The following is a 288,358-nucleotide window of genomic DNA, read 5'->3' as shown; positions in this document are numbered from 1 at the left end:
CGTTGCATGCAACCGATGCCCAAAACAAACGCCCCAGCACATATCCACACACTCGCATGCCGTTACATATACATATGTATGTATGTAGGCAGCATTAAAATCCCGCCCCAGCTTCACACAGTGGCTTAACATTTTGCCACTTGGCAGCGCGACGCCCGGACTAAGCGAAATACGAGAGAGAAACAAGTAAGAAGGCTCCAGTCGAGACTGCTCGACTAGGAGATACCCTGAACCCTCCAAGCTGATATTCTAATCAGTCTGGACTTCTTTTATGCACACATACATACACATGCACTTATAAGCACGTGCTCTGCTGACTGCGCAGTTAGCAGCGACTGCGCTTGGGCTGCGCTGCAATGTGGGCAATAATATGAGAATTTATTTGTTGAATAATTTCTTTTGTAGACATACGATCTTAATGAAACTTTCAGAGCGTAATCATATGGTTAAAATATGTGTACATTCCAAAGCACAAGTCTCTAGTACTTGAAAAGTACTAGTACTAGTACTTTTACAAATTGGGGGAGAAGGGGGCGTGGTATCCAAAATCTGCAAATTACAAAATCTTTGTATCCACTAACTTTATATACAACCCAAATATGAAGTCTCCAGGTCTAAAAGTGTTAAAATTATGCTGAAAAAACCAAGTCGATTTTTCGATTATTCTCGATAAAAAAGTTATCGGACGAGTTATCGAAAAAATAAAGCAAACTTGTACTGCCTATGGTATACACGAGTATGCATGCCAAATTTCAGCTCTCTAGCTCTTATATCTTCTGAGATTCTTTTGCTCATACGGACGGACGGACGGACGGACAGACGGACAGGGCTATATCGACTCAGCTCGTCGTGCTGATCAAGAATATATATACTTTATGGGGTCTGCGATGATTCCTTCTGCCTGTTACATACTTTTCACAAAACCATTATACCCTGATTTCCCATTTTCAATGGGTTCAGGGTATAAAAAGCGAATGGAAATAAAATACAATGACAACACATTCACATTCACATGCACACATACACACACACACACACACACACACACACACACACACCCACACACATACATACATGTGTGGAACACGACACGAGCGCCTTGTAACCCCAACAACATGTTTTCTGCACTGAGAGAAAAAGAGAATGAGAGAATGTAATATATCAAAATAGTAATATATATTAAGTCAAGCATAAGAGACTCTTAATAAAAAATGAAAATGTAATAGTAAAAATAATAGTAAAAATTTAATAGTTTGACTGAACACATTTTTTTTTTTCTTGCTTAAGTGAAAAAACATTCATTTTCATTTTAAGAACTTGTTTAAAACGTGCTTGTAACCTGTATTTCGAATATATGCAAATTATCTGAATTCAATAAGTTAAAAAAAAAAATTTATTTTAGACGAGAAGGGCTTTGGAATTGAATTGAGTTGATATTAAATGAATGAGTTCATAAAACTGTATTTAAATCGATGCAATATATTTAACATTTGAAAGTTGTTTCTAAACTATGAATCTGTTATAAACTTAAGGATGATATATTTACTTGATTCCATTTATATTGTGGCTAACATATTTATCCATTCTTTTCGTTTTACGTTTTTGGTATAAACAAAATAGTTCGTCGAAACTCAGCAATTGATTTGAATACGAAATCTCTTTGCTCAGTGTAATCCTCGCGAGCTTTACAATAAACACGAAAATATAATTTGCAACATTTCCAGGCAGGCAGCAGGCGACGCGTTTCCGCAGCTACGTTGCAAGGTAGCAGGGGGGGTGGCAGGAGACTTAGATGGGGCCGGTGGACAGGAATGTAGTAACTGAAGTTAGTATAAGCCCGAGATGGGGCTTTTGGCTATGGCTATGGCTATGGCTATGGCTGCAAGTAACACTAATTACCTGGAACTAAATATGGCGCCGGATTTGGTGGCGGCAGCCAATACGTTGCCGTTATCGCCGGATACGACTGATGGCCATTTGTGGCCATGTTTGTGGGCTGCTGCGGGGGTGGCGAGTGCGGCGACATGCCGGAGCCACACAATTTGTTGTTGCTGTTGCTGTTGCTAGTGGGCTGGGCTGTTGCACATGTTGTTAGCGCTGTTTTGGCCGACAGAGGGCGCAGCTGCAGCTCACTAGCATTGCCATTTCCGTTTCCGTTGATATTGGACGCTGAGAGGTTGCTGCTGCTGCTGTTGTTGTTGTTGTTGCTACTCTTGGTATTGTTGTTGTTGTTGTTGGTGTTGTTGTTATTGTTTAAGCCATTGCTGCATTCCATGATATTTGTATTTGGATTTTTCATATTTATGGGCCGCTAGATGGCGCCGCACTCAAATGCACACACACTCACACACACACACACCCACGGCGAGGGCAACTTGTTTTTATGAGCCTCTTGGGCTATATTAAAATGCAATGCTCTATTATATTGAAATTTATTTATATATTTGCATGTAATTTAAATGAACATGTTTTCTCTACAATTAAAAAGATCAACAAAAAATACCACAATTATTCACTGGTGTATAATTTGAGTTTCATTTGAAGTGAACCAAAACAAAAACGGTCTATTCCATTTGGGTTTGGTTTTGTTTTGTTTTTGTTTTTCTTTTTTTTTCACATTTTTTTAATACGCAGCGCGTGTTGCAGCCTTATTATAATCATCATTATTATTATGGCTGTTTGTTGTTATTGTCACACACTCAAGCATACATACATACATATATATTATTTTTTATTTTATGGTTTGCCATTTTTGTATAACCAATTAATTTGCCATATTGCACCGTTTGCTTTTGTAATATTGTATTTTATTTTTTTCTGCTCTTTCTTGGCGATTGTTGTTATTTTTATTTATTTCTTTATTTTTTTTTTTTTATTTACTTTCAATTTGCTGCATATCATCGCATCATATCGAGCGTTAATGTGCCAGGCATGTCATATGCCTGCATATAAACAGACACACACACACACACACGCGCACACACAGTCACAATATTTGCTATTGTTATTAAGCTTATTATGGCGATCACATAGCGTAGTTATTTGATTTTGCACTTAATGCCAGTTAGGATTCAGGTAATGAAATGATTTTCAGTCGCCCTTTCGCCGCAACAATTTTTATGTGCACTTTTTTCGTGCTGTTGCAATTCTCAAAATAGCAAAGCAGCTCATAAAATTTCAAATTGGAAATTGAATATAAAAACCTATTTAACGAAACGCAGCGCAGCGCCTAAGCAAATTGAACTCAACGGACCAAAGCGAATTTCACAAATGTCACAATTTATCCAGAGACCACGCCTATTACCCCTCTCTCTCTCACTCTCTCTCTCTCTCTCTCTCTCTCTCTCTCTCTCTCTGTCTCTCTCTTTATACTATTGCTAGGTGACACCTGGTTGAAACTCTAATCAGCTTCAAATATAGCTGCTAAAAAATAAACGTCTGTGTTTATATAACACAGGCCTCGTTTATATTTACTATGTACCCTACGCTCTATCAGCCGAAGGGGGCGTCTTTGGCTAAGGGGCGTGCCTACGGAACCTGAAACCTAAACTAAACAACTGTCGACATAACAAAAAAAATGAGCTGTGAAATTTTAAGCTTATTTATTTACAGCAATAAATACAAGTGAAATCTCAGTTGATTTATGACCATGTGAAATTCTGTTTTAAGAAAAGAAAGCTGAATCGAACATAATATGCGATTTTAACAGTTCATAAAACTCAGCTTAGCAATAATATTTATTCTTCAGAATATAAAAGCTACGCTTAAAAGGAATTATTTTTTAGGGATTTTTTTTTTACTAGATTTATTTGCTTAGCTCATTTGATGTCGATGTTGAGTGGGAGAATCTATAGAGAATAATATATTTTTGAGATTAAAAAAAATACGTGCGAAAATTTGTATTAAATTAAGTATTTTTCAAAGTAATAAAGTAAATTTGACAAATCTTTAAAGTAAATATATTTCTCGCCAATGGAAATCTGCTGAAAGACTTAAAAGATGAAATTATAAGATATATGGACATTTTATATATTGATCTCGGCATTAGCAATTCTCGAGCTTCAACTCTTTCCTCAGCTCTCCCTTACTCCACTTGTAGCATCTCACAAGTACAACTACTCAAAGGTCACATAGGGTTAATAAACCCAAAAGACTTTCATCAGAGTTCCCTAAAACCTCAAACATTTCGAACTGCTTTGATGACAATCGATTGTTATTGTTTGCCTTAAAAATAGCTAGATGCGTTCATTTCGAATTGCTTGTGGAAAATGAAACAAAGTATATATTCATGTCAACTATATTTTCTATTGATTTTCGCTCATCTTCTCGAGACTTTCCACAACTTGTCGAGCTTGTCTGTTTTCAATTTCTGGCGGCCCAGCTAAATTGACGTTTGCCTGCCTGTCTATTGACAGACTGCTCTTTCTCTATATATATTGTGTTGCTGTTGTTGTTGTTGTTGTTGTTGTTGCTGCTGATGGACTATGCTGTTTGTACTTGGTCAACATGTAGACATAAATATGCGTAAATATACGAAACTTATATGCTTACATATATGCATAGATACGTATATGTGTATATAGTGGGGCATAGGTACAGGTACTATATAGCATGGAGCACTGAGAAGAAAGCACAAATATTGATGGAAATATTTGACAATTTTTGTGGCCTGAGCCTTGTTAGACGTGAAGTGCATTGCGACACAGCGTTGCAACATGCAAATGCAATTGATTTGCTGCTGCTGCTGCTGCTGTTGCAGTCATGCACTTTTATAATAGCATATAATGTATGGCACATTGCAACACTGCTGTCTATCGACTGGCTTGTAATAATTTTTTATTTTTTTTTGTTACGCTTCGCTGACAACTACCAATTTGTCAACTCGGTCAACACATGCGGTTCTAACTCTTATTTAGTTTTTTTTTTTCCACTGACAATTGCTTGATTGCAACTAGAACTGATTAGCCCAATTAGTTAAGAACTTTGACCTTAACCAGCCCCATCTGGATATCACATGTGCTTAGTGCTCTTTGTACTTTATCTTGACTTTTGCTATCTGCTTAGCTACATATTTTTCGCTTCATGCAGCTCATTTGAATAAGCACCACAATTATCGCATAAGCTTCATAAACTTCACATTTACACTCTGAACCTTTTGGTTAATGTGCGGGTATCTCAAAGTTTTTAGAGCGTAAAGTAACGCATTTTCATTTTAAACTGACGTATCTGAAGCATGTTAAAAATAATAATAAAAGTAATAATAAAGAAATAGATTACGTTGGCAATCTAATTTGATGTCTATAGCCAAAGTTGTCGCGTAGAGAGTGAGAGAGCCATAGAGAGAGATATAGTGAGAGAGTGGGTAAGCGTGAGAGTGAGAGCAAGAGAGGAGAGAGTCTTAAAATGGAGATACTAATGTGATATACATATATGTATAATTTTTTAATTATGACTATATATTTATATATATACTGTATATAACTAAGCATTTTTCTATTGAGGAACAAATATATTTCTAATATGTATACCAGTCATTAAATATCTAAACTGTATAATCAATCATAAAGAATGCATATGAGAGTAGTACAAAAGAATTCAGTATCTAGAAAACTTTAGACTGGATAGCAAGACTCGATATGCCAAAACTTTGGGCTGTAAATGATATATAGCTAATGAAATTGCTATTTATAAATATAAAGTTAAGCCATGCATATCTTTTTAATCCCAATATACGATATATATACTTTTTATATCTCTATCGTCTTTATCTATAGTTTGGCCAACTCTTATTTTTTATATAAATAAATATATTTTTTAAATATTATTAACAAGGAAAAAAAGAAGATATTTCTTGCATTCCTTTTGCAGTGTTTTCAGCCAAATATTTGATGCCCTTAATTCTGCTTAAAGTGCAGTGTCATAGCTGTTCTTTTATGTTGGGATATACATAGATATACTAGGAACATATATGTATGTAAAGCATGTATATATGCATTTGTTTTTGGGTTGACATGCTGTTGACATTTTGTATTTAATATGCCGCACACCTTTGTTGTAGTTGTTCTTGTTCGTGTTGTTGCTGTTTGAGAATTGACAACTGACAATTTCCGTTTGTTGCCGGGCAATACGCACTTGTTCCCCTCCCGGGCTACGACGTCAACTAACCCAACTGATTATTTTCAATTGGAATTTACTTTGCTTACGGCCAAGTGATTCATTTTCATGCTGACGCCAAGAAATCCATTACGTGATGTATTTATTTTTCTCCCCTCGCTCTCTCTCTCTCTTTCTCTCTCTCTTTCGCTTGCTCTTTGAATTTCTACAAAATTATACATGCTTAAGAAAACGCATATATGTATAAGACTGAGCGCTATTGCGTGGTTTGTATCTAGATGTTTTCAATTTAATGACACTTGTGCTAGTTGTTTGCCTGCGGCATCTTTTAATATTTGCACAAATGCGGCATTCGAGGCAGAGTCAACAAATTTTCTCCTATTGTACTCAAGTACATAGATATGTAGCCTATATATATATATATGTATATATGAATGTATGCAAAGGGTTCAGCTGACCTTGAGCTAGACTTTACGCACGTACGCTCAGGTACCAGATCGAACTCTCAGATCGTGAAGATGCCAGCACATCTGAGACCATTTATGATGACAGTTGTTCATCTATGTGTGAGGGTGTGTGTGTGGGTGCGAGTGTTTGGGGCACACCTCGAATAAACTGAAGCATTCAAGCGTTACGCCAACTGTATCGGAAATCGGTTTAACTTTTATACAATAATGTGGCATATATATCTATATATATCTATAGAACTATGTTTGTATAGTTGGCTGGCTATTGTTCAGTGTAACGAATCAGCTGTTGTTGTGCCTGTATAGCAAATTTATGTAAATACATTCGACACGTTTCCCAATGCACATACAGTCCAAGTAAATAGGGTTTATCAGCGACTACAGTAATGACTGCCTATGTGCTTGGATTCACCAAAAGTCAACTTTATATGCGCGGGGAGTTCAGCTTCAGTGTTAACTGCCTAAATGGATGGAAAAGTGGAAGTAACTACAAATAAGTGGCTGTTACAGTCGTAACTGCTTACGTAAGCTGCAGTCACAGTCGATTTAATAGAATTTTAAAAACCAGCGAACAAATTATTTATGACAAGGGCGGGCATAGTACAGTGTTCACTGTGTAAATGAAGCTCAAAGTAAATAATTTTTGGAGTACAATAATTGACAATAAGTATTGCGTAAGAAAAACTAGACAGAGGCACATCTCGATTTTGTTAGCTAAGCTTCACTCTAGTTATTTAAGATCCGATTGAGTCCTTCACTGTACCATAAGTATTTCCGTAGCAAACTAACGAGCACTTGCCCAATTGGGCAACACTGTATTGCCTGATGTGGGATGCCAAGCTTTACTGTGTTGTAGAATCGCAGTTCTTCACGTTTATTTGGAGAAACAACAACAGCAACTAAAACTGCTGCATAGCTGATATTGCAATTCATTTGGTTAACAAATTGTATCTTTCAGATACGTTGCTAGAGATAGATACATTTTGACACTCTCGGCTGAGGCAGACGCGCGTGCGCAACTTGAGGCGAACTGCAGCGCAGCTTGAGCTATCTGCAAATGTATCTATGAGATACAGATATGCTGTGCAGCACTCTATGCCGAAGACCGGAGACCGAAGACCGAACACCGAAGAAACGTAAACGAAAACGAAAAGCGCAAAGCGAAAAGCAAAGAAAAACGCGACTGATTGCTGGGCGATTGAGTGACAAACTGCTTGCGTCGCTTATTTTGTCGCTGCTGTTTTGCGCTGTCGTGCGGTTTTTTTTACTTTACTTGATTTTTTCCACATTTTTATTTATTTATTTATTTTGTTGTTTTTTTGTTTCTTTAGCTTTTTTGTTTTGTCTCAGTCGTAGTTGTAGCACATGCGAGCGTATGTGTGTGTGTGTGTTTGTACTTTAGCCATTGTGTACTCAGTTCACGATGTGCCCAACCGCATGGCGAGGCATTCGAATACGAATACGAAATTATCATTATTATCGTTGGCTTTTAGTTTTTGGCATTTTTCGTTTCAGTTAAATGGCATTTGCGACTAAATGAAAAACCCAAACACACAACCCAGAAATCACACTAAACACACAGACACACAACACACCCATACACACTATAAATGCCACTACCATTGAATTTTGCAATACTCTAGAGATAAAAGACTCAGCTATTAACAAAAACTAAATGAAATTGATCTGAAATTAGATTTCAATTGAATAAATATTAATTCAATTTAAAATCGGAGTATAGATAAAACCAATATCATTTTCAGTCAAATTCAAATTTTTCATTGAACTTGAAATGTTATATATATAAATATATAATATATTAATAACTTTTTTACCTTACATACAAATTTAACTTGGAAAAGTTTTTCCATGACTTTTCTAAAACTTTTTTGCTCTTGTTTTTTTCCATGTAAATAAATAGTTTTTATTAGTTTAAGCAACGTGACATAGCTTTTAATTTTAGTTTAATGCTCGCTTTGTCGTCAAGTGTATCTAAGCCATAAATTGGGGGACTCATCAAGAGGCGCGTGCTAAGCAGCGCTGATCATAGCCGCCACCTGATCACGAGTATCTCATAGATACACACAAATACACAGGCAAACACAGAGTGTCGATTCGAGTAATTTTGTTATACTACGGCTTTGGATGAAAATCGTTGACAGAGTGGGTATTTGGGTTTTTCTGGAAATTTGACTGATTATATTATGTAGGTATATAGAGCTATCTGTTCTGGTACAACATCTACAGTTTAGGTGCTTAAGAGACACCAAGTTTCAACAGTAGTTTCTTCTAATATGAGTAATAAAATCAAATTCACTTTAGTGCCATTACAGGGTATCTGCTACATCATCAGCGCCGTCTACAGAACATCGTCGTGCTTTTTGTTTCGGAGTTTTGCACTGTGTCTGTGCGTTTGCCAATGCATTTGCATTGACGGTTGCTTGCCACTCGACTAAACTGATAAAAATCAGTCATATATACAATATAATATTCGCTATATATACAGCTTTATGTATCTAAGTTGGCTTATATACTTGTGCCGGGACTACCTGACTTTGGATGTTGGCATTGCGAGCGCCGGTCTCTGGTCTCGCACATTATGTTTGTTTATTTATTATTGTTTCGCGTTTCAGAGCCGGCGACAGTTGTTTAATTTATCAGTTAACAGCTTTGTGGCTTTGCAGTCATACGCTAAAAGCTTCAGTTGCTTCCACTCTCGATCGTATTTCAGCGGATTTATTTTTATTTTTTTCACAGTTTTCTGTATATGAGCTTAAAAAAAATAAACCCAATTGTGAGTACCTAAAAAGTACTCATTGCCCTTACTGCTGGAATTAGAAACGAAAGAAAAAAGACCCGAAAGGAAATACTAGAAGAGCCTAAAACCGTAGTGAGAGACCAGCTGTGGTTGTGGCTGTGTCTGGGGCTGTGGCTGGGGCTGTGGTTGAGGTTCAGGTTTTGGGTACGCTCGCAGCGCTTATCTCGACAAGAAATTTAATTAAAATAAAACCATATGCCGCAATTGAAACGCCCCCTAATTACCAGGGACGCCTCAGCGATAGACGCAGATACAAATACAGATACAGATACAGATACACAAAGTCTATGGGCTACTGGGGATAAAAATGCAAACAGACGCCCGCAACAGAGCACTTGAAAAGGCATGGATGAGATAGAGTGAGAGAGAGAGAGAGAGAGGGGGGGAGAGGGTGGCTTCCCAGAAGGGGGTGTATAACACAAAAAATAATAATATGCGGCATATTGAAACAGACGCAAAACCATTTTCGATAATTGAAAATAATAATTAAAATTCTCTGATTGAGGCGCATTCGCTTTTTGTTGTGCACCACAACAACTGACGTCCACAATTGGAGTGAAAGAAGCTATAAAAAGCAACAAAAGCAACAACAACAACAACGACAACAATCGACTTGCAGCTAACATACACAACAATTTGTTATTCAATGTTGGACTTTCAATACCGCGTAACTGATTTGAGTATTTCAGGAAATGAGGTATATTGCAGTTGATAGACTGTGAACTGGGTAACTCAGACAATTCTTAGCTCGAGTTTCGTTAAGCTTAATTTGTCTATACGATATTACAGTAAACAGTTTTAAGCAGCTGTCTATGCAGATCTAGTTCCAGGAATACTAGTTGTAAAGCATTCAAGAGAATAACTTCAAATTGATTGATATAGATTATTATTATTTGGAAATTGGAAAAATCTCAGCTTTCTATATATATAAAGATAATAAATTGTATATTAATAATATTTAGTATTACATAATATATTATATATTTTTATTTTATAAATCTTCTTCATTATTAAATTACTATAGTGTTAGCTTTATATGTTTGGCATATCTATATTATAGGCCGTATATGCATATATATCTCAGATGTAAGTATTTCACATTTCATATATTTTCTGCGACAACTTTGAGTGCCAAATTTCTTGTCAGATCTCAAATTTGACATAACTCGAACAGAAAATTATTATTTTAAAAATATTTTTTGCTATTACATACATTTTCAAAGCCCATGAAAACTAATATAAACTTAAATTAATATAAAAAAAATATATGTATATATATATATATAAAATCTTAGCAGCCTCAAACGAAGAACGGCTTACAGGGTAACTGCAATTCGAGCAAGCTCGTCTGAAGCTACCATTTTTTCTCCTCATTTTAATATGCAAAACTTGTCGCCAGCCTGGAGAATTGTAATGCTGTTGTTGCTGCTTCTTCTATCAGTCAGTTTTTTCTTCGCTTTTCCCAATTCTTTTTGCTTTCGTCTCTTTGTCTTTCGTAGAGGCAAAGCCCGTTAGCCGTATTTGTGTCTTGTGTCCAGGCCATAGAAGTCATCGTTATGGTGTCCCCAAAGTGCGCCTGGCTTTGTTCTGTCTCCACCCCACCCCAACCTTTGCCTTTGCCGCCGCCTCTGCCTAGCTCCCGCTCGTTGACTTTTTAGAATTTATGAGCGTTCTGCATTTGGGATTCCAAGTGCGTGATTTCTTCAATTAAATGCCCCAAAGTCTTTGGCTCTCATTGCAAGCAGCCGGCGGCAGTCAGAGTCGCAGCACTTGTTGAATGGCATTGCACAATCATGTGGCAATGTCTTTGACTCTGCGTAGCCCTTCCCCCCCAGTGGCCCCCTCTAGAAAATGATGTATGTTAAGCATGCTCGTTTGGGGAGGGCGACAGTTCACAGCATTGTCTGCGCCATTCTAAGACTCTTTTGGACAATACTTGTGGTTCAAGCATAGCATTTAGCATAATTCTCAAACAATGACAATGGTTCAGTCAATAGCATAGATGTGAATGGGAGAGAATATAATAGAATAGCATGGCATTCAGTTGTTTGCAATTATGGTTAAGAAATTAATTTGCCAACTTGTGCAATAGCAAATTATTCACAATTGAAGTTGAAGTTGAAGTTGGGCACGTAAAACGGAAATGGGAAAATTTCACTAATTAGCCAAAGATAATTCTCTTATCTGTATTTAGATTTGGGCTTTAGGCAGGAAAATGCACTCGATAACTTGGGCACTTAACGACGCAAGAGACGGAAACGCCAGCAGATAAAAGAGTATTTAAAAACGATTTTAAATTGCTGAAAAGGTTTTCACTTATAGATGAACCATTCTACTTCTACTTCTCAGCTAAGAGATTTCATTTTCCGATAAATGTAATTTTTATAGTTTTCTTTTTCAGCTTTGTCTTCAAGCGATATTTCATTAGCTTTTGCTACGCACGGCTATTATGCGCATATTTCAATATAGGCGCAACTCAAGCGTGTTGCATGTGAGTGTGTTTATGTGTGTGCCTTGTGCCACATGACAAACTGCAGCTGCAACAAGACGAAAACGCACTTGCAACACGCAATGCAGCGTTAAAAAACAATTTCTCCATTTGGTGGCATTCCACAAATGCTTTTAGCAATGGCTCGATGCGGGCCACGCAAGCGCAACTAGAATCACACATAGATACAGATACATATCGAGCGAGAGCTGCAGAGACAGCTAAAGTATCTGAGCTATTTGAGATACATATACATAAAGATCAATCATTGTGGCTGCTGATAGATGCTTGTGGATTAAAGAGTAGAATTGGCGATGAAGACGGAATTATAGATAATGTATTGGTAATATTGATAGACATATACATAAAAGATACATATTGGTTCTTGAGCAACTTGAGCATGCAAAAGTATCTGAAGAAAAGCGTGTCAGATACAAGATATTATAATAATTATAGGCATTAAATAATGCAGAATTAGAAATTTCCTATGAAATATGTAACCAAAGATATACAGATACATTTCAAGCAACTGCAAAAGATACAGATAATGTATGCCCATGCAGACTATAGATATACATAAGTACAGAGTTTAATAAAAAGTATCTATAAAAGAAAAAGATTATTAGGTAATATATAAAGATACAGATTTAATATGTAACTACATATATAGATGTATCTACATATATATTATTCAATAATTTCCCTCATCTATAATACTTCTTGTACAAACAATATTGTAATATTGTAATATTACTTTGTTGCATTGCTTAAGATAAAACACATATTGATTGAGATACATATCGAGCAACAGCTTGAGATAAAATAACTGTGAATGTGCGCAGTTCACTTGAATCAAAACAAAAAGACAAAAACAGAAAACAGCTGAGTTAATAACGGCTCAATTGCTGGCTAATAACATGTATATCAATCTATATACATATAAATATATATATGAAGTATATAAGCAAAAGCGAAATTGAATGGAAATTGAAATTGAAATGAAAAACTGGTTGCGGTCGTTGCGATCCACAAAGTCAGCGAGCGGGTGCGCGGGTGCACAATAATAATTAACCAGCTGTAGGAGCCGATATATTGGGAAGCCGGCTCGAACGAGTGAGTCAAGCAGCGGCGGATGCTGCGCTGCTGCTGCATTTGCTCAGATTTATTAAATTTTTTATTTAATTTTAAAGTGTTTTTTTTTTTTTTTTTTTTTTTTTTTTTTTTTTTTGTTATTTGTTTTGCTTTGTCTCAAAAGCATTCGGTCAATACATATTGGCAATTTGCATATTGTTGTTGGCATTTATGAGCGTTGTTTACATTTTGGCAATTGGCAAAAGCCAAAAAAGATGTGCACAGATTTTAAGTGAGCATAAAACTAACTATATGTATGTATGTATGTATGTATGTATGTATGTATATATTACTTTATGTGCTGTTGCTGTAAACACTTGATATTTGTAAATATATTTCTTTTGAACTTTCGAGCAATTTCAAAATAATTGTTGATTAATTAAAGTTAAGTGCGCGACATTTTCAATAAAATTGATTTTGATTACTTTTCAAATTTAGTTTCAATTCACTTCAATTGAGCGTGCACAGTTATTTAATTTAAAGAATTTCCTTTATTGTTTACTTTGCGGGCAGCAAATTGAAAAACGTGCGCGATCGATCGACTGACGGCTGCGGCGAACTGCGGCAAACTGCGGCGACAAAATATTCTATTGGAATACACGCTCACGTTTGACAAATTGCGCGCGTGAGGAGCTATCGATGCGACCAACCGACCCGTCCGACCATCCGTCTACACTGAACAACCAACTGTGTGTAACAGCAACAGCAACAGCAAAAGCAACAGCAAAAGCAGCGGCAGCGGCATCGGCTGGGGGCTTTTGGCTTTGGGCCGATCGTCAATTGCGCTGCACTTTGAATTTCATTTGCTGCCTGGCGCCTGGCAATGCTTATGCCGGCTTGCGCTCTCTGACGGCTAGCCCACCCGCTCTCTCGCACGCTATCTCTATTTCGCTCGTGCGCTCTCTCTTCGCGCACAGCTGTTGCTGGCGAGCGCGCTCTCTTCGCCACTTGTGGCTTAGTCAAAGTCAATTAGTTACGCTCTTTGCTTGCGTTTTGTCTTGTTTGTTTATGTTTGTTTCGCGCATTTCTCGCTGCCGGCTGACTAAGCGCTTTTATGTTGTTGTTGCTTGGTTTGTTTTAGAGTTCAAAGAAGATGATTGACGGACATCTGTCTCGCTCTAGCACAAGCGCTGCACAGTCTTGTCTTGTTTTAGTACTGCTAATGGCGACGTCTTGTAAAGTAACGGCTTGTAATTCAATTCAAAGCTTGCAGCGCCAGTAAAACGACTTTGGCGCCCAATCTAACCTCAGTTGACAGTGCTGGAAATTTTAAGTGCATAGAGATGTAGCTAAACGAGGAATGTGGAATATAAAAAAAAAAGTTATGCAGGCATTGAAGATCCTAAAGAAAGCCATCAGAAGGCCTTGCCACCTTCAGGTAACTTGTGATATGCTTTTAAATAAATGAAAATCATTTGCCAAAACGAATTTATGGCATTGGAAGTAGGCAACACTTCGAGTGCCAAGCCCTGTATAAGAAGTTGTTGTCGAGCAGAGGCTTCACTGTGTTTGCAGCTCAAGCATTTCAAACAATACTTTATGTTAGCTCAGCCTGTTTTTCTGTTATTCACCGAATTTCACAATATTTAACACATTTAACGGCGAGTTAAACGAAACGCTGCTCACAATTAGCAACTCGGGCATAGCCCTAACGAACTGCGGCTATTTAGGTTTGTAAATGTATCTGTTGGATACACAAGTATCTACAAGCGCATGTATCTAAAGAGGCGATCACGTCAGTTGCTAAACGAGCAACAAATGTGCGAAAATCAATTGATGAGGCCATGTCTCGGCAGCATAGGAAAGCGCTTTGTATAGCCCGTAGAATGCCGTAATTGAATTGAAAACTGTGCTAATGTGACCAGCAGCAAAAGTATCTAATAGATGCACAGATGCAGACACAGATACAGAGACAGACACAGCCACAGATGCAACAAATTGCACGAGCATGAAAGCATGCATTTGACTCAATCGCAGATCTGAAGATACCGCTGCATGAGTTGCCACATCGCCATGGAACTGCCGGAGTAGCGCATTGTAGGGTGTCCACCCTACAAGTTGTCAGCGCCTGACAACTTCACAAATTAATATGCTCATTAATTAGAAAGCCACGGCGGCGTAAATAAAAGTGTGCGTAAAAGTGCAGACGCTGCACAGCATACATAATTAATTTGCCATGATTGCTCAGGCAGCCCCGGCCTGAGCGACAGAGATAGACAAGCGAGAGCGAGACAAAAGAATGCTCGAGCAATGAGCAAGTATTCAAAGCAGCTAACAGCAAAAGGGCACCGACGAAACGGCTAAAAGTGTTTAGAATTTCTGGCATCTTGTCAAGTGTCGCAAAAACATTTGGCAAAGCATCCAAGGGGCATGATCGGATGCAGAAGGGAGCGGGCGGCAGTTGAAGGGTAAGAGAGTGTAAGGCAAAGTTTGCACTTGTTGCATTTGCGTACTTTGTGTGGCATTTGAAATTGTGAGGCATTTATGCATCTTGCCTCGTCTTGTTGCCAATATGCCCTACTACATTAGGGGTAGTCCGCTACTTGAGTGGGATGCGAAAATGCTAAATATATAATTAGGTTAATGTGGAGTTGAAGCTTGCAAGAGATTATTCAAATAATATTTATTTTTTATTTTTATTTATATATTTTGCTACAAAAAATACATTTTTGCACTAGAATATGTAAGAGCATAGCGAATTCTGTCATTTTATATTTAACAATTTTTGTGTGCAATTTTTAATAGCTCTTTTATGGCCACGCCTTGTTATCATTAATTTTCTTGGCACCCAAATAAAATTATAAATCGTCTTAGATAATGTTTAGCCATGCACTTCCAACTAGAAAACTTTTCCTCTGGTTTTATGTTCTTAATTTACTATAAAATTTGTGCGTTACGTATTTTTAAGTTTGTGATTTATTTTTGTCACGCGTACAGCATGACGCACACGACAACAAAAACAACCAATAGAATTATCTATATTATGTGCTCGTTGAACACCTTAATGGACGTTGAGAAGAGCCGAAAATTGTGCAGATTTGTGAGTGAATGAGAAAATACATTAAATATGAATATGTTTAAAAATCTTAATACAAATTTACATTTAATGAAAAACAAGAGCAGCAGATAATTATTTGTAAATTAGGTAAATGCGAAGGTAGATGTTATAGAGAAGAAGTAGAAAGAGGGCTACACTTGATAGGGAATAAAGAAAATTGGGAATAGAAGTAATGGAAGATATACCTTCATATGTGAATAAATGTAATAGAGATAAAATGTAAGAAATCACACTTGTTAAGTAATGAGAGAAATATATAAGAAGAGAATTAGAATAAAAAAAGGGAATAAAATAAAATATAATTGGAAGATATATAGAAATAAATATAGTTAAAAATCTATATAACTATAACTATAACTAATATTCAATTAATGTCAAAGGATGTATTTGAAAACCAAGCACATTTTGCGATGTATGCCAAATTAAAGGTGTACTTTTATATTCTGATAACATTAAAAAAAAAAAAAAAAAAAAAAAAAATTGAAATAATCAATTCGAAAACTGTGAAGATCATAAAAGATCAAATTCATAAAAAACATGCTTCATATAAGAGAATTTTTGTATTACTAGAAAATATATATCATAACCTAACAAGCCACAGCCACGAAAACGGAAACGGAAAATGGCGTAGTGTTATGGAAAGGTTCAATGAGGATTTCATTTTTACTTTTGATTGCTTGGCAATGATGAACAGGGTTGCCACCAAGTCAACAAATAGTGGCAGGCCTTGATACGCAACAGAAAGGGGCGCACACTGACGGCTGTTAGTGTGCGTGTGTGGCTAACAGTTGCGAGCTTGTTGAAATTTTATTCAAAGAGCTTAAGTTTTCAATGCCAGAGCCAAAGACAGAGACAGAGACAGCAATAGAAACAGAAAAACAGAGACAAAGACATCGAATCTAATCGATTTAGTGGGCCGCCGCAAGGCCTGCCCATAGCTAGCATATGCCACCCGGGCCATTACTCATGCATATGGTAGGCGCATGTCTCCGATACAAGCTGCGATTAAGACCACAAGGCAGAGCCATAAAAACTGGCCAACATTCTCAGCAATCAGCCAGACAAAGGACTTTAAAAAAATAAAATGGGGTTTTTCTTTTTATTTCTCTGTTGGAAAAACTTACCATTTCTGTTCTCACTGTCTGCCGGCTTCATTTGAATGGGATGATGCATCTGCAAAAGGCAAAAGAAAGAGAGAGATGGTTAAGTCAGAGCAAGATAGCATTAGCAGAGCAAAGAGCATGGAGCTCTGCTCGGGTTTCCCATTTTAACCGTTGCCAACAGCTGCTGAATTGCAATTCAGACTCAGGTTCTATGGAAGACACATGAGTTCTGTTCCTCCTTTACACTCACATACACCCACTTCCATACATACACACACAAACACGGAGACAGCCATCCTGCTGATAAGTTTTTCAGTTACCTTTCCATTTGCTATGCTTTGAAGATTTCATTACTTTGATACGAACTAAAGTGCAACAAGAATATTGCCACAAAAGGCAAGTGCAAAGGCCAACAAATGTCCCTAAAGGCAAAGGACGGAGGAGCTGGATCCTGCTATCCTGGGCAGGGGCCCTAATGTAAAAATCAAGAGTCCATTTCATTAACGTGGCCATTAGCACTTCTGCAATTGAACGCGCAGCCTTTAACAATTTTTAATTTATTTTACATTCATTGAGCAAACCGATAAGGCTCGCTCTTTGTTCATCTCCTGTTCTCGGCTGTCCTCTAGGCTAGGACTTGACAGGATAGACGGGACAGGAGGGGCAGTGGCAGCACTTGGCAATTCCCGCTGCCATTACTTTGATTTCAATTAACTTTTCATTCAGCTAAGAGGCGCCAACAGCGGCAAATGATAATAATAATACTTACAATCATATTAGACTCGCGTCAATTGATAGTCTTCTACTACTACTTTTTAACTTTGGCGAGAATTCAGTGAGAAAACAAATAGAATATGGTCGAATAGAAGATACCCTAAATCTTAAATGAGAATCATTTAAATTTAAAAAATATATATAAAGATAATATAATTTAAGACATAAGATGCGATAGTTACCCAATTTTTTTAATTTAAAAATATATAAAAAAAAAAAAAAAAAAATTATATACTTATACTTAATAGTCTAATGAATGTTATAGTCTAATGAATGAATTAGGATTAACTTGATTTTATCGTCAACACGTGTATATTCAATTTCTACCTAGTTTGCATAAATATTTTATTAATCGATACTTATCGATTTACAAAAATATATAGACTAGAGAACATTATGATGGAAAATTTGGTAATTGAAGGCATATTACCACCTCACATTCGCAGAAAAGTTAACAAATTTTTAAAAGAGACAGCAAAGGAAAATAGGGCTATAGAGTATATAAACTCTGTATCAATATACGTTTTTCTCTTTTACGCAGACACACTCACACTTACATAACTCTTCTGTATACCCTTTTTTCTAATGGGCTCCGCGGAAAGAAAAACTTGACCGTGTGACGACAAAGAGCTGCGCTAAGTGAATGAATGAATGAGTGACTGACTGATTGAACGAGTGAGTGAGTGAGTGAGTGAGTGAGTGAGTGACTGAGTGAGTGACTGTTGTGTTGAAGTTGAAATTGAAATGAAATGCTCAAGAACTCGACAAGTTGTGCTTGATGTCTAGCCTAGCCGGCCTAGCTACACAGCTGGTTGGCTAGCCTGTCTGTCTGTCTATCTGTCTGGTCAAAAGGTTTTGCACAAATTACGAGAAAATGTCATTGCTTCAGCTACTGCTGGTGCTGCTGCTGGCAGTGCCACAAATTGCCTTCCACTCTCTCACATTGTTGCGTCATTTTGCTGCTCTATTATTCAAAATTGACAGTTGAATGAGTTAAGTGGCCTGTCCAGGATATCGCTCCGGCTTGTACTCTTTTCCCAGCCCACGGAGCGCCAAGCCCCCGCTCTGCTGAGCCCGCTCCCAAATTAGCTGTCCGTTTGTGTAAGCCTTTGCTCCGGATAAGTATTGAACCCGTGTACACAAATCGCTACCCTTTTCACTCCAATGACAATTGGCTTAGCAAAACGATTAGCTCCGAGCTGTTCATTTAGTTGCATTTCTTTGGCAGTTCTTAATCTATTTTTTTTTTTTTTTTCGATATTTCATGTGTGATTGCCGTTCAAATTGTCAATTAGCTATCAAAATATGCCGAACTGTTTACTTTTAGCTAGGTCGCGAAAGACAGGGAAGGGTAAAGAAGAACACTGCAAGAATGCTAACGGAATCTATATAAATTATAAGGAACAATTCAATAATAAATTAAAATAAAAATAGATATGAAAGCACCCAAATTATTTATTTAACTTTTTCTTGAAATAATCTCAAATTTTGTAAAGTGCTAGCTGAGATAAAGGGAAAGCGAGAGAGAGAGAGGCCGATAGAGAGAGACAGAAGTGAAAAGCCGCAGAAAAAAATCTATTTACATATAAAAAAAAAAAAATAAATAAATAAAATAAAAATAAATAAATAAATAAAATAAAATAAAATAAAAATAAAAAATTTATATCTTTTTAAATTCACATAAAAATTTCATTCAATTATACACTTATTAAAATTTCTGAACATTATAATTATACGAATATTAAAACATTTATTAAATCTCTCACCAAAAATATATTTATTTTAACTTTCATTATTACATTCATAAAGCTTTATTTCCCAACTATGTTTGTCCCTCTCGCTCACATGCTTCAAAGCAAACACATGTAAAGCCAATACAAAAAATTATTGCATACTTTTGGGCTGGGACAAAAATAAATCGCATTTGTCGAGTTTTACAGTGTAATCACTTTTCCGGGCAATCCAAGTGCGTCACAACTGCGTCTTTTCACACGTGCCACACAACAAGGACAAAAACAGAAAAAGCCCGACCAAAAGGGCCACTTAACTCACTCACACACGGGCATAGACTTATACACATGTACGTATATGGTCTATATATAGATCGAATTGGTCAGTTCAAAACAAAATATTTATTGAAGCCGTTGACAAGTTGGGCCCACACAAACATGCAGATGCCTGTGTGAGTGTGTTTGTGTGTGTTGCGTCCGTGTGCATGTATGTGAAAATACCGACGTTTTAACGTCTGTTTACCTATCGATTATTTCAGGTAAATTAAGTAGCTCTTGCAGAGCAGCAGACATTGGGAGGGCTTGGTGGTTGTTCAGGCAGCCTGCCAAATGCATTAAGGGATCAGACATCCCCACCCACACACTTACACACACACATGCATAGCTGGGCACTTACTTATACAAACAAAGTGCTTGTATATATAACTATATACATACACACATACGCATATACATATATACCTGGGCATTGATCATTATTTTGACAATTACACATGTGGCGTCATTTGCCACGTCCTTTCTCCCCCTCTATCCCTCCCAATCATCTCACTCTTCCTCTCTCGCTTACTTGCTTTAGTGCCATTGGATTTTCCATTAACAATTTGAATATGTAAATGAAGTAGCTGACTGCGAGCTGGCTACAAAGGCTAGCTAGTCGTACATACCTAGAGAGCGATATGTGAGTATGTATTTTGAGTAAGGGTAGTCCCTTTACAGTGTTTGCCTGTGCGTGAACGCTTCATTTAATACGTTAACAATGAGATTGTCCTCAATAATTGAATCCACTAATTGACTGATGATTACATTTGCGTTGGTCACACAACAACAGACCGACGGCCACGCCCCCACGGCCATGGGTGTAGCTCTCTCTGCGTGTGTGTGTGTGTGTGTGTACATATCGAATGACTAGCTATTAGAAATTTTAGGTACATTGTGGTAAACTATGTCATTCGATCGATCGATGAGCGCCAGTGGTTGACTTTCTCAAGCTGCATTATTTAGAAAGCGAAACATATCAAATTTGACGAAAGTGAAATACGGAGGAAAAGTAGAAAGAGAAATAACGCACACTTTTACAAATTACATACAGAAGTAATACATACGAAACACATACATACACATACAGAACGTAAAACGAGCAAGTCAAAGCGCTAGCTACATATATGTAAAATGATAGAATATTATTGATTGGGGGTATTCCCTTTGTTGTACTTACCCCATCCAAAGTTTTGATGTTGTGCAGCGCATCCTGGGCCCGCAGAGCCGCCTTGCGCGTATAGTAGGTGACAAAACAGCACCCTGCAAACGAAACAGAACGAAACAATCGATACAAATCGATACAAGAAATAGGCAAGTCGATAACAAAGTTCAACAATCGATAGACAATTGCACAAACATATGATACAAGGACGTCAAAAGTAAACTATTCATCGGGACTGTAAACATTGCACACTTCTCTATAGATCTCTATAGATATCGCGATATACATATATAGTATATATCATGCATGGAACAAACTTTTTGTTTATGTAAATACAATTTAACTTGGGCATGCAACAGCTTTTGTACGTTAAATGTTTTTTGTGGGACGAGAGACGAGCGCATCATGCGAGCCATGCAGAGATAATGATGGAAAAATTGAATGTGTAGGTGGTATATATAGAGATATATATTTGAGTATATACATTTATGGCGTATGGCGGCTGCTGCCTAAAAGTTTTATGCGCGCGAGCTTTGTCATGATTAAACGAACACCACATTCAATATATGCAGCGACTATATTAGACTGTTTTATTACGACTATTAAAGGACAAAAGTTGATAAAAATACACTCTTTGTATGTATGGACAAATGGTTAACCTAAAGCTGCTAAAAAAATCATTATACACCTAATTCAGTTGGAATGCAATACAGTCACATATACTATACTAAGGATATATCGATAACATGTCGACCATAATCAATAATACATTATGTATGATAATTCGACCTATTAATGTGAGTAGATAAAGGAAGATGTAGTCACTTTAAAATTAAAAGACAAAGAATGATAAATATTTGTTTTGTTGTACATTTATCGATTAATTTCCAAATGTCACATAAATGTATTGCACATAATGTGTGGTCATCAGATTTAAATTTATCGATAAACGCATCCGGTCTTAAGTATAGATTGATGTGTTGGTATTTCAATTTAGTAAGAACAAAATCGATTGTACTACTATTTGTAACTACTTTGAAAAATAAAAAAATAAATAAATAAAATAAAATAAATAAATAAAATATATTTAATGCAAAAATTATTCATATCGAAATCGGATAACAACACATTAGATAAAAGCTTCTACCATAAAGCATTCATCAATTTTGTATTTATCGAAATTTCCTGAAAGCTGTATAAATCGATATACGATTGCTTATTTATTAATGGCTTTGCTGCACGCTTCAAGCCTTAACATCTCAGCGTCGACGGTAATCGCCTTACACTACCTTCACTCATACTCAACGTGTATTAAGCCTGGCCACAAACAACTCTTATGCTGCCATAAGCCTAATCTGCTCATGTGAAGAAGGTGGAGATGGAGAAGGAGAATGAGAAGGAGAAGGAGAGGTGGCGGAGCCGCAACTATAAGTATATCCGATCATTGAGAGGCAACAGCACGCCTGGCCATAAATATGCATAATACAATTTCAACATTTCATAAAAGTTTGCAAGCAAATGCCCAAATTATTCAAATACCCAATAGAATTAATCCAGCTCGATGTGTGTGCGTGCGTGTGTGTGTCTATGTGTGTGTGGCAATTATGGCCAATTACCATCGAGGCTGGCAGAGAGAAAGAGAGAGAGAGAGAGAGAGAGAGAGGAAAAAAAAGTTGCGAGTCAACACCTGGTCTGAAGCGTGGAAGGTGTTAGCCCTAATGTTGTTGTGTGTGCTCGCCATAATCATATTACTTGATGTTAAGTAAGGCCCCGCACCTGGCTTAAAAGGGTGCGCCTCGGAATTTACGGGCGTTGTTAAAAACCATTGAGAGGGGGCCAGAGAAAGAGAAGGAAAAGGAGTAGGGCTGAGCTGGAGAGAGGAGGAGAGATGTAGCGAGGAGCAGAGATGGTCTCCCCTAGGGCCCCGTTCGCCAATTAATCCGCACATTTATATGCGTGCACTCACCTCGGCTAATCGATGTGACCTTATCTCGCAGCACATTCAGCGTGTGGACCCGTCCGAACTGCTCGAACAGGCGTCGCAATTTGAGCTCATCCCATGTCTTGGGTATCTGCCCCACAAACATTTTAATGTTGTCCGCATCCGGCTGATCCTTGGCCAGTTCCGTATCGCCAGCCGTTGTAGTCTCCATGGCATCCGTTGCCTCGCACTTAATGGCGGGCAGAGAGTCCGGCTGCTGCGTCTCCGTCTCAGCGCCATTCGAGTCGCTGCAAAAGCCACAAAAATAAAGTCATTATAAATCAGGCAATTTTCACACACACACTCACGCACACAGACATTCATATCTATAGAAGTTGCTGGCCAAAAAAAGTTTCCATTGAACTTTTATGGCCAACATATTGAACATGGCTAAAACAAAGCTTTGCTTCTACCCACTCGTTCGCTCTCTGTTTGCTAACTTCATTTGCTAATGACAATAAAAAACAACAAGCTGGACAACAATGCTTGGTGAGGCGTGAATGAGAGCTCGATATGTGTGGGCGTATCAAAAGAGAAAGAGCGAGGGACAGAGAGAAAGAGAGAGAGAGAGAGAGAGAGATGGCGAAGCTGCGCAGTGCATAAAATACAAATACTAATTGTTATTAGCAAACTAATCTAATCTAAAAAGTTGTAAGCGTTTTTACTTTGTTTCTCTGTGGTTGACCACCACCCGCGCCTTAATGTGTATGTGTGTGTGTGTGTGTGACTTGTGTGTGTGTGCATTGAATGGTCCATTTGTGGCTTCACTTGGTTACTTCAGTTCGAGTTTTTGTATGTTTCGCTCTTTCTATATTTTGGGATTTTATTGGGTGTTGTTGATGGCCACACGAAATTGACTTTTGCTTGATGTCAACAGCAACGGCCACAATAACAATACCAACAACAATAACAACAACACAATTAGCCACAACAAACAAACAAACAAGCTGCTTTAGCAAATAAGCTCAAATTGTCAAGCAGTCGAAGCAATAAATTTGAAATCTAATTGGTTTTCATTTTATTGAAGAGAATTCCAAGTGAATTGGATATTTAGGGAAACCCATTCTAATTAGAGATTCAGAAAAAGGGGTTTATTAATAAAATAAGTCACTTTTAATAAGGAGTTTGGTAAAATTATATTGGCTCAAGTTGAGGTTAATGTAATAAATATTTGATTAAAATTGAAAAAAAAACTATATATTTAATTAAGTTGAGGTATCAAGTCAACACAATCAAAAAATGTTTATGCTAAAAATGTATTTATATTATAAATTAATTTAAGCAATTTTTTCGCGTGAATCAAAATTTATATAAATTTATTTTAAATATGAAATATCTTTTAAATTTTATATTCATATATTTTTAAAAATATTTTTAAAAATGAATTATTAACATATATTTGATCGTAGTTACACATATTTATCAATTCATTTTAATCATACAAGAAATTTATATGTACTTTGTATTTACATTTGCTTTCATTCACTTATCTTTTATAACGTCTATCTCAGAGTTAAGCTAACTTAATGCTTATTCAACTAAAGCTCTCACTTATTTGCAATTCTAATATTTGGTCTATCTAGGAAATTTAAAAGTCTTACGTCTGACCTTCCCTTCTCCGACAATCCTCCGCAACTGCTAAATGAATTAAGCTATTCGCCATTCCGGATATTATCCAATTCAGATGCTATCTAGCTTAATTTTGCTTTCAGGCGCGCAGCATTTATGAACCTGGTGCCAGCGGAATTTACGAGCTGAATGAGGCTCTCCAAGGATGTCAACGGGCACGCCTACTTTCTTATATTTATTGAGCGCGACAATGCCCGAGGGCGGCAAAGGACAAAACGAACATAATCTATTAGAGGCGGAGCGTGTCGCTGCCAAATAGTCCAGTGTCAAGGTGATAAATATTGCCCACAAGTCAAATGCAAAGTAGGCCAATGGGCGGGCCAGGCAGCAGTGGCAGCGCAGCCAACTGGGTATCAAAGCTGGCCCGGCCTGGCAGGCATAAATCAAAATCTGCGCCCAGCACGCAATTTTCTGTTGCCTACTTTTCGGGGCGCGCGCTTTAAATAAAAACGTTCAACGAGCCGGAGGGGCGGATGGGGCGGGAGGGGGCCTACAGGTGCGCGACAGGTGTCGCTGTTGCCCCGCAGGCAATTATTTCGCTTTCAAAGTCGCACTGCCGCCTGGGAAATCCATCAGAGAGTCAGCGGCGCGCAATGGCTGCTCTCATGGGAGCTGCGATGCGACGAGGGCAACCAGCACCGGCAGCAACTGCTCAAGCCGGCAACAGTTGCTGCCTGCTGCCTGCTGGCAGCTGGGAGCGACTTGCGTCTTCGGCTCGCTGGTTTTCTTCGCATTACTAATTCAGTTTCATTTAAATGCGCCGCAGCTTAATGAGAAAATTGCCTGCGGCGGGCGCGCACTGGGATTTGCTTGAGCTTAGGCCGGGCAGGTGTTGGATTGCTGTGGCTCGATTTGTGGCTCGGCATTGCGCGGTAAAATGTTTTCTGCTGCAGGCTGCTGCCACATGCGCTGCCATTCAAGTGGATGCGGCGGCTGCTTCTGCTGCTCCTTCTCGTGCTCTTGCTATCTATGCAGCGCCCTTTTTGGCCACGCCCACGCCACGTCAATGCTGGCGCCGACAAAGCCGTGACGCGGCACTTAATTTATGATGGCAGTTTGTTATGTCGCGCCTGTCACAACAAAAACAAACAGTTCACGGCGCAAGATAGAGGACGCTAGTGACACAGAGAGAGTCGCCGAGACAGCAGGATAACAGCCAAGTAGCAGGAGTGGGCGATTGCAGCAAGGCGCATAAAAATGACCCAACATAAATTTAATATTCTTGCTTTATTATTTAATGGCAGCGCAACACGCTGTAGCAAAAATGACAACAGAGAAGCAGATAGAGAGAGAGAGAGAGGGAAATGAGAATGAGTGAGAGAGAGTGGGGCAAATAACTGTTGCCCATCGGGGGGCTGCAGCTATGCTCTATCTGCATTACAGCTTGTCACGTTGTCTTATCAACCACAACATCATCATCATCATCGTAATCAGCATCATCATCATTATCATCATAGGCGGTGCAGATAATGTAATGTTTTCATTAGCAGCGGCTGTCAATGATCATTAGCCGTGATGACGCTGCGACCTGCCCCCATTTGCCAATTAATAAACTTAATGCAATGCCAATTATCGTTAGTCAGCAGCGACCAAAGACTCGGCACTCGGCACGTTGTCACTTATTTTAATTGAATCGATTCCATTCGATTCGCTTCGCTCTGTGGGCCACCCGCTCAAAAATGCCTGCCAACCAAATGGACAGTTCACTTGAGCTGCTGCCACGGCTGCCTCCTGCTTCTGGTTTCCTCTATTTTTTTTTTCTTCTTCTTATAATTTCCGGGCAAAGGAACTTGTCGTAATGGGAAATGATGCAGCGGGCCATGGCATAACAATTTGAAATTCGATAGCGTCGAGGGTTTTGGATATTTCGCGGAAAGGAAATTGAAATTTATATCTATCTAGCTAATATGCAAATTGATAAGAAATTAGCTAAATTATTGAAGTTTCTGAATGCAGCGAAATGGACCAGAGCTGGAGTGTGCGGGGATGCAACTATTTTTAGCCCTTAACATAATTGGGTAAGAGAAGAGCTCTTAATATTTGATGAGTGCTAATGGCAACACTCGATACGTTGTGCAAATACCGAGTGGAGGCTTTATAGATATACCGAGTCAGCACTCTATAGATAATGGCAAAACTTATGGCTTGATTTATAGCAATCAGAAGTGCATTATCAAATCAATCAAATATCAAATATTAAATATCAATTGTCAAGGAACTGGCGAGCTGTGAGATTTAAAATGATTTCCGGTATTCCATCATATATTTATAGGTAACTATATATTCAAGTTTTGAGCAACATAAGTTAACTTTTTAACATGTTTTTGTATTTTATTGGAATGATAAATTTCGTATTGAAGGATTTTGATAGAAGAAATAGTTATGGGGCTCAACTATCATAGATAAATTATAAGGAGATATTTAATAGTTTGTAAAGCATTTCCACTATAGTAGATCTGGTGTTGGTGGCGCCTGAGTCATCTACGATGTGGCTAGTCAATCTTTGCATTTGTATTTTATTTTGTATCATCTCTTGATCCTAGGCCCAGAGGCCCCAAACTTTTATATATGGAAAGGAAACAGAAATGTTGACTATATACTGTCGACTATATACTGTTGACTATATACCACTTCAGGGATTACAAGCTCTAGGCTAAATTTCACAAAGTACATGCCAATACTTTTGCATTAATATCCCACATTCTAGCTCTACAATTTCCTGCTTTAACTCCAGATAATAAAGCTCTATTTTACTTTTATACAGTTCGCTTCACGCCAACATAAAATATAAATTTCTATAGCCTACTTTAAAGAACTCGTCGACTAAATAGATAAAGTTCGCGTTAAGCCAGGCGAGGAGACCAAAACAAACAAATCATTCGAATGCAATTTGCAGTCATTAGGCGAAAAAAAAGTTAAGTAACGCAACCGAATGGAGGCGGTGCTGGGTAGGCGTGACTCACCAATTTGTGGTGCCGCTGGCGCTCTGCTCGGCTAATGAAGTTCTGGAATTAATGCTGGAATTTAGCAGCGTCGATGTTGCAGTCGCTGATGCTGCTGTTGCTGTTGGTGCTGCTGCGGTTGCAGCTGCTGCCGCTTGCGTTGGCTCCGCTGCTGCTGCTGCTGCTGCTGCTGTTGCAGTTGATGTTGCTGCTGCTGCTGCTGCGGCTGGTAGGAGGGCGGCTGCATTTGCATTGGAATTTATTTGGTTGTGCAAAAGTGTTTCGAACAATGTTGTCGACATGCCGACGCCAACGCCGCCAGCAGTTTTGGTCATTGTCGTTGCTGCTGCTGCTGTTGTTGCTGCTGTTGGTATGCTGCTGTTGGGCCGCAAATATGGATGAAAACTTTTCGCAGCACCTGTAAAAGTTGTTGCCGTCGCAATGGCGCCCGTGGCAGGCGTTAGATTTTCTAAATACTTTACTGGTTGCTGTTGTTGCTGTTGTTGTTGCTGTTGCAAATTGTTGTTGCTGCCGTTATAGAGACTGCTGCCATTGGCCATACCATTAGCGACAAGTGCAACAGGTGCTGTTGTTAGCATTGTTGTTGCTGTTGTTGTTGCTGCTGTTGTCGATGTGGTTGTTGTTGTTGTTCCTGTTGTTGTTGTTGTTGTTCCTGTTGTTGTTGTTGTGTCTGTTGCTGTCACAGCAGTTGCCACTGTGCCGCTGGTTGCTGTTGTTGCTGGAATGCCGCTGAGTTTGTCCGTGCGTTGTTTCAAGGATTGCAACATCATTTGTTTTATTTCACCTTTTTATTATTATTGCTTCTCCTTCTCTCACTTATACACACACACACACGCACACACTTTGTAGTTCGGTCTTCCTCTGCAGTTGTTGCTGTCGCTAATTACTTTTAGTGCTGCTGCAACTGTTGCTGTTGCTGTTGCTAGTTAGCGATGCTCCCCTTTTAATTTGCTGCGGCTTTTATTTTTATTAAAATTGTATATTATCTCGCATTTAATTGCTCCGCTGCGCGTTTCGTTTATCACAGTTTTATCCCCTACTAAAAAGTTATTCACATCTCTCCGACTCGCTTTCTGTTAATTTTTTATACACTTTTGTTTGTTTGTTTATTTTGATTTATTCTTGTTTTCATTTGAGCAACACTTTGCACTGGTCAAGGCTTAGGGGCAACTGTAATTAAATTATAAAGAAAAAAAGATTAGTTAATTATTTGTTTATCCACATTGTAAATAGCTATTATAAAAAACTGGTAATTGTAGAGCAGTTTATGATATTCTTCAGATCAAATAAAATAAATGTGTGGAGAACTTTAAGGTTCCCGGTTTTGTTAATTTATAGTATGAATAGAAGAAATAATAACAAGAAAATTGAAAAAGATATTGGCGAAAATAATTAAAAAATAAAAACTATTAATATAAATAATATTAATTATAATAATATAATGTTAATATAATAATAATAAATAATATATATATTAATAATATTGATTATAATTATTTATATTATTTTTCATACTTTTGTACGCAAGTAAGTCAGAAATTATTATTTCAGACTCATTAAATTCAATTGAATGCAGATAAAAATTACTTTAATTTACTTTAAAGTTTCATACATTTATTTATGTTTTCTCAGCAAGCTAATTGAAATAAATTTGTATTTACTTAAAAAAAAAAATAAATAAAAACACTGCCATTTATTGACATATTACAAAACAATATTAAAATGCTTGCATTAAGTGCATGTCATAGATAATTTAATTAAAATTTGAGTTAAGCACTTGATGCAAAAAACGAGAAGAGCAACCACATAGTTAAACAAAACTGATGTGTTTTTTATAATTAGATTTTTATTAGTTATTTGGTTGCAGCCACAGTCGAAATGGCAGACAGATTGAGTCGTCCTTTCGCTTAGCTGGAGCAGCAGCTGCATAGCTAAGCGCATTGCAATGGACGCATATTGACAGACTGACCGCAGTGGCTGGCCACTTGACTGTCTGCATTGAAGTGCTTGGCTTTGATAAAGCGCCAGCACACACACACACACACACGGACACACACACACGGACATACGCACATACATGTATACTCACACACACATGTACGATGTGGAGTGGCTTGTAAACTGAACATGTTTGTAGCTGCCGCTAAGCAGATAAGCATTTGAGTGCTTCAAAGCACAAACATACACACACACACACACACAAACCACACACTCACAACTATATACATATATAGATTTATATATATTTTACCGCTGGCGTTCAGACCGTGCGCTCAGCCATTCGCATTATGTTGAAGGCCCCAGCTAATTAGTTAAATTGAAATCAAATTATTTGTTGTCGCACTTGACTGACCACTGGCATGGGCGCCTTAATTAATACACACATTCACACACACTGGCATGGTCGGTTCTGGCTTTGCAAGATTACCCTTATTATGCTATGTTTGTGTGCCCCTTGAAAATTTCACAGCCTTTCACATGGCGTATGCGCAACGCCGCAGTTTGCCCAAATCTGGAGCTTAAACTTTTTGGGGTCCTTAAGCTGGTGCTTCTGAAATTTTCGTCTCGAATTTTTCTATTATTTTTTAATAAATTGCAACGCTCGCATATTTTCGCGCTTTTCTATTTTCGTCTCTTTTTTTTTTTTTTTTGGCGTCCGCTTCACTTGGCCAGACGCTGGCAACTGGCGACGTGTCGTGAAACGCTTGTTGCACCCCACCAACAAAAGATTCTCGATGTCGATGCTGTTGTTGTTGTTGGGCTGGCAGCTTCGGTTTGCCAGCGGCATTGGGGCTGCCACGTTGCCACACGCTTATCCAGCGTCATCAAACGATGTCGACAATAACGGCGACGCCAATGCCTTTTGTATATATATAAATATGTATATGTATATATATAAATATATAGTATATTTATTTTCCATAGAGCATATTAGATAAAGTAACTTTCTAACAGAGCTTGCAACATTATGGAATAAAACAGTGACTAATAAAAATTAATTAAAATATTCTTTTATGCGGAGGTAAGAATATTCAATATATTTAACAGAATTAGGTAACGTATATTTGTTACAAGAAATAATGTGTGTTTCTTCAGATTATAGTCTGGCAATATAGTACTTTAATATACTACAAATATTTAATAATCATAGAGTAAAAATAATAAAAATATAAAAAAACTTTAAAACTTTATAATATAAATATATGTTAATAATAATAAACGATAATAATATAATAAAAAAATATTTGAGTTTAACTTAAAGATCAAAATATTTGACTTTTATGTATAAATATTTTATTGCAAAACCATTCACAATCATTTGCTGTCCTTGACTAGCATGTATTCTATTTAGCTGTCTTTGAACGAAGTCAATCAGTGAGAGCATTTGCAATTCGGCGTGTTATGCGTAAACACTCATTTGTTTGCGCTGCTGCATTATGAGCAGCTAACGTAGCCAGGGTGCTGCTGTTGGTGCTCCTGCAGCTTGAACAGGCAACAAGCGGACGCCCAGCAGTGGCAGCTGTGTCATCCTCCTGGCTGCTGCTGCTGTTGCTGTTGCTGTCACCTTGTAATTTTATTTATCTATTGATTATTGAGTATCTCTTTTCTATTTATTTGCCTTTGTTTGCACACGCAGCGTGCTGACAGGCAGGGGCCATGAGAGACAGAGAGAGAGAGAGAGAGCGACAGTCAACCCCCTTGCAGTCAACTCCCCCGCACTTGTACTAAATATTGCGCCTGGCATTTTTATTAAAGCTATTAGGGGTTGGGTTTCTTCTGCTATGGCTGTCATGTGTGTCCGTGTGTGTGTGTGTGTGTCTGTAAATATTTGGTGCCACTGGCTGTTTTTTAATTAACTTTAGTGACAATATTTTGCACAGTTCGTAAGCCTCCCATGCTTGGCCTAATCTGCCCCTGCAGCAGCAGCAGCAGCAACTACAACAACAACAACAACAGCAGCAGCAGAGATAATCAAACTGTGTGCCCAAAGTATGCAAATGTAGGCAAGTGATTCTTAGGCCTGACCCAAATTCCAGTAGCTGTCTGTCTTGCACACACACCCTGTCCCCCTCTCCAGCTATCGCTCTGGCAGTCTCTGGGTCTCTGTTTTGTGACAGTGACACTGCCGTTGACATCTCACAACTTGCACTCTATATAAGAATCACATGTCAGCAGGCGATGCAAGGAAATATCCATGGGGTGTATGGGCACAGCTGCACAGCACTGCACTACACGAGACTACACTGCGCTACGTACAGGCGTTTCTGTTTGTGTGTTTGTGTGTGTGAGCCTTTGGCTTGTGTCAGCTTCATTCACTTGTTGAGCGAGTTTTTCTTATCTTATCTAGTCTGGTTTATGTGTTTGTATAGTGGGTTTTTATTGAGGTTGTTTTCGCTCAATTTATTTCGTTTTTTTTTTTTTTGGATAACAGCGTACTTTATATATGTATATATGTACATGATCAAAAAGCAAACAGCACTCTACCTGCAACTGTAAGTTTAGTTAGTTAATCAGCTGTTATCTCAGAACATTGAAATCATTTTATCCTATCTTCCAGCTGCCTCGAAAATAAGCAGAGCATCAACATCTAAATTCGTCTATGACACCGTTAATAATAGATTATGTGAGTATAATAGGAAGTGCACTAATCGGCAATCGAAATTTTTTCAGCGTATATAACAGATAGCACACAAGTATAACACTCGTATAACAGTATCGAGTAATTAGTTTCTATTCAGCTTGTACGAATCTACTTACATATATAGATTGCCGTAGCTTACGCAACTACCTTATAGATACAAATGTATCTCAAACAGTTTGGATGCGTTCTCATTAAAAAGAACTTTGATTTTTGGTTAACATATGCTACGCACTGGCTTCGCTTCAATATCTAGCTGCACAAACGAAAACTTTATGAACACAGAGCGATACAGTTACTCAGAAACGGGCACTTCATCAGAGATTAGATAATGCACTCGCGAGTTGTATGTTCGAGCCGCACGACTAGGCCAGCGAAAGGCAACTAGCAGGCCGCCCAAAAATCAACTACAAGGTACCCCTTGATTTCATAATTATTTTCACACACTCACATAGGCTCCTCTATGTGTGTGTGTGTGTGTGTGTGTGTGTGTTATCTGTAACTGATAAGAGTGCTTATCGCGTTTATCGTAATTGTTCGCTGATTGTTGTCAGCCCAGGCAGGTAAACTACGATGGCAAGTCGTACTCTCTCTCTCTTACTCTCGCTTTCTCTGTCACTCACTGGGTCTCTCCTCTATCTTGTATAAATATTAGCTCTGTCCGCTTGCCTAAATAGGTCTCTCAATATAGTCTTTACCTTATCTCACCCTCCTTCTCTTTCTCTCTCTGTTTCTGCGCTACCGTTGCCTCGTCGAGTTTGACTGTCATTTGTTTATTTTCTCAAGTCTTTATCAGGTCTTTTTTTTTTTTTTTTTTGCCACAAGCCAAATGCACTTTCTGCTGGGTTAAGTTCGAAATCCCGCAGGTGCAGGTTTAATGTGTTTTATGGCTTATCGCTGAGTCAGCGACAACGACAACAACTACACAACACTTCTTCACTTATACACAATATGTATTTATTATTATTATTATTAATATTATTATTATTTTTTAGTTTGCAGCTTAAAGCTATATGGCAATCTGTCATAAGTATTCGCACTGTGGTGCGTCCAAGCGCTTTTTATGGCCATTCACAATTTCTTATCAGCGCGTGACGAAACGACAAGCCGAAACGCCGACACATGGCCCAGAACTGAAATCGAAGTCGAATTCCCACTGCAATTGCGCGGCTCGTAACTCGCGCGTCGATATATCCGTACTATAATGCTCATAAATATAAACTAAACTCATGCACGGTCCGCAATATGTGTGGGAGTTGCTTTATATATACACCACACTCACACTCACACACACACGCTGAAGGCTACTGTGCTGTGGGCAGGCGGAAAAACAAAAAAAATAAAAAGAGACCAATGGCCAGGCCACGTCGCGTAGTATCCAAAGTATCGATGAGTTTGAAGTGCTCAAAGGAGCAGGGGCGGGAACGGTGGGGTGGAGGGCTCGTGTGACCGCACAGCAGTTCACGCGCTGGCCATAACAGACAAGGGTTAGCTTTAGCTCTATATACCTGAATACCCAACCGGTCGTGTAAGGCGGAACATAGCCTCCACACACACTTAGACATAGACACACACACACACACACACACACACACACACACACACACGCACATTAAGTCTTTGTCTTTGGATGTGGCCACACGGTTGTTGCTAACAGTGCCATCAAATTATAATGCCTCCGACTATTTAGTAGTAAATGTGTGTTACTTTCCATATATAATGGCAGTGCCTCCCTTTCCGGACATAATTATATAGCAGACGATTAGAACAAATGTAGAAACTATGTGAAAAACGTATATTTAATTATGCATTTCACATAGTCCTGTTATTAGCCTATATACTTGTATTCCAATAGTATAACAGTTTATGAAATTTTAAATGTAGTATAACAAGTCGGAACATTCAGACATTAGCACCATTTAAAATCTATTTTATTTTATTTTCGTATCTCCTAACATTATGTATACAGTTTAGTATAACAGCTTACAAAAATGTGAGTCAATAATATTATATATAAATGCCTTCATATATACACTTATCTATTTCAATTTATTTAATGTGTTATATTCCCCTAACTTAGCTGGTAATAAAGCTATAAAAAATAAAGTGCATAGTTTTATTTGTCTACTATATATATATATATATCTTATAGGTATACATATTTATCTGTTACTGTCTCTGTGTTCAACTCATTGCACTTGGCGCTAGTTTTAACCCTTTCGAATCGTATCCATGTTTGAGCCACATTTCGATTTTTCTTGTCCTTTTCATTTGCTGTCCGGCAATCAATATTGAATTGGATTTGAGCAATTGTTACAAGCTGGGTCACTCAAGGTAGGTCTGTGTGCATGTGTGTGTGTGTGTGTGAGTGCTTTGGTGGTAAACGTGTTAGTTAGGCAAAAGAAATTAATAATTTATACGCACGAGCTGCAAGAAAAAGGTGAATTGTGGCCAAAAGAGCAATAAATCGACAAAAGATATGTTTTTTATTAGAGCGCTTGATCGAACTTGCCTCAGCAGATGTGTGTGTGTATGTGTGCAAAACATTCGGATTGTTTGGCCTGAACCCAACTGCAAATCTGATGAATCAAACATTTTACTTTAAACTGTTATCTCACAACTGAATTCAGAGTGAATTTTGGATGCTGCTGAAATAATATTATGAGGATTCAAACTGGAGAATCGAAGATGTGGCAACCACAAAAATGTGGTGTGTGTAACAAAAGCCAAAAACACAGTTTAGTGGTTGAATAGCAGCAGAGCAACCACACGGACAAATGAGACAGCGCACTGACAGCCGACTGCAGGCAGTAGCAACAACACCAACACCAACAACAACTAATAAAGCTACCTTGGCATTACAGGTAAACAAAATGAGCAGCTACAGAAGGCAGAGCAAAGCACGCAACGAGTGTAACAGAGAGAGAGAGAGAGAGAGAGAGTGAGTGGGAGTGAGAGGGCAAAACTAAAACCAAATGCCAGACAAAAGGAAGCACAAATAATATAAATTAAATGTGTGTGCTTGGGCGTGAGTACTGAGTGAGCCAATATGTGTATGTGTGTGTGTGTGTTCTTTATGGGTCGAACCCAAAGAAAGCCAAGCTGAGTAATTATTTCCGGCAGAGCGAACAGCAAGTCCACCTTACACAGATTGAGTCCTGCGGTTTGACTGCAACACATGGCCGGACAATTCGGCCCACAGCATAGCGAGCCACTGAGCCACTGATCCACCCGGCCCCAGCCAAGCCAAAACGTCCGTCCCCACATCGGAGGTGAATGTATTCGAAAATCTATCCGGGCAATAATTTCGGTTGACATGCTTGCGGTAATTATTGACCGTAATGACAAAACCCCAAAAACCAGAGAATCAGACCAAACAAATTGCTTTAGTTTTGCACTCTTGACTCGACTCTCACTCTGAGTGTGTGTGTGTATCTACGTGTGTGCATTTGTTGTTGTGCCTTTCATTTTAATTGGATTTTGCCAACTGACACAAAAACAGCATTAGAAAAAAGTGAAGAATTTAATTGATTTGTGCCTGAGTTATAGGCGTGCCTGGAAGACGTTCCGAAATTTTATGAGCGCCTCGCATAAATTTCAACAGCAATTTTTGTCAACAAAATTAAGGCCATCAAAATTGAATGCGAGATGAAAAATTTCAATCAAGCAGCGCATAAACCAAACATGAACTCTATAAATATATGAGAATATACACATTTATTTATAGAGATATATATCATTTTTGTAGAAAAGTGGGCGGTAAATACGTAGAATGAGGGCTTCCAGCCATGACGACTTTAAGGAACCAAAATCTCGTTAAAAACAGCTTCACTTTTTAGATGTACTAAAAATTGAAATAAAATAATATTCCATGCCGCGCAACGCCGGGTGCGTATGAATAGTTCATTTATCTATAGCTACCTGTACAGCGCGTATTTGTGTGGTTCGTTTGATATGTGATTTTCGTTTTTTGTGATTTGTCAGCTTTCATAATATACGATCCCACAAACAGTGCCTCCCAAAATATTAACACCAAATCATTTAGCTAATATATAGATGCATATGTTATTGAGTGGCGTGGCCCGGTCTGGCCTGGCTAGCACACGCAGAACATGTCCAAAAACCAATTAATAACTTGTCTATAAGCTATTTTCGGACACACCAAATGCCGGCTGTGCTAATTCTGTTTCAATGTCGACTAATTCGACGCAGATGTTGCAGAAAATTCATAAATTATGGCAATTATTCGTTTCAGTTGGAAATGCTTTATTTCTGGAATCTATCAAGTTACTGCATATTGCTTGATGGGACTAGCTGACTTAAGGAGATGATCATTAATGTCAATGGGGTTGGTTTTAAAGTCAAGAATTGATATGGTACATCATTTATTTATATATGATAAGTTGATAAGACTTCACGCAGACTCAGAGAAGCTCAAATTGTATGGCTGTAGCTGATATTGATTTATTTTTTTTTTATTTTTAGAGGCAACATAAATATGTATATTGTGAGCTGCCCTCTTAAATACCCTTATATACTCATTCGCACTTTAAATTCAAAGATCCACTTGAACTTAAGCTCTGTTTTGCTGAAAAGAAGTACAAAATTCTATTACCTAAACTAATATTTTATAATTAAAGGGTAAAATTTACCTTTTGTATCATAATCCATAAGGTGCGCACAAATATTTGTTCTTCTATCAAATTAAAAAACACTCAAGAATATTTCTAAACGCATTTGGTTTGACTACACCCTTATCTAAATACATCTTCTGCTTCATCTTCATCTGCATCTTTAGTCTCGGGCTCACTTCGAATTCATTTTTAGTGAGTGGCTCACTTGATGGCAATTGGGAATTGGAACTATTATGCGAAAGCTTCCGCAGCACTCGCGACACACAGACGAGTTGAATGATTTCTTTGTATGACAAATTGCTTTATGGGCGTTTGTTTGGCGCTAAGGGGGCGCGCCAGTGAGACGAAGATGTCGACAGAGACGTTGAGGAACTTCTGCGTTCTCTCTCTCTTTTTCTTTCTCCCTCTCTCTCTCTCTTTCCTCGCAGTCGCTGTTAATTCACTTGATGGGTGAAGTGCGAGGTCAAATCTTTCAGTTGACACAAAGCGATCGCTCACAGATGCACACGCAAAGACACAGATACACAGCTACAGATACAGATAGAGCGACGACATTAGTAAATAATATAAATAAACACAGTCGTCTCGATCGCACCGAAACTGCAGCTACTTGAACTGAACTTTATTTCATTTTTTTTATTGACTTTATTATGATTATTTTTTTTTTTCCACCGTTTCTATTTGGCACTCGCTCGGACTTTTATAGCTGTCTTCCATAATTTTTCACTCAGAATTTTCTGCCATCACATTTATATGCACAGTAAACATTTGTTGTTGTTGGCCACTTTGCACTTTTAGCCAAGATTTTTTGCACTGCAGGCGACATGATTTCCAAAAGCAACGCACTGGGCCGTATTAACTATATACTAGACAGATATAGATATATGCCATGTATTATATACTAGATATATATTTGCTGAGTACATGCATATGTGGGCGCTGCCCACGATATAAACAAAAACAAGAACAACCACATGAACACGAAACGCGACAACCGGCTAAGATGCAAACGGAGACGCGAACGATGCGCGGACGCGGCTGTCGAGGCAGAGTTAGCTCTTCGCGAGGAGCAGCGCTGACAACGTCCAAGTGAGCACTGAGCCAATCGACTTGACAGTCGACAGTCCATGGAGCCCACAGAGCACAGCAGCAGCAGCAGCAACAACAACAATGTGGACGCCAGCGCTGCGAAAACTGATTTTTCCGAATATATCAAATAAATATATATATATAATAATCATAAAAAAAAAAAAAAAAAATAGATGGGAAAAATATAAATTATATTGCATGCCGTTGAATTCATTTAGAAACTAATTAATTTTCAGCTTCTGAGGAGGGGTAAACGCAGGTGGCTGGGGCGGGGGTGTTTGGGCTTGCTATGGCAAGACGACGACACTTTTGCATGTTATACATAATTTCAATCAAAACTGAAATTAGCAACAAAATTCAGGCAGTGTTTGTTGCATTTGCTGCTCTGTTTATTTGCCGACTGAAAGAGGCGTCTGTCGTTATCAATTAATGTCCACAGCGGAGATAGAAGAGCTGTGTAACAAAGAGCCAGGAGAAGGGAGGGAGGACAGGGGTGCTTGTGCGTGGAAGAGAAAAAGAGAGAATCTCAGCAAGCAATAATATAGAAATTCTTCTTTAATAACAAATCTCTCACTCTCTCGCAGTCAACCTCTCTCTCTCTCTCGTTCACAACGTAACGCCAAAAACAGATGTTTTTCTTTTATTTTTAATATGTGCTCCCCTCATTTGCTGTTCCGCATTGCGGAGGTGAGTTCTCTAAGTGTTCCCTTGACATTTTGTCAGTCGAATTAAGCGCTCATTAGCTCGACAGCGATCGCGTCTTCCACCCACCTCACTTTTCTTGTGGGGTCGCTGCTGTGAGCGATGCTACGCCCAAGCCATGTATGTGCACACTCTTGTACAAACATATGTGTATGTAAATACATAAATTTTCTTTTATAAATTGTGTATTTGTTAGGAATCTGAAACGTTTCGCTTGATTTGATAAGCTTATTAAGCTGCTGCTGTGGCAAGTGAAGATGGACTGCTTGACTTCTACAAATTAATTTATTTTAAGTTATGTGTATACTATGCTCGACCATGTCAAACATACATATATACATATACTCGTACATATGTAAGAGATTAGCGAGCCAATTGGACAAGTTTTTGATAGTCAGGCAGTCTATCATTATATCTACTGATAAAATTTTTTAACTATTATTATTATTATTAGTATTATTATTATTATTATTATTATTATTATTATTATTATTATTATTATTATTATTATTATTATTATTATTATTATTATTATTATTATTATTATTATTATTATTATTAATTAAACAATTTTAACATAGAATCTATAGTCTTAATAAATCATTATACATATAATATATATATAAAACAAAATTAATCGTTTGTTTGTTTATACAAAATACTTTTTGCTGAAAAGCATTAAAGAATAATCAATTCAGGCAAAACGGTTGCTACGAAAAGGAGGACAAATGTAAAGTAAGGCATGCGTGCTCAGCAGATACCCTGTATATAAAGATGTCCTCCAGGAGGCTGCTTCAAATTTCGATCGATCTGTATTTTAATATAAAATCGTACAGGGTATTAACTCATCAGACACTGCCGAGTGAAAAATCTTGCTACACATTTGTCCACTTTTCACTTTCCCGTAGCGTCGCTCAATTTGCGCACATCCAAAAACAATTTATGATAATCACATGAATCGCAATTGAAAATAAAAGCGCATCAACCACTGAGCGATTACAAGTGTGAGTGGCTGTGTGTGTGTGTGTGTATCACAGGGCTATTATTAACACCACTGTGCAATAATTCAAGTCGAATATTCGTATTATTTTCCTCTCCTTTGGCTGTTGTCAGGCGAATGTCAATGGCTGGCTGCCCGTGCGGGGCTTGGAGCAGAGATCGTAAACCGTTTTAATTGCGACGGGAGAAACAATGCGATTCTGCAGCGACAAAAGAGAGAAATTGCCACTAAATATGCACTGCATAAAATACTAAATAAATATGCCAAAGGCAGACCGAAACAGCCAAAAGACGTCAACAAATGGCAAATCTGTTGCCGCGAACCCCTTTCACTGCTGCCCCCCTCCGCACAACTGCTGAACTTGAGCTAAAAATTATAATAGTAGTAGTATAATTTTGCACGTGTTTCGCATAAGTTGAGAGTAGCGGCGAACTCCATGGAAAAACTTCTTGGGGTTTGGGGGCGTCGAGATAAAACTTTGCCTGCCACGCCCATTCGAGTTTTCGGGTGCGCTTAAAAATGCGCGACCGCATTCATTAGCGCAAATGGCTTAAATACTTGGCCCGCAAATGTTGTGCGGCAGCTTAAGCAGTAGTTGCCCCCACTACCTCAAACCGCCTACAACTGCAACAGCCCATTCTAAACCCTTAAGCAATCGCTTTGGTTTGTTTGTTTGACTTTGAGCTTGGCCCGTTATGCAGCGAAAGGATTAAGTTTTCACAGAGCCCCAAGGCAAGCACACACACACACACACAAACACACACACACACACACGCACGCACAGGCTGAACAGGAGAAGTTTGAGCAGCAGCCAATACACACTTTGGCCACACCTTCCCCTCACCTGCCCCGCCCTGCTCAGCCATACCCTTACCTAACTAAGTAGTTTGCCAATCGTTCGAAGCAGCGAGAAAAGTATTCGCATTTCGCCATAGATTTTCTCTTATCGTTGCGTTCGCATAGTTCTCGCACTGCGTGGGCGAGTGGGGGCGTGGTCGTGGTCGTGGGCATTGCAATGCATTGCACTATGGGGAAAAATCCAAATTATCGGGTATTAATTAATAACTTGAAAACTAAGCCAGATTTTTTGATCCGGTTTTTGTATTATTAATATGTATACCATCAGAAATATATTTTAGAAAAATGGGCGTGTCACCGCCCACCCAAAAAAAAATTAATTAAAATTTTGTATTAAAAAAAATTTTTTTTTTAAGAATTTTGCTTGTTTATACTTTAAAATAATAATTTTAATTGAAAACAGTCGAATTTTCATAAAATCGAAATTAGTTTTCTTCAGTTTCGAGTTCCAGATCAGCCAGAAATATTGATCCGCTGAAAAAATTCGGGTTCTTCAACTGATTTTATTGTGCCTTCAACTTTACATAATACAAGACGTACAACTTCATTAGACAGCGACCTATATGCTTTCAAACTCGTTTCTAAAGATTTGCTGAAGAAATAATCTGATCAGATGTATCCATTGCTTTATCAACCATCAGCGATATTATGGATTCTGCTATCCTTCTATGCGTGATGAAATTAGTCTGATTTATAGACCTGGTTGTGCAAATTAAAAGCTGCCTTGCCAAAAATGCCTACAGGATGAACAGTATTTTCCATAATTTGCCTCAAATGAACAATTATTTTATAAACATTTGCTATCATAGGCAGTCATTCATAGTTCTCAGCTAGTTTTTGTTCCTGCTGCATTTCTTCCATTTGGCATTTATATTTTGGCAAAAAAGCGGCTTTTGCTTTTTTAATATCATTAATAAGTTGAATCAATATTAGTCTTATTTAGTTTCGCCTAAAAAAAATCTAAATTACTATTTCTTGGTTATAGTTGCCTTTTTCATTGAGCCAAATATCACACAGGTCAGCTCATAGTCACCTGCTAAAAATTGATTTGCGCCGGTTGTGCGCAAAAGTGCACATTGAGACAAAGGCACTAAGATCCCAATTGATTACTCTATAACATGCAATTGGAATTACACTGGTGCGCCCTTGTGGCTGTTTTATATGTCTTTGCAAAGTTTAATTTTATTTACAAGAAATGAAATTTGACAACATTTGCTAATTATACAATAAATGATTAAAATAAGTTCAAACATCAATTGGTTTTTAAGCCAACGCATAGTAGAAGCCCTAAAAATTCATATCCTTTTTAAATTTCTCAAAAATAATGTCTGGTCATTGAATAACGATGATTTGAAAATCGGCTACCACAAATTGTAAGCTGAAGGCAAATGCTTTTCGAAGATAACAGCTGACTTTAACAGCTGTTAGGCTTAACAGTGGACTGTTATTCAACATTTTGGGTACAGTACCTTAAAGTTTGGAGTTTTATTAAGATGTTAACATAAAAAAATTATAAATTTTCATACTTCGCAAAAATGACTAAATACCCGAAAAACGGCAAAATTCCCCATAGTGCATTGGTGTGGAGCAGCAGTTGCATTTCTTATTATCGCTGCATACTTTCAGGCACAGGGCGTAAATTCTTTGTGCGCATATTTTGCATTTTCCCCAACAAATTGCCACAAATTATCGCCCAATCCCATCCAATGCATTTACAATTTCACATATTTCGTTGTAGTTTCGCCCTGTTGCGGTCAGCCAGGCGTTGCGTCATTTTCCGTTTGTCTAAGTGGTGCGAGTTGCGAATGGTGCAATGACCCGTGACACCTGTCTTGTATTCGATAGAAATTTCCAAGCTTTGATGTGGCCGAATTTCATTAAATAAATTGCATTAAATATTTAAAGTTGATAATGGAAAAGTATAGGCGTTATAATTGAGATCGATAATTCTGAGTATTTTTAAAATTTAAATAATTATTTGGATATATAATATATATTCAAGTATAATATAATTTTGGATCGTGCTGTGTATAATGCGTATTCTAATATCAGCCATTGCACTTAAAGCATAAATAGTTAGATATTAGTTTGTATATATATTTTTATATTTATGTATAGCTGCAATATTCTCTGACCCATCTATTACAAATATTTCCCAGCAATTAAATTAGTTGAAAATATATATACACCTATATCTTTCTAGAATGTATAATCATTTATAAATATAATTATTTACTTTTATACAATTTATAATTATTAATAGTATATATAAAATTTTCAGTTGTTATATGTAATTTAATTAGAATAAATAATTTATAGCTACCAACTGCCTTAGCTCCATTCCCGATTATTGTCATTATTCTTAACATTGCCTGATTTACATCTACCTCTTGCATCTGTGCGGTGTGTTTTAATTGTTCCTACCTCAAGTTTTATTTTTTATTTTATTTTTATTTTTTATTTTGTTGAGCTGCGCTATCAAACAGCTTTCAGGTGTAACAACTCAAATCTCCTTTTCAGTCTCAAATTATGCAATTAAACAGTGCATTTTGGCAAAGTTTCCGTTGATGTTGACGTCGACAGCGACAGCGAAGTCGTCGCTCAACGCTCACTTAGCAACATGAATAAAATTAAACTCACAGCCGAAGTTTTTCTTTTGGCAGCAGCAGCGGGCGGAACTTGAGCATATTTCAAATACTGAATGAATTTTGCACATATTTCAAACTTAACTTACTTTTCTTTCTTTCCCCTCCTCTATAGCTATATATATATATATATATATGTATATAGTTTTATTCTTTTTTTTTTTTTTTTGGTTTTCTCGACTCAAAAAGTTTGCCAGCAGCGAGCGGGTAAGAAGCCCCCGCAAGGCAAGTTTTCACCAAACTCTTCTTGATTTTACTTTTAGTTTCAGGCAATAAAATAAAAATAATAATAAGAAAGGTATATATGCATGATGTAAATAAATACTAAAATTGTTTATAGCGCTACTTTGGTGCAAAATGTATGTCAAAATTAATTAATTTCATGATTTATGCGGCGCAAAAGTTTTCAGTTTCAGTTTTTCCACTTTTCGAGTTCGTCTGGTCAAGCTTTTGAATGTTGGTAATGTAAGAGGGACCTACAAAAATAAAAAAAAGTCAAGAGAGAAAGAAATAAAAAGGAAGAGCAAGAAACAGAGCAAACTGTCTCCTAGATTAACCTAAAATATTATTTAATAATATAATAATTCATACTTTATGAATTACAGAATATGCGGAAATAAAAAAATTATTATAATAAATAAGCTACTAAATGTAAAAATAAATAGATAATAATAAAAATTAAATTAAAAAAAAAAAAAACAGTACAAAATAAATATTAACAAATACAAAATAATAACTATAAATAAATTTTTATAAATAAATCAGCTAAAAAAAAAAAACAAAAAATCAATAAATAAAAATACAAAAGTTAGAATAAACTTTTTCTGAGAACAAAATTATTCTTATTATGTATATAAATTATTTATTATATACATTATATATATTATATAAATTATATATATATACACTTCGTATATGCATTGTTTGCTCATTATTTATAGGGTATACATGACAGCCTTATAGATAGTGAAAAACTAAACAAGTCACGTCTTTGGGCCATAAAGTAGCCCCAAACTGGACCGCGCTCGGGACCTGCTAACCTCGGCAAACTTTGCGTTTAGTTTTGCCAAAGTTCAAGTGCCCAAAAACTGGACAAGCAGCAGCTGTTGTTGCCGTTGCTTTTGCTGTTGCTTTGTAGGTGTGAACATTTGTTTCAACACCCGCTTTTTTGATTAGTACTTCTGCGAGAACTGGCTTTAACAACTGCCCCATTCTCGACCCGTTTCCATTTCCATTTCCCTGCGGCCTGCTCTTTTATCTTGATTGGCAAAGTTGCCGAGCTGAGCTGCTCGTCGGTGGGGCTGTTCTTGCAGCGTGGGTTGTTGGGTGGTTGGGTTGGGTGGTGCCACACTCGACTTTTTGGCCCGAAATCCTTTGGCTGCTTATCGTTTTTGCATTCATTTGTTTTCAATTGTAATTAATCTTGCAAAGTTCCCTTTTGACATTTTGTGGCTGAATGTGCCCAGAACTCCGAGCTCTGGCCGTGGCTTTTGTTTTCTATCAAGTTGTCGCCTCAGAAAGTTGGCCAAAACTTGTTGGTTGCTAGCTCCCTTTACCACCTAACCCGACTCTGCCTCTTCTCTCCTCTCCTCTTCCTCTATTTTATGTCGCTAGCTGGCAACGCCAGCGTGTTACTGTCACAATTAAAATAAAGTTTGGCGCACTAATTGAAAAGTGTCAAGTGTAATTTCTTTAAATTTGGCCAAAGACTTCGGCGTCAGAAAATTGTTTGACTTTTTACTCAGCCAGCGGATCAGTTGTGGTACAGCTCGTTGGCTGGCGGTTGATGGTGCTGCTCGGTGCTGATGTTAAAAAAAGCTCTCAGCACTAATGGCCATTCTCATTAATTGTGCGATGACCATTGTTTCCATTCGAACTTCAGACTGAATGAAAAACTTTAATTCATTTTATTAGTTTAAGGTTTTGATTTTGGAAGACGTGAAGCTTATATTAGGTTGTTGTGTGAAAATATAATGGAAATATAATGAAGAATAAGTGAATTTAAGATAATCGTCCAACACAAAATCGGATCAGTTGATTTATAGGCACAGCTTACCGCTAATAGCTTACTCAATGTCTGCAAATAAATTTCTTTTAATCACATTTTGAGAAAAACGTACCGAGCAGTCGACTGCGTCGGTTCTTTAAGGAGTTCGTGAATGAGCAGGCCGATCGGATTTAGTCTTTCGATTATATACTCACTTACTGCGTCTTATAACGCGAACGTCTATCGTATCGCTCTCTAATCGATATTCTTTAAAAGATCAACGCAAAGTGCTCAGTGAAAAGAACTGAATGCTCTTGTTTAGATCGAGAGCTATTATATATGTTTTTTCTTTCGTCTTTTTTTCGGGAAAAGAGCGGAATGAAATGGTCAAGCTTTGCATTACAAACGTCAACCAGCCATCCCCTAAATGAGACGATATATCAACATCGATCTATCGCACATATTCACAGTCATTAATGCTATCGATGCTGCCCAGGATATCCTTAATTTAAAATCAACTAGCCATCCATGAAACCCTTTTAAACCGAAATCTGTTAACTCTAAAAGCAAAAAAAAAAAAAAAAAAAAAAAAATATATATATATATAGAAAAGATAAAATAAAATAAAAATAAAGGCCTGCATAAAATTCTGTTAACTTTGAGACTCTAAAACTCTTTTCATATAAATATTTATATGTATTCTTTCAATTGGTTACTTCAACTTTTGCAGTGCCAACTGCAACTGAATATTATAATAACTTTAAGATAGCTTTAGAAATATCCGCAAGTTCGGCTCAGGCAATTAAGCAAATGCAGCGAATGGGTTTCTTGCAGTTTCAGGCAGTCGAGCAGTCGAGCTGGGAATGAAAATGGCATTGAGAGCCCGAACTGTAAGAGAACTGGGAGTCAGACGCATAAAATGCAAACATAAAAGCCAACTGTGAATGCAAGTTGCAATGCAAAGAAAGCGGCAACTGTGACAATGTAAACAACATAGCGGAAGAGCGAGTGGAGTGGGCCAGCGAAGGGTAACTTGGCTAAAAGTGCATACAAAATTGCCAAGCAGCAAACAAAAGAAGCAGCAGCAGCAGCAGCAGCAGCAGCTGCAGCTGCAACAACCCCCAAAACCCAAAAAAGAAAAGCCCCAGCTAGAGTCAGCGCAGCCCAAAATGGTAATGGCCTTTCAATGGGAATTGGATGGGGGCAGTGGGCGGGGGCTGGTAAGTTAATGCGAAAATCTTGTTGCAATGGCTGCAAAAGGCATAGGCAGGGGCAGCTGCGGGGCAGCTGGCAGGTGGCGGGGGCAACAGGCAATGCCATGATGCATAAAAGTCTATTGTTTTTGGATCATAATTCTCTTGTAAGCTGTGCAGCATCAAATGAGAGCTAGCGGCGGCAGGGGGCAAGCGGCAGGCGGCAGGCGGTGGGTGTCATGGGTGCAGGAAATGAACGTCATTAATTTTGCCATTTTGCATTTGCATTGAAATGGCATTTCGATAGGGTTAAGATTGCGCTAGCAGCAGCAGGAGCAGCAGGAGTAGCACCGGCTCCGGACTTCTCTCAGCTGCTGGGCGCGATTGGCGCGACGTGACTTAATTTGGATTTCTCACAACTAAATATTTGTTTCCAGCTGCTGGGCAGGGACAGCAGCGGGCTAGCATTTATCAAATATGACCAAGAGACCGAGAGAGGGAGAGATAGAGAAAGAGAGAGACAGAGACAGGGGCAGTTGATAACGTCACACGCTGAATTGCGGCACGTAGTAGTGGGCCAGACACCAAATGTTCAAAGTGTTGAAAAAGCGGCTCAGCAACTAACACGTACGCAGCAGCGTCTAAAGGCGCACACTTCCAACTAACACTAAAGAGAGGCGGGGCCGGACGAGGCGAGGGATGAGTGAATGCCACTGTGCCCAGGCAAAAATCAAAGCTAAGCGCTTTCAATTGGATTTATGCGTTTGCTATGTGAGAACCTCGACGCCAAAGCGAAAGCCAAAGCCGAGGCCAAAGCCAAGGCCTGCATAGCTGGCTAATGTCTCTATAGACAGCTCTCAATTCCCATATCCAGCTGCTAATAGTTGTTGTTGTTGTTGTCTTTACTGTCTTCATCTTCTTCTTATTAATCAGCACAAAGTTTGTGCGTCGTCTGTGGCACAAATTGCAATTTACCGATAAGCAAATAGCCAAAGAAGCTGTTTACACACACACACACGCATGCACAGCCAATTATGCTGTGTGTGGGTGTGTGCCTTTGGCTATTAACTTTTATGATCAGTTTGTGTTTTGCGTTGAAACGATTTATTTAGCTAAGCGCAATTAATTGGAGTTTTACGTGTTGATTTTGTATTTTGGCTGAAGCGAATCGGCAGACGTTGCCAGGGAATGGATTTTAAGTAGCAAAATAAATAGCTTAAGCAGCACGCAGGCATTTAGCTGACAGCCATAATCTATTTTCAAAGTTTACAAATAAATCTTCTACAAGAATCAATAAAACTAGTTTTATGACTGTCTATCGATAGCCTTGGCTAAAGTTCTGAACTAAAGAATTGAATTGAACTGAATTATCACATATGTACGCACATTGGTATATATATCTTCTGATCAATAGATTAGCAAGGGATCTCATTTTCTATGATTTACTGATTTTTGAATAAAATGGTGTGTATACAATCCTAATAATTTGTCATCCTTCTGTTTTTATGTTATCCTCTGAACTGAGCGTTAAATTTTTTTTTGTGTTTTATGTACACGCTGTTGTTTCATGTTCTATATAATTCATCCTGAATCTATTATGAAATTATAATGTTGTAGCATATATTTTATATCTTTGTAAAAGCTTTTTTGTTAAATTTTTGTTTTCAATATTTATATGATATTTTTATTTATTTTTTATTATATATATTAAAGTCCCATTATATTTATAAATAATTTTTCTCTGCTTTACCTACAAATACAAAAATTTCAGCTAATTATTATTATTCATAACTACATAAAAAAAATCTGCCCCTGCTCCTTTCATTATCTACCATGGAAATTAATATACCATTGCTTGGCCAATCCTTCACAGCCGATAAATATCATTCGATAGCCATTCGAAGTGTAAATTGTTCCATCTCAAAAAACCATTCGAAAGTTGTGTGCTCACAGCACTGTGAAAATTTATGACAGCACGTGTCCACTTCAAAGGCTCCGAGGCCGCACTTAATGCCCGACAACAATGAGTGTGACGGAGAGAGATAGAGAGAGAGAGAGAGAGAGAGCGAAAGAGGCGAGCAACTTAAGATCCGCTTATCCCGTTGCTCCAAGCGAACCGAAACGCTTAGCAAACAATAGAAATTTGTGCCGTCCGTCGCTCTTCGCCCGTCACCCGTCACCCGTCGCCTACCGTCAGTGCAGGCCGCCCGCCTGACCACACATCACATGCGATCCCACAGCCGGGCCGCGGCAGCATAAAATGCTTTATGAGATTATTTGCTGAAATGTAGCGAACGGCTTTTCTTATTTATTTGCTTTAAGGCCGGGTCGTGTACACTTTTATGGCGCCTCAAGGTATGCAGCGAAACGGAACGAAACGAAACGAAACGGGCTCGAAAAAGGGAAATTGTTGCGGTCCGGCCCAATGGCAGGCATTAAGCAACATTCCAGTGGCCAAAACATTGCGGCATATTTCATGTTCGCCTCAAGGATCTATCCCTTTCCTACCCCACGCTCTACCTCTCAATTTTCCCTTTCCCATTCCCTTGAGCTGTTGTCCGTTGCGTTGGATCAAATGCGCTCAAGTGTTAAAATTGTTGAGCAAAGATTTGCATGGCAGGGTTTAGGTTTTCTTATTTGTTATACCTTTATTGAAATATAATACGCTTTACATACGCATTTCCATTTCGTTGGGTCATTCTAAAAATCTGCTGCGACAGCTTTTCAAATTTGTTTGCCAACTACCGATGAAAAAGATTTCATTCGACTTCGAGCCGTGGCAAAACGCAACGTATGCCAGCTTTGTATTTACGCTATTGCTAATCCTCAACTCGCAAGCCCTGACACACCTTTTAGGCCTATGTAGTGATGCTCGCAGAGATGATTCGCTCTGTCGAGAGCTGTCTGCCGCTGAGTGTTAAGCCTGCTCTTGAACGCATTTGGCCTTTGAGTGTTGCTGTCACAAACGTGGACTCTGCAGCCCACATCACAAATGGCCAGGGTGACGTCATAGCTCGCCCATGTACAGGTGGGATGAGGTGAGCAGGACAACAAAAAATGGATTCGATGTGTAGATCGTTTACTTCATTTAATGAATTCCATTAATGGATGCAATGCAATTAATGCTTGCGACTGACAGCAGTAATGATCTATAAATACAGACAGCTCAAGCAGAGACATGTTGTATTCGCTAGGATTTTTATACAGTGAGAATAAAAAAGGGAGAAGAGTAAATGCAGTAATGTTACAGTGCCTGCCATTCATATGCTGAAAGTTGTTTAAAAGCTAAGCCGCTTATGCCACTGGCCAGCGCCAGTCCAGTGTCCAGCCAGCCATCCCGTCTGGCAGTCCATCTGCCTGTCCAGGCCGTCAGTAAGTGCCAGGTACACGTTGCCCATATCGATGGAGAGACTGAAATCCTAAAGCCAGCAGCTGGACGCAAACAGCAACGACAACAACAACAACAATCGAATAAAAAGACGAAAAAACGCGTCATGTGTGGGTTCATTTGTAGCGGAAATAACTTTTTGATGCACAGCTTCCACAGGCTGATTCACCTGGCCACAACAGTTCCAAGCATGAGCCCAATGCGCTTAAACTGTAAAACATTTGGGCCAGCAACTGAAAAGGACAACAACAACAATAGCAACAACAGCAGCAGCGGCAGCTGTAAAGAGAAAAGAAAAAATGTTTTTGGTAAAGTCCATTACTATTAAAAAAGTTTCAGCTGGGAACAACCGGAGCTGGAGCTGGAGCGGGAGTTGGAGCTGGAGCAGGAGCAGGAGCGGGAGCGGGGGCAACAAACTTTATTGAACGCCTGGGCACAAAGATGACATCAAAGTTGTGCGCTTAATGTAATGGCAAAGGGCGGGAAGGGAAAGCGTGCCAGCTCCACTACTATATAGGGTATATCGGAGCACGGCATGCTCGTGCATGTTCATCTTCGCTGTCGCTGTTGCTGTGGTTGCTGAAAGTTAACTCTTTGTGCCGCCGCCTGCTCGCTGCTGCAGCTCCTCCTGCTCCTGTTCCTTTGGCAACTTTGTTTCACAATCGAGTACAAAATTCACTCGACTGGATTAAAAGATTAGTGTAGAGATTATGAATCATGTGGCGCATGGTGGCGTGGGAGTGGAGTGTGCTCGTTCGCCTTCTGTTTAACTGAAAAAGTTTGCATGTCGGCCCAGCCGAGGCTTTTGCGGCATGAGGCTCCAGTTCCGCCATAAGTTTAAAGCTCACATTGTTTACGCTTCACTTGAGGTACACTCGGTAATCTCTCAAATATTGACAAACTTAACCAGGCAGCTGGGCAGATGAGCAGGTGGGCAGGTGGGTCGAACCGACTGTCAATTGCAGGCCCGTTGACCCTTTTTAGCTTCTGTCAAACCCATTTGATTTCAATTTGACTGAAGTTCGGCCAACTTCAGCGGCCTCTCCACTCTCCCTCTCTCTCTCTCACTCCTCATCTATCTATTTTACCTGTGACCCTAATTTAACGCCTTGACAATTTTTAATTTTTATTTGAAAACTTTGCGCCTCATTCAACCTTCAACTCAATTCAAATTTTTAACGCCAGCCAAACAAAGCAAAAAAGTTGCCACTCATTACGAATTCTAAAAGTATTTTCCTCTCGCTTTTTCGTTGTCAGCAACTGAGCGCAGGTAAAGGTAAACTTTTTGCATTAATTTTATTGCAGCGACATCTTGAGAGACAAACCCCAAAGCCCACTCGTCCTAGAGCTCTGTCTCTCGGTCGTTTGCGAGTCCTCAACATTTTTATCAGCTGGCAAAGCTGTCGATTGAGTTTTGTCCTCCTTCAAATTGGGCGCTTGCTTTTCTTTTCTATATATTTTTCATACTCTAGCTGCGAGCTGTAGAAGTTAGTCAAGTAATTTGTAATAGACTGAAGCAAATGTTAAGAGATTGAGTGATTTTCAAAAAGTATTATAAGGCTAAGTAAATGAAAATGTTTGTGTGAACGTCTATTTATTTATTTTATATTCTAAATATGATCAAATTTAGTCTAACCCTTACAGGAAATATTTGATAGTTTAAAAAAAACATGTATTTAAAATTATATTAAGCTTAATAGGTATTTCAAAAACCCAATTTGAAACGCTAAAAAAATTCCATGCATTTTACAGAGTGTTTAAACTTCAACTTCTGTAATATTTAAAAACTCCTTTGCTTTTTTTTCTTCCTTTTTTTTTTTAATTTTGTAGTTGTTATTGTAGGGTCAGGAAATGCGCTGTAAGTTGAGGCACTTGGCCAGCTGGGGGCAAATGAAGTGCGCAGATTTGTTTACTTAGCCAGGAAAGGGTTGAAGGTAAAGGCCCTAATGGGACGAGCGTCAGTTTAATGAATTAGGCATAATGTGTAAAGGAAATTTAATTAAAAAGGGCAGCAGATCTAGCCGACGGTGTAATTAAAGACAGTAAATGCAATCCGAACGCCACTCAAGCAGCTTAGCTGACCTATTACATTACGCATACGCAACGTTTAACAAGGACTTATTTCCAATTCGGGCAGCGCCTCGCCTGAAATTCCATGTCATGCACATTAGGAATGCTTTAACAGCTCTCCAAACACACAAATGCAGAGCTGACAACAAAAATGACAAACTAAAGCTCTGAGGAAAAAAGAAAACAAACATGCAGAGAAAAGAGCAACTATGCGCTGGGTTGCTGGGGTGCTGGGCTAAGCCCTTGGCAACTTTGGCAGTGTATAACTATGCTCTAATGCGCAGCTAAGGATACAAATTACGAAACAATGACGTCAACGTGCCTGTCAACAACTTGGCCAGACAATAGTTTTGCAACAGACAAAATAGGGCGGTCGAATGGGGCGTGGCAGGTGCGGAGGGTCTGACCCAGGCCAGCCGCCAGGTGCAACGGACATTTCTGTCGCATACACACAAATTACGTGCGAGATTATGCCCAGCCCGAGTTCCACTTGGAGTCGCTCCCAGTCAGCTGGAAAATGAATGTAGGACGGCTTGAGGGGGGTTAGGGGCGGGACGACATTTGCGATTATTTTGCAATGCGCACGTAGCAAGAGCAACAGACGATACACAACTAATATGAGTGATGCGATGGGGAGTGGGCGACGAGATGGTACCCTGTAAACAAGTAAATATATTTATATGTTCTTTAAATGCAGCTAAGGTTAAGTTTGAATTCAAATTTATGTGTCCTGAATGTCTCAAATCTATAGGATTAGTCTAAGTCCTACTAAATATGATGTAAATGCAAATATATTCATTCAAACCATGCATATAACAATATAATAAAAAATATAATAAAAAAATTATATCAGTAATATTAAAAAATTTTTATATAATATTTCTTGTTCAATTAAAGGTATTTTTTCAAACAACTTTTACTTTTAAATTTATAAAATTATTTTAAAATTGATTTTTGTTGGATGAATTAATCTATTTGTATTTTTATGTTTATTAAAAATATTTATAATTATATTTTAATCGCAATGAAATAATTATAATTAAATAGACAAATAGGATCGTTTGACTCATTTAAATCTTTTGTATTTCCATATTATATTTTTCTCACACCTGCAGCTATGTCAAGTCCTGCTCGTAGAGCTCCAGCATGCCAGGCCCCTGTAATTTATGCTAGGTATAGACGCTATGAATGCTTAGTTCAAGTTCAAATCAAATTTAATGACAAGGGCTGCCGCTGACCAGGCTGGCGCAAGAGGAGCTGAGCTGAGCTGAGCTTGAGGCAGCCAAACATGCATTTAAATGCAACCTGATTTGATTACAAAGCCGTAGCAGGAGTGGAGTGGCGAGTGCAAGTGCGCTGAGCGCTGACAGCTACAACAATCGTGCTTTGTTATCCATATGTCAGGAGGTGTGAAAATTAATATTTGCGTTAAAAAGGAAAGAAAACAAGCCAATGCCAGAGCTGAAGAAGATGAACAGCAGCAGCAGCAGCAGCAGCAGCAGCAGCAGCAGCTGCTGGCATTGTCTGCCACGTGACTCGTAATTAATTTCCTGGGCTCTGCTCAGCCCCACCTCCGAGTGCCCTCGCTGCCATTTGCGTTGCTTTTAGATCAAATGCATTATCTTAGCTGTAGTGCTTAGCTCCTTTCACGCTTGTTGCTTAGCAGTCAGCCAAAGGTGCTGCATTGTTGCTGTTGCTTTTGTTGCTGCTGCTGCTGCCGTTGTTGTTGGCCTGCGGCCATTTCATTGTCTAGCTGCAACGCGCTCGAATACGCATGTTTCTGGTAGCCGCTTTGAATTACGTTGCATTTGCTTTAAGGTGCTCCAGCTCTAGCAATAGTCAACTACTGCTTGGCCACGTTGAGTGGCAAGTGCCAAGAGCTTGTTTAGCTAGAGCTGCGTGTTTTTGGCGGTTGTCTAGATTGGCTTTCTGCTGAGCATGAGTCAGCCGAATAAACGTCATTAGCTATAAGCTTTACCAGTGTTAATTAATTTAAAAGTTTTTGGCCCACGGCATTCGTCAATCAACTAAATGCGCTTGTCAAACAGAGAGGAAATTGCGAAGGATTTCTTTGGCTGATGTGCCTGGCTTTGGATGAAAACTTACGTGGCGTATGCTGAATATACACAATTTAATAAAAGAGATGGAAAAATGTCTATTCCAATTTTTAAAATATTTTTTGTCTCTGTATATCGTAAAATAATAAACTTAGCATAGATTTTTGAATTCATTAATACAAGAATAACAAAAATGTATGCATCTTAAACATTAATTCTTAAAGCCAGTTTTCAAGCACTTCCTGGACACATCTGTTTCAGACAGTTTATGGCCTGGTATTGACATTGCTGGTCTGCTTTTGCTTGAAATTTATTTCATTCATTATTTCATTTATTTGCACATTGCAAAAGCTTTTCGTTTGCCTCCTTTCGGCCATTATTAGCCATTAAGTGGCCAGTGTTGAGGGCCTAAATCATTCGCCATAGCTGAAAGTCATGCAACATAAAATCCGTTAGCGTCAGGTATTAAGGTAAATCAGATTTTTGTTAGCCTGTGGCATATGCCGTCTGCACGTGCCCATAATGTGGTCGCACAATTAAACTTTGCCACAAGCCGCAGTTGCGCTGCACTTTGGACCATAAATTAGAGCCAACCGCTCCAAATACAAAATAAATGGCCAAGCAACAGCCACACACACACACACACACACACATAAATATATGCCATTGCTGAAGATACAAATGCAAGAGCCGAAGACGACACAATTTAACTGCTGTGCAGTCGCGCATGAATTGCGCACTAACTGCGAATACCTCACAGCTCGGCCCCCCCCGAGTCAATTATATGGGCCTTGGACATTAAATGTCATTACGCAGCAACAATCAAAAGGAGCTCGGCGCTCTACACAGCCGGCGAGGGCGTGGCCGAAGAGGGAGGCAGCCGCACACAGCCGCGCCAAGCCAAGCTGAGCATGAAATTAAAATGCGCCTAAGATGTATTGTCGTCTGTCATGCGTTCGACGCTCTAGACAAAGATGATGCCATACTTTGGGATAACTTGCCAGGCAGGCAGGCGGCCATGGCAATACACGGCTAGAATTTGAAGAGCTTCTGCTCTGAATGCTATATATACATGTATTTATGGTTGAAGTCAAGTTTTGGGCTGTTGATTATTTTTTTATATATATTTTTTTTTATTTAAATATGTATATAAATATATTATAGGGAAACTCGCCCAGACGCTGATAGAAATTAAAGAACTTCTGTTGCCAATGTATATAAGTTGGAGTTGATTTGTTAAATATATTTTTCTAAATTTATGAAAACATATTTTAAGTATTTTTCGTGCCACAGTTGTTTTCAAATTCTCTTTTGCATTAAATCTTTTTCCATAAATATTATTTATACATATAATTTTTTTTTTTTTTTTTTAATCTCTTAAGTTTTTGCGTGTACAATATAATTTTTTTCAGTGTTTCGTCATATCGCTGCCAGCATGTCGTTTTGCTTATAATTTCATTTTTCACACCGTTGTCTTAACTGCCACAAGTTGGCAGCCAACTTGCCACCCATTCAGCTCGCCCTCCGCAATGCCCTTTGCTTGCCCCAAGTAAAGGTTGTGCCTCATTCTCAGGCCTCTGCCTCAGTAAGCCTGCTGCTCGCCTTGGCTCATTTTGACTTCACTTTGACTTCGATGCCGCATTTGGGAATTATGCCAAAGCGATAATAAAAATAAAATGAAAATGCCTTTAAAGGCAGACAGAGAGAGCGCGAGTGACAGAGAGAGAGAGAGAGAGAGAGAGAGAGAGGGTGAGAGAGAGAGAACATCATCTACAGGCGTTGCAGCGTATGGACAAACAATTTCAATACAGTTTTCAATTGCCTGTTGCATTGGGCTTTAAATTACATTTGAAAATTCAATTAATACACGAAAAGTGTAAAGTGAATTTGATTGTTGTTTCGTTTTGCTTGATTTGAAATGCAAAATCAAAAGCGGCTGCTCGCAGCGCGCAGCTGGCGACTGGCGAGCGAGTCAATTAAATGAATGTCAAAGAGCAGTGGCTGGCGCTCGCTTACAATGGCTTCTCCTGGCTCAACAATTCCTTTGACACACACTCACACACACACACACACACTCAGAGACAGACAGACAACAGTGGCTGACAATGAGTGTGTATATGTTGTTGCTGCTCCTCTTTTCTATAGCCGTTGCTGCATCCAGCTTCTGGTTCCTGTTTTCCTTTTTGTTGTCTTTATGGCAGTCGCCTCCTGTGGCCTGTCGCGCTCTCGCCCTCTCGCCCTGTGTTATTGTAGCTATGGAAATGAATATTAATGCCGCCTGAATTGTGCAGGCAGTGCCATGCCCCATGCCTACGCCCAGGGGCGCAAGGACTTGCCCATGGCAGACCGGACTTGGACAGTTCGACAAAGTCCTTTGGCCGCAGTGCGGCTCAGTGAACACTTTGCTTGGCATTAATATTTATCAGCGGTATCAAAAGTTGATATTGTTGCTGTTGTTGCTGTTGTCGCTTCCCTCTCGGTTAAGTAACACATTTTGCATACTCTTTGTTTGCCTGGCAATGTTTATCATATTTCAATAAACCAATTTAATTGGGCACACGAATATGCCTTGAGCTGACTATTGTATAAATATATTTACTTAATTATGACATTAAGCCTGTGGAATTACGAAATCAATTCAAGTGAATATTTATATGCAATTATTCTGAACAATAGACAATTAGTTGAATGCTTTGTCAAGTCTTCAAAATGATAGAAAGTATTAGTAAGCAAAGCTGCTTTAATTAATTAGCAATATCTCAACGTATTTTGTACTGAATTTATGGTCAAAGCACGTTCATTATAATAATTGAAAATTTTACTTTTTAAACAAAATAAATAAATACATTCGTATAAAACCAGACAAACAACATTTAAAGCATTTATTTTTTGTTTTTTTAATTTTCTCATTTACAGCATTCGCTGTACCTTAATTATTTCAAAAAATTCTTCCTTTGTAAATGTTAATGAACCCGTATCTCATAATATTTAAACAACAACAATGATTTTATTAACTGATATTTTTGCGAATTTTCAGTGATTTTTGCAATTGATGAAAAGGTGAATTAAATACCCTTAAATGCAGCTTTCGAGTCTCGATAATGTTATATGCTTGAAACACAACACCCTCGAACATGATTAAACCTTATCATTTAACCACACACTCGCAGCAGCCACTCACACACCTGCACACACACACGCACACACAACCAGACACACTCTTTGAGGGTGTGTTGTGCCATTGTCAACAGTAATGAAATTTTCCTGTACACGAAACGAAATTAAATCATTAACACCTGAAGCGTGCGCAGCCAGTGACAACGACATTCAAGTTGCAGTCCAGCAATGGACCAAATCGAACATGACAGTATACATGTCAATATACCCTGTAAAAAAAAAAAGCAAATGTGGAAGTTGAAACGGGAGAGAGAGATGAAGAAAAAATGGATTCAGTGCCTAGAAGACATGACAATGCCAAAGGCAAAAAAAAAAAAAAAAAAATAACAAATAGATGGGTAAAATATGGTATATACAAATATTACATATTTTATCTATGTATTACCTATATATTTACATATTAAAAACATAGATTATATATTAATAGCAACCTCTTTCAGTCTCATGTCTCTGGCCAATTATCAATGCTCTTGCCTTACAGCCCTTGTCCTGCACCAGCTCTCACTTTGAAGTCGTATTCATTGCCATAAGAATCAGCTCTAAAGGCTCGCAGGGTATATACATATATTTACACTGTCGGCCGGGGCGACTTTCAATAACATTTAAAATACGCGCGCACTTCAGAGGGTTGCTTGCCAGTGTTTGTTCTCAATACTACGCATGTATGCGTTTGTGTGTGTGGGTGTGTGTCTGTGGGTGTCTCGCTTTTATTGCGCCAATAATGCAATTTGTTGACATTGGCCAGGCCGTGTTAATAAGTCGCGCAACGCAACGGTAATGCAATTTCCAGCTGCCAGCAGCTAGCAGCAAAGAGGAAAATGCCTTTTCACGACCATTGAACTTGGCCCCAAAAGGCAATTGCAAAAGAACTTAATTAATTAGCTGCCAAAAACTTTGCTTTGCAAGTTTTTTGCCCACAATCTGATACACTTGCCACAGCAGCAGCAACAGAAGCAGCAGCAGCTGCACTACGTTCTCAATCTAGGATAAATGAAAAACCCCAATGCCCAGCCAAGGCTAAAGAACTTTGCGTGTATTTACTGTTTTTCTTTGGGATTTTCGATTCGGGCTGCCGTTGCCGTTTTCTCTTTTTTTTTGTGCTTTTTGCCATTGTTGCTGCTTTTAAGTGCAGGACAAGGACAACAAGGACCTGCTGTAGGAAGCTTTTGTGTTTTAGTTACGCTGCCAACCGGAAACGGATGCGGCAGCCGCAGCGGCAGCGGCCCAAGTCCAGGCCCAGGCCAAGCCAGACGAAGCCAAAGGCAAAGGGCGGCTCAACATTCGAGTTGAGCCTTGTCCAGCTCTGACCGCAATCGCATTGTGGCATTGTCCACATCAATGTTGTCGCCTTCTATTTTCTGGTGCCGATTCCGGATTAATGGTCCGGCCCATGTCCATCTCTGCTGCTGCGAAGGGCACAAGAATTGAATTTACTTTTTTGATTCATTGCAGCAGAGCAGGATCGACACCTTTTTTACTTAGCCAGCAACAGCTGCTGCTGCTGCTCCTACTTCTGCTGCAAGCTCCAACTTCAATAATTGCATTGACAAATCTTTGGCTTTTGGCACTTGCACAGTTTAGAAACTTAGCACAAACCAAGCCAAATGAAAACCAAAACTCGCAAAACTTTTAAGCACGCAACTCTAAAGAACTTCGAGCACACACACACACACACACACTGAGATGGCTCTCAAATTAAATTAAAGTTATTAAATCATCAATTCAATCAGACAATTAAGAAAGTTGGCAGTTGGCAAGTTTTCGGCCACATAAACTTGACGACACATGTGGCAAACCAACAGCTAACCAACTCTTCATTTCACTCGCTCTCTCTCTCTCTCTCTATCTCTCTCTCTCTCTGTCTATCTCACTCTGTCAACATTTAGTGCCATTCAGCTAAAAATTTGTTTCAACTCAAATTTAATTTAGTCGCAAAATTCAATTTGTGGCTGACAGCGAATAAAGCCAAAATTTCAACACTTCATTACGCTGCATTCATATGGATTTTTAAAACATCAGAATATAAGTGCTTAAAATGAATGTTTTGAGACTACTAGATATCCTGTAAATAATATTTGACTATTTTATGTACAGATTTTTTAATGAAAAGCAAATTTTATAATAAATAGCTAGTGACATATAGAAATATCACTTCAGATTAGATCATATTTTGCATAACATTTAGTTTCATTTTAAGTATAAACTGCCCGCTCCTTACTATCTATACAGGGTATATATAAAAATACGCGCAGTGGCCAGCAGTTTACTAAAGCTTCTGTCAAATTCCAGTCGCTCATTGGCTCGCTTTGATGTGCGTCTGTGTGTATGCATAGATATGTATATATAAACATGAGTATGTGTGTTTGTATATGTATGTGTGTATATATATTTTGTGTGCCTCACTTGTTATTGATTTCAATTTTATTAACGCTTTGACTTTTGTTTCCTTCGCTTCTGCTTCGGCCCTGAGCTCAATTGTCCAGCTGACAGTTTCGTCCATTTGTCCGGCTGTCCGGCTGTCAGCCGCTGCAGTTGTCAGGACAATTACCTCTGGGGCATATGCATTACAACATGTAATGAGAGTTAACAGCAAGCAATGCACTATTCAAGTAATGTAAATGCAGTTTAAGGTTGCGAGATGAGACGCACCTGAACAGGTAGCCAATTCAATATTTATACCAATTTCGAATTAAATTCTAAAGGAAGATAATTTGTGCTAGAAGTGCAGCTTCACCTTTAATCAAACTGCCTAGTCAATAAAAAGTTCTCATACAAATTCTTGGAATTGTTTGGCTAATCGTGAATTTAGTTCTAGCTCTTATATACTACACAGACCACGTGTGTGTGCCTGTCTATGTGTGGGTGCTGCGCTTTTCGATTAGCTTAATTCGAAAATTCCAAAGTTCAGGCATTGATTGAACTTGTCTTGCGCCTGGCACTAATGAAAATAACGCAAATGTTTAGTGTCTTCCCTCTTCTTTATTTTATTTTATTTTGCCCTCTTTCTTTGTTGGCTTCCATTTGCCAGCCTGGCTTCGGGATGGGGCAGGCCAGCTGACAGCAGCTGCCAACAGAAGCGTGTCCTGTCGGCGCCTGGCATGATTTTCAATTTGTGATCTTAATCAGCAGGTGTCCTGCATGGCTTGCGCTCTCTTTCATTGCTTTCCTTTGGCATTGCCATTCTTCTCGATTCTCGTTTCATTATTTTTTTCGTTTTCTTTTTTTTTTTTTCATTTTTGGTTTCCTATCAACATGAACGTCAGCATCATCGTCATCGTCATTGCCTTTTTATTATTATTTTTCATTCGGGTTTTGGCTGGCTGCCTACTAATAGCAGTTGTTGCTTCTGTTGCTGTTGCTGCTGCTGCTGCTGTATCTGGCCTTTGTTCGCTCTCAACGTTCGACGTTGCTAGGCATTAACTTTTGTCATTTTGAGCACCCCTCAGTCAGTGAACAATGCATTGTGAATGGCCAGGACCTGGCCGAGGACCTAAGGCCTCCGCTTGACCCCCTCCAGCCCCATCACACACTGAAGTCTAGACTGTCTGTTGGGCTGGCAGAGGCTGCCCGCTGCTTTTGGTCTGCTGCTGTGTTCATTTAATTAAATTACACCAAATTGTTCGGGTCGTCCTTTCATTCAGCACACAGCAGCAGCAACAACAAATCGCATAAAATGTGTAGAAAATTACAAAATATGTTGGGCTGCAAAAATATTTGCTCAATGCCTGTTGCCAGTTGTCCTTAAAGTGTTCGTAATTGTTTTGCCTATACTGCTCGCCCCCCTCCACCTATCTCTCTCTTGGCCTCCTCTCCTACCCGTCAATTGGAAAACAATTTGGTTTTTAAATTATGTGAAAGACATGCAGACAAAAATGAGCATAAGAAATGCCGCATAAATAATACGAAAATATTTATATTTTTGGCTAACATATTCGAAAGATATGCGTAACAGCTGTGCCAAATGTGTTTGTGTTTGTATTCGAAGTCAAATTGGAATCTCTGAATGCGTGTGTGTGTGTATGTGAGTGTGCTGTATCTCTGTTAGTGTTTGCGAGAATTGCCGTCAATTTGCCGTTATCAAAATGCAATAGACATTTCAATTGCGCTGCGCAAATAAACACAAAACGTTTTCTCCGGAATTTCGCCAATGTAAACCTTTAAAAAAGATTAATTTATTATTTAACTTTGCATTACATCTGCACTCTCTTATACAGAATAAACATTTTTCTAATGAAATTTTATTATATATTCTTTTAATGTGTCTCTACTTCACCTTCACTCTTTGCATTGGCGATTAGCTGTGGCTAAAGATTTTTGGAATATTTGTTTATTACAGGCTGTTCCACTGCCAACTCATACGCACACAAATTCGCACGCCAAAGCTGGCGAAACTTTTATAACAGGCCCGACGCAAATACTTTTCCCTGCACTGTGGTCGCGATTTAATAAAATGCGAGCATAATTCTTAACATTTAAAGGCGAAGTTTATTATTGTATATAAAACATGGTATTTATATTTTAATCTTCCATAGAGAGCATTCTATGTCAAATGCAGAGAATTCTTATTATATTTTAATTTTTAATTTTTTTTTTTTAATTTATTGATTTTTTTTAATTTTATTTTTTTTATTTATTTATTTATTTATTTTTTTTTTTTTTTGAATGAGTATAGCTCATTTTAAAAATTTGGAATTACTATATTTTCATATATATCGTCTCTTATGTTTATTATTATAAGTAAAAAAACAAAGTCAAGTCATGTCGAATCATGTGTAACTAATTATTACCAATTTATAAATTTCAGCCCAACATCTTGAATAAAAGATTTCCAACCCACAGTGCGTAGAGGAAGTACAGCTGGGCGAACGTTTTACATTTTTCGTTGCCTACTTTTTGGGGCTGGTGTTTTGGGCACTCCGCAATGCTCGCAATCAAAATCATAAAATATAAGTTTGCACTGCGTAAATTTCGAGTGTTTGCCGCAGCTGCCTAAATATTTTTTAATTTGCTTTGTTGTTGTTGCTGTTGTTATTTTGGCGTTGGCATTTGGTAACTGTGCGCGTTAAAGCTCAAGTTATATTATTTGGCAAAAGTTCTTCATCTGCCAACTGTTGCCCCAGCAGGCGGCACATAGTGATTAATCATAAACAAAAATCACTTGAAACGCAGCTGCAGACGTAGCCCACAACCAACTGACACACACACACACACATACCCATACTCACCTATATAAAGTTCTGTCATTCGAACAAGAGTTGACAAAAAAAATAAAAAATAACTTAAAATAGATATAAAAGAGATAAAGGCAGGTAACTGACGGTTTGGTAGCTGCGGCTCTCATATTGATCAATCAATGTCAGTTGGCTCCTGTTGCAAAATCTATAAGCAATATGATAACCATTTGGCAATAAACTCCAACGTCTGACTGTCTGGCTGGGTGGCTGGGTGGCTGGCTGCCTGGGCATCTGTTCTATTGTCTGGCGTTGTCTTTGCAACACTTTGAGTGATTTGATATGGCGCATAACTGTAGACAGACACAAATACACACACACACACACACACACACACACCTCCGCTAACGCCCATTTGCTGCTATACCTTTGATTGAAACAAATTTCCAATATAACCGAATGACAGATGCGACGAAAAGCGACATTTTGTTTTCGCCGACTCTTCCGGCTGCCTTTACCCTTCACTCGCTTACACCCCTTGCCCTCTCTTTTTTTTTGCGTTACTTTGTCTACCTTTGGCTGCTGCGCCAAAATGTGTCACTTTTTATGAGCGATCATTTGTATTTGTCGCCCTACTCTCCCTCCCTCCCTCTCTATGCCAATTGCGTTGCACCCCTTTGTGGCACTTGTATTTGTTGTCGCTTGTTGCTCTCTCCCTTTTAGCCTCTGTTCCTCTGCTTGTACTCTGTAATGTTATGCTTTTGACAAATTTATGTTTAAGTGTATTACTTTTTATTGCTGCACATCCCCAGAGAAGCGATTGTACTTAATGCTCTTCTCTTGTTGCTGGTGATTAATTAATTATTTGTTTTTTTTTTTTTTTTTTTCTGCTACTTGTTCGTATCTGATTTGCTTTCCTTTGTTGAGACGCAGTTAATTGCCAATTGAATGTTTTTCTGTTCAGACTAATATATAATTTATTCAATCACAATATTTTTTACTTATTTATAGCTGCGTGTCGAAACTGCTCATAGATCTTGTCCTTGATCCATTCCCTGCCGTAGGGCGAATAGCTGTCCGTGCTCTTCTGATACACCAGACAGCAGATATCCACGAAGGAGTCAATGAAGTCAAACAGTTGCTTTACGTCATACGTTATGGTTGGCATATTGGGGTATTTACGCTTCAGGTGCTCCTCATAGATATTGCAGACAGCCTCCAAGCAATCATCCAGCGTCTTAAATTCGCTGTAGGTGCGCGTCTGTGGACTTTTCTTCGGATGCACCAATAAAACGGTATGCGACATGGCAATCGATTTCTAAATAATCTAGGAGTTATGTATTACTTGAATTATTTTATAGAGCTATCAAAATACGCGTACCTTTTCAATAGCTGATTATAGCACAATATGATTCGCTGGGGATTTCAATTGAAACAAAATTGTCATTCAAATTATGGCCTACTCTGATTCCTTAGCAAATTTCATAGCGATGCTATGACAATTAGACAGAAAATATATCGAATTGCAATAATGTAAAGACATGTTATCGAGAAAGTCTTCATACATTTTACTAGTGCTGATAAATTTTGGCGAGATTGGCTCCTACTATTGCAGCATTTTTAGTGTTTAAGTGCGTGAAAAAGAGAGGCAAATATATATGCTGCTGCATATAGTAAATTGAACTGTTGGATGAGAGCGATATATATTATTGTTGGGCTCTTTACTATGGGGAGTTTTGATTTCATCAGACGAGCTGCCGGAAAAAGCGCTTGAGTGCACACAGTACACTGTGAATTCGTTTTGGAAAGCAGTCTTTTCATTGGATAATAATGGAAGGCGCTCACGTCAAATATATACAAAAAAAAAAAAAAAAAAAAAAAAAAAAAAAAAAACAAAAAAAACAAAAAAAAAAGAAAAAAAAAAACAAAGATATTTATGATATAACTATATAATCATGTAAATGTTTCAAACTAAAATAAGAAATACATCTAAATGAGTACAATCAATTTTAACAAGTTATGAGAGCTTATGCATATCAACTCTTTTAATATCAAATTTTCACAATATATATCATAGTTTATACTATCAAGTTTTGCACTCATACACATACATAAAGCTAAGGAATTACTCAGAATAAAATTGGTTTATAAAAAGTCCTCATTAGATTCATCCATTTGCAGCGAAACTCTCGAGGCCCAATGAATCGAATACCTCGTTATTGAATTGCATAACAATAGTTGGATTATATTCCGATCAATCGGACATCAAAAGCTAAATAATTCCACACTTAACTGTACTTGACTTGATTTTATTGGATGGGCGGAGCGAAGCGGTCTGTGTCGTGCCTTACATTTCGGCTGGAAATTGTCCCAGGCGGACAATTAGAGGAAAGGGTTTTAACGTCTTAAACACGTGCGTGCGCTTTCAATTTCATTTCCGCTCTGCTCGACGCTGTCCCTCTGCCCACGCTCTCGTCGCTACGTTTTAGTCCGTAATATACTTAAGTATGGAGCTCATAAAAGATTTAAGCGTCGCTGCCATTACAAATGCAATTTGCAAAAACTTTTGATTTCGCCAGGAGACCCAGGCACAGGCACAGGCACTGACTGCGGCACAGTGGCTGAGGATCTGGGTCTCAGCTCAGAGGCTTTTATTGGTCTCATTAAACGAAAATGTTTGCGACCAAAGCGCGCTCAACTTGGGCTTGTCCCCATGCCGAGTTAACCGAGTTCTTCTCCAAAGTTCGCCAAGTTCTACGGGCTCTCTCAAATTGTAGACGAGCTCTCAGTGTCGCTTTCGATTTCTCGCTGTCTGTCATTGGCAAGTCCACTCACGTTTCGCTACCTTTTCAAAAAGGTGCGCGGCGTTGATTTAGAAAAACTTTTTTTCTTTTTCTTTTTCTTTCGTTTTTCATTTCATTGCGACTTGAGTGCGGCCAAAGATTTGAATGGTTTTTCACTTGACATTTTGTTGAAGTGCTTGTTGGTTGTGTTGCGGCCGACAACGTGATTCGATTTCAATTCGTTTTGGTTACTTGGCCACCGCCGTCGCTGCCAAAGACTTTGATATACAACTTTGCAATTAAGCTGCCAATGAAGCGCAAACGAGACCCGAAATTTTGCGACTCTCAACTTTCGACGTGGGTCTGGAGCCAACTTCAAATCAAATTAAATTTTACCAAATTATTTGCAATTTGTGCCACAGCTCGATTTGTCAAGAGCTCGAGCTGGTTGCAACCATATTCATATTCATTGAGATTCAATTCAATTTTCACAAATTATGTGCTTGGTTAGTTTTGTGGCTTCCACAAAATTATTTGGCTCCGAGAATACACAGAAATATATATATATGTATATGTATGTGTGTGTGTGCGTGTGTGTATCTGAGTGAGAGACTGTGCCTGAGGCTTCCTCTTCATTATCTGTGAAGCATTCGGGTAACCATAAAATGGTTTGCCTCTGTTAAGAGACGCTCGTCGAAACTATGCCCAGGCTACAATGCTCGAGCTCTGCTATTGAATTTCCTTTATGACAGCCCATAGCAGTGTAATTGAATTGTTGAGCCCGAAATGGCGATGACAATTTGGTTGCAGCAAAGAATCAACTGTGATATCTATCACTTCAATTTGCTTTGCATTAGGCCTAACAATTTAAGGACAATTAACTTGGCCCAATCAGTATAAAAACTATGCATAAAATTAAATTTTATGTTCAATTACATTTATGCTCAATTAAATTGGTTTCAATAAAATGAAAGCTTTGTCCAAATTATTCAATTAATAAAGGAGTTTTTTGATTTCTCTCTGCATATTTATTATAAATTAAATTTAGCTAGGTGCAGAGACCAATTGAGCAGAAATTCGGATTCAATTTGCAATAATTATTTCGCTGAATATTTGTCTGTTAAATCTTGCCTCAAAGCTGACACAAATTCGCAAATTCTGCTGAGCAGCTTTCGGGCGTATGTCACATTCTTTAAATCGCCAAATCGATTGTCAGTTGTGGGCTTTGTGGCAAATGTTGAGCGCTTTCGGAGCGATTAGGCGCCACATGAGCAGCAAAAATTTGTGGCGTGTGTGTCGATGTCGATAAGAACATGATAATGATGTCTAAGTCGCGCAATCCAATAATGAAAATTAATTTCACACACACCGACAGAGTGAAAGAGAGAGACAGAGAGAGAGAGACAGAAACAGAGAGGGGAGGAGCTGTAAACCGCAAGGCCCTAAAGCAATTTATGCCAATTTTCACACACGCACACACATCTACACACACTAATACACAGAGTTAGACACAGGCATGCCTGAAATATTTTTGACACCTGCAGAATTCCTATTGACAGCTGCGCCGCAGCGGCGGCGGCTGCGAAATACGCGTTTCAATTCGAAGCGTTTAGCATTTTGTTGGCTTACAACGTGGTGTGTGAGTGTGTGTGAGTGAGTGTGTCCATGTATGTGCTCGTCTGTTCATGTGAGCCGCAGGCTTAGCGACTCTGTGTGCGAGTGTCTGGCATACGTGAAATTTTTGACAGTTATTTTAATGAAATTATGCAAGCGCACTTTCACACATTCAACACCAAACGATCTGCCATCTGAGCGCCATGAGCAAAAAGCTTCAAGTTGTTGTTGTTGTCGTTACGCTATGTACTTTGGCCTCACGTATGTGGGTTAATTATATGCACTGACATTCAAAATTTTCGGTATTTAATTAGCTTTATTGCAGCTTGGAATAGGTAAATAGGTTTCAATTATAATATTGCTAATTTGGTAAAGCATGAAAAAAAAGCTGAAATTTGAATACTCTATGCAATTTGATATCATATTATTTAATTACAACATATGAGGTTGATCTAAGAGATATATAAATGATTGTAGCAGCTCAAAGTACAGAAAGACGGAGAAATTCAAATTATCTGAGGTCTATCTAGTTTATCATATAAGTACTTTGATTTATCTGTTTTGAAAATGGAAACTTTGGACATGCTCTTACAAAAATGATTGCATAATAAATATTATATGATGATAAAATGATTTAACAATTGGAAAATCAGCTCTGTGTGGGACTCAAGCGATCTCCCAGTCAGGCACTCCCCTAAAATTTAAAACTTATGGCTGCACCTGACATTTTCATTTTATGATATGCTCCAACTCCTCCCCTTTAGATCCAAGAATTCCTATCGTTTTGAAGCTTTCACCTCTCTAATATTACACTCCATACACTCCCGTAAATATATATAAAATTAAATGAAAATTTCCTGAAATTTGTAGAATGAAATCTCTTTACACATTATTTGCACTAGTAAATAGAATTTTCATTGTTAAAGTGCTTCAAAACAGTAGTGTGACTGTTATCATCTATTTATTCTAGCGAATTGTAGTGCCAGCGCTCTTTGTTCAAATCTCAAATTGTGAGTGTGTGTGTGTGTGTGTGCCCGTTGTGTCATCGTCGCCTCGTCAGCGTCTCGAACTTCAACTCGAAACTCCCAAGTGGCTAAGCAGCAGCAGCAGCACTCGAAAAATGTCGCATTCGCTGGAGCTGGACATGGAACTGCTGACAGCAGCAGTAACAGCACAGCACATCAGCTGTACATACTCATCACATTCACATGGGCAGCCAACTCGGGGCGGGAATGGGAGCTAGAGCAGGAGGACAGCTGGGCACGTGTTGAGTGCGCACAAAAGTATGCTATGGAGCACACGAGCAATCTTTTATTTGATACGTTTTTGATTTGAGAACTAAAAGTCGCCGCAGCAGACAATGTCAATGTGTGCACCCGCATAGCCGACTCCTGCTCCTGCTCCTGCTCCTGCTCACCCCTCTCCCTAGCCCATTCGCAGCACACCCCAACAAATCCAAATTGCTGTCGAAAACAATGACAGCAGCCCAGCGGCGCAGAGAGCAAAAGAGATAGCGAGAGTGAGAAAGAGTGAGAGATGAGCAGACAGTTGACTGCGCCCAGTCTCAAGTGCAGCATGACACGTGGATTTTTGTTCGTTTCTTTTTATTTTTCTTGTCGCAGCCCCGGCAGCCAGCACTCCTGTGGGAGGTGTATGTTTTTGGTAATTTGATTTTCAGATTTTCTCTGATTTGTCAGAGACGCCAAGTTAACGCTACATTTGACGCCATTGGCCAACAAAACAAAAGAAAAAACCAAACACGAAAAAAACTGAAAATCGACAGCGGAAAACGTGTGCTGAATTTTTAAATTCAAATTTTACTCCAACCGCCCCCTGCACCACCCCCTTTCACTTTGTTGTTTAGCATGTTGTTTGCTCTCTAATAGAAAATCTTTTTGCAATTTGATTTTCACCATAATTGAGCAGGCTGGCAAAAGAACGCGACAATTTGTTACATCAGCTTTGGGCAGAGTCAAAAAATTGCAAAAAAAGAGACAGAGGGGAGCTGCCAACTGCCACGCCCCCCGCTATATGGCGCGGTGTTGATGAGGCACTTTCCGTTAAATTTACTGTCGCACAAATTTTTGTTTTGCCTCGCAGCTGCTGTAGTTGTTGTTGTTGTTGCAGCTGCGCACGTATTTGCCGTTTCTATTACAGTTTGTGCTGATTTTGATTTGCTGCCAGCTACATAGATCTAACCGGCCCCACCCACCCGTACATAGCCAGCATACCCACCCTCCGTCCGCCTTTGCCTGTCATTCAATCTCAAATTCACTCAATCAGTCAGTGCGTCTGTCTGTCTGTCTGTTCGTCCGTTCGTCCGTCCGTTTCGCCAGCCTGGCTGTTTCAGTTAGTCATTGCGTCAACACTTTGACGGTGTAAAGGGCGTGTCACACACACACACCCACCCACACACCCACACATATTTTGGCCATACATATGCCGCTGGAGTCACGTTTATTGTTGGCAATTTTTTGCGCCGCTGCTGCTGCTGCTGCTGCCGCTGCCTTTTCCACTGCCGACTTATGACTTTTGTGCGCGCATAGGCAATTTCTATGCAGCCCCTGCCACTGTCCCCGCCCCTGTGCCCCACGCCCCCTGTACTGACTACTCCTGTGCAGGTTAGCACGTGTGCGTGGAACGCATTTGTCATACTCAAATTTAAAATTCAATTTACTTACGTCATAAATTTAATAGTCTAGCTGGCACAAATCAGTACACTTGATTTAGGCCATGAGCCCGCAGCTGGCTAGCAACAACGAAAGGGTTTTGAAAATGTCGGCCTATATATATATATTTATATATACACATATATTGATTGGCAGCTGCTGGATATAAATATGCTTTAATACGAATTAGCTGGGTTGGAATTATGGTATTTAAATAAAAATATATTGTTGATGGTTGTCAGAGAGAGGGAGAGAGAGAGAGATAGAGAGAGAGAGACAGAGGGAGATATAGAGAAAGAAAGAGGGGGTGTAAGGCACAAAGAGAAAGAGAGAGAGACAGAGATAAAGAAAGATAAGTGCAGAAAGAAAGAGAAGAAGAGAGGGAGAATAACAGAGATATAAATAAATTGAGATGGACTCACTTAATTTAAGCTTGCGAAATTCAGTTATCAACCTGAAAAGGATTTTTGTTTAATTCATAGATTTTCCAAATCTCTTTAAGATTTGCCTTCAACAACTAATTCATATTTATATATCTTTGGAAACTCGTCCTCAAGAAAAAAAATGTCCCTAACTCTTTTAATTTAATAAGTCAGGCCACATATTCATTTGTATTTTCATTTTTGTCCAGCATTTGGTAAATTTAAAGGGACAGTTGCAAAGCTAATTGCTGAGCTTGTTAGACATATGAAAGACTTTTGTGCCGGGACAAATTTTCAATGTGTGAGTATGTGTATGTGTATGAGTTTTGTGCTAAACAAAAGTGCGCCAATTAGTAGCAAAATTTAGTTTTTAAGCTCTCACAATTCCACACACACACACACACATACGCTCGCACACTCAGACGACAGCCAAATGTGCGCCCAGCCGCAAAAGCCAGCAAAGTTGATTTCTTAACAACTCTGAGAAAGGAGACCACAGAACCGCAAAAATGTCAGAACGTCAGGCAAACAGGCGCTGAGAATATGGGCAACATTTTAAGCTCAACTCTGGGATGCCCAAAAAGTGTTCGGTACGAGGACCACAGTTTTGAGCTCAAATACGTTGAAGGTGTGTGTGAGTGTGTACATGTGTGTGTTGTTAGTAAGTTGTCTGTTAGTTGTCTCTATTTTGTGGCACATTTGGCCAGGACGCTCATCTGTAAATTCATGCACTCACAGACACACACACATATGTATACATACGTTTTGATATGGCTATGAAAAAGATAAATGCATTTAATATAAAGGCAGAGACAGCTCGAAGAAGCCGCTTCAAGCGGGTAGCATAGCTATGTGATAGATTATGGGACTGTAAATTAACTCTTAATTTTACTGCCATAAAACATAAAATATTTATATAATATGCATTTTTTTAAATAATAAAACAATTTTAGAAATATGTTAAAAATTATTTATGATACTTAAATAATGATAATATTAAGTTAATTTTAAATAAAATATGTGAAATTAATATTTCCAGTAATTTTACTTTAATTTTAATATTTCTTCATTTTTACACAAGAAATTTATTTTTGAAGTGTATTAAAACTTCGGTTTGCCACTATCCTTTCTCCATTTGCATTTCTCTAAATGTTTTTTAATCAAAAGGAGTCCGTATGAGTGTGCTGCTTGATTTGAGCAAGTGTACAATTTTTTGATTTGCGCTTGGCATTTTGCAAAATTAAACTAAGTCCATTTTAATTGAGTTTTTCAGCATGTGTCGGCCAGGCTGGCATAATAAAATGCAATTTTTAGTTGTATTTGTGACATGGATTTGATTTGATCTCCCATTCACAATTTACAATTCGTTATGCTGGCAATTTGGCAACATTGTCGTCAATGAATTGTGAATGAAATGCAAATTTTTGTGGTGCCATTTAATGGCTGCACGCCAAATCGAATGAAACACAATGACAAATTAAATTCCACACTTGTTTTTCCCAATTTGTTTTCCACCCTCCCCACTCACCCAGCTGCGAAAACAAGAAAAGACAATAAAATTCGAAATGAGATACTTGAAATTGGGACAAAGTTTTCGGCGTTATCAGAGGCAAGTATTTACCGCAAGACTTTTCCGCTGCGTGACGGCTGCTCGTAATGTCTTTGTTTTCCTTTTTCCACATTATTTTTCTCAACGTTCTACCTTATTTTTCTGTTTTGCTGTTTTTCTGTTACTTTTTATTTGCGCGTAATCGGCAATATGGCCAACAAAATAAGTTTAGCCGCAAAAAGTAAATAAAATTTGTGTTTGAAAATTTTAAACAGGAAATGCGGGCAACAGGCAACCAGTATTGGAAAACACCAAAGGGCTTTGGCCAAAGCCAGAAGGGAAAAATGAACGGCGGAGAGGGGAGAGAGCTGCTGTGGTCCTCACTTAATTTAAATTTGATGCGCCCGGCCTGGACGGATGCGATTCAGTTGAACGTAATTTGCGCCCAGCGCCGGAGCTTGGAAAATACTTATAAAAGCTTCCGTCTTGATTGGCTATCCTAGGTGTTATCTCAGGTGGATGCAGAAGTTGAAAGTGGCTGATAGACTTTTGTCTATATAAATGAAGGTCGAATAACAAATAATTCTTGAACTGCTTTTAGCACCAGCGTACGCCTAGCAATCTAAAGATAACGAGTCAGAATTAATTGCCTTTCAAAGCATGGATCGCCTATCTAGCCTGAAGCCTAAAGAAATCTTTGTAACCTATGAAAATAAAATTTTAAAATTCTTTATAAGCTTCAAGTCAATTTCTCTTGGCTTAATTACACTTTTCTTTTTACTATATAAAATTTCAATAAATACTTAAATATTTTTAGCCGGTGGTTTAGCCAAGCGGACAGCTTTTTTTCTGACAGCGGCGCCCAAGTGCATTTATCCGAATCAATATGCAATATTAACAATATTTGCCGTAGCCACAGGTAACAGATTTCAAAAACTGGCAACACGAAATGCCACTCATAAGAGCAGCACGGAAGCCACATAACAATTTTGTGTGTTTGTCTCTCACTGTAGGAAGCAGCTCAACCGTAAAAAGCGCAAAACTGGGTTAGCTGTCGAGATTTGCCCAACACTGCGCCAACAACAACAACAACCGCCAGTTGAGGTATATACAGAAACGGGGATATTGACAGTCCATACCCATCACAGAATGAAGCATTTGGGATTGGCAATGCATTTGGAATTGAGCGGGCCAGCAACGGCAACAAAAAGAAAGCTGAAAAAAAAGAAAAGACAAGCTAAAAACTCACGAACTGCAGCTGAACGCTGGCAGCGAAGCGAACATGGCGGGCAATGCGAGCCGATGCTGCCACGCCCTGGCCAGGCCCCCGCCCAGCCGAACCTGCTGCTGCATATATGTCAAGTGAACTGGAAGTGATATGGCAGCATAGCGCAGCAGGACGAGCCCAAAAGCGAAGGACGAGCGTGTTCACGTGCAAAATTGCAGCTATTCCCAAACGGTTTGCATCCTTTTCATTTTTTTTTTTACCCCCATCTTCTGCTGCTCTCTTTGTGCTCAGCTGCCGCTCAAAATCAAATTCACTTTGTGCATATGTGTGTGGGTGTGCGTGAATGTGTGTGTGCGGGTGTGGGTTATTTGAGCGTCATTTTGAGTGTGATCGATGGCTGCGCTGGCTGGCAGGACATGCAGCCAATGGGCCTCGATTTTAATCAGCAACTGAAAGCCGATCGGCAGCCGAGCTGAGCGGAGCCCCGCACTGCCGACAATGACAACGACTGATATCCTTGCGGCTTTGCATTGCGCCGTGGCAGGCATTTATCTCACGCACACACACACACACACACACACACACACACATACAAACACTCGTATAGCCATGCAGCTGGTCATGCACTTCCGCTTCCGCTTGGCGGGCAAAGAAACACCACAGTGGACACTGGCCCCATCTTCAACCTCAGCCAATGGGTGGCAAGTGTGCCTCAGACGTAGCGCTGATTGTTTGCCCACGTTGCAATGCCACTAAATTGTTTGTCTTGTGTGTGTGTATATATCTATCTCAGTATGTATGTGCGTGTGTGTGTGTGTTTGCATGCAATGCCATTAACAATACGCCCAATGCCAAAACTGGCAAACGCGCCAAAGCCATTGTTATTTCGGCGGTCGATTGTTGTTCTTCCGGCTTGCGTGAGCTTACCCCAAGCCCAGAGCCCCACCTCTCCCCCTCCTCTCCAGCCACAAATTGTGCAAACAAGCGTGGGAACGAGTCAGAGCGAGTGAGGGAGTGACAGAGAGGGAGAGCTGACTAAGAGCTCAGCGCGAGGCAACATCGTGCGGGATGCTCCATGCAAAACTTGTGCCACAAATCGCTTCGAATTTTGTTGCGTGTTCGGTTTTTGGGCTTGTTGCTATTGTTGTTGTTGTTATCGTTGTTGCTCTATTTGATTGGGAGTCTGTTCTGGGCTGAAGTTGTTTTTTCAGCTCGGTTTGCTCTCGACTGCAATAATCTTATTAGCAGTTTGTTGTTCGAACCTAATCAATTACCAACGTAATTACAAACTTTGCTAATCTGCTTAGCGCTCAGCACATGCACGGCGTACAGAGCACCGAGAGAATGAGCCAGGGCATGTTAACATTTAGAGTAGTGAGGGTATAGAGGTGAAAGCGATAGATGGGGCCACGTTGAGTGGCATCAAGACCTATTGAACCCTATGCCGCGAGTATACGTTTAGGACCACGATTGGCTACAGATGCCCGAGCTCTGCTGCTGCTGATAGCCAAATGGCTATTAAGCGAGCTGCCTAATTGAAAGAATTTGAAAATTCAATTGGACTTTTAGCACAGTGTGGAATGTGAAATGTGATTGAATATGCAGTTCAATTTCATATAAATTGGAGTATGATATTAGAGGTTTCTCTCTCTTAGGCATAAGTATGCTTAAATCATTGCATACTGTTATTATACCCTGAACCCATTGAAAATGGAATATCAGAGTATAATGGTTTTGTGAAAAAGTAAAACGGGCAGAAGGAGTCATCGCAGACCCCATAAAGTATATATATTTTTGCTCAGCACGACGAACTGAGTCGATATAGCCCTGTCCGTCTGTCCGTCCGTCCGTTTGAAATCGTCGATCTCAGAAGTTATAAGAGCTAGAGAGCTGAAATTTGGCATGCACACTCGCATGTACCATACGCAGTACAAGTTCATCATTTTTGTTCGATAACTCATCCAATAACTTTTTTATCGCGATTAATCGAAAATTTGATTTTGTTTTTTCAGTCTAATTTAAACGTTTTTAGGCCTAGAGACTTCAGATTTACTGTGATCGATACGAAGATTTTGTTATTTACAGATTTTGGATACCACGCCCCATTCGCCCCCAAATTGTAAAAAAAATTCAAGTACTAGAGACTTGTGCTTTGGAATGTACACACATTTTAGCCATATGATCACGCTCTGAAAGCTTCATTAAGATTGTATGTCTACAAAAATAATTATTCAACAAATAAATTCTCATAATATTGCCCACACTGCAGCGCAGCCAAAGCGCAGTCGCTGCTAACTGCGCAGTCAGCAGAGCAAATGTTTATAGGTGCGTGTGGATGCGTGTGTATGCATAAAGGAAATACAGAATGAGTAGAATATCAACTTAGAGGGTTCAGGGTATATCCTAGTCGAGCAGTCTCGACTAGAGCCTTCTTACATATTATATATGTAGTTTTGGGTATTTTAATATAGATTTAATTATACATATATGATAATTACCGAAGTGGGGAATCCACCACCCATACGTCTTACATGACAGCTTAAGCTCCTGTAATGGCAGGAATTGCTCTCTCTTTGTGTTCACTCACTGTGAACAGAGCAAAGGTATTGTTAAATTAAAATCAAACCCCATCAGTTGTACTGTAATTGGTTATTCTACGAATGAAGAAGTCACAAGTTGTAAATTCTTGATACATATACATATTGTCTTAAATTCTTGTAGGACATTATGTTTTACCATTCGAGCAACTTAAATTATGCGAACCCAAATCCCAAAAATTCCCATAAAATCTTACTCACCAGCAGCATATAAAATTAATTTCTATCAATAAATAAAATACCAGCCACGCCCGTCACTTACAATTTTCGATTATTCGATATACAGCGATTGGCATACAGACACCAGCAAGGGTTTTTCGGCTTTGGTCGGAGGCAAAAAATCAACTTGAATTTTTGTCTGCTCACCATGATTTAATAGTTCTGCTTCTTCATCGGTTTTATCTTGTGTGCATTTAACGCTTATCTGAAGCCGAAAAAATAATTCATTTGACAGGATAAGAGCTAGTCCTTCGGGTACCTCTGTTGTTGTTGTTGTTGTCGAACTAAGCATGGCAAAAATGCCAAAAACTTTTGTCGTAATCAAAAGCCAAAATATTTGAATATGCCAAGACAAAATTAATACCGTGTGCTGTGCCTCTATGCCCCCCTTGCTGCAATCCTATCTGTGAGTGGCAACTCCCAAGGCCCTCATACGTTAGATTTTTGCCTTTTGCTGCCAACAACAGCAGCAGCAGCAGCAAACTTTTCCACGCATGATTTAAATGGAAATAAATCTTGCGTTAAGATTCGACTTTGGATTTGGATTATGCAACGACGGTGGATACGTCTGGCTCACACACACACACACACACACACACACACACACACATCCAACCAGAGCTGTAGACGGCAAGTGAATGGATGGATGCTGTATGCAGATGGATCTCAATTCGTTGGCATTTCTTGGGGCACTGCTGCGTCACGTAGTTGGTAAATTTGTTTACATGTTGCCGTCGTCGGGCAATATACGCCTCGTAGCTCCCACTGCATATAGACACCTTCTCCCTCGCCTACGTCTACAATTGGCATAAACTTTTTCATATGCAAATCGCAAGTTTAGCAAAATATTTCGTTTATTGTTGAAGTTTTCCTTAGTTGCTCGTCAACATTATGTAGACACACACACATACAAAATACGTGTATGTTTTTTGGCAGTGCAAAAGTTAGCTAAAAAGTTTCTCAACTAACCAAAGAATTTGATAAATTGCGCTAGACTAGCGTAAGCAGCTGCCAAATCTAGATTTATCTGGCAGCAAACCGATTCAGCTAGAAAATAATTCGTTTTTTTTTTTTTTTTTTTTGGTATTTAATATAAAAAATTCATGACACCTTTTTATTGATTTTAGTTGTTGTGAGATGATGTGTGTGTGTGTGTGTGTGTGTGAGTTTGATTTATACATCAATATACAATAATGCATATATACATCTATATATATATATATTTATCCACTTAACTAACTGCGTTTTATCACTAGATTTTTACGTTCTCGCTTTCGATTTACATCGCTTAAATCGAAGTCAGCAAATTATTATTATAATTATTTGTTTTTGTTGTTTTATTTTGCGCACATACTTTTATATAGACTTACATTTAATCAATTAGAACACACACAGCCTTGCTTTGTTTCTCTAAAAAATTACACTTACAATTTCTAGTTAATTACAATTAATTACACAACGACAAAAACGCTTAATCTTTAACTACAATTTATATGCGTTTCAAATGCCACTGAAAAAAAAAGCATTTTGCTTTTTCCTTTTTAAATTTAAAGCCACATTCAGATAGTTACACAAAATGCACACAGTTAGAGTTACACCTATAGCTTTTTATATAATATATATAATTAACTAATTACTACAATGCTTGATGAAATAAATTAGCTAAATAAATATTGCAGCCATATATGTAAATATACGTCATAGAAATAATAGTATGCTACCTAAGAAGCCCGAATATTATTTCAGTGACTCAATTGGCTTTAAAGCTTGCCAGGTGATTAGGTGGCAGCTCTAATGCGAATGGTATGGCAACTCACTTCAATTGGTATTCCAAAACTTTGATTTGTCAATGCTTTTTTGTATTGCTACAAAATTGTAAACAAATCATAACACATAATTTATGCTAGATTTATATTATTTTTCACGTCACGTCTTCTCAGTATTTCTTATTTTGTTTGTTTCTTTTTCTTCATGTTATTTTTTTTTTTTTTTTTTTTTTTGTATTTTTTTCTCTTTTTTGTTTATTTTAATATATATATATAATAAAAGTTTTTGCTTTGCAAGCTTTATTAAAATGGCATAATGCTGCGCTATCTTACAATTATCCTCTATATAAGGTGTTGTCTGATGTGTTTTTCATGCTCATTGTTCAACTTTTTTTTTTTCGTTTTTGTGTGTGTGTGTGTGGTACTTTTTGTTTTTTTGTTTTGTTTTTTTTTTTTTTTTTTACAAACGGTTTTTGTGTACAAGGCTATAAAAATTTACACTTGTTGCGAATTTCTATGTATGACAGCAATTTGATGGGCAGCATAGTATGTACAATATAAATGGGACTAAAGTGCTATACAGAACGACGGCAAACAACTGAAAGAAAAGAAATATATATAAAATTTGAATTGAATATATACATTTATTTTATTTTTTTTTTGGCGCTCACCTTTTGACTCGTTAGCAGCATCACTTTACTTGGCCTTCGAAATAATTTGGTTTAAATTAGTCATATTCTAGGGCAACTCGAAGAAACGTTTACTTAGATTCTAAATAGGACAGAGAATAAAATACAATCATTAATACGAACAATAAATATTTATGTGATTTACATCAGATTAACAAATAAAGACACTAAATTGCGTTCATGTGCATTTTGAAACAGAAAACAAAACTTTATTTGTATATTTAAATAAGCATGTATTATGTGTATATGTGTGTGTATAGTGTAAGTGTGTAAATATTTTACATAAACAAAACTATGCTCTACATAAACTAATGCAAAATATATAAATTTACTCAATTCAACTACAAAATGTTTAATGCATGAAAAAAATCTAAACATGATGAAAATGGAAACATTTTGAAATGAGTACAGAAAAAATACACTGATCGAAAGAGGAGTGGGTTTGCTTTAATAATAATAAGTGAATAAAAATAAAATAATTCTAAAAAAAAAAAATTTAGTCGCTGAAATTATAAAAAAAATATATATATTGTATTTTTTATTCTCTCACATTAACACTAAACAATTTTGTAGCTCAGTAAATAAAAATTAAAGCTAAACGAAATATATAATAATAATGTTTGAGTAAGGATAATTAAGTATAACAAAAACATTGTATTTTTCCATTCAGTACAAATAAAAAATGTTGGATAATTTTCTTTGTTTTAACAATTCAGTTTGGCATTAAAAACTAAAATATTCATATACGCATTTGCATATAAAAAGATAATCCATTTAACAAAACAAAGTAACCAATATATAATTATATATTTTTTATAGTATATATATATAATAATGTTTAGTTGAGAACTTCAGATATTCAACAAACATTCAAAACAACTTGTGACTTGCAACATCATGAGATGAACAAATGAAACAGAGACAAGTGTGAATTGTTCAAAATTGATTTAAATTTAAAGTTATTTTTTTTTTTTTTTGAAAGATTTTTTGTTTTGTTTTTTCTTTGTTGTGAAACTTAAAAGCTAACAGTTGAAACAGATTAAATATATATATTTATGTGTGTCATATTTTCGAAATAGAAAAAAAAGAGAGTGTACAAAAAAATGAATTGTTAAAATATGTTTTAACTGTGCGACAACAGCTTAAAAAATATCGGTTTTGAAATGTGTCGTTAAATTTGTTGCGAAAATAACTTCAAAGCGTAACAAACAGAAAGTGTATCGACAGAACTAAACGCTAAGGTAAGGCACTAAAATTATAGGGTATCTCTAGGTGTAGGAGGTTTTTTTTATTTTTTTTTTTGTTCGACTTCAACATTTAACGAGCAAAATATATATTTGCTGTCTCTTTTTTTTGGCACAAATTCATGTCTTTTTAATTGATTTTTTTTTTAATTTTTTTTTTTTTTTTTTATAATTTTTCGTTTAGATTTTTCATAGGGTATACGTACAACGTAGGGTTCTTGACTTTTTGGTTTACTTTAAACGCGCGCGCTCCACACGGGTAACTCTTCATTGGACTACTCCATTTGACAATTTAGTTCGAGTTGGTATATTTGTTCAAGGGTAAACATTTCTTATTGTTGCTCTTTTAGCTATAGTTGTTGTTGTTAATATAAGTTTGTTAAGTTTGTTCTTGCAGCTGGATTCTTCTCCATTCTAGGTTTTCTCTGACTCTCCCACACTCTCTTTTTTAAATCTTCTCCTCTGTTCATATTGAAGCGCTCACGCTTTTCTTTTTCCTAGTACGGTTTGGATGCATCCTTGGGCTTCTTCAGTTGGACCTTCAAACGCTTCGTGCCCACCTGAAAGCCGTTCATTGACTTAATGGCCATCTGTGCCGACTCCGGATTATCGAAGGAAACGAAACCGAAACATTTCGAGAGACTCGTCTGCTTATCAATGAACACCTTTGCCGAGATAACGTTCCCAAATGGCAAGAAAGTTGAAGCCAAATCGGTGTCGGTAAACTCCTGTGGCAAGTGATAGATAAACAGATTGCAGCCTTCAGGACCTGGAAGAAATATAAAGTATAAAGGCAATGAGCAAATGACTATTTGAATATTTTATAACTTTTGTCTTTAAACATAATAAATATTATCCTCCTTTTTTATCCCATTCAAAATTCTATATATTTTAATATCTTCTCATTACAAGTTTTCTGCAAAGCAAACTCTTAATACACCTGAGTAAGCACACACAAATATATGGAATGCAATAACTGTCAGCCTCAGGCACGTCTAATTTGGCACTTTATCTAGTCCCAACTTAAGGCCATTTCATCTCTTGTCCACTGGCCCAATCAACAGTCGTTTTTAGGGGTCTTCATCTCAGGGTCTTATCTTTGCAATGAGCAATTAATTTACCTTACACACGTCTGACTGTCCACACACACACATGCCAGTCCCCTCCCTTTACACATACACACACAAACGTAAAGTTCTGGCATAATGACAGATGCTCAAATGAGCTGAAATTTGAGCAGACAAAAGCTAAAATTATATGTACTCAGTGGGCAAGACGAGGCCAGCACGAAGGGCAGCGGGCGGAGAGGCTGATTGCCAAAGCGGATGCGGAAATGATGCGCCCAAGTGCTCGGCTGTGTGAGAGTGAGTATGTGAGGGTGTATGTGTGTGTGTGTGTGGAGGCGTGTCACATTTTGTTTAGCAGCACGTGCCGCCAACTGTCGCTGGCATCGCATATTAACAGCTGCGCTCTCGTCAACGGCTTCGTCCTGCTGCGGTTTGCACTTTTCGTGCAAATTACTGTCAATGTCCGCAGCAGCCAGCCAGCCAAACAGCAGCCAGTAGTTGCAGTAGCAGTAGCAGTAGAAAGTCTCCTTGTTGCTGTTTTTGTTGTTGTTGTAGGTGCTGCCATTAGGTTTTCACTTTCGAGCTGCTTTTAATGACGCTTTAAGTAGCAGTTGGCAGCTGACATTTTGAGGTCTGTCAATTTGCCAGGGCACATTACTTCCGCTAATAGCCAAACAATTTGTTAAGAAGCTGCAGTTAAGATCGGCAATGACTTTTGAAAATATATAAGCATATATATTATTCTGCTAACCAACTTGATATTACAACTTGGGATAACATTAAAACTTTTCATATATAGAAAAACTAAGATTAGCTAAATTTCAGTGGAATTATATTTCTCTTGCTTCTGTGCTCTAATCATAAAAATTTTACTTCAGCTTTCCTAAAATTTCCAATATTAATTAAGTAACGAAAAATAGATATAATCGATATATGTATGTATGTGTATACTTTCATAGGATAGAAATTCTTAATGAAGCTGTAAACTAAAATAAAACAGAACCTTCGCTTCTGCAATATATGCCTAGCTAATATAAATGAATCCTCATTCCATAAAATATAAAGTATAAGTATTATAAATTTTGGTAATTTTCTGAAGCTTTGTACAACTGAAAAAATCATTAACAAAATTAAATTTGATTTGCTTTCGCGTCTACCTATTAATATAATGGACATGCCATCTATAAATAATCTTTCACTATCCTAACATTTCAGTATTAAATTTTAGCCATAATCTCCTCATTTAACATGTTTTGTCAAAATTTCAATTTACAAAAAAAAAAAAAAAAAAAAAAAAAATCAAGTCTTTGCTCTTGTGGATTGCTTTCAATAATATAAATTCGTAATTATTATATGTTATACCTATCATTTAATTATTAAAGTATTACCAAAGGCTTCTCGTTTACCATCTATCCATCTCTATCAATTAAGGTAATCGTCTTAATTTAAATCTTTAAACAATAGCTATTGAAAATTTCTTTAGCTGGCTTTGTGCTATTGTAGAGTTTGGATGCACTGCCCCCACCACGTTCGGCACCCGTGTCGTATACGTAATTAATCTGCAAAGCCTGCACATCAACGCTATCATAAATGCATGGCCAAGGATAATAACAACAGCTACAGCAACAACAACAACAACAACAATTTGCAATTTATGTACATGCCGACTTGATGCATGTGCCACGCCCACAATGCCCATAGAGAATGGCGCATTGTAATCAAATAACTTTGTATGCCTCCTCCATATCCTAGCTGCTCTTGTTGTCGTTGGTATTGTTGTTGCTGTTATTGTTGTTGCTGTTGCTGTTGAGCTTGTCAACTTCATCATCGTTTGCCAGCAGCACTATTAATAACATAGATACATCTTTTGTCATCTTTGTCGCGAGTAGCAGTGCATCATGCACATGCCAAGCCCTACGTGCCACACCCCAAACGCCCGAATGCCTACTCCGTTTAGTTTGATTGAATTTCCAGGCACAAATCAAAGGACTTCGCTTTCGGCCGCCCATTGACGAGCCACAGCTCAAGTGAGTGACTGATGCGATTATAAAATGAACGCACAAATTAAGAGGCGTTCGCACCCGCCCCAACCCCAGCTGGGCATAGGTGTGGGCCAGGGTTTGCTCATTGTTCCCATTATATGGCCTGCAGATATGCCCATGCAAATGCTGCTCTACATGCATTAATTGACTTCGCTTGTCTGTAAACGTGTGCATGCGTGTGTGTGTGTGTGTGTGTACGCTGTTGCTTTGCTATTTTGCACACACTCTGCAATTAATTTGATACACACTGACTTGGCTTTTGTTGTTAGTTAATTAAAGAGTGCTAAGTAACGCTTAAAAATGTTCCGCTTGCTCCTCATTGAATTAAGCGACTAATGAGCGACACGTGTGAGCCTCAAGTGGAATGATACAAAAAAAGAAAATTCACTGCTCCGAAAACAGAGCAGAAATACATAATTAGCAAAAGCTTCAATTTGTCGCTAGGGCGACGATGGCGACGACGACAAAAGTTAGAGCTTGGCTACTGTCAATATACCGAGAAAGATATAAAATTAACTTTTTATAGCATACTTTTGTGAGCGCGGAATCCAAAGGAATTTAAATTTTATGGGGAATTTGTGGACCAATATTAAGGTTTTAATGTTATTTAACTGAAATTGTCGAACTTGGCATCTATTGAATTTATAAATCAGCTTAAATTCGATTTAATTTTAGATATCAAGTGCATCAGCATATAGTTTCTTAAGTACTATATATTTGCTCGCATCTAACTGCCTGTTGCAACAACCTAACCCTAATGCATTTGAACGCTTTCTTTTGCAGCTCTGGCAACAACGATATCAACAAGATTTTTCCAACATTTTTCATAGTTGGAAAAATCTGAAATCGAAGTTAAGGCTAGACAAGAAAAAAAAAAAGTACATAAATAAATGCTGCAGATTTGTGCAATCTGTGTGTGGAGACGGCAAATGCAGCTGCGGGTGGCACAACAATGTCTGGGGGCAGATAAATTCTCAGCATGTGGAATTTATCAAATGACGACATGAGCATAAGCAGCAGAAGCAGCAGCAGTAGCACGAGTAGCGGCAACAAAAAAGAATAGCAGAAGGGGAAGCAGCACGGGCAGAAGAAGCAACAGTAACGGAGTAACAACAACAGGAAACAAGTTATAAGCATGTAGACAGGCGCAGACGACAGGCGCAAAATTAAGCAGGAAGCGTGCAAAAGGATGTGAGAGAAATAAAAATAAGAAAAATACAAAATAAAATAAAATGCTGCAACTAACCGGCTAAAGCAGTGGGTAGTGAGTACAGCTAGTTCATGTAGTAAATAAATATGCTTTAAATGCGAGGCCGTTGCAAAAGACAGCCGAATATGACACTGGCAGAGGAGGGCGCCAAGCGGGGGTGGTGGGTTGCCCCGAGAGGGCGTAAAAGATGGCAACAGCAAGACAAACCCCCAAACGGATGCAGCCGGCTTAAAGTCATGTGCATAAGCCGGAAGTTGGAATATAAAATAAGCAAGTACAGGCATCCACGGCACACACACACACACCACATAAACTGTGAGAGGAAGCAGGAGAGAGAGAAAGATTTGCTACAAGCTTGAGTTTAACTGCGGATTGTCCAGTCGAATGCCACACAGTGAGTGATTATGAGCATAGGCATAGGACATAGTGAGCAAGCTAAAATATACACTGAGAGAAATATACACAGAAATACTAATAAAAAATTTTTAAATAAAACATATAAATTTAACCAAGAGCAAGCAACATTTTTTTGGTTTCTTTTGCAAGAATTCTTCTTTTTTGATTTTCTCAAGAACAACAAGGCAAACTCTCTCTTTAGCTATTCATATTTTCACATTTCACATAAGAATGCATAAATATTTATAAGTATTTCTTAAAGATAAATTTAGTTATAATTATCTAAGTGACAATATTTGAAAAGACATTGAATTCCACTTGAATCTTCTAGGATCTGGAGCAACATTTCTCAACCAGTGCAAGCGTTAGTGTATATGTGTATCTGTGTGTGTGCATGGCAATAAAATCAATAAAACTGTATGCAGCCAGATGTTATGCTGCCATATAAATTCCATTTGGCTGGGCCATGCCCTTGAGAACCGAATTGAAACGCGGGCAAAAAATAAAAAAATTTGCAAAAAAAAAAGAGAAAATGGAAAAAAATGCTTGGCCTTCTGCTTGTTAGCAAACATGTTAGCAGTAGAAAGCGGGGGCATAAGGATATATATACTCCATATATATACACATATATCTAGTGTGTGACTGTGTGTGCATCAATAGGAAGCACAAGCTGGAGTAGACATGGAGACAAGAACTCGAAACGGATGCGGCATCTTTGCTCAGCGGAAGAGGAAAATGCAATATAGGAAATCGTTTTTCGCACACACATAAAACTACCGCCACACACTAGCACACACACACACATTCACACCCAACACAACACAACACAACAAAAACAAAACAGGATGTTTATTCGTATATGTGGGTAAAAAGGAGAAGAAGAAAAACTGCTGTGGCGAAATTTGTTACATATATAAAGGTTTTTTTTATTCTATATTTTGTAGCGGGTTTTTCTGCGGCTTGCAGCGAGTTGCATTGGGGAATAATGCGCCCAACGTAATGATAATGATACCGAGTCGACTACATTTTTAAGCCAAAGACTCGACGTTATAATGCATGCAGCAGTTAACAAGCTGCTTAACTTTATAGAGAATCAGGCGAGCGTAAATAATTCAAGAGATACAAATTAGAAGCATGCAAACGATAAAGTAAACATAGCAAAGCAGAAGCAGAGAAACAATCATAACGTAGCATACGTAAGAAGCTGGATGAACCAGTTAAGTAATGAAAATATGCTTGAGCTAATGACAGGCGATTTGCGCAAGATAAACTTTAATAAAATATATATATTAATTTTATTATTTAATGCAGGCCAATGGAGAAAATGATCAGTTCAGTGTAAATTTATAAATTTGTTACCTCACGTTAATGAATCGTATGCAAAAAAAAAAAAAAACAACAACTCAGTTTTAATATCCTTTTAAAGTCGGTAAATTTTTATTTAAGCTAAGCTAAAACGCTCTCTGGACTCACCAGAAAGAAATTTGAAATACATGAATTATAGCATATACTCGTAAGTATTGAATACACGAGGAGCATGATTACAAAAATCTTAAGAGCACAAATTTTAGTAAAAGATTTTCTTTGAAATATCAAGAATTCTGAGTGTCCTTCATCAATTGAAGCTTCGCCTACATACTAAATATATTTACGATAATCTACAACAATTTCTTTGCATAATCTCTTTCTAAATGCCATAATTTGAAACTTTATGTACATAATAAAGATATTAATGACAATATGCAAACATAAAACCTAAAAGTTTTCCCATATCTAATCTATAATAGATAATGCTAAATCAATAGCCCAAAACTAAACTCTAACTCAATTAATTTCCGCTTTGTGATACGCACACACACACATGCGCATACCGACAACGCTTTCCCACCTGCTGAAAAACTAATATGAGACTAATTATCCCCGCAAGTCCAACTTTTTGCCCACTTTATGGGATCAGGGGCAAAAAAAAAAAAAAAAAGTATATATACATAGATATAATGCTCGAGTAGTTTAGTCCAAAATGCAGTCAAGTGTATAGAGAGCATAGAGGGGGGTCATATGAGGCATGAGGTGGGCAGCATGTGCAGGGGGCGTAAACATGGCAGCTCGCATGTCGCATAACATGCGCAATTTGTTTGAATGTGGACGACTGATGCTCCAGTCATGTCTCTCTGTATGTGTGCTGCGCTTGTTGTGTATTTTTGTTGGCCACGAGGGAATTTTTCGGGCAACATCATGAGTCAGCAAAGCAAACAAGTCACACAGACGCGTACACAAACAGAGAAAGAGAGATGAAGACGCAGCAGCAGCAGCAGCAGCAGCAGCGGCGGCGGCATCCACAAAAGTCAGTCAACTGCAAAAATATATACATATACATATAGCTCACATACATATACATATCAATATAACATATACATACATATGTATATGTATATTCATCGTATATATTTTATTTGGCATGGTGAATGCCGCCAGACGCCAAGCCAAGCGACCTCTGCCCCTCGTGCACTCACTCAGTCTGTCTCTCTCTCAACTTTCCTGTCTCTTTCACTCACGTCTCACATTCTGACGACTGTTGCTTATGTAACCGGAAATATGGCAAAAAGTGCAACGCCAAAACATTTTCCGTTGCATTTTCCCCGAGCAGCAGCAGTGGCATTAGCAGCGGCATCAGCATCAGCATCAGCGTCGTCATCGTCTTCGTCTTCGTTTTTGCTATCTGCTTAGCAGTGACTGCCCTTACCCCGTCTATCCACTCTCACATACCTACCCTAGCAGCGCAGCTCCACCCCCCCTTTTCCGCATATCACATGCAACTTTAATGTTATGTGTGCCAAAGCGCAATTCGCTGTTGCCGCTGCAGTTGATCTGTGTGTGGGTGTCAGAGAGCGTGTATGTGTGTGTGTGTGAGTGTGTGTGTGTGTGTACGTGTGCTTAGAGGGTGGTGTCGAACACATTGCAATATTTTCTGATATCGACATTCACGTCTGACTAATGGAATTGTGTGTCAAGTGTGTAATATTTACACTGTGTCAAAAGCTGATAAAAATTTAAGCTGCAGCAAAATGCCGTTCATATAAATTCGCATTACTTAATGTGTGTGTGTGTATGTGTTGGAAAATGTCTAAGTTGATTGATCCTATTGATTTTTCCTATCTTCTCCAACACTTTGGAGTTGAAAAGCGAATAAGGATTTGTATCAGCAAACAGCCTTAAATCTGCTTTTGCCAATCGAAAATGTGAATTGAAAAGGAGACGATGTTCTGTTATATAGGGCTTTTCGCTCTCTCTTTCTTTCTCTCTCTCCTTTTGTTCTAGTTGCTTTCGATGGGAAGTTCATTTTTGGATTTTGTGCAATTGAAAGTTATTTGCTCGTGCATATGCAAGCAGCCTATCCAGACAGCTTTGATTTTTGCAGAGTTGTATGGAATTGCTTGCTTCGGCCTCAATATTCATGTAGGATGACCAAATCTCTGGGCTCATTTGTAAGAGAATTTTTTCATTTTGACTGTGAGACAAAGACAATGAAGCAAATCTATTCCATACGTATTCAAAATTGAAAAAAGGATTACAGCCTGATATGCTTATAGCATGAATACAGAATTGTATAGCTTTTTTTCGATTATATCATTTGATAGGGAGCAACTTATATATTTTAACCATTCAATATTTGTAATTTGATACAATTATACTAATATAAGAATGCTTTTCTGCTACTAAAGTGATCTAATCTGAGTTCCTTAACTTTCATAAAGTTGTTTTTAACCTCTCTTTACTCCACACTTCAATAACTGCTGTCAAAGCACATAAGAATCTGCGTTACGTGCTTGCTTTGCATTCAGAGAAACACAAGTTGCATAACAGCTGCCTTTTCACCCACCGCAACACAGAAAGTACACCCAGTAGTTCACACACATTTATCCACATCGACATCCACATCCACATCCACTCACCCACACCCACATCCACCCACATACAGACTAATGAAAGATTAATCCAGCAGCAAATAACTAAGTAGATTGACAACCAAACGGGCTGCATGACAGGCACAAAGGCAGCGAGCGAAACCGCAAAATAGATGCGAATGCGAATGACGCTGACAGCGATGAGCGGGTTAATGCATTTGATGTTGCAACACCAGCAGCAGCAGCAGCAGCAGTAGCAGGAATAGTAGCATCAGCGGCAAATATGGCAGCAAAAACGGCAACATTTAGTTTTATGTAATGCCAGAGGGAGCGACTGACTGTCCGTCATGACTGACTGACTGACTGACTGACTGACAGAACCGCAGTCGGACATTTTAGAGCATTTATCAAAATGCCTGGCATTTAGACATTTCTATTTGTGTGCAGCGAGAGCTTCAAACCAAACTCCCCAATGAACCCAATTCATATTCCCCAAATGCAACTCTCTCCTCTCCCCTTCTACCACGAGCCCCTACCCGCCACCTTCCCCTTTCCCACCCCGTTCCCCCCAATTACTCACCTTCAATCTGCTTGCCCGCAGCAGCGGCCGCAGCGGCGCTCAGCGCAACGCTGGCCAACGGTGAGGTGGACAGTGCGGTGGTGTTTCCAAATTGCGGTAAACCAGCGGCTGTTGACATATACGCCGATGCCAATGGATTTGGATCAGACCCTGCAATAAAAAAAGACACATACACATATAAATATATGTAGATACACAGACATCAGTATCAGTTGCGTGTTGAGCTGCTGCAGCCCAAAGTAAATTACATTTTGGAAAACCAAAAATTATATAACGAAATTAAAATCGCGCTGCTTCCAAATTTTGTGCGTCGAGTGAGATGTGTGTGTGTGTTTGGGTTTGAGTGTGCATGAGCCAGATTTAGCTGGCGGTTTCCAATAAAACGTTTATATCAAAGTGTCAGTCAGCCTGTTGGACTTGTATATTAAGCTGCTATAAAAGTCATTCATTCATTTCATTTAAAGGATCTGATACGTTTAAGGAGTGGATGGGCAAGGATGGGCAAGTTCCTCACTTATCTCTATGGTTCTCTATTTAAAAATCCTGTGCATTCAACATCAAGTTGACAAATTTAAATCTAAATAAATTAATTATTTATATTTAGTTATATTTACAAATATATTGCACTCAATCAGCTCTATCCTATTCACTTTACTTCTAGCTGCCTTCCTCTACACTATTCACTTTTCCAATTCTTCTCTACCTTTATATGTCAGCTAAGTAGTTAATCATATTATTATTATTATTACTATTATCATATCTAGTTTTGCCCTGCAGTAGTTGTTCATTCAACCTCTCTCCGCTGCCAGACGTAATTAATCATTGAGCATGACACGCCGCGAGGGCAACATTTGATTATATTTAACACAAAACACAATAATATTTACAATTAGTTGTATGTATGTTTGTGTGTGTATGCTGCATTTTCTATATAAATCTAAATTTAATTTGTTGTTCATACGCCATGTGTGGCATGCACATTCACGTGTGTGTGTGTGTGAGGCTGTGGCTGTGGCTGTGTATGTGTGTGTGCAATGTCTGGTTTGTGTTTTGTGTAATTTGACGCCTGTTGTTTGTTATTTAGTTGTTTTGCGTCGCCCGCCGTCATGCAATGCAATTTTGCGGTTTTCAGCTGCGCGAATACTTCTCTTTCCCAGCTTCTCTCTCTCTCTCTCTCTCTCTCTCCCTGCAGGTTGTTATTAATGAGTTTTGCAACTGCGCGTGTGTATATATGTGTGTGTGTGGCTGGTCGTTGCATGTTGACAATGAGCGTCTAGTGCATTTGATAACTAATTTGGCTAATAACAAAATATGATGTCAGTTCGTCATGGCGACTATCGAGTTATAGCCAGACCAAAAACAGTATGAGATAGCGAGAGAGAGAGAGAGAGAGTGAGAGAGCGGGAGAAATGGCCAGCGACAGAGGGCAAAAACTTTGCATTTTCAGTCAAGTTAAAATTATTTCTGTGCCATATAAAATTATACGAAAACTTCTTCAAAGAACTGAACTGCTACAAACACACTCACACACACACACACACACACATACGCGCACTACCAAACTTTTGTGAGATTTTACAGATTTAATTTCAAAAGTTTTTACCCATGTGCTGCAGGAGTAGCAACATAACCTCCCAGAAATCAGCCCACGTCGCTCAATTGTCACGCCCACCTTATGCACTCCCCCTTAGGTGTTGCAATCAATTGTCCAAGGGGGTTGGGACGAGGCAGCTAGCCCATTTTTAATTTAACAGCTTGAAATGTGAAGAGCAAAGTCTTGGCAACTTTTCTCTGTGTGTGAGTGCGTGTGTGTGTGTGGCATAAACAATACACAGGTAATAATGTTGCTGAGCAAAAAAAAAAAAAAAAGAATCGACTGCTAAATACTCTGGCTGAGACCGAGATTGCATTTATATTCAGTGAGTGTTTGATTTATATATCTTAACTAAAAGTAGAATTCTCAAATATGTCTTCTTAAAATGAGATATTGAAACTGAGGTTCAAACAGTAACTGGGTTGAAGCTGTCACTTTAAAAGTATATGAAATGCCTGTAAAGCTTAAGTTATTTACCTTGAAACATATATAAATATAAATATAAATAAGTATACTTTTAATTCTACATTTTCGTTGATTAAATATAAATTGTTATATTCATGTAGAATTTATATATTTATAGTAACATTTTTCTACACATAGAAATAATAAACAGAAACAAATACCCAAACAAGGATAGATGGTAAACCTATGCGACTATAAGCTCCATTCGACTAGTTTTCGACATGAATTTTTTTAAAATTATATATAATGCCTAAGTCAATATTCCGCCTTCATCCTATTAAAAACAGAGTATTAAACTAACAAAAAAATAAATAAAATACAGGCATATGTAGAGGCAAAAGCTCTCTAATTTCAAAGAAGTTTTGCATATTTGCCAAGAAATTGAAGAAATTGTTTTAATTGTTTGTTGTTGCGACGATTCTCCCTCCCCTCCTGCAAACAGTAGGCTAAATATTGTATGCAACATGTTATGGCTAAGGGCTAATGCCAAAGCTCTTGACCAGGCCAATAATAACAAAGCAGGCATAACAAATTCACACACACGCGCACACAGATGAAGGCAACAACTATTTGGTATTTTTGTTTGCCTGCTTGGCCCCCTCCTCCGCCCTATGCATGTTAGACTTTTTAGCTGGCAAATTTGTGCAAAATTTGAGGCAAGTTTTTGTATATTTTTCTGGAACTTTATCTTTTTTTTTTGCATTTATTTGTTATTTGTGTTATTTCTGTTGTTGGCCAAAGACTTTGCCACTTGCAGGCACTTCAAGACTTTTGGCAGCTGCTGTTGTTGTTGTTGTTGCTGCTGCTGCTGCTTTTGATTTTGAAGTGCAAAGAGCGAAAAAGCGTATAAACAAACGTAATGGAGAGCCATGTTGAGAACAGAGCTGAAAACGTGTTTGTTAGCAGAGGGAGGCACGGGAGTGGGCAGGAAACGGAACTCTCCCCCAAATGAAAAAAAGAGGAAGAAAAATGAAACTGTATGCAGCAGCTGAGGGTTTATAAACTACATAGTTTACAGCACTTTACAAAACTTTGATTAAGATTTTCGATTGTTGCTTTTCCCTTTTGATTTTGTTTTCTCTTTTCAACTTTTTGTTTCTATTTCGTTTGCCAAAAAAAAAAAAAATAATAAAAAAAGAAAAACTTTGAATTGGTTGCGCTTGAGATTGTAGCGGGATTTTGTTAGATTCCATTGTTTTGATGGGGTTTCTTTGGTGGGGTTAGGATAATGGTTAATAAAGACCAACGATGGCGCGTGTTGAAAATGTTGCTGTTGCACCGAAAAACGGATTAAGCTCACGGTTAAAACTTGAATACAACGTGAAAGGGTTGAAGAAGGGGCAAGGTAAACCAGCTGAATAGTTAATTTTTGATTCGTCAAATATGCTGCATACTTAAGTTATTTAGTATTAATTATATACTTTAGTGATATTAGAGTTTGTTTTCAATTTAAATATATATTTTGATATCCCTTAACGTGACGTGAAGTTGATTTTCGCTTTTGAATTTGTCGTTGTCATTTACCTTCAATGACCTCTGTTTGCCTTTCAGTCCGTTCGAAATCGAATATGAAATTCACACTTTATTTCATGTAGCCAGTCAATTGCTTAACGCTGAGTTGGTAACTATTGTTCTGACGGCAATACAATATTGTAATTCGTTTTTATCGCTTTCCTCTTTAGGAACAGTAGACATTATATATCCAATATGTACCCACATATATCTCTATCAACAACATTACACTTGTTTCCGTATATCCCCTCTCTCTCTCTCTACATATTCCTATTTTCAGCTGCAAAAATATCTATAGACTTTCATTCTAAAATCAATATTGCAAGCGTTATCAATATTTTCGGCTATCTACCAATTACACAAACTTCAATTGTCAATCTACACACACACAAACACAAATTTTCACCCATTTATCGATGCTATCGCAATGTGCGCCTAAAACTGTACAATACCAATTTGCACACAGCCAAACAAGCACACTTACACATACACATGGTACACAGACGCACACATACACACAGTACGAGAGCTGGCAACAATTATGAGCCAATCTGTGCGCACATATTGATATTTTGCAACGAGTTTTGCGTTGCGTTTGCGTTTGCCATAAACAATTTGCAGCAAACAAAAGCCTCGGGCACAATTTGTTTGGCCACTTTATTACAACAACAAAACAATTTTATACAGACACACATCGAAACAACAACAACAACAACGCCAGTCTCATATAAAGACTAGAGCAGCAACAGAAAAATGTGATTTTCATGTCGAGTTTATGTTGCAGTTGGTTGCAAAGGAAAAAAAAAAAAATCTACCAAATTTTCTTGTACATTACATTACTTGCCTCATTTATGGCAAAGCAGAAGTTGAGTTGATGCTGCGCATAAGATTGTGGAGAAGTAGTGGAGCAACTCTCCAAGGCGCGTAGGCGCATCCCAAGAACTAGAAACTTAAGATTTTGCTGCCTTCTCGACCGACGCTCGACAAGAATTTTTAATATTTCATTAAATTAAGTGCCTTGGAAATCGTTCAAGTGGCACACAATGAGCACGCACAAGTGCACAGCAGCGCAAGGGGCGTGGCTGAGCAAACAGAACTGTATTTGTAGTTTAGGCAGACACGAAAAATCCGCTTAAATATCCCTCCGTTTGTGTGAGTGTGTGTGTGTGTGTGTATGTGTTGTTTTGTTGGCATTTCTCTGGTTAAGTCAGGCACTTTTTTCCTTTCACGGTTCGTAGCTGCTCATGAAATTAACTTGGTAATGCGCAGCTTAGCCAGCTAAATTCGGTTGGCCAGCATTGCCAAGTGGAAGTGGGTAAGGGATTGGAATTGGGCTGGGATTTCCTCTTTCGGGGTTTTCTTGTTTCGTATTAAAAAATTTAACAATAGCTGCGTCAGGCAGCTTCTCAAGCCAAAAGCAAATGCGATAAGCGAACGAAATTGTGGAGAGCAAGCGAATGGCTAATGACATTTTTGTGTTCAAAGAGGTTTAAAGTACTACAAATACAATTCAAGGGAGGTACGGAACAAGTACAGCTTGTTATCGATATTCAATTGTTATCAAAAGATTGAGAGCAGCAAAGGTCTATAGAAAATTATTTGCTAATTAGGGCTAAAGATTTTTCAGTGTTATTATCGATAAATATCGATAATGTTAGCATTTAGCTTGAGATAATTTTTAGCTCCTTAATTTAGAACTATATTTCAGGTGTTTTACATTTTTCAGTTATAGTTCGAGTATTCTATATATATGATTTAATTGTCTCACATTTAGAGGTTTAGTTTACTGCTAATTACTAATCTTTTAAATTGAACGTTTAGAACCTAGCATGATAGTAAGACAACTATGCAATTGGTATTATTATTTTTATGAATACAGCCGTCTATCGTATCGATTTTAGTTTTATCTGTCTAGCAATCAATCGAACCATGGAATGCTTACAGCCGAATATTAAACATTCATTTATAATTTTAATATATTTTCTGCCCTTCCTCTCACATTCTACACTTGTATGATAAATGATCCACAAACAATAATATTCCATATTCTATATTCTTTATATCAACTTTCTATATTCATTTATACACCTGTAGTGAAGCTACACAATAAATTTTAAAATGCCTGTCAGCTCTTACAATTGCAACAATTCTTAATTGGTTTTATAACTGTCTAGGCCAGCATTTTCTTAAGAGCCATATTTTCATGGCTGTCCATTGAAAAATGCAGGCCCAGTTGTTGGCCATAATTCTTTCTGCAGCTTGTAGTGCAGCCACATTCGTTTTTATTGCGCTGCCGTGTTGAGGGAGCTGTTACTGCTGCTTTATACTGTCGGTCTGTCTCTGTTTGGTGGAGTCTGTTCTGGTCTGGTCTGGTCTATAAGCCTGCGCCACGTGACAGATAGCAAATTCTTAACTGGGGAGTTGCACAAGTGATGCTGAAGCATTGCAATTTGCTCTAAAGCGAAACGCGGCTAAAAGTCAATAAGGCCAAAGTTCTTGATGCGCCCCACTACCCGCTCAAGTCCTGCTGCTGCTGCTACTCTGTTGCAATAAGTTCCGTGTTGTTAATTTCTGAAGAGAGTGTAACTTGTAATTTTGTACGCTCCACGTTCTACGGCTTCTCGCTTGGCTGTTGCAGCAACTGCTGCTGCTGCTGCTGCTGCTGCTGCTGTTTTACAGCCATCAACTACAGCGCGTGACGTAAACGACGACGTAAAACAGCAGCCACGTGAGCGCTGCAGAGCGTAAGTGACGCTTCGTTTGCTTTAAATGTCAAGTAAAATAACCATTATTAATATGATTCTTTTTCATTTCGCATAACGATAAAAACGTAAAAAAAATAAGAAAAAGAAAATCTAAAAGTTCACAACCGAAAATGGCAAGCGAAAAGCGTAACTGAAGTATGTCAAAATCAGGCAACAGAAAAACGTTTTCATGATAAACAGCTCTCTCACCTGTTGTTTTAGCAGCCGCCTTTTTTCGTATCAGAGCTGCTGTATATATGTTCATACATATATCCCACATAAATTTGTTAGCGTGTTAAGATAAGAATAAGTGAATAAAATATTAGTTGTAATGGTATTTTTTTTTTAAGTCTAAGGTGCTTTAGCTTGCAGCACAACAAATTAATTAATCGGCTTCACTCAACTGAAATAATTATGGGAATATTCGAAGCTGTTCAAACCAGAAGAAGAAGAAATAATAATCTTTCCAATTCAAATTCCATAATTAAAAGCAAAATAAGCTTATTTATCTGAGGTCGGAGGGAAAAGTAAATTAATGTTCTGTAATTCCAAGAAATCAATTTATATATAGATGTATCAAAAATTCAAGAACCCATTAACTCTTTATAAAAATAAACCATGAAACCATGAAAACACCAATATCAACTGTCAACAAAATAAAATAGGAAGCGCTGAATGTAATCAGCCCAGTCATTAAAACCGATTACCAAGAAACCAAAAAACGGAACTCAACAAATTAGGGGAGTAGAAACATAAATAATTGGTAATCGAAAAAGAAACAGTGTTGGAAAGGGCTTCAAAGCGAAGCGCGCAAGAATTGAGCCTCAAGTGGAAATATTTCCACGGAAATTTTTACTTGGCAGCTGTCAAAAGTCGGACACAAATCCATTCTCTGAGTGGGGTGCAATTAGAGGAGCTCAATTCCGTTTAAAAATAACGAATTCAGCTGATTAGTGAAGGGTTTCTTCCAAGTGTGTGTGTGTGTGAGTGTTTATATATGTGTGTGTTAGTAGACTACTTACATAAAAGTGCCGCTGTGTTTGTCAACTGTGCGCTGCCTGGCGAAGTTGCCGCATTGGTCAGGCTCGGTTGCGTCATGGCGGCAATGGCTGCCAAGTTCTGTACAGAAAGCGGATTCAATAGACCAGCAGCAGCGTTCGTTGTGTCCTGCGACGAGTTATTCTGCTGAGCGGCACCCAGGCCTGTCAGTGCTGCAAAGGATTAAAAGATATATATGCGTTAGCCATTAAATTATATATATAATTGTATTAATATAAATTATATATTATTATGAAAATATTTCTTATCTTAGAAGAAGCTAAAATTGAACAATATTTCTGCATTACATTTAAATACTTTTTAGCTTATAGCATAGATTTTAAGTCTAAAAAATTAAAAATTTTGTCTTTTTACTAGTTATACTTATACTTACTATATAGTAAGTATACTATACTTTTACTATATAGCTCAGTGTTTAGAGGCAGTAAAAACTTAGCTTCGGTATTCTTATTTTTCTAGTTCTGGTTATGACTGTTTGACAAAAAGATTTAGCACAGATAGAACTTGTAATCTCGAATCTAATAAACCCCATACACAGCCCTTATCACGTGGCAAAGAAACGCCTTGAACAACAACTAGCTTCTACTCCCAAGCCAAAGCTAAACTATAATATGCAGTAGTGTGCATAAACTTATATTTTAGAGATATTCACCTTGCAGCAGCTGTTGCTGCAGTCCAACTGTTTGCAGCTGCTGTAGCAACTGAATGCTGGCGGGCGTCAGAGCATCGGCGCCCATTACCGGCGACGGTTGTTGCGGTGGGTTTGGCAGTATCGGTGTGGAAACTGTGGTTGGCGTCTGGCCGAGTGGTATATTAATATTGGTCGCCAAATTCCACAGATTCGCCTGTATTTGCTGTATCTTCTTCTGTTCCTTCTCCTTTTGGGTATCGGCAAATTTAACAACCAGCGGCGATGTGCAGCCCTCCATGATTTTGTTCTGACTCAAGGTCTGCAAAGAAGGTAGTGTATATTATTATGTATATACTACTAGTTTATAAATCTTAGACTTACCACTTTAATGGCTGAAATGGCAGCGTGTTTGGTCGCAAATGTGACAAAGGCACAACCCTTGCTCTGGCCGTTCTGATCGCGCAGCACTGTGCACTCTTCAATGGCGCCGTGAACTTCAAATAACTTACGCACGTCGTTTTCGTTCAGCTTCTTATTTAGCATGCCAACAAACAGTTTGCGTTCTGCAAGAATTATAAAATAGATAAAAATGCGTGAATTATCAGTGAATGGCAGATAATGTTTTAGCAAAATTACATCAATATTTAGAGTGGGAGCAAGAGTAATTTGTAATGAGAAAAACAATATAATTATGTTTGAAAAGATGATAAACAATTTAACTTTCATATTTGGAAAAAAAAAAGAGTAAACAAAATCTGTATAGAATTTAAGCCATGAGTAAACATAATAATTTAATTTAAAATGTAAGTTAAATTAAGTTCGGAAAGATAACTAGATCGAGACTAGAAAACAAAATCATATTCGTAAATAGTTTAAATGAAGGCAACAAGGTAGAGGAGTACGAGAAATATGCATCTTAAATTCCAACTGAGTGCATTTATTATCATTATTATTATTACTATCATAATTGTGTTAACCTCGACCTTGGTAACATAATCGCAGCATGAAACGGAATGCATGCGGAAGCGCTAACCACAGCCTTCAGATAGAACATACACACACACACACACACACGCACACCCACACCCACAGTCACACACATGCATTACCCGACACACACTCAAGGTGTAATTGGAAACCTCAGTTCAAGTCTGTGTCTGAAGACCGCGAAGCTATCAAATGACAAGGTTTGGGGTTTGTGATATTGTCAGCGTCATGCGCAGAGCAGTTGACCAGTTGACCGTCAGTTGGTTAACCCAGTTTCAGCTTCCATCTCAGATCAACGATGCAGAGCAGCGTGGACAGCGGCTCTCGCATTCACGCAAATTTAACAATGCTCAATTAATTTGGCATAAATTAAAATTCGCTGTGCTGCTGATAAAACTAATTGCTGCACATTTAACATGCAGCCAAATATTTGCTAAGGACACACAATGTGGGCGTGTCCGCGCGCCCCTGCACCGTAAAATTGTCAGCTAATTTATTTGCACAAATACAAAAGAGCGCAACTGGCCAAATTAATTGTTATCAAATATGCAATTGGCTGGGACAATTGCAATTGCAGTTGCAGTTGCAGATGCAGCAACAATTGCTACTGCTGCTGCTGGTACTCCTCCTGCTGCTGCTAAATAATGAATTTAGCCTAAATGCAGTTCATTAAAATGCAATTTTTTCACGCTCTACAATCGGCATTAAAGTTAACAAATTAGCTGTTGGCTAAAATCGACTGAACTTATTGTAAGGGCAGAGATAAAAGTCTATTAGGCATTGCTGTGCTGTATTTAGAGTAGAGAATTAAATAGAATTTATATATATGTACATACACTAGAATCTAGTATAGTATATGGCATTTGTATGTTAATTATATGGATGTATCATGAGTAGATTTAAAATTCTTCAAAAACTCGAGTTTGATTTATTGCTCAATGTGTTAATAAGGATTATTGGTATATTATTTAAATGTTATTGCATAAAGCATTTAACAGCACTTAACAATTCCATTTTCAATTTAGTAAATCTTTTTCTATTGCACTAGAAAATTTTACGCAAAAACGCTTCAACCGTATAATACTTAAGCAAATACCCTCTTTATAATATTTAAAAATTAACAGAGGAATTAATTATTCAACTTTCCATAGATAGCAGCTCTCTATCGCTCTAAACATATTTCATATTTAATGATGAAACTCTAAGCACCCTTATGTGGTAAGCCCATAAATATTTATTCCATCAACTATTTCTCAATATTCACTGTAAGCCCTATTTATGTACGATCTAAAATTTTGCAATTATTTTTGCACGTTGCCAGCAAATTTTCAATTGTTCTGAATTATAATTGTTTTATCGCTTGAACGGCACAATGCAATTTTTGGGCAACCGAAATTCCAATTTGATTGTTTATAATTGCCGCAACCAAAAACCAAAAACTAATAAAAACAAAAACAAAAAAAAAATACCCGAAATTATGAATATTATAATAATTATGCACATTTATTGTGACCGAAATCTGTTTTGGCAAATCAATTAAAATTTTAAATTTCTGTTGATTATTTGCTCACAAATTATAGTGGGAAAAACATTATCATTTTTCCTGCATTTAAACATCTCATCAGCACTAGATGTTCAGTTAACAATCTAAGCACCACAATAGTTATGCAATGGTGCATTACATTTGTACTTCAATGTTATGGCACAATTATAATGAGGTGAGCTACAATTATGTATCTGAAAATAGGGGCTGCTACACCTCCTAGAACTTGCCACACACTTTTCTCGTAGTACGTGCTGCAATGCAGCAGCCGTAATTGCAGCATCATCATCTATATAGGGACGGTCTCCCTATCAGCGCTGCCCAACAGCCATTCCTTTCGGCACTTGCTACTCGTATTGCCATTCCGAGAGCTGCTGCATCATCATCGTTATCAAATGCAAACCGCCGACTTTGCGCCCCCAACCAGCAGCAGCAGCAGCATCAGCAACACCACTTGCATTATTATTATGATTATTGCAGCTGCAACAGCGAAAGCTAACTGCACTTCAGCTATATTATCATAATCCCAGTTGTAGCCAACAACAGCAGCAACAGCATCAAGTGCACGCTTAGAAAAAATTTCAAATTCATTGAATTTGATGCGTTTCGATGTTTTGTGGGAGGGGGATGGAATGGGATGGGATGCGGCATAAGCTGTAACTGCCAGCAGTTGGCTTAAAAGTAGAGCTCCACCACAGACCCTTATGCCACATTTTGTTGCAATCGAAATAAAATTTGCTGCGGCAATGACTTTTGCGCTTGTTACACCATAAGTAAAAGCAACCAGAAAAACAGCAAAGCTATACAACTGTAGCTGAGAACATTGAAATACTTTTATGATATGGTCCCATATATCACGATATATACTTTATAGCACATTTCATAAACATGGTGAACAAAGAGTCTACATAATTAGAATCTTATTCCACTCAATGAGAACTTTGAAAATATCTTTATGATTTAATCTATCTAATATACATCTATAACATATATCCTCCCATGCACATCTGCATTCAATCATAATTCTCTCTCTCTCTCTCTCTCTCTCTCTCTCTTTCCATTCAATTTGACCAACTCCTTTAGTAATTTTGCTATCTAAAGCCAACTTTACAAACTCCAATTTAATTTCATATTCAATACTTAGAAAATAGTTTATCCCAACTTTAAGCCGTGTGTCCGGCTGCATACGACCACCCACGTGCCACCCAACGCCCGTCCTACCTTTTGCAACGTGCTGCTGGCATCTTTGGCGCTTCTATTTTAAATATTAATATTGCCATGGGCTATGGCCGATGCCGTTGCCTCGTCTGGCTGCAAGACTCCGCCAGCGCACCTTAATGCAACTAATCTGCTTCTAGTGGCGCACATTAAGTGTTGCCACGCTTTCGACTTTAATTTGAAAACATAAAGCATGACGCTGCAGCTGCACCTGCACTAGAGCCAGTGGCAGCAGCTAAAGTGCGACCACTTGTGCACATACACACACACACACACATGCCATCCCATACACACACACTCACATAGTCAACCATACTTTTTTTTTCCTTGCAGCCATTTTGCATGCAACTCAACTAACCGAGCGACCACTCAAACCAAACAAAACCCAACCGAACCGTAGAAAAACCAAAAGCATTGCACGCCATGACATCGACTGAGATGATGCTGCTGGATGACGATGCAGGAGTATTTTAGAGGATATTACAAAATTTTGTAAAATCAATCCAAAATGCAATATACAGAACTTTTGCTTCATTAGCAATTTTAGTTAAATTATAAGAAAATCAACTTAAAAAAATTATATTAGAAATTATATTAATTTCAATTCCAAGAGAAGATTAGATAGAAATATTTACTTCGATATGATTAAAAAAAAAAAAATTAATAAATAAATAAAAAAAATAATAGTTTAAAAAAAAAATAAATTAAAATAATATAAATATAAATTTTAGAAATGCATTTCATTTTGTATTTCTAAGTTATGGACTTTGTTTTTTGTATTTATATATATGATTTTTATAATTTATATTTTAAAATTAGCACTTTAAATTGATTTTAGGCATATTCCAATTCTACTTTTTTTTTTTTTTTTTTTTTTTTTTTTTTTTAATTGAACAATAATTATAAATTTATATGTTAAAAATAAATCATTTGGAATATAGTCATTTTAATTTAATCTGAGTTTATACTTTTCATTTTTAATTTAGTATAGTTCAGAATCTAGACAAGCTTTTTTTTTTTTTTTAAATATTTAACATTAACAAATAAATCCCTACTTTATAATTTTTAGCAATACTTTCCCCACCAATTCGCGCAAAATTTATGCGCATGAAAATGGAAAATGTTGCCACTGTGCGGCAGGTGCGACTCTATTCGCAATTGTTGATTCCGTATGTAAGCGGGTCATATTTGCCTGCTGTCGAGGCAAGAGGGTGCATGGCTGGATGGGTGGGGAATGAGTAGGTTCCGGAACCGGGGCTTAGCTTATTTATGTCACAAATATGAGCAGCGAGCTGCAAAGCGAGCGAGTGAGCGCGTCGTACGCAATGCCACGGCTGGTTAGCCTCGGCCTGGCTGCGTTTTTGCCACTGGTTGGATGGTTCCGGGCTGGATGCTGGGGGGAGCTTCAAATGAAAAACTTAAGGGAGAAATGAGGGCGAGCGAGCGAGCGAGAGAGAGAGAGAGATGAAGGTTGAATGGTTGGCCTGGCTGGTTGGCCACTTTGCATGCATCGCTGCGTGTTTGGCATATTTAACAAATTTTCACAAAAATAATGTAACGCCCGATGCCGCCACGCCCACATGCCCACTACTTGTTGTCGTTGTGGCTCTTGCTGTTGTTGTTGTTGTTTGGGCTGTGGTTTTCATTTCTCACATATGGAGTGCAGCAGCAGAGCAACAACGTAGAATTGGTTAGCTGGCTAAAATCTAATCAAGCGCTGCGGGCAGCAACCAGCAAACTTATCAATAAACCACACACACACACTCAGCACACATACATACACACACAGTTAGCAGTAGCCCCCAGCCATCCCCGATAACTTTTGCTTGCAATTTTGGACTGGGCGACCAAAAAAAAAATATATATATATGTATATATATATCACCTTGTTTCCTAATGAAATTTCAGCGTTTCGGTTTGCATTATTAAATTTAATTTTGAAACAAGCGCGAATGAGCGCGATTGCCATAGAAATTATGGCAATATTCTTATTCACTCATTTCATTTCAACTTTTGCTTCGTCTCTACGTTCGTCGTATATAAAATTTAAATTTTAATCGCAAGCAACATTTTTTTTTTTATTGGATTTAACTTGTGTGTGCGTGAGTGTGTGTGTATGTGCACATGTTAAGTACGGGTCGTAGAATCTGAAGTGCGAGGGATAGGCTCTCTGTGAAGTGGGTCGAGCGGTGAGCCAGCCTTTTGATGGAGGGTTCTGAAAATTCGCTGGGATAACAAGCCAGGCGCAAGTGCTTGAAAAACAAGGAACAGCTGCTGTAAGAAAACTTGAACCACAACAGATGGAGGAAGCTTCTGGTCACGAAATCAATTCTTGAAATTTCATATAGTTTAGGAAGTTTAAATAGACTGTAGATGTTTACTAGTTTATGCTGTGGTGGTAACTATAGTTGCCATAATCTAAACGTTTACATTGTATGAAGTTCCAAGTACGATAACTGCTTAGAACTCTATGAGCAGACGGGCACACACACTCTAATCACTCTAGAGTTATTAAAATGTAAGAAAACTTTGCATAAATAGTACCAGAGTCTTTGTTAAGCTACGCAAAGCCACACAAATTGCTGTTCAATGCAAAATTTCTATCTAAAGGCGAGCAAAAAGAAGATATACTAAAAATAATATTCGCGCGCTATCTAATGCGAATTTCCTCAATATATATGTACATATGCATATATACATACGATTCGCGCAGCTTACGCCAATTCCTAACCCAGTCCTCTACTGTTCTATACTCATTCACCCCTCGGGCTCTACAACAGTTTTGCCAATGCCATCTTTTGTGTAAATTTCTATTTTTTCAAGCGTTTTGGCTGCCGCTCGACACTCGATTTGGCTACACAGCGCACGATGGCAGGGGACGAGGTTAAAAGAAAGCATCCTTAGCATATCCTTTGGCCATGGTTTCGTTACGCTGTTCGCTCTGTTCCTCCATTTCTCTCGATTGCATAAACTTTGGAGCGGCAAAATTTACATTTTAATTGCATTGAAATTTGTTTTTTGTCTCTGCATTTAATCTATTTCCCAAATATTGAATATCAAGTGGTGCAAAAGGTTTGCTTGCTTCACTACACACACACGCACACACACACACACATACACTTCACCAATATATATCCAATATAATTGCAAGGGTTGCAAGTTTTGGCATAAATTTCCATTATGCCATAACTGCCAACACTTCGGGGCGTCGTCTCCGAAGGACATCATATCACACACCAGAAGAAAAGAAATAAATTCAAACACTAAACCGAAAACGAGCAATTTCAAGGAACTAAAACACATTTATCACTGGCTGAAAGTCCCAAACGAATCAGAGAGAGAGCCGAGAGACAGAGACAGAGAGTGAGGCAGATAGAGGGAGTTACTATAATAGAAACCAGACAATAGTTCACACAGGTTAATAAATCGATATGACATTTTGAGCCCTTCAGCTACCAAAATTGTATATATACGGCATGCGTGTGTGTGTGTTTGGGTGGATGTCCTTCTGCAACTACAGCTAATACAAGCAACAACAAGCCAATAAAATGAGCCATTCTTTTTCCTTCAACATGCACAAAAAACCATTCCATGCTCATGTAGAAATATACACAACTACATACATAAATTTCCATGTAAAGGCAATAAAAAGGACATGTTTTCATACTTTACTTGCCTTCATATAAGGCAGTGCACACACTCACACACTCACACACACAGAGAAAGACAACAACAACATAATCAAGAGCATAACAATAACGAGGCGAGTCCAAAAATTATTTGCATTTTTACACATTTTGAGGGTCAGCCAAAGGACAACACAAACACATCCGAGTAAGACGGGGGCAAAAAAAAAAAAAAAAAGAAGAGAAATGAATGTCCTGCACGCTGTCCATTATGTGAGGGGTTAAAAGTTTTGCCCAATGATCGGACAATGCGTATGCGTATGTCCGTGTGTGTAACTGTGATAATGGGTTTCTGTGTCGGAACTTTCAACTTCCTTTTATTGCATTTTATGGGCTCTGCTCATGGTGGTGGGGTTAGTCTTTTTGTGGACTTCGTTTAAGGATATTAGGATGTAGGATGTAGCCTGGACGACTGCTGTAGTCCTGCCTGCCAGCCTGCCTCCCCGGCTCTACGTTATGATTATGACATCGACTGACGATAAGGTCGAACTTTTTTTTATTATACCAAAAAATTGAATTATGCGACGCATTCTCAATGCGTAAACATGTGACATTTATGCAAATAGAGTTTGCTTTATGGCCAATGTGAGGGTTCCGCATGCCAATGGGTATGTTGGATAAAAAAGACTTCAATTTTTTATTAAAATTGATGTTATGTGAAAATATTTCAGTAGTTCCGTTGAGTGGCAGTTGAACTAATATAAAAGAATTGCTAAGGACCTTAAATGATTTACTATAAATGTTAAATGGATGAATTGTGTGGAAGAGAGAGCGAGAGAGGTAAAAGGGGAGAATAAGGGAATGTAAGAATGAGAGCAATATAGAGGCTAACTTATAAGGAACAAGTTTTGAAGCTAGGCAGTGCAAGATAGATCAAGCTATAATTGAAACACGGGTGAAAGATCCTGATAGAGAAAAGATTTTTAAAGAGAGAGCAACTGCATAAAAAAGACAAAAGTTGAAAGGAAATAAATGAATTGAGATTGATTATTATCAAGAATTGAGAAATATAAAACAGAGATGACAGCTATAAAGAGTAAGTTTGCTTGACTTAAAAATGAATGTCAAAAGGCCTTGAAAAAGAGTAACCACTTGACAAAAGAGCGAGCATTAAAGAATATTTCAGGCTATGTAAGTTGGCTAAATTTTTAAAACATATCAATAAACTTCTGCAATAGACTTCGAATAAAAGCAGCAGCTTGAAGTAGAACACTAACTGCATATAAAATAATAATAAAACGTAAACATTTTAGAATAAATTTCCAAGGCCAATTATTTAACATAGAGAAATGAATATATAACATTTAATTTAACAAAACTATAGAAGACTTCAAATTTCCATGGCTCTTCTGGTTATTCCACAATTTGTTTTCTCTGCACAACACAAAACCTAAACATTTGCTGACTGGTCACACTGCAAACAAAGCTGACAGACAGGCCAAAGATAACTGCGAGTGGAACCATGTGGCAGCAAACAGACCCCAGTCAGTCAGTGAGTGAGTCAGTCAGTCAGTCAGTTGGGCAAACGTCAGTCAGGCTGTGGGGCTGTGGGTGAGTCATCCAGTGTTTCGGTGAGTGCCACAATCATTCACTCAGACTTGCGCCGTCTGCCACTCAAAGCCAGATGCCAGGCGTTCAGTTGCCGCTTCTGTGGTCTCTTCTAGTGTCACACTGTAGCCTGCGGGCCAGCAGCTAGCCAGCTGGGGTGAAGAAGTGCATGCGGAAGGGGCATGGCTAAGGCGAGGCAAGTCGCGCACCGACTGGCGACTCAGTTCGCGCTGGCTGCACGCTTTGGGCCAAACAAAGTGTGAAGTATTTCCAGTGTAAAAACCAATTCATTTGCATAAAATGGCAACTAGCCGGGACTGGAAATGCAAACGGAACCAGGAGCACTGTCCGCGTCGTCGTGAATTAGAAATGGGACATGGCAGGCGCCACACAACTATCTAAGCTACTACTACACACACACACACACACACACACATAGCTAGTTGTATGTGGGTAAATGGCACACGCGCGCGTCCAATGTGAATGTGAATGTGAAAGTGCATTAGGCAACTGCAACAACAATAACAACAACAACAACAAGAACAAACACTATTAAAGCGACGAGTTGTGTTTTTGGGGTTAAAAACTTTATGCAGACCATAGGCATTGTGGCTTTTGTGGCCAGGCCCTGCTGCATGGCCCATAACCCAGAATCAGGCAACCAGATCCAATGAATGCCATGCCCCTCCAACTGCAGCAGCAGCAGCACCCATGTCGCCCGCCTGCTGCGTTTTTGGGTCAAAGCAATTAAAGGTTATAAATTTGTGTGTGTGCGAAAAATTACATTTTTTATATGCCACACAAACAGCAAGAGGGAGAGAGAGAGAGAGAGAGACGGCAGCGAGCTCGTTTAAATAGCACGAGAGATCGGCTCTTGGTAATAGTTTGGGCATATACAAATATATGTATATATATATATATAGTAGGGATGCCTGTCACGTGCTGGCTACGTGGCCAGTTCATTTGCCGTTTAATTTAGCAGAAAATTAAAGCCCAGTTAAAAATTTGCATGCCAGTTTGCCAGCTAAATTTATGAAGTGCATGCGCGCCAGTTGCAGTTGAGGAAAATGAGTAACTATATAATGTTATAATAAATACAGCCTGCCACCCGTCAACTGATTAATTGGCAAATTTATGGGTGCAAAATGGTAAGCAGTGCGATAACAAGTAAAAGCAGAAGAAATAGATGAACTAAAATGGACTAGAAATAGCAAAGGAGGAGAAAAGAGAAACTAACATTAGAAATAAGCGCAAGCGTGTGAGGGAATATCACTGATGTAATCATAATACGATTTCCTAATAAATGGGCTTTAGATAATGGACTGATGGAGAGTTCAATTAACACAGTGATTAAAACAATTATCATCTTGAATTAATGCTATCCATAGTATTGCTAAGTTAGTTTCAAGGTGTTATAGTAATATGTTATGGAGTTTGTCGTCTAGGGATTGCTTAAAAGTGAAATGAAAAAATCAATTATACGGGAGGCGAGAAGATTCGAGAACTCTATATCTTGAATTTCATGAATTTTACTATGGACCTTATATACATTTTTTTCTAATTTAATCATCGATTATTTCTGCCATAATAAAACACTGTGCTAATTTAACTTATAATTATAACTTCAACTCATTTGGTATACAGTCAATTTCACATCAGAATCATATAGCTATATACCACACACAAATGCAATAACTTATAAAAGACTTGAGTTGACTTCACTTCAGCCGGCACGCACTTTACCTTAACCTGCCTTATTATAACATTTTCATGCACTTATCTCCTGCATGGCCATTGTGTCAACATGCTTCCGGCTCAGTTTAAAATTTTAATGTCAATTACCCGGGAGCGTTTTTTTATGTACTATACGAGTTGATGACATACTTTTACCAAATGACCCTCGCACAGTACACGTGTGACTCTTGCGCAACCTCTGCCTGCTTCCTCGCCAACTGTTCTCTTGCAATGTTTATCAGTTTTTCACCTTTCCGCATTTAAAGACAAAAGAAACAGATGCCAAACATATTAAAAACCATGTCAATGGTATTCGCTTGCGCGCACCTGACATGACGGTACACGCAACGTGCCACACCCACAATTTACACTTGACTTTAACGTCATTAACACACACACACACCCACATATACACACTTATCAGACTGCTGCAGTTGTATTTTATCGCCCTTTTTGTTGGTTTATGTTAACAGAAAAAACAATCTGTGTGCGAGCGAGAATGAAATAGTGAATAGTGTGTGTGTATGTGTGTGTGTGTGTGTGCATTGACATGTGCGTGTGGCTGGCATGACACTTTGGCTGTTTGAAATACTCAGAATCAGGATCAGGCAGTAAACAGCTCAGATTCCTTACTCAGGCTAAAGCTCAAAAATTAAACTCAGTTTTCAACTCCTGTCAGTGTCAACATCCTTGCCGTTTGCTGTTGCTGCTAGCATATTTTACTCTTAATGTTGTGTGAAACAATGCGTGAAATTTTCATTCAAGTGGCATACCACACTCGATCAACCTCTCTGTGTATGTGTGTGTGAAGGTGGCAGAGTTAAGAAGCAAATGAAACGAAGTTAAGGCGTGAGAAGTGTTCGTGTTCCATAAAAGAACAAAGAGAGAGAGAGAGAGAGAGAGAGAGAGAGAGAGAGAGAGAGAGAGAGAGAGAGAGAGAGAGAGAGAGAGAGCGAGAGAGAGAGAGAGAAAGAGAGAAAGAGAGAGAGAGGGAGAGATAGACAATCATTATATGTATAAAGAGACTTCAATGTGAAAAGGAAAAATATTTGAGTAAAATATAAATATCAGACAAAAATATATATTCACGATATACAGTTAGCTTTTCAACGATATTCCTCAGCCTGTCGAGAGGCTTTCCCATTTTTCCAATTCATTCGACTATTTAAATGCCAATGCCATGACATATACCTGAGCAATCATTTAGCCTAGCCAAATACCCATCCGACAGTCCATTTGCAACTTATTTGGCAAGAGAGCTCAACTCAACGCTGCTCGCAGTTTTGGCCAATTTACTTAATGACAACTGCTTGGCAATTTTGGAGGCCAATAAATTGCTTTAATTACCCCATTTTAAAGACCAATTCAATGAGAGGGCAGAGGCAGCAATAACAGAGGCAGACGAGGCCAAGGAGGAGGCACAGCAGGAGGAAGTGTTGGGATTGTAATGTGCATGTAAGTTGGCGCCAGAGCAATTTGGACAGATGCTGCTTGCTGGGCACTGACACACGGTAGATAACACTCAACATCAACAGACCATCAATAAGAGGGAGGTATGCTGGGGGGTGTAAGGGGACACTGATGGACGGACAGAAGAGAAGAGTTGAATGAAGATGGACAGCAGCTGTATAAGGCTTAAATATAGAGTCGGAGAAAGGAGGAGAACAAGCAGGAGGAGGTGTAGGCAGCTGCTGTTGCCGCTTGCTGCCTTGCTGCTGGCAATTGAGCGACTGTTGCATACCTGGCACTGTGTACGGTGATGGATGCGACGATGGCAGCCAATATGCTGAATTTATTGGCGGATAGGATTTATGCGTGGCATGCAACCTGGAGTTGGTTGCCAGCAACGATGACGAGAACGAGAACGACGACGGTGACGGTGACGATGACGATAACGATGTCGCAGCCGATGCTGATGCCGATGCCAATGATGTGGAGGACAATGCCGCGATGTCGCTATTATTGGATAAATTCTCAATTATTGACGATAATTGACTGCTGCTGCTGGCGTTGATGTTGCTGGTGTGAGTGTTGTTGTTGTTGTTATTGCTGCTGCTGTTGCTGTTGCTGGCAATGCCATTCTCTGTAGCGCCGCCTTCGCTATTTACGAAACCAATTGCAGTTGAATTATTTATCATGTCAGTTGGCGGATGGCAACGGCGAAGAAGAGAAAATTCTTGAAAATACTTTACACTTATTTACACACACACACACACACACACATACACACAGATATAGAGAAAGAATGAGAACACACACACACAGTGACAGAGGAGAGCGTTAAAAAAAGAAACACAACAATTGTAGTGCTCGAAATGTCTTTTGTGCAGTAAGAAAAATAAGTGTGTATAAAAGTATCTCGAGCGAGTGAAAAATTCGTTAAGTAAATATCATAAATATTAAAGACGACTGCGTTGACTCTCAAACAATTAGCGTCAGGTTAACACTTCTTGATGTTTATTGGTTTTTCCTTCGATTCGATTCTTGATTATTATTTATTTATATATATTTGTTTGATTAAAAACACGCAACGTTTTTGCTTTTGATCAGTTTTTAGCCACGCACAATAACAACTTTTTGGTTCGACTTGTTCATTCGAATATGACGTTTAACGTTTAACAATTAAAAAGCAACAAATAATATTTTGCAACTTTTTGGTTTGCTATTTAATAACAATTAACATTTAGTTTTTTTTTTTTGCTTTGTCAGAATTGCACTGCGCTCGCACTTTTTGCGTGTGTTGTTCTTTCTTTTTTGTAGCTTTTTGCTCTTGCTGTCTGTGATTCTAGACAGGCGCTGGCATCGAGTTTTCCTTCGGTTTGCAGGCCATTCGCTTGTCATGGGCTGCTTTTATAGATCGAATAGATCGATTTGACTTGCAGCTATATATAGGTAGATACGCAGACAGCCAGAAAGACAGCAGGCCGGCTGGCAGTCAGGCAGATAGATGTCAAAGCAGGCGACAAAAGGCGCTCAAAGAATTAAAAGAATTGATTTGTAAACTGAATAAAATAAAATCAAATGAGATATTCGGCATTTAATTGCAGAGAGCCAGAGTGAGAAAGAGCGAGAATTTTAGAGATTTTTGGCTATGTTTTTAACTGTATAGGGTGGGTCATGGTTTCAGTTTACAGCCAAAGGCTCAATTGCCAAAGTTCGGAGAGAGAGAATAGGAAACAGCCACGTGAAAATAAAACACATATAAAAAGTAAAAAAAAAAATATATATATATATATCTCAGAAATGTTTCGAATAAAAACTAAAAATATACTTTCTGTTGATTAAATTTTGCTTTAAATTAATAATATAATGGCAAATCTCTTACACTTAGACTTCAAATAGCTAATTGAAAACATGGAAGGAAGCAATAATAACCAATTAGATGTCGCCTTTGCATATAAAACGATAATTTTTATTTGAAATGAATTTATAATCAATAATTAATTTTTTTTTTTTTTTTTTTTTTTTTTTTTTTTTTTTTAAATATAAAGTAAACTCAGATTTAAAATGTTTTCCATAATGAACGTTTCTAGAAAAAATTTAAAAAAATTTGCAAATGCAAGTTTCCAAGTAATTTTATCATAAATAAAATACTACAGAATTAAATAAAAAAATTATATATAGCTAAAGTACATAAAGTACACCAGATGAAATAACATATTGTATATGTACATAAAAGTACAGCTATTTTGCAGCTCATTCATTTTCCAAGTTCATTCCAATCATAAACTGAAATCTTAATTGGGTTGCTAGGTCTAAAGTCTGCTAGAGCCCATAGACTTTGTGCAATTAGTGTAGCATAGTCATCGACTCAGCAATCAATTGTTAGTTTCAACTATCCATATAAATATTAATAGTCTCTAGAATATCAACTCACATGGCTCAGCTCTTCCAATCACGCAAACGCTTAATTGCTTTTGCATTCAAAGTTCTTTGCACGAGTCACCCTGTTGATTGGGTTTGCTTTTGTTGTTGGCTTCACTTTTGTGGCATGCGTCGTTGCACAGCGATTAAAATTTAATTTCAGACTAAATCGATTTATTTTTGATTTCTCTTTTTTTTTTTTATCAACGTATACATATATCTACATATACTATATACAGCACATTGTTTTGCACTTTTCCCCAGCGGCCAGCGGCGACGTCGACGAGCACACAACAATGAAGCCGATGAGCATAAAAAACGCGTAGTATTGGCAAAAATCAAATGGCTAAAAATAAATTGACATCAATCAGCGGCACGAAGGGCTTGAGCGGGGCGAGCAGGGCGGGCGAGCATTGGCAGCAATGCAACTAATTAAGCGACGTCACATGCAACACAAACAGCAACAAGAGCGAGAACGACAATTGAAACATCGGATGGATGCCGTCGCGTATTTTTGGTATTTAAATATCAAACAAACCCGGCGTAAAAAAACAAATGTGAAAAAGCAATATTGGAATTTATTGCGGGATGCGGCGATTCGGACCGTTCGACGTTTTGGCTGCAACTAACAAGGCGGAGCGTTTTATCATCGACTTTGCTCAGCTGAAATGCAAACGCAAACAAAACAGCTCATCTTGGCTCAAAGCTCAACTCATCTCAATATGAACATTATTTGTTGTTGCTGCTAGATGTCAAAAAGGTTCTGGGCGGACATAACTGGAAAAACTTGATTTACAACCTGTTGTCTCTAGTGTTGCTTGATGCTGCTACTGTTGCTGTTGTTGTTGTTGTTGTTATTGTTGTGAAATTGTTGCGCTCTTTTTTAAATGACTTTTAATGTTAGTTTCTTGCTATGATGTATTCTTTTTTGTTCATTTGCAAGTCTCTCACTTGTTGTTGTTGTTGTTCGTAGTGCTATTGTTGTTATTGCTGTAGTTGCTGTTGTTGCTGCTGCTGCTGCTAATGAGTTAATTAACACATTTGGCTCGACGATTTTTTAAGGTGAACTTCGTAACAGTGTTGCGTTGCGTGTGCGCTAATTATGATTAGAATCAAAATGCGAGAATGCGCACAAGAAAGATTGAGCTCAATATGATATATATTGTGTATATAATAGAAAATAGTTTAAGCTTAAGAAAGTTTGGGGTGTTACCTTATATTTAATTGGTAAAAGAATTTTTGCAGGTTTAGATAGAAGTCTGTTCGTTAGCAAATGAAGTCCAAATAATGTGAGAGTATAGCAAAGATAAAGTAGACTAGGTGATCGAGACTAAGAAAAATGACCTTTAAACTGACTATAATGGCAGAGTAAACACACTCCCTTATAGAGAATTTAAATCAAAGAAACCAGCAGAGCTTTGGAAATATGGGTAAAATTCGATACACTTTTTGCTAAAGCTGACAGAAAATACATCGGGTAGATGATAGTACTGAACCAATTTTCTATCATCTTTTAGGCTATAGGAATATAATTTTAATTTATTTCTATTTTTAATCCAGTTTTGTTAATAAACATTTTTTTTTTAAATATATATAAAGATTTTATATAAAGATATATGTATATGAAGATTGTCAAGCTCATTTAGAAATGCTTCAACTCTGCATATATACATATATATGGAGCTGTTTATGTATCATCAATTAATCAACATCTCTATCATTAGAAAGTCAGCCTTCAATCTATATCGTCTACTTAATCTACTCTCATATCAATCATCAACCATTGTCATCAGCATTCGCTTTAATTTAACCTTTGTTATTAACTTTAGACCTCTCCCTCTCACCACCTCCCCTAAATTTTTCATTGATTTCCGTAGAATATTAAAAAAGTGGAAGTAAAACAACCAAGTAAAACTGGCAATGAAATATGCAAATATAAATTTTATACAAAGTTGGCTCAAGGTTTCTGAAACGATGACGTCTTCTTTTCCTTCCTTTTCATCCTCTTCACAATTGCCTTCCGGTAATTTCTAGCCACATTTTACATTTCAACGCGACAACACACTCACACACTCACACTCGCTCATTTATATGTACTTGACTTGCCATAATGGCTAATTTGAATTTTTATCATGTTTACAAGCAAACAATACGTGCATCATCATCGCAGAGGAAGTCAGGAGACGTTCCTCGCTCTATCGTCACCGCCTCTACCACCCAACCTCTCCTTGTGTGGTACTGCTATTCAGTTTCACTACTCGACAACATTTGCATATCGATTTCATATGCGGCAATATTCCCCACTCTACGTCAAATGCAAATACAATCCATTTTGAATATTTTCTTGGGAACGCGCGAGCAACAGAGATAGAGATAGAGATAGAGACAGAGACAGAGAGCGAGAGCGCCTTCTCAAATTGTCTGGAAAAACCATGAAAATGTTAACATGTCTGCCTTTTTGCCCGTTTTCCAGTTGCTTACTGCATTTCTGGCGCGCCCTCAAGTATGCAGCGCCAAAATTCAACAAGACCAAACAAAAAAGCACATTTGACATTACGTATTTGCAAATTTAATAACACCCTGCCAAAATGAATGGATGCTCAGAAAAGTGGGCAAGGGAAATGGAACTGACTAAGATAATACGCATTTCAGAATGGTTTTAGAGAGTGATATTGAGTGAAGGTTTTTTTTAAGGACTCCTAGTGAATTTAGTCGTTGTAGTCCATGGGTTTCAGCCTTAGCATGAGAGATTAATTATATATATAAATATTAATATCTAAGACGAAATATGTATACTTTGAAAAAATTGTTAAATATGAATAAGTTACATGTATAATATAGTTATTTATTATATAATATATAATGAATAAAAAGAAAAACGAAATTCAAGTACATCAAGGTAATTTAATTTAATATATGTATATATTTATATACATCAACTTTATATGCATAAAAACCCGTTAACCAAAGAAATGAAGAATTAATATTCAAATAATGAAAAATGACAAAGAATAATAAACTAGTTTAAATTGTACTTAACAATTCTTAAAAACTTTCTGAATAACCTAAATTTTCTTCAGACAACTACTTATCTCTATATACCACAAAATCAATCCACCCTCTGTCACAGCCCGAACAGCGTATACAAGAACTGACGCCAGCAACTTGACATCGTCTCTCTGGTGGCGCTTCGTCGTTGTCTGTTTCAAGTTTGCTCGCATGCAAATTGCACTGATTACCACCGCGTTGCACTTTTCTTCTGTTCCCTCTTTACTATGTTTCCTCCCATTTCCCCATTTCTCTGCCGTTCTTTGCTTACACATTTGATTTGGTTGCATTTTGTCTGGCACTTTTCATGTTTTCTACTTAAGTAAACCAAACGCAAATCGCCTTCATTGCAGACACTTTTTCTTCACTCTACTGTTCAGCTCTGTTTTTCTTTCACCCTCCCCCAGCTATTATACTTTGGCCAGTCCGCGCTTTTAACACTTGATGTATTTATGTTACCCTGTCCCTCGCTATAATCGACCATGCTTTGTTTTGGCTTGCACTTTATGGGGCAGGGTCAGCGTCATAAAATTTAACTGCATTTACTGCAATTCAAGTGGAAATGAGGCGTCATTTGTTGGGCCCCATAGAATACTAACAGAAATTTGTAATAGCGTGTTGGCGCTGCGTCTTATTACAAGAGGGTGCTTCGCATTGTACTTAAGTATAATAGTTTTCACATGGAGGGCGGTTGATAATGATCTACAAATTCTGATAGCTTTATGGCCCACAGTGAAAATAGAATGTTTTAAGTATAGGGAGTGCGAATTAAAAATGGAAATGAAATATAAATATATACTTCTATTTAGTAATTGAAGTACATAAAAGTTGTATAAATTTCGGTATAGAATTACTTAGATATATTATCTGTTATAAGTTGTCATTTAACAGAAATATATCTTTAAATGTTTTTTTTTTTTTTTTTTTTTTTTTTTTTTTTTTTTAGGTATTTCAATCGTTACGCAGCACTACTAATCTGCAGACTAAGCTCAAGACGCTGCAGTTCATTGCCACACTCAATCGAGGTAGCTTGAACTTTTGCCTTGCCTCGTGGTTTACATATACATACATATATATATATATATATATATATATATATATATATATTTATATCCACTTTTCAAACTGCAAAGCTCTTCAATGGAGCCCTTAGCCCGTGCCCAAACTGAAAATAACAACAAGCATTGCATACAAAGCCCAAAAACCAATCAAAGGTTGCTGCTGCTGCTGCCTTGCCGCCTGCTGCTTTTGCGACGACTGCCAAAAAGTATGCTACACTTTCTACGACAGCAGCAGCGGCAGGAGCAGGACTATGAGCAGCACCAGCAGCAGCAGCAGCAGCAGCAGGATCCACAGCAGGAAACAAAACTCGGCGACTCACTCAAGCATTTTATTAAATTGCCACCTTCCGTTTGTTGTTACGTTGGCTCCAACAACTGTTGTCTGCAACTGTCTTTTATTTTCGATTTCTAGGCATAAACCAACACACAGTTACCCGCCTTCCTTGGCCCACTCCGATTGTAACATCAAAAAACAGGAAAAAAAAATCAAGGGAGGAAATACCAGAGGAATATTTCTGCCATCTTTTTCTATTATATCGTTTCCGCTGTTTGGCATAAATTTCTGCGCGGCGGCGGCCAAAGTAAAACTTTTTTTTTGTTATTTTGTATGCTTATTGCAAGTTTCCCTTCACTTCTTACTTTTCATTTCCATCTATCTGTTATTTTTGAGGTTGAAGTGCCAAAGCACACGAATACCAAATACAAAATACTAAAAACAATAAAAAATCAACTACAAGGCAAGCGGAAAAAATATAAATAAAAACGAAAATTGTCTAGTTTTTGGCTTTGCGGCGATATTGAAATGCGATTGCGGCAGAGACTTAGTATATACATATATACACAAATACATATACACCAATAGATAGCTATGTATAACTGTATATACACATACATATACATGTCTATAATGCGGCAATTGTTGGAGTTAGTCCAAAATGCATTTGCATTGCCATCGCTTTAGGCGCATTGCGGGCGTTTCGCCTTTTAAGCTTATCTAAAATTGAAATTCAAACACGACCAAGCAATCAGAAAAAAAACTTTTAGTTCTGTTAATTATATAGCCGCAGGAAGTCAAGCCTAAATCGAATCACTCAGAAATGCATGAGCTGAAAACTATTTATTTAATATATACTTGCTTTCGGTATCAAAATAATTCTATTTAATCATCTTTCCTATATATATGAGAAAAATAACTCTAGAACTCATTTTGCCAATTGGCATCAGCTCTGTAAATGATTCTAAATCTAATTAGCAAAACTTTTCGCGCTTATATTCATTAAAAATGGGAACATTCTAGTATCAAAAGCAGCCATATATAACGATATTTCGGGACGAAAGAATTAAGCATACGCCATGTTGAGCAAGCGTAATTACACGCATAGCAGCAGCGTGAGGTAGGGAGAAAAAGAGGGTGGGTGAAGGGCAAAGCGGATGCAGCTGGCAGAAGCCGCATGTCAAAAAGTTTCTTTGCGCTTTTCATTTTGTTGTTGTTGGTTTCACTCTCTCATTCAGCCTGGCAGCAAACACTACAACTTGTTAACAATACGCGCTGCTAGAGGTCGCCAATTAAAAAATTTCCAAGCGCCCATTACATGCAACATGCTTGACTGTATGTGTGCGTGGGAGTGCGACTGTGATGGTGAGTATATATGTATATGGGTGTGTATGTGTATGTGTCGAAAAGTCAACATTTTTGTGGTCACTTAAGCAGATTAATTTCATGGGTATAATTAAAAGAAGAAGCCACTGCAAGCGAGATGAATGGAGAGCGAAAGAGAGAGAGAGACAGTGCGGGAGATATATATATATATATAAGGAGAGAGCGCGGTTAAGCTGGCAACGAAAAAAATTAACATATATTAAATTTTTGTGCACAAAACTTCTTTTTTTTTTTTACCATGTTAAACAATTTTGCAACGCGGCGCACATAATTGATGGTTTTTAATTAACTGCCAAGTGACCGACACGCAACTGACAGAAAGCCAAAAAAAAAGAGACTAAAGTGGCATTCAAAAAAAAAAAAAAAAAAAAAAAAAAAAAAAATCCGCTGAAATGTTTAAACTGTGGCCTGTCCATCGAGCGAGACACATGAGTGGGGAGTGGGGTCAGGATACTCGTGCCATGCCCCAATACATTGAAGCTGCAAACAAAAGCTGTCAAATACAGCTGCAGCTGCTGTTGCAGTCACAGTCGCTTTTAGGCCGAGGCAAGCATCTGACATACAGTTTTGGAGCAACTGCAGACGCACAATTTGTATAATTATATATGAAACATATTCAAATATTAATTCAACTCTGACAGCTGAAACAAACAGATGAAGTTCGCATTGAAATGCCAGTTTCAAAGTTCAAAGTTGCCGTCAAAGTTAAAATGTGTTGACAGTCGCACACAAGCTGAGCGTCAAATTATTGAAATAATACTGAAAACACTTTGACGTCAATTAGAAGTTATGAACATTGTCTGTAAACTAATTTAGCTCGCGATTTAGGTATACAGCATTTTTTTTTCTCTGACTAGAACATTGAACTTTCAGTCAAAGTTGTTAAATATAAATAAAATTTAAATTTTGGGGTTGGTAATACCTTTGATTAAAAGTAGAATGTAGATTATCAGAATCTACAATAAGCAATCTACAAGAAGCAATAAAAGACACCCAACACATGATAATAAAAATCTCTTCTTTTTACGGCCCCCTCATATGATTTTATTTGATAAAAAATTTCATAAGCTTACCATTTCGATTTTCACTATCGGCGGGTTTCATCTGTATGGGATGGTACATCTGTAAATAAAGAGAGAAAGCATAAGAACATAAGTATATACAAATAATAAAACTACAAAAAATGTAAAATAAACTTTAAGTAATTCTTTATTTTTAGCATATTTAAATTACTTTTCTTCATATCTAAGCTCTTCTGACGTATTCCCTTTCTAAGCTCACACATTGCTTATTTCGACTTCATTTATATTTGATTTTTCTTTTGTGCCATCCTTTTTACGCTTTGGCGAGCTGCTAACAAAATTCCAAGGATTTGGGCAACCTAATTTGCCGTGTTAATCACATTTGATATATTGTGGCGCTATATAAACGACGCAGTCTGCGATTAATTTGGCCGGCTCTTTGGCGCAGTGCAACCAGCCAAAATTGGACAACTTAGTCCCAGCGGACGCGCGCTCTATGCTGTATACACACATACACGCATACATACATACATATACATGTATATAAGTTTGTGTGCGTGTAAGTAACGTCCATTTAGTTGGCGCTGCAGCAGCGTATGCCCCTCGCTGCGCGCTTTTCCTTTTTCCTTTTTTTTTTTTTGCTTTTGATAGGCGCTTAAGCTGCATAATGAATGAATGCAGTAAAGAGCCGACAAGCTGCTTCTAACTGGCCACCAAATCCTCGACTAAAGCCAAACACATTTATTCAGCGGTCGCCGAGAAGCAACAGCAACAACAACTTTTACTCCTTTTAGCATTCTCTCGCTCTCTCTCTCTCTCTCTCTCTCTCTCTCTTTGTTGCTCTCCTCTATCTATCTCAGCTGTTGCCGTGAAAATCCTAAAATATGCGTTCGCATTTCCCTATTTTACGCCAAGTTGCAGCAACGTTTTAAATGTAATTTTTCGCACAGCGTCTTCTAATTAAAACAAGCTTAAAGCGCCCGCAAAACGTGCCGCAGCACGAGGTCAGGGGTCAAGGAGTATGGTCGAGGGAGCCCAAACGAGGCCGCATGCCCGAGCACTTCCGTCGCCAAGTCTGTGCGGCTAATGGCCCGTGATTTATTGGCAACGACAACAGTTCACGTTTATAGGGCGCGCCGCGCGTCCTTGTACGCAACACCCTTTCTCGCATTTCTCTCTACCTCTCTGTCTCTCCCTGTCCTCCTCTCTTTCACTCTGTTACCTACTCCTAGACGCTCGTAAATAATACACGCAACGCGACTTCTTACAAATTGCAGTCCAAGTCAACCTGTTTCCAGCCATGCTGCTTCGGCTCCTGCTTTTGCTTGCCCCTTTTACCATTTTTTTTATGTCCATGCCACGCCCCCTTTTATTTTCATTCAGGAAATACCAATTACCAGGCCAAGTCAAACGCAGTCCCTCTGAATACTCCCTTCGGTATTAGACTTCAGGCGCAGTGCAATTTTGGCTAATTACCTCAAGTATTAATTGTAGTTGCCATTTTTTTTTTTTTTTTTTTTTGATTTTCAACACTGGTAACAGTTGACGATATCAATTAGAGATTATACAAATATTGCATAGTGTCCGTAATTACAAAGAGAATACAACATTTGACAACTTATCTAGGCTAGACTATAAGATATTGCGAGTATTACTATCGTACACTCGCAGTGTTGAAAAACCGTTTGGTTGTCTGTGTTTGTTTAACTGTCAATGTTGTATAACTCCGTTCTTGAAATATTTTCTCTCGCAGTTATTGAAACAAAATATTATGTAATAGACCGTAGACATAACTCAATGTTATGCAATACAATGAATATATTCTCTATTTATCCTAATAAACAATTTAGCTTTAAGCTACTGAAAGTAGATGCAACAGTGTTGTAAAATGACAACAGATACTTAAAATTTGACGTAATTTATAAGGAAGCCAAACGAAAAATAATTACTTATCTAATCGAAGTAAAATATGCTGATAATTATCTTGCATAGAATAAAGCAAGCAGTGCAGTGTTGTAAAATATGAAAAAAAAAAACCTTTACCTTATTAATTCTACATGCAAAAAGCTATTTAAAAGCTTAGTGAGAAATTTTTGAAACTAGTTTGAACAGCTGTCAATTTAAGAAATTTCCATGGGGAAAAATTGTCAATTTGCTGCACATGCACATGCAGAAATGCTCACAAACCAAATCATAGCCTCTGCCAATTTCTGTGCAGTTGTTTAGCTTCCTGCAACCCGTATAATCCTTTAACCTTTTCGTCTTTTGAGAATGGTAGCTGTGCCTTTCAATAACAATTTTGTAAAATAAATATCGTCGCGCAGCTGCACAATTTCTTTTGCTTCTTCTTTTTTTTTTTTTTTTTTTTTTTTTTTGGCAGCGCCAACGACATGCACAAGTTACGTCAGATTTTGAGCGCCTGACACAAAGCATTGTTATGTGTAGCTTTGCATAACCTAGCGCACCATACGTAGCCCATTTTTCTTCTTGCCACCCCTTTGCTTCTTGGAGCTGCTACATGACATACCAAATAATAATATTCATGCTGATTTGATGGCGCAATAGAAAATGCGAAAGAAAAAAACGCAGCAACTCGAAATGTTGTACGTTTTTCGCTGACGTTGTCTATTCTAGCCCGTTATGCACAAGCCTCTACCCACTACCTTTGCCCGCACCCTTTGCCTATCCCTATTGTTGCTTTAGCTTGCAGCTCCCAAGCGCAAATTGACATTTTTGTGCCTGTGGTTTTGGTTTCTTTCCCTAGCATATTTGGTTCTTTTTATTTTTTTTTTCAACCCTTTTTTTGCAATTTTTTGTTGCATACTTTTAAGCAGCTAGGACATAGGGCTAAACTTGGATATTACTTGCATTTTATAATGATAGACAGCGGAGCTGAAGGGGGCTCGAAACTTAGATAGTACTGCAAAAGAAAAAAAATGTATTGGAAAATTGCAAAATAAGTGCAATGATTTGGTTATGCCCTGTAAGGGATACAAGGGGTATAAGCGGAGCGTGGTTTCGTTAGAATGTAGGTTTAATATTCAGGTATAAAAAGAGCATATCTCTCGCGATTATGTCTCTAAATAAGTGAAGCTATTTAATTTCCTTAGTTCATAAATCAAAATATCTTATTTCTGTTCTGCCTCATTTTTTTCGACTTTATTTGGCAAAAATAATTTAGAGTCAAATTAGCAGGGTATTACGTCAGTTCTACCTTTCCATTAACAGTTTATTTTGTATTTATTTTTTTTTTTCTATTTTTGCTTCAAATTTTTTTGTGCCGCGTCATGACTGTGTTTCACTCTGAGCGCCAGTCAATCTGTCAGTCACGCAGTCTGTCAGCCATAATGAAGGCAATGCGATGCTGAAATACCAGCCAGTTTTATTCCACAGTTGTTGCCGTTGTTGTGTTGCTATCGCTGTCGCTGTTGTTGCTGTTGTTGCTGTGTTGCATGAATGCGTTTATGATAAGTTGATGTGGCAGCCGATTTTTCGCGTTGCAGCGTCAGCAAAAAAAAAAAATAATAAAAATGTTTTCCAATTAAAACCGAAAATGCCGTCTAAAATATAAAAATAGCTCTCGGACTCCCTTTTGCCCTGCTTCTACTCTTCTTCTTGCTCCAACTAATCGCTAGCAATAAATGTCGCAAAATGTACAAAATATGCTAAAAAATAAAGCTGGGAAACACATTCAACTTACCCCACTCAGCGTTTTCACATTGTGCAGTGCGTCCTGAGCTTTCAGTGCGGCGCGACGCGTATAAAATGTCACAAAGCAGCAGCCTGCAAGAGAAAGAAAGAGAGTGAGTGAGCGAAATATTGAGATTAGCATAAGGGTTAAATTGGAGTTTATTTTCAACGACGTCAGAAAAAGGTGGCGAAGAAATTATGAAAATTATTATTATTAGCAGGCAGGCAAAATGGCAGCAAGCGAACAGGAAGCAGCTGAAGGAGGTCGGTGAGAGGTGCGGGGGGCAGAGGGCGGACGGTTGGCACAAATGTGGCAACATGGCAACACTAAATTAAACATTATGACCAAAGCCTCGACCGTACCGCCCTCCCTCGCTCACCCAGCAACAAATCTGTAGCGGTGGAAGCGCCTGGTTTGGGGTGTGTGTGTGCGTTTGGATGGTGGGAGGGGGATTGAGGTTTGGGGCGAGTGTTTTAGGTGTTGAAGTTTATGTGGGGTTCGTTCCGGAATGCAAGCATATTTGAGCAGCCATGCGATACCTACTAGCCAAGCCACAATTTCTAACGCTAACAAACGCAACAATTAAAATATTTTTAGGGCTACAAAAAAAAAAAAAAAAAAAAAAAAAATTTGTTTTTATTGGCCCTAAAAACTCATGTATTTTTAAACTTTAAACAAATGCACACATAATTTTAATGGAAATTAATTTTTAATTTACAATTTAATTTAAAAAGCATTTTTAAATAAATTTCCTTTTACTAGGGGGAGCTTTAAATTTTAATATATTAATATATTCCCTTTTTTATTTTAAAAGCATTCTTTAATACATTTAGGTCATTAAGGCAAGTTATAAAAAAAAAAAGAAAAAAAAAAAGTTAAATAAATAAATAAATATATACATATATAAAACAATTTTATGTATTTCAAATTCTGTTAAATTTATTAAGGCTCGTTTTAAAAGCAGGCAACAAATTTTAATTAATTGTTGTTTATTTTTTAATTAAAGCCCGTTTTTCCATTGCCTTTTTATATGACACATTCACTATTCAGCTATAATTGAAAGTCAGTTAAAACTATGTCCACTTTTGTTTTCATTATTATTATTATTATTTTTTTTTTTTTTTTTTGCAATTCCCACCAAAATCTGTGGCCCAGACTATAGCAAAGTAAAATAAAACCCTAAGCGTCAGTTGAATTTCATTTCCGGCTCGCGCTTTCTCACACATACACATATTCCATTTTACGTAGCTTGTTTTCCAGCCACGCCCATAGCAGGCAACCTCCCAGCCAGCCCCTTTGTAATGGAGTCCATTTGAAATTCTGGCCGTCGGATTCTGGGATTTTGGCCTGGCCGCCAAACTGTGAATGGAAAACTTAATATGGCAATAGTTGCATAATGCAATTACCGGCCATATCGACTCGACGTTCGGCTTTACCCAAGCGTAATGCGTTGTGGTGGACATGGCTCGCACAGCCCTAACTCACTCTCTTTCTCTCTCTCTCTCTCACTCTCTATTTGCATGTGGGTGGGTATTTGTTGCAGCACACATTCACACACACACACATAGACACCTGCACCAACACTTCGGTAATTCAATCTGTCGCAGTTTTTATGCCGTCGCCGTCCTCGTTGTCGGCGCACACACGGCCGTTTTTCAGAATTTTTCACATATTCGCAAATATTTTCATTTCTCGTTTTGCGTTTTTTATATCCGGTGTAGGTTTAGAGAATGAGAAACAGAGAGAGGCAGAGCAAATGCCGACGCCAACGGCGCCGCAACGGATGTGTGAGAATTATGTGTTTTTTTTTTTCTTTTTCTTTTAACTGCACTGAAAGTTTAAAGCTTTTAAAGTGTGTGTAATGCAAATGCGAATTTCGTATTACAGCGATCTATTAAGCTTATGTATGAAAGCTTTTAAGAGCGCTTTACGAGATGCTGAAAATCTCTATCGTGCTATGTCATTAGTGATCTGCTTTGAAGCTTTATAAAACTTCAGACATGCTTATATACATATGTATGTATGTCAGCCCATCTTAGGAACTATAGCAAAGAAATATGCTCGAAGAAATGTAGTTTCGCAAAAGCTTTGTGAAAGCTTTTTTAAATACTGAATTATCAGGCCTTCTAAGATTTAGTTATAAATTCTATTTGTGTATTAAAAGTCAATACTAACAATAGAAGCCATCTAAATGAATGCTTGAAGAGCTTTTTACTTATTGTATTATCCGTCTTACTAGAATTTTGTTCTGTACATAACAAATGTATTTAAAGATTCAGTAGATCCTATCATTTCATTCAAGTCCACAAAACTTAAAGCTTAAAAGCTCACTTGATGATTAAATTGCCGGAAAAGCAACAAAACTAATTAAAAGTAAACTAACTCAAATAAACGCTTGGTATTTCTTCTGCTTTTTAATCTTTCAAGTTTTCTGCGCTAAATCAAACAAATATCGCATTTCACTTAGCTCCAAACGAAATGAAATCAAAGGCAACAGAAAAGTAGAGAGGTAAAAGAGGGAAAGAGAGAGAGATAGAGAGAGACGAAGAAATGTAACTTGTGCAATCGCAGATTAAATATCACTTAAAATTAAACTAGCGTTAAATGTAACAAATGAAAGAAAATCGAAACGATTTCCAAATGCAATAAAATATTGTGCAAGCGAAACCAAAGACGAAAACCAATCGCGCGATAACGAAGAAGCAGAGAAGACGAGGAAGACGACCGGCTGGCTACGCAAGTCAGCTAGAGCAGAGCAGAGAAGAGAGAAGAGAAGCGAAATCTCTCAATTCCCATTATGTGCATGTCAACTGCAGTTAGCATCAAAGCGCCAAAACAAGACGCAGGCAGTGCGAGGGAGAGCAGACGACGAAGAACCAGAAGAGGCAGAGAACAGTTGAGCTTTCGCTTGCTTGAGGGAACAATGCGATAAAGTAACAACAAAACCGGCGGCAGAAGCTGAAAACGACATCCAGTCACGTTTTTGGACAAAAACTTAATCCAGGGCCGAGTGTTAAGGGGGTGAGAAGTGGCAGGAGAAAAGGGAAGCGGGCGGGACGTGCGTGTGTATGTGAAAGTGGGTTGGATTGGATTTTAAGATGTGAAATCGAGAGCCGTCGCTGCCGCTTGGCCCAGACACACAACGTGCCAAAGTCCAGAAAAGGGGATATAGCAGGGATGGATATATACATAAAGGATGTGCCGGTCGCACACACGTAGACACCGAGAGACAGAGACAGAGCGAGACAGAGACTGGGACATGGACAGAGCCAACAGGAAACGAATTAATCGAAGTTAAATAAATCAATGTCATTAAACTTTGGTGCAGAGATTTACTAGCTGAGTTGGCATGCTCACTAAACAGAAAGAGAAGGAAGGCAACACACCCAACCAGCTGCACAATACACAACAACGACAACAACAGCAGCACCAAAAGGAGTAAAAGCTGCATCCAACTGCAATTGCAATCGAATTTAGTTTATGGGTCTCCTCTCTATGCTCTATGGTCTCTCTCCTGCTCTCGCCTTTCTCTCACTTCTTCTTCTTCTTCATACAGATAAAGCTCGACGTAGCGAAAGTGACAAACGTTTAGCAATAGTTCAGTGGGCGCCAAAAGTCATGACCAAAAACCACAAAAAGGCTGGAAGGATAAGTAACAGTGTATGGTATAGGGTGAGTAGTCGACTAGCAAATACCCTGTATATTCAAAAAAAAAAAAACATTTAAAGAAATATAGATACCAGCTTTATTCCTTAACTAATTATATATGTATATATATATATATATAATTTTACTTTTCCGATTTTTGCTTACTGTTCCATCACAGTCTACATTCCAAAAATTGACAGGGTATCCAAACACAAAACGGCTCTTTGAAATTGAAATGCTCTTTGAAAATTAAGTGAAATTTTATGCATTTTTCACGCTCCGCAAGCCGCTAAATAAAAATGTCAAGCACACAAAGTGGACGAGCATTAGGGGGGAGAGAGAGACAGAGAGAATTGAGAGGAAGACAGACACAAGACACAGCAAGGCGGATGAAGTCGGCAGATAAGTAAGTGCGTTTCTTTTTCTATTTTAGGTGACAGCGGACAGCTGGCCAAGCACAGTTAGACGCAGAGCTTGACACTGGCAGCCGCGTGAGTGTGAGGGTGAGTGAGATGGCGAGCTTTACAAAATGAAGTTCTCAAGCACAGTAGGCGGAATCGAAAAAAAAAGTTATCAAATGGCCAAGAAGCAGAGCATATTTTCTCACTGCGGCTGAATTATATTATTTCCTGCTTTTTTGTGTGATTTGGTCAGCATTATGGCCATAAATCAAATTTATAGAAAAAGATATTCAAGGACTGAATGTAGAGAGAGATAGTAAAAATCGCTTTAAAGGCTCAAGTGAAAAAAAAAAATTTGAGAATTTAATGTTGAAATAGTTTAAATATTTGATGTTACATAACAACCTATTTATATAATTTAATTTTACATTACATTACATTTACATTATTTATATAATTTAATTTATCACATTAAATATATATCCATCAATTAAAAGTCTTCCAAAATACATTAATTAATTACTGTAATTTCCTTTCGGCTTTCTAATTGAGTTAAATTCCCCAAAAAATTAAAGTTTAATTTATTTCCAATGTGCATAGTTTGTCATACATTGACTAATTTATGGCAGACCCTTTTTCAAAACGCCTCTCGACCCACTCGAGAAACTTTGCCTAAAAATCCACAACTTGTGAAGGTAGGCTCAAAGTAGAGAGAGAAAAGGCCCATCAAATTAAACGCTTTGGCCAAACAAAGCTGTAAAAGCGCTTTACACCTGAGCAAACAGTCAAGAGTGGCACATAGCAGTTAGTCTATCTCTTGCTCTCTCACTCTTCCAATAGCTGCGTTTACCGCAAGCGTTAATAAATTATGAGTGGAGAGCTTAAACCTTTGCCCAAGCGCACCCTTCGCGTTCGCTATCTCTCTCTAACGCACAGCGAGTGGAGAGGAACCACAGCATAACCGCAATAACAACACCCGCAAACAACATAGAAAATCCACTCGAAAAGTAACTGGCCGCTAACGAAATTTAGTGTGAAAGAAAAACAAGTTTTTAGCCAAAAGGCATTAGCCCAGAAATAATAAAAGCGGAGTCCAAACTTTTGCCCAAACGAAAAGGAAATTTCCTTTTTTTCCCCAGTTTGTTGTTGCTTTTTTTTTTTATTCTTTAGCGGGTGAGGTTATTTACGACTTTCTGGTTCAGAGGTCATCGTCGCGCTTAAAAGTGTCATTTCCCATTTTTGGTAGCTGCAGCACGGCCAAGTCCTCTGTCCTGGCTTTTTGGCTAAGCGTTTCGCCATCAAAATGCAACGGCAAAATCCAAATTTGAAGCCATTGGCAGCAGAGCAGGACTGAGAATGGATGGGGGGTCGGCGCATGGGAGGATGGGATAGGGGAACTGCACTGCCAACTTTTTGTCGCAGCACAAAGGACCAAGGTACGAAACTAAAACTGGCCAAAACTAGGTTACAAGTCAGGCTAAATGGAAATGTTGTAGCAGGAAGTTGAAGCCAAAATAAAACTGCACATGAAAAAAAGGAAACGACTAAACAACGAAACTTCTGCAAGCGGCAAAGAAATTACAAAAAACTGGTCCCCTTGGCTTACATAGATACCCTACTATAAACCAGCAGGAGGTATATTGATTATGATTTGGCTTAAATTGTTAAGGTCTTCAAATTAACTAGAAGAGGGTATATTGGTTATGATATAATGAATGCTAAGCTTGCTACGCCTATCTCATTAAAAATATAAATTAGGGCATCTCTAATTGGGAAATTGGCTTATTTCAAATAATCGAATTTTACTTTTATTTATTCTAAATTAATTGGGCATATCTGACTGGAAGTTGTTATAACTTAAATCTGAATTTTAAATTCCTTTTCGTTTTAAATATTTGTAAATAATACAGTCCGTTTTATCAACATCCATAAGATATTTTAACTAATTCTAATTTTTTATTTACTTATTTTTTTTTAATTTCCTAAAGTCTAATTATACAAATCCCAATTAGAATATACAGAGCATTTCATCTTCGTTGTAGCCGTTTCAATTTTCTCTCTTGCCTTTTTTCTTTTGGGTCAGCGCACGCCCCTTTCTCTAGTTTTGTTTGCTAGCATTTGACAGTTGCCTGGCATAAATAATAACTTTCAAATGCAATTTGTGTCGATTTGTGTTTGTGGCATGGCGCGCTGCTTTTAAGCTCAAGTGATAAACAGCAGGACATACACACACAGACAGACATACACACATATGTATGTAGGCAGGCACTTAGTCGAAAGCTTCTACTTCCATTCACACTCTCAATTCCAGTCGCTCTCGCGCTGTCTCATTGTCATAAATCATCAACACAACGCGCCACTTAAGTGCGTCCTAAAACTGTTTGCGCTTTTACTTTGTCACACACACACACACACACATACACATACAGACAAACACGATAGCCACGCCCATCGTTGACAAGCTGACCATGCACACGCCCACATTTCCAAGCAGCGGACGCCTGTCAAATGCAGCCCTAACAAAATGATATAGAGAGCTGGCATGTAAGAGAGAGAGAAAGAGAGAGAGAGAGAGAGTGGAACAGCTATAGAGGGAGAGAGAGAGAGAGAGAAGGCCGTCGAAGATATGATACAAAAGCAAATAAAAAGGACACAATAGGCGGTGTCTAAATAAACAAATGTATTTTATATATATATACATATATATATAAATAAAAATATATTTATATATAAATAGAAAAAGAAATGAACATAAAAATATGACTTGACAAAAGGCTTTCACAATTGGAAGTGCCGCTGTGAATGAGGAGAAGCCGCACTGTGGCGCATCAATAGAAATGTGTTTGGCTGCAGTTGAGAGGCTTTTAAAATGCCTGCAAATGACAAAAGCGACAATAGAGAGCAAAGTGAGCAATCTACTAATCATCAAGAGAGTTAAATCAAACTCTTCAATTTGAGAACTGCTGCTTTTATGCAAAAATAAACTCCAGATCACACATGGATTTCTTTTCATTTCTCTTCATATCTTCCTTCGTTGACTATTCAAAGTTTCCGTCTCGAATGGCAGCTTCAAGGCAAATGGCGAACAAAAAGCAATTTGCTGATGAAATGAAATGGCAAGCGCTTGACATGCAATTAAAATACACGCACACACACACACACACACACACGCACGCAAAGCACACAATATGCTAAAGCGATGTAGATTGAGAGAATATCTGATATTTCTGTGTGTGTGTTTGTGTGCGTTGAATGGCTAATTTTATCTTATTTACTTTAAGCAGCTATTCGTGCAGAGTGAGCGAGAGAGCGTCTGTGTGTGCGTTAACTGCAGAATTTACCGTTGAGTGTAGGGTATTTAGTTTTTAAAAGGGCATTATGCAATTGTCATACATTTTGTAATTTTAGAGATTGTAATTAATAATATATTTATTTTCTTCCCTTTCGCACTTACCTTTGCTTATGCCTGTGGCCTTGTCACGCAGCACATTTATCGAGTGCACTGGGCCATATTCCTCAAACATTTCGCGTAACTGCGCCTCGTCCATCGATTTGGGCACCTGGCCCACAAACATCTTAATGTTATCGGGGTCGGGCTCCTTTTCGCCGTAGGTGACAACGGCTGTGTCTGGATCCAGGCGGTAGCATGAATCGTCGTCCATGCTAACAACAACATTGCGATTAGCGCTGCACGAATTGTTGTTGTTGTTCATCAAGCTGCTAGACATGATGTTGTTGTTGTTGTTACTGCTGCCGTTGTTGTTGTTGGTACTGTTGTTGTTATTGCCGTTACCAAAGGGGGTGCCTGCTAGCGAGTTATTGCTGCCCACCAAGTTGGTGTTGTTGTTGCTATTGTTGCTGCTGCTGTTGTTGTTGTTGAGCAGCGACGAATTGTTATTGTTGCTATGTATAGGACTATTCGGTAGACTATTGGTGGCGCTGCTGCTCTTATCGCTCATACCAAATGCACTGTAAAAGACAAAAAAAGGGAGAGAGAGAGAATGAGCATACGATGAAAATGAGTAAAATTACAGTTAAAACAGTTTGCCATTTGCGCAGGTCATAAAGAGGAATTATTTTACAGTTCATTAATAATTTAAGGAAATTTCTTTTAATTTGATTTTTAGCTTCATACTCACTCCAAATACAAATCGGTGCTTTTCTCAGAGAAATCAAAAATCATGCGGCGATTGCCCAAAAACGAAGTGCGACTGCTAAACATTGTATTTCTTTTTATGTAACTTTTTTAATCCAACACTATCGAATCGATTTACAACAAAGAGAATCGTGCACTAGAGGCAAATAGACGCACACGGACAATTGTCAATTGTAAAAAAAATAAACTTGTTAATTGAAATATTTGGAAAATCAACTTTGCTTTTAAAATATTTCCATGTAAACACTGCAAACACTGCGACTACACATGCACTAATTAAAATTTGGGCACAAAATTTATCACGCACAGCGTCCTCCCACTTCCTTTATTGACAATCGTCGAAGAGCAAATGAACGATCCAAATTCGTGTCAACTGCGAGCGACCACAGTGCAAAGCGATGACTCAGGTCATAGGATTAAAGGAGCAATAGACAAGGAAGAGAGTGTAATAGACAAGGAGTAGAGTTTGAGCAATAATATAGCGTGCAAAGTCGAATGAAGTAATAGAAGGAGAGCGCGAGAACAGATCTCAGGCAAATTTGCAATGCACGAAGAGAGCGCGAGGAGAGAGCGCGAGGAGAGAGCGCGAGGAGAGAGCGCAAGCTGAGCTTATGCATATGTATGAAGCGCACAGTCATAGAGTAAAGGAGACATAGAAAGATAAGAGAGCGGGAGCAGAACTTAAGCTCTGTAAAAGAAAAATGGGAGACCGAACGCGAGCAGAACTTTTAAGCTTCACATCAATACAGAGCGCAAGCAGCGCAGCAAGTATAGTGATCCAAGCATGTGAGAGGAGTTGGGCTATATTTAACATCGCCCGCTGCTGCGCACTTCCCCTCTATCTTTCTTGAATACGCCTGATGAGAGGCAATAGAAACAAAAAGTCGAAGCCATACATTTACATATGTACATAACTGTAGTTGCTTATATTTTGGCTGATATTCGTGGTAAAATTCAAGTGAAATTAAATGTATTCTGAATTTTACATTTAATGCTCAACTTTCAATTTAAGCATGCAAATGACTTAAAAGGTTTCCCAACTACGTTGCAAAATAAAGCCTTTAACACGCCCAGTTATCAATTTAACTGCACAGGTGCCCACTAGCTTCAAATCTAGCTGCTTTACCTTAATTGACCCATTTGTCGCTGTCTATTTACGAACGGCCGTTAAACAAATGCCGTTTGTGGTTTGCTCGAGCTGAAAGTTCACTCAACTCCAACTGTTTTTAAATTTCCTCAAAGGTCTCTGCTTAAGCGCATTAGCAGCTTAACAGATGACACCTGAACCGGAATGGCCATAATTAAAGTTAAATAAACCATAACCATAATAAAATATCATGTTCGACTAGTAATTAAACAAAACAAAAGGCGAACCCCATATGCACACCTATTTTGATTTGCATATTCATGTAATGCTATAATTACTCCAACTGTTGTTTGTTCACTCGTATTCCAACGCCTTCCCTCTATCTCTCTCGCACTTTTGTATTGCAAGCGCAATTTTCTGCTCATTTCATTTTGACTTCTAACTTCCTTACAAGTTTCTCTTTTATGTAGCAAATTCTTTGTCTTTATTGTTGTTGCTCCTGCACCCCTCGACTTCTGTGTTGGCTTTCTTTGTTGCATTTCGTAATTTGAACTTTTTTGTTGTTTTTGCTTTCGCATTTTATGCACAATGAGACAAACTTGGCGAAACTTCCTCACGCTCCCTCTCTCTCAAGCTCAAACTGTCTCATTTAACCCGCTCTTAGCTTTTGCACTTTCCTTTGTGCTGTATTTAGTTACGGTTTGGTATTGTTCTCTCTCTCTATTTAAATGTGCTGTTACATTAAGAGAGAGAGAGAGAGAGAGAGAGAGAGAGAGAGAGAGAGTGCCCATTTGACACAATTATTGCATTTCCTTTGACATGTTTCGCCCCAATAAAACATTAAAGTGCAACAATTTTATTAAAAACTTTGAAGCAACTTTTGCAACTGCACCGAAAACAACAAAAACAACTAAGTTGCAAGAGAGTATAGAGAGAAGCAGAAAAAAAAAAAACAAAAACAAAAAAAAACTACACTAAGCATGTTGTGCATTTCTATCAAAGTTCAAACTGCAATTCATCTTCATCATCATCATCAAGAAGAAGAAAATGAAGAACAAGAGCAACAAAATTGAGATCAACAACAGCTAAAACTGTGTGTGTGCACACACAGAAAGTTTTTAGTTCGACTATCGTTTTATAGGAAGACTATCGCATTTATTTCGATACCAGTTACAGTTTACAGGTTTAACACCCTGTAAAAAAAATTTCATTTAAGTGGTGGATAGATTTGAGCAAAAATGGGAATGAATTCTATGAGTGAACGAAAGAAAATTAAGCACGTATGCAACCGTATTATAGTTTTATTTTTATTTATTTACTTCAAAAATTGAATTGAGTGAAAAATTTTTGTTTAAGTAAAACTATAATATTGTCAAAGTTACCTATTTTTTTTTTTATCATTTTTTTTTTTATATATCTTAAAAAAAAGTCCATTTAAATAAATCACAAAAATCAATGTCTTTTTATAATCAAAATTAAAAATGTACGTAATACAATACAAATTTATTTATAAGTCTAAACTACCCCAACTGAAACTTTTCGCCTTTAAATTTCGATAGCTTGTGCATAGGAAATTTTTAAAAACTTTTTGCCTGATGCTGCTCAGTGCACATTTATCTTCATTTGTCTACGCAGCAAAATGGCAAAAAAAAAAAAAAAGGACAGCGGAGGAAAAAAATATATAACTGTAACCCAAAGCTGTCAACAATTTACAGCTCAAATTATCCTGGGAGCCAGCCCAAAGGCCAAGTCAAAAGTTGGCATCCAATTCGGATTTGGGTCTTTGCTCGCGCGCTCTTCCTTCATATTTCCCTTTAACTTTCGCTCTCTCTCTTTCTCTCTCTCTTTGGCTCCATTGCTATTGAGCACTAATTTGCTTGATTACTCTAGAGAGTATAAGAGTGAGATGAGGGCAAAAATTTGAAATCTATTAAAAAAGTTTCAAGTTGTATGGGAAATACGAATTGTGCTATCGGGCAGAGAAATCAGTTGCCACTCGTTGCTCGCCCTCGCCCTCCCCTTCATTCAGTCTCTTTCTTTGTCTTTCAGGCAGACAAAACAGAATTGAACAAAAGTCAAAGTAAGAGACAACCACTAAAAGGTAGTAATAAATGTGGAGTAGGTTGTTTGTGGGTAAAAGTAGTAGAAAATTTGTTACACAACTTTTTTGTCTCTTCCCTCTCCCTCTCTTCTTTTTCATCTTTCATACTTTTTGTTTAGCCAGAAGGTAACTAAAGGTGAATTTGAAGCGTCTGCTACACAAATCAAGTGAAAAACTGCACAAAAAAAAAGTAGTCAAGTAGCAGCTGCATTGTTGCTGCTGCTGCTGCTCGAAAGAACTTGATTCTTCTGATTTTGTTTTGTGTCTGTTTCTACATTTTTTTTGCTCTTTATTATTGGGACGCATGCTTCATAATATCAATTTGTAAGTGAACTTGAAAGCCATGAGCGAAGAGAGGAAGAGGAGCGGAAGGAGAAGAGAGAAATTGCAAATCAATGGAGCAACTTGCTTAAAAGCTTTAAATGTAGATTTGGTGCACTTAAAGAGAGGCAGTGATGAGGTTGCGGTTGATTATCACTCTTTCATGCAATATAAGAGTAATATGGAAATATTATTTGGACAGTCCAAATTGGACTACACGATCTTTTAATCACTCATAAATGGAATATAAGAGCTTTTCAGCATAATTGAAATAATATGCACTTTTTCTCATATTTAAGCAAATGCCCGATAAGTACCTCTTTATTATCCTAGTGCATGACTATGGACATTTACTTTTGTCCAATTAGTTTACCTTTAACACTAATGAGCCCCCCAACCCCCGTCCCGTTCACAGCGACAATTTATTTTGTCTGCCTTTGCTAAATAAGCTTTCGGTAAGCCGCTTAAACTTTGACCCTAACCAACTTCGACTGCGGCGACGACGATGACGATGACAAGGACTTTGATCTCAAGGACCTCTTGAGTAGGCGCAAAAGCGTTTGCCTATAAATTACTCAGCAGTAAGCAGCATTGCGCCGCGCTTATCAAAGATAATTTTAAGCCGCATTTAAAATGATTTCTTTGCCTTCCACTTTTTCCCACATCTGTTTTTTTTTTCTGCAACGAAAATTTACGCTGACTGTGCGTTGTCTGGCAACGCTCGAGCAAAAAGTGCAAGTTGGCAGCGCGGTTGAAGGCGTGGGGGCGGAGAGAGTGAGTGTGGCAGTCGGATCTACGGCGAAAAAGGGCGCCAGCCATGTTGACAGTCAGTGAACCCCGAAAACCAGTTCGCCGCCTCCTGCTTCGCCGCCTGCGCTGCGCTTTTTGTCAATGATAAGCTACGTCCTACGGATGAGCTGCAAAAGGGTAACGGTAAAAGAGAGCGTGCGAGCGAGAGAGGGCGAAGAGAGTTGCTTGGACTTTGTGCAAATATTTGACATGGACACAAAATGGAGACCAGCAAAGAGAGTGGAAGAGAGAAGAGGAGGAGGAGGGGGAAAACGAGGGTCAGCAGGAGCAGCAGTAACGCAGCTCATTTTTTGGCTGGCAAAGTCAAAGCGAGACAGTGAAACGGGAATTTGGGAATTTTTGGCAAGGATTTAGAGGAAGGGCAGGAGGGATGGAGGCTTAGGGCATAGACAGTGCTGCGACTTGTGTGTAATTAAGCAAAAATGTAAAATTGTTTGTTGTTTTCGTTGCTGTTGCTGCTGCTGCTGCTTTTGTTGTTGTTGTTGTGTTAATAATTGCTTGTAAATAGATCAAAGTTGGCATTTGTTTGGTTTTCAGAGCCAGAGGCGGCGGCTGCAGACGACTGCAGGGGGTGCGGCAAAAGAGCTTAGTTGGATTATGTTGACTAATTAGAGGTTGTTTGACATGCTCCATTGACAAAAGTAGTTGAATGTGCGCTCATTTCATAGAGACAGAGAGTGCGAGAGAGAGAGAGAGAGGGGGAGAGTGAGGGTGAGCCCCAATGGGCAACTACTCCAGAGTTATTCGAGTGGAACAAGCGAGTGTTATCTCCTTTTTCGTCTGGCATATTACAACCTAATTAATTATGGGACATGGCCTGTGTTTAGAAGTGGTTTGCTGAGAGGTTACTCGTTTCACTGATGCAGCATTTCATTGCCTTGAATATATCAAACAGAATGAATGGGGTTTTTTTTTTTTAGAGAAAAATTAATGTAATATAAAATTGTAGAAACCTAAAGGCGAATCCTGATAAAAACCAAAGTGGGTTTACATTCAGTTTAGCGCGAGTCAACCGCAATGAAATGAGAATGAATGAAGCACACACACACACACACACACACACACACACACACACACAGACACACACACACACACACACATTCTGTCGCACACACACACATATTTCTGCAGTGAAAGGGACACTGACCACCTTTTTGGTTGTCCTGCATGGTCATTTTGGTCAATAGAGAGTTGCCAGACCTACAAAAAAGTAATGGCATTTTGCATATAGCGCGTGTTGACTGTCGCCAAATATAAAAAAAGCTCGGATTCTGAACAAAGACATAAAAAAAACCATGAAATTTGTACATAGAGAGGAAGAGAAATACCCTTTCTGAAAATATTGACTAATATATACAAATATAGCTTAAAATAAACAAAACCACGCAAAAATTCGAAAAATGCACATTTAAATAGAAAAACAAAAATAAATGTTATACTAGTTTTAAAAAATAAATTTTTTAAGGCAAAACAAAAAATTTAAGACCAAAAATGAAAAAAAAAAATAAATAAAATAAAATAAATAAATAAAAATAGAAAAAAAAAAAATTCAACTTCACCTTTAATAGAATTTTATAAAGTAAAATTTGATATTTAAACAAAATAAATAACAAATACTAATTTTAGTAAAATTTTAAAATAAAACAATAATGTAAACAGTACAGACATAAAACAAAACTCTAACGAATTAATTTCGATATTATAAAAATTTAATTATATTTAAGTAGAAAAGGACAATGTGTCCTGTACTCTTAAATTTAAAAAATGTGAAACACAACACTTTTGTATGCAGTAAATTGTTTAAAAATAAAGTGTCCCATATAAAAAAATAAAAACTAAATGCATATAATAACATAATAATAGTAATTTATCATTTTAAATATTTGTAAAAATAGATACAACATAAATTATGAAAGAGAATTATAAACAAATTATTATACAAAATTTTCTTTTAGTTTTTTTTTTTTACTTACTTAAATGAAAATAGCTGGCAAAAAAAAACGAAGCATTGTATTATATACAATTTAATAATTCGCCTGAATTTGATATATTAAACAATAGCTTAGCCTTAAAATAAACTCAATAAAAGAAACTCCCGAACTTTCAGGGTATTCCCTTAAAAAAAAAGGTCGCCAAATAAGGGAAAAAAAAAAAAAATTGAAAAGAATTTTGGTTAAACTTCTTTTGCAAGGACTAAAGAATTTATTGATTCATTTTGAAAAAAAAAAACGACAAGGACAATGCCGTAGAGTGTGCACAGGACGTCACTTCGTTTGTGTGTATGCATGTGTGTGTGGTGCCCCTGGGTACAAAAAGGAAAAATGATTTGCATGGCTTTTGCAGCTGTGTGCGGAGGAACAGGACCTCCGCTAAAGCCTGCTCCACACACTAGCGCGACTCGGCTCGGCCAACCAGTGTAAAATTGAATCAAATGATTTTCATATATGCAGACACATACATATACACACACACACATACACATGCATACATACATATTTCTTTTTTTAATGTGGCTTTTTCGGGGCATAAGTCTTCCAACTGGCAGACAAAACAGTAAAAAATAAAATAACGGCAAAGATATATGTATATAAAGAAAATTATAAATGAAAATTCCAGAGCGTCGGGCATGCATGAGATTCCGGCGACTCGGCAGAATTGTCGCCACTTTTGCGCAAATTGTTGTTTGCCAAGCGAAATTGAAACAATTCACGCCAGGGTTGCCACCCCGCTTCATTCACACACACACTCAGACATACACAGTGTGAGTCGTTGTGCGAAAACTCTTTCACTATTCGATGCAACTGGCGCATAAATTTTATTGGTTTGATGCGCATTTCGCGTCAAGTGTGGAGTTAAAGCGGAGTCGAAGGAGGTCAGGGGGTTGGCCGAACTGTTAGGGGTAGCACTTTTAAGCCTGCGTAGGGTACACGTAGCTACCCATTTTCGCCTTTTAATTTTAATGAATTTTACTGCAATGCAAAGACTTCGCTTTGCCAATGCTTTTCGTAATACGCATTGACAGTTCCATAAGTTCCGTAATTATTTATTGATTCATTTTAAGATGACTATGAGAGCAGACATGTATTTAAAAAAAAAATATGATACAACCATGTATATACATATGTAAAGTTGCGTGAGAAGCCTTGTGGTTCGATATGGCATCATCCTGGTTACACGATCTTAACAAGGTGGCAACGGGAAGAGTTTGAGTGGAGGATTAATAGATGCAAGACGTATAGGCTGGTGATTAAAATCCGTTTACGTAGTCCATTTCTATATAGAAATCTAGTTATAGTATTTCATTCAGGCAGTAAAAACTGTTCCATTAAAAATATCAAGGGTTTTATTTTCAATTTGCAATTGCATGAAATGCTTTGTTGATAGAGAGAGGGATCTTTTAAAGGTTTACAGCATATGCAAGGAATAAGTGACACGTTTAGAGGTTCCTAGGATTGTTAAGGGTGCCTTAATATTTAATAATACCGTAAAAAATATCTCAAGATTGCTAAGAGTTTCCTAGAGGTTCCTTGATATTTTTAAAATACAATCAAGTCTCACCAATTTCTACGATAATAAAAAAATTTGTTCTCGATAAAAAACGATAATTGAATTATCGACGGTATCTAAAAAATTTCTAAAAATCGTGTTTCTATCAAATTTTTCAATAAACTCGAAAATTCCTCAAAAATGTCTTCAAAATTTATCGCCCAGTTGGCTTTAGGGGCAAAGACGACGACGACAACGTCGTAACGCCATCTTAGATTGTTTTTCAATAAATTGATGTCTTGGCCGCGCGCCTTATCATAATCCTGGCCGCTGGCGTTGCACCTGCCACAAACTGTGGCGTCTTGATACGACAGAAAGGTCGACTGTTGCTCAGTTCTCGGTGTTTTCTGTTTCTGTTTTTGTTTGTCTTGGGCAATTAGATACTGAGACCCGGTATCCCTGCCGGAGGGGCGTGTCCCCAGGGCGTCGTTGGCAAAGGCCCATTATAATGATTATCGTTGCTCGTTTGTGGCTTGTGTGTGTGTGTGTCTGTGTGTGTGTGTTTGTCGCTGTTGTTGTTTGTTATCCTTTTGCTTTCGCAGCTCGTTTGGCCCGTTTGCCGAGTTGACAAAATCATAAAAATGTAGTCGACACAACAAATTATACAAATGTCTCCCGCATGCCAAGCCAAATGCTGAATTTAAACTGAATTTATAATGGGCTTTCCCTCTCACTCTCTATTTCTATCTCGCTCTTGTAACCTTTTTGTCACCATTTTTCGTAATGTGCCCCAAGTGATACGAACTGGAGCTGGGCTCGAGTCGGTAAATGCTTTAAAATATCATTCATTCACAGTGACTTGAGAGGCTGTAGCAATTGTCTCTAGGCAAGAATTTCTTAGAGGCTTTACGGGAATTAAAAACACAAATTAAAAAAAAAAAAAGGTCAAAGGCATAAATTCATTCATTCACTCATTCTGTGCTGTAGAGAGCTCCGAAGAAATACTTAAAAGATCACATGAGTGGCGGATATAAAGCAAAAGAAAAAAAAAAAAAAAAGAATTAACTAAGATAATTGTATACATTTAAGAATCTATATTATAATTATTACAATCAATTATTAATATTATAATTAATTATAATTAAAATATTTGATATTTCACGTATATACTACTCCAACCACAAAAGACTGTCATTCTAGGAAATTGCAAGTATATCAACATTTTACAATATCCTACACCTCACACACACAGCCTCAGAGTCACACACAAAACACAAACAATTTAAAGTGAAGCAGAGTCAAGGAAAAAGCCACGTGTAAGAGACGTTGTCTTAACGCCTCGCTGCAATCGCACACAAAGCGGGACGTGAATCTAAAAGGCAAAGCAACAACAACAATAATAACAGTAACATGGTACATGTATTTAGACAAGTTGGCAGCCTCGTCGCGTAGTTTGCCTTTTGAAAATAAAAAACTCGTAAAAGTCACCCGAAACACACACGAAAGCAAAACTGGCAATAAATATTTAGACAAAATTCGCATGTCAAACACAACACACGACCAAGACGCAAAGAGAGTGCGGAGTTGGAAGAAAAAAAAAAAGGAAAAAAAAGAGGCGAAACCAAAGAGAGGAACGCAGCCAAGTCACGTAAATAATTAAACACGTGACATGCGTGGGGCGTCATTTTTATGGGCTGAGCGCGAGCGACAGCAGCGAGAGCGAGAGCGCCAAAAAAAAAACAGGCCAAAAACCGTCGCGACTTTTAGTTGTGTGCAAAGCGAGTCACAGCTGCGCGCAAGCGAGACAGCAGGTCAAAGTGTGCTGCTGTGGTGGTGTGAGGGTGCGAGCTTTGATGTCTCGGCGACTTTTGTGTTTGCATAAGTGTGCGTGCGTGATTTCGCACAGTAGGTGAAGAGCAACGGTTCCATCGCATTTCTCTTTCTTTTTGTTGCTAAAAATAGAAATTTAGTGCGAGAAATTGCCCAAGCATAAATTGGCGTGAGTGAAGTGTCTCTCTTTAAAGCAGGCAAGCTAATTGGGATGTTTTGTTGTGGCTAGCAATTTGTTGTGTTGCGTAAGGCAGAGTGTTGGCAGAGCTTGTCAGAAAATAACATGACATTATTTATATACGTTCGTTATGTGAATTTATATATTATGTTATGTTATATTTATTAAATTATTAAATAACACACATAGTCAGGTAGTGCTAATTGTGACAGTATGCATATTGCCCTGTCAAGAGCTGCCAACTCGTCAAGAAGGGTGTTGCCATATTAACGTTTTTGGAAATTTTATTGAATTTCAATTTATTTAGCTGTCAATCACATACGAGGTGCAAATGTACATATGCATGCAGTCGGCAATATTTTAATATTGATTAGAAATTGCTTTTCTAATTGCTTCGATTAATAAATAATAAAGAGAAATACGTATATATGTATGTACATGCAACGCATTTTATACCCTAACCACAGGCAATTTACCAACTTGCGCCAAAAGCACAATTGAAAAGCACAAAAGTAAACACAAGCGCAGCCAAAGCGGGTAAGAGAGCGAGGGAGAGAGAGAGAAAACGCAGGCAAATGTCAGGCACACAATTAAAAACACAAGCAAAGTCATTAAAAATTTAAGCAGCTTTTAGGCTTACAAACGAGACACGCTGTCTTTCTCTCTCACACACATACACATACACCCATACATACACACTCATGTGCTGGTTAAAGCAACAGAATCAAATATAAAAACAAATTTGTCTGAGTCGTTTGCCTTTTCCAGGCTTGCCCTACGCCTGATTAACATGCGTAAACATACCAACCCAGTGTGGTGTTAAGTGTGTGTGTGAGAGAGAGAGGTAGGTAGGGTATTAGCCTGGGTAGTCGACTTGATCAAATTTCATAATTTACATGAACACGGGCAGAGTAAAAAGCAAACATTACAACATTTTAATTAATTGAGTGTGATAAAATAAGGGAAAACAAGGAAATTTAATATCAAAAAAATTCCATTAGGTTGGGTTTATTAATACGATTTGGAATTTTGATGTCATTAATATATGTATGTATATTTAAGAGTTTTAAGGTAAGAATTAGAAGAGGGCTTAATATGGAAAAGATGCGTTATATGAATATCGGATATTGTTAAAGCCATATAGCTATTGGTATAGACTATGTTGAGAACTGACTACGCTTTCAGTTCAAATGTCAAGATTGCAGAATATACATGAATAATAAATTATATAAATTTGTAAATAATTTCATTAGATTCTACACAGTCATGTATTCTTATATGACTCATTTTTATTAGTCATAAATAGTAATATATAATAAATATACCCCTCAAAAATATTCTATTCATTTAAAATATATAATTTCCAACCCGCAAACACACAAACTTTTAATTAACATTTCATTTAACTGCACCACATTTCAGCATCGAAAATGTCGTATATCAATAGAATAAACTTCAAAGTTCAATCAAAATTTGTGCACAAAGCGAAATTTTTTTTTACCGGTTTGCTATTGACATTTTAGCTTTAAAACTTTTTCGACCACTTGACATGTGCTTTGGTACGTCGCAAAGCGAAATTTTATTGTTTGGACATGTCAAATGCATATTAAAATTTTGAATATCAAATGATGCGACAAGTCGCTCTCTCTCGACTGTCACTCAACTCAATCTATTTACACGCCCATTTTAATTACAAATCAAAAATAAAAAATAGTAAAAATATTGTTGATGTAAATAAATGTTTTCATTCATATTGTTCGACGAGTGAATGCAATATAAAAACTAGGCGGTGCGCTGCAATCGGGTATGACTGACTGTTTGATACTCGTTAAAGGAAGGAGGAAGAGAATAAGGTATATTTTTTAATTTTCCCAGACTTTGGGCAGAACTTTTAACCAGCAATATAGCAGGGAATTATTGCTCCACTTGGGATTCCATTCCAAATTATCACGAATTTCAGACAAATGCAGCCGCTTGAAGATTGCCAGAAACCAATATACTCTCTTCTCTCTCTTCACACGCATAAAAAATGCAATGCATAAAAAATTCAGTGTAAAAAAATTTTAGTTTGCAAATGAATTTTGTTGTTATTGTTTTTGTTGCTGCTGCTATTGGTCTTAAAATATGCAACGTTTTGCAACACGCAGGACGAAAGCCCCTGTTGTCCTGCATCCTGTGGCATTATGTGGGCTCAAATGCGATTGACATGCTACTAAAAACAACAACAAAAGAGCGCGAATAACCAAAAACACTTTTTTTTTTTTTTTTTTTTTTAATATTTGTTAATATTTTTTCTTAGAATTTTCCTGCCAATGCATAAAAAAGTGACCCACATTTTGTATTAAATCCACATATTTATATTTTACGTTTGCTTAACCCGCGCGATTTGCCAAAGTGAAAACCTCTTTGCATGAATAATACACATTTTTGATTTGCTCTGATACACACACACACACATTTATATTAATATTTTATCCCTTTCTTTTTTGCTCACTTTTACATGCGATTCATCAAATTTAATATGGCTACACTTCTAGCTGGCAATTCAACGTGCATAAATTTATGCAACAATCTATGGGCTACAATGCGATTCGAGTGGCAAATTAGATGCCATTCTTGTGAATACCCTAGCTGGGCATTGAAGAGGTTGACCTTAAGAAATATATATGTTTCAATACAAAGATTCATATCTTCTGATATTTAGTATGATATGATTTTAGTATGAATATATATATTGTATGTTAAATTATTAAATGATATTAGTTATTATCTGATTTTATATCGCGAGTAAGAATTGGAAGATCTTAGATAATAAATACTATAATATATAATATACTCAATAGCAATCGTATCAAAGCTTTAAAATAAACTAAATTCAAATCAAATGTGAGTTGTAACTTTTAGTCGCTTAGGATGTGAAATATAACATATAAGATATTTTATTTCTATATTATATCACATATTTCTCTTCCCATTTAAAGTCATATTAAAATATCTAAATACAGTTTCTTCCCAGTTTTGCCTTAGTTTACACGGTATCTCTAAGTCAGCACACCCTTATTCACTTTTCAGTTTTTTATTACAATATTTGACCGAATTACGTATACGCCAGTTGTGCCGCAGGCTTGGCAAATGGCAAAAACTGGCAACAAGGTGAGCGATAAAAGCTTTCCCACAATATCTGTATCTCACTGCACACACTCTCTCTCTCTCTTCCTCTCTCTCTCTCTCTTTCTCTGTGTAAGTGAGTGTGTGTGAGTGACACACTTATTGATGTAATAACATGTGCATTAAATATTTATTGTATTGGCAGACGACATGGCACTTTCCTTCTTTTTCATGTATATAAAATATATACATATATATGTGTGTGTGTACAGGATGGCGAGCAGCAAGTGCCTGGCGCCTCTGGATTGTCAAGATTGGCTTGGTTCGAGTTTGGAATCGAGCAGAGTTCTACACTTCGGCATTGTGAAAGGCTGTGGGAAACTGTGTCACAGCCAAACGGAAGCAATTGCCTTGGAATTGTCTATGACAGCACACACAAACACACACACACACACACATTCTTTGAGTGGGTAACAAGAGCAGTTGAGTGCGTGTGTGTATGTGTAAATATGAGAAACTAAACTAGAAGCGAAAAGTGATGAAAAAACAGAGAGAGAGAGAGAGAGAGAGAGAGAGGGAGTGAGAGAGAGAGAGAGAGATGGAGAGAGGTTTAAACTACGTTTAACTTTTCAAAACTAAATTAAATTTTAATTTTCTAGTATAATATAGGACATATAAATATGAAATTTAATCAATGGAGAAGCTTAACGATGACGGAGTTTTTAAGGTTTTAAGATATAATATATATACTCCATTATTTAATACTCTGCATATATGAATTTCAAGTCTCTGGGTGAAATCCTTTGAAATCTTTGGCGTTCATATCTCAACCATTATCTAAATAAATCTCAATATCCAAAATTCAATCAGAGATTCCCGAACCACATAAAATAGCTTCAAATCAATCATTCTTTGCAATCAATGATCAATTAAATAGAGAATCAAGGTGAGAATAGATGAAATGAGAGATATTGATAGATATAAGTTAGAGCGAATACAAAGATGATTCTTTCCCACTTAGTGCACACTCTTAACAACCCAGCTACGTGCTTAAAATCATATTAAGGTTAACCACATTGCAAATAAAAAAGAAATAAATAAAAAAAAAAAAGTTAAGTTTTTCCATAAACTATCCGTCTGCTCAATCATAATCCAATCAATTGTTCAACTTACCTAAATATATCGTAGCAGCGCACATGGAAAGAGAAGAAAAACAATAGAAAATGCATTAGGTTCAACTGAATTTTGGAAGAAGTCGTACAAAACTATTAATTCTAAATAACAAAGAAACATTTAAACAAAAATACGAAAAAACAATTTGGATTTGCGAGTCATGCTAAAGTAATTTACAGCTAAGGTTTTAGGGGTAGCTGAAAATGCAGTTTCGACTTGCATAACTCGAGCAATTTCGGTGTAATTAGACTTGCACTTAAATGGTCAACAAGGAGCAATGGCTAAGGATGGTTGGCTAAGGACCTGCTGGCAAAGGCAGCAGCAGCAGCAGCAACAACAGCTGGCAGATTAAACAGGAGTGGAGTACGAGGGGGGTGGGGGTGGCGCTGCCCAACATAAAAAGTACGACAGAACCGCAAATAAAATGGCTGGCAAATTGGTCGACTCTTTGGCTGGACAGAGAGCGAGGCAGAGCTAGGGATGAGAGCGGGAGGGGCAGAATGAGGCAAGCTACTGCTGAGGTAAAGCACAAGTGAAATTATGTGTGTGTGTGTGTGTGTTTGAGTATATGTATGTGTGTAAGTAGACGCCTTTAAACGCCTCTTAACCCAAACAACAACTTCATAACTTTTATGCCACAGCCCAGGCGCAAAATGTTTCATGCTGTTGTTGTTGTTGTTGTTGTTACTGTTTTTTTCTTTGTTGCAACAGCTCGTTTTGACTTTGTTTAAATATTTGTTGCTGGCTGCTGCTGCTGCTGCTGCTGTTGTTTGCCTTGTGAATATATGAGTATTTGCCTTAACGCCGTCGCCTGTCGAATTATATTTTATAAGCGCCTCGCAACAGAAATAAGTATGCATAACTAGGAGCAGTGTGTGAACGACTAACAGATACTCAGTAAGTAATAGAAAAATTATATTGAAAAATTCATTTATATATGAAAAAGAAAACATATTTTTATGGGAAAAATATATAAAAATGTTTAACATATAGATAAACGACTAAGATATACTCAGGGGGTAATAGAAAAATTATATTGGAGAAAAAACCAATTGCATATTAAATGCTTAAGATATTACAATCTGAAAAAAGTATATAAATTTTAAATATAAATGCTCAAGTTGTATCATATTTTATATTCCAGTTCTACTATCTATCAAGCTAGAGTATACACCCTCTACAAGTGTCAACCTTGGCAGGGTATTTAAACGCAGCCAAGCCGTCGCACGCGCTGCAAAACTTTTGTAGCGCAGACATTTTTTATGCGCTCGCCTAAAAGCGCGCCAGGCGCTGCTGCCACACATACATATATATATACATACATATAGGTGTGTGCGTGTGTGCGTGTGTGTGTGTGTGTTGCTTTGCTTGTATGCGGTTTTGGTCGCAGGTGCCACTTATGTGGCTCAAAGACAACAACAAAGGCAACAACGGCGACGTTTGCGCTTTTTGCCAACTTCGCCGCAGCAGTTGGCGTCGCTTATTATAACGGTACTCCCAACGCTTTTTATTACTTTGAGAAAGAGCGAGCGAGCGATTGTGTGAGCGAGATGGCCTGAGAAAATGAAAACTTTTTATGCTGCCCAGACTCTCAGGCGAGTCTGTTCTGCAGGCTCCAAGTGGCAGACGTCGCTGCTTTTAAGCATCTTAAAAAAAGTAACTGCGGCTGGAATATAACTAGAGAGAGAGAGAGAGAGAGAGAGAGAGAGAGAGAGAGAGAGAGAGAGGGGGAGAGAGCGAGCAGACGAATCAGAGGGCGTGCTGGATAAGGGCAGTTGGGTGGTTGTCCTTGTCTGCCGGCGGCTAAATTTATTTTCGTAGCCGCTTTAATAATTCATCTAGCACTATTTATGTGACAGGCGATAGCAGCTGAGGGCCCTGCCCACCGGCCCACCTGCCCACCAGCCCACCTGGACAGAGTCCGGCAAATTCTTGGCTGCTTTGTCTAGACTCGGCGAGTTCAACTGAATAATTGCTGAATTGCTTTTTATATACGTATATATTCGCGTGTATGTGTGTGTGAGCTCCATTTAAGTCCTCTGGAATGACATGGCCCTAAGGCATTTTACTTTTTTTTTTTCGTGCACAGTCGCTTTATAATGTGACAGCTATTTTGACATGTTGAGGTCTCGAATTCATAGTAAAGGATATTTTTCATTCCCTTTTATAACATAAACCTTAGTAAATGCAAAACGTATTTCACTTGAATCAAAGCTAAAGACGGGTTTACTAAAATTATTTAATATAGATAACTATTTTATGTAGATAGATGATGTATTTAAAACAAATACAATAGAGTCCGGTTATAACGACTCTGCCTATAGCATCCGCGTGGTTATTAGGACGAAAATTTGGAGCCTAGAAGACGCTAGTCTTCCGGGTATATCGACGATCGTTAGCGTCGTTATAACCAGATTCTACTGTATTTGAAAACATGCCTTTATTATATTATATAGATGGATAGATATAGCAACAACCAGTGGAAAAGATCTCTACATTAATTCGCTTTTTGATACTTTCCTTATATTACAAATTAAATAAAAACAAAATTAATCACTATGTCTGATTTATAAGGATAACTTCACACTAAAAGTTAAAGCTAGGGGTTCTATTACTCTCTATTCGCCCCAATCTCTATCTAACATCCATGCAGTTGCGCAAGTGTTTAGGCAAATTTGACTGCTAGTAAAACGCCGCTGACATCAATAATGAATTTTAATGATCCATATTTTATCTTTTTTTTTTTTCGTTGTTTTTGGGTGAGATTGGAATGTGCCTGAACTCAATTTTAATACACTTGACTGGGCTCATTTACTTTCTCTTTTTGCGCTGTGGCTTGAATTCGTGCTGCCATTTTTTTCTCATTGAATATTCAAACAGCTCCGCTGCGAACTAACCCAATCAAGTGCTCATTAATTTTTCCTGCCATAAGGCAACGCCCCACACCACGCCACGCCCCTCCGCCCACACAGCCTCTGCCAGCCACGAAAAACTTGATGAAGCACCGCAAAATTTGCTCATATGCAAATTTTTAAGGCTCTGCCCAAGAAGTTAAGCAACCAACCACCCACAGCAGCAATTGTTGTTATTGTTGTTGTGGTTCGTGTTGGGTTTCATTGTGGCTGTGTGAGAGCTGCTGCCTCCCACATTGTTCGACAAACCCACCCCCACTCATTGCCGCTTCATTAGACGCGCTGCCTATCAACAGAAGCTTGCCTCAGAAAAAAAAAGGAAAATTTGTTGCAAGGATATGAGTTGTTAGTTAATGTTATGGTGCCACATTTCCGGCAGCGTTGACGAACATTTCAGCCCGGTTTGCCGTTTTCGGCACGTCCTTGTCCATTCTACGTTCTTTTCTCTTCATTTTTTTTTTTATTTTTTTTTTTTTTTTTTTTTTCTCTTGGCAAACGCTTAAACTGTCGTTTAGTTAATGATGTAGCATGTAGTTGTTGCTTTGGCTGCGATTGTCAAGTCCTCCCCCGTCCCCCGTCCTCCAACCACCAACCACCTAGTATCAGCCTCGCATGCCTCATCTGGCACAATTTCCACTTTCTTTGAGACGTCGACTCAACTTGCCTCTGGCCAACAACAACAACAAACAACAACAGCCAAAATGTTAGCTGCCTGGCAGCGCACAACTTGTCGCCACATGATTTTTGTTTGCTTTCTCACATTTTACTTTTTAATTTTCTCAAGCGTATCAAATTTTTTATATTTATTTATTATTATTATTATTTTTTTTTTAAGTCGGCCTCGTGTATTAAATTCGGCGCAAATATATGTTGTAAACATGTCAGCGTGCTACACATATCAAAATTAGATTTTGAAATATTTTTAGCAATGGAGATTGAACAGAGCTGGAGAAGTGTACCTAGTCAAATCAGAATGGCATGAAAAATGCAAAAAAAAAATTCTTTTATTTATATATATATAGAATGTTTTTTTTTTTTTTTCTTTTTTTAAATCTAAGAAGTATTGATACTTTTTTTTTTTTTTTTTTTTTTTTTATTATAATCGAAAAATTTAAATTATCTAGAATTATTGAGAATGAACTTCTTTCAAGGAGATAGAATTTTATTTAATAAATACATTTAATTATTGTACATTGAAATTTGTGAGCTATTAAAAAATTAAAACTTAATTATCCTGTAAAAACAACCAGTAAAAATCAAATATAAATTTGAACTGCAAATCATTTAAATTCTTCGTCAAATAAAAATCTTAAAGCCAAAGTAGTTCAATAAAATGTGAAATATATAAATGTATGTATTAAATAAAGTATGTATAAAATTTCGATATTACGAGCACAATTTAAGGCCATCAAGAGAGCAACAAAAGTTCATTTGAATAGCTCGATGGCTGCGAAGCATGCAACAGTGTTGCAATTGGCAGCAACAAAATGGGCCAACAGCAAAGCCAACAGAAAACTGGAAATTTTAATTGTCACATTTTAAGAACCGCAAAAGCACATGAGACCATGGAATGTAGAGAGAGAGACAGAGAAGGAGAGATAGATAGAGAAGAAGGGAGAGACACGAAGCGTCGCCTAATTTTGTGCTAGACAATAAAACGAGCAGACAGAAATTATGAAGGCAAGAGCGGGGGGCAAAGGCAATGCCAAGCCAAATGTCTTCAGCCACATTTATTTGCTATTTGTGTGTGTGTGTGTGTGTGTGTGTGTGTGTGTGTGTGTGTGTGTGTGTGAATGTTGTGCCTGGGTTTGTGTATTGTTCCTTGCTGCGCACTTTTATGGTCATTTTAATTGTCGTCTGTGTTTAGAGGCTGCAGCTGTGATAAAATATGCTGGCAGCCTTGCAAATTAGTTTCATTGATGGCCACCTGATACAGACATACATATATATGCAGACATACATGCATACATACACACAAATACATCTACTTCACACAATGAGAAACTAAAGTAGTAAGGCGACTCTCTACCCCTTTGTGGCAGTATCATTAAGAATTATGATTATGACGAGCGGGCAAACAATTAAAAGGCATCAAGTGCAGCTGCACGAAGGACACAGCTGATGATAATTATGTCGAAACAAAGGCGCAAACAACAACAAGAAATGCAAACACACAAAAATGCTTTGCTTTTGCTTCTGTTCTGTGCTTTTCTATTTTTTTTTTTTTTTTTTTTTTTCGTCAATTTGAATGCATGTCCTTGCACAGGCCAGGCTCGGCCCGTCCACAATGAATGGCAAAATAAAGAGGCCACGCCCACAATAGAGCAACGCAGAACAATTAACAAAACGTAGGAAGCACATGATTATGATTATGAGTTCACTCGTCGTCGTCCTTTCGCCTGTCCGTCCCGCTCATTGCAGGACGAACGACTCCTTTCTTTCTTTGCCATTCGCATTCACTTCAAAAATAGCAACTCAGTTGTTTTAATTGTTGTTGTGGCTGCACTTGCCAACTCTACTCGGTTGTGCGAGTGTGTGTGTAGCTGTAATTATGCTTGTATTATTGTTGTTCCTTTGGCTGTTGCTTGTTTTAAGTGTTTGGGTGGTATGAGCGCCTGTTGATTACGTCTGCAATGCGGCGCAGCGCAGCAGTTGAGCATTTACTATTGCCTACTTCTGTGGGCAGGCTCTTTAAATGAGAGCTGAAGTCTAAATGTTGCTGAGGTGAGTCAATTAGAGGTTACGATCTATATATGCCTTTAAAAAACCCCAATTGATTACAGGTACAGCTAGTAAAGGTGTCGAGCTATAGACTATACCTAACACCTATACCCTATTAATAACTGCAAAGAATTTTGATGTATTCAAATCATATTTCAGCAGTTGAAGCTAAGGTTTTTTTAATTTCCTAAATTTTCGAAAACTTATTTTAATGCTGAATATTAAAAAAAAAAAAAATTATAGTAGAACTTTTTATTATTTATTTACTTAATTTTTTGTATTATTATTATTTTTCTATTTATATTATACATGGTATAAACTTCTAAATAAATAATTTATATAATTAAATAAGCAGTTGAAGCTAAAATTTCTTGAGTTAAATAAATTTTTGGAAGCCGCTTTTAATAATGATAATAATATTAATAATAATAATAATCATATTTTTTATTACTTTTTTATTTTTATTATTTTTTAAAGTTATTTCTATTATTACTCCATGTAAACAAGCGAATATTTAAGGCATTAATTGCATTCCCAAAATTTATTTGCTTTTATAATATAAATCGCTTTTCAAACTTAAGCTACATATATGAAAGAGAACAAAATTTCAATTTTGCATAAAGCTGCCTAAAAACTCATTTGCTTAGCGCGCCCAATATAAAGAGAAAAAATAACTGGTTTAATTATCACATCAAGCGGATTATTTAGGTTAGCTGAAACAAAAAGAAAAACAAAAAACAAAAAAAAAGCACACACGCACTCGAACTCCCACCCGTATTGACAGAGTTGGCATGGCTAAATGCATTTGAAAAGGATTCTTTTTTCTCATTTCGGCTTTTTCCGCTGCTTTATGAAAGCAAACTTTTCTCTTTTACTGTTCTGTGAGCCACAAATAATTCTCGCTTTATTCTTTTTGCGTGTAAAATGTAATTAAAGCGCTACATACACTACTTCGCTGGGAAGGCGGGAGGCGTGGCTTGGCCACAAATGATGCTATACAAACAACAAATAAGTACCAGGCCAAGTAATTCCTTTTCGAGAGCCAAGCGGGAGCTGCGGCTGCAAATTTCATGGCTTTTCGTTGGATTAAATAAAATGCGGCTAAAAGTGGTCAGAGTGCCAGGCCAAAAACCTCTTCACCTATCTCTACTAGAGGTGTTACTCAGCTACAGCTACACCTATGTTTGACTTTAACTTTACATGTGTGTGAGTGTGTGTGTTGGCTAAAAACCAACAGAAAAAATATGTCAAGAGAGCGTTTGCACACACACACACGCGCGCGTAATTAGGAAACTTGCCACGCACTTGACTCGCTTCTGCTTATTTAGGGGCGTGTTAGTTGTGGTTTGGGGCGTGGCTTAGATCAACTTAAAAAGTAAAACAGAACTGCGAAAACTCTCCCCTCTTCGGCTGCGGCTAATCTAGTGCAGGTGTTCAGGCATGTGCATAAATGGAAACTGGGTTAATGTAAGTAGAAGCGGGGCGCAGCTGCCAGGATAAGAGGCATAAAAGAGAAGAAGAAATATTTGTATGTATATTTCAATATAGATTTAAGAATTTTTATGCAGATTTACAAAAACATTTACAAATTAAATGAATTTTTTTAAACGAATTTCTTTTTATACCCTGAACCCATTTTCAATGGGAAATCAGGGTATAATGGTTTTGTTGAAATGTATGTAACAGGGAGAAGGAGGCGTGGCAGACCCCACAAAGTATATATATTCTTGATCAGGGTGACGAGCTGAGTCGATTTGGCCCTGTCCGTCTGTCTGTCCGTCTGTCCGTCTGTCCGTCTGTCCGTCTGTCCGTATGTATGAACGCGTCGATTTCAGAAGATATAAGAGCTAGAGACTTCAAATTTTTTTTTAAATGTCCGTAATTACAGCGCGCATATCAAGTTTATCATTAAAATTCGATAACTCATCCCGATCTTTTTTTATCGATAAAAAACCTTATCGAAAACCAGTTATAAAATTATATCTTCTACACCTTTATTGCTAGTCTCCAAATTTTTAATGTATGCTTATATGCAATTTATACAATTTCGGTTTTTGTTAAAATTTACCCCCCACCCTTAAATTCACCCCCTCACCCTCACTTTTGTAAAAAGCGTATTTCAAATACTAGAGACTTGTGCTTTGGCAATTACATGCATGTCCATGTTATAATCATAATCTGAAAGTTTCATGAGGATCGTACGTCCATAAAAAAAGTTATTAAACAATTAAGTTCTCATAGTAAGCGCACACTGCAGCCCATGCGTGTTTATGCGTGGGTGCTTGTGTGTGTATGTGTTTGTGTATGTGTGTGTGTATGTGTATGTGTGTGTGTATGCGTTTGTGTATGTATGCGTGTGTGTGTGTGTATGTGTGTCTGTATGCGTGTGTGTGTATGTATGCCTGTGTGTGTGTGTGCGTGTTTCTTGGGTAAGCAGAAAGACGCGAAAAATTATTGAAATATCTATTGCTCCAAGGGTTCAGGGGATCTCGTAGTCGAGCAGTCTCGACTAGAGCTTTCTTACTTGTTACATTTATATATATATTTAAATATTATATTTATTTGAACATTTATTTTTATTTATTGGACAATTATAAATAAGAATTTTTTTTATATTTTAGTAAATAAAATTTATGAATTCAAAAATTTATTTTATAAATATAAAATTTAAAAAAAAAAAAAAAAAAATGTATATATTAACAAGAAAACCCAGACAATCAGTGAGCTCGCTAGCGTGCCATTATATTTAAATCCTTTTACATTGAGCTGAAGGACCTTTCCCTTGAAAGGGTTGCCGAGAGCGTCGCACTTATTTTCCATTAAACGCTGCTGCTCTCAGCAACAACGGGGCCAAAAAACCCGAACAGCATAATTGATGCCTCTCGGGAGCTGCGATAAAAACAAATCAGCGAAGCACACACACACACAGACAGACACACTAACACCAATACACGCGCGCACACATAAACAGCATTTAATGTGTGTGCGCTGGCTTGGCAGCAGGGGTGTCATTTTAGCTTTTTTCCCGTCAGATCTGGCTTTATTTGAAGTCCCAATGCGGGAAAAATTTGAAAACGGCGGGTTGCGGGAATTCTGGCTTTAAAAAAATTAATTTAGCTCTATTTTAGCTTTATTTAATTTTCACGATTTATTTTGCTTTTTATCTTTCTCAACACTAAAAATCATGAATACAAGTATCGATACATGATTTTATGTCATACAATCTATCGAAATCATTTCGTGGTATGAGCAACAGGTCTTCTTTGTCAACAAAAAAACACTAACGTGCACGAATTGGATGGGCACAGAAAGAAAAAATTGATTTTGGGAAAACTCCAACAAAAACCATAGCAACAACCAACAGCACATTTCCTCTATGTGGCAAATCACACATCATCATCAAAAACCTAGGTACTCTCCGCCAAAAAAAAAATATGCGAGCGTTTAGCGATTTAAACTACGCCGTATTAAATGTACAGTATAATTAAACATTCGTTGGCTCCTCATTTTCTGGAGGATCTTAGAAATAAGATTGGAAGCGTTAAATTTATTTTGGTTTTGGACAAATCAAGTGACAAAGCGGCTCGGTAAATAACAATTATTTATTAAACACCTGATCTCTCTTTAAAAGATTGAATACTTTATAATTTGTATATATGTATATGCATATACATATATCTATAATTTCTACGTTAATGGTTTTAGGTGTCGTTATTAAATACGTCTCTGTTGAGAGTGGAGTGATGATTTCGACGTTCCTGATTTGAATATTTCTCTTGAAAGTGGAGATATAGTTGAAGGAATCAAATAATTAAAAACAAATGAATAATCATAAATGAATTTAATTAAGAAAATAGTGTTTTTTAAACCCAGCTTTTATTTTGGCTTATTTTTTCCTGAATTTAGCTTCTTTTAGCTTCTTTTTTTTGCCAATCTGGCTCTATTTGCTCGAAAAATTATGACAGCACTGCTTGGCAGACATACACACACAGCCACACACACACACATACACACATCAGGCGAGCCATCAGTGCATGCCCCTTAACGCAGCTGTCTCGTCTAACATACACAATCACACTCTCGCTCACTCGCTCACTCACACCACACTGCCTCCTCATTCTCTCTTCCTCACTCTTACACAATTGTTGTTGGCAACGCGTCGCCTAATATAATTCACACCATTAAACCAAGAGCTGCGGCATTTGCCCGGTTAGACATAAATTTTTATAGACAACACCCCTTCTTTTGTGCAGGGCGTAGGAGGGGTCTGGGGGCGGCTTACAGCGCTGCTGTGGGGCAGCAGCAACCCCACCACGAGCAAACGAAATATGTTAAGTGTGTATGTGTGTGTGTTTCTTTTTTGGGAGCAACGCACAGGGCAAGCGAGTGAATCGCTTATCAGCGTTGTTTTGGCATTTTAGACTGTTCATTTTTTTGCCTTTTTTATGCAAGCACTCACACACACGCACACACACACACACCTAGTTAAGCTTTGCCTGCATATGTGTGCGCTCGCTTAGCCTTTTAGCTTATCAACGCGTTATGGCAAGGCAACGTCGGCTCAACTTGAGTTTTAGTTCAGGCATATCCCTAGGTAGGCGCGCCCGAGAGCTTTGCTCAGGGGCTGATTATTGTGGTTCGGGTGTAGTATTTCGTTGCGTCTGAGGGGGGAGGGACTGGCGTTTCGGCATGTGCGGCGCTACTTAGCCTAATGTAAACCATGTGCATGCCTCGCTGCGCAACGCCGGCGTCAGCACCAGCGTCAGCGACAGCCAAAGCAAGAACAAGCTACAGAGATAGGACTAAAATGGAGTAGTTTGATCAGACAGACACCCAGTAAAAGCAGAACTGCCTGAAGTTGGAGTAGAACATAAATATATTAAATTCATCTCAATATTTATGTTGTTTATTTATTTTTGTAAATATTTTTGCATTTAGCTATTGTTTTATTTATATATTGTTTTGTTTCTATTTTTATACGTAATTTTGAAATTATTTGTCATTTTTTATTTATTAAGGTATTAATTTTATTAATTTTTTTTTATTAAATTTCATTTTTAAAATTTATTCTTTTTACATACATATTTCATGTTATTAATTTATTTATTTTAATTTTAATTTTTTTTTCAATTAAGTACCGGAAATTAAGCTTTAAAATCTTGCCTATATATTGAAAAATAAAAAGTTAGAAACCACCATAGCTCTAACCTCTATCTAGCTTTTCTCTACTGCCGTCTGCTACAGGGTATCACAAACAGTTGACTGTGCAGCGATGCTTGGCCTGTGCGGTGGCAACTCTCTCGACATACTTTGACATAGAAATTCTGCGGAGGCTGGCGTGAAGTTAAAGCCATAGCCTTAGACAAAACTTTAACCCTTTTTATACACCTATAAATTCATCAGAAAATGAGCCCAAAGGAAAGACGACTGAAGGGCAGGGCAGCCAAAATAGGTGAAGAAGAAAAGCAGGTGGCTTATTAGTAAAGTGCAATGCCTTTACGTGCCTTCATTTTAAGAGTACATACATATATATATATATATATATATAGGACTGATACTATATATCATCTGGGCTAGCCTCGCCGGGCTTCAGTTGCATATTTTAAACTTGTTGAGCGAAAATTAAATTTTTAATGAATTTTGTGCGCAAAGTTTTCACGTGAGCTCCGAAAACTGTTGCAGCTAGTTTTCAGCTTGAGCTCTGGTACCGAAGGGTTTTCATTTTCTGATTTTTTTTACTCCCTGCTCTTTTTTTTCTCTTTTTTTTGATTTAATTAAAACATTCTTTGAGCTGGGCTAAAAGTGTTGAAAATGCTGTAAGCGCTTGTCCAGGTAGAATTAATGCAACAAAGCTATTAAAAAGTTCAGCTTGATTTTTCGGCAGTTTTATTTTTTGCATAGACAACTATTCAAGCTGCAGCAAGCAGAAGATGGCTTTAAATGTTGCAAGAGGCGCTCAAAAGTAGGCAATAGATTTTTGGCAATGGAGAAACAAAAGCTGCGCCTGCTGGTCCATTTATCAAAGGCGCTGCCAAGCCATTGCCTGCTGTAGAGCGTTCGCTTAAGCACACCCAAAACAAGCACAGAAAGAGAAAGAGAGAGCAGAGAGAAAGGGAGAGAGATGCTGGCTGGCACACAGTTATCGCTGCAGCTGCGACGGCACTTCAGCCCTATTGATTTTCAATTAAAAATGCACAAACTCCCAGCCAATTAGCCCAGTTCTATGTAGGGCCATTGCCGTCGTCAGCGGCGTCGACAGACAACCTGGCAAGCGCCAGCCTAAAATGTTGCAACGGAAATTGCTAACAACAACAATTACCAGCACAACAATGGGCATGGCGCGACCTGACAGGCCAAAAGGATATGCAGAGCGACCAAATGAAAGAAACGTGAAGCGGCAAAACAAGGCAAGCTTTTCAAGTTAATTCAAAGGTGAGTGAAGCAGTAGAAAAGAGAGTGAATGCTGGAATGGTTTAAATAACCTTGATATATAGCATAGATCATTTGATATGTAATATAGGCATATTTTCAGTATTTTAAATATAATTTAATTATTCTCTAGAAATTATTGACAGAAATGATCCAAAAAATGTTTTTTATATTTGCAAATTAAATTAAGTTCAATCTGACATTTTATCGAAAATAGGTGGGGCATGCATTTCTGATCTCTATAAATTTTATACTTAATTATTTACTATTAATAAACGTATTCCTTTATATATCAAACCACGCGTATATACGAAGGTACAGAAAATGCTGTGAAGCTTAACATTTTTCCTAGATAGTTGGACAATACTAAGACTATTCTCCTCATGCTTCATTTAAAGCCAATAAACAATTAGGGATAATTTTGCTATTAAGATGCGCAGAATAATAATAAATAAATATAAACAAATTATTATAATAATATATAGTTGATAAATAGAATATTTATATATTCAACAAACACGAATCGTTAATCTAAAAACTAGGTACTTAAAATTTCTTCCAGTCAGTCCTATAATTTCCAGGGTATTCAACTGTTCATCAACTAGCAGCCACGCTTACTGCCGGCTGCCACCTCCCACACACACAGGCCAAAAACTTTTTTGGCAGCAAAGGTGTTGACATTGTTGACGAGTCAGCAGCGCAGCGCCACTTCAACTGGCCACGCCTCTTAGCCATTGGCTTAAGCCTTAGCCCATAATTGCAAGCAGCTGCTAATTCACACAGACCGACCAGACGACATTTTGACAGGCATACGAGGGGGAGCGTGAGAGGGTGTGCGACGAGAGCGTGTTGGCGTGAGGTGAGCCATTCAAATGAGTCGCTGATTGCTGAGCGCGGGTTGCAGATGTTTGATGGACGGAATGACGCGACTCGACTCTACTCGACTCGACTCGACTGACTGACTCGAGCGACTTAATGGGGAGCGAATGGTGGGGGGCGGGCCAGTAGGTTTGGTTTGCGCCGTCTATTAGCTGCAGCACTCGAAGTTGCAACAGTAGCAGTGGCAGCAGCTGCCATAAATGTTGCTAACGATAATTTGGCTGGGCCCAGACGACGACGCCTGTCAGCGTCTAGGCATGGAATTTCGAATGCAATTTTCGTTTTCAGCGTTCTTGTGTTTGTGCGTGCAGCAAAGAATGACAGCTTTAAGGCTGGGGCACGACCGGGGCATGGGGCTAAATTCTATGTGGCTGACTGTTTATGTCTAGTTTGTACCCCCCGCCTGCCCTCTGCCATTCAACTACAGCCCACACTCAACTGTTGTCAGCCATTTTGCAAACGCATTTGCCCGGAAATGATATACACTGCGTGTTGAGCTCGGCGTTGCTGTTGTTGTTGTTGTCAAGTCGTGGTGTTGCTGCATTTGCCGCTTCGCTGCACCTTCGATTGGCAACTGAGTCTTTGTCTTTAATGCGGCGAACAGGTAAGAGACAACTAATGCTGCGCTTTGTGCAAGTGTCAGCTGTGCGCTGAGTCGAAATTATAACAGACAATAATTGTGAAATAGACAAACATAACATAAGAAGAACTTTCACAATCAATAAAATCATCTCCAGAAAACACCAAGCAATACTTCTTAGCCAGACATACTTTTATATCAACAATAATATAATACGAGTACCCTCTCACATTTCTATTCATATTTCTATCATTGCAGCTGCCAGCCGCAAATGGCCCCTTTTAATTCACATATAACCAAAATGTTAATGTCAACAATTGCTAAGACTTTCGGGCACATTTTACAGGCACTTCACAGACAAGGCAACCGACCCACAAAATAAAAAAGCCAACCAAAATGCCAGGCGCACACGCTGCGTATGCGCAATGTGCACAAATTGCCAGGAAAGGCACATAAAAGCGATTTAGCGCATTAAAAAATAAATTTCAAAAATACAAAATAAAAGGCAGAGCCCCAAAAAAATGAAGGGAAAACCGCTTTTAATTCTTTTTTAAGCAAGCAAATAAAATTATGCAGCCACGGCATAAACACGGCAAATAAATAATATGCACAGCGAACGAAGATGACGACGACGACGAGGGTGAGTGGGAGTGGGAGCGAAATCTTTTCGGGTTGCCATAAACTCCCTCGAGTGCCCTTCAATGACTCGCGAAGAGGAAAACATTTCACATTTCGGTGGAAGGCAATGAAAAGCAGAATACAAATGCCAAAGACACTGCCAGAGAGTTATGTCTGCTGCAGACAAACAGAGCGCGGCAAATGGGGCGGGAGAATTAAAGAGCAAAAAGTTGAGCCGCTGCCTTTTCTTTTTTCTTTCGTTTTCCTTTCATTTTTCTCTGTGTGTTTAATGAGCTAAGCGGAAGGAAGTCAGTCAGCGGGAACACGAAGCAACGTCAAAGACGACGACGTCGTCGTAATATTAAATAAATAAAAACAAGCAAACATTTTTTAAAGTCTTGCATTTACGTCCCCCACACATCTCGCAACCTCCCATTTCTCCATCTGCCTAACTTTACTCTGCGTTTTCATAAAGCAAAGCTGAAAATTAGCGAGCGTCTGTCACTTTTGCTTTCTTTTCTTTTCGGCTTGCCAAAAGTTGAATTTTGATTTAGCTTCAGACAGCAACCAGATGTTGTATGAACTTGTGTAAAAGATTGGGGCAGCATAACAACACAGCACAGGGGGCTGCTGCTCACAAATTTGAAGACTCCAACTCAAACTGTCAGAGGAGACCAAACAGCTGGCTGCTGTCTGGGCCAAATGTTTAACAAGACTTAATTTCTTTAAATTAACATTTCGCCACAGCAAATGTAGAAAAAGCGAAGAAAAACTTCTATTGAGAGCTGATTTCTTTATTTAAAAGACTTTGAAGTAAGATTTGGCTATTGTACAGCAAAAATTTTATAGAATTCAATGAAATGCCTAAATAAATGCAGACAAAGAATATAATGTAATTCATCTTTTTAAATTCAATATAAATGTATTTAAAAAAAAATTAAATTATATTGTAGTTGATTTAAGCAAAAAATAGCTAAGACGAAATCCTAAGGCCCCAAACCCTTCATATTAACAATAGATTTCACCCCAGCTCATAACAGACTCTAATACTATCTACACAATATCTACACGGTATTACAAAATATCCCTCTGCAGCTCAAGATTACCAACAGGCATAAACCACTTTTGGCATATCCGTTTGCGCACAGTGCATTACCCTCGCCAGTTGCGGAAATAAACATTTATATCCGAGCCTGATCTCTAATGTAAAACACGTGCTAAATATGCCACACAATAGTAATAGAAACAACGGCAACTACAAGAGGGAGGATTGCAAAGCAAGAGCACAAACAGGTAATAAAACACCGCCGTTTAGATATTTGACTAAGATTTTCAATAAAAACGCCGTGGCAATCCAACACAATCCACAGTACTAGCCCAAATCTATGCCATAAGCCCAAGACAATCTAATTTTATAGCGTTCAATGCTTAGCCCAGCTGATTTGCCAGTTGCCAACGAGATGGTCGACAAGTGGGTGGGTCGGAACACAGCCCAAATAAATTGCGGCAGTCAAATTGTAAGCCGAACCAGTCAGCTCGGAACGCGGAGGGTCGAGAGGCAGGGTGCGACGGCGGCTGAGACCGTGTAATGCGCTCAATCAAAAGTCAAATGTCTAAAAATATTATGAAAAGCCTTTTTGTGCTGGCTAGTAGTACGCAGTCCCAGCCCAACGAGTCAGCACAGCCAGCTCGCCAGCCAGCACAGCCAGTCGATTCCCTTGGGGTTGACTTTGACTAGAGGTTTTGTTTACGTTCAGCTGCTGGCCAACGCCTGTTTAGCATTCAATTTATGCTGGCCCCACTGGGTGGAAGCTTCTTTTTTTTTGCGCTGCTCTGCTGCTTATCATGCTGCCTACAACTCTAACAAAATACACTGAGCGAAAAAAATTTTATAAAAATGGAATTAGTTTCTTACAAAATTTATCAGAAAGATGCTATAGGTAATATAAAAAAATTATTAATCAATATATGATATGATATTGTATCACTTTATATATTTTATTATTTATATTTAATTTATATTTTGACTTATATTATAATATTATTATTTATTTATTTATTTATTTATTTATTTAATTTTAATTTTAATTTCAATTTTTTTTTTTAACTTATGCATTACTATTTACCATTATTATTGTTATTATTATTTTTTTATTTTATTTTTATTTTTATTTTTTTTTATTATATTATTATTATTCGGTTTTTTATTACTATTTGTATTATTAATTGTTTATATACTTTTAATATTTTCATATACAAGAATTCCTGATACTTTAATCATTTTTATTATATTTATTTATATGAAACTATTATTATTATTATTATTTTTAGTTATTATTATTATTATTTTTTTTTTATTTAAAATAGTTTTCATTTTATTTCTCATATCATAAAATACTTCAACCCTATTTTCTCTCAGTATATATTTTTATAGACGCCTGTGTGTGTGTGTGTCTGTTTATATATTTAGCTACAGCAATCGGTTTCGATTTCTTTTCATTAATACACTTTCCTGTTTGGTCTGCCAACTTGTATTCTGCTCTCACTCCAAACAACCCAAGTCAACTTCTTTCTCTCACCCACCCATTCACCTACTCTATATATATCAGCAATCTTCTTACGTGTGTATGTTTTTTTCTTTCTCTTTCTATTATTGGCTCCATTTACTTTTCGCAGTTGTTGGCTGGCGCTTGGCTCTGTGTTTGTTTATGCTTCATTTTGATTTTCTCAGCTTAAATTGTATTTGTTGTTTCTATTTTCGTTAGTTATCCGAACGGTCAGCGGGTGTTGAAGTAGCAGAGCGAAGAGCGAAGCAACTGAACTGTATTTTACGTTTACATAGCCTCACCTCTCCACCCATCAAGTATACCTATCTCTCTCTTTTACTCACTCACTCACTCTTGCTGCTACTCAGCAGCTTATGGAACTCTTTCTCCATTTTAGTTTTCTCGTTTACCCCTTTTGTTTGTTTTGTTAGTTGAGTCGTCGCCAGTAAGTTTATTTGTATTTTGCTTTATAAAGCGTTTCTTCTCACTCTCAATCTTTTGCTGGCCTTCGTCTCTTCTAACTCTGTGTTTTTTTCGTTCTATAGCTCGTAAGTTCATGTCTAAATTTATGTGGCCGCAATTTATTTAAATTTATGTGGCTTTTGTCAAATTGATTTCAATGCTAAGAAGGGTTGACAGGCTAAACGGAGTGGGTGGTGGAGCAGCGGATGTACGGATATGTGGAAGTTTTTTTTTTACCATTTTGCAACACTGATTGAGTTAGCATAGCGGATAATATGTTGAAATGTCAAATGAAGTGAAAGGCGGATAATAAAAAGCGGATTTGATTTAAGTAAAACGCGGAGTACGAATAAATATATTTTAGAATAAACCAATATGTTTATAGTATATTTTCATTGAAATAAAAAGGAATAATTTAAAAACCGTAGTTCCATTTATGGAATTTACTAAATATATATCACGATTTAATTAATAAAAATAGAATTAAATATCAATTTTTATAATGGACAAAAATTACATTACAATTCATAACTAAAGCTTAAAACTAATTAAAGAATGTGATTGGCTTCTCAAAATATTCCTTACATAAATAAATCTTAATCAGTAAACTAGTGACTTTGCCATAAATTAGACCAGTAAACAAAATTACTTAGCCAAACGAAAATAAAAATGAGAGCATCGATAAACCCTATATAAAAATATACCCAATCAATGGAAATTTCTTACAGTTTCATGTTAATCATTAATGGTAATGCTTAACTATTTATTGCTTGAAGCCCTGTCATTGTCAGCCACTTGATATTGATGAGCCAGGGCACAAAAACAAATCATTAGTTCAGCCTTTTATGACAGGCCAAATAGGCGCACACAAGACCCCCATAAAATGAGTCAATACCTTTCCGTTCGAAATATGAAAAGGGAACCAGCATTGGTGGAGGATTCCTTACATAAAAAAAAAAGAAATAGACGAGAAGGTTTTCATATCAAAATGGCAATAAATAACAAACAATGCTGTCTGCAATTTTCCACTTTATAAAAGAAAAAGCTATAAACAAAAGGCGCAGGGCTACCCACCCATCGAAACGAGCCTGCAAATTATCATCCTGTTCGAGTTTTCTTGTTTATTTATATTTAAATTTTTTGTTTTCTGTTTTGTGCCTGTTGGCGCTTTCATAAATGCAGGCGCAGGAAACGACCGGAAATGACTGACAGAGCTTGTTGGAGCTGTGGAGACTGCTCTCCCTAAACCTTGTAGCATATTTTTGTGCATTGCAATTAATTAATCTCCAAGGTAATAACAAAACAGCCAAAAAGAGGAAAAAGAAAGGGGAAACAACAAACGACGACCTCGGCAATTGTTTTACGTTTCATGTTTTATTGTTTTCTGCGCTTTTTCGAGCTTCTACTCAGCTGGCAATGAAAAACGTAGCAAGGTAATAAAAGGAAAGAGAACAAAATATCAGCAACTCTTTTGACGTTCGTTTGGCAACATATTTTCTGCATTTGCTCCTCTGTTTTCTCGATTTTTATTTTTTTTTTTTTTTTATCACGGCGTTGAAGCGTCGTTTTAATTTATGAAATTGTTGACAGGCGACAGACGAAAGAGTGAGACGTGGATGGGGTAAAAGACGAATGGCATAGCGTGAGTGAATCAGATTTCCCTCTCAGGGCTTTCACATTTCATTCAAATTTAAACTGAAGGCTCAAAATAGCGTTACAAATTTGATTAAAGTACTATTTTAAGGTGATTAATTATAATTTGTTTGCATATGTGTGCATGGAAAGGAAAAACCGAATTAGAAATAGAAATACATAAAACTGAATCCATAAAAGTTTGCTTTTCTGAATGCAGAATAAAAGCGGATTGTTTGGATTATTCTTTGAGCTATGAAGATATTAATATAAAGATTGAAAATATTGAAATAAAGAACCTTAAGAGAAATCACATATAAGAATCCAAACACAAACATGGGGCTACTGACTGCCCCACAGAGCGAAATTTCCACACATTGAACAGCTATTACCTGCCAAAGAGCATTATCATTTAATGTCCGTAGCTAATTGAGGGGCTAATGGCAGCCACATACTAAATTATGCAGTCGCAACAAATAAATAAAGCCAAAAACGTGTGCAAATGTTAATTTGGAATACCTACATCTCTATGTGTGTATGTATAAAACTGAGTCTGGGGCAATCGCATAAATATTGCAATTCGATTTTAATGAGCGGCAATCGCATAAACAAACAACCATCGACGGCGAGAATGGGGCTTCGTTCGAGCCCAGGAAAATACATTTAATTTGTTAAGCACAAAAGTGAAAATCAATGGACAGAGTCGAATGGGCGCCAGTTGCCATTATATATAAATTTATTTATTTTTTATATAAATTCCTTCTTCTTCCTTTTTTTTGTGCTTGTCCGTTTTTTCAAGTGCGGTTTGTGCCCGCAAAATAACTCAGCTCGTTAACTGCACAAATAACATGTCAGCACTTTTGCAATGGAGCTTCAAACAGGGTCGAGAATGCGCCGCAAATTTGTGGGCAGGCGGAGAGCGACGAGGCAGGAAGGGGAGACGCACGGTCTGCTGCTGCTTGGTCTGTTCCATCATTACTCAAGTGTCCTTAAGGCTCGTACAAAATAAAATGAAAGAGCCCGTGCACACACACACACACACACACACATGCATAGAAAATGAAATGGCTCGGCTGTTCAAATAAAACACAGCCCGAGTTTTGGGCTTAATGTCTGACCAAAAGTATTAATCACACACACACACACACATGCACACTTTTGCTGTGGCAGCCCTCGCAGCGGTCTGCAAAGTTTTTTCTTCCATATCGATGAGCCTTCGAGTGTCGAACACAGCAAACCAATAACTAAAACCGTTTCCTGGCCCCAGCTACACGACCCCAAAATTAGTGCACGAAATGCCAAAAAGCAGTCGACATAAAGAGTCGATGCTGCGGTTTTTGAATGGCCAAAAAACCGAAGTAAAAAAACTATAAGAAATAAAAAAGTAAACATTAACTAGAGAAACACGAGACGGCTAGCTAATAGGCTGGCGCATACCCTATAAACTTGGTAGCCAAAAGGAGCTCATCAAAGTTTATGTATCTACAAAATTCAGCGACTGGCATGATATTTTATCGTTAACAGTTTAAATGCACTTAAAGCATTTATCCATTCGAATAAGGCTATGAAAATTCAAGATAATTGAAGGTGAAGTGAATTCTTAAATCAGCTTGGGTTCTATTTATAAGAAAAATATATATATATAGATTTTAAAAATATTAAATTTGGAATTAACATTCAATTATATTAAAAATATATTTTAGTCAATATATCCAAAAAATTGACTTAAAAATATAATTATAATTATGTATATGCCTTACAAAATTCTGATTTGAAAGTCAAATAAAATATGAATAGAATTAAAAAATAAATATTTCAGAATTTAAAATTATATATTCACTCAAAAATACTTATACATAATATGTTCTAGCAATATCAGCAAGTCTGTCCAAAATATTACACTATACTAAATTTCAGGACTTGATCCCTTCATGGATTAGATCTCTTTAAATATAAAAAATATAAAAATAGAATATATCTAAAATACATAATATAAATACAAGTATTTATATACCCATCTCAATTTTTGCACTTTAATGCTGTGGCAAGAAAATTTGACGCCCAACAGTTGGCTGGCCCTGGCAAGCCCTCTGGCCACATAATGTAAATAAAAACACATACACATACATATACAAAATATAAATGTTTGCATTGAGCAATAAAAATGTATATATGTATATAAAAAAAATAAAAGTTTGTGCAAAAAGTGAAAACAGCATGAAGCATTAATAAAATAAGCAGCACCGGCGCCGTTTGCTCTCCTATAGTTTGTCTCCCTCGTTCCTTCCTTCTCATTGTCCATCCACTATCCCTCTCACTGTCTGTCCCATAGCATTTTTTTCTTCAACTCATTTTTTACAATTTCTCTTTTTGGTGTTCTTATTTCTATTTCTATTGCATGCAAGCGCCTCGAAAATTGCGGTTAGTTTTGTTCGGCTACCCTTTAGCTGCTTTTGCAAGTGTTGGGGCTGTGCGCTAGTGTGTGTGTGTGTCTGTGTGTGTGTGTTTTTGTAACTGCGTTGCGGTCTCCTCTCGGCTACAGTTGGCTGACTATAGCAGCCATCAGGAAGGGTCTGCCAGCCCCGAAACCCTTCAGCGCCCACTCCCTTTCTCCCTCTCTTTCATTCACTGACAGCGACCCTCTTTATTCGCCGCAATGGCAAAACAAAAGCTGCAAAGCTGTTACCCATTTTCAGCGGCTCCTACCCCCAGGCTAGACCCACCCCAACAAGCTTTGCCCTGTCTGTGTCTCAGTTGGTTCAGCTGTGTGTATGTGTGTGTGTGTGTGTGCCGCCGCCACCGCTTGGTTCATTGATTTTGGTGTGGAAATGAACTTTGCTAGTTTTTGGTTTCTGTGGCAGCTTTTTTTTTTTTTTGCTTTTTTTTTTCCTATTTTCTTTCCGCTTTTGCTTAACTAGATTTTCGGCACTTTGTAAGCATTATTTGTTTTCGCTTTTATTTATGTTGCGGTCTGTTTTGCTTAGCATGCAATTTTCTACACCCACCACAATCAAATTTAGCCAAGCAAATCAAATATGGAAAATATGAAATTTATAACAAAAGTTCATCTTTACTATTTGCTGGAATAAGAGCTGTTAGATCTATCCAGAACATGTTCTTATATTAAAAGAAAAAATCTACTTGTTAAATAAGAGCTGTTAGATCTGCCCAGAACATGCTCACATGTCATAAAATATCTGTATATAAACATTGATAATAGCCATGCGTATTATACCAGGACGTGCCTATAAATATTTTCATATTTGTACTTTTGCTTTTTAGCAACGGACAAGCTAATATTATATATAACGTTTCATTTTCTTTTTCGAAAAATAACGAACAAATATTATTGTATATATTTGCTAAATAAATGTTGGTTTCAAAAATATTACGTATACGTCAAAGAAGAAAAAACATGTCCCTCATTCGAACTTTGCTCATGCATGTGATTTATATGCAACTGTCGTTAATTTTTTGTTGTTTATTTGCTATTTCTATTCTATTTAAATAACAAATTTTGTAAATAGCGTCGAACAATGAATGCGTATGCAAAATAGACACGCCCCTCATACACATATAAATAGCAAAAAAAAAAAAAATATATGTTGCTGCATTTATGCATATGAAATTTTCCGAATATAATAGAGATGCATAGCACATACATATGTTTAGCTAATATATATGTATATAAATGTGGCGAAAATTTATGCAAAAACTTGACTGAGCTATGTTAGAAATTTTCCTAAAATAATATTATAAATGCATCAGTTTTGCTCAGATAAAAATATGCAGTTGAATATTTTCACGCAAGCAAAACTTAACTTAGCCATGAAAATATGCTCGCTGCTAAATTAGCTTGGGCAAGGGTCAAACAAACTATAACAAAAGCAACTTAAAGCGAAGGTTGCAACTGCAACAATTGAAATTGAAATGCAACGCAGTAGCAGAAGCAGCAGCTGCCACAGTTTCTCAATGTATATGTAGGTTGTATGTACAGGTGTGCGAGAGTATGTGTGTGTGTTTTTGTATGTGTTTGTTAGCAGCACTCAGTGTGCGCTGTGTGGCTGTCGTTCTTGCTGCGTTCGCATGCATAATAGAGAATGCAAAGCCAAAGCCAAAAGGCGCCAAGCACTCAACTAAGCTAAGGGTTGGCATTTCTTTGGATGAGCACAGCAATATTTATATGCAAACGCATCTGACTATTGCTCTAACTCACAAAGGGCATATTGGCTGTTAGTTGAATATGAATCAAAGTTGAATATGAATCAAAGATAATAATATTGAGATGAGCAGGTGGGACAACTGTGGACAGCTGTGAAGCTTTTTGCACTTATAATATTATATATTTATAGCTACTTTTTACATGTAAAATTCTTAAAAAAAAAAAAAAAAATAATAATAATAATAAAATATTTAATAGCTTAAATTATTAAAATACGAAATTTATGATTGTAATTTTTAATTATATACACTCATGATGAAAATAATAAGTACACCCAAAAATTTTTTAAGATTCTGTCATAACTAATTAATTTTTGATATTTTTGAAAAAAAATCGATGGTAACTTTAAGAGAGCAATCTGGCAATATGATGCATGCCAAAAAAAAAATTATATTTCCCCCTAAATTCATAGTAGTCACAATAAACTGAAATGGGCCTGCTGAAAATAATAGGTACACTCCATTACTTCAGCTCGAAAAAAAAAGTTTAGAATAAGAATGATTTCTTTTATTGTTGTAAAATAGTAGGTAACCTTCCTACAGATGTTTGATGTAAAAAAAATTATCAATATCATATGTAGATGGGTCGAAATATGAATTGTTCGAGTCAGGAACACAGAATTGCTAAAAACCTTCGAAGGAATGGAAAATCTTTGCGTTAAATTGCGAAACTGATGAACAGATCTCTTAACGATGTGCAAAATGCTTTAAAGATGCACAATAAAAAGAGAACACGTGGAAGTCCATCGAAAACCACACTAGAACTGGACCGACGCATTATAAGGATTGCAACTTTTCCGACCCTTTCAAATCTTCAAAGGTCATTGTTTCCGTAATAGATAATATTATTAATGCTTCTTCAATTAGGAGATGACTACATATGGCTAAACTATCAGGTCGTATCGAAAAAATGGTTGAAATCGATGCGCACCAAAAATTTTATGATGATGCAAAATTTTGCTAAAGACCACATCACCTGGGAAGGATCTGAAAGTCAAAAAAAGTGGCGTATTATCCTATTTAACGACGAAACCAAAATTTGCCATTATAGAAATGACTATTCCATGCATGTAAGACTCCTTACAGGTAAAGAATTCGATCCTCGCTACACAAAAAAAATAGTGAAGCATGTCGGTGGAAACATTATGGTGTGGGGCTGCTTCTGTATCGTCTGATTTTCCTAATATCTGACGTTATGAGAGTAGCAGACTACAGAGATATTTTCGAAAATATAATGTTACCATATGCTGAGGATAACATGCCTCTGCGCTAGGTTTGACAACAAGATAACGGCCTGAGACACTCGTCTACAATAGAATAAGCTTTTCTCGAGGTTAGTAAGGTGGACACTCTCGCTTGGCCCAGTTATTCTCCTGATCTGAATCCAACTGAAAACGTGTGTAGTGCATTGATAAAGCAGATGGTAAAGAAAAAGTGTGACATTAAACGCCAAATAATGGACTGTGTCCAAGAAACCTGGAGGAAGATTACGAATGGGACCTGCCAAGCTTTAAATAGGAGTATGACCAATCAGATAAAAAATTTGTATGAAAATAAAAGAGGATATACAGGATATTGATCCAAAAATATAATAGCAAAAGATTTTGAATGATTTGAAAATCAAAAAATTAAATACATCTTACGAAAGTAAAGTGTACCTATTATTTTTGTCAAGCACAAAAAGCTCCATTTTTGTTTATTTGTTTGTAACTTTTAAAAAAATAATATTTTTTTTTTCCAAATTTATGTATTTTCATTAATATATACCTAATACCCAAATGTGCATTTAAATTTTCATGTTAAGGGCAGTAGAAAAAATGTTTTGCTAAACTAAACTCAAAAAAGTTTAATTTTAAGGGGTGTACCTATTATTTTCATCATGAGTGTATATATATATATATATTTTTTTTTTTAATACATATATATTTTTTTTCCTATTTTGTCATTTTGTGTATTCTTTATTATTATTTTTTTTTTTCCTATAGCTACCATATTTGTATTTTCCAAACAAAAATCAATTTCACCCTTAGCAAACCGTCATATAGAGCTTTATTTTCATTTGTCTGTAATAAACATATGTAAAAACTCGATTATTATCATGCGAACTCTTAGCTTTAATCTATGATAACTCCAACTAACATTAAGCCTCAGCTTAATGACATCTCTATACATTTACCATACAGATATCAACATGGAATTCATTTCAGCGTGTATTAGTGTATAAATTTAGCTATGGCTAAGTCTCTCGCATGAACACACATACGCTCACATACACACATCATTCACATATGCAAATAAATGCACCCCCAACAATTTCTATTCACAATGTTTGCTCACCTACGTGTCCAACCTCTCCCGCTCCTATCTCCTGTGCCACATTTCTAGCCACTTTAATAAATGAAAAACCATCCACTTTTTTGTTTACCTTCAAGTGTTTGTTCATGTGTGTTTATTGTTGCTGCTTTTTCTATGCATTTGTTGTTATTTTGGTGACGCTTTTGTCACTGCCTGACGAGCTTTCACTTTCCCTAAAAATTCCCCATAGGGCTCTGGACGCCTCTCATTTTGTATCATACTGTGGCGCTTGGCAAATAGAAATTTTACGTAATTATTATGGATAGTCCGTCTGTGCCTCTATCTGTGTCATCAGCTCGTAATTTATTCTCGCTTTCTCTGTCTACCTGCATTTGCTGTCCCTTTCGGTATTGCTAACTAATTGGCCGTTGGCCTCGTCACATGCGAATCCCTCGTTTCTCACTGATTTCGATAGCCCCGAGACACGGGTGACTTTTCTCTATTTTTAAGGCTAATTGCATTACGGCACGCGTTTTAAAGTCAATGAACGCTTAGCTTAGCTCGACATTTCTCACAAAGGCCCAAGCACGCAAATGTCAACAGCAAATTGCAACAAAAACCTAAAGCAATAAACAATAAAAATGTCATATGTGGCATTTGTATTTGCGTTTGGCTGCGCGCAGCTCTGAACATTTTTATCTTGTGCATAAAAATAAATGAAAAGTTTTGCATTTTCTGTGCAAACAATAAACGAGACGCAGGTTAACTGCACTGAGAGAAAAATGAAATGAAAAAAAGTAAAGTGGAAAATTAATTTTATAAGTATTTTTTCTATATATTTTATCATTAAATAAATATATATTTTTAAATCATTTATATGCCTTCTTTCCTTATTTTAGTATTTAAACAAAAAATTATAAAATAAAGAAAGCATAAGACAATTTTTATAATTATTTATAATTAATAAGAATATTTTATATATTTTATATACACATATTTCTCACTGTGTAATTGAGTTAGGAGCACAAAGGCCAAGCATCGCCTACGCCCAATCAACCAAAAATATTTGCATGTGTGAAAAAAACCTAGCGAAGGCAACATCTATACACGGACAACTACCTCACCTTGGGACCCATAAAGCTAAAGGGTTGCATACAGACACAAACACACACACACACACACACGGATATACACCCACAAATCAAAGCGAAACACGAAAAACAATATGTCAAATGTTATTATACATTAAATTAGTTAAGAGTCATAGTAATAAAATGCACAAACAAACATGTGTAGGTATAATAAAGTTAAATGTCATGAGTGTGTGTGGGTGTGCGTGTGTGTCTATATTGGTGTGTGCGTGTGTGCATGTCACTGGCTTTGCTTGCTTGCCATCTCCTACTAACTCACTTATTCTCTTTCTCTCTCTCTCTTCCCACTGTGTCTGGCTTACTTTCTTATTTCATTGCTTGAGACGTTGTTACAACATTTGCCCAGCAGCAATTTGTCACGTGAATTTCACTTAGTTGTTGTTGTTTTTGTTGTTGTTGCTGTGTCACATTTTGGTTTGTTACTTTGAGCCCAGGCAAAGCCAACAAATTACAACTGTTTCGAGTCACACAAAATTCTGTTGCATGCTTTGAGGCGTTTCCTGTTTTTGCTTTTGGGCGTTTTTACCTTGTTTTTTAGCATTTCTCTTTTGTGTTTACATTCAGAGCACAACAAAACATGACAGAATACAACAAGATTTCTAGATACTTGAATGAATGATTGAATGGAATATTGAGAGCATTCAATGTATTGAATACATTCAACAAGTGATTGTTAGCAAAGATTCATTTAAATTTTAAAATGTTGATGTGTGTTTAAAATGGATAATTCATTTGTTAATTTTTTATAAATTATTTTTAACGAGTTTTTAATTATTTACGTAATATTATAAAATAAAATATTATATTAAACACACTGAAAATAAATTTGATTCAATTAATAACCATTAAATATGCGAATGAATAGCGAACAAATATTTATATAAGAAATTCTTGAAAAATGTTATGCTATGTAAATATACATAAACTTAAATTTGAAGATTAAAATTTGTAAAAAATAATAAATCAGTTTTGCTAATTATTTTTTTTATGTATTGAATTATAAATACGAAACAATATAAAATCTATTTTATCAACTGTAACTTCGAGCTTAAACATGTCTTTGTGTGTGTGTGTGTGCAATTAATAATCATCATTCATTTACTGCAGAAATCCAATGGAGACTTAACTCATAAATAAAATATAATAAATAAAAGTTATGCAGCATTAAACTGAAAAAATTATTTATTGTTAACATTGAGGCATTTAACACACAGTCAGACAATGTCATTTAAATTGAATTAAATCATGTGAACGCTGAGCTATTGAAAACGCATGAAATATTTGCAATGCAGATGACAGATGAATGATGTATTTAGGAAAACAAAATAAGAGCACTGTCTTTGTCAAGTATATTTAAAGCCTTACAAAAATTAAAATAAAATCTAAAAAAAATTGACAAAATAAGTAAATAAAATAAAATGGTAAGTCTGATTGTATATTCAAAATTAAGCCATTCGCAATTTAATATATATTTAGATAAAAATTAAATACAGCAAAATTTTCTCAAATAGAATGCAAATTAAAATTAAAATTAGCAGCTAATAAATATTTTAGCTAATGAATGAGCTATTCGAATTGCTTTTGAACTGCAAGTCGACTCCCCTTAGATACAAGCAGTACCTGGGGAAATGTGAATGCACTTTACACACCTGCTCAGTCATGTGTATAACATACAACTCACTGGATATACACACACATACATACATATTAATGCATTTTTACTGTACGGCGAAATAACAGGCAGCCGCAACGCCCTCGCCTGCCCTGCCTTATTTTCAAGGGTTTTGCTTGTTGATTTTAGTTAATGAATTAAGTTTGTTTAAAAAAAAAAATTTTTTTCTGATTTTTTTTTTATTTAATGTGAGTGAAGCACTTGCAAGCATGCAATGTCTGGAATAAATAGAAAACAACAAAAACAGCATAGAGTCACGAGGAAGAGAGAAATTTAGACGCAGTGCGAGGCAGGTTGATTATGGTTTATAAAAAGGTAACTAACTAGCAAAGGGCATGGGAGAAGACAACTTAAAGTGCACCAGACTGAATTGGGATATTGGATTTTATAGAGATAGAGATACATATATAATTGTGTTATTTTGTTTCGTATTTTTTTTTTTCTGTATTTTAGTCTGTGGGCGTGTCAGACACTCACCTATCCCTCAGGCAAATTTTGAATTCATGCTGTGAGTCGTGGTCGCTGTTGCAGCTATCATTATAATTAACGGCAGCCTGACGTTCTCTTTCCTGTTGCTGTTGCAAGTTGATCAGCTGTTTGTGGAACAGTTCCTGCTGTGATTGCAGCAGTTCCTGATGATGATCCTGCAGCGCGGCCAAATGTGATAATTGTTGCTGATATGGCGATTGCTGCTGTTGCTGCGTCTGCGGACTATGTTGCTGTGCTTGTTGTTGTTGTTGCTGCTGCTGCTGCTGCTGCTGCTGCTGTTGTTGTTGTTGCTGATGCTGCTGCTGCACCGCAGGTGAGACTGGCCGCAACGGTCGCTGATAGGGATGATGATAATGATGCTGCTGATGTCTGACAGGCGCATGACCGTTACTCGATTTGCCCGCCTGTGCATTATGATTGAGCAGGTGCATATTTTGGCTGCTACGTCGATGCGTTAACAGTGTTAGACAGCTTTTCGTATCCACATCGGCCAGCCCAAATTCGAGCTCAGCTTGCGCCTGCTGTTCGTAAGCATGCTGCGCCTGTTGCAATCTTTCACGTTCGCTGCGCGGCGAATTGGCCAATTGTTCGGCAGGTGGTTCGATCTCAACAGCTGAATAGTCATAGTCCAGCTGGTGCCGTGTACCATGATGATGCTGATGTGCCGGATGGTGTGCATTATTTGTTGGCTTATTGCCTGTGGCATTGGCCGTCACCGCACCGGTGCCCGGCGTCGCTTTGGCTATTTTGCCAGCCAACGCGTCCAGAGAGCTGAGCATGATCCTCTTGTTAACTAATTGCGGTGCCTGCGCTGCGCTGCGCTGATAGCTCTCTAGCTTTGAGTATGTATATGTATATATATATAGTTATATATATATATAGATGCAATATATATATATATATAGATTGATATATATATATACCTGGCACAATCTTGCTACAGTTGCTAGTTGCCTTTTTTGAATTCTCTTTCTCCCTCCAATATATTGAAAACTCCACGTGATATTTTTTATGCTCTTCAGTTTTTTGTGCCGTTTCCCGGTTGATTCTTGTTATTTTCTTTATTTGTATAGAAGGATAGATATTTTTGACTGATGCTAGATTGTTCTTCTATTGCTGCTATTATTGTTCACTTGAGTTTCTCTTGTCTTTCTTTCTTTCGCACTGTCTCTTTGTCTTCTGCTTAGCTATATTTGCCCTGTTTATTGTTTACCTGCCTGAGGGAGAAGTTGGGAGGCAAATTGCAAATTGGATTAGTACAAATAAACGCCAGAAAAAATTAATGTTATTAGTTAAAGATGGTTGTGCTGTGACGGCGACCTTGACAATCATTACAAAGAAATACACACACACACGTACACTTACATACATTCATATAAATACACATAAATTGTCATAGCTTGCATTCTTCATTTCTCTTTCACTGTGCACTGACATTTGCGTTTCTCATTGTCCTTTAACTTGCCTACGTGCGCTGCTTTTTATCGCAAGTGTGTGCATGTGTGTGTATGTGCATGTGTTTGCATTGCATTTGTGTTTATTTTGTAGCTTAGGTCAGCTACATTTCACTTAAGCTGGTGCTAGAACCTCTTCTACAAAATGCCAACGCACAAACACAAAACGTATAAAGCATACACACACACACACACACCAGCTGCTGTGTGTGTGTGAGTGCCTGCAAGTGTGTGGTTGTAAAATGCAAACACTTGAGCCATAGAAACCTGACACTGAATGCCAACAGCAGCAGCAGCCACAGCCACAGTTGGCAGGCTCTGGGCATAAAGAGGGCCTCTGTGTTGGTGTGCGTATGTGTGTGAGTTCCTAGGGGCATACAGAGCTAGAGTTTAATGGTCAACATTTTGAGAGATTTTTGAATGATGCTGTCTTTGGTTTCGAGCAGCAGCAATATATCTGGCAAATCAGGCAATGAAAGGCATTTGAGTGAAGGCCTTCAATTGATGGAGTATTATGAGCTCGACAGGCCAAGGCCTTAAAAAAAAAAAAAAAAAAAAAAGATAGAGAGTAGTTGGATAATGTTTAGCATGATTTTTTCATTTATAGCGTATAAAATCTACTTTAAATAATATTGAAAATATATTTTCTTAAAATAGACTACATATGTAGCTATATGCCTTGTAATAATATCTGATAATCGAATATCTAAAATAATAATATCAAATATATACCAATATAGCAAATAAACTTCTATATATATATATATAATATATAATTTGTTTATATGAATGATAGTCTGAAATTATAATAAATAAGATTTTAGTACATTTGTTCCTACCCTGAAAGAATTTTTCTTTACATAAAATCCTATCTAATTCGAATCATTTCAACATCATTATGCCATATGGAAATATAATTTTAAACCACGCTCTTTGCTTAATATTTAATTATCTCTTATAGCCGTTATACGGTCTCTTTTTCACTTTGGCTAATTAAGCGAAAAAGTCCCGCCATGGGAAGCAAGCAAAAGAAATAATCAGTTTGTTACTCTTTCAGTAGTTTCCTGAAGATAACTTCCTGGCAGGCTGACTGGCTGCTGTTGCGCTGCAACTGAGGCAAACAACATCCTGCAAGAAACAGCAAACGTCAGCCAGCAACTACTTTATGTACATACATACATATATATATATATATATATATATAAATACGACACGATATAATGCCATGTAATAAGAAAGCAACATTTACAAAAGCCAAATGCATACAATACTTGTGCATATCAGCAAATGCATGTGCACAGAATGATATACTATATACTTATACATATGCATTTGTGTATTGCTATAAATATATATAAGTATGTGTGCGTGTGTTTGTGTGTAGTGGTAAAAGTGCGCGGCGCGTGTAAATTGCAAAGAGTAAAATCTTGTAAAGGCAAATTCCTTTCAAATGCAAGCATTTCCTTGGCACCAACACACACCCAACTACTTAAAGTTGCAACAGTGTAGAAAGGACACACATACACACCCACACACATACAGATGCTTAGAGGCAGCAGTGAATGCTGGGTGGCTAAATTTACACAGCGCATTCAAGTTGACTTTTATATGTCATACAACAAACAGCAAGTCCTGTCTGGGCGGCGGGGGCGTCACTCTCTCCCCCCTCCCTCTCTCTCACGTTCGCTATGTTTGTGGCACTGTTTGTGCTCGTCGAGTGGCATGCAAAGCATGCACAAACGTACGACTAGACAACAGTCCGAGACCGGTTATCCAAGCTGCACCAAATGAAAGAATGAAAGAGCACCCAAGCCATATATATAAATATATATGTATAGAGGAGAAAGAGGTAGAGAGAGAGAGAGAGAGAGAGAGAGAGAAAGAGAGAGAGATAAAGAGTAAGAGAGCAAGCGCCAGCTATTCTCAGACAACTGTGCAGCACAGTGTAAAAGATACTAAACAAACATTCTAGTTTAGATACTTGCAACACCAGACCAGCAGCAAGGGCTAGTGAACTGCCAAGCTATTGAGGCAGCTGTCAGTGGCAGGTGTGTGTGAGTGTGAGTGTGTGGGCGTGTGCGTGTGTCAGACCGTGTGTGTGAATGAGACTTGACCAAACTGCTTGCTTGTAAGATGCTTAGCCATGTGCCGTTGCTTTTGTGGTCAACTTGCAACTACTTGAATAGCATCATCTGACCACAAAATTATCTTACAGTTTCATTGAAAGCCATTGAAAAGCGCTTTAAGATAAGCTGTCTCGCAGCTTGCAAGCGTCGATTGATTCCCTGCGATAGCTCAGCTTCACATTTAGCCACAAAATGTTCTAGAGTAAATTGAATATCTGAGTCTCGAAACTAATGCATTTCGAGAGTATATTCATTAAAACAATTAACTAGGAATTATTTGCTGAGAAATAGTTTTGGTAACTCTTCGAGGCATTTCGCTTTTATAACGTTCAATGCGCAATAGTGCTGTTAAAATTATTGCTAGAACCATCCATAGAAGTAATTTTCATAAAAAAAAAAAAAAAAAAAAAAACATATTTGAATACTATATAATATGCAAAAAGCAATAAAAGCAATAATTGCTGGAATAAAGCGAAAATTCATGTGCATTTTCATATTAAAATATAAATTTATTTTAATATTATAATATGAATAAACCATCTGCGGAAGACTACTGAGTGGAGCCACTATCCAAGGTTTTGCAGCTCTGACAGATTTATATAGGACGAAATCAATCTATAACTGTGAAGAATTGTATTTTATGCAATTTATAATTATTTATTTATTTATAATATTTATTTTGTAATATTTGTCATACTGTTCTACATATGTGCATTAAAATCTATAGAAAAAATTTCAACTTTAAATTCTCTACTGTTTGTCTGTCTTCGTTTTTTGCCTTAATCTATTGTCAAAACTATGCCAAGTCTACAACTTAATTAGGCAAAGCCGCAACCAAAACAGCACCAACTAATTATATCAAAGAAGAAGAAGAAGAAAAGTGCAGAAGAAGACGAAGAAACCCCATTTGTGAATTACTCCCCAGCTATAGAGCCTTGGGCGCGCTGCTTGTCTTCATATAACTGAGCAGACGGCATCTTTTATGGTTTATTTTCACGTTCTTTTACTTTTTGTTTTTTCTTGCCAGTCTTCCATTTTTTCATTAGTCAGGAGCAAAGCTGTCGCATAATAGAATTTGAAAAGGCTTTAAAAACTAGCTAGCTGCGCGCAACGTTATCAAACTGAAGCAAATGAAAAGTAATGAAAAAATTGTGGAAGAGCGAGCAAAAGGCACTGTGATGAAAATAAAAATGAGAAAAATATATAATAGCAACATCAAAGACAAGCGCCATAACCCAAAAACATAAATCCCATGGAAAATAAATAAAGCAAATGGCAAAAGAAATGAATATGCTGCAAGACTTCGCGAGTTCCCAGATTATATAGAAGCTAGAGACAAACACACGCATAAAACTCTCTATGTGGCAAAATAAAAAAAAAAAAAAAAAAAAAAAATTGAAGTTGATAAGCGGCAAACGACGAACCACTTTCCAACACCCCATAGAGCAGCCAGTAGAGTGTGGACTGCTTCTATTGAATGCATTTGGCACTAGGTTTAGGTTAGGTGAGCACAGCTACTACGACTGCTACTGGCCCCAAAGAATAGTAGACCAGCCAGGGCAAGCTATGGAGCCACAAAAAAAAAAAAAAAAAAACATAATGAGATTTTGCTGCATGAAAATGACAGAACAGAGCATAAAGAACTGCGCGAAATGAAAGTTAGAAGAACACAAAAAACCAGTACACTATATTGCAATCTTAAAGTTTTAAATAAAAATGCAAATATTAAAAAATATTAATAAAGAAAAAAACACACCAGGTTTATGATGCGTTAAAATTTAAGATTCCATTAAAAAGATTTAAATTGGAAACACTTACATATTATATTGTGTATATTATGTTTGTTTATAAAGGTAACAGGCCTAATAAAGGAACCTGTTAATTTGAATACGACAAGGGAGTAGAAATGTCTAAGTAATTATAATATATGAAGAACTTGAAGGTAAAAGGCAAAGAGTTTCAAGAGAAAGAGCGAATGAAGCGAGCAAATATCAAAAATAACCGTTTTCCGAATGAAGGGTCTCAGACTCAGACTCTGAGAAAAAACTCTTGGAAGAACCGATTGCCTCTGGGTTCTTTAGTGAATTCGTTAGCGATCGGCGAGATAATGTGTATTTGCTCCGTTTGCTCCCCAATCGTTTGATTGAGTAAAATTAAGCAACAAGTTTTTTATGTATGTTTGGAAGGTGCTGGGTTTTTAATTTTAATTTAAACACTCTCATTCAATAAATATAATTCTTATTTCTTATATATCTTTCTTTATCCTCTTCATTCCAAACTTTGCGAATTAATCCAAATTAACTTATTCAATTATCTACATATGCAAGAAATAAAATTAAAAAATTTTTTTTAATATTATGTGCAAGGGCTATAAAGCAATAATATTTATTGAAAATCAACTCAATTGTGAATTGTGGATAATATTTTCATAATTGTTGAGAGCTAACAACACAACAAAGCCCAAGTACTACTTACTACTACTGTCTAATTATGCATTTAATGTTTGCTATTGTAACTCATTCTATTATAATAGTTACCAATTTATTTGTGGACTGATGAATTAAATCAAATGAAGCGTTTGTAGATTTCAAAACTGTCACAAGTAGTCGTCCGCAGAGGTCAGGCTGCACATAAATTATCAGCTGACGATTTAGTAAATAATGCAAGGCGACTTTGTGCAGGACGATAATTAATTCAAGGATCTAAATCAGCCAGGACAACGTCCAGGAGCAACTACTTCACTGCAAACTCAACTCAAATAGGCAATGTGCCAATTATTATGCCCTAAAGACGGCACGTCTACAGCAGCAGCTTCTGGAAAATGTTTATGCACCATTGAAGTGATTGCAATTATTATTATGAATTTGCTTGTTAATGCTCCGAGATAATTGTGAGAATTGTGTAAGCGAGAAAGACATGAAAATACACTTTATTTGTGGGCCAGCGAGTAGAGTGAGGGGATGCTCACTGCCATTGATTTGCTCAGAGTCAATGAATAAAATATATTGCGCATACGCCACGTGTGTCGCAAGCTGTGTGTGGCTGTGTGGGTGTGCCTGTCTGTGTGGGTGTGCACTAAAATATTTATAAAGCACTAAAAACTTGAGATGTTTCGCTATTCCCCAGCTCGAACTTAAACAATAACAGGCCTAAAAATTAAATATAGCCAACGATGCGATTTTCATTGTGAGTCGCCTAATGGCTGCTAGGATATGGCTGTAGGGGCAAGATGGAGGCAGTCGTCATGGCCATAACCACAAGCAGCATAGTCATGGCATTCACAATCTCTGTCTCGCTCTCTATCTCTCTCCCGCTCTCTTTCTGTCTTGCTGCTGGCACATAAAACGAGCCACGCCAACAATAACAACAACAACAAGAGGAAGCAACATCAAGGACGCACAGGATGAGTAGCAGAAAGCAATTACTTCGACTGCTGCTGGTGCTGGTGCTGGTGCCGCTGCTCTTGCCGCTTGTTGCTTCTTCGTGCAGCTGAGCAGAGCCAAAACGGAAAACTTTGGTGGCCCTGCCAACCAGCGAGAGTCAGGCAGCAGTTCATGCTACACTCGCTTCTAGTCAACTGTCAATATTTTACTTTAAGACAGCGCCACATCATTGCTATAAATTTACTTGATGCGCTGCTGCTCGCAACTGCCACGAGCCAGACGAAAACAGTCAAGAAGACAACAAACGGGCTCAAGTTAGCCGCAACCAAGTTACCAAATATCTATCCTTTGGCTTGCTTGTGTTCTCATAAACTATTTCGCCGGTATGTGAAATAGTTCATTATTGAGTCAAAGCACATGTTGAAAGGATACGATTTAATGAGAGCTCAAATGATAGATTTTATGAAAAATATTTGAATATTTGGATTTGGTACGGATATATTCGGTACTGATTCCAGTATCACAGATCTCAAGGTCTATTGTATATATAATATATACTTATTGAAATGGGAATGGAAATAGACCCTTATAAAGATTATATTATTATTAAGATATCTTATATCAAACTAGAGGGTATTTTATATGAATAATTAGAATAATCATTGAGTAATATAATCTTATTGAAATGGGAATGGAAATAGACTCTTATAAAGATTATATTATTATTAAGATATATCAAACTAGAAGGTATATTATATGAATATTACAATAATCAATGTGTTTATAATTGAATCTTATGATTATACTATATACTACTATACTAGGTTATTTAATATAAATAAATATATAATATTCTATAGAATAATGATATTAAAAATTTTCATGAAATAAACCAAATGATAATATTTCATCAAAGTTAATTTATTTTTCAGCCTGCATTCACAGAGTTCACTCATAATATTTGTCGAAATGAGAGCGAATTGAATTTCAAGCTCTAAACCAAGTTTATGCTTACATAGAGCTAAAACTTTGAACCCGGACTGATTCTAAACATGTGCTCTACTTGCACAGTTTTTGACTCGCCGAGAGGGTGGAGTAAGAACACAGCACCTTCTTCCTTCAGGCAGTCGGACACAAAATGTTGAGGTCACTTTCAAGCTGCTTGGCATAAATCTGTGCCGTCTGCTCGACTGTCTTGAGCCATGGCGCACAAGTTCAACAGACAACAGGACGCAGACACGGGCACAGGACAACGCCTAAATATTGTGTTAGATGGCCTTGGCCAGCCGTTGTTGTTGTCGTTGTTGCTGGTAATCAAGGCATTAAGTGTGTTTACCGTTTATTTTATTAGATTTTCAAGGCTAAATAGCTTATTGCGCAGCATTTTGGATGTCATTGTTTGCCGAGATATTCAATTAAAGTCAATTTTTTGATTTAATTAAAAGTTAAGCCCCGGTTTTCAGCTATGAATTATTTATGTCATCGTCAGCCGCGAAATGCAAAAACCAGCTGCTGCTGCTCACGCAAATAAACTGAGCAAAAAATCAAGAAAAACTGAAGTTTGCTAAAGCCACAACCACAAAATGCAAAAAAAAAAAAAAAAAATAAGGCGAAAAACTGATGGAAGGAAACTCTCTTACACTCATTAGCAAAAGTTTTACTGGACCGGACTTGCTGCTAGCCACCGCAGCTAACCTTTTCTGGTGGCCACAACTTATTTTAAAATGTACGCACCGCTCAAATGGCCACAGTATATGCCAAATATATACATACATCTACATATATAACGTTGTATATATCTATGTATGTGGTATACTCTATATTTTTTTTGTTTTCAAGCGCTTGCAAAAGTTTTTCGTTTAACTTTTCTTAACCCAACCCCGAAAACGCGAAGTTTCTGTTGTCGCATTCTCTGCAGCATTTTCTTTTATTTCTACTTTTAGCACTTTCTCAATATCCGGCAATCCGAGTGGTTCGGGTTTTGCAACTTTAACGACGTGTCCGAGTGGCAGCAACGGCTGCTGCCATCGACTCGCGCGTATTTCTGCCATTTCTACTAACAAATTTATCGCGCTAATCTGTCATTTTTTGCTTTATTATTATTTTATATTTGTTTGCTTAGTTTTTTTTTTTTTTTTTTTAGCGGAAAACTGAACAAATTTTGCAGCTGTGGTTTTTTATTTTTATTTTTCATGACATCTGCTATCAGAACCGTTTTTGTATCTGTTTTGCTTAGACAGGCTTTCTGAAGGCCTCAATTGGAAGTTTCTCAGCAAGCCTCAAGTTTGGGACTGAAATACGAGAGTAAAAACTGTATACTGTAGACAAATTTTAAGTAATTACAATCGAAACTATATTCTTTAGTTAAACTTTTTGTTGCATTTCAGACACTAGTCAATTATAAAATTAAATTATGACTTGTTTTAAAAAGAAATTCACTTATTTGCCGCACTTATTTACTTAAGCTACAAGCAAATTTGCTTTTCAGTTTTAACAAATAGAAATATTTCTCGTGTTTGCCATATTCTTACTTTCCCGCTACCACTCTCTCTCTCTGTCTCTCTTTCTTTATATCCGTCTCTTTTGAAATTTCAATTGCCAAATTTCGGGCTTTCAACTATTAATTGTTGCTATGTGCAGTTTATGGCTTACAATAAATGTACGAAAATTGTGGCTGCCTGGAAAACAAACAGCGACAAGAACAATTGTAACACAACTGCGAAATTAGCAGCAACGTGCAGCCGAGAGCCGATTGCAACCTGCATTGCAATTTTCATATGCCAATATTTATTGCTTGCCAAGCATCAAAACAAAATGCACAAAAATCTACACGGAAACAAGGAAGAGATATTGCAGGCTATAAGGGATTGAATGACCGAAAGATACCCATTTTTAGTTATAATATAATCTGCATTTGTCATTGTCTGTATGAAAAGTTATTAAACAGTGAATGACAATGAATACCGTACAGAATGTCAGAAACATAATATTATGTAAGCAGATCATCTTAATTAATATATATTTTATACTAAAAATATATTTTCGTTGTCTTAATATATAAAGAATCCAAATTAGAATGTCAGCTAAATCTCCTCCTCATCTTAAGAGTTTCTAATTAAGATTAGTCTACTTATCTTAGGACTTATCTAAGACTGGTATATTTTCAATTATTCAAACTCATAACTTCATCTACCTCACACAACTTCGCCCAGGGTATATATATATACACAGCCGCACACGTAACTATGAATACACAACACGATGCATTCGCAATATAAATGCAAAATGTAATTCCCAAAACAATCGCATGGCCATGCACATTGACTGAGGTAAGCTAACCGCCTAGCATCGAAGTGATATTTCACAATTTATACACCCGACTTTTTTCCCCTCACTTTTGCCATATCAATGCCAGATAGCCAAATGAAAAAGCAAGCAGTGAGGGCGGCCCGGAGAAGTGACAATTGCGAAATGCTTTACACAGGCACCGTAATAATTTATATTCCTTTATTTGATATTATCTAATTGCTACAAATACTGTGTGCTGGATGGATTGCAGTGCAGCTGTAGATTGTCAGTCACGGGAAAACAAATCTCAATTGTGTCGTAAATGAGAATGAAACACAAACATAGAAAAATATTGGGTAAGGTAGGTCAGTAAAATTACGATTGTCAAAAGAGAAAGTAATTGAAGAGTTGTTATATTCAATTTAAAATCAAAATAAAATATATTTAAATGATACAAGTAGGTCAAAGGAATAAAGAGGATTATATGAAATTTGAAGGTAATAAATTGACAGTGGAATACACAATATAAGTGGACCAAATATGCTATGAATAACAATGAAAGTAAAATATTTATTTAATTTAAAAATTAAAAATGCCAAACGAGAAATTTAATTATTCAATCGACTGAAAAACCCAAATAGGATTTATTAATAAATTTGAAATTTAATTGAAAAAGCAAAAAAAAAATATATTGTACATGAAAATATATTTTTTTCATATACGAAAAAAAAAAAATAAAAGAAGCCAACAAAAATAGATTTATATTAATCTAGTACTGTCCAAAAGCACAATAGCTCCATTTTTCAGTAACAGATTCAAGTCAATAATATTTTTTATTGCCTGCTCATATAAATAGATAAATCTGCCTCAAATCAAAGCCAATTAGTTTAGCTTCAAAGGAAATGCTCAAATGAGTAAGTTATCCCATCAGTTAGCAAAACAAGCTAATTATCTTAATGCCCTTTTTCATATGATTTACCCAAATACAAAAAGTAAAAATAAAAAATCAGCTCATTAACACACATTAACGTTCGCATATATAGACATGTATAAAAATCAAGCAAAAATTAGAAAATTAGCTCATGTTACGCTTTAATTAGTATTTAATTGCTTAATAATGCAAAGCACGCGTCGTATACGCAATTTATTTGATTTCCAAGGCTTCGAGTGAACGAACATTGTATAAATTAATAAAACATCAACGGACGCCATTAATTTTATTACATACAAATATTTTTGCGTGCGATCGCTACTAAACGATGCTGACATAGTCAATGCGCCCAACCCCCTGAACGACCCGCAACCCCTATCAACAACACAACCCCAAGCACGCAATGGACGGGCGAGCATTGCTGAGGGCAAGTTTGGACATGCCAAAAGTCGTAAAAGCGCACAAATCTCATAGCGCAAGTCAAACCAAATAAAACAAACAAAAAACTAAGGGAATTGGTAGAAAAGTCGATGTCGAAAGAAAAACGAAATTGATTTGTTTGTGGTGGTGAAGTGGGGGTCAAAATTTAGTTGTTAAATGGAATTTCGTATTAATTAGCAAATGGCCAAGGCAGTTAAATGAGAAATGTGCCGCGTGCTGCGTGCATGGGCCACATAAATTTCGACTCTCTGAACTGGAGGCAACCATTTAGACTGCTCACTCTTTCTCTTTCTCTCTATCTCTCCTCTTTACAGGTGGGCCAATAAAAGCTCAAAGTCAGTTGGGCATTAAAAAGTTGACTTTGCGAGTATTTGGCACGCAAGTTTCGTTTTTAGTTTCAGTCTGCCGAAATGTTTAAGTGTTTTTGGCATTTCATGTCGACTATTTGGCAGACGGGCGCATTAAAAAAGTGGACAATGTGTTAATTGGTTCGGACACGTCGTAAGCAGTTTGGGTGTGGGGGCTATATACTAGGAAGTAGAACAATTACAGTAAGGGCTTGGTTGTGGATGAACTAGAACTACTTTTATGAAAATCTGATATGATAAGAATTGAGTTCATTAGAAGTGAGCTGAGGGGGGCATAAATGAAGGCGTAGTTGGTAATACGAGCATCGAAAGTACGCTCTAGTTGGAAGTGCCTAGAAAATACTAGGAAATATGCAAAATATTGTTGAGAGCTGCCATGTTGACATAATAAACTTCCATCGATAGATACACATCTATCGATAGTTAACCATATCGATGGCTGAGGAGGTGAATACTTGGCGTGCCATTACGAGTAATAGCAGAAGAGGTGGATACTTGGCGGGCCATTATGAGTTATTGAAGAAGAAGAAAAAGAAGAAGAAGAAGAAGAAGAAAGTGATCGGCAGATTTAAGCTTGACTAGAATGAGAGAAGACGTGTGCGTGGAAACAAGAAAATTAGAAAATAAATAAAAGGCCTCCTACAGTATTATTTATCAACTTTGAACTAGAGCCGCTTTAAGCAAACCTATCTAGCATCATCTTAAAATAAGATGATGTCTACTAAACTTTAAACATTTATTGTAGCAGATAGCGCAGACAGCTTTAAATATCAAATTAGCCAACTTTGTGTGCAAGGCAACAAAATGGCATCACAAATTCTATATGGCTAGACACACAAATACAGCTTGCGACACATTAATTGCCCCGTTGTGATTTGCATGCATTGTTGGGCCGGCCAACTGTATTAGAGTGAGCCGAGAGTGAGTGCATTTAGACGACCGAGCGAGTCTACCACAAACAACTGCAGCATTTCTGTCTGCCTCGACTCTCACAGTGCCCGCTCACCTCCTGACTAATTACAATGTGTAGAAGTACACACTGGCATATAATGCGGACAAATTTTTCGACTTCAGAGCGAGCTGTCATATGGAGAGGCATCAGAGGTTAAGAGCAGAGCAGAAGAGCAAACAAATATTCTCAAACGCTGATAAATGCAATAAACTTTTGACAATATGCATTGTCAATTGTCATTCATTTGTTTTTGAACCGCGTTTGTTGTGGCCACTGATAAAAAATGCATATATATAGAGAGAGAAAAGCGCTTCGCTGCTGCTGTGTTTTTCCCCGACCCTATCTATATCTGTTTGCTTTTTACATTTTCTCGACTTATTGTTATTTTTTATACTTCTTTTTTTTTACTGATATGCTCTGCTGTGCTGACATGTCAGTCAAATTGTGTGGCGCGCAGCCATGTTCAATTTCTCGTTGCGTATTCCTGTTGTATTTCATATATATACATATATATATATTTCACTCTCTCTATATATGTGTATATATATCGTATCATAATCTTTACTGACACGCGATGCGTTTACTGTGCGCTGTTGCTCTGTGTTTGATGTGCGTTTTTTAATGTTATCTGCCAGTGGGTCGAATATTTTTTCTGCTGGCTTTCCGTGTGTCTGTCCTTGTCACTCATTTGTTGCGTCCATCAATTTGATGTTGTCAATTTTCTGAAAATTTATCGTTTACTGCTCCCGAAATTTGACATTGTCATGCAGTTCGTTAGCTATTTGGCGTTGTGATCTATTTAAAACCGTTGACCGTTGTCCGTTGACAGCTCAACGATAATAATTGACAACTCAACAAGAATATCGCGTTTAACCATTGAAGTTTTGAAAAGTAATAAAAAATATATTATTAAATTTTTATGTTTATGCAAAAATACTATTTATTGCTATACTCTTTCTAGTTTTAAACAAAACTGGAAAGCTGAAGATTTCCTTATTGCATATTTACTATATCAAATATTTGTTTTCATATAATTCTGTATTTTGTAATATTTTTAACATATGCCAAAAAATTTTATTTTTTTTGTTTTTTATTTATTTTATTTTTTTTTTAATGTTAAATTAAATAAATAATTTTAATTATACATTTTTTTCATTTTTCTGTTTTCTATTGATTTATATTTTTTTTATTCATTTCAATTATTTGTTTCAATTGTCACCTAAATATTTCATTGCTGCAAAACTTCAAGAAATAAAGCCCCATTTCTAAAGCTGAATGGAATTTTGGTGGCCAAATTGCTGTACTACTAGGAAATAAAATTGAATGCAGACACACTCAAAAAAAAAAAAAAAAATAAAATAAATAAATAAATAAAATAAAAATAAAAATAAAAAAAAATTACCGCAACTGCATGACAAAGGCATTGAGGAACTGCAGCAGTCAATAGCCGTAAATAAATTCCAACCCAACTCGTGGGCTAGTATGCGGCGCACTGATAAGCCCGTCATAGATTTGCCATAAAATGCACAGCACAAAAATTAAACAGAAAAAATCAAAATTAAACAAAATAATTTCAGCCTGTATTTCGCCTGGTTGCATTCAGAGAGTTTTTACCTCGTTCCACCGCGACAAGCACCGACGACGACGACGACAAAATGCAACGTGTGCTGATAAAAGTGCCATAGGGTTTTTCGGGCAAATAAATGTGGGTGTATGTGTATATATACATATATATGTGTGTTTGTGTATGCTGCAGCCGCATAAAATAGACAACAACACACCAAAGCCACAAAAACAAAAAACAAAAATCCAGTGGCATAAGAGATATTGGAGCAGAGCAAACATGAAACTGGCGCACAAAGCTGTTGACATGTTTGTTGGCCTGTGTGTGGCGAGTGAGAGTGATACGACACACACACCCACACACACACACATGCACACAAAGGCACAGACACGAATGCAAATACAGTCACAGATACAGACGTATAGATAAGTTGCGACCCGTTGCTTGTTTATTTATATATTTTGGACTCAATGTTAATTCGTGTGTAATAGACAAAAAAAAAAAAAAAAAAAAAAAAAGGAACCGAAAAAAAAGGTCACACAATATCAAAATCCCTTTTATTTTAAAGCAAAGTATCAGTCGGTATCTTTTTCCTGCTGTTCTCTTTTTTTTATATGCATCACACGCTTATCAAGCGCCAGCGCCCACTCAAAGAGCATTTCGGTCCACCCTTTTTTTTTTTTTTTTTTTTTGTTTAAACCATCTGCAGGTGTTTGACTTGTCCCTTGTTTTATAACTCGTCCCTGCTCTAGAAATATTATCTGACATTTTCTTTTGTTTGTTTAACCTTTTTATACAATTCCATGGTTATTTTTCCCTTCTCCGCTTTGTAAACTGTTAAATTGAATTAAGTCAGTGAAAATGTCGAGATTTGTCTGTCTTTGCGAATTGGATTTAATTCTAGATTTCATGGAATGTGTGTGTTTGGCGCATTGAATTTGCTCGTTCATTGAGATAAATTGAATGCGTAGGACAGGACAGCACTATGCCGGTAAAAGTGAAGGCAAAATTGAATGGACCAACGACAAAGCTTTATTCTTTAAATATTAGATATTCGTTTATATGAAAGAGCTCAAAAGCTGGCCCGGAGCTTAAAAATTGTTGACATTTTATATTTCAAACGTATAAATATGAACATAATCCTGATTCAATGTCAAAATGGCTTTGACATGTAATAAATGGAATAAATTGACTTTTATGGATGAAGTAGAGAAGCATGTAATAAAAGAATTTGTTGAATTAAATTGAAAAAGTTTTTTTTTTTTGAATGAAAATAGGAGATATTCAAAATTCTAAACAATTATAAGCTGTGCTTCCAACGAACGAGAATTCCATGACTGGTTCTGTCTTTTACAACGAAATCTGCATATAAATTGAAGCATATGAAAAAATCTATGAATACCTCTAATCTTCAAACAATTCTTACAGTTGAGAGCATATAGGTAAAATAAGCTGAATAAAAACATTTAATTGCATTTCATTGATGTCCATGCTTACAGTATTCTTATTTACGGAATCTTATTAAAATAAACACTTGACCCACAGTTTTATACAAACTTTGCAGACAATCAAGTGTCAGGTTTCATTAAGCAATACAATTTTAAGTCTTGAGTAATTAATTTGATTTATTTGCTCGCTGAAGCTTAAAGAGTTTACATAAGAAATAATCGATTGCCATGTAGCTATAGCCTTAAATTGTTTTCACTGTGAAAATGATGTACTTTCATGGAGCGCACAGATTTACAGTCTGTTTTGAGGCGCATCAATTATTAAATATAATAAATATGCTACAGTGCGTATGAGTTATGTTGTTCGAATTGTTATATGTATATGTATGTATGTGAGCTGCTCTGGTTGATGCTGTTGCAGTTGTAGTTGCTTCTTGTGTGTCGTGGCATCGTTTGTCGCTTGTTAATTTGCCTCATAAATAACACATTTATGACACAGAGTATAACACACACACACACACACATACACACACATACATGCACACACACTGGCATTCACATTACAATCCAAAATACACGCACATTGTACGTTTGTTTTGCTTCCTCATTCCATGCTCACTCTCTCTCTCCCTCTCTCACTCTTTCGCTCGGTCTCCCTCTCAATAGCTCTTGCTCTCTATTAGCTGCTTTGATATGCAAATTTACGCCACTTTTATTTACGTTTGTACGTTTGTCTACATAATAAAGTTGCGCCAGATTTTTTGCATTTATTCATGAGGCAACGCACACACACACACACATTCACACATTCAGCAGCCACACTCTCATGCACTCTCCCGTAATAGTTTAATACGCCTATAATTGTTAGAAAATTGTTGCCGGCTTTTTTCGCCAGCTGCATTTTAAATATTTTATTAATTTCATCTAAATTTTGCGTGACAATTTAAAAATTGGCCACGTCTAGCGTTGAGTGCATATGACAGCCATTGTTTGGCAATTTCATTCTCTTTTGCGCCCTCTCCCGCTCACATATTTAATCTGATTGTCTGTGCGGCGCTCTCATTGATTTATGTTTAATGCAGTTTTTCGGGTAGCGCATTTAATTTATGTTTTAAAATCATCGCACTGTTTTTTTTTTTTTTCTAGTTTGCCAGTTTTTGGCGGAAGTGGCGAGCGTTTGTTTGGTTTTCGAGCTGGTTTTGTTTTGCATAAAATTTTGCTTGCTTTTTGTGCGTGAAGATCCCTGTGTGTGTGCTGCTGGTGTACGCTTTTATATTTTCCTATTCGCTATTGATTTTCGAACCTACTTATCTACCGTAAAGTTTTCCGTTCATCTGAGTAAAGTTCGTCTAATGATGCAGTCAAAGAAAATAGTAAAAGTATTGAAGAGAAATCTGTAACATAAACTTGAATATTTAACTACTCAATTCATATTCAACTACATCTAAAGACCTTGAATAGCCATATTTAAGACTTAATAATACATAGGAATTCAGCTTCCCTCATTTCATTCAGAGCAATCAAGCATTTGTGACTTTCATTAATTAATTCATTCCGCACTTCTCATTTTGCCCTTAACGAAAATCAAATTTCTCTCTGACCCACCGTAATGCTTCTTAATACTTTTCACACGTACGCACACTCACACGCGCACGCACATTTAATTTCTCAGCATTTGCTTATTTACGTATTTATTAAATGCGTCATCCTGGCCATCATTAAGTAAAATCTCGCAGCTGCAGCGGCAGACAAATGAGAACAATAACAACGGCTGTGGCAGGCATAAAAATGTCCTTGACATAAAGATGTGAGCATATATAGCCGGCGCCACGCCAACCACACAGATCCTGAGGACTTTATTAAGACATTTTACGTTGAAATTTATATAAAAGTAGAAAACAGCAGACATGTACACACACACACACACACACGCATACAACAGAAGCAGAGACACCCACACCGGCAGCCATAAAGTCAGGCGCAGCTGAATTTCATGCAGGAATCGTGAGATTTATGACACTGCCGGCAGAGATAACAACAACAGCAACAGCAACAGCAAAATCAACAACAACAACAACAACAAGAACGACAAGCAGCACAAGGACGTAGCTTCTTTGCACAGACAGCACACAGCAAGTCCTCACGTTTCGCACGTGGAGGCTACGCTATGTTTGTCATAAAAGCCAAGTTAAAGCAGGCCTCGGAACCAGGCCAAGCCGAACCATAACAAATACTGCCAAATTTCGGCCGATTTGCGGACTTAATATGCCAACTTTTGATATAATTTGGCTAAGTTGTCAGGCTTTGCTTTCAATAAATGAAATGTGAAGAGAAATTGCTTGCAATATAAATATTATTATATAAATATAACAGAGATAAATTGTTGTATGATTCAATTATTATAGAAATATTTTTATGTTTTCATTTTTTCAACATTTCATTTCAAGTATTTCCCTAATTTTTTTTTTTTTTAATTTAATTAAGTTTGCCCTTTCCAGTAAAAATCATGCGCCAAAAAAACCTGACTTTATGAGAGTTTAATTACTTAAGAATTACGCAGGCAACTCAACGAATTAAAAATTAATTTGGGCTCAGTTTGTTTCTAGCGCGCCTAAAGCTTGAAAATTTAATTAAAATAAAGTTAATTTATGCAGGCTGCGAGGAATTTCGTGGTGCCTACATAAATTTAAATTGTGGCTTACAATTTGCAAAAGAAATTTATAAGGTTAAATACGGATGTCAATTGTTAAATGTGGGCATACAAATGGCGACAAAAGCAGCTGCTGTTGCAGTAAACAAATTAGCTCCCGTTTCAACTCGCGCAACACAAATACAAATACACACGCACACACACATGTTGTAAACAAAATATATGGTATATATGCCATTGGCAGCTGACGCGCCACAAAAAAAAAAAAAAAAAAGAAGAGCTGAACGGCAGAAAGCTTCGGAAAAATATATATATATTATACAGTATACAGTGAAAGCTCGCTTAAATGAACACACGAGTTGATGTAGGAGAGTTGTTGAGCAGAAAATGCTGTTAATATGTCTAAAAATGCTAATAAGAAAGTATTTTGAAAGCATAAATTGGATTAAAAATTGTTTTGAATGAATACCGAACTTTTTGCTGAAAAACATAAAAATATAAAGAGGTTTCAGTAGGTTAAGTATAATATTGATAAATATATATATATTGTATACATCGAGGAATATAAATTGCCTGCATAATAAAAAAACTCTCCGCTTAAGCCAGCTTACAACAAAAGCCTTTACTGTACATACGCACTTTACAAAATACAATAAAAACAAATGAAAAGAAGCGAAGTCAACAAATTGTGCAGCATCTGAGCAAAATAAATAACAGTGCAAAAAATATATATGTAATTCTTGTTATTGTTGTTGGCAGAAAAAAAAATGTGAACGCAGCAATTTAAGGCAAAGTTGTCTGTCAATAAACGATGCGGCGCTTAAATGGCTATTTCTGTTGCAGCCAGCTACCGCAGCTTTAAGCCCAGCTGGTGAAAGCCAAGAGGGGAAGGCGGGCACGCTGGAAAGTATGCTACATGAATGCATAACCTGTGGGTCAGCAAAAATAATGTATCCATGCTTCATTGAGCCACGACGCTGACTGGTCTGAATTGTGCCGGTCTGCTGTGACGCTCTGGCTGCTCGCTCGCTTGCCTGCCCCGATCCCCTCTGGCTGGCTGAGTGAACTACCTTTTGTGGTCGTATGCTGCTGCTACGTTCATCATCGTCAGCAGCTACACAAAAAGGCAGTCGACCAAAGCCAGCCGCTAGCCGCCAGCAATAGTGACAATAACAGGTTCTCGTAGGTAAAACAATGCTGCACAACATTTGCCACAATTGTAACGGCGAATCAACGACAATCCGTTGACCAGCTTGGTCAGGTGAAAATTTAAGATCGCTGCGCGCCTCGACCACAACGCCAGGCGTTTTTATTCACTTTTTCAACACCGCTCAACCAACCCAATTTTCATGCGGCTTGCACTCGCTTTTGTTTTTTAAAAGCCGGTTTTAGGCAACCGAAATTGTGGGTATATGTGGTAGCAAAATGAAGCAAAAAGCTAAAAACGTATTGCCAAAAAAGGCAGGAAAAGCTGGCAGAAAAATATGGAAAAATTGTGCAAAAGAATATTTATTTGCATATATATTCAGAGCAGATAATTTTAAAAGTCGATATACATTAATATAACTATTAATGCATGTAATAATAATAATCTAATTCATATAATTAATTAAATATATAATTATTTGTTAATAATTTTATTTTTTCTAATGGTATGCTTACATACTAACTTTTAGAAATATAATTTAAAAAATATATATATTTTAATTTATGCATTAATTTTGTCAGATTTATACAGTTAAGTTTCTCAAATCCATTAAATTGATTATTTGTTATAAATAACAATCCTATTATATCCTCTACGCATATTTTTATATAAAGAATTCCCAAAGACAGGGCTTAACATATTTTTCTTACAATTCCTTTAAATGAAGCCGCAAATAAAACCAATGAATTCTTACATGTACTAAATATCACAAATATTCATTATCTTTATTGCGCTGCGCCCGTCCTTTAAACGTCAATTAAACCAGTCACATAAATATAAAGAAACAATTTGCCAGCTTCAGGAAAAAAAGAGGCAAAAAAATGCTAAGGAAAACGCCCCATAAAATTAGCAATTTCCATGAAAATATTGTCGCTTTAATGTGAAGAAAAATGCGAGGCACATTTATACAGCAACGAGTCCTTTGAGTACAGCCCATGCGGGTCATAATTTAGAGCTACGAGAAAATACACACACGCACACACACACACACGCACACACACATAGTAGAGAAAGACATTTAGAGTCATTTGAGTGCCGCCTTTGTTATAAATACAAACATGCCATATAAAATGTATGTATATATAGATATATACAAATGTATGAATAGCATAATACTGTATTCTTTTTCTGTTCTGAAAAGCCTGGGTAAACAAGAGTAAACACATGTCTGCTGCTTTGGAGCATCAAATAACGCAGCGCACTGTGCAACAAAGGCCACTAAAAATATTATATCTAATAAAGCAGCAGGCAAAAATATAAAGCAAAACAACTGCCAGCCATAAGAGAAATGTTCTCAGCAAAAAGAAAAGCAGAAAGAAAAAAAAATGTATATATATATAAAAAAAAAAAAAAAAAAAAAAAAAAAAAAAAACACAACAATAACAAAAGGCATCAATCATAAGTCAGAGCACATGCTACATAATCTGCGTCCACCCAAACTCCTCCTTCTCCTCACTTGGCTAACAGCTTTCCGGGCTTCCTATCTGCCTTGGGGTGCTCTTTGGCTCTACAAGCATTTCGCCCTCTATACTTTAGTCTTTAAGACAGCAAAAAGGCATTTTGAAAAATAGCTGGAAGTGCTGCAATGTTCTTCGTATCTCCCCCCACTTCAGATATGCCCCTGCTTCTCTAAGCTCTGACATTCAACGCATTGAAGTCTATTTGGCACGCCTTGGGCATCTGTTGGCTGCCGGCGGCATATGTTCATTAAATTTATTAAATTACCGAGACACACACGCACACACTCACACTTACACACGCTCTGCCGATGAGAGAGCAAGGACAACAAGTGTCAGAACATATTCGATATATGCGACACCAAGCGAAACAACAGCAGCATCTGCGCAGACATTGCAGCATTTAATAAAGACATGTGAAATTCTAACAAAGCTGTACGCTAATTGGCTGCTTAGACGGACGAGACAGACATCATTAAATTAGATGACGATGTGAATAGAAAAGCAAAGAGTATGTCTAGAAATTTCGAATAGAATGAACTAAGCAAATATTGTTAGCCAAAATAAGTGACTGCTGGCAAAGACATGGTTTTCATAAAGAAATCTTAAATAAATTAAAAAAAATAGTTTTCGACTAGAAAAATAGTTTGTATTGAAAATAAAATTGCATTTATACAAAAACCTTGTTGCTTAAGCTTTCTTTATACTTTTCATATGTAGTTATTTTTCGTTATTTTCTATTTATTAATCAACTATAAATAAGCATTTGAGCTGCCCACAATCCGGTTCTATATTGCGCCTACTTTCACTTTTGTGTGTGCCACATTGAATGCTTCAATTGTTATGCACACAAATGAAAATTAAAACAATCAAATTAATTTTTATGGTAAACTTGTGCAAAAAGCATAATACAAATAAATGGCAATTAGTAAACAATGCAAAGCAATCGAGTATTAAAAAATAAAACAAATATTATTCAAGCTGTAAGTATGCTAGAGCGTGGATATACCTCTTATTGATAAGAATATATAATGAAACAAATATTGTTAGAATCGTCAAAAAATAATATGTAAAAAAAAAATTGGAATAGTTTGAAAATAATTCCAAGTCCTGTACATCCAAATATACAGTAGATGTAAATTCATTTCCGCCAATTAGATAATATATATCGATCGAATTTACTAGTTCCGGATATTTATTTATTATTGTTATTAATAGTCTGTTGCAGTTTTTTAACAATTTATATATATATATATAAAAAATATATAACCATATTTTTTTAATAAAAAATTATGTAAATACTTCTTTAACTGCTCGACTCAGTGAAGCTCACAATCCAAAACGAATTTAAATTCCCAACACCGATAAATGCGTGGTATCTATTATAAAAAAAAAATCTTGGCCACGCAAAAAAAAAAAAAAAAAAAAAAAAAAAAAAAAAAAAAAAAAACACAAAATAATAATAATAAATAAATAAAAAAATACAAAAAAAAAAGAGTTTATCGCGTTTTTAATCAGTTCAACCGAGCGACCGACTGGCCAACCAACCAAATAAAGCTTTTAATTGTTGCCAATGGATTAAGGTTTATATGCGTATACTTAATATCGCTGTGAGCGCGCTGCTCGCTCGGTTTGTTTGGTCGGAGAGAGGATTGTGAGCATTTTTTCCGAGTGGCTTTGCATCTGTGCTAATAGTAATTAAAACTATAAATTTTCAAGTAATATTATTCAACAAGCAAGCGTGAAATAATAATAACAATGTACATCTATATATGAACGCAGTGTATATATGTCGTTTAATCGCTTTTTTATAACCAATTAATTGAAATATGATTGGTAATTAAATGCATACTTGATGGCCAGTGGCATATTTTCATTTTTCAAACATAATTAATGCCACTGTACACAAATAAACGTAATAAAAATATTAAAATATGTAAGTGCGCTCAATTAAAGTTGAAAAGCGGCCAGCAATAACAAAAGGCACAACAAAGCAAACAAAAAACTATAGCCCACTTTTCAGCGTTCGATAAATGTGAATGAAAAGTGCGACGGCACGTGCCACAGCGTCTAGTCTCGAAAACTAATTGAAAGGCAGACAGACGACAGTCAAGCGACGTCTGGGCGGACAGCAAAAAAAAGTGAGTAAAGAAAACACACAGTAGGAAAAACAAATTTGCATACGGCGCAAAATGGCCCACAGCCGGCAGCCTACACAGAGAGTGGCCAACGAAGAAAGGAGCAAGGCAAAGGCAAAGCTTGAACTGGAGCACAGCTGCTGCTGCTTCTGCTGCTGCTAGCTTGGCGTCCTTGCCATCGTTATTATCCTGTTATCTCTCTAATAATGCCTCAGAGAGTTTGTAATTAAATTTTTTCAAAAACTGAAGCGCCCATCGTTAGAGCAGCCCGTAGTCCTAGCCACAATGGCAGCAACAGCAGCCGCATCAGCATCAGCTACTCATCTCTGAGATGCAAAAAAAAAAAAAAAAAAAAAAAAAAAGGAGAAAAGAAAATAAGAGAAGTTTCAGATACAAACGACGAGATACAAGCTGGTCGCCAACAGGCGGGTGATCGGGGGCGGCGCATAAAGAACGTTACGCGCACGAGTGCCACTAGTTAGTCAGATAATAACGCTCAGCGGAAGCTGTTCAAAACGGAAACGGAAGTTAAGTTAAGCGCACTACTAAACAGATACTCAAGACCAGCTCAAGCCACACTACAGCACTACAGCAATGCGACAGACAAATGGACAGAGAGCGCATTGCGTCAACCGAATGACGAATTGAATCATAGATAATAGAGAGCAGCTGACTGAGGTAGAGAGCGCTGCAAATGTGTTCCATTAAACGTTTTCGCTACGATTTCAATTCTATGATAAGATAGTAAGATGGCGTGGGAGAAATATGAGTAAAATACTTGTGCTCCAAGTCTACAACGTGGGAGACCTGAACGCTACAGCTCTTATAGATATAGTGAACATCAGACATCATTAGCACTAGCATCATTTACAGTCTTTGCTCACAGATCAAAACTTCAATCTCATTAAGCCTTGCTAGGCTCATTAAATGTTCACCTTCAGCGAATATTAAATAAGAGGCTTAACACAACTATTCTACTCAACCTATTCAGAGCCATTATACAAACACAGAGGAATATCCTTCCCCGTTCACAAATATTTCAATGAGCAACCCCAAAAAGTATGCTACAATTTTCATTCTTTGCGAAATCAGAGCACAAGAGATTTCGCAGCATTCAGAGTACGTTTTTATGGCTTCTAATTATGGTTCAAGCGCCGTGCTCTGTTTTGGTCTGATGCCGCTTTGCTAAGGCAACCTGCTCGTTACACCCACTAACACAAATTAGTTACTACGCATAGCGCATAAAAAGCATAACAACAACAAGAGGAGCAGCAGCAGCAGCTACAAAGTCTGGGCACTTGTGCAACCGCAGACAGCTCCACACAGTCACGTCAAAGGCTGTTGAATGGCAGGCGGCGGCGGCGGCAGCGGCGGCCACGCCGATGTGGGCGTAGCCAGTGTATTTCATTTCACTTTGTTGAAAATCGTGTGATGTCTATTTAAATGGTTACGTAATTGCATAATTATATGGCTGCCCAACCGAAGAAAGAAAAAGAACCACACACAAAGCGAACCGAGCACCCAGAGCAGCTATGCTTCACACAAGAGTTTGTTTTTTTGGCTTAATGGGACTGTATGTATGGGACTGGGAGGTGGGAGCTACAACTTTTTGGACACGTGCACAAAATAGATAAATAATAGAGAGACAGAACAGATAGGCAGATAGAGAGACAGCGAGCGAGTAGTAGGATTTAATTAAATGCCATAAATCAGAGAAAGCTGACAAGTTCAAGGAAATCATTTTGAAAACTACACAACAGCCGAATGGACTGTAAATGCAAATTGCATTTAATTAAAACAGAATCAACTAGAAATTGAGGAAGTACGAAAAATGAAAATAAAATAAAAATAAAAAAAAAAAATAAGAGAGACAGAAAAAAGCAAACGCAAATCAAGAAAATTCGCATCCGCAGCACGTTTTTCAATTAAAAGCTCGTTGCGGCAAAGACTTGCCACTTCTGTTGGCTCCACACGCACACATACATACACACTGAGCCAAAAGCAAACTGTCAACAAGCAAGCGAAATAATATCTATATAAATTTTGAGGAGCGCGTGAAAAAACGCGCTCGCGTTTATTACCGCTAACCGCTGCTGCACGTGATTTGTGCGCGATTCTTTTTTTTTTTTTTTTGTATGTTTTTACCAAATGGAAAACATTTGCGGACGCACAAATACAAACATACAAACACACACACTCACAAAATAGATAATTGCCAATTGAGGTGCGGTTAAATATTTGAACAAAATTTGCTTAATTTCGTTATCGCACAAATTTTATCAATTTTTATTGAGTTGGTGGCAATTATTATTGTTGTTGCTGTTTATTAAATATGCTTTTGCATATTGTTGCTGCACATTTAAGCGTTGTATAAATATATATCTATATATATTTTTGTTTGCTAAACATTTATGAATCAATTATTTAAGCAATCGAATTAACAGCAATAGGAAAAATTATTGGGCAGACAAGAATTATTAATTTACATTTATATATTTTCATAAATATTTAAGAGTGAAGATTGATGCATTTAATATTAAAATAAATTGCAAATTATATAAATTTACACATAACACTTCATTGATGAGCTATATTGTTAGCAAGCAATACAATTTTTATTAAGGCAATTATTTAGAGAGAGGGAACGAATGGGAGATTGTATAGCTCTGCTGGCCATAAAAGATTTAAAGCATTTGGGCAAATGCCTGGAATTATTCAAAAACACAATGAGCAAGCGTGTCTAAGGCTGAAATCAAAACATTTATCAAATATGCATTTCGCATATTCAAAATTAAATATTTAAACACTCAAAGTGACTGCAATAATAGCAACAAAAACAACATTGAAATGGCAAAGCACATAATTTGCTGAAGAAAAATTATTGCGAGAAATTGTAATGTAATTGAGGCAAAAGCAAAAAAACAGGAAATGTGGAGAAAAACAATAAATAAAAGCAAATGAAATTAAAAATTTATTATGCTCAGCTGCTGCGCTTTGTTGTTGTTTTTGTCGAGCCGAATAAGAAGAGACAACAATAGCAACAGCAACAACAGCAGCAGCAGTCAGAAACGGAAATGAATATTGCTGGGAAAAACACACACACAGAGACAGCTCATCGAGTGGGAGTACAATGATGCTGCCTGCTCGCTGCTGTTCAAGTTTTGCATTTCCGGTATGCAAACAGCAATAACAATAACAACAACAACAACAACAACGACGACGACACGCAGACACATGCTCAAGACATAAAAAATGTGTAATTGTTGTTGTTTACCATTGATAAAGCTTAACAGTCAAGGCATAGAAGACAGAGCTGAGCGGGCAGCCACAGACAAAAACTCATTCGCATTTAACACGTTCACAATAGTGACGTGGCAAACAGCAATATTGCAAGTACATCGAGCTCTTACAGTGGACATTAACTAAGAGCACCCCAAAGAGGTCGTTAATAGAAAGAAAAGTTTTTAATAACAATTTCAAGTGTTGCGCGAATCAAAAAAAAAAAAAAAAAAGGGAGTTATATAAGACTGTTTAAATATATATATATTTTTTTTTAATATACAATTACTATCCTGTATTTTTAGATATTTTTAATATCATCATTATATATAAACAAAATAGTTTTTTTTCTACTTTTTGATACATATGCATCAAGTAAATTATAGCAATAAAATTGCCTTGATAAGGGATAGAATTTCAAAGTCTGTTGAAAATTATAATTGATTTGGCTCATCCAGTTTAACAGATGCCGCACAAAAACTTTGCTAGACGTCTGTAGATCATTTTTGTTTTCAATATATTTTTGATTAAATTGTAACTTCTTAATTTGCTTTTGTGAAAAGTTTGCGAACAAAGCGGAGATTAGGCAATAGCTCTCGACTTTTAAGTCTAATTATACATACTTATTGAGCAGCTCAAGCTGGCAATAAAAAGAAAGTAACTTTTTTTAAATTAATTGATATTGTGTAATGAAATGTTTAATTTAATTTGATTTCCTAGCCAACAGACTTAAGTTGTTCACATGAAATCTAAACATTGAATATTTGTGAATTCTGTTATGACAATACAAAACAATTCCTATTCGCTGCAGCATTTAGGCCATATTTACTGTATCGAAAGAAAAATACTTGGAAATTCAAGCACAGAAGTTACTCACACACTCATCACACACACGCACACGCCCACACACTCACTGGTTGCCGTCACATATTTAACAACAATAAAAATACCTTTATTTTATGTCTCTTCGTCTTCTCGCTTTTTTATTTAAAACTCTTAAATTACGCTTAATTATTTATTAAGCAGATTGCGAGCTGCGTTGGAATTTAATTTGGTCGGCGCGCGTACCGTGTGAACGGCTGAGGCAATGCAGTGGAAAGACGGGCAACCGGTTGTTGCCTTTGCCTGGCTGTCATTACTTTGGTCCTTGCTCTGGCGTGTGCCCGGGCACTTTGAAGTGCCGCAGCACTTTTTGGCATACACTTTTTATGGCGGGCCAGACTCTTCTCTACATATATATATATTTATTTCTTTATTTTAGATTCTTTTTTTCTTTAGCTTTAGATTGCTATTGAGTATTTGGTTTAATGTGCCCGAGCGAGGACAACGAGTCCTCCCACGCGTTTCAGTTATATTTAATAGAAATTTCTACGATTTATTGTTTTGACTGATGTTGCTGCTGCGATTGGTGCTGCTGGAAAGCAAAAGCAACGCACACAACAAAGAAGAACGCTTAACGTATGCACGAGTATAACGAGACGACAAGGATAACGCGCATCCGCACCGTTTGAATGCACGATTTGTACTAAACTCAGCCACGCACAAATCGTGCCAAACTACGCTCGGCAATCGCCAATGGCAAACTGTGAATTCATCGCCCTTGTGCTGCGAGCCAGGACTTTGCTCTCTGTTTACAGGCGGCAGTGTGTACTAAAACCACGGACATTTTGCGCTCGTCTCGCTGCGAGAGCAAATAAACATTCGTTTCGGGCTTCGCCAGGCGAAACGGTTCGTGTGTCCACATGTTGCCGTTGGCCAGCAACCTGTTAGACATCGACACGAAACTGAAGCCGGACTGTATGAATGGCAAGTGCAGCAAGTCTATAGAAAAGCCTTTGGAGAGCCACTAATTTTATATGGAATTTTGCAGAATCAACTAAGAAATTCTTGTAGAAGCGGATTTACAAAATTTTTGAAAACTAAAAAATATATATTTAATTTTTGTTGTTGTAATTTTATAGATACTTTAGACTACAAAATTGTTACATAAAATATTTCAAAACAAATAAGGTATAGATATATATACATATTTAAATAATTTCTTAAAAAAAAAATAAAATAATTTTCAATAATTTAACAATCATATAAGGCTTTGGTAAACCCGAAAATGCATTTAGAAACTCTATTTTTGTTTATTTAGAATATTTTATTTGTTTATGCCACATTAAGCAAAGGACTTGGCTAAAGAGTAAAATATCCCAGTAAGAGCGCGCAGGCGCATTGCAGCGAAACGGTTAAGGGGAACAAATTTCGTAATTTTTAACGGGTAAAAAAAGAAGTCCAGAGCTAAAAACAAAAGCCAAAACAAAATGTAAACAACATTAAGTTCATTAAAAAAAAAAAACAATATGAGCTAAGATTGAGTATTAACTAGCCAAACCGACGAATAAAAAAAACTATTAAGAGAGAGAAAGAGAGGAACCGAGCGAGAGAGAGCAGCTAACGTGGGCCTTGCTGACAATTAAAGTGAAGTCTTTGTCTTTGCTCGTCATTAGCTTAAGCGTAATCCGCTTGCCTGTGCACATACAGCTCCTTTGGGCACCACAAATACCAAACTAACTAACCAACTAAAAAACCAAACTCGAACTAACTGATGTACTGATGCAATATCATGCCGCTCGACTGCGGCAAGCAGCATGTCTAACAAATGCCAGCAACTTTAACCGCGACAAGCGAACAAAACGAAATAAAAACGCTACGGAGCAGCAGTGTCCCCGGTAACAACAAATACAAATACAACAACAAATAACAGCGGGTTAACGTTGGCCCGCGCCGCTGTGGTCGCCACCACAAGGACAATAAATACGCAACAACAACAACAACAATAGCATGCGAGCGCAACAGCATCTACGGAGTCTACGACAAACAGGCATATCAACAGCATCATGATGTAAAAAGTTTTTGCATTCGAGAACCTTAAACCACCTCCAACCAGCTAACCGCGCTGCCCAACCTCTCCACCCACGCCGCTGACTCAAACAAGCCCCCGTCGACCTACGCCACCCGCAGCCGAGACCCCGCCAACAATTTTTGTTTACAAACTTTTGCTTGTTTGTGTATTGTGCGAAGCGTTTGCTGGCAGCAGAAACAGAAAGCGTGAGAGAGAGAGGGAGAGAGGGGAGAGTAATGTGGATAACTCGAGAGAGCAGGTGGGCGAGACGGCAGCTGTTGCTGTTGCTGTGTGTTAGCATTGTCCACAAAGGACTCCGCCAGACTAGCCGCTCGCTCCTTTGCCAACGAAAACGGTGCGACGCGCGCCAAAAGTTGCAAAATTTTTTTATGTTTGGTTTCGCTTCATCTTCATTTTTCTCCCACTCTCTCTCTTTGCTTAACTGGGAAATTCCTGATGCGATTATGAGACGCCTTGTTAAGTCAAGTCGGCGTAGCGATGTCGCCGGAAATAGATCATATGACAAGGATGCTAAATATTTGTGGCTTTGCGGTCAGGTAAGCTCACTCCAAGTGCAGCGAAAAAACGAAGAAAATGGACAAAAAAAAAGTTACCTATGGAAGGGGTTGATGGAAGGAAGGAAAACTGAGACCCTATAGGGCTATTTTAAAGATTTTGATTTAAGACCTCAATTGTTAAGCCATTTTTATACCCTGAACCCATTGAAAATGGGAAATCAGCGTATAATGGTTTTGTTGAAATATATGTAACAGGCAGAAGGAGGCCTGGCAGAGTATATATAATAAAGTATATATAATCTTGATCAGGGCGACGAGCTAAGTCGATTTGGCTCTGTCCGTCTGCCTGTCTGTCCGTATGTTTGAACGCGTCGATTTTAGAAGATATAAGAGCTAGAGACTTCAAAAATTTTTTTTATGTCCGTATATGTAGCGCGGATATCGAGTTTATCACTAAAATCGATAAATTATCCCGCTATCGATAAAAACCGTATCGAAAATCAGTTTTAAAATTATATCTCCTACATCTTTAAAGCTAGTCTCCAAATTTTATATGTATACTTATATGCATTTTTTACAATTTTGGTTTTTAAAATTTAAATTCATATTACGAAATATCACTATCAGCATCTTCATGCTTGACAAAAAATTCAATACAAGCTAACAAGCCTGTCAAGTTTTATCCCTCAACTAAGGCTAACATTGACATGAATTGTGTCGAAGTCTTTGCAGACAACAGATTTGTTGTCAATTATGGGGAGAAGAAAGAGAACAAACAGCATATCAAATATCCTTTAGAGCAGCTTAAAGCAGCTCAGCATATTATAAATTTCTGCCCTTATCTCAAGCCTTGCACTGCAGTGTCCTAGATGCTCTACAATTTCTACACCCTTTGCTGAACTTACGCTTAACAGATACAATGTTGAGCTGAGCGCACTTACCTGCAACGAGAGAAAACAATAAAAAATGAAAATCAATTGGCTGTATCATAAACAGTGCTTCAAATTGATTATAAAGTCGTAGAAGCTTCTAAGTAAAGTACTTGAAATCCACTCTTAACAGACAGTCGGACAAACAGGCAGGACAAGCACAAGCATACACGCACACACACACCCATACAGACGCAAACGTAGAGCTTGAAAAGGCCTCGACCACAGCGAAGTGTACTCAGTGCTTTCCATCAAACTATGGAGCCGCAGCTGCAACCCTGTTCGACCTAAAACCCACTCACTCGCCACCTCCTGACCGACCCGCAATGCAATAACGCCGACAGATTACAAAGTGCACATGTGGTGCGCCATAAAGTAGTGGGTTGTACAATGCCAGAGCAGCGAGCGGAAATCCATGTTGCAACAACAACAGCCCCAACAATAGTAGCAACAACAATAAGCTGATGTCTAGGAGACGACACGCACTGACTGTGCCGTGGCCAAAAGCCTTTGCCCGCTTCTCCTACTCCTTCTTCTCCTTCGCCCTTTTTCCTGTGGCCTTTTGCCGAACTCCATTAAGTTTACGCGACCAGCAACACACGAAGAACTTTACTTCTGTGGTCGCTGGGGTTGCGCAAGCAGCTTCTCTTTGGTTGTTCTCGACGTTGTCCAACTGTATTGCTCTGTCTATTGATGTCTCTCTGATGTGTTGCCCTTGGCCACTATGTTAGGTCTATATCGTCGCATGCACTCTGCATGAGCAGCGCAGCCTCAGCGGCATCCTATACAGCACACCCAAAAACTTGACAGCATTCCAAAATGTAACTAGTTTCTCGGACAGGGAGCGAACATCATTCACTCTAGCTGCGCCTATTTCATTATGTAGATTTCATGATGAAATATCGTCAACACGTGTGTGTGCGCACAAAGTGTTTGACGAACAATTGAGAAAAGTTAGGCCTAGGCCATAACGGGATAAGCAGGGTGAATGGACAGTAAGAAGTGTTTAATGTGCGAATTTAATTTAAGGAATAATAAATAAAAAATAAATATACATATAAATATAAATATTAATAAAAATAAAAATAAAATAAAATATAAATATAAATATAAATATAATATAAATATAAATATAAATATAAATATAAATATAAATATAAATATAAATATAAATATAAATAGAAATATAAATATAAATATAAATATAAATATAAATAAATATAATATAAATATAAATATAAATATAAATATAAATATAAATATAAATATTATAAGTTTTAAATTTAAATTTCACTATATCTAACAAAATATAAATATCCTGAAGCAAGAGAATTTCGAATCCACATACACATACCAATGCAATTTCTAATACAGTTTAGATAAAACAAAAACATTTCTGGCGAGTCGGTTTTAGCACTCCATTTTATATAGACTTGCTTGCAGCATTCCGTTAAAGCAACTGCCACAGTGGCTACGTGCCACAGACATGAACGACAATGCGACAAAAGGAAGTTCATGCAGCTTTGTTGTCGCTGCAAGACTCAAGACAGAGAAACAGAAGACAGTTGCCACATCAAACACCGTCCCACAAATAGCTGCACAAGACGGGCTCATACCCAAGGCCTTAAAAAATATACAAAAAAAAAAAAAAAAAAAAAGGAGCTGCGGATGAGCAGAGAGAATGTGAAGTGCAGCGCACATACAAAACAGATAAATGGTAGCAACTTTTTAACAAAACCAACGGACGGGGCCCAGTGCATTGAGAAGACAGCAACCCCCAGAACCCAACCCCCGAACAATTGCTTGCCCAAGCCCCATGCTACATTCTTCTATATTTCCTTTTTTTATTTTTTCATTGCCCCTAAGCAGCAGGCATTGGGTCGAGACAAAATGTAAAATTATGCGGCAGTTGGAAGCAAAAGTTTATGGTTGACCCGAGCGCATAAAGCGAGAGGGAGGGTGAGGGAAACAAAGAGAGGAACAGTGGCCAAGTGCATTTATTGTCTTTGGGTAAGGCAGTCGAGCAGGCAAATATGCTGCAAGCCTGACTGATGCTGCTGATGCCCCCAAGGAGTCGTACATACACGCACACATTGCGACAGCAAACAGGAAGTACGCATTTCCTGCACTCGAAAACAGGCACAGAGAGCGAGACGGAATGTGAGAGAGGGCAGAGATTTCTCTGAAATACAGAGACTGCTGCTCAGTGCGAATGTCGCGACAACGTCGACAAATAACTTTTGACGCAAAAGTGCTGAAAACTGTTTTTCTTCTGGTCGTCTACAGTTTTGCCCACGTTGCCAAATTAATTGAAAATGACTAGACCTGAGGGAGCGAGAGCGAAGGACAGAGATAGAGATAGTGAGAGAGAAGAGCTGGGAAGAGCTTTTGCTACGCCAGACAATTTGGCGAAGTATGTGTGCCTTGATCTTGACGCTTGTCCCTGAACTTGGCGCCCACTCTATTAGTGTGCGTGTGTGTGTGTGTGTGTGACTCCCTCTGTGTGTGTGTTGGGCAGCGGCACAAATGAGTTTCGTGTCACAAGTTGACCCAACTGAGATTAAGTGGGCGTTTAATTTGCCAACTCTCGCTGGGGTCGCCGCCCTTGGCTCACAGAAATTGCGTTAATGTAATCCCCGCATGGCATATGCTCCCGTTTTTTTTCCCGCTGACTCCCCAGTTTAGTTGTTTTTTGTTTTTCTTTTCGATTTTTTTTTTTTTTTTTTTTGGATTGTCGCTTGGCTGGCGCCGTCGCTGGCTTTTATTTTTTGGGTGGACTTGCCCCGTGCTGTGCTTTATCCTTGAGCAGCAGCAAGCCCTCGACTTACTGGCTGGCTGGACTGCCCGCCGGCTGATCTCTGCGCGGTATTTTAACTTAATCAACAGAGTAAATAACACGTCCACTGCTATATTTGGATATGTATATCTTCTTCATTTTTTGGCTTAGTTACGTTTTATGAAGTCGCAGCATTTTGTGGATTATAAGTTATGACACTAGCTTAATGTTAATCACTAACCATTTCTGTGGGTATGGCAGACTTTGTTTATAAATTTGCAAAAATAGTGTTAATACAATAAAGGTCGATTTGTCAATATTGGTTTAGGAAATATGGAATGTTTAATTCCATAAAATTTTGTGAATCTCTTTATTTAATATATTTAACTCTCTCTGAATCTCTTCACCTCTTTTTTAACTATTTTCTGCATTGCTCTACATTGCTCTATATAAATACACTTTCGCAAAAAGCCTACAACATTGTGCCTTTAAAACAAGGAAGTCAAATTAAATTTTAAAATATTTCTTAACCTTTTAAGGCAGTCCAATAAAGTTTCTAATCAGCTTAAAAATGCAAAGTGAAAATTTATTATTTAATCAAAGTAAATCAAAATTTTTAACTCATTCAATGAAAATGTTTAATAACCAGCTTAAGACAAGCGACAGCAATTTAAATTAAATATTTATTTGACATTATTATTTATTGAACTGAACAATTGCGTAAGGATTAGCCCAGTTTGGCTAAGAAATTCATTACAAACATACGAATTGTTGGCTCAAAAAATAAAGAAGAAAAGTGAAAAAAAGCGACAAGTCGTGAGTAGCTTAGCTTCTGCCTTGGCTTGGCTTCGCTGTTCTTCCGGCTGATTGCAGCAGTCAGAGCTGGACTGCGCGCAGAGCAATTAATGTGAAAATTTCAAAAGAAAAACCAAATATATATGTAGAGAGAAAGAGAGAGAGAGAGGGAGGGGGAAAGAGTGAGCTGAAAAAAAGCTGCTTCAGCGGAAAAACACAAACAGCTAAAGAAATCTGAGCGCAAAGTCCCCAGCCAACTGAAGTGATTTTCGCACTAATTAACTGCACTTAGTTGACACATACCAATCTATTCACACACACTCACACACAGATACGCAAACACACACATGCACAGCGCTGTTGGCATAATCAGAAGCAGTGCAGCATTTTAATTGGTTTCCAGCGCTGCCAATATAAAGTCCCACATGTGCAATCGGAATTTCTAGAGAAATTATAGAAAGTAAATGAAATGTGGGCGTGTATGAGGAGTGTGTGTGCGCGCGTGTGTGTGTGTTTGTGCTTCTAATGCTGTGGGTGGGCACTTTGGCTGCAAGTTAATAATTACGTGGCGCCGTTGACAGCTTTACAGTGGCCTCAAACTCGGTGCAAAATAGTCCCCAGCCATGGAACCAGTTGCAAGTTTTTATGTTTATCGTTGGCATTGCATGTCAAAGGCAATGCACTCTCTGGCTGTTGGCAAGGCTTTACACAATTTGAATGCCCGCTAATGAGGCACAAGCTCCAGTTAATAACCCACCCGGCTATACATGGCAGCCTTTCTATATTTAGAGTTGCTTTCTAACTACTTGCGAGGGAGACGAGAACATCAAAGCTAAATATGGATAAATAAATTGTTTAGATAAAAAACATTTGAAGTTCACCTCTCAACTGTGAAAAACACTAAGAAAAGGCCGTTCATAAATATTGTATAATTGTAATTATTCTGTAATCTTCATTTGTTTATATATATGTATATCTACTTATCAAATATTCAGATGAGTATTTATTATTTTATACTAAAACTACTAAAAATAGCTATCTTACTGGGTATCTCAGACTCCATCATTTCTTAAACAAATATATTTGTATTAAATATCCCCTGTTTATTTGTTAGCTAAGCATCCACATCACACCGCTCAATTTTGAGCAAGAACGTAATAAACATTAATGTTACGATCCAAATGAGACACAATCGACTCTGAGAGCCAAGTAAAACAAGAAAACGAGAAAAATAAATATATATACATACATATATCTGCGAAAAGAAAAACAAAATACACCTAGAGAAATAACAAGCAACTGGAAACTGAAAATGCAGTACACGGCGGTAAAAGTAAACAGCAAGTGCTATAAAAATGCGATGCTTCGAGCCAGGGCAGATCATATGAGCATTACCAGAGTGGAGCAGAGCAGAGCGGCGCCAAGTGCATAAAGTCCAAGTGCAGGAACCGGCCAAGGATTGGATGACTACTGGGCTAAAGGAATTGGCTTGGCCCAAGTTTCACGAAACGAGTCAACAACTGCGGCATTGCACACACACACACGCTAGCACTCACACAGTTGAACACACGTTAGAACTCATAAAGGACATGCCAGGTTGGTATGGCAGAGGAGCTGAGCACATGATACTACAGGAAGGACACGACGGCACAAGACCGTACAGGACAGGACAAGCCAAACGAAACCAATTGAAGAAATGTTGCTGACACGTGAAGACGACAGCGACGAAATTAGTTAGCACTCGAGCTGCATTTGGCCCTGGTCCAGTAGCAGCAGCAGGACACACACACACACACACACACACACAGAGAGATACACAGATACGCTGGCACATGGACAATAGGCAGAGGCAGGAGAAACGCCACGTTGTGAGATTACAACACCTGCGGGCAAAAGTCGACTCGAATCTTAGCTGCTGCTGCTACTACTACTCCTGCTACTGATGCTACTGTAGTAGTTGCTCTTGTTTGAATACCCTAGACTCGTGGAATATTTCCTATGAAACCCTATGAAACTTATATATTATAGTCATATACCTACAATATTTGGGATGAATTCTTGATGAACTGTGCTATTTATACTTGGGAACAACTATTATGTGCACGTATTGCCCATTTAGACACTAATTTATTAAAGAAGATCAGACCTGTTCGCTCCATCCGTTTTAGGACTAACCATATAACAGAGCGATCTTATCACACATCGATTTGTCTCAGCTTAGGTTAATTTATGGCTACTGGTGTTTCATATAGAAGAAACGTAAAAAGTGTTTGCGGAGGTCAATCAGAAAATGATTTTTCATTTCGCAGTTTTTAAATAACTTGCCGAAATTATTAACAGGTAAAGACATATCTACTAAAAGTAAAACCATGGTATTTCTCATCAATAAGACTTTATGAATATAGATGATTATGAATATGAGTAGGAATAATAAATATGTGAATATTTGTAATTATATTGCAGTATAAAATCATGTTTGAAAATGTATTTGTAATAGCATCGCATTCTACATACTATGAACAAATTAACGTTTGCAAATGTATTTGTAGTATCGCATTCTATGTATATATTATATAGCTTTGTCATATATGTCATTGGAATGGCTTGTCAAGGCAGAGCACCGTATACAGGGTATTACAGAAGCCACTACTCTTGGGCAGTGCTTGCTTTTACTCTGTGCTCCTTTTGTATCCTGGTGCTGCAGCAATTAAATAGCTTCGAGCACACTGAACTCAATTGCAGCAATTTCAATAACTGTTAAGAACACTCAAAGGTACAAGGCTTTGGATAGCACAGACATACAGACAGTCAGACAATCTAGCTGATGTCTGATAATCTGTCATGCAGCAAGGCAGCCAAGAGTTCATTCTTCTAAATTTCAACAGCACAACCTTTTAACACTTATTTGTGGCACTTGACCAAATTTACTTTTCTTTTTTTGGCACTTACCCAGTTATTTTGATTGGAGCTTGCAATGGCCGAAAGGGAACACGAAATTTAAAAAAAATTTTTGATTTGGTCTATTGCGAATTTTTATTATATTAATTATATATATATATATACATATATACACATACACATATATATATATATATTGTATATTGAAAGAGTATTTTTTTTGCAAATTAAGTTTAGATCGTGACGCGGTACGGCCGAAAAGTTAACACATTAAGAATTTTGCCACTAAGAAGCCGAAATTGAACTTTTATAAAATATATGTACGCTACACAATCTGATTTTATAAACAATACAAAGAGTAAAAACAAGTTGACATAAACTGAAACATCTCGCAAAGTGTGCTTAGTTTTCTTAACCTAGCCACTATGCAAATGTGATTATAATAATCAATAATAATAATACTTAAAATTTATATTGTTTTGAATTAAGAACTTGAAAAGAAAATAAGTTGCGGAAATTAAAATTCATATTTTGAAAATAATAATAATCAAATAACACGTAAAAGAGATTAAAATGTTTATCAAATTCCAGGAATTTCATTTTATTACAAAATATAATCTTTTATCTTAAGCATTCTTCTCATTTATTCATTCATCTCCATTAGCTATAATTTTCCTTTTAATCAGTTCATATTTATCAGTCTATATGTACTCTTATTGTTTGCGCTTATCTTTCCCGTTTCAGCCACTAATCCAAGGCAGCTTTAGAAAACTTCACAGCTTAAATACCACAACGTAGACCTCCACTAATAATGATTACCAAAAGACCACGCCAAACTGCCAAGCTAGGCACAAATTTTCAACTACAACAACAGGTCCTGTCGTTCCTATAATCTTCCTCTGCCCCTATCCTCATCCTGTTCAGGTTCAGTTTAAGCGGAGCAACGGCAGAGCGCACAGCGCAGCATCTTTCTTATTAAGTTGTTTTCAAAACTAACTGCAAAAGTTGAATTATAAGCCGCCAAATGATGTCTGTCGCCTATGCAAACACACTAACACACAGTGAGAGAGAGAGAGAGGGGGGGAGAGAGAGGGAGTCTGTCCCAAAAAGAACTTCACAGTTGCCTGCCTGGGCACCCTCAAAATGTGGAGGCACTTAAGATGCTTAGCGCCATGGCAAGCGAAAATAATGACGCTCATAAAAACTAACTAAACAGAAAAATAAAGCAAACAGCATCAAAGGACGACAACGTGAAATACAGTTATATAGACAGCAAGAACTTAGAGCGAGATGCTCGGGTTCTTGTGGCAGATAGATGGAATCCGCCTGTTGGCTGTTACAATTATACCCTATAAGGGATTCGGAGTAAATGGATATAGGCATTTAACTACGGATTTATAAACGACAATTTAAGACTACTTTTATAAAGATTTTCTTTTTTGCAGATATAAACTTTTAACATATTAATATTACTTTGCATACGAATATAATAAGTTCTGATTGATTTTATTGATAAATAAATTTCTCCTACTTTTCATAAGTCTCACATAACATTCTATTCATTCTTATATTAGAGCCCTATATATTTGTATATCTTTCAATAACAGGGTATTTCAGAACCAATCCATGGCTTAAACTTGCCTCTTGCTTGTTTTTAAGCTGTGCGCGCTCGGAATGACAATGATAATGATGTGCGATAATGTTGGTAGTTGTTGTGTTTGCTTTGTTTATTGTTTTAGCCTCAGCGACAAATACTATGCACAATGATAATGAAGCCAATCGTAATGATGACGCCGATGCTGATAATGATCATTTCGTTGTTTATTATTGTAGCTTAGACAAGCTTCTGCTAAAGGATTAGTTGAGCCGCCTACGAGACACATTATAATTATTGCAGCAGCCGATTGCCACGCCCCCTCAACCAATCTGATTTAGTAGATGAAGAAAAGGGAGTAGGAGTAGAAGTTGGAGTAAAAGTGGTATTAAAAGTAGGACATGAATTAGGAGTAGTCCCATGAAGTCTTGATTTATTTATTAGCCGCGGCCTATGCAAGATTCCCTAATTCCTCTAAGCAATTTCATTAATTGATTTGAGCCGTTTGCATTTCCCATTTTCTTTTTAATTTTCTCTCGCTTTTCGTCTCTCGTTTTGCTTTAGGTTTTGGCATTGGTCCAACGAATTTGTACCGTGATTGAAAGCCTCTTTCCTGATTTGGATTGCGTGTTGCAATTCTTCTTTTTTCTCTGTTGGATTTATCTTGAAATCAGTGACCAAAGGGAGTATATTAGTTGTATGAAGTGAGCCAGAGTTGTTTGTGAGTTTATTTAGATTATCGTTTGTAACAGGAGATTTGTGTATACAGCCAAAAATAATTAAGATTAGAAAATTCTCATTACCGAACACTCTAAATAATTAATTTTTTGTCTATGAAACCCTAAAAATTTTTAACAAGAAACGAATGCGTTCCACTGAAGATCAACATTGAAGTTGTGATTAACGCTAGTTCATTTTAGCATTCATATAAGAAAGTAAGCTATAGAAGACAGCTATCAAGAAACTATGAACGAGTATTACGCTTTCAATTATACCCAACTGCAGCATTTTGGCTTGCTTTTATTTTTATTACATTGCTCTGTATATTGGCTTTGCTTTTGCTCTCCCTGCCAATTTTAGCAAATGATTTTCTTGGCACAACTTTTATTTTGTCTATTTAAATTTTAACGAAATTGTTGCTAAATGACATGCACACACACAAACAAACAGAATGAAGCACACACACACACACAGTTTCAATTCCGTCGCCTTTCGTAGGCTCATTTCTCTGGTGCTCACGTGCGTCTCAAATTGTATTTCAATTGGCATTTTGTTAACAAAGTTTACAGGTATCAACTTCTGAAATGGAAGTAATTGACGTTGAAATTGATTGCTATTGTTATGGAAATTGCCGAGCTAATGGTACAGGTTAGATACGAGTATCTGATATCCGATATTCGAGAAACCATTTTTGTTAGCAAAAATAAAACTTGCCTGAATATACAATGTGATGAATTCATCCCGACCACCTCTAATTAAGTCTCAATTTCGACTGCAACACACTGACATGGTAAAAATTGATATCAAATACCCCATTGCAGTCATTCCCAATTGAAAGCTGTCTAAACAATGTAAATGAATTTACTTAAGCCAATTCCACAGCGAGTTGCTCACCTGGCAATGCTCTTGACGCTCTAATTATAAACGCAACTATTTCTGGCCCTAACCCATTAACATTTTGTGGAGCACTGCAAGAGTTCAGTCCAATGGCTATTTGCAGCCTATAAATATTTGAAATGCGGCCAAACTTAATTAAGGCATATCAAAAGTTGCCAAAGCAAAGCTCCAATGCAATTATGCAACTTTTGCAACAATTTTTCAGATTGTTCACGTTGTTTATACGAGATGCAGGCGGAGGCGGACGCAGAGGCGGAGGTGGAGACGGCGCATAGCCAAAAGTTGAGAGCTAAGTTTACTCACCTGCTGCAGCTCAACTTTATTTCGATCTTTCATTCTTTTTTTCCTGCTTTTTGTGGGCAACTTGTTTTAAGCGCTTTTGGGAACTTATATATTATAATTTCATAACAAATTTGAAAGAGACGAAAAGGCTAAAGAGTTTCGCTTCGGCTGAGTATTAAAGAAAACAACCTGCAAGTAAAACATAATGCCATACATGTCGTATACACAACATCATCAATTTCACTTGACTGTTGTCTGGTCCAGAGATCAGAGTCGTCGCATTGTAAACAAGCACAGACAACATAAATGAACATATGTTTTACAAAGAGGATCAAAAGTCGGGGAGAAAAAAAAACATAAAAAAAAGGAGCTTTACATGCACCACGCAGAAAAGAAAACAGTAAAAGAAAATCCTTCAAGACAAAATCAAAAATAAGAACAAAAAATGAATAAAAAGAGTAAAATAGAAACGCACTTTATGCACATATTATTGAAGTCAACATAAAAATGTACATTGAAAAGTACAACCGAACAAGACATCAAATATATAAATATGAAATATAAACAATAAAAATCACAATAGACGAAAACAAACAAAACGGAAAGCGGATAACAAGTGGCGAATAAGGAGACATTTCCCATTGCTAACAAGCATAAAAAGCGAGTAAAACAACTTGTGCTAGACTCAGGAATACCCTGTTAAGTACATACTGCCAAAGATTACGGATGAGAATAATCTAATCTAGTCTAATATTTATACATGCAGAAAACATATATTTACAAGAATATCTTAATATCGATATATATCGATTACCCATGAATTCTAAAAATCGAAATCTCTAAATGTTATTTGTGTTGATAGCCTTTTCTAACCAGATAGTTATAAATTTTTAAATCACTAAATAATATATATTATATTATATTTTAAAATAGCTATTAGTTAATCGATAATGTTTTATTTTAAGAAAAGCTTATTTTTATTCTGGTCGAGTTAAATTTATTGAAATTTCGAATTGATCGATATTTGTACATTGTATACAATTTTACCATGTTTTTTCCTATTAACATCTAGATAGACCCTAACGACAAGACTTGTGCTTTATAGTACCTTTACTGACTTTATATATTATTTATGGCATACCCTTTTATTACTTGTCCATTAGTCATTCTGTTATACATAGATATAAGTAGGGTATCAAAAGCGAAATGGAAAGCTGCTTTAGCAACTCCTCGCCATATCAATGCAATTTGTATGCGACTAAAGATTCGCCTCCGGCATAACAAGAAGAAGTCGTGTTCTACCATCACCCACTTTTCTGACCCGTAATGAAATATATGTACAAATGTATATAAGTTGGTAGCACGAAAGAGCAACAGCAATAGCAGCAGCAGCAGTAGAAGCCGTAGCAGGAGCGATAGCAGCTCGAGGTCATAAATAATATTATTATGGGTTCAGTTATTGGCATTAGGAACTTGTGTTTTGTCAAGGCAAACAAAGTGCGTATCCTGGTCTCATTGTGTTTGCATTTATCTGCTGTGTATCCATGTTATTGGGTGCTATTTAACATCTACAATGTCACCGCTGTGGCGCCATTATTCATGCAACAAGGTGGCCGGAGAGACGCCTCTAATTAAGGCTAATTAAATGCTTTTACCCACAAGGTAATTGATCAATGTAAAAGAACTTTCGTGGGACGTTAAGATTATCAGTTGAGTTAAAATACATTTTTTACAAAAATTTGCGCAGTCGTTAGCCTGTTCAGTTACATTTCAATTAAATTGTAGCCACGTTTTCAATTAAAAAATCTGCGTCTAGTCATCTGTTTGCTATTTATTGCATTTCCATAATATAGCAAAAATGAAAATAAAACTACATATATTTTACTGGCAATACACTGTGAGGGCAAATAGGTGGACAGTTTTATTGACATATGGACGGACAGCAACAACGGCCAACAGATAACACAAAACACACATACATTTAAGCAATTACGCACACACACACACATTTACATTGCATAGGTATCAAGGTTGATTTATAAAGTTAAAAAAAAAAAAAAAAAAACGAGCAGATGGTTTTAATTTAATTAAACATAATAATTCTCTTTTATGTGAGACTGCATGAAATGGTAATTAAAACTATAACAAAAAAGTTGTGATTGAGTTGGAATAAAACAAAAAATAAAACATACATTGATATACGCTTAAGCACACAGACTTATTAACTAATCACCACTTAGCCTCAAGTACTCACATAAATTGCTAGAGACACAAACAAAAATGTAAATAAAGATATATTGTTGCGATATATATCGACTAAGAGACACCCACAAAGAAAGCGAAACACGTTACGAGAGACGTAATGACATAAGCGTTACACTTTTACGTAGTTTTCAAATTTTTTTCTTTTTGTTTCCTATTTGCAAACGACAATTACGCAACGGCACTTGTAATATAGTATATAAATATATATATATTTTTTTTTTGATAATTTTTTTTTTTTTTTTTTTTTTTTAATTTTCGTATGCTTTGTTTTTGTTTGGATCAAATTGAGAGACGCACAAAACGAAACGCAGACACACACAAAGTATACGAGATAGAAATATGCAAGTGGGGAAAACGTTAACGTTATCAAGACAACAGACTCTGACAAACTAAAAATCTCAAATTCGAATTCGAGTACTGCGACTGGGGCATGTGACAATTGTTGATGTTGCTGTTGCTGTTGTTGATAATGCTGATGATCACTGACCGGCGAACGCCTGAATTAAGAGGCGGCATCTATCGCTGAGAGCGTGCGCGGGAGATAAACACGACGCGAGCTATTTTCGAAATTGATAAGCAGCAAAATCGATCGTCGGAGCATTCGAACTTTTCAATACGATGTGTATGCAACGTAATCATCGAAAAAAAAAAAAAAAAAAACAAAAATACATACAGTAAAGTGCAGCTGCCTGCTTACTTATCAGTTAAGCATTTGCTGCAGCTGAGAGAGTATGCATGTGGAATAGAAATTGATTCGGATGTGAATGAGGTAAGAATGAAGATGACTAGGTAAATACTTTTTGAGAGTGGAATGAAATAGTATACAAACATATTATGTTTAATAGAAATTTCAACTAACAGAAATTTAGTTTGACAAAAAATAAATAAATAAAAATAAAAAATAAAAAGATCTAGAAGGGTAAAATATGAACGGGCTATAAAACCGAACAAACTTAGTTGTGATTCAAATGTATCGAAACCAAGCCTAACTTAAATATATAAAAGTGTATGCAATCAAATTTATACAATAAATAATAAAATAATTCCAATTACATTTTAGCCAGGAAATAGACTTTATCTCAAGAGATCAGTAAGATCACGTCTATATCAATAAAATTCACAAAATTAATATTAAAACAATTCATTAATTACATTAAAGCCAGCATTACAATAACTCTAAAAACCCCTCAACTCAACAGATCTGTTTACAGATCACGTCTATAGCTGCCCCATAAATTCCCAACTTCTAGTCAAACTAGTTTCAACTCTCCTTCCACAAAGACTAATCACCTTTATTGACCATGAAAGGACTGAAAGACAGCATAAAATCGATTTAAAGCACTACGAGACAACACACATCGATCAATGCACACAGGCGGCTGCAGCGTTGACCCCTGCGTTTCAGTCGATGGCTACTTAAAAACTTGAACAGCCGTAAATTCGCTACAACCAGGCTATGAAATTTAATAGCAGACATCGGGCAAGCTGAGCGAGCAGAGAGGCCAAGCCACGTATTGACCATTGGCCGCTCGAGCAGTGCGAACGTCTTTTCGGTACAAATACGCAACTGTATTAGCTCACGTAAAAGGGCACTCACTGGGTGGCTGGGTGGTTTTACGTATGTGTGTGTGTGTGGGTGTCCAGTGCAGTTTCTGTACGTATTATTGACTTTTATAGCTGTGCCGTTCATCGTCTCCGGCGCAGCTCGAGAGTTTGCTAGCGTGTGTTTACATTTTCAACTATGTAATTCGTTGCATTTTATTGCACATTTTATACTCGACGTGTGTGCGTGTGTGTATGCGTGTGTGTTTTTCTTGGTGTTAAATATTTATGACTAGCGTTGGGTACATTTGCGCGAGCACTGGGCAGGAGCTTTTCATTTCTGCACAAGTTTAACGAAGTGTTAAATGGGCTGGACCCAGACAAACGCCCCAATACCTTCATCATCATCATCATCAGCATGGTCATCGTCATAATCATTGTGTTGGTAAAGCAGCCTTTTTATCGAAATTTGTCACGCACCACATTGGGCTACGAATGGATTAATATCGGAGCGACAACAAAAGATTTTCATTTTAAGGATGATAGGAAAATGTTTGCGACATGAGTCGCATGAATGACAGCACATAGAAAAAAGTATAGAATCTCTTTCTATATATATGTGTGTGTATAGATTTTTAGCCGTAGTGTTGACAAGTGTTGGGCACGTGTTGCTAATACCTGTGGATGACAATAACGGCATTACTTTTACTTTTGCCTAACCTTTTGCACTGCTTTTCTTTTCATTTTTTCGGGGAGTAGGCTTAACTAGTTTATTGGTTTGTGCAGCTCAGCCTGGGGTGATAAATGCTGAAAATTATTTAGCTAAATGTTACGCATTTGTTGGGCTTTCTTTACACCACAATGAGTTGGCATAATGGGGCAGCATAATTGAATGAATAAGTGATTTATTCCATATATAGGGGCATGGATGTGCGATAGATAGATGATAGGTCAACTTTGGAATGATTCTCGGTTAACTTAAGTTGGCCAAGAAATTGTTATAAAAAATTAATTAATGCAATATTTTTAACGTGAAAGCAGGGCAGAAGGCGACTAAAGACTTTTGATCAGATGGATGAACTGACTTTTATATATGTATGTAATAATGATTGAAATAGTTACTCTTCGCTCTTCACTTCCCAGTAACTCCTAGTCGGGCACACTCTATTAGAACACGCCCACTTGTTACACATCACACGGCAATGGCTATAAAATATTCACTCCTCAATCAAATATAATAGACATCACTAAATCTTTCTTAACTATGCCTAATCTCTCTTAATAACTATCCACCACCAAATACAATAAATTCGATAGGCACAATCAACCCTTGGCTAAAAATTTCGACTCGAAACGAAATGCTAGCCACAGGTTAGACAATTAAAGCTATTATATAGTAAAATCATGATATCAGCTCTTAAGCAACTGCAGATATTCCCACAATGCCAATCAATAACAGCAAATGTACCCAAGGACTTAATAGCTCTACGTAACGCCAACAACCCCTTGAATACACACACACACATATACATACGCACGTACTGCCACGCCTTTTGGTGCTCTGGCCAGAAGATTGCAAATAATGACCCACAATTTGCAACACCCATGAGTCGAGCCACATTTTAGAGTGTTATAAAGAAATTAGCTATCATTTAGCCTAATGAGCATAATAATAGCAACCTAATGGCTAACCACAAAGAACAGAATCGAACCACTGGAGTAGAGCTGCTCGGATGACCAGAGAAGCGCCCCTTATATTAAACAAACATTGACCGAAGTGCGATTAACTTGCGAAAGTGTTATAAATGTACAGCCATTTATATTCTATATGTATGTATATGCGTATGTGTGTGTGCGTATGCGTGCAAGAGAAAAGAATGTAGATAGAAATGTATATAGACTTTAGTGTTAGCTTTTAATGGCTAAAGCCCAGTGTCAACAATGATGAACATAAATATTGTTGGCGAGTCAAGGCCAAGGCGAATTTGCCGGGAATTCTGTCTCAATTAATTTAGCCGACTGCCAATAATCATAAATAAACAAAAATCCAAGGATGTGGGGATATAAGAAGAAAAGCTGCCTACACACAAACACACAAATGTTCATGACAGAGTTTTAATTATTTTGCCAGATCAAGCACACACACACTCACATACACACATCAGCAAATTTAATAAAGAATAATTAGAAGGCAGCCAGGCAGGCAGACCAACAGCCGACAGCCTGGACTAAACACGTTTGGAATGTGAAAAATAATAATTAACAAAAACTGACAAAGCAACAGCAGGAGCAACATTGGCTCTCCCATCACAGCTTCAGCTTCCCAATGCCACTCCCACACACAACCAGAGAAATGGAACGCAATAATGGCATATAATTAACATATAAATTAAAGACTAATACAAATTTACGCGGCAATAAAATGCAAAAATTGCCACACATATTTCGACATTTATTTGCGATGCGATACTCTAAATGTCTGTCTCTGATGAGGTGGGCGCATTTTCTACCACAATTCATTTGAATTACAGTTCAACAACAGGTAATTAATTGCCAAGAACCCATTTGACCAATAAATTTCTCAGTAAATATTAAATACGTAAAATTAGAAGAAGAAAAATACAAATATGTTAATAAATGCTATGTTTAAAATTATAAATTAAAATTATACATTTTTTTTTTTTTTTTTTTTTTTTTTTTTTTTTGTATTATTATTAATTAAATGAAATATTTTGCTGAAATATAGTTATGATTGCCCTTATTTCATTTCGAAAGAATTGACATTACACGAATTTTATCTTATCTTATACGAATTGCAGCAGTTCCACTGTTTTCCAAAATAAAATTGAAGCGGCTGTTAAATATTTGACCATAAGCTACGATTCTGTTTTGACATCTCACTTTTCTTTCACAAAAAATATAGAGCTGTTTGTATTGACTTTATTTTATTTACATTTGCTCTATGCATGAGTTAATTAATATTGCCGTCGGCTTTACCACCTGTTAAATAGTTGACAAACGCATACGAATAAAAACTGTTGCACAAAAAGGCTCCACAAATATACAAACACAATCGAATATTATACATCAGCATCACAAAAAATAAATAAATACGAGTGAAATATTAATTGAAACAACATTTTTGCTTAACAAAGAGAAGCTGTCAGCTCTTGCTCGCATTTATGCAGAATAGTATGAATTCGAAAAATGAACTCTATGGAATTTATGTGACTAAATTATGAATACAATAACAAAAATATCTTAAATTTCAAGTCAAAATAAAAATTGGAATTTCATTATATGCGACAATTAACTTGCATTTTATTAATTGTGACCGAGAAAAAATAAAATAAAACAGAATTGCTGAAATATCATATCGCCTGCTGTCAGTAAGCAAACCAAATAATAGAGCCATTAGCTGAATTGAGGCTGGAGCTGGGGCGTCTACTTAATAGCGGGTTAATGCGTATAACAAAAGCGCGACGTAAAATGCACAAATCAATTTCCGCTCGGCAGCAAACCACAGCGTTGTAAATCTCCTGCTCCGACCATTGCACAATGGCCAATGGAAAATCGGCAGCAAATCCATTGAAGCCCAAAAAGCGAAAAGAAGGATGCAACCAAAACAAAGCCATATACCATCCGTATACTGAATTAGAAAGAGAAAGCAAATGAAAACAATAGACGTCACATAGCGTTGATCAATTTTCGTAAAATTAGTTTAATTTCAAGTTCTTTTTTTATTTTTATTTTTTAAATTGGCATCAATTCAGTCAGCTAGGAAGTCAGGAAAATTTGATGGAAGTGAGATGGTTTAACATGTGTCGGACAGAGACAACAACAACAACTGGTCAACTACTATAAAAATGGTCGCTGTTGACGCTGATGCATCAGCAGCCGATGCCGGCGCCGCTGTCGCTGTTGCTGCTCTGCTGCTGCTGTACTTCATTCATTCATTCAATTGCAAACAACATCCGAAACGCAGGTCACACATTGTTTTATGTTAGAGTCTCATCAGGAGCAGCAGCAGATGTAGTTTAGCCATAAATGGACGATTGGTCAGCGAATCGCCCAGCACCAGCAACAATAGGAAAAGCATTTTATTTATTTTTGTTCTTCGTTTTGGCAGCCGGACACACACACAGGTCCAACGAATATTGTATACACTTTCAATATATTGAGCAATTTTAGAATTTCAACTCTGAGTGAGACCTTTTAAATATCAAATATCAAATGAAATGTTGCCTTATGTTAACTAGATAAGAAATATGGAGATAAGAATAGTTTTTTTTAGAAATCGAGAAAGCAATGGTTATATGATAAGTTCTATTTATTATTATTATTAAAAAAAAAAAAAAAAGAAAAAAAAATTACATGAAAGTATTGAAAAATTTTTAAAATAAAATGTAAAATAAATAAAATCTTAAATTAAAAATAAAATGTAAAATAAATAAAATATTAAAAGAAATAAATATACTTAAAACATTTTTAAATATCTAAAATAAAGAGATATTAAATAGTAGTTAGCGTTTGACTGGGATAAAAATTATAAACATATATAAATAATTTAGATTATAATAGCAGGTACTATAAATAAAATCCTAGTAATGTTTTGAAATTAATAAAAATTGAGTTATTCTAAGAACTCATAAATAATATATAATCATATATATTTAAATCAATAGCTATTTCAATTGAATTCATCTTTGTGAAATGTTTACCTAAAGCAAAGCGAAGCTAATTAAAACTATCAAATATCTAATCTGTCTTTCACTTAACTGGAATTCCCATTCGAAATGATTGATACAAAAATTCTGCGAGTTCAAGATCCCATCAAAGTATATGGTCTAATTCTAGACTAATTTGATAGATTTTGGAGAATTTGTATATCTCTTTAACGAACCACAAACTGACATACACACACACATACATATATAACAAACATATTATTCTAAGTTCTAGGTTCATCAACGTTACCAGCTTAATTTCAAAGCTGTGGTGCATATGCCACACAGCATGGGCTTAGAACAATTCAGCTGGCCTGGCCTGTAAACCGTCGCCGTCATGTGGTGGTCGTAACCAACGTTTCCATCGATGACCCAAGCAGCAGCAGCAGCAGTAGCTTTGCTTGTTGCAGCAATTTGATATGCACGTGCCATAGCATCGAAATCCCATTCTCCGCAAAACTATGCCCACTGTATGCAACACAAAATAATGCCGATTCAGCGCGCGGTATTCGCACAAAAGAGAACTGCACACACACACACACACACACACACAGGACATATCAGACAGTCTTACTGGCTGTCTGTCAGTCAGCGAAACTAAAACAAAATGGCTGCACTCACAAAGCCTTCACAATATTCGCAGCATTCGTTTATTTGAAAATGCAGTCGATGTCGAGCTTGTAGTAGGTCATACGCTATAAATACATATACATATATCTTGATATATATATATATATATATATATATGTATATATATGACGAGTCGGCTGAATAATGCCAAGTGACATGGATACTTTTTGGACTGCGCATTGGTAATGAGCATCGCAATCCGCTGCCAGCGGGCACAAAGCAAATGCCAAAACGAACATCAACTGAAGAGTACACACATACATATATTTATATATACATATATACATATATACATATATACATATATACACATACACTAAAGTGAGCTGTAATCAACATCAAAAGCCATATTAAAGGATAATAAAAGAATACATCATAAATGAACGAATGCAGTCCAAATGCCAATCAATTGAGACAAAGTAAATAATACAAGAATTTGGCATCCAGATATGAAAGTTTAAGCAGTACGAACCTCTATAATGAGCTGACTATACTTAACTTAAAAACTATCCAATATCAATTAAAAGTACTTAATAGCTATTTTTTTCTTTCAATTTTTCATATTATATTATTATTATTATTATTAATTTTTTTTATGTTAATTTCAAAAATTTCAAAAAAAAAAAACTTTCTAAATATTCTTTAAAACTCCCCACAAAACTATCCAAAATCAATTAAAAATACGTTATAGCTAATTTTATTTTTCCAATTTTTCATATATGAATTATTATTATTATAATTATATATATATTTTTTTTTATTAATATTAATATTATTTCAATATCTTTTACGTTAATTTGATGCCAAAAACTTTCAGAAAACTTTCCAAATATTTCTTAAAACCTCCTACAAAGGAAACTTAAAATTTGCTTTTACTTGAAACCCAACTACTGTTTTATCACATGCACAAACTCGTCTAAAATTCCTGCTACATAAATTTCAATTTAAACCCTTTATAACCACACAATCTCCTTTACGCTAACCACTCGCCGCCTGGCACAAACTTCAATCAATAGACGAGCACAAGCCACAAATCAGTTGCAATTATTACACCAACCATCACAAGAAATCCATGCATATCTCTCTCTATATATATATTTTGTAGACAATCCACTCTAAAAACCAATCGCGCGAGCACGTTCCTCTGCTGGCTGGCTCTTATGGCCAGGCCAACTCAAGCTTCATTAAGCTTTCATTTAAAACCGTATACCCATGCCTCATGCCATTTCCACTTCCATCAGCAACTGACTCGCCGTACAATGCAAAACAATTCAACTATTTTGCCATACAACAAAATACGAAATCGAGCGAGGAGGAGCGTGGAGCGAGAAGTGAGGAGATGGAGCAAAAGTCGAAGCAGTTGTTGCTGCAGATCGAGCAGTGGCAGCGCAATCGGTTGACTAACTGATTGATAGACGACGTCGGCGACACCATCAACGTCATCGACGTCGTGGTCGTCATCGTTATTGGTACTGGCAACGTACCGAATTGGTTGGCTGGCTGCCTGCCTGCCTGCCAGCCTGACTGACTGCTCCTGGGTTGTTGTCAATTAACGTACGAAAATGACTTCCGCTTTGATTGTGCGGCAAAACTAAGTGCGGCCCACCCACACACACACACACACACAGAGCGAGAGAGATAGACAGACGATGCGAACCTCATCTATCGATTGACTGTCAACTGGCTGACTGCCTGCCTAACTGCCGACTGTCAGCCTGTTTCCGTTTCCGATTAAAGCAGCAAATAGTTTTCAGTGTGTGTGTGTCGCTCGCACTCTCACTCCCTCTCTCTCTCCCTGTCTATCGCTACTTTCCTTGTCTCACTCAGTCAAAAGTTTCATCTCAAGTGCTTTCAGTAATTGTTGTTGTTAGCCACATTTTTTGCGCCCCACTCAATATTGTTGCTGCTACATTCCCCTCATCAATCGCTTGATTAATGGGCGTTTAATTGTCCCCGTTTATGAGGCACAGTCGCTTGTTGTTGTTGGCATTTCGTTGCTCTTGATTTATTGAAAATGCTTTTAAATGTTGTTGTTTTACGGGCTGTACCTAATGAGGCGCATAACTGAACAGAAGAATGTGTTTTAATATGTGGTTTAAAAACAACATGTGCGACGGCGCGTATACGTGATTAATTGCTAAGAAACATTTGGAATTTTGATCAAAATGGATATGAAAACGTGTGAAAATGGGGGGAGAAGTAAACCGGAAAATAATTTGAAGACCAAACGGTCTTTTATATAAATTGAACTTTTTTTGCGAGAGCTAAAAATTAAAAATTTAATAAAAATTTTAATAAATTTAATAAATTTATAAAAATTAAGTTTGCAAAGTTATTGTCACATAAAAAATTAAAATTTTAATTTTATTAATTTTTTATTTACATATAAAAAATATTCATTTAAATTTATTAAATTAATTTAATTCGATAAATTTTTTATTAATTAATCATTTATAAGAAATATTGTAAATTTTAATAAAGTTATAAGTATGAATAAAGAAAAATAGTATGTAACGACGGACTACATGATAGTTAGCAGAAAAAGTGGTAAAAGCTGACAAGCATTGAGATAAGGTTCTAGCTTCAAACAATCCATTTAAGGACTATTGAGGTGTTCATCTTAACATATCCAGACCTTGGGTAAGATGCATAAATAAAGTCACAACATGATCAGCAATTGAATCTACTTTGAATATTACATAGCACCACATTTTCAAATAATCAAAGCATGAAATTAGGCAAACAACTTGCAGCTGTGAAGAGTTTTACAGTAAACTCCCAGACGACAATAAGAAAAACCAACGAGCAGCTTCTCTTAAGCCTAAGTCGACATAAAAAGCGCAGCCAGGCACAGGACGGGGTAAGGTAAAGGCGAGGCGAAGGCAAAGCAAGACAAGACAAACAAAACGTAGCAACCGGCAGGACGGCAACGACGCATCGGAGCACTTAAGTAGAAGAAGAGGGCGCAGGAGGTGGGCCTAAGGAAGTTGGAAGGCAACGCCGCAGTGAAGATGCAAACAAAACGCCTAAGTAATTGCAAAATAAACAAGCATCAACAAAAGATTAAGACGCATAGAGCTAAGAGACGAGAAATCTTCAACAACCCGTCACCCCCTCCTCCCTTCCAGCAGGCAGCGAAAGGCGGCGACAATTGCAAATGTTTTATTTGTTTTTTATTTTTTTTGCTTTCTGCAAGATTTTAGCCAACAAGAACAAAAAGAAAAGTAAAGAAAACAATTAAGCAAACGCCCAAAAGTTGCAGTTGGAGTTGGAGCCAAGCAAATTTGAGGGCGGGATGAGGCGTGGCTAAAAGTCAACGCTGAGAACTTTGCACGTTCGCGGTCGATGTGCAAATGAAGGACGACGTGATAGCGGTCAAACTCGAGACTGAAGGACAGTGCGGGGAGGGGAGGCGGCATAGTTTATCTAGGGGCGGCAGCTACTTATAAAACTTGTCGTTGCACAAATTCTTAGACCCAAACCCAAAACTCTCTCACACTCATCCGCTGGCGCACTCATCGAGAGCTTACTTTTTGCCCGGATTTTGAAAAGCACAAAATTTCTCAGCGCAAAAGTTTTTACAACTGTGTTAAGAAAATGACAGCGGCAGCGGCAGAGGGGGCAGACGCGGTGCAGATGATGGGGCAACTGCAACTCACAAGTTCGAGTGGGGCTACGCGTCGTGGACGCTGCGAAGCGTTAAGCAATTTGCCAGCTACATGCACTTGCGACAAGCAACAACAACAACAACAACATCAACAGCAGCAGCATCAGGCTGAATAGCTGAATGTTGTCCTACCCTTTCTTCAACAATTTTTGTAAATTTCAGGCCCAGAAGGTCTCTCGACTCGACAAAACTTGGCACACAGGCCAATGCGGGTCTCCAGCAGTTAAGTGCGGGATTAAGAAAAGATAAACATTTGTAAGGATTTAGTGCAAAGTTTGCTTTTGCCTTGTTTGTTTGCCTTCTCATTATTATCGTAGTAGTTGTTGCTGTTGTTGTTGTTGCTGTTGATTTTGGCCAAGGCTCAGTTTCAGCAGTTTTTATTGTCAATTGCATTTTTGTGCAAAGGCTGGAATATGATTATTAGATTAACTAATGGAACCATAGAGAATTAGGTTTATTACGATTCAAGAATTTTCGTGACGGAGGAGAGATTTATAGAGCTGGATAGGTCTATCACTAGTTAAAGTATAAGTTGTAGAATAATTGTTTAATTTGAAATAAAATGATTAATATTTAAATTTTTAATTGAAAAGAAGAAATGTTAGTATTGTTTGTTAAATAATACGTTACCATTTATTTATATTTTTCCCGATTTTTTTTAAAACTACTTCACAGAGATACAGTCGAAACTCGATAACTAGATCGAGAATCGCGATAAATCGAAAAATATTCCATGCCCTTAAAAAAATTCGTGCTTGATTATTCTCTATAGTTTAAACTTATATATAAATTGAAAAAAAAAATATATATATATATATATTTCCTTGCCTTTTCAAATCATCGGGACTCGACTGTAGTACTATTTCTAGCAATTTTATCGATATAATCTGATTTTCTACAACTAACATGATCAAATAGATCAAATTTTTAAATGAGGATATTTCGCAATCCCATTTTACCGCAAAGGTCAATCAGAAGAAACTTTAGTGCAACAACTTTGAAATGAAGATTTAGCTGAATATTAATAAACTCTCTACCGAAATATTGCCAAGTTTGTTTTGCTTTCTCAGTTCATCTATCTTTAGTAAGCATGATGAGTCAATGCCAAGTTTTGATGCCAAATATAATGATGACTGACTTTGCTAGACAAGTGAATAACGTACAGACATACAATATGTATACACTCATACACCCACACTCGCGCGCACAGTGTCAGTAAAATATTAGCCAATAACTTTGGCCAAAGTGACGGCTCATCATTGACTGACTAAGCTTGACGCATATGACGGATATCATGTGCCAGGAGGCAGAGCAATAACAAAGGAACAGTAACTAGCTGGGGCAAGTAATGGGGGCGGGTATGAAGTGGAGCCTACAAGCAGAGCCAGAGAACTGAGAACAGCATGCGTGATAAGTGAGTACGTCCCCGGGGCGAACACCGAAAGGCCGCCTGCCACATGCGTAGCAGACTGTAGCCATCGATGATGCATTTCTCGGGGCATCGACGAAAACGGACAAGGGACAAGCAACAGGATGTCGTAATGGCTGCTCTTTTCTACACATCTCTTTTTTTTCTGTCGTTTTTGCTGCCCCTTCAGTGCTTGCTGCACGGGTTTAGTGTATTTTCGGTTTTATTATGCAGCCGTCCGCCCTGCACGCTCCCTGTGACCCGCTGTCCTGGGGCTGGGCTGGGGTCTCGGGCGCAAAATGTTTGCACAAAGGCTTAAGGCAAACAAAGCTGAATCAGCAGCCGCTTCACAGGCAGCAGTAGCAGTAGCAGCAGCAGCTACTCTGCAAACTACAATAAGCGGGGTGACAAAAAAAAAAAATAGAAAGAAACAAATACAAAAAAAAAGAACGAAAAGAAAGCGGGCAACTCATTGGCGCTGTCCCTGGCTGTGGCCCATTCTTCTTCTTCTTCTTCTTTTTTACTGTGTTGTGCGCAGCGCAAACAAATGAAAGTGGATCCACTTGAGTGCAGCAAATGAAGTGCTGGAGGAGCTGGAGGATCGGGTCTGGGCCTGGACAGTAAAAGTGCAACGAAAGCGAAAAAAAAAGAGAGAGCACCATGCCCAACTACTTGAAACAAATACAAAAATGTCGAAGCCAACAACACAAATGATATGTGTGAGCAAACGAGTATGTGAGTGTGTGTATGTGTGTTTGTGAGGGTGGGTGGGTGAGTCTGGCTGGGTGGCGTCATGTGTTGCCAACCAGTTGATGATGTTGCTGATGCAGCAGCAGCAGCAGCAGGCGACGGCCAGCCATTGGCTGCTTACATTGGATGAGCTGCGCTGGAGCACAATTTTCAAGAGATACGTCAATATTTGACAAGTCGTCATTGTCGTTGTCATTGTGCATTGCCAGTTTTCCACATTTTTTATATACGTATTCCCACTGCTGTTGGCATTTTCTCTTTTTTTTTTCCCCTGTCTTTTTGTATAATATACATACACACATTCACATATACATACATCCGTCATGGATACTTGTGCATAGCTGCATTTGTTTTATAGTCAGTTGTTGATAGCACCAAATGGTGTGTAAGATGTAAAATTGACAGGAAGATTAACATTGCGCACAGCGCGGATGATTTGAGAAGTTGTAAAAGTGCATGGAGTGCAGATAGAATGATGTATATTGTGAACGTTTGAGTGTTCAAGCAATATAAGCTACTTAAGCGACATATGAAACCTCTGAAACTGATCAAATGCAGAACACCAGCATGTAAAATATATTAAATTTATAATTTATATTCAAGTATTGCAGCACAGATTAGAAAGAATAAAAAATAAAAAAAATATACTATAAAAACAAAAATTCTCTTTAAAAACTGTTAAGGTAAAACTTTTCTTCTACAAAAATTTTAACAAGTCAACCAAATTTTTAAAAAGGAAAAAAAATTTTTTTTTATAAAAAAAAAATGTTTAGATAGAAAAAATTATTTAAAAAAAAAATTAAAACAAAACATTAATCAAAAATTAAATTATTAAATAAATTTAATTTTTTAATATTCATAAGTTGCAAGCTTTTAAAATAGTTATGTGATAATAAAGCTAATAATGGTACATATAGAAATATACTAAATAATGAATTAAAAGATAAATATAATTTAATTTACAAACACATCTTCAAAGACGTAATATAGACATATATAGTCAGTATTATACATAGTAAAAGGCAGCAAAGTTCCACACCAGCAATTACCAAAAGGAAAATGATATTATTCATAGCTGCTCTAGCAACCCACCTTGTGCTTCACCTTAACTCATCCACAGTGCATAGCTTATTAAAAGTCTGTGTAATATAAGCCCGATCAATGCATATCATAAACAGCCCCGGGCTGTTGTAACTGCAACGCTATTGAACTGCTGGCATACAGGTTGCCCACACTTAGACGTGCCGTTGCCCCAACAGAAGAGCACACCTCAAGCGCAGGAAAAGCCAAACACTCGACGGAGCCACAGACACCACTCACAACTGACTGACTCTGAGTACGACAAGGGGCGACAGATAGACAGAACTGTGCTGCTACTGCTGTTGCAGGCCCAATGCAGCTGTGGCAAAGTTTTATGTGCAAACTAAGCTACTTTTCCCATTGCATTAATACACTCACATCGTCGCATATAATGGCAGGGAGACAGGTTCAAATACAATGCATAATGAAATCCAGCCAACATCCAATGACCATTAGCAGACAAAGTAGCCTAAAGCTGGCGGACCAGGACATGCATATGAATACAAGTGCCATAGCAGCAGGCAGAACCAGTTATATATGAATAAACATGAAATGAACTAAACACAAATCGTATTTATTTGAAATTACGTATACACTAACTATGTGGAATGGTAGTAAAGCAAATTCGAATTTGTGATTTAGCTAGAGAATAAATATATATTTTTACAGAAAATAAACTTTTGATATGAGAATTGTATTATGCATAATTTCAATGGAATAAACAACGAGATATTTGAAGATTATAAAACACTGTGCCTAAAATTACTCATAATTTATGTAAATATTATATTTAATATTTTATATTTTACAAAAATTTCTATACCGTAAATAATTAAAATAAATATTATATTTAATATTTTGTCAAGATTTTTATACTTTTTCTGTTTCAAACCCAGTGATAAAGCGTTGCTACCCTAGAGTACACTTAAATAAACATGATGTGGGTAGTACATTTACCCGGCCTAATACAGGAAACGGAAGTGCCGAAACACACACGCACACACACACACACACGCACACACACACACACACACACAAACAGGCATAAATATGTATTGAAACTCACACAGAAACATTTACACACATTTACAAATACACACGTACATAAAGTGAGACAGAGCGAGAGAGAGGGAGAGAGGGAGTGAGTGAAAGGGGCAAACACAGACGGACAAACTCTAAATGTGAACAAATATTGCAAAAGTTTTTGCATTGCACATAAATTTCTGTCATGGGGCATCATTAATTAGCGCTCCACGTTTCGTTTTCTCATCTGCGCCAAAAAGGCGGAAGTACAGTCGCGTTTAGCTCAAACTATAACATTGCAGCCAGTGTTGGTAAAAGTTAAATTAAGTTGGTAATTTTTTCACGTTTTGTTTGCAATTTTTTTTTTTTTTTTTTTTTTTTTTTTTTTTTTTTTTTTTTTTGCCGGTTCTGGTGTCGGCTTGTTTATGATGCTCGACATGAAAATTCAAATTGAAATCATCAATCATGCCGAAAGGAAGAACTTGGAAGGCATATCATCATAGCTGCAAAAGCCCCAGAGCCGACTAATGAAAGCCAAACAAAACACTCACTCACACACGCACACACACACACACATAGTGAAGCGCATCAGCTGCCGGTTGGATATGTTATTAGGCGAAAGGGGGCGTGGCAGTTGGGACACACCGGTTGCTGTCACAAAGCTGCCGTCGCTGCAATTTTGTGGCACCTTTTGCGCTAGTTTTTTGTTGCTGCCATTTTACCCTTTTGCCTTTTACCTCCCTCTCCCCTTTCCCCTAGCCCTTCTTCCTTTTTTTTTTGTGTTTTATATGCATTTCTCGCTCTTTTGCTATCAGTATAGTAATCAGAAATTTTAATCAAGAGGATGCCGCTGTCGACCAACCGCCCACACGCCCGCCCGAAGCGCCGCCTTAACGCTTCACTTAGCTCTGCGCCGAGGTAAACATTGCAATTATGCCAAGCTCTGGCTGCACCAGCAGCTAAATAAAGAGCAAAGCGCATAAAGCAGGTGAGCTATGATTAAAAAAGAAAAACGAAAAGCTACAAAAAAAACAGGCAGCTAAGCTGTGAGAATGGATTGTGGGTGTGACCTCTGGAAAAGGAGGCGGTAACAATTTTCACAAATCAAGTGTTCAGTTTATGACACGAACGAAGCAGAGCCAACAGATTCAGATGCTCTTTTTTCCTGCTCGTTTGCAAGTGTTGATAAATGTTCGCTAAAGTTGTGCATGTTAAAGAAGAAAAAGGAAAGATAGGTAATGGAAGAGGATACAGCCGGAGTTGTTAAAAAAGAATACTTTCTAGATTGTTATGAAAGAGTGCTTAGGTGAATTGTTCACAAGAATAGTTTAGATATGACGAATGTGAAAAAAAAAATATATGAAAACAAAATATGTTAACTAGTGTTGTAAAGAAAATGTGGAAGGAAAAGCTTATTGTTTGCATGGAAGTTTGCTTTGAAAATAATGTTTAAGAAGTACTTGAAAATTCTTGTTAAAATATATTTGATGTTCAAAGAAGTATAACTAGCAACTATATAATATACTTATGATTGCTATTGACAATGTTCAAAGAAGTATAACTAGCAACTATATAATATACTTATGATTGCTATTGATATAAACTAAAAATTTTTATATTGTAAATATTTTTTTTTTGAAAACTATGAATAGAAAAACTTGTTAGGACTATAAACTCGCAGAAAAATCATTAAAGTTTAAGATATTTAAAATATATTCTTGACTATTGCCATTAGACAACGTCCAAAAAAATTATAAAAAATACATACAAATAAATAAATTTTATTAAAATTTATTGCAGATTTAAAATTTACAATTCTTATTTTATATAATTTTTTTTATAGTAGCTTGTAACTAAAAAGCTCCAGTAAACTAACCGTAATTACTAGCAAAATCAAATTTTAAAAAACCTCAAAGCAAATGCATAATTATATTGACACATTTGCACCACACGCACACGGACAAAAAGAGAAGCCGACAAAGGTGTAAAAGTATATGTAAGTGTTAGAGAGCGGCAAAAGAAAAGCAAAACTTACGAGCACGCACGACTTGGCAAGCTCAAAGGAATGCGAGTTAAATGGAGAGCGAGAGCCAGAGTTTAGGCAAATGGCACAGCGGCAGTCAGAGCAGCCACGTGCCCGACGTGGCTTGGGCCATGTGTTGTGTGTCTTTTGTGGTTTTATGATGAATATGAATGCTATGTGATTGCATTAACAACTTGGACACTCTATGCAGGCGCTGTGGACAAGGACAACACATACACACAAGCACACAGACACACGCATGTAATGGCCGTCTCATGGCAGCATTATGAAAAATGTGTTTAGTGTGTGACAACGACGAAAGGGAGAAACTTGCAAGTGCTGCAGCCGCCAAAAAGCGGAAGTTCGTCCAGTGCATTACGCTCAACTGTATTTACTTTTTTTTTTTTGCGTCTGGGTTGCGTCCTGTTGCGGTCTAAACTTCACTTAGTGGCATTTTGTTTATTTAAATTATGTTGTGCGGCTTCTAGACTTCCGTTGGCTCAATTAGTGGTCACAGGAAGTGCTCTTCCTCCTCAAACAAAAAAGCATATGAGAAATGTCTGCATTTATTTTTATGCGGGCACGTACACACTGACACACACACACGGACTCACCCACACATAGAAGGAGAGAGAGATGCCCACACACTCTATGTATATTCCATAACCTCTTTCCCTCTCTTTTTCTCTCTCACTCTCTCGTGGGTTTTGCTGCAGTGCGTTTCATATTAAATGTGATTACTTTGGCAATACACAGAGAAGATTGGCAGGCGTATGTATGTATACGTGTGTGTGTGTGAGTGTGCGTTGTGGCAATCCAATGAACCGTAAAGCAAACGAAATGCCACAAAAGTAGCCAACGTCCCTTGCCCCCCTCCCACACTTCCCACTACCCAACTGACACAGGCGTACAATAACCGCCAATTCATTTGAGTGCCGTTGTCGAATTGGCAACGTTTTGGTTGTATCTGTGTGTGTCCATGTGAGAGTCCTCGTTGTCCTGCGGGATGTCGTGGCGGTCAAAAAAAGGGTTACCCAGCTTCACCTTTTGCATAAGTGCGCGCGTGTGTGCGTAGCAACAACAACAAAAAAGATAAGGAATCATAAAAAGGCCCATCAGCGTTTGATTGAAAAGTCGCTGCTGCTGCCGCTGCTCTTTCAATCGCATCTTCAGTTGCTCCTGTTGGAGCCATCCCTTTGGCCATTGAAACCGTTGCTTTGATTGCATTTGCCAAACAGCGGCCCGAGCCAGAGCCCGAGCCCGAGCCAGACACATTCCCTTGTGGTGCGTCTGGAGGCGCGGTACTCAAATTTTATGACAGCAAATTGCAAAAATATTAAAACGCCAAATCAACACAAAAACAAACATTTTATATTCACAGACTTCGTGAATTATTCAAACAGTATTTGTTTATGATGAGCGCATAACCCAGAATAATTTCAGAGCCCAGCCAAGAGGAGCAGAAATGGATACTAAAATACATTACTTGCAAAATTATTGCGCATTTGGAATGTAATTTCATTTCGAAGAATATTTTTATAATCAAATTTTGTTGCTTTTCATTGATTAATTTATAATAGGTGTGTGTGTGTATGAGGGAGATGTGTATATGTTGTACGAGAGAAGGCTGAAATCAATTTTCAATTAAGAAAATGAAATTAATTTGAAGCAGAAATTATTTTGTGAAATATGAAGAAATTAGGGAAAAATATTACAAATTCGACTTTAATATAAATTTTTTAAATTAAAAAAATTTAGTAAAAAATACAAATATTTCAATTTTGATTGTATTCATTAATAAAATTACTCATGAAAATAAATTATTTTAATTAATAATTATATTTTAAATAATAATTAATAATAACAATAATTATAATTTTTAGAGTATTATATACATAGTATTTGTACATTTATAATTCAAATAAAAATATTTGTAATTTTCTTTACATTTATTAATTTTTATCCATATTATTTTTTTTCTGTTCATACAAAAATAATATATAAATAAAAGCTGACAAATAGACAGATCACCAATAGAAACTGACGGACATAAAAAAAAGACAGCTATAAAAGCAGACTACCTCGTTTTCAGTTGGAGTGCACAACTACATCATATGTCGTATATTATTAATACGATTTCGGATTACTTATTTAGTGCGTAAAACATATCGTGACAGTATTTTGAGAGCCTGTCGTAGCATATAATAAAATCATACACATAAGCCCTGATTGTTCGATGTAAATACCCTGAACTATATATACTATATATGTTCTGTTAGCCTCAATATATGAAAAGCGATTGTTCTTCTGCTTCTTCATCCAATATGCGTGAGTCAAGTTTGTGTCTTACACGCATGCTGCGTGCGTCAACCTTGCTTACCCTTTTTATACAAACTTTGAACCATAGCTCTCTCTCCCCCTCTCTCTCTCTGTCGTTGTCTCACGCAGCGCGAAACAAATTGCTTTCATTAACTTTTACTATAGCATTTTGGCGCGCTTGATGGCTATAAATTGTTATCTAGTTCGGATGGTGTGCTCCAACTTGTTGTTTGTTGCTGTTAGTGGCAGCTGCTGGTTGAGTGCTACCTATAGCTACTTCAACTAAATGCCAATACATATTCATTTCGCTTAAAATTTTGCACATATGCAGCACGCACACTTGGACAGAGCGTGTTGGATGGGATGCTGCTGGTTAAAAGGAGATGCAGTCACCACATGAGTGAGTAAGAGAGTGTGAGTGAGAGAGAGCGAGCGAGCGAGTGAATAGCGTGTGCGGGAAATTGTGTGGGGAATCAGTTTTACAAAATTGAATTTATTTTGCCAGCGCTGCAAGCGACCCGAGGGAGCTATGAGAAAGCCAAGCAGATGCATGTTTGTAGAGATCGTGTATAGCTACATATATACATATACATATACGTTTATACACATGTATGTGTGGTGCTATAAGTATCAATAAGTGCACGTTATAGCCCCAAACAAAAACAATAGCAACAACAGCAGCTAGAAGTGTAACTAAGAAGGATAAGTGATACAGCGGCAGCCCCCGGCTCCAACAATTTCATACAATCCGAATTTACGTTATTATTTTAGGGGCAACTACGAGGGCTGTTCATTAGTTGAAGAGAAATGGCTGGCAAGTAAGAATTACAAGCATTTGTGTTTAGCTCAAGAAATTATATACAATATTAACGTCAAAGTATGTAGCATTAATACAGACAGTTAACTGATTTAATTAAAAATCATAAAAGGTACTTCATTACAATGTATTATAAATTACAGGAAAAATTTGAATATTGACAAATTGTTCAGTTAAGCTTTATTTTCATTCAAAAGTTGATTTAAAATTGTGACAGGCTGAGAATACTGAAGACATTCGAAGGGCGTAAAACATTTAACAGATAAAGTCTAAGAAATTATTGAATTATAATTAGGATAATTAAAATTTGTCATACTTCTTTTTATTGCTTAATATATCCATTATCGTTTGATTCGCCTCAGACAAATCTAAATTTATAAACGGAACCAAAAGACCCAACTACGAATCAAATTAGTTTAATGAAATTCTGTCTTTATTTCAGTAAAAGAAAACAATGCTACAGATAAAAAAAAGTTCATTAAAAATGTTTCCTATTAAAATTACACATATTCATGATCATATTTGATTGAACAGCCCTCTCAATATACTCGCTTGTACTCGGTGTGCACAACAAACATCAATTGTTTAAATGTTTAATTTATAGCCATGTTTGTGTGCGCCGCCAACGGCCAATAAATTTAAATTTACCTCGCCAATAGGTTCGGCATGTGGTAAATAATTGATATTAAAAGGAGAGAGAGAGAGAGAGAGAGAGAGAGAGCGGTCGGGCGATGCGACGCGAAGCGCAGGTTACAACCTCGTGAAAACTGAGCGTGAAAACTACCGACAAATTAGCTGAATTAGATAAGTTTCGACGTTGGAAGCGCATTTAACGCACAATTGTGAGCAACAACAGCAACTTAAATAATGCCAGACGATTCTTGGCAACTGATAGTAAAATGTGGAAGGAAACCGCATTTCAGAGGTTGAGCGAGACAGCAGAAGCTAGTATAGCAAAAGTCTATAAATGTGCTGCAAAAGTTTTGCCAGGCCGCAGAAACCAATAGAAACAAAAACAACTACAGAGAGAGAGAGAGAGAGAGAGAGAGAGAGAGAGAGAGAAGGAGACTAAGACTAACACACAAAAGCCTGAAAGCTTTTAATGCATGAAATAAACTCAAGAGTTGTCTAGCCTCTGCTTGTTGTCCTTGCTCATACTCCAAACTCATATATATATATATATATGTAGGTATTACATATATATATATATATATATATATATATATATATATATGTAATACCTACAAGGCTAAGGAGTTGAGTGAAATCCATTCACACAGCAAAAGGCTGCCAATGGATTGTGAACCTCTATACAAATTGTTGAGCCAGTCAAGCAACAACAACAGCAACAACAATAGCAACTGACATGCTTCGTACGTGGCGTATGCGTAACATAACATTTGATGTCATGTTCGTTTTGATTTTTGTCGTCTCACTTTCTTTTTTATCGGTCGCAATTTTATTTGTAGCGCTAGATTTTATGATTTTTAGCCCAACTGCTAAACTGATTTCCATTGGGAAATCAGTCCGTGTACAGCAATAAGTTTGCCTTTTGCTTCGCTTCCTTTATTGTTGTTCTCTTTTTTTTTTTTTTTTTTATTTGGTTTTGTTTGCTTATTTGCAGGTCGTCCATATGCTACATGAATGCGATTGCTAACTAAATAGTATAGCTCGCAACACTTTAAATTTATTGTTAAATTACAATATATAATATTTATAAGTTGCTTTCAATTTGTGAAAATTTTATTAAACGGAAAGATTATTTCAGACACTAATTTAAAACACATGTCTAAGCAAAAGTTAAAAAATAAATAAATAAAATAAAAGTATATATAAACCCAATCAGTGTGTAGTAGAAAACTATAGTGAAATAATAAAAGAGAATTATTCCTTGAGGGAAAAATATCAAAGTTTTGTGTAATGTATTTTTTTAAATATTATTTAAATAATTAGAAAGTTATTTATCTAAGCACTCATTAAAGACAAATAATATGAAAATATAAAATTCAATTTTTAATTATTAAAATTTTAATGGCTTCTCATTTGCTCATAAAGCTTAGGGTCTACTAACCCAGTTCAGAAAATTCAGTTCTAATTAGCGTGTAAACACTGTAAATCGACAGCCAATGCAGGAGCACAAAGCACAAACTGAGCTTTAAATCAGCTACATAGCGGCTGCTGTTTGGGGGGCACTGGCTAATTGCAACTTAGCCACGCCCAGTTGGTTAAGCCGGCCACCACACCAGAAAGCCAGACAAACAGCAGCACGCAGAAGAAGCAGTAGAAACAGCAGCTGCAGCTCGACTCCACTCGGATGCGCTGGCTGGCCCAAATGAAATGTAAAGAAAATGTTATTTATGGCCAATTTCATGAGTGTCTGCCAATGCAGCTCCTATGCAACCGACCAACCGACCGACCGACCGACCGACCTACCAACCAGCCAGGACGAATTGTGTACCTTGTGTCCTCGCTGCTGCTGCTGCTGCTGCTCCTGGCGTTGCGTGTTTGATGCTTGGCCAACATGCAACGAGAGGAATGCAATCTGTAATGCAAAAGGCAAGCGAAGCTGTTGCCTTGGCAGTCGAGCGCCCTACCAGGAGCAGTTGAAGAGCGGCAGTCGATAATGGACACACACACACACACACGCACGCAGAGATAGGAAGACAGAGAGAGAGAGCGAGCATGTGAGTGTGTGTTGGCTGAAATCGAATGCAGGTTAAATGAAAATGTTATTTCATTTGCCCCGCCACTTAGAGTGTCGGAAATTGAAATTTATATCCGTGTTTCTGGCCAGGCAACAGCAGCAGCAGGCGGAGCATCCACCGACTGTAGTTGAAGCGAATTCGATTCGTGGTTTATTGCCACGATTGCTCAGCTGCGGCATTTACAGTTACAGCTGTTTCAAATCCAGCTCCGTCTGCCCCCCGCTCTGTCCCGCTTATTCACTTTGCGCCCACTTGATTTTAATGCGCTTTGACATTTAGACGATAATAATAACGAATTTATTTCTCGCCTGGGCTGGCAAAAACTTTTAATTTATTGCACTTTTGGGTATCTCAGCTGTTGCTATTGATATATTCCCTAAGCATCTACACACACACACACGAGGTTGGTTTGCAATGTTAGTAAATTGTCTGGAAACAAGCGATTGATAAAATATCGTAAAAGTTTTTTTTTTTTTTTTTTAATAAAATGGAACAGAGATTATAAAACTTTTTTTTTTTAAATTAAATTAATTAAATTAAAATAAATTGATCAGCTAATGGAATTAGTTACACCAGACAATGCTCAAATTCTTTTTTTTTTTTTTTTTTTGTTAATTAAAAAAAAAAAAAAAAAAAAAATATTAAAAATGCATAATCAAAAATAGTAAAGAATAGTTAAGAAAAAAAATGAATATAACATAAATAAAGAAAAAAAAAACACAAATATAGAAAGAAATATATATTAATAAAATAAAATAAACAAAATGCAACAATATACAACAAAAATAAAATATGTAAAATAAAAATAATAAATAACAGCAAGATAAAAATACAATAAAAATCAATTGAATAAATATCAAAACTTATTTAGAACAGCCCACTTCAGGGCAAGTGAATTCAAGTGATTTAATTAATATAAATTATTTATTATCAGAGCAACACATTCACTCATTATTTAAATGCCAAACAGCTCTCGCAATTGTCTTGATATTGCATTTCTATTTCAATTGAATTTCGATTTTGGTTCTGGTTCTGGTTGCGGCTAGGTCTAGCTTTTCTGTTTGTCTTTGCCTTTGCACTGAGAGAGAGAGAGAGAGAGAGAGAGAGAGAGAGAGAGAGAGATAGAGAGATCCAGTGAATGAGGCTTGTTTGCTACTTGACTTAATTTATTGTTATTTTGCACATTATATGTATTCTGTAAACATATTAGAGCCGCATGTACTACTCTAACACATTCCATCTGATCTGAAGCTTCCAGGCAGCGGTACAGCAGCTGCCAGATAAATTTCATTTCCATATGCCACTGCACAATTTAATTAACTTTGTTGCTCTCCCCCATTGGCAGATGTGTCTTTCCGTTACGTTATTATTATTATTCTTGTTGTTGTTGTTGCTTTCGATATTGTTGCGAAAATTTGATTGTCGCTTCTAGTATTGCTGCACTCATTAATTGAATTTCGTCCAGCAGCAAATTTGTGCCAAATTGTTGCTTTTGATTCTATTATTATTGTATTTCATCGATTGTCGTTGAAAACTCTTGTAGTCAAAGGACATGCAGCAATTGTCCCAACAAAATCTGTGACAAATCAGTTTGTAACTTGTTGCACACAAAGCATACTTCAATATCTAGGTCAACTTTGTGAGTAGATTCTGCTGGGAATTAATTAAATTCGAGCGACAACGAAATAACACAACAACGAATAACAACAAAGCAAATATTTATCGAATTTGATCTAATTAATTTCTGGAATTGTGGATGGTAGCAGAGAAGAGAAATTTGTGATAAAGTAAATTCATGCTTTATGCATTAAAAGCAGATATTATATATTATGCAGAAAGCATTTCAAAAAAAGTCTAAAAGTTTATTTAGTAATATTTAAAAATTAATTTAAGTTTTAGCTTCAAGTTAACTAGGAAATATATCCAAAATTTTCAGTTTCTTTCCTTTTAGCAATGCTCTGCAATGCGTTGCTCCCAAACTAAGCCAAAAGATCATTGGAGCTCCAATCACATACGTTGAACTGTGTTTATGTTTATCCACTTACACTACTCTATCCAGCCATTACTTAACCAAAACAAAATTCTTTCAAATAAAGCCCTGTGCCACCCCTCTTCCCAGACTATTGCCATTTAGTAGTTTTATCACTTGAAGCTGTTGGGTCTACTAAGCTGCTTCTGCTTGGCAGCAAATGCGCCATTTGGCTAAGTCCCATAAACACGTGCCACTTTGGCTAGAGCCTCGGCATGAACTCTGACCCCCTCTCCATCACTCTCTCTCTCTATCTCTCTCTCTCTCTCTCTCTATGCTGCCATTGTCAGCATGTCCCCTATTTCATGTGGCACGGCGTGTTGCAAATTATTTCGACATCTGATTTTAAGCGGAAAACAAGAGATAGAAGCAACGAAGAGGATTTTGGGCTGCTGCACTGGTTCAGGGGGGGCCAGGCACTAAGCACAAAATTACCGAACAAGCAAATGGACAGGACAACAGGACGACATGACCGACCACTCGACCACTCGACCACCCGACCACCCGATCAGCCGACCACTGGAACACCCCTCCGCCCATTTACCTCGTCCTCCGAGCCACTTATGGCCTTTCTGTGTAAACTTTTGAGTGCATTTTTCGACGCAGCCCAAACAAAAGGCCGGGCAACTCTCGGCACATTACGTAGTGACCCCCGCCCACCACTCCACTACTGCGCCCTCCCTCTCTCACATCTCCATCGTACTTAGTGCTGGCACATCGAAGCGATGCCATCAGTGGTGCAGTGGTGACATTTGCATGAACATAAAAAGCTCATGCACAGCAATTTGCGACTTTGCGAGTGACATTAAACGTGGACAGCGTGGACCCCCCGAAAGCCCGAGGCCGACATTGAGCACCTCGGACTAGCTCATTTCGTGCCGGGGCATCTAAGCCGACCGTAGCACAGATAAACGCACCCACACACCCATACATACACACCTACACAGACAGAGCTGGGCGAAGAACAGAGACAACACGTTGCACACTTCATTTGATCGCAAGTGAAAGATAATGGAAGAGGCGCCACCAAAAATGATGTGCTAACGGCAGCGTTAAAAACCTAGCAAAGGAAAAAACTGGGAAAAAATTGTACAACCTCATTGATTATACTTTAACATGGAGTACGTTAACTGTATGATTGTGGATGGGATTTCATAGTGAAGCTGCCTTGAAGGCAATTGATTGCTTGGTTCTTTATATCACTTTTATAGCTAGGAGATCGAAATGTACTATTATTTAACTGGGTAATATCAACTATATAGTTTATATTATATATAGTCAACGAGGATTTCGTTTCTTGGCCTAGGAAAATACTAGATCCACATTTACTTATATTTATCTAAATTATATTTTATATCTAGGTTGATAATATTATTATATTTTAGTGGCTTCAAGAATTCGTAAAACGTATCAATCTTAAAACAATATACCTTAATAGAATTTGCAGCACCCATTATTATAAACATTTTTAAAGCAAATAATCACAACTCAATTTGACGTCAATGAATCATGTTTTAAAATATGTAAAATGTTATTTAAACAATGCTTTTTGTTATCTATCATATATTTTAGCAGCGTTGACAAAAAAGGAACTTCATCCATATATAATAAATTCAAGGAGTTGAAGTTTAAAATTTGTATTATCCTTTCACTGCTCCCAGAATTTTATTCTTTCTTTTTAAAGAACAACTTTATTATCAGGCTTTATCCGTGCTTTTACGGAGATCGAGCCATGGGAAACAGGAAAAAAAAAAAGGATATGATATGTCAGCATATATACATCATTATATACTGCTTTAACCAATACACAGTGGTGCTTACACAATAAGAAATCTATAAACAGAGCATTCTCGCATATCAACTCTATTCCTAGAGAGCAAACACTCTTCGATGTGATCCACACACAGAGAGTGTTTCGTTTTCTTGATTTTGTGCTGATTTTGCGTAAAATGCCATCGAAAATTTATGCCGCCCCAGAGTTGAATTTGAAATTCGCTTATGGCTCGACTTTAAGAGCGGATTCCGACTCAATGCAACTCAACTATAATACCGCCGGCAGACATTTGCCAATGTGTGTGTTGGTGTCGGTGTCCATATACGAGAGTGCGTGTGTGCGTGTGTGTATGTGTGTGTGCTGTGGCTTGGTTGTGTTCCTGTTAGCTGCCACTTCCTGCAAGTCATTTTGATTTATTGCCAATGATTTTCCAAGTTATTGAACAGATTATATGGGCGTTTTGTTTCTTCAAAAGAGAGAGAGAGAGAGAGAGAGAGAGAGAGAGAGGAGAGGGAGAGAGAGAGAGAGAGAGAGAGAGCGTGTCTATAGTGCCAAACAATTTGTTTATGTTTTGCCTGTGAGCAAATGAAAGACAGTGTGAGAATAAGAGTCAGTTAACAGCTCGACGTATCGCACTCTCTATAAATAATGTGTTGGCCGTTAGCTTGTTTTTTTTTCCAGCACGCCATTAAATGCAGCAAGTAAAGTCTAAAGCTTAAATTGAAAATTTGCTCGTTTCTGGTAGAGCGAGTTTTCCAAATGAAATGACAATGGCACGAGCATGGCATGAAGTTCAGATGCCAAAGTGAATATGCACCTACAGAGAGAGGGCGAGATAGAGAGAGTGGGAGAGAGAGGAAGCGAGAGATTGAGAGGTTGTTAACTGCGCACAGTTCCTTATTAAAAATTGTGTGCAGACCGAGTCAAATTCTGCAGCCAGCAAATCTTCAGCAACAATGGAGCCCAGCAGCCGGCAGACAACAAGCCGAGCAGATTGAATATAATATAATATATATAAGTAGAAAATAACTATAAATATCATATTGCAAAAAATGACCAACGGACAGACGGGACATAGGAACACGAATCCGGCAACAGCAAGCAAAGTCAGAGCCAGTGGCTGATAATAATGCTGATAACAAGAGCCAAACAAATGATAGAATTTTGAATTGGGCAAGTTAGCGAACACAATCTACCCAGTAAAGTTTGAATTTTGACAAGGCACCGAACTTTCACAACAAACATTTCAGCTGGTTTAAATTATTATTATTTATATTATTATTATTATTTTTTTTCTATTGCTCTACGACATGTAAATCAGCTAATGTTTTTAGCCAATATCATTTTTGACTGAAGGCATGAAAATCAGGTTCAAACCTCAGGCTCATTCAGGTTGATTTAACAATTGCTAAAATTTTTCTAGCATCTAGCAAAAACAGCCACAAAAACTTGTTTGGCTTTAGCCTGCATTCATCCACTTTAAATTTTCATATTCACAAAATCATAATCATTGTCAGGCATGCCTGCCTGCTCAATCACCAGAGGGTATTTAGCAGCTTGCTTGCATTTTGTATGGTCTTGTCGTTGTGGCATCCCTATCTTTCAAACTCTATGCAACCATATAATTGAATTCTAACCCGACGCGCCATCTCCAGGGTAATAAGAGGCAGCAGCAGGAGCAGCAGGAGCAGCAGTAGCAGACGGTCAAACCGAACCACAAACGGTAGCAAAAGCATCGCCAATAACTGCATAGTCCAAGCCAACCCTTCACCCCGCCCCCAGCGGGTGCTACTGCTTCTGCGTTGCAATAGCAGCTACCGAAAAAAAAAAATCACACACATATATATATACATATATATCTATATATATATATAATCGAAAATTGTGTGCAAGCTTTTCAGTGGCGAAAAAATTCAATCAGAACTTATTGTTGCCGTCAATGCTGATGGCTGATGACCGGGGCAAAGCGGCTTAAGATTTGCCATTCTATAAATCATCATCGAGCGGGGGCGCAACCACAACAAAGTGACAAAGTTGACCATTTTTTGGATGTGCGAAATCGACGGATATCTATGTAGGAAAATTATTAGCATGCTCAGTGTGAAATATTTAACTGGAAAATGGCATGCTGCGAGCGGAAATTGAAAATCGCTTTTTCGGACTGGCTTTTACGCACAGCACGCATACGCAACGTTGAACAGTTCAATTATTTAGAATACCCTGGCTGTACATCGATAGATATGGATAAATGGGATTATTAAATATATATGAAGTTGAAATTAAGAAATTTAGCTAATGAGCAAAAATCGCATTTCTGACAAATTTTATTATTATTATTATTATAATTATTTTAATGGATTTTAATTAGTTGCACTATGGAATTATAATTATTTTTTTTTTTTTTTATCTTTTTATCTCGTAAAGTAATTTTGAGAATTATTTAAAATGAATTACCTAATCGTGTCAGGGGTAATAAATAATAATAATATTATTATAAATATTATTTATTTGAATTATTTAAAGAAACAAATTTTTTACTTGAATAAAGAATGATACAAAATTTAAATGAATTTTTCTGCAGGGTATTTAAAAGTCAGTCATACGCTTTGCTCAACGAAAAATAATTAATTTTACTGAGCAATATTTAATAGTTGATAATTGTTAGTTATGGCATGTGAAAAGCAATATCACAATTTGAATTGACAATTTCATACAAAATTAAAGCATTTTTGGACACAAATACAAATTAAATTTGCAAAGCAATAAAATAAATATTTATGAAAATCTTAAATCAAATTAAATACACAAAAAATATCTAGATCATACGCTTTGATCAACTAAAAATAATTAATTTTACTGAACAATATTTAATAGTTGATAATTGTTAGTTATGGCATGTGAAAAGCAATATCACAATTTGAATTGACAATTTCATACGAAAGTAAAGTATTTTTGGACACAAATACAAATTAAATTTGCAAAGCAATAAAAAAAATATTTATGAAAATCTTTAATCAAATAAAATACACAAAAAATATCTAGATCAATCAAGAGCAATGTAAAGCTTTTGTACTGAATGCAATTGTTAGGCATCTCAAGCTGCGAGCTGAGCCAAAGCTTAAGCCGACAGGTGGGCGGGACGGTGTTCGCTATTGAGCGAAATCAAAAACAAAGTCTGGTATATTTCGATTGGAGCGCAATAAATTGAGTGAGTATTTTGGAGGAAATTCAAAAGACTGCAAATTGTCATGATTACTCAAGGCACTTTAACCTGCGTACTCAAAGTACTTCGCGTCTGATTGATAACCAACTGGCAAACTGGCAAACAGGGAGAAGGTGTTGGCATGCTATAAATTCGTTTGCCATTTGCTGAATGGCGTGCAGAAAGGGGTTTCTTTTGTTACGAGGATTTAAAAAGCCAATGCCGTCTGAGCTGCTCATTGCGACTGCCTGGCTGGTTCGCTGGCTTGTTGGCTGCAGGGCGCATCACCAAGACAACAGACAGCAAAGATTTTAACATACTCAATGGCTCAGATATCAGGCACAATAAATGGCAATCAGCCTGGATAACGGCGCTAAACACAGACATTTCCACAGACAGGTGAAAAAAGGTGAAGGAACGCATTAAAAAAACAAAATAAGTACTCAAGCAGGGTAGCAGGTGAAACAGATCCTCTTTAATTGCCAACGTAAAGCGATTGCAAGAGTTGAGAAATTAACACATAATAGAACAAATTTCTTTAGTAGAATGTTCTTTGAGTTTATGAATATTCATAAAGTACTTCAAAATGTGTATTAGACGACTAAATTCGCATTAAGCATCAATAATATATAGTATTTTATGGAATTCGTCACTCCTTCTTGAGCCAGCATCTAGTATTGTTACAACTGTATTATAAATTTTATTTTTAGCAAATATAGGAGCTACATACATTTCTTAATGCTCGTCGCTATATTTAAAAAACTTTGTAGACTTTTCAATTCATTAAATGTAAATCAAAGCTAAAAATGTTATGCAAAAAAATCATAAAACTTAATCGATCTGAATCAGCTCCCAAAAATATAATAATATATGTATACAATAGCAAAGTCTTAATACCTCTATTTCCCATTTCAATAGGTTCAGGGTTTATACTCTGTAATTTTTATTAATTACAGAGCACGATGCACGAGCACTGTACAGGGTATAACTTGGCGCATATCACACTCAGTTATGCGTGTAATACGTAGTGCGGAAAAACTGTGTCAGCTTGCAATTAAAGTTAGTTAAAGTAAATTAAATTTATGAAAAACTGATCAGCCACAAGAGTTACACGCAAAGACAGGCAGAGAGCGTGCGAGAGAGAGAGTGAGACTCACATCTACACATACACACACACATGCACTGCAAGAGCGAAGCTACAGATCAAAACAAAATAGTTTTTCTGTTTACTTTTCTTTTTCTAGTTTTTTTTTTTTTTCGCTCAATTTTCGTCGGTCTCATTCGCAGCGAACTCGTTTTGAGTTCCACTCACACAATTTATTTAAACAATTTAAGCTGAAGAAGCTTTGCACGCTGCGCACTCGAAACAAGTTCGCAGCAACAAACAAACGGACTGCGCATTCAGTTGTTCGTCGACTGTGGAACGGTTGAAAGCGTTCGTGAAATCAAAAGTTGAAGCAAAATAGAAGCGTTTATATTCGTATAAATAAATTTGTGGAAAATGCTGAAACAAATTTTTGCCTGTTTGCTAATTGCCATGTGCCTCATGCACAGTGGTAAGTTTTCTCTTATATCGTAGAAAATAATTAGAACAAGTTTGAAAATATTTCAAATACAACTTGTGCGCATATGGGTCAGAAATGAAATGAAAAGCTTTAGTTGGAAACCTGTTTGAAATTCGTTATATAAGTGAAAAGGGCAGAAAGCTAGCCGAGCCTAAAACGATTTGATATTTTAAATTTGTAAATGCTGAAATTTCAAATACTTATGCTTCTAAATTATATGATCAAAGTTTTAAGCCTTTTACAATACAGAAATTAATATTCAAATAAATGCTAAATACTTTTAAATTAAATAAAGCTAGTTTGGAGTTTATTGTTTTTAAAGTGTAGCGAAGCATTTCTTGGGCAATATAAAAATTGTATAGAAATACGAAAATCGAATTTAAACAATTCAATTTAAATAGAAAATAAATCAAAGCTAATGGAAACTTGTTTGCCCATAGAAATGGATGAAAAAAGCAAACATTTAGAAAATTCCAATTTTTAAACCTTGGAATATTGAAAATAATATACAATAAAATTTATATTTCAAATTGCTCAAAAAAAAATTCAAATATTCAACAATAAATTATAATTTTAAAGTCGAAACGAAACATCTGCTAATATTGTTAAAACATTAGCCAAAGGAAAAAAAAAAAAAAATAAAATAAAATAAAACTATTTTAATTTCAAGAATTCCAAACACAATACAACAAATAAATAAACTGAATAAATGCATAAAAAAATCATTAAATAATGACAAAACAATGCCATATTGTGCACGTATTACGAGCTATATATAAGACGCTGATATCGGCTTCGCTGACTTCATAGCAAAAACAAACGTAAATAGTTCTATGTTTATATAGTGAGAGACAGAGACTTCCAGCTGGAAGCGCTAATTCGCAGTAGGCGTTAGATAACGAGCCAAGCGTAGCTGAGGGCGTCTCAGGTAAACTGGTTGTAACTATGCAAATTGTATTTGTAACTCGAAAATATGACTTGACCTTGTCTCTCTCAACTCTCTCTCTCTCTCTCTCTCTCTCTCTCTCTCTCTCAATCTCTCATCGACAGCAACTGCCATCAAGTGCTATCAATGCAAATCCCTAACGGATGTGAATTGCAGCAAGGACAAATTGGATGAAACCTCGAATATTCGTCAGGTGGATTGCGACACTGTGGCAAAGCCGAACACCATGGAGCAGCTGCAGCCCGTGACCAGGTGCAACAAGGTGGTCACCAGCGGTAAGTAAAACCATTGTCCCACTTCTAGCCACGCCCCGTCCGCTCCCCCTGCTCCCACTTTCCACATGATTTGCATTCGCAATGAATGGGCGACGACGACGACATCGCGCGCACACCTTGAGCGTAAAAAAACAAACTAAATTAATTATTATTAGTGATGTCATTGCGTAGACGAGTCAACTCGTACCGGAGGCCGAATCGACTTGATTAGCATGTTCATATATTAAAAACATTCCAAAATCGCTCAAAAACGCAATTCGTTGAGCCAAAAGTTCGTTTACATTTCAGTCATGCGACAGAAATAAAGCTTTACGTGGGTCAGAAAAACACAAAAACAAATTATTCAATATACAAAAATTCTAATGTAATATAACTAATCCCAGTCTAATTCATTAGAAGCAACTTCGCACTTCATAAACGGAAATATTTGACCAATATTTGAACATACACATACATACATATATAAAGGCTAATAAATATAGTAATAGTAAGGTATATTCTTATTTAATTTTGAATCTACTTATAATTTTTATATAAAGTGTTCATTCTGTTAATGACTTATAATCGAATATTTTTAGGGAGACAGGGACTTTTCAGGCATATGCCTAGGCATACTTTGACAATTCTATCGCTTTTACATCAAGCATATAAGCCCGCTATGCAAATTCTTAATTTTGGTAGAAGCTGTAGTAGCTCTAAAAGCTTTAAAAAGCTATCAAAGCTGTAAAAGCAAATTCGAGACTCGAGCATTATAAAAAGACAATGCGTATCGAGTATTGAATACCGAGTACTGAGTAACGAATACTGAATACCGAGTACCGAGTAGGTTGAGAACGTTCCATATATGAAAACCGCAGAGCAATAAGCATTCGTTGAAATGCGACTCGCTGTGTTTTGCACTAGCTACACTCGCTGGACTAGGTACATACATATTTAGACGTTACTTCCAATGGGAAAGCTGAGACCGGTAACAATAGAAGTTAGACCTGCATTAGAGCATCAAGCTAGCACACACCTGCCTAGAAAACAGAATTATTAGCATGATATACACAGTAAAATGGTAAATATCTATTTAAACTTACCCATTCAAATCATGAAAACTTCCTGAAAATTGCAAAGCGAAAACCAACAACAAACTGAATTTAAATTTTCTTTCTCTTTTCTACTTCTAGATCGCGCTGGCGTAATTGTCTCCCGCGACTGTCACTTCGAGGTGGTTGGACAGAAGGAGAATGTCTGCACAGTGACGCACAGCCGCCAGGTGGAGAGCTGTTACACCTGCAAAGGTGATCTGTGCAATGCCTCGTCTGCAGGACGATTTGTGGCAATGACTTCAGCAGCGCTGCTCGCTTTATTCGCCCTTCAAATGGCGCTGTGAGCGGCAGCAGCTCATTGAATATTCATAATAATACAATGTACAATTTTAAAAAATATTATTTCTTTTCTTTATCATGTAAAAATAAATTGCGAAAATTCCTTCAACTATAAACTAACCTGAAAACATCTTGTACGCATTTGTAGGTTTGTATGACGTTATCTACATCCAGCCAATATTCTTCGCATTTATCCATTTAAATTTTGTTATTATTTACTTAAAATTGACCACAAATACAAACGGAATTGCAAAATTCTTCACACAAATTACACAGAAGGCACGATAAAGCTGTTTTTTAGGTACAACAACACTGGGTGCTGAAAATAACGGCGCTTTTCGCGCACACAAAATTTCTCGTTTACAGAAAAAAAATGTTTTAAAATATGCATACAAAATGTTCGTAACAATTAAACAATAGTAAATGTACTTAACAGCCGTATACATACGGTTTAAGACGATTAAACTGACTTCTTAACACGTTTAAACAAAAATTCAAAACGAGCAACGCGTACAAACACCGAAGACACGAAAAGGAAAGAAATTGCCATTCGCAAATGGCGCCCAACAGCTCTCGTGCAACGCAGTCTTCTGTGGGCCATACACGTCACAATGCGTCGTATGAGACGGAAAGTTATCGTTGGGCGAGTAACGAGAGCGGATGGGCATTAAAAACATATGCATAATAATGGAAACTGTTAAATATGATAGTAAAATAGTTATATACGATAGTAAGCTATCTTACTGATTATGCTTATAGTTAAAGTGATCTTGCTGAACAAACAATTTTACATAATATATTAGGCTGGGCATTTTTTGTCATACAAAGAACTATAAGTAGTATGTTTTACTCGATTTCGATATTTAATCAATAAGAATTAATAATTTGTTAATTAAAGCCTCTGAAATGTAATATTATAATAATAGTGTAATCATGTTATGTAATGAAACATCAAAATAAAACTGAAAAAATGAGTCCGATTATTTTTGAACAAAACATCTTTTCTATTTACTTTGTTAGTAGCGGAATCATTGAGCGAAGTAAATAGAACAGTAATTAAAATCAAAGAACTAGTTCCTTTGGTTAAGCTTAAATTTTAATTTGTAAACTAGAAGTTAATTAAAAAATATATATTATAAAAATTATAATTTTAAATGAAATGTTTAAAAACAAATTTAAAATATTTAAATGATTTTTATTCGGTTGTAAAAATGTTCTAATTGGTATTACAATAAAAATTTGTAAACTTTCGTCACTTAAACTAAACAAGTGTAAAAATCGGCATACAAAATAAACGAGATTGCGCTTAATCTTAATTGATACGGAATGTGAATAGGTATATGTATATATCGAAATAAAGATATATATATTCGATCGTAATACATATACAATGTGAGTGTTTAGATATCTCTAGATATGTACGCAAAGGCAGGACGGAATTGCGTTTCATTAGTTAAGTTTAGTTCGAGTTCGAAGGCACATTTAAAAATTACACAAACAGTATTCGAGTACAGTTGTCATTCGCTAAAGGCGACGGCGATGGCACGTCTATTGCCGCAGAAAGTGCGCCACAAGGCCGACGGCGAAAGTGCCAAGGAGGACGTTGAGCAGGTTACTCCTTTGCAGGCCGGCGCCGTTGCAGCCATCCTTGCTGTTGCAGGTGCAGTACTCCATGAAGATGTTGTAGCTGCCGGTGCGCATCAGGCAGAAGCGTTCGTCGCCCTCAATGCCCGGCTCGCCCATGTAGGCGCAGCTCCGGAAGTAACGCCACTCCCCGTGCACCTTTTGGCGGATCTTGCGGCACATCGTGGGTCGGACACCCTTCAGATGCTCCAGTTCGCTGGCCTGTTGGCAATCCGTAATCGCTAACGTGCTATTATCAAAGGGATCTCCGCACTTGGGATCGCTATCAGAGCGACATTCCCAGCATTTGATGGCCGAAGCTGCGACGATTGAGACACCACGAGACAAATTAGTTCCAGTGTTTGTTTTTGTTAACTGCGCATGCCACTTACCTGTTTGCAGCAGAAAGCATAGTACAGCAATCGCTAACACGCATTTCTCCATTGTTTGCATTCTGAGTTGCGTCTTAATATAAATTTAATTAACAATTCTTGAGCATCAAATTAATGAAAACAAAATGCGAACACCGCCCTAAAAGTTATGATGCGTGCATCGATAGTTGTTAGGTGTTATCGATGATGGCGGCAGCGTTGCCACCTAGGCACAGTTGGTATTTTATCTGTTACATCTTAGAAACAATATTTCAATTTTTATTAGTGTACAATTGCCCAGATAAACTTTTTATAATATATGTAAATATTTTTCAATAATAATTATTGATTTTATTTAATCAGGATCTACGAGAAGCAGTTATTACTTTATATGAGACAAATTCTGTTAAATGAGCAGCTATTCACAATGAGCATTGCCTCGTCAATTATCCGACCGCCACAATCATCCGGCTGTAATTGAACTGTTTGAATATATGCGCTTTGTGTTAAATTGAGTTGTGTTGCTTATAAAAGTTAAATTAAACAAATATACGTTTACTCTGTTCACCATGCCATAGAAAATATAACATTAAGTTGAATTTAAATTTCTTTGAAACGGTTAAAATAGCGTTTGCTGTTAAACTTTACAGTGCACTGTTAACTTATTGATGCCAGAAATCATATGGTATTTTTTTCAGTTTTTGGACGGACTCGATTTTCACAAGTTGCAACTTGCGGAGTTGCTTGAAAAAATAGAATAACAAATTTGTGTTAGCTACATTCCGCTGCCGCGCGTGCTGTGTGAACGTGTGTGTGAATGATAGCGCTGACTGCATTATTAACCAAATACACGATCGGTATTATGAGCAATCTAAGCAATGGCAATATGCAGCAGAATCAACCACAACAACAACAACAACAACAACAACAACAGCAGCAGCAACAGAATAACGGTGAAGCGGGCGCGGGGGCGCCTGCGGCGCCTTTGCTGTTAGAGCCTGGCGGTCCAATGGCCGCACCTGGTCTGGGTGTCGCCGTAGGCGTGGCACAGCGTCAGCGCCTGCTGCTGCAGCAGCAACAACAACAAAATCCCGCCGCCGAAGGCAGTGGCCTGGATCGGGGCAGCTGCCTGCTGCGCTACGCCAGTCAAAACAGCCTCGACGAGAGCTCCCAGCGGCAGCGACCGAACGGCAAGGAGCGCGGCACTGTCGGCCAGTACAGCAACGAGCAGCACACGGCGCGCTCCTTCGACGCAATGAACGAGATGCGAAAGTAAGCAGAAATGGTGAACTCGACCACGAGTTACCCTGTAAATGAGTTAAAGTTTAATGTGCGGAGTTAAAACGTAAAAGACAACTGATAGCTGCGTAGCTCGAATTCGATATCCTTTTGGCAACAATCTACTTCAAGGAAGCGAAGCGAACAAATTTAAGTTTCCCAATTCAGTGTTATAGATATTTATGCTCGACTAGCTGATACCCTGTTGCTCATAAAATCAGTTGAATTACAACATACTACTATAATTACAGTACACTGTCCAGCAAATACCCTGTACCCGAATTAAGCTAATTTCTTATTTTTTTCTTTAATTTATTTTCACGCGGTGTTTTCATGTGCTATATCACATAAATTAATAATTGAGATGTATGCGACTAACAGCCACCCTACACATCTCCATAACAAAACAGTCAGTTGCAAAATATATAGATTTATAGGGTATAGGTATATTTCATTTCGAGTTTTCATTGCTCGCGACGCTATTTATAATTCCTACCCGTTTGACCTATATTTAAAGGGTATCGGGATGTAATGAAAATGTAATGAGCCCATAGCTGGCAAGGAAACAATTACCTAAAAAAAAAGTGTCGCAATTAAGGACAAGTGAAGCATTGACAGGACTAGTAAATACCCTGTAGAGCAAAGTACAAAATACATATGGAGTGCTTAAAATGATATAGTAAATATATATGCATACGTCTTCTATAAGTTGCCTATAGTCAATTGACCCACTTGACTCACTTTTTAATGGGCATATATACAACAAATGGAATCTTTAACAGCTCATGAAAAAATGTTGCATATTGCTTGTCATAGTCGATATAGCCAATTAACTGCATTTTAATGGGTATGCAGACAAATATGAATTCTGCCCATGATTTGTTTATTTTGGTCTTGGCAAAAATGTGACTTTTATAATGGGCAAAAAAATTGACGAGACGCGGTCAACAGTTGTTGTTGCCGATCTCTGGGCCATCTATTCTCTCGTTCTCCCCCTCTCTCTCTGTCTCTCTCTTGCTCGCATAATTGCGCATTACGCTTTATTTGTCTTCAACTTTAAACAGCGATAAAGTATGAACAAACAGCGCATACTTACACGCACACACGCACACATATGCATATACACATGTACATACCCTATGTCTGTGTGCATATATTCACCTCTCGATTCGCTTTTGTCAAGAGACCATTCCCATTAATATTCGACTTTGCTTTGATTATAATGATGAGTAGTTTTTTTTCGTTTCTTTTCTTTTCTTGTATTTTATTTTTATTTATTTATTTTCTTTTTTGGTTTTGCATTAGTCAAATATAATTGCCCTTGAACTTGAAATTGCCCCGGTTTTTCGTTTCGTTTTTTCGTGTTAATTTTTTTTTTTTTCTCTTTTTTGGTTTTTGTTTTATTTATTCACTTCCCACTTCCGTGTGGTCAGCTGATTAGATGTCGCCTATATGGAAAAATACCTTAATGGAAATATTTGTATAGGTTTTTTCTGTGTTGAACTGCAAAACTTGTTTTGGTTTCTTTTATTTATTTTCGTTTTCTGTAAGCCAATGCCCTAAACGAGCTACGCACCGTGGGTCCAATGGACTTTAAAGCTCGTTTTTCATTTACATATACATATTCTCAATTTTAACGAATTGGAAATTCTTAAAGTTCACAGTTGCATTACAGTTTATCCAAAAGGGAATAATGCAAAATGCTTGAATAATAGATTTGTATTTTAAAAATATATGTATTTATTTTCTTTGTATGTATCTTATGTTCGATTTTTTATATATTTTTGTTTAATTGAGTACCTAAATCGAATTCTTAAATAATAAAAACAGTTTTAAAAAATGTCAAAAAATAATTTAAACATTCTTATTTTATATACAAAAATTTTTAATATATATACGTATTCAAAACTTTCAAAACTTATAGAATAATATATAATAACCATCAAAATATGATTATCATATTTTGTTAATTTTGTTTCTCGCACCACTGTGCTTTATTTTATAGAAAGTTTATACTAAACCACTAAAAACGTGCTGACCTTACTCAATAACATGAATATTAAACGCTTCATACTTAATTCGCAGACAAAAACAGTTATGTGATGTCATTCTGGTCGCCGACGATGTGGAGATTCACGCCCATCGCATGGTGTTGGCCTCGTGCAGTCCCTACTTCTTTGCCATGTTCACCAGCTTCGAGGAGTCGCGCAAGTCGCGCATCACACTGCAGAGCGTGGACGCACGTGCTCTGGAGCTGCTCATCGACTATGTGTACACATCGAATGTGGAGGTAAACGAGGATAATGTCCAGGTGCTGCTGACGGCCGCCAATCTGCTGCAGCTAACGGATGTGCGGGATGCCTGCTGTGATTTTCTGCAGACTCAATTGGATGCCAGCAATTGTCTAGGCATTCGCGAATTCGCCGATCTGCATGGTTGCGTCGAGTTGCTCAACTATGCCGAGACATATATTGAACAGCATTTCAAGTGAGTGCACAAGTGGGCAATCAATCAAGCAATAAGCCAATCAGTCAATCAATCAATCAATCAATCATTCAGTCCAATTCACATTTATTAAATGTGATATATGATTATTAATGTGCCTGGGCGTAAAACAGACTTCCGATTCGATTATTCATAGAAAACGGATGAGTTAACAGCAGCTTGAACTAATATACCCTGTACTCGTTTAGAATCGAAAATCAGGTATACTGGCGTTGCTAAAATGTATGCAACAGTTAGCAGAAGGCGTGGCCGATCCCTGAAAGTATTATAGTCTTGATAAGAGCGGCAAGCTGAGTCAATTTTGCCCTACCCGTCTATCCGTCCGTATGATGAACGCGTCAATCTCAGAACCTAAAGGAGCTAGGCCTTCAAAATTTTACTTGTATTTGTTTTATGTATAATATTCCTAATCTTTGCACTGAAATAGACTCGTATAGGTTCATATAATATTCACAAAAAACTGTTTAATTTATATGATATCATGTATATAATATAAAATCTATTGAACTACTTTTAGTATATGTGGAATTTCTAGCCATCAGCTAATATGTGAAGATAACTGCAACATAAGCTCATTCAACACTCAATTTAGCGCTATAATTTGACTTGATATTATATAAAACATATGCTTAATCTATATCAAGCTGTTAAAGTAAGACTTTACTTACCCCAAATACACTTAATCTACATAAATCCTAATCTCGTTAAGCCCTCGCTTTAACCAGTTTATATGATATGTACATATACATCACATCGCTAAGTTATGTGATAATTGAGCGAATTTGATGACAAACACCAACACCCATGCACACACGCACACACACTCTAACTTGTTTTTCGCTTCACTTTTGCAGCGAGGTCATTCAGTTTGACGAGTTTCTGAATCTCACGCACGAGCAGGTCATAAATTTGATATCCAACGATCGCATCTCGGTGCCAAATGAGGAGCGGGTCTATGAGTGCGTCATAAGCTGGCTGCGCTATGATGTGCCCATGCGGGAGCAATTCACCGCGGCACTGATGGAGCATGTGCGTCTGCCGTTTCTCTCCAAGGAGTTCATCACGCAGCGTGTGTACAAAGAGATGCTGCTCGAGGGCAACATTGAGTGCAAGAATCTGATTATCGAAGCTCTCACCTATCATCTGCTGCCCACAGAAACGAAATCGGCACGCACTAAGCCCCGCAAGCCCGTGGGCATGCCCAAGATTTTGTTAGTTATCGGCGGACAGGCACCCAAGGCCATTCGCTCCGTGGAGTGGTATGATCTGCGCGAGGAGAAATGGTATCAGGCGGCCGAGATGCCCAATCGTCGTTGTCGCAGCGGCCTCTCCGTGCTGGGCGACAAGGTCTATGCCGTGGGTGGCTTCAATGGATCGCTGCGCGTGCGCACTGTGGATGTCTATGATCCGGCTACGGATCAATGGGCCAACTGCAGCAATATGGAGGCGCGTCGCTCGACACTTGGCGTTGCGGTGCTTAATGGCTGCATCTATGCGGTTGGCGGCTTCGATGGCACCACCGGCTTGTCCAGCGCCGAGATGTACGATCCGAAGACTGAAGTCTGGCGCTTTATAGCCTCCATGTCGACGCGTCGCAGTTCAGTAGGCGTGGGCGTGGTCAACGGGCTGCTTTATGCCGTCGGTGGCTATGATGGCTTTTCGCGCCAATGCCTGGCGTCGGTGGAGCGCTATAATCCCGATACGGACACCTGGTCTCCCGTTGCCGAAATGTGTTCACGTCGCAGCGGCGCCGGAGTTGGTGTGCTCAATAATATCCTATATGCGGTGGGCGGCCATGATGGGCCGATGGTGCGTAAATCGGTGGAGGCTTATGATTACGAGACAAACACCTGGCGCTCCGTGGCGGATATGTCGTATTGTCGTCGCAATGCTGGCGTTGTGGCACACGATGGTCTGCTCTATGTGGTGGGCGGTGATGATGGCACCTCGAACCTGGCCTCCGTTGAGGTCTATTGCCCCGACTCGGACAGCTGGCGTATATTGCCCGCTTTGATGACCATTGGACGCAGCTATGCGGGCGTCTGTATGATAGATAAGCCATTGTGAATGGAAGAGCAGGGCGCGTTGGCAAGGTGAGCGAGCAAAGTTTCCCAGACTTGAATGTATTTGTAATAACACTTTGTCATTTTCAGGCAAGCGGCCTCGCTGGCCATAGCGCTGTTGGATGATGAGAATAGCCAGGCTGAGGGCAGCATGGAGGGTGCTGTCGGCGGTGCTGTTTATGGCAACATCATTGCTGCCGCAGCGGCACCACCAACAGCGGCGCTGCAGCAGCAGCAACAGCAGCCAGCTAATCATCCGCACTATGAGAACATCTATGCGCCAATTGGACAGCCCAGCAACAACAACAACAATAATAACCAGCAAGTTGTTGTGGCCAATGTCAATGCCAATGCCCCTGCAAATGTTGAGGAAGCAGCTCAGCAGCCACAGCAGCAGCAGCAGCAGCAGCAACAACAACAGCCAGCAGCAAGTGAAGCCAATGCCAACAACAGTCAACCGCAAGCCCAACAGCAGCAGCAACAACAACAACAACAACAGCAGCAGCAGCAGCAAGCGCCAACACCACAACTGCAACAACAACAACAGCCAGCGCGCATGCTGCCCATGAACAATTATCGCAATGATTTATACGATCGCTCCGCATCCACAGCGGCTGCCTACGATGTCCCCAGAGCGGTGCGCTCCGGCTTGGGCTATCGTCGAAATTTTCGCATTGATATGCAAAATGGTAAGTTAACTAGTTAGAAGTGTTTTGTACAAGGTCAAAATCATTCATAGGCACGGGAATATAATATACGACTTTTTATAAAATATGTTACAAAAATACAGAAAAAATGCATGTAATATTTCCTAGAGATATTTAAAGAAATGATTTGATTATATCTATCTGTCTATGGGTGTAAACTTAATATAACAATAATATATGGATACATGTTTGTGATAATAGAAAGAATTTTATTTAATTTTATTGTTTACATTTGTACCCCTGGGTAAAGTATACTGACGAAACTCTATAAAATGTAAATAGCATGGTCGAAAATATCGATCAGCAAAAAATATATGCTTAAGATTTTTTTTAAAAATATGAAGCAAAATGAATATATTTTTATTTGGAGAAATATACAAATCAATGTGCTGTAAACATATGCCAATCGAAAATATTCTAAGGAATATATATATAAAATATTTAAGAAATGTAAAATACAGTAGAATCAGGTTAAAGCGACTCCGCTTATAGCGTCCGTATGTTTATTGCGACAAAAATTCTGGTCCGCAGACAAACTTTTATGAGCAAACTTATACGGAAGACGCTTTGTCTTCCGGGTATAACGACTGTGCTTTCAGTGTCGTTATAGCCGGATTCTGCTGTATATTTAATAATAGTAAAGAGACTAGAAATGCAAAATTATATACATATAAATACTCATCTAATTTTTTTTATTTATACGATTATAGAAATCATTTCAGTTGCTTTGTGAAATAGTAAACACGTCTATTGAAGAATTCTTATGAAGGCGTAGAAAATGTAAATATTTTTGATTAGACCAATGAATTGTTGCTACGTTATGTCTGTGTATTCGCATTCTTTGACTAATTTAATTTACATTCATTTCTTCAACATTCGTTCTTTGCGATATTCACATAGATCAAGAAAGTTCATATGTTTTGATCGGAAAAAAATACTAAATTCTTACGAGTATAATAGTAATTGAAGTAGATGTGATTATTATTTTTTTTTTTTTTTTTAATATATAAGATATTACGTACTTCGTTCGTACATTCGTTCTTTGCGATATTCACATAGATCAAGAAAGTTCAAATGTTTTGATCGGAAAAAAATACTAAATTCTTACGAGTATAATAGTAATTGAAGTAGATGTGATTATAATTTTTTTTTTTTTAATATATAAGATATTACGTACTTCGTTCGTACATTCGTTCTTTGCGATATTCACATAGATCAAGAAAGTTCAAAAGTTTTGATCGGAAAAAAATACTAAATTCTTACGAGTATAATAGTAATTGAAATAGATGTGATTATTTTTTTTTTTTTAATATATAAGATATTACGTACTATATATAGAGATGAATTTAAACCATCTACTATAGTATAAATTTGTGGTTTAGGCGTGTGTTATCAATACAATATTAGAATTTAAAAGAGTTTCATATAAAAACCAAATATTTTTGTACTGAGTAATCAAAGCATATCTTAAAAATTGATGCATAAACTAAATATTAATAATATTTAATGTAAGTAATTCATTTATAAGACATACACACAGTTCATTATTAACTCTTTTAACACCCCCTCTCTGCCTCATTTACAGGCAATCGGTATGGCAGCGGCCTGCGCTGTGCTCCATTGTATTCAAGCAATCGTTCAAATTGTCAGCGGCAGCGCAGCTTCGACGATACTGAGTCAACGGATGGCTATAATCTACCCTATGCTGCAGCAGGCACCATGCGCTATGAGAACATTTACGAGCAGATACGCGATGAGCCACTCTATCGCTCCACAGCTGCCGCGGCTGCAAGTCGTGTGCCGCTCTACACGCGCCTGGATGTGCTGGGCCATGGCATTGGGCGCATCGAACGGCACCTGAGCTCCTCCTGCGGCAACATCGACCACTACAATTTGGGCGGACACTACGCAGTGCTGGGACACTCGCACTTCGGCACCGTTGGCCACATTCGTCTGAATGCGAATGGCGGCGCAGCAGCGCCCACGGCAAATGCCACCTGCACTGTGCCCAATTGCCAGGGCTATGTGGGTGCCGGTGGTGTGGCTGGTGTTGGTGGTGCTGGTGTTTCGAGTGCAGCTGCTGCTGCTGCCGCCGCTGCAGCTGCCGCAGCCGCCAGCATGGCTGACTACAGCAATGTCAAGGTGCCCGTCAAGAACAGCGCCTCGTCCTTCTTCAGCTGCCTGCATGGCGAGAATTCACAGAGCATGACCAATATATACAAGACGACGGCTGCTGCTGTTGCTGCTGCGCATCACTGTTCGCCGCTGACGCCGAATGTGTCCATGGAGCGTGCAGCACGCTCGGCTTCGGCTGGTCCGGCTACGGCAGTAATCGCAGCTGGAGCCGCAGCAGCCTCAGCGGCCGCCGAGGAGCAACAGCTCAATGTGGACGCAGCATGCAGCTCGGCGGCTGCGATGCGACCCACAGGCGCTATACCGAAGGTCAAATCTGCAAGCAAAGCGGCCAAGGAGTCCAGCACTGGAACAGCTGCTAGCAATGCCGACAAATCAGCAGCAAGTGCATCATCCAAGAAAACAAACGCAGCACCAGCAGCTGCAGCAGCGACGGCAGCGCGTTCGAGCAGCTCTGCGGATTCCGGCAACAATACTTTGAACCGCATATCCAAGTCCAGTCTTCAGTGGCTGCTGGTCAACAAGTGGCTGCCTCTCTGGATAGGCCAGGGACCCGAGTGCAAAGTGAGCTTTTATATACATCTCCATCAACTAAATATGCCTAATCTTCTGTCCTCTACAGCAGGTGATTGACTTTAACTTTATGTTCTCGCGCGATTGCGTCAATTGCGACACCGCCTCGGTGGCTTCGCAAATGTCCAATCCGTATGGCACGCCGCGTCTGGGCCTCGGCACTCTGCCCCAGGACATGATGCGCTATCAGGGCAGCAGTGCAAGCATGCGACGCGATGCAACGAATCCAACAGCTCGCCCGCTGCACAGCAACCTGAGCCGGCTGCGCTGTGGCGCCGACAAGCGGCCAAATCGCACAGCTGAGACGAGCAGCAGCTATCGTCATGAGGATCCTTCGTATGAGAACGTGCACGTGCAGTGGCAGAATGGCTTCGAGTTTGGACGCTCGCGCGAATACGACGGCAACTACAATCAGCAGCGGCCGCTGTTGCAACGCGCACGCTCCGAGAGTCCCACGTTCAGCAATCAACAGCGACGCATGCAACGTGCCGCAGCTCAGGCACAGGCTCAAGCACAATTCCACAATGCACAACACTCGGCCAAGCTTGCTGATCCCTTCAAAGGCTACGAACTGAATGTAGACAACAATAGCTTTAAGCCCAAGCAGCCAACCGCTATGGAGATGTGCGATGAGCTGGAAGGCGCGGTGGGCGGAGCGGCAGCCGAATCGGATGCCGAGCAGGCGTTGGACAACCTAAATGCGAGTGATAACGAGACTGAAACGACGACAACCAATACAACAACAACAGCATCAACAACAACAGCAATGCCAGCAGCAGCAGCAACACCAACACCAACAGCAACAAATAATGCAAGTGCCGCAACTTCTAGCAACAGCAATGCCAGCTCCAACGATGCAAACGATTAAAAATTTTACTATCGAAAAAAGAGTAGTACAGCTGAAAATTAACGATTTTATTTGAATTATTTTGTATGTTTTCCTTTTAAAAAATTTTCGTTAATCATTTGTCTCCACATTAAACACAATTAGATCTCACGAACAAAAATTGCAAATTGGCAAAAAAATACGAAAAAAAAAAGAAAGTTAAATATTAAGTAACGAAAAAATACGCAAACTACTTTTAATGTAGAATTTGATACAATGTGATTCGAGACGATTGCGCAAAATTTGCAAGAGCTCGAATATTTAGCATATTCATTAGACTTTTAAATATATGTATGAATGTTTCTAGCTGTCTCTCTCACACACTCCCTCTCTCTAACTTTGCTCCTGAAGGAGTTGAGGCCATTTAAGAGTAGTTGCAACATCAATATACAAAACAATGAAATGAAGAGACGCAACATGCAATACAAAAGCGCCATATCATGCTAATATTATATATGCATTACAATATATATAAATCAATGCACTTAGGTACATACAGCATACATATACATTACATTATACATTTAGAATTAGAAGCAATACGCATTTTATATTTAATTTTGAAATGTTCCAAATACGAATTCGAATTGTTGTGTTATTTTTTGATGGCACGGCAAATGAGTCCACTGCCTACAAAACCACACCCACATCCTTTCCAATCCAAGATGAATTTTATACAACAACAAAAAAATGTTACTTTGGGTCGCCTCGCCTCACATTTGTTAACTGCACGCGTTTCGTTTACGTTAAGTTTTAATAGGAAGCAGCACCCAATAAGGGAGTAAAGGAAACCCATTAATAACTATATTTTAGGTCAATTAAAGTAACAGGTATTATTTACAAGCTTATATACATAAACATATACAAGAACAACAATAAAATCCATAAAAAATCATATACATTATTGAAGCAGATATATAGATCCTAAGCATACTTACATGTATTGCGTTTAACTAATTCATAATAAAAGATTAAAAGAAATAAAAAAAAATTAGAAAATATATGTAGAAAAATGGTTTATATTGAAAAGCAAATTTGTGTTGTTTCTGGCTTTGCTTTTGTGTTTTTATGGTTTTATTTTTATTTTAACAAACTATTATAAAATTTCATGTTTTCATTCTCATTGCTTCTTTCTGTTGTTTCATATACACAGATACAGATACATATAATAATAATTATTATTATAAACTAAAAAATACAATATCTGTCAGATATATTCGATATTTTCACAACTATTGCGCTTGGCTACGACAAATTGGAATTTATTTTTTAGTTTTTCGCTACATTTCCGATAATATTTAAATATTTTTTTTTTTTTTAGCCGATATGTTTTTACTACGTTCACTCTTAAAAAAGCACAAAACACCCAAAGAGCGTCTAATTGCACAAATATATATATATATATATTTTAATATACGTATATATTGAATTTTTCTTTTAGTAGTCATATTTTTTTAAATTTTTATTTTTGTTTAAATTCCGTTTCTAAATTTTCGTATTTTTTGTTTAGTTTTGCAATTTGTCACTACGTAGTTCTACAAGCTTCATTGAAATTGCTGACAAGTTCTCTAGGATTAGGTATATATATAAAGTTGTTGCCATTCTTGTTTCTTTTATTATTTCTGTTGTAGTATACTTCGTTTCACCGCCTCGTTTTCAATGCTAAACTTAAATGTACACACACAAAACTAAAAACTAACTAGACACAAAAAATACGTTACAAAAAGTTAGCTGAGAACTATACAAAAACGCTCGCACTGCGTCGACACACCCACATAATCATATTTATATATATATATATATATATATATATGTTATAGCAAAGAATCCCACTCAGATCAAATGATATATGTATGTATATATATGCTTCAGATTAGCGCAGCACTCAATCCAAATCGAACTCAATCTATTTGGGCAATTCGTAGATTTGGACGGGCAACGCTTTTGGCGTTATTATCTCATCCTCAAAGTCTTCGTCGTCGCCATGGATGGCATAGTCGCCGCCATTGTGCTCGCTCTCGAATTCGTTGGGCACAATCTCCACATCGCTGGGTCGCATGGTGCTCCGTGATCCTCCGCCGGCCTCGCCGCCATTTCGATCCGATCTCGTTTTGGTCGATTTGGTAATATGATCGCGCAGCATATGTGAATAGAGTATGTCGTCTATATAGTACATGGTGCCCAGATTATAGACAAACACCTCGCTCTCCGTAATCTGTGCATTGTTCACGCTCGTATAATTGCTGCCCGGATTGCGTGTGATCTTCAGATGACCCCCGCCAATTGTTTCGAACACCTCATTATCCCTCAAGTCCCGATTGTACAGACGTCCGCGCACAAAGTGATTCAGTAGCATTTTAATTCCACGCTGCGAGGCCTATAAATTGGGCATTAGTATTATTTTTAGGTAAGTATAATTAATGGATTGAGTGAACTTGCCATAACATCATCGGAGAGTCTGTCGAATCCTATTTTCTCGAATGCCTTGTCCTCAGGCACGAAGAACGTATAATTTGCGCCGGAGATATGGGGCGCTATTTCCGCATTGTTCAGATATCTATGGGTAGAGATGAGAACATTCGGAATTTAAAATAAAAATAAATCAGTTAAATGAAGTAAAATTAAATATTATAGTATAGGTTATTTTTATATATGTATATATGTATATTAAAAGCAAAAGATACATACATATGTAAATAAAATAGGTATATTATAGATATAATATCAATCCATCCCTCCAAATCGAATGATCGATTCTCATATTTTTATGACTATAAAACAGCACGATATGGGTTATTAACTCTAGATGAAATATGTTTTAAGCAATGCTTCAGAGTTGCAATAAATCATATTTTGCTAGTTTACTTAGCTTGTCTCAAAATTATTTATCTTTGCTCTCGAAAACTAATAAATATGTCTTAAATTATCGATATGTATTTTATCATTTAATTCAAATGGTTCTTAAATTTACTTCTTGTCTTAATTACTTCCTAAAATCAAGAGCTCTCAAGCTCATCACTAAATTCTCTACCTACTCCTTGTCGTCGTCCTTTCCCAGCTCACCGTTAACTGACTTTTAGTTTTAATTGGTATTCAGGTTTACCTTGTAATTTGCGTGAATCTCGAATCACGTTCCAAGGCCAGAAACGAGTGCGATAGAAATTGTGCGCCGAACCACGGGAATGCCAATAGCGGCGGTGTCTCCTTATCCTTGTGCATCTGTGGCAAGTTTATTAAGCTTTAGCTCATACATCAAAGGTGGGACGTAGGTGTAAAACTATATGTGCATATGTGTGTGTCCGTGTGCGAGTGCGTGTGCTTGGCTTACCTGATGCAATTTGGAAACCACAGCCTCGGAGACAAATAACACCTCGGATATAATGAACACCTGATTGCCATTGGATAGCGTATAATCAGACATAATGCTCACATTATTCACAGTGGGCGTGGCTGCATAGAGGTCAAAGGTTAGTCGCAATGCAAATTCACACCCCCAACATTCAGTTAGTGCGCAAAAAAATAATTGAAATTCAAGCACTCACGCTGGCCATGGAAGACGACATTCTCGCCACCCATAGTATGGACAACCATTTGGTCCATGTTCTTGACGTCGGAGAGGCGTAGGGGCCGCTGCATGGGCAGGAAATGATTACGCAATACGCTCTCTGTGAACTCCGGCACACTGAATGGATAGAAGCCCCAATCGATGGGATGCCAGCGCTGAAAGGCATTGTCCGACGGTATAAGCACCGTATAGGCATTATCATCCATAATGCGTGTCAGATTGGATTTCGATAGAAAGTGCTGGAACACTTTTGTGCCCGTTTTCATGTTGGCCAAAAATGACATCAATGGACTCGCCTTTGATTCCTTAATAATGGGCTCCACTTTGGCATGTGCATTCGTTATGTTTGGCTCTTCCAGCGGCTGTGGGTCATTGTAGCGGCTGCAATAGAGTGGAGCACGTGGTGGCATGTTAGTGACTGAGCACAGAAGTTCAGGCCACAAAAACTTTTTTTTTTTTATTTTTTGTTTTTTTTCCGACTCTCTGATAAATTTCGCATGAGTGCACTTTTTGACCGCAAACAAACTGGTATTAGGAGCTGCACTCAGCGAAAAGCTGTAAACTTTCTAATTGGTATATTTTCTTTTCTTTTTTTAATTTTTATTGAAAAAATATATTTAAAAAAAATATATATATATTTAATTGGAATAATGGTGAAAGTTTTTATAGAAATTAAGTTTAATATTTGACAAGTACTGTATTCAGTATAAAAATATTTTAAAATAATTTAATTGTTTTTTATTGAATTTTTTTTTAATTTTATATATATATATTATTTTATTTTATATTTGTAAATTTAAAAAAAAAAAACATAATTTAATATATTTACATTTTAAATGTAAGATATTTTACGGAAGATATTATTTATATTTCATTATTATTATTATTCTTTTTTTTTTAGTTCAATAACTCAATTAAAAAAATATTTGATAAAAGGAAATTAATTTAATTTAATTTTAAAAATTAAAAAATAATAAAACAAAAATTAAAAGCCCACTCATTTCGCTCAGTGCATGGACATGCTGATTGCACAGCCTTCGCTGGGTTTACTCACTTATTCGTTTCCTGTATGTTGCGCTTGGAATAGGGCGATTTTCTATCACCCAAATAGCCATCAATTCCAATGATCATCAATTGCTCATTGATACGCAGCTTGTAGAGTATTTGCTGTCCGTTGAGTAGCCAAACATTGTTATGGGACTTTTCCAATTTGCGAAAAACGATTTTATGTCCGTTGCCATTACCATATGACTCCTCCTCCTCCCTGCCATTGGTAAGCGCATTGTAGCTATCAAAGATTTTACCCGGCACCAAATGCTCCAACATGAATTCCTTCAAACGAGGCTTCTCAATGCTGCGCACATCGATTTTGGGTATTATCAATGTAAAAGGTGTGTCTGAAAGAGAGATGTTTCATAGAGCTTCATAGAGTTTCATAGAGCTTGTCTCTACCATAGTCTGTATATCATACTCATATCTGTTCAAAAAATGTTGTATAATTAGATGCCAGCACGTGCGATTTTTATAGCTATGCGGCTGAGCAATGAGCTAGAACAGCTTACACTTATCATTATGCAAGGCGTAAGTTTGTGAGCTTAGCATAATTAGGTAATTGTTTTTTTTTTTTGTTATATACAAAGTTCTCTGAACTCTACATCTTGTTTATTTCAAAGTATGATAGCCATATATATGATTGATATGATGGGAAATATCTTACAAATATAGAAATATATATACCTTATGAATAGGTAATTTCCTAAAAGCACACAAAATGTTTTGATAAATAATTTTTGAATAATTTTAAAAGCTTTAGAAAAATAATTTTTTTATAAATATTTGTATATATACTATTATATACTATTATATTAAAAAAATATATGTACAAAAGGAAAAGAGGAAAGTTTTTGTCATTATTTTCATAAATAGTTTTGAAACTTTTAAAACAAAAAATTATTAAAAATAAATTTTAAAAAGTATTAAAAAAGATTTTTTTTTATATCATAGGTTTTTTTTTTCTTTAATTATATTCATAATAATTAATAATGGGTTTGTTGCTTAATGTATTCATAGTGTTGCTGCCAGGCCTTGGGTGAGTTAACCAGAAGGCTATTGGTAAACATGGCCCAGATCCAGCTATACGTCATGCACTCAAGGATATGACTCCGATTCAGATTGAATATATCAAAGGAGCTATCGGTCCAGACATAACATAAAACCTGCTTGTAAAGACAAAACATTTGTAGCTGCAAGAGTGAAACATATAGAAATCTCAGGCAATCAATCAAATATAAACTCATAGACAACGCACCTGCTGCTGTTTGCTGCCATTGTTTTTGAACCTAAGCAATTCGTTACCAAGTTGTTTCTCCGCTGACTTGATGAATATTGTCTGGTACACAAAGCACATGGGATAGATCAGGGCCACACATAGGCTATAGAGCAGGAAACACAGTCTATGATGATCATAGAGCAACAAATGCAAACTAATCATGCAGTCGTTGATTTGCTGGCTTAACGCCACCCACACAAAGGGGCGCAGGAGCACTTCGAAATGATGCCTCAAATGGAACAAATTCACATAGTGTTGCACCTGCTCCTTAGCGATGATATTGCTGCGATGTTTTTGCTGCTGCATGAATTGCAGCTCCTTCTCGTAGTAGGCGTGCAGCAGCAGCAAGCCCAAGTGGGCCAAGAGACCCAGGAGAAAAGGCTGCAGAGCCACGAAGAACACGGAAGACCAACTCAGATATTTATCAATGGGAGAGTGAGGCACTATATAGGGTATACGACTGAAGGAATTTCGCTTTATCACCGAGCCACCGACCATAAGCAACTCGAACACATAGACCCCAAAGAGCCACCAATTGATGCGCGGTGCGCAGCCATAGAGCCGCCAATATCTTTTATATATTGCAGAAAAGCCGTTAACGCACTTCAGGCGGTATTTGTAGATATACCATATCAACAAGGTAGCAATCAAATTCTGATACTTGCAGAGCAGAGCACTCGAAAAGTACATCACTACCAGAGCTCTGTCATCTTCAGTATTTTGCGATATGAACGTTAGCAGGCGCATTAGAAACCAAGGCAGATACAGAATCCCAGTTAAGATTATCCACGGACTCAGCCAGAGGTAGTGCATTAGTGTGATCAGACTTTGCAGCCCATTGCGCCGCTGGAACTTGCAACTGCGCGGCCTAAACCTGTAGATGTTGCAGCCGAAAATTGTACTCATCAACGCGAGAGCGCGTAATGTAACCGTCAGCACGGACATGACTCCACTGAGTCCTGTCTCTCGGTTGGAGTGCAACGCCACGTGCCGACAGTGACAAATGACCGGCCAGCCGGAAATGCTGATGGCTAAATGTTCAGCTCATTTCTTTAATAGACCAGGCATCGGGAAATGTGAAGAGAACAAGTTCGTGAAAAAATCTATGATAAATTATAGTCAAGAGATGGGACAAAATTGATGAGACGTCGCACTTTGAATATTCTCTACAGTCATAAAAAATGCCTGTAAGAATAAAAGGCAACGCTTAAAGAGTTGCGGTGATATTTGAAAGTATATAGAAAGTAATAGAATGAACACCCTGATAAGATGAATATATAAACGGTTTTAACTACAGAGGGGAAAATCGAAGCACGTGCTCAATTTTGAATAACTTTATAGAGCAAATAATAGACACATCAATATTTTAAAAATAAAAAATTTATGGATAGGCACATTGCGTCAACGTCTGGGTATAAGAAATCATAATGTAGTAAGGTTTGTCAAATTTTTAATACCCCTTGATATGTGTTATATATGATATTGTTAATATTATTTGGAGTAGCTGTTTATTTTGAGTTGTTTTTTGGTTAAGTAACTAAAAAATTGTCAGAAAAATGTAAAAAAAAAAATCCTCAAAAAAATTCTTGGAAAACTTTTTCTAATAAAACTATACAAATATTTAGCTTGCAACTCATATATATTAAATGAACTTATATATGATATTGAGCTGGACCTGGTTTTGCAATCACTCTTATGCAAATTCTGCAAGAATAAAGTGCTTAGCAAAAGTTGCTTTGTCGAAATGCAGCTCAATTTTCAATTCTTTTTAAGCAAAGAATTCGATACAGCGAAATAAATAATAATTTAATGGTAATGAAAAAAATAAAGCTGACATAACGGTTTTGGTGAATTCAGGTTCAACAGAGGTTCGATGCCTTCAGTGCTTAAGTTTCAGTTGATCGAATGTCTATAATTGATGCAGGAGGTGATTTATCGTCAGAAATATTCTTAGAAAACCTTTTCTTCTTCTCATAAACATTTTTATATGTAAAAAAAAAAAAATTGTTTTTAACTAAAATAATTATTGAATAATTTTTTAATTTTATTTATTTATGTTATCCATATTTATGAGTTATTATTAATATTAAAATTTAAAGTAAGCTAATTGCTTATTCTTCAAGTCTACCATGTATATGTATATGTGATGTATGTGTACATGTGTGACCATCACTCACCTGTCTTGGTCTTGTAGCCGTAGAGTTCCAAAACAGGAAAGCCATCGTTGATAAACCGGTAAATGTGCTGCCACTTGTCATCTTCCTGATTGGACTGCAGCCCAGCCAAATCGGGCAGCACTTTGCTCTCAATCAGCTTGGCATTCTTCAAACTGCCATCAATTTGCCGCTCTGCGATGCTGCTGGCTGTTGTGTCACTGTCAGCAGAAGCTGCTGTTGCTGTTGCCGTTGTTGCTGCCGTCGCAGCTAGCAGCAGCAGCAATATAAATGTTGCTGCCGGCACTTGCAACATTTTGTGTGACATTCAAGTTTTGTATGTTCTTTTTTTTTTTTGTTTTTCGTTTTTGTTGTTGTTAAATGTGTTTTAATTGTTAGCACTTTTCGAGAGATTTTTGTTTTGCTTGTCTTGCACTTGCTTTTATTTTGTTGTTCTTCTCTGTTGTTGTTTTATTCAGTTGCTGTTTGCTTTGAGTTTCGTTTTATGGTACTACGATTTTATTCATTTTCGCTTGCAAATTTCTTGCGCAGACACTTTACATAATTGCCAAGAGCTGTACAGAAAGGAGAAGTACATGATTCTATAAGTATGTTTTCATGAATGTATTTTTTCTCTCTCAGCGCAAAGCACTTTTGATTAGTTTTCAAAAGTTGTGATTGCGGCTCCTTAAAATGCGAGACATTGCCGTTGAAAATGAAGTGTTTTGTATGCAAAACACAATCTTCTAGCTTGACTATATGAACAGAATAGTTTGTGCCGATCACGATTCGATGTGCAGCTATATACACATGTACATATATAGATATGTATAAATACATGTACATATATTGGTATCTATTGTGACACAGTTACATTGCAGTTTTGACCATATTGGGCAGTTGGCATACCGGAGCCGAAATTCCCCGAAAAAAATAAAGAAACCAGTTTTTGAAATCAATTTTGTGACAGTTTTTCCAGCAACAAAAGTCTCCAGTAATTTTGTTATTTTTTCTTTCTTGCAAAAATTGAGCTGGAAATTTTGCGAAGCTTTCGGTAAGTTTATTTGTTATTTTTTTGCGTATGCTGGCAGCCAAATAGGATAAACAACCTTATAATGTGCGACAATTTGTTTATTTGCTGACCTTTGCGCTTAAATCTGATCGCATACAAGGCTGACTGACAGTCAGCTACACAAGCTACACGGATATATCTACAGCCATACATCTACACGATAGCTAAATGTGAAGAAAGTAAATTAATTTCAATTGAAGTTGACAAACTAAGTGACAAACTACGGCGTAAATAAAACCAAACTGTGAGACAAGCACTTGGGCGGCAAACCCAGCGTATATACAGAGCTGATGAAAATCGTATGCAAAGCGCTGATATCTAAAAGAAAATTTATCTATATATTCTTCATATTTTTGTTGTATTTTTAGAGCACACTAAACATTTTTCAATTTTTATTAAATTTGTTATTCTTTGCTAGTTCACAGAATTTTCACCTTTGGCGTCCATTTGGCGAACCGAACCGAACCAATTCCCGTTTCGTACTGCATGTCTGGGCGCGTTTAGCGCTCAACCGGGAGCCCAAAACGGGCTTAGCGCAGACCCAGTTGGAAATGGGATGACACACAGTCATGAAACCTGTTTGTCTGGCAATGCCATTTAAAGCGCTTTTATGTATCTGATGCATTAAATTGTAGTTTATACGTTTTTTATATTTCTTTTTTTTTTTATGTAAATGCAGTTTATTTTTCTTTATTATAATATTCTTGGTAAATTTTGCTTACATTTATTATATAATACATTTTACATATATCATTTTATTTTATTTTTTTAAATTTTCATTATTGTTTTATAAGCTTCCAAATTTGTGGAACTATAAGAAACTAGTTTTGGCTTTAAAATTAAATAAAAAACTACTTTGTATGTATATTTTCAAAAATTTTACTTTATAAAATAGAATTAAATCCTTATAATTCCAATTAAATTTATACGAAAAAGAAAAATATTAAAAATAATAAAAAATAAAAGAAAGTTGATAGATATTTTTTTTTCGAATTTTCGTAATTTGCTTTTTACATTTTAATACATGTTTTTTTTTATTATCTTCAATTCTTTGGAGTATAAAAAAGAACAAAAATTAAGTCAAATAAAATGGTTTATCTTTTTTCAAAATGATTTTGAATTTCATGGTAATATTTTATGTCATTCTTAGCAGTCTAAATTTTATAAATTTTATAAATTTCAAACAAGTTCTGCAATTAGATCGAAATTCATTTGCATAGCTTTTCAGTGCATGTACACATTTCCCACCGGGCAGTTATCACTTATCACAAACGCTCATTATTCATGATTATGCTTTGGTTTTTATGTGCAAAATTGTGCAACTGACGTCGCGTCTCGTCGCTGTCCCGCACTAGCATGCCCTGTGCCTGCCCCTCCCTTTACCCTATATTGTGTGTCTCCCTCTCTGGCTCTCCTCCTCTCTCGCGCTTACTCTCCCGCCCAGTGTCTGTCAATTGCTGTGATTATTGTTGTTGTTGGTAAACGGACAGTGGAATCGACGCCGGTGTCCGGCAGTGTGCTGCATTACAAAAGCAAAATTACTCAGAGAACTCAAACTCGAACTCGTAGATCTGTCGAATTAACATTTTCGGCTTCTTTACTGAATGCCGACTAACTAACTGCCTTATAATGAAAGTCTCGTGCAATGCTATTTATTCTCTTTTTTTTTTCGCTTGCTCGTTTCGTTTTGATCTTTGTTGGGCATTGGAATTGAAAACTGACTTTAATTGATATTATTGTCAGGCGGATATTTTATTTTTAGTTTATTTTCAATGGGCATGAGCTGCACTTCATATGCATAGTGGGCGTTGATGACTATCTTGATAGATATAAAAACGTTTTATTGCAGTTTGTATTGGAAAATATTTACATATAAAAGAAGATCCGCGATTGTAAAGGGCCATTAATAGAAGTGGGGAATTCTAGAATCGTCGTTTAAAATTAACTGTTCATAAGGCCTATAAATTGAATAAACAAAAACTTTTTTTTTTTTTTTATCAACATCAAATAAAATTATTAAATATTACGAAATGCAGAAAATTATAAGTTAAATATTGATAACACAAACTATCAAAAGTACAAAAAAAAAAAAAAAAAAAAAAAAAAAATTGGCCTTCTAAATTAAAATAATATAAACGATTTCGGATGCCAAAGTTGAAAATAGTTTTGTCTTAAATAAAAAAAATTACTTTAAATTTTAGTTGACATATTAATTACTGACATTTTTAATTACTTTAATTGTTATATAAAGTCAAAGTTTTATCTGATAAAAAAAGCAGCTGAAGCAACCTTTTATTTCAACCCGGATCCTCGTGACTTTAAGCATCAATTAATTGATCTAAGTGTATTAATATTTATGAGTTTAGTTTCATATCAAATTAACCAATTATGAATAACTATATAGATTTTATAAATATGTACAGTTCCGTTCAACTATATTGATTTGAAAAATTCTGCATATATTTTTTTTCTCCTGATTTATTATTCTCCCCGATGATTAACCTTTTTGTTGATTCTAAATAGTGAACTGAACTTTAAAGTAAAGCAGTTAGCATATGCTATAAAAAGCATTAAGCATGCATAACTGCATTACCTAAGAAAAAACTAAAGGTAAGCCTGAATGCTGCAGCAAATTGTTGTTAATTGTCTAACAGCATTTGCGCAAGCATAAGCGGCAAGTATTTAATTATAATTACTTTCGCGCGGAAAGTTAGCGGTATTTGCTTAACTTGCGTTTAGCACGTTATGTGTGCGAGTGTGCGTGTGTGTGCGTGTGTGCTGCACGTATGATTAAAAAATTCTTTTGAAACAATTTTCATGAGTTTAGCGCTGCAAATGCCGGTAAATCAAGGAGAGCACGTACACTCGCACACACACACTCTCTCCCACACACACACACACTTGTTATTAATGTTAAGCTCAGGGAGTGTGTAAGTGGGGAGGGAGCTGCGAGCGCAGCATTTACCGTGCTGCAAACGGGCACAAAAAACTACTCAACTAAGCAAAGATTGTTATATCTCCAATTTGTGTATCGTATGAAAATGGACAACAGCTACATATATAATAGTACTGCTATAGCTAATGCTCTCACTACTGTTACTACTTTTACTATTACTATTACTACTACTGTTACTACAACTACTACGACTACTACTACTGTTAGAGGGCCGCTACTACAAGCAACAAGAACAACACAACAACAGCAGCAAGAGCAGCAGCCGCAGCGGCTTTACTGCTGCTGTTGCTGCTTTCGCTGCGTTTGTGTATCCAGAGTGCAAACCAATTGAAATTAATTTGCATAATATTCTATATGACAGTTAGCTGGGAGATTCAGCAATAGAATTATGAGGCCCAACTGCATACTCTATATAGTGCTTATTCTGTATAATTCACAGTTTATTGCACTTGGATTTTCTTGCACAATTTTCTCTCGCATTCACATTTCCCTGCCAAGTACACACGCACATACACACACACATTCACTCACCCACACATAGAATATATGTACAAATGTATATATTTCATTCAAGTTTTTAGTTGTTGTTCATGCGCATTTGTGGCACCTACGTTTAATTAGATTAATTTTGTTGCACATATATTATTAAAACATTCGTTTTTAAAGTTTGTTTTTTATTTCAATATTAATTTTATTTTGTTGGCTTGATTTTTACTACGCAGAGCCTCGCGCGCCTCCGTCAACAAAATGATTGCGTCTGTTGTGCCGGAAAATTTACGACTTATTGAGAAGCTTTAAGCGTTGCTAGACGCAGTCGTCGACGTTGTCATCAACGGGACTCCTTGTATAGGGTTGCCAGGGTAGTTGACGCCAAAAGAGCTTCGTTTGGAAATAATCATTGAATATATTATATTTACATATATCTCAAAATTTTCAAAAAGAAATTGCTTATTGGATTTATTTATTTGGTTAAATTATTGTTTATTTTCAACTTTAGAATAAGCTTTAAGCTTAGACCGCCGTTAGTCTAGACACATTGAATGTAGTTAGCTTTGTCGTAGCGGCGATTTAGTTTAACTAAAGCTTTGTTTTAGTCTGGACAACAACCGGCCAAGTTGCCAGCAGCAAATATATATTTAAATATTACTCATACGCATTGTTTGTATGCCATATTAACGAAATAGTGCTTAAAATAATGTCTCTAGTATTTGAAATACGTCTTTTACAAGTATGTGGAATGGATATAGAGGTGGGGGTAAATTTTAACAAAAACCGAAATTATATAAAATACATATAAATCCACATTTAAAATTTGGAAGCTCTAGTTCTAAAGGTGTAGGAGATATAATTAAATAGCTAGCTTTCGATAAGATTTATTTTTAAAATAAAATATCGGGAGTAGTTACCGATATTTAGGGAAAAATTCGATATGCGCGTGACCTAGGAAAAAAATTTCAAGTCTCTAGCTCTTACATCTTCTGAGATCGACGCGTTCATACATACGGACGGACGGACCGACAGACAGACGGACAGGGCTAAATCGACTCAGCTCGTCGCCCTGATCAAGAACATATATACTTTATGGGGTCTGTCACGCCTCCTTCTGCCTGTTACATACATTTCAACAAAACCATTATACCCTGATTTCCCATTGAAAATGGGTTCAGGGTATACGAATAAAATAAAACAATTAAGAAAGCTCTAGTCGAGACTGCTCGACTACGAGATCCCCTGAGCCCAATGATTTCAATAATTATTCCCACATGCACACACACACTGACCTTGAGAGGGCAATGACCTTGAGAGGGTCAAGTGACCTTGAGGGGTCAGTGACCCTGCGGAGTCAGTGGCCTTAAGGGGTTAGTAGCCTTGGGGGTCAGTCAAAATCGGGTAAAAATCGAAATTCTATTAAATACATGTGAATCTATTTTTTAAATTTAGAAGCTAAGTCTATCTATCTTTAGTCGATAACAAAATAACGGAATGAGTTAACGATTTTTTTTAGATAAACTTCATATCCGCGCTGTATATACAGTAGTCATTTAAAAATAAAAAATACAAGTCTCTAGCTCTTCTATCTTCTGAGATATAAACTTGCTTTAATTTTAAACATGCTTAACAGTCCTTTTATCAATCAAAAAGTATATAAATTTGGTAGCATTATTTATACATACATTGAACACCTTCCTGCTGTACGTGCACTGAAAAAAAAAATTAAAATCAAGTATATGCCACCGTGACAGAAGAAGCAGCAAATAATTAACACATTAACAATGTGATTTATATACATACATGTATATCAGTGATAAATTCATAAATACATAATATGTTGGCATCATTGGTAAACGACACGTGACAATATAAAACAAACCAACTCAATTTATATGCACTTCGCAAACATTAACACAATAAATAAACAAATATGCCACGTGGCAGCCAATGAAATGCTACACACACTATTCAATGGTAAATTAATTGTTAAGCTATTAAATGCAGCAACAATAAGCGAGAGGAATGAAGTAATAAAGCGTAAAGTTATCGAACTGTACGTAATGACAATTATAGAGAAATATTCCATATAAAGTTGTAAATAAATGTTGAATAAATTATGATTGTTTCAAAATGTATATACTACAAATGGTAGTTTAATACTTTTAGATATTTCTAGTTTTTTAATACATATTTTTTTTAATATAAATCTCTTTGGCTATTTCTGGTATGGCTAAAAAGCTTTGACCACTGGCACAGAGATACACAGGATCAATCTACATAAATATAGTCCAGACTACTTCATAGTGGCCCATTGAAATGCCAAGCAATCAACAGTGTGCAGGACAACACTCGACCTCTTGCAAATTGTTATAGAACCAAAAAGAAAAAAAGGGAAAAAACCATAGAGAAGAGAAATAACGAAAAATAGTTAAAGGCCAATGGCTAAACAAAAGTGCAACGAGGTCGGCGCACACAGCAAACTTTTCGGTTAAAACTAAAGTGGCCTGTTAGGCTTTCAGAAAAGTGTCCAAAAACTCTGGCCATAGAAAGAATGCTGCTCATCTGCATTTGGCCACAGTTTTTGGTGTGGTCGCACCCCAAACTCACACTAACTTTATCGTATACCTTTTGAGTCACTGTTAGGGTGGGTATGATGCTTTTGTGAAAGCGTAGTCAACAGGTAGGCGAAAGTATCCTGCTTGATAGGCCAAAGATGGATTAGACGAAGTAGTTATTACTATGTCTATGTTTATGTTTATCGTAATTGCAAGATATATAAGATATCTATATAACAGGTATATTAACCTGCTCGATTTTGCTTGAAAAGCAAGCAGAAGTTTACTCCCTACACTCACGTGTTTTGTCTCACTCTCTTTATCTTTTTCTGTGTGCGTTTCTCTTTATCTTGGTTTCTTTATGCGTGTCTTTATTTGCCTATAATCTCCATCTCTCGCTGTTTCTCTTAGCTTCTGGCTCTTCAATTAACAATTTCATTGAGAGTATCTATGCAGTCGTTTACAGCCAGAACTATCACTTGTTTTCACTAGCACCCCTCACTCTCTCTCTCTCTCTCCCTTTCCCGCTCACAATTTATATTTCTTTTTTGTGTGGCTTTAATATTTCAACACACTTTACATTGCAGTTGCATAGTGAACGCTAGAATTGGCCCCCAGGACAAATGCCTCACGCTCCAAGTGTCTCTTTTGTGGTAATTTATGCATGTTGCTTGCGTACTGCTGACATTTTTGGCATTTACTCGTTATAGAATAAATAAAATATGTCACAAAATGCTTTGACATGCTTGTTACATTTTCTACACAAAAAAAAAAAAAAAAAAACTACAATTTTAACAGAATTTAAAAATTTTCGAATTTGGGTTCATATTTATATTATGGATCTTTATGTTTAGAAAAATTTATTTATGTTGAGAAGGCAACAATCTTATATGCATATGTATACATTCAAATATTATATTTAAAAGTAGATAATCATACATGTATGTATGTAGATAATCATGGATACACAAATACATAGATACATAGATATATAGATATATAGATATATAGATATATAGATATATAGATATATAGATATATAGATATATAGATATATAGATATATAGATATATAGATATATAGATATATAGATGTATAGATATATAGATACATAGATACATATTTTAGAAACATAGATATCTGTTTTATTACTCTGAATATTTTCTCTTTCCCTGGAGATTCTATTCTATCTAGGATGATTCTCTCTTGTATAAGCGCTTGTAAAACTATTTTTCTTAAATTTCAAAACATGTTGGCCATAATCACTGCAAGAACGACAAAAAAATAATTCTGATACAGCCTAAGCCCTCAAATTGTCATCACAATTTGCATTGAAAATGGCTGAAGCATTCTGGCCAGAAAGAGCAGCGCACAAAAGAGACAAAAGGACGTTGTCGGCCTTGAATGGAGTTTATTTTTATTGCACAGAATTCTAGATTTTTGGTTAGAGCTCAGTCAGTTGTCAGCTTTAGTGGGGCTGAGCGGCAGCTTATCACAGAATTGGCAGTTGGACTTAATTGAATATTCAAATGCGTCTGTGTGCATATTTAAATGCGACTGCCCCAGAACTGTTTAGCTTGCCAAGGCCAACGGAGCTGTCAGTTTGAGTGAAAATGTAGCGAATCATTAAAGTATTTCGCAATGAAATTATGAAAACTGTTTTAAATTAATTACTCTAATTGAAGCAGTGTTGCGGCTTCTGCTGACACTTTTTGTTGGCTGCGAAAAAGTGAAAATGAAAACTAAATTATGCATGAACATAATTCACATTTGATAAACAACAAGTGCTCTGAAGCGCGTTAAAATTGCATATAATTAAATGTTTAATCACTTTCACAGTGTAGAATATGGACTTTGTACTCTGATAATTTTTTAGCTAACAAATGAATTTTACAAAAACATTTTTATGCCCCATTTTTATGAACCCATTGAAAATGGGAAATCAGGGTATAATGGTTTTGTTAAATGTATGTAACAGGCAGAAGGAGGCGTGGCAGACCCCACAAAGTATATATATTCTTGATCAGGCCGAGTCGATTTGGCCCTGTCCGTCTGTCTGTCCGTCCGTCCGTCCGTATGTAGGAATGCGTCGATCTCAGAAGATACAAGAGCTAGAGACTTAAAATTTTTTCCTAGGTCCGTGCATATCACGCGCATATCGATTTTTTCCCTAAATATCGGTAACTGCTCCCGATATTAAGCCATTAAGATAGTAAGACACCACTGCAGCCAATGCGTGTTTGTGCGTGCGTGCGTATTTATGTGTGTGTGCATGTGCGAATAATTATGAAATATCAGTTGCTCGATCTCGTAGTCGAGCAGTCTCGACTAGAGCTTTCTTGCTTGTTTTTTATAAATGCTATCAAAAGCTAGCTAACTTCAGCTGACAAAATGTCATACACACGCTATTTCATTTATTTATAAATTTGCACTTATCCATTGTCAAGCTGCTGTCAACGAGCGCTCCTCGTTGCCCTTCCAATTTGCATTTACAGTTTTGCGATACACGTTCAAAAAAGGAAGAGAGTTGATTGGTTCACTAAACCTTATATATTGTATAATATAAATATAAATATATATTGTATATGTGCATTTTTGCTTAAGCTGCAATCTATACTGGGGCTGCGGCATCTGGAACAAAAATATATATTGCTTAGTCTTAAAGTTTAATTTTGGAAATTTGGCAGCAATATTTTACTTTTTGGCGAGCATTGTGCCGTCAGTCACATCCCGTTCTCACTTATTTCATTTGCTCGTTGCTTCGTTTTTATTTTATTTTTGGCCTGCCTGAAAGGCGTAATGAAAAGTGTTCAACTGAGATTTACTTAAGGAAACTCTAAGCAACATTTCCCCAGATAGCGGACAGCAGCTAGCGTAAGGCACAAGGCAGATGAAAAGGAAAGACTGCTGCTGATGCTGCCGTTGCCACTTACTTCGTGTGTCCTTGCCAAATGTGCAATCCTTGTTTATTTACATACGTTGCCTGCAACCTTTTGTTGTGCAATTGACTATGTCTATAACAATTGTGTTTTATTTAAACAATGAGTACAACAAAAAACTGTAGAATAATTTAAAACGCCTCACTTATGCATAATTCAGGACTTTAAATATTTATGAAACAAATAAACATATGCATCAAGCCCCAATAATAAATTCAATTTTGCTTAAATGCAGCATTTTATGAACAAATATTGCCCAATCGAACAATAAATCAAGAAAATATGTCAAGGACACGAATAACAGATACTCTCTAAATAATGTTCAATATCTACGGAAAACACTCTATCTGTCTTCAAGCTAAAATAATTTTAATATTTAAATATGTTTGCATGTAATTAGAATATTGTATTATATCTAGATATTATTTAAATATTTTTTGTTCATCGTAAGTATGAAGAAAAGCTAAATTTGTTTTATAAAAATACCAAACTTTTCCTAAAGTATTTTTTACAGGGTATCTACAGTGTGTATTATGATTTATTATTTTGCCAGCTTTTGTTTAAGTAACGTAGAAATACATGAACATTAAATAATAATTTAATTAAAAATATGCAAAAAGAACAGCAAGAGACTAAAATTCCAGAGAATAATTCTCTTCACTGTGCTCAGGTAAATATTAGACAACAATAAATTGAAGAAGAATTAATAAAATAAAAAGACCCGCAAACATAAAACATATTTAAATGAAAATGAACTATAGGAATAAAAAATAAAATCGAAATACTATGTTAAGCACGTTAAGCTTAACTTTCATTATAGAGTTTACGAAAATATTAATTAAATTAAAAAAGAAGCAAATCACAAAATCTCAACTAAAACTTCAGCATGTAATCTTTTCACTTACAAAATAAGACTATGTTTAAAGCACGTTTCGTGTCTCTAATTAAATAGCCACGTTTGCAAAAGCTAGCGAAAAGAAAGAAACGAAATGTATAAAAATGAAAAAAAAAAGAGAAGCCACGCCTTTGGCAGGAAAAAAATGGTGATATGTTCTTCGTCTTTGCCGTTGTTAACGCAATCGCCATCGCAATCGCCGTCAACAAACGGCATGGACATTAATGCTTAAGCTAAGCGCATTCTCCATTATAATTAAATACGCCACGAACGTAGTCTTGGCCACGAGCCACACACACACACACACTCACACACACTTTGCATAGTGCACAGTGCAAATAATTAGCCTAGCTCCGAAATTCTGTGAGTAATTAAGGTAAGTCAGCTGTTGGCCTTTGCCCTCATCCACGCACCTTTTTGCCACCGGAAATTAAAGTTGTAGTTTTTTATACCCTGAACCCATTGAAAATGGGAAATCAGGGTATAATGGTTTTGTTGAAATGTATGTAACAGGCAGAAGGAGGCGTGGCAGACCCCACAAAGTATATATATTCTTGATCAGGGTGACGAGCTGAGTTGATTTGGCCCTGTCCGTCTGTCTGTCTGTCCGTCTGTCCGTCTGTCCGTCTGTCCGTCTGTCCGTATGTTTGAACGCGTCGATTTCCGAAGATATAAGAGCTAGAGACTTCAAATTTTTTGTAAAATGTTTGTAATTACAGCGCGGATATCGAGTTTATCATTAAAATTCGATAACTCATCCCGATCTTTTTTTATCGATGAAAAACCTTATCGAAAACCAGTTATAAAATTATATCTTCTACACCTTTATTGCTAGAGTCTCCAAATTTTGAATGTATGCTTATATGCAATTTATACAATTTCGGTTTTTGTTAAAATTTACCCCCCACCTCTAAATTCACCCCCTCACCCTCACTTTTGTAAAACGCGTATTTCAAATACTAGAGACTTGTGCTTTGGCAATTACATGCATATCCATGTTATAATCATAATCTGAAAGTTTCATGAAGATCGTACGTCCACAAAAAAAGTTATTAAACAATTAAGTTCTCATAGTAAGCGCACACTGCAGCCCATGCGTGTTTATGCGTGGGTGCTTGTGTGTGTATGTGTTTGTGTATGTGTGTGTGTTTCTTGTGTAAGCTGAAAGACGCGAAAAATTATTGAAATAGCTAGCACTCCAAGGGTTCAGGGGATCTCGTAGTCGAGGAGTCTCGACTAGAGCTTTCTTACTTGTTTCTTCAAAGCTTGTGAGATTTGGTTGTTTTGATTTGTTTCATTAAGACAGATATTAAGCGCTTTAAAGTTGAAGTGACTGAGCAAGTTTCTGCTACACTTTAATATTATCAGAAATTTGATCGTGTATTAAATTTTATCGTGTATTAATTTATGATAATACTAAATTGGGCCTTCAAATATTTTCTAATCTAGATTAATTTTTAATTTACAAATTTGGAATTTTGCAAAAATGTTTGTATTCCTAAATTGTCACTAAAATTAGTTTTCCCTTCTGGCTTTCTCTTAGTAATTTGGTTATTTGGTTATTACATGAGATAATGAAAGTTAAAAAAAAAAAAGTATTTCGGATGATAATGAAAGAGTAAAGCTGAAAGTTAACAGTCAATAGAAGTCAATGAAGTCTCTGTGTCCCGAATTGATTTAAAAATCGAAGTTCTGGGTTAAGTGGCTTTATGAGGTTGTATCTAACAGTGTTGACTAATTAAATGAATTTTCAATCAATTATAATTTTCTTATTTATTTATTTATTTTTTTTTTTATTATATACATGTGAAATGAGAGAATTAAATCACTTACAAATGCTCAATTTAAAAAGAATAGAGAATAAATGAAATACAAAGTTATCTAATGATGATGTAAATCTGTCTTTACTCATTTTGTCAAATATCTGACTATGGAGTATGGCATCATAAAGGTTTCGGCAGGAAAGTCTGCTGGAAAGTTCTAGGAATATCAATATTGTCAGAGTTACCATTTAGTGTGTGAGTTAAGCCTTGCTAAGTGTTGATCAGTAATATGACAAATAATATAAATGACCTCAACTCTGACCCAGTAACAGTGATATTAATGAATTGAGTCATTCGAAATTGACGGTGACAAAGAAAAGGGCTGCCCTTTGAATGTTGTGATCTTGCAAACAGAGAGAAAGAGAGATAGATAAAGAGAAAGAGAGAGAGAGAGATAGAGAGAGGTAGAGAGATAGACATCACTTCAAAATAAAAGCTGAATCAATTTAATGTTACAGATGATATTTCTATTTATGCAGTTCCCATATTTATTACTTTTCTTGGATACAAATTATAATACTCTTAGATCAATACTTGATCTACATCATTTATAAAAACTCAAAGTCAACAGTCGACTTTTCAATAGTATTGAGTTTGATAAAACTTGTATTGCTTCTATTTTTACATCACTCGTAGTAAATAGCTTTGATAGTTGAAGTTTAGTGTCAACAATTCTGTCATTGCTCCAATTAAATTTGAATGTCATTTGCTTCGCATTGAGAGTTTCACAAGTTTTCTTGAAATTCAGGTCGTGCAGAGCACATATTTATGGATGCTTTATGATATTGTTAATTGTTTATTGGTCATAAGAAACGTTTTTATTGCACTTAGCAGGCTTGAATATATAGCAAGTTGCCTCAATATTATCAATAACTTCACAGGAATACTAATAAATATAAATAAATATGGTAGAAAACAGCTACGCAGCGAAGTCCAATCTTTGATTATTTATTGGAATTTTATTTTTTATTTTAGTTTTTTTTTTTTTTTTTTTTTTTCAATTTAAAAGCTAATTGCTATCAGTATTAACTGTAAAATGCTATAATCAGCAAAAGTCTTTTCGTATTTCTTGTTTATTTTTTTTTTTTTTTCTTTATGATAACTTTCGAATAGCACTTAGGAGCCGAGAAATTTGCCACACAATTCAAAAATCACACACATGGGAATATTCGTTGCATTGACGCTGAGCATGGGAGCAGTACGTGGCGTTCGTTGAATCACCGCACCTTGATGCTGTTCACTTCAATCCAGATCATCAGCGCCGCAATGACCACATAGGCGCACACAATGAGTAACACCTGCAGTGGACTGGCTGTAAATACCATTACCACCAGCATGACGGTGCCCAGCAGAAAGACAACCGCCAGGAAGATGATCATCATGATGCTGGAAGCGCTGCGAAACCAGGCATTGCGCTTATCCGGCGGCGGCACATTTTTCGGTCTCAGCGGGCTATATTCTTTGTGATATTGTGTCTCGAAGCCGCTGGTAAAATCGATCTCATCGTGTGCGCCTTGTGGCGCCGTTGCTGTCGCCTTCTTCTCGTCCGTGTCCATGCCGTAAGGCGTTCGTATTTTAACTAACGAAATTTCGATTGCGTTTGGTGTATTCTCAACTGCGCCTATAACGACTGCTGCTGCTGAGCAGTCGCAGTCGCAGTCACAGTCGCTGCCGAAGTCGCAGTTGTTGTCCGCCTCATTATCACAGCCCAAAGGTGTTAATTGTGGCAACAACAACAGCTACAACAACAGCGCTGACAAATGTGTTCAAATATATGGACTTTTTGTCTTTCTTCTTTTTTTTTTTTTTTTTGTGTGTGACTCAGATAAGATAAGACGCTGAGACGACCGAGACAGCGATTCGACGACGCTCGACGTTCGATGTTCCACGCTCGAGGTTCTTACAAAAGTGCAACCTTATCAATTATGACTTCAATATATTTCTGACGCTTCAGCAGCTCCCGCCCAACAATAAATATCTAAGTGTACTAATTGGAAGTTTTTTGTTATTATTTGTAAACAAAATTGTTGCGTTTTGTTACCCAGTTCTGTTGACTTTCTCGCATTGCTATTTGTTGTTGTATTCAGCGTATTTGCTTTCATCATGAATGAAATCCGTTTCGTATATTTTCTTTTTTATTTGTTGTTTGAAGGTTTGTCGCATACACAAAACAAATTTTTTTTTTTGACGCACTCACGCCGTGTTGGCATATTTAAAGCTAAATGGCGCCAAATCAGTGGAAAAGCTTGAAGCTTTAAAACTCAAACTGATCTTAGAAGATAAGTTTCGATTAGGTAAGCCAGTAATTAAAAAGATTTATTTTCAAGGTTTCCAGTCACAGTTATCTATTTGTTACTTAATTAAGCATAGAGTAGTGAACTTTGTGTTAAGTGATTTTCCTTAGCACACTGAGGAATATCGAGCTCTACTGACTACCTAATACTCGTTCACTGTTTAAGAAAATCTAATACTCATTGATAACGACATATTCTATTTAGCTCTTATGTATGTATTAATATTATTTACTTCATATGAAGCTATAACAATTTTATGCCCATTTCTTCTTATATTTTATCTGCTCTTTATATACAAATTTCTATTTATATATAAATATTCTCGATTTGCTGGGCGCCTTTTATTGAAAATGCTTTAGGAAAAGCAACATTTCTTTTGCAAATAAACATCTATTTTTCTAAAAATAACTTATCTCCATTGTCATGGTCTCCCGCGGCATGTAATTGGAGCGTAGTCCACAAGAGTTCTCATGTTTCTATACTTAATTGTTTAGAGTATTGACGATACTTTTCATGGAAAAACCTAGGGTATGTACGAGTATATATTCTCAATTGTAAGTCTGTAGCTTAAATAGTGTTGAAATGATTTTTATGTGCTGACTGAAGAATGGTTCATAGGGCGGACACAGCTAACTCATATACCCATTTCATTTTACGCAATCATTTGTTTTTTTGCCAATCGACAACTTGATATCAAAACTTCACTGAACACAAATAAAATTAAAAGCATTCAAACAAACTATTAGATTTAACGAAATGACAGTGAAAAATATATATCTAATGATACAATGACATATCGTTTGTAGCCGTAGCCCACTTGAGATTTTGGAGTACCTAACAAACAAATTTTTTGTAATCAATTAAATTCTCAATGAGCCTGAGATAACTGAATTACCTTATGTGTGTCAAACTGATTGAAGCATTTAAAGGTTTGTATACTTATGTATATTTATATGTATAAATATATGTGTATTTAAAAAAAAAATTTCTTTTTGTGTATATATAATATATACAAATAAAATAAATACAAAAAACACTTTTCTAATGCTTTAGAGTTTATTAAAAAATCTTTTTAAATAATTTTTTTTTTAAGATATCGTGATATATTTTGATCTTGTTTCTTTCCAGTTTTTTCTTGAAATGTTTAATATTAAAATAAACCGTAGCTGTACCTACAGGGTATATCCAAGTCATCATCGCTAACTGCTTTACGTTTGCGATCATTAGATCCATTTACAATACCCTCTGCGCGCACACACATTCTCCCTCTCACACACACTCACACTCATCTACCCTACTGTGTTTGATATACATGCAGTAAATTTTTGTGTTTGCGCCGCATAAATATTTGCTTTTGATATTTACGATTGGCTTTATTTTTATTGCCCATTGAATGTATATAACAATATAGCTGTAAGTGTAAATGTATGTGTCAAAAATTTTAATCACCGATTACATATGTTAATTGTTGTTTGGAATTCAATAAAATAGTGATATTTTGCATGTGGAATAAACAATATTCATCATTTATGTTGTATGTTGACATAGAATATAATTGTTAGTAAACTAAAAATGCAATGAATACTAATTACGTATTATGTTATATTTGCATATATTGGTGAAATAAATATATAAAATGCGTTTTTAATTTAGTCATCGACAGGTCAAAAATTTCAATTTAATCAGAGGCAGTTAACTGAAATCGATTCGTCATGGAAATGTTTACGTTGATAAGGATTGCGTTTTAGTTAAGCTAACTTTCAGTTTTTTTTTTTTTTTTTTTTGTTTTTAAGCGAACCCTGAACGAATTGGCTATTAGACAGCGTATGATGATGGAAAGTTGAGAGGGGTGGAAAGTCAAAATTCAATCAAATACACATGAAACTAAAGAAACTAATTCAATCTGCGCATGAAAACTCGCACACACAAAAAAAATTTTAAGTGTTGCTTTTATATCGACTCTACTCGTTGCCCTGATCAAGAATATATATACATTATATGGTCTGCCACGCCTCCTTCTGTCTGTTACATACATTCAACAAAACCATTATACCCAGACTTCCATTTTTTCAATGGGTTCAGGCTATAAACAAAAAACTCGAAAAATTGTATATGAAGCTAAAGAATAGAAATATAAAAACCACATTGTATGTACAATATATCCCAGCAGCCAGAAGGCCATACTTAATAAAACATTACTTTAAAACTGTGTATACATTTTGAGCACATCATTGAGAGGGGATAAGCTGCGACGGAGAAAAAGATTTCTTGGAATGATATTTGCTGAGTTTTGTTTATTGCTTGCAATTGAAATTGAAACTCAGCGAATTCATAATGTATATGTATATATATATGTATATATGTACATACAAAATATTAGTGGCAGTTGGCGATGTGGGATCAGTTTGCCAGTTGCCTTAAAGCTGATAACAACGCGCCAGAGATTTCGAATTTGTTGCTGCAACATGTGGTAGTTGAACAAAAATAACTATTAATTTTTTATTTCATTATTTATTTATAATTTTTATTTATTTATTTTTTTTTCAAAAGTGAGTCCCGTGAAATATTGCTGTACAAGACCACAGAGTGTGAGGAGGAGCAGGAGCAGCCGGAGGTGATCATTGATGTTGGCCAATTGGACGATGGTGGTGAGACGATCTTGCAGCTGTCAGATGATTCAGATGCGACAAAATTCTACACATGCAAAGCGAATAATTTCCTAAGGTCGCTAAGCTGGACCCAGTTGTGCATTCTGTTTTGCCTCTTATACAATTGTTTTATTATTGTCATATTGCTAATATCGTTCGTACACTCCAGGCTGGCAAATTAAATATGCTTACCATTGCACATAATCTGAATTGCATTTTCAAGTGAGTGCGCGGGTCAGCACGAGTTGACCAACAAATCGACAGTCCCTAAACGCATTTCAAGTTTATCCTCTGGGCGACTACATGGATCCATTGCTGCCAAACAATTTAAGTTGTTACCAAAGTCATCAGCATTCTGGCTGCGGCTACTACTCGGCAAAAACTTGCCCCTGCTGCATTTTTTGCTTCTGTTCTCTCTTTATTTTATTCGCATACCCTGTAAGTCGTGCTAGTGGCATAAGGGGTATATGTATTTTTAATAATAATAATAATAATTATTATTTAAGGCAAGTATTTAAAGTAAGTAAGCTGTTTACTAAAAATGTATTTAGAATATTTTCTTTGATTATCGATTGTCGCATGCCATCGAGTTATCAAATATCGATCGTTTTTTGCAGAGCATCTGCTCGTTGTTCATCCAACTCTAGTGCATTTTTCCAGCTCTTTTCTCAAGTGGCAAAACTTCTTCTAGCAATTGCGCACTTTGCATAATACGGAACGAAAGCCCGTGAGACATGGGCCATGCTGCAACGTCCACAGATGCGGAATGATCAAAGCAGGAATTGTTGCTTTTGAAAGCTGCTTAGCAATTAGACACAACTCAAGCATTTGCTGACATTCAATTCGATTCGCTGGCGGTGCCGGGCAGGGGTGGCTGAAGAAATATATAATATGACCGCAGAAGCTGAGCGCTTGGCCTGTGCCCTATGAATTATGAGCGAGAGGGAGAGAGCGAGAGCTTTTGGCCTTGCCAGGAAGTTGGCCAGGAGGCCGGTAGCTGCAACTGTGCGTCGTATTTCATGGCGGGCTGTCACGGTGGTCGCTGTGCACCGCCCCTCGGCCACAAGTCAACGAGCACTTTGCTGCCAACTTTC

General features: G+C 37.2%; 9 protein-coding genes, 1 long non-coding RNA gene and 1 pseudogene across 28 annotated transcripts in view; 3 read left to right on the top strand and 8 right to left on the bottom strand.

Annotated features, from left to right (window-relative positions):
- The window catches only part of bru2 (bruno 2), a 72,100-nt gene extending 33,990 nt beyond the window's left edge, over nt 1-38,110 (bottom strand). Inside the window, exons 1-5 of one of the 7 annotated variants that reach the window (XM_089465794.1) lie at nt 37,028-38,110; nt 27,737-28,906; nt 23,130-23,392; nt 21,179-21,261; nt 17,201-17,249 (exon numbers count right to left, since the gene is read on the bottom strand). In XM_089465794.1, coding sequence (XP_089321920.1) covers nt 17,201-17,249; nt 21,179-21,261; nt 23,130-23,392; nt 27,737-28,506 — 1,165 coding nt within the window. In that variant the 5' untranslated portion in view covers nt 28,507-28,906; nt 37,028-38,110. Of the gene's footprint in view, nt 1-17,200; nt 17,250-21,178; nt 21,262-23,129; nt 23,393-27,736; nt 28,907-29,987; nt 30,117-30,164; nt 30,477-32,494; nt 33,015-33,073; nt 33,587-37,027 lie in introns of those variants that run through there. The other 6 variants (XM_089465793.1, XM_018002763.2, XM_089465792.1 and 3 more) reach the window with 6 other exon arrangements.
- A 25,187-nt stretch (nt 38,111-63,297) lies between these two features.
- Nucleotides 63,298-64,182, bottom strand: LOC108609883 (enhancer of rudimentary homolog). Of its 2 annotated transcripts, none has more exons than XM_089465003.1 (2): nt 63,728-64,182; nt 63,298-63,664 (listed from the first exon to the last, which is right to left on the bottom strand). In XM_089465003.1, the coding sequence occupies exon 2, from the start codon at nt 63,650-63,652 to the stop codon at nt 63,344-63,346; it is 309 nt and encodes a 102-aa protein (XP_089321129.1). In that variant the 5' UTR covers nt 63,653-63,664; nt 63,728-64,182; the 3' UTR covers nt 63,298-63,343. The 2 variants fall into 2 exon arrangements, with proteins under 2 accessions (XP_089321129.1, XP_017857144.2); XM_018001655.2 differs by having other exon boundaries at nt 63,298-63,673; nt 63,728-64,177.
- A 13,377-nt stretch (nt 64,183-77,559) lies between these two features.
- Nucleotides 77,560-215,677, bottom strand: bru1 (bruno 1). Of its 7 annotated transcripts, XR_016269335.1 has the most exons (13): nt 209,843-210,152; nt 172,288-173,516; nt 128,897-129,411; nt 121,403-121,485; nt 117,754-117,802; nt 96,713-96,894; nt 96,353-96,650; nt 95,664-95,852; nt 94,852-94,890; nt 88,327-88,476; nt 79,333-79,895; nt 77,865-77,964; nt 77,560-77,791 (listed from the first exon to the last, which is right to left on the bottom strand). XR_016269335.1 is itself a non-coding variant. In XM_089464993.1 (11 exons), exons 2-11 carry the CDS (start codon nt 173,076-173,078, stop codon nt 79,624-79,626), a joined length of 2,568 nt encoding a protein of 855 aa, XP_089321119.1. In that variant the 5' UTR covers nt 173,079-173,516; nt 215,539-215,677; the 3' UTR covers nt 78,392-79,623. The 7 variants fall into 7 exon arrangements, 6 of the variants coding, with proteins under 6 accessions (XP_089321119.1, XP_089321117.1, XP_089321118.1 ...); XM_089464993.1 differs by lacking the exons at nt 77,560-77,791; nt 77,865-77,964; nt 209,843-210,152 and adding an exon at nt 215,539-215,677 and having other exon boundaries at nt 78,392-79,895; XM_089464991.1 differs by lacking the exons at nt 77,560-77,791; nt 77,865-77,964 and having other exon boundaries at nt 78,392-79,895.
- Nucleotides 108,391-109,912, bottom strand: LOC108611273 (uncharacterized; annotated as a pseudogene).
- A 30,935-nt stretch (nt 215,678-246,612) lies between the features above and the next one.
- Nucleotides 246,613-249,524, top strand: atilla (glycosylphosphatidylinositol-anchored protein atilla). Its single transcript, XM_018004957.2, has 3 exons — nt 246,613-246,801; nt 247,861-248,031; nt 249,204-249,524. The coding sequence occupies exons 1-3, from the start codon at nt 246,747-246,749 to the stop codon at nt 249,407-249,409; spliced, it is 432 nt and encodes a 143-aa protein (XP_017860446.1). The 5' UTR covers nt 246,613-246,746; the 3' UTR covers nt 249,410-249,524.
- A 1,054-nt stretch (nt 249,525-250,578) lies between these two features.
- On the bottom strand, nt 250,579-251,611 carry crok (crooked). The gene is made up of 2 exons (XM_018004141.2): nt 251,420-251,611; nt 250,579-251,347 (listed from the first exon to the last, which is right to left on the bottom strand). The coding sequence occupies exons 1-2, from the start codon at nt 251,478-251,480 to the stop codon at nt 250,953-250,955; spliced, it is 456 nt and encodes a 151-aa protein (XP_017859630.1). The 5' UTR covers nt 251,481-251,611; the 3' UTR covers nt 250,579-250,952.
- A 431-nt stretch (nt 251,612-252,042) lies between these two features.
- kel (kelch protein) lies at nt 252,043-261,733 on the top strand. Of its 2 annotated transcripts, none has more exons than XM_018004139.2 (6): nt 252,043-252,670; nt 254,762-255,163; nt 256,036-257,274; nt 257,335-257,933; nt 259,537-260,648; nt 260,710-261,733. In XM_018004139.2, the coding sequence occupies exons 1-6, from the start codon at nt 252,216-252,218 to the stop codon at nt 261,523-261,525; spliced, it is 4,623 nt and encodes a 1,540-aa protein (XP_017859628.1). In that variant the 5' UTR covers nt 252,043-252,215; the 3' UTR covers nt 261,526-261,733. The 2 variants fall into 2 exon arrangements, with proteins under 2 accessions (XP_017859628.1, XP_017859627.1); XM_018004138.2 differs by having other exon boundaries at nt 252,045-252,670; nt 260,707-261,733.
- Nucleotides 261,734-262,542: 809 nt separating this feature from the next.
- LOC108609639 (uncharacterized) lies at nt 262,543-274,434 on the bottom strand. Of its 5 annotated transcripts, none has more exons than XM_089465001.1 (8): nt 274,334-274,434; nt 269,615-270,165; nt 266,163-266,505; nt 265,086-265,489; nt 264,872-264,993; nt 264,647-264,762; nt 263,983-264,100; nt 262,543-263,920 (listed from the first exon to the last, which is right to left on the bottom strand). In XM_089465001.1, exons 2-8 carry the CDS (start codon nt 269,916-269,918, stop codon nt 263,450-263,452), a joined length of 1,878 nt encoding a protein of 625 aa, XP_089321127.1. In that variant the 5' UTR covers nt 269,919-270,165; nt 274,334-274,434; the 3' UTR covers nt 262,543-263,449. The 5 variants fall into 5 exon arrangements, with proteins under 5 accessions (XP_089321127.1, XP_089321125.1, XP_089321124.1 ...); XM_089464999.1 differs by having other exon boundaries at nt 274,150-274,419; XM_089464998.1 differs by having other exon boundaries at nt 274,230-274,419.
- On the bottom strand, nt 266,512-269,604 carry Grl36b (Gustatory receptor-like 36b). The gene is made up of 2 exons (XM_089465002.1): nt 267,417-269,604; nt 266,512-267,351 (listed from the first exon to the last, which is right to left on the bottom strand). Exons 1-2 carry the CDS (start codon nt 268,380-268,382, stop codon nt 267,145-267,147), a joined length of 1,173 nt encoding a protein of 390 aa, XP_089321128.1. The 5' UTR covers nt 268,383-269,604; the 3' UTR covers nt 266,512-267,144.
- An 8,845-nt stretch (nt 274,435-283,279) lies between the features above and the next one.
- LOC108611469 (uncharacterized) lies at nt 283,280-284,023 on the bottom strand. Its single transcript, XM_018004142.2, has one exon. The coding sequence runs from the start codon at nt 283,876-283,878 to the stop codon at nt 283,540-283,542; it is 339 nt and encodes a 112-aa protein (XP_017859631.1). The 5' UTR covers nt 283,879-284,023; the 3' UTR covers nt 283,280-283,539.
- A 2,136-nt stretch (nt 284,024-286,159) lies between these two features.
- LOC149269632 (uncharacterized) lies at nt 286,160-287,468 on the top strand. The gene is made up of 2 exons (XR_016269123.1): nt 286,160-287,086; nt 287,167-287,468. It is a non-coding gene; the product is annotated as an uncharacterized LOC149269632 (long non-coding RNA).
- The last annotated feature ends 890 nt before the right edge of the window (nt 287,469-288,358 follow it).

This window comes from Drosophila arizonae, chromosome 3, assembly GCF_054131065.1.
Source record: "Drosophila arizonae isolate 15081-1271.41 chromosome 3, UAZ_ARI_1.0, whole genome shotgun sequence".
In the NCBI taxonomy this organism is placed as follows: domain Eukaryota; kingdom Metazoa; phylum Arthropoda; class Insecta; order Diptera; family Drosophilidae; genus Drosophila; species Drosophila arizonae.
The sequence above is the reverse complement of the archived record's forward strand: the minus strand, read 5'-3'. Positions and strand labels throughout refer to the sequence as shown.

What these genes read in the sequence shown, in the direction of transcription:
- LOC108609883 (XM_089465003.1), bottom strand. Translation starts at nt 63,652, where the DNA reads ATGTCGCATACCGTTTTATTGGTGCATCCGAAGAAAAGTCCACAGACG.
- bru1 (XM_089464993.1), bottom strand. Translation starts at nt 173,078, where the DNA reads ATGCTCAGCTCTCTGGACGCGTTGGCTGGCAAAATAGCCAAAGCGACG. An exon ending in GGCCACAGGCATAAGCAAAG is followed by an intron (nt 121,486 to 128,896) that starts GTAAGTGCGAAA and finishes TTTCTCTTGCAG; the next exon opens with GCTGCTGCTTTGTGACATTT. An exon ending in GCAGCAACAGCTGCTGCAAG is followed by an intron (nt 95,853 to 96,352) that starts GTGAATATCTCT and finishes AATCCTTTGCAG; the next exon opens with CACTGACAGGCCTGGGTGCC.
- atilla (XM_018004957.2), top strand. Translation starts at nt 246,747, where the DNA reads ATGCTGAAACAAATTTTTGCCTGTTTGCTAATTGCCATGTGCCTCATG. An exon ending in CATGTGCCTCATGCACAGTG is followed by an intron (nt 246,802 to 247,860) that starts GTAAGTTTTCTC and finishes TCTCATCGACAG; the next exon opens with CAACTGCCATCAAGTGCTAT. An exon ending in CAACAAGGTGGTCACCAGCG is followed by an intron (nt 248,032 to 249,203) that starts GTAAGTAAAACC and finishes TTCTACTTCTAG; the next exon opens with ATCGCGCTGGCGTAATTGTC.
- crok (XM_018004141.2), bottom strand. Translation starts at nt 251,480, where the DNA reads ATGCAAACAATGGAGAAATGCGTGTTAGCGATTGCTGTACTATGCTTT. An exon ending in ATGCTTTCTGCTGCAAACAG is followed by an intron (nt 251,348 to 251,419) that starts GTAAGTGGCATG and finishes CAATCGTCGCAG; the next exon opens with CTTCGGCCATCAAATGCTGG.
- Grl36b (XM_089465002.1), bottom strand. Translation starts at nt 268,382, where the DNA reads ATGTCCGTGCTGACGGTTACATTACGCGCTCTCGCGTTGATGAGTACA. An exon ending in ATGGCAGCAAACAGCAGCAG is followed by an intron (nt 267,352 to 267,416) that starts GTGCGTTGTCTA and finishes TCACTCTTGCAG; the next exon opens with CTACAAATGTTTTGTCTTTA.
- LOC108609639 (XM_089465001.1), bottom strand. Translation starts at nt 269,918, where the DNA reads ATGTCACACAAAATGTTGCAAGTGCCGGCAGCAACATTTATATTGCTG. An exon ending in AACATACAGGAAACGAATAA is followed by an intron (nt 265,490 to 266,162) that starts GTGAGTAAACCC and finishes ACTCTATTGCAG; the next exon opens with CCGCTACAATGACCCACAGC. An exon ending in GACTCTCCGATGATGTTATG is followed by an intron (nt 263,921 to 263,982) that starts GCAAGTTCACTC and finishes CCCAATTTATAG; the next exon opens with GCCTCGCAGCGTGGAATTAA.
- LOC108611469 (XM_018004142.2), bottom strand. Translation starts at nt 283,878, where the DNA reads ATGGACACGGACGAGAAGAAGGCGACAGCAACGGCGCCACAAGGCGCA.